At 40.1% G+C, this 288358-nt stretch overlaps 2 protein-coding genes across 5 annotated transcripts; both read left to right on the forward strand.

Annotated features, from left to right (window-relative positions):
• The first annotated feature begins 91158 nt into the window (after positions 1-91158).
• Positions 91159-219051, forward strand: FAT1 (FAT atypical cadherin 1). Of its 4 annotated transcripts, none has more exons than XM_055315671.1 (28): positions 91159-91534; positions 105951-109230; positions 147340-147654; positions 169938-169999; positions 173531-173860; positions 174208-174418; positions 176605-176744; positions 181269-181544; positions 181665-181875; positions 187236-191303; positions 191851-192047; positions 194559-194712; positions 195553-195795; positions 196637-197026; positions 198448-198662; positions 198915-199052; positions 200988-201131; positions 201771-201968; positions 202576-203377; positions 203524-203655; positions 205564-205721; positions 206513-206975; positions 208703-208856; positions 209017-209127; positions 210673-211304; positions 211960-212097; positions 216666-216701; positions 217595-219051. In XM_055315671.1, exons 2-28 carry the CDS (start codon positions 105969-105971, stop codon positions 218221-218223), a joined length of 13809 nt encoding a protein of 4602 aa, XP_055171646.1. In that variant the 5' UTR covers positions 91159-91534; positions 105951-105968; the 3' UTR covers positions 218224-219051. The 4 variants fall into 4 exon arrangements, with proteins under 4 accessions (XP_055171646.1, XP_055171650.1, XP_055171649.1 ...); XM_055315674.1 differs by lacking the exon at positions 91159-91534 and adding an exon at positions 92345-92420; XM_055315673.1 differs by lacking the exon at positions 91159-91534 and adding an exon at positions 94165-94255.
• Positions 219052-235925: 16874 nt separating this feature from the next.
• On the forward strand, positions 235926-262500 carry MTNR1A (melatonin receptor 1A). The gene is made up of 2 exons (XM_055315768.1): positions 235926-236154; positions 261632-262500. The coding sequence occupies exons 1-2, from the start codon at positions 235926-235928 to the stop codon at positions 262498-262500; spliced, it is 1098 nt and encodes a 365-aa protein (XP_055171743.1).
• Positions 262501-288358: the final 25858 nt, after the last annotated feature.

Below are 288358 nucleotides of genomic sequence, written 5' to 3' on the forward strand. Positions count from 1 at the left end.
AATCAGTTGTTCAGATTTTGTATTTCTTCTTCATCTAGTTTTAGAAGATTGTATGCTTCCAGGAATTTATCCATCTCTTCTGGGTTGTCCAAATTTTTGGCACAGACTTTTTTGTAGTAGTCTCTTATAATTCTTTGTGATATCAATTGTTACTTCTCTTTCATTTCTGATTTTTCTTTATTTGGGTCCTCTTTCTTTTTTTCTTGATGAGTCTGGCTAACTTTTATCAATTTTGTTTATCTTTTCAAAGAAACAAATCATGGCTATGGTTTCATTGTCCTTTTTTTAAAGTCTCTGTTTCATTATTACTGCTCTGATATGACCATTTTTATTTCCTTCCTTCTACTAACTTTGGGCTTTCTTTGTTCTTTTTTCTAGTTCCTTTAGTTATAAGACTGATTTTTCTTGTTTCTTGACTTAGGCCTGTATCAAATTAAATTTTCCTCATGGAACTACTTTCACCACATCCCAAAGATCTTGATCTGTTATGTTTTCTTTTTTTTTTTTTTTTTGGTCTCCATGTATTTTTTAAATTTCTTCTTTGATTTCTTCATTGACCCGTTGGTTGTTTGGTAGCATGTTGCTTAGCCTCCATGTGTTTGTGTTTTTTCAAGTTTTTTTAAATTGGAATTGATTTCCTATTTTATACTGTTATGGTTAGAAAAGATGCTTTATATGATTTCAGTCTTCTTAAATTTATTGAGATTGGTTTCATGGCCTAATGTGTGATTTGTTCTGGAGAATGTTCCATGTGCACTTGAAAAGGATATATATATTCTGCTGTTTGGGGATGGAATGTTCTGTAAATATCTGTTAAATCCATCTGGTCTACTGTGTCATTCAAAGCCACTGTTTCCTTGTTGCTTTTCTGTTTGAATGATTTATCCAATAATGTAAGTGGAGGTGTTAAAGTCCCCTTCTATTACTATATTTCTATTGATTTTTCCCCTTATGTCTACTAATATTTGCTTTATATATTTAGGTGCTCCAATGTTGTATGCATAGATATTTACAATTGTTATATCCACTTGTTGGATTGATACTCCATTATGTAATGCCGTTCTTTGTCTCTTGCTACAGTGTTTGTTTTAAAGTTTTTTTCATCTGATGCAAGTATTGCTGCTCTGGCATTTTTTCCTTCCATCAGCATGGACTCTTTTTCCATCTCTTTACTTTTAATCTGTATATGTTTTTAGGTCTGAAGTGATACTGGAGGCAGCATATAGGGTCTTTCTTTAAATCCATTGTATCACTTTATGTCTTTTGTTAGAGGATTTAGACCACTTACATTTAAAGTAATTATTAATAGGTATATACTTATTTCCATTTTGTCCATTTTTTCTGGTTGTTTCTGTAGTTCTTCTCTGTTCTTTTTTTCTTCTCTTCCTTTCCTTGTGATTGATGACTTTCTTTAGTACTAAGATTTCTTACTCTTTATTTTTTTGTGTCTGTTATAGGTTTTGGTTTGTGGTTACCATGAGGTTCATTTATAACATCCTAAGAATATAACAGTTTATATTAAGTTGATCGTCAATTAAGTTTGAATACATTCTAAACGAACTTAATTTTTACCCCATGTTTTATTTATATGTTGTTATATTTTACATCTTTTTATTTTATAAGTCTCCTTAGCTAATTTTTTAGATACAATTGATTTTCCTTGTCTTTTAATCTTCATACTAGCCTTATAAGTGTTTGTTCTACTACCTTTACTGTATGTTTGTTTTTACACATGAAATTTTTTCCTTTTATGAATTTCTTACTTTTAATCAGAGTTTTTTCCTTTCCACTTAAAGAAATCCCTTTAACATTTCTGGTAAGGCTGATGAATTCCTTTAACTCTTGTTTGTCTGGGAAACTCCAGACAATTCTCTTTCAATTCTGAATGATAATCTTGCTGGGTGGAGTAGTCTTGGTTGTAGGCTTTCTTCTTTTCAGCATTTTGAATATATCATTCCACTTTCTTCTGGCCCACAAAGTTTCTGCTAAAAAATAGGTTCACAACCTTATGCAGTTTCCCTTGTATGCTACCAGTTGCTTGTCTCTTGCTGAGAATTTAAAATTCTCTCTTTATATTTAATCTTTGACATTTTCATTATTATATGTCGTGATGAGGATTTCCTTGGGTTCACCTTATTTGGAACTCTCTGCATTTCCTGAAACTGGATGTCTGTTTCTTTTTCCAGGTTAGAAAATTTTTCAGCTACTATTTCTTCAGGTAAGTTTTCTACTCTTTTCTCTGTCTGAGGCCCCTGTAATGCAAATGCTTGTTCACTTGATGTTGTGCAAGAGAATCCTTGATGTATCATCATTTTTTAAATACTTTTATATTTTTGTTGTTCAACTTGGATGCTTTCCATTACCCTGTCTTCCAGATCACTTATCCACTCTTCTTCATCCTCTAATTTACTCGTGATTCACCCTGGTGTATTTTCATTTCAGTTATCATATTCTTCAATTCTAACTGGTTCTTTTTTATATTTTTTATCTTTTTGCTAAAGTTACCACTAAGTTCATCTACTGTTCTTTCCAGTCCAGTAAACAACTTTATGACCATTACTTTGAACTCTTTATTAGGTAAATTTGTTATCTCCATTGCATTTAATTTTTTTTTTCCTAAGGTTTGTCTTGTTCTTTTGTTTGGAGTATATTCCTCTCCCTCCTCATTTTAATTGACTTTCTGTATTTGTTTCCAAGAATTAAGTAGAACAGCTATTTCTCCTAGCCTTGAAAGAATGGTCTTGTGTATAGACATCCCCTGTGTAGATTATGTGTGCCTTGTAACTTTATTTGATGGCTAGAGCTGTGGCTGGCATGGGCTAAGTGTCCCAGGGACACTTCATGTACTTCATGCTGGGACTGTCTATGAGGATGGCTGTAGCTGAAGTGGACATGAGCCAGGGTGGCTTCAGCACTCTCCATGAAAAGAGTGCCTTGGCAAGATGGCTAGAACTGAGGTAGGCACCAGCCAGGGTGTCCCAGGGACACACAGAGCATCTGGCAGGACAGTTGAAGCTAAAGGAGGTGCAGGCCTGGCCATTCGTGGGACTCTCTACACAGGAGAGGACTGTATGAGGCATCTAGAGTCAAGACAAGGTGCAGGCCAAGGTGTCCTGGGGTGCTCTGTGCAGGGCATGCCTTGGGGGACAGCTGGAGCTTAATCACGCCATGAGTCCAGAGACACCAGAGTACGTTATACTGGAGAGTCCCCAGCAATTCATCAGGAGCTGAAGTGGTACAGGCTTAGAGTCATCTTGGTGAGATGGCTGCAACTGTAGTGAGTGCTAACCAGGTGTGTCCAGTGTGTGTCACACTGGTGCCACCTTGGTGGGAGGCCTTGGGCTGATGAGGGCTAGGGACACATGGCAAGGACACCCCCAGATCCTGCTCCTGTCTATGCTATCAAGGTGGAAGGGAATGTAAAATGTGGTGCTCACCAGCCCCTCTGACCTGTAGAGAATTCCAGCAGCTCTCCTATCATTTGGCAGGGTTCTAGAGCAGACTCCTTTATATTCTGATTGACCTTTTCAGCCACAGCTTTTTGTCTATGCCCCAAGGCAGGTGAATGTGTTCATGGTCCCTTAGTACTATCCCTCTCCACTGCAGTTTGCAGTGTCAAGAGTGCAGGTTCCTTTCATTACCATGTCTTCATCTCTCTTGTCATTCTCCATTTAATCTCTCTTTGGTTGTGCAGAAGGTGTTCAGTCAGCCCTCAGTTCTTCTTCAGGAGGAATTGCTCTTTAGATAGGTATAGATGCGGTATGTCCATGGAAGAGGTGAGTTCAGAGCCTTCCTATGTTTCCATATTGGGCCAGAATCACCTTCAACTTTTTTAAATTGAAGAATAATTGACATATAATATTGCATTAGTTTCAGGTATACAACATGGTGATTCAATTCAATATTTATATATATTATGAAATGGTCACCACAATATGTCTAGTTACTGTCACCATACAAAACTGTTACAATACTATTGACTCTGTTTCCTATGCTGACCATTACATGCCCACATCTTATTTATTTTATAGCTGGAAGATTAATCTCCTTTACCTATTTTGTTTTTGCTCTTACCACTCCAAGAGTTCAGTCTTACACTTGTTACACTGAGATGACTATTACACACCTAAATGTAAATACCATTAGATTGAGCATTAGATAGACAAGTCTGAACTTCAGAATAGAGGTCCAGGCTGGAGAGAGAAATTTGGGAGTTGACTATATATATGGCACTTAAGGACTAGATGAAGATACCAAAAGAATGAGTATAGACAAAGAAGAGATCTGAGGTCCTGTGACAATACAATATTAAGAACTCCCCAAAATGATGAAAGACCAAAGAAGGAAATTTAAAAGGAGAAGTGGGGAGTTAGGAAGAAAATCTAATTGTGGGGTTCTGTAAGATGAATGAAAAGGTATTTCAAAGAAGAAGGGATTTTTTTATGTCAGAGGCTTGTCAAGGAATTTGAGAACTAATATTAAACATTTGGATTTAGCAACATGTAGGCAACTGGTGACTCTTCCAAGTAAATTTTAAGTGTATCACGGGGCAGGGGCAAATGCCTGATTATAGTGAGAAGAGAAAAATGGGAAGAGGGAAAGTAGAGTGGACATATAAGTACTAAAAGAGAAAATTCTTACAGAGTTTTAACTTAAGGAGAGATAGGAAATATAAATAGGGAAGAATAGGGAGACAAAGGACTAAAACAGTAGCTGGAATAGAAAATACAGCCAAGAGAGATTTGTTTAAGATGAAAGAAATAATATTTCATATGCTGATGAGACCAAGAGGAAAAGTGATGAGGCTAAAGAGAAAAGGGAAGACTGTGACATTCAAGGTCACTGAGTAAGTAAACAGAAATGGGACCTGTATTAGTTCTCTCCAACTATTGTAACAAATTACCACAGGCTTTCGGCTTAAAACCACACAAATTGATCATCTCTAAAGTTCTGTAGGTCAGAGTGTGTGGGAATTGGGAGAATTTGGCTGATTCTTCTGCTCAGGGTATCACAAGGCCAAAATCAAAGTGTTGGCTAGCGTGGGCTTTCATATGGAGGCTGTGGGAGAGAATCCACTTCCAAGATCATTCAGGTTGTTGGCAGAACTAAGTTCCTTGCGGTTGTATGACTAAGGTCCCTGTTTCCTTCCTGGCTGTCAGTCAAGAGACAGCTCCTTAAAGTCACAGGCATTCCTTGTCATGTTGTCCCCTCTGTGTTAACCAGCAACAGCACATGGAGTCCTTCTCAGGCATCGAATCCCACTAATTTTTTCTGCCACATTTCTGCCTGACTCTCCACACCCGCCTTCAGGCAGAGTAAGTTCTCTGCTTTTAACAGCTCAAGTCCAGGATAAGCTCCTTCTGTTGAAGTCTATAACCTTAATTCCTTCTGTAAAATCACTTTTTGCCATAGAAGCTAACCTATTCACAGGTGTGGTGATTAGGAAATAAATATCTTTGTGGGGGCTACTTTACCTACCACAGGAACACCTCTGTTGGTTTTAGATAGGCAGCAGAGCAGAACATGCAGGTGTACTGTACAAGTGGCAAGTGGGTAGGCAACATAGGCCGGAAGTCCCCTGTGACTACTCTTGTTTTCATCACCAGGTAAGTATAAAGCTAGGGCTAGTGGTACTGAAGGCTTGGGTGGGAGAAGAGAAGAAAGAAATGAGAAGAGAGAAATGAGTGGGAAAGTGAATTTCCATGCAAAATGAAGCATTTAGCTTCCGAGCTTCCAAGCTTGGTTGTCCACAACCAAGAATATAAAGACCAGTCAACCCAATGGTTATTAAGCCTGAGAACAGTAGGAATTGAAAAGAGAGTATCAAGATGTAAAAAGACATTGCAGGGGGCACTTGGATGGCTCAGATGGTTAATTGTCTACCTTTGGCTCAGGTCATGATCCTCAGGGTCCAGGGATCGAGCCCCACATCAGGCTCCCTGCTTAGCTGGGAGCCTGCTTCTCCCTCTCCCTCTGTCCCTGCCCCTGCTTATGCTCTCTGTCTCAGTATCTCTCTGTCTCAAATGAATAAATAAAATCTGTAAAAATTACAACCACAAAAAAAAGTCATTGGACTGAATGAGTATTTAGGGAAAGGGAAAAGAAGAAATCTTATATAGGGGATGGCTAATATTTCATTAAAATAAGGCACATGCCATAAAAATAAGAAAGTTGATGGCATGGGGGGCACTAATTTGGTGGGGGCAGAAGGAGTTGATCAATTCAATGTTTGACATGTTGCGTTTGATGGAATTCTGGGAGTCCTGTCAGCCAAGCAGACGTGGAGGCTTGGAGATTGGGAGAATAATGGGGCCCAGAGATATAAACTGAGAAATCTTTGAGGAGCTAGAAATTATAGCTAAAAGAGCAGATGCATCTAATCATTTACCTCATAAGTTTGCTGCAAGGATTATAGATAGTATTCTATAGATAATCAATAATGTAGTAGATAATTCCTGGTACATAGCACCTTGCATACAGTAAGCATTCTATAAATACTAACTCAATTTATTTTCATTATTATTATAAAATGATAGGGCTAGAATTCAAACCCAGTTCTTTCTGACTCCAGAGATTGCTTCTTACCAACACTACCTTTAAGTGAAGGATAAACAAGTCATAAAACTCATTTCATATTTATTATAGTATTCCTCTTCTGTTTATCGTTTTTAAGGAAATCTTTGAGGGGCAATAGACAATCAATATGTTACCAATAATATCAGAGGGGCTACTTAAAATTTTATGTGTTCATCAATACTCCATTGTATATGAATATATATGTATATACACATATATGTTTATAATGACTGCAAACAAGTTGAAATAATTGAATATCATTTCTAATCCTTATGTATTTGGGGCTCTCCTTATAGGCTTTGTTTGGAAAATATTAGAAATGTCAATTTGACATATTCAAGACTCTCAGATCCCTGTTCTGAACACCATTTGAATTTTTTTCTCAGTGACTCATACCAGGTATATGAGTAGACAATGTATTGACTAGAGGATACATAAAATTCTGCTCTCTGTGGTCCTCTTACGAAGTGTCACAAGCAGCAAAACATTTTTTATTTTGCATTCCTCTGGCTGGGTCCTAACCACTGAGCCATTATTCATAAAAAGCATGAAATTGGGAATTTGTGATGCCCAAGCCAGCTGTGACATCACAATTTAAGACACCCACCATGCATGTGAGCAGCTTTAGCTCATTCCTCATTCAGCGTGCCAGCTGGCTTCCATCATGACAGTGCTTTTCTTTATGGTCTGCTGCCACTCCCCTCACTGGTCCTTCTCTCCCGGGGAGATGCCCACAGTCTGAGACTTTGTAAACAACCCCGTCAGCTTCTGTGCTCAAGTGTCTTTTGCCTCCAGGCCTGTTAGGGGCAGATACTTGCCTGTTTTCCTGACAGACATTTTTTGGTTTAACACAGAGGAATTGTTTCAGACTTGCTAATGTATGTGAAACACATGGAGCTCGATACATTTACCAGATTGTAGCTTGCTTCCTCTTGGTAAATCTGGAAATGGGCAGTGTTGCTGCATGTATGTGTATATATATATTTTTTCTTCCGAATACCTACCTGCATTTAATGAATTTCTACTTTTGCCTTAGTTTCTCTAACAATACTAAAAATCTCTTACTACTAATCAATGAGTATTTCAGAGCCTGGGTGTGAACAGTTTTATCATAGACTGTTGCCAGGCGTTGAGCTGAGATCTCCTCTTGCAGGAGGAAAACAAGGCCTCTATAGCAACTCTCCCCATAAGTGAGTTCTAGAAAATACTGTCAGTCCCTTGTACACCGTTTTGGAGGCTCCCTTCATTCTACCAAGTAAAGAATTTACACTGTTAATGAAGAAGTGTTTTTCATCATTTTTATCTGTGAGTGATGCTAAGGATAAGGATGTGACGATACTGTTGAAGACAGCCAGTTGCCTAAAGGAACAGTCCAATCACTTTTACAATTTATTTTAAAATCCCCCCAAAATAAAGTAAAATAAAAATTTCACAGATACTGTTAGTTTTTTTCTTTCCTAAAGGGTGACCTTTTCATTTCTCTTGTGTGTGATCTTAACCTCTACTCTTCCAATATTCTCATATTTCTTTATCTCCCAACCCATATAAATGTAATTTCCAGATAAAACAAAAATCACAAGGATTAACCTGAAAATGCAAGTTAGAATCCACAATACTCTACAAAATGCATACTGATTACAATATATATTTATAGAGCTTTATGGTTTAAAAGGCAATAAAATATAAACTTTGTTTATGCCTGATAGCCACCTTCTGCATAGAAAAGTATCATTATTTTTCAGTGGACAAAACTGAAGCTTGTGAGATTAAGAAATGTGCCAGCATTATATAGATAGGATTTGGTAGATCTGTATGTAATTGGCATTTCACCTTCCTTGACCTACAACTTTTTGTGGTTAGCAGGTGACAGCTAGGACACCAATCCCAAGCTCTTCCTCTTACACTCCAGTGCCTAGATCCTTGGTCTGTGTGATTTCTTAATGCTATAATGGTTAGATAATTTTTATAAAGCACTTAAAAATAATATGGTTGGCACTTTGTTACCTGCTTCAGCCTTAAGGTGAACTTGATGACACGGCAGCAAGTTAAGAAGCTTTATATACGCGCCAAGGTAAACAGTAAGGGAAAAGGAGGTAAAACAAAATATAAAAGTATGTAGGTTTCATAAAACTACCTGAAATTCTGAGTTTAGGTATGATAGAAACAGAAATTTATGACTCACTCTCTCATAGGAATAATAGCTAAATAACAAATAAATAATGAAATTTAAGCCACTAGAACTGGGTGTTCAAAATCTGTGTTGTAGGAAAGGTAGTTGCTGATTTACTAAAATTTGGGTTTATTAACTCCTGTTATATGGATCTTTCAGTATCTGTCATTTACACCTTTAGTAGTAAAAGGTTAAAAAAAAATAATGTTCCTTAAATTCCTAAGATATTCCATTGCTCTATGACTACGTTACTGTCACACTTTGCTCATGTTTATTATTTATGTATCAACTTGGAAAATAGATATACACACACTGGGAAAGGTGTATGAAAATTTGCAAATGAAGGGAATAAAAATAAATATGTTAATACACTCAAAGTATACTACGAATACAGCCTGGTCTACAGTGATAATGGTTCAATTTCAGCTCAACTTGCACTACCGCCATTTCTGGAAGACAAGAACAATATCTTTTTATAGTCACTGCAAGGTAATTGCCCTAAGTAAAACACTAAATCATAGTAATAGACTATATTATTTCACATGAATAAAAAATTAGCATTTATAACATGGTATAATAAACAATTTAAATTATTACTTCCAACAATGAATAGAGGTGATAAAAATCGATGGAATTCTAAGATTATTTTTAAAATGGCACTTTGCTTATGTTAAACATTGCAAAGAAAGTTGGAAATCCCTGGCTCTATCCTTGCTCCCATTGTACACAAGAAATGACTGACCATTAGAACACAATCAGGAAGCTTTAATTAGTTTAGAAATATATTACATTTTCAGGGCACTTGGGTGGCTCAACAGTTGAGCATCTGCCTTTGGCTGAGGTTGTGATCCCAGGGTTCTGGGGTCAAATCCCGGCGCTGTGCTCCCCACAGGGAGCCTGCTTCTCCCTCTGCCATGTATCTGCCTCTCTCTCTCTCTGTGTTTCTCATGAATAAATAAATAAAATCTTTAAAATATATATATATCACATTTTCTGAACCAAATTTCTGTCTTCCAGTTTCCTGTATTATTATCCACTACCACCATTAAACCTTGTCCCAATTAAATAGATAGTGATTCCAAAACTGAATGCTTATGATCACTTTCTCACTTCTTACCCCTCCTTCCTGGCCCTAAAGACATGGAGTAAAAGAACCTTGAACCTAAAAGATGTCTGTATCTCACAATCTTTCACCAAGAGATCTGGACATTCCATTGTGAACCCTGTAAGAGTGCTACTTGAAATATTCATATTGCCCTTATGTATGAATGGCTGAGCTTCAGGGAAAAATAGAAAGAAGCAACTGTATGATCAGAAATGAAGTGAAAACAGTCCTAGGCAATTAAGCATCTACCAGTTTCAGGTGGCCTTGAACTTCAGTTTCATGTCTTCATAGGGTCTGAGATCCCTGCCAAAAACCAGAACCCAGAAAGGCCACAGTGTCAGTAACAGGTAAAATGAGGGGTGGATAGAAATCCACTTTGCAGAGGCAGGCAAAAATTGATTCATAAGACAAATTCAAAGAACCACTATAATAAATACAATTTCTAACCACAGGTCAGAATAGATAGAAACCAGTTAACAATAACAACAGAAAGGATTGTTCCTAGAAGTAGGACTGTTTGCTCTGATATTCTCTATAAAATGTCTTGCCACTAAAGACTTCTTGGAAGATGATGCTGCGTAGTTAAGCTCTACTCAACAGAGAGGACCCTCACCCTGAAACACTAGAGAAATGAAGTTTCAATGTTCTGTAAACCTATTTCCCTTTTCCCATTTCAACAGTTATGCAGTCACCTCACCCAGTGAGGTCAGTTATATGCATCCACTCATTTACTGCACAAATATTTAATGATATCAGATGTGTCAGCTTCTTCTAGCCATGAAGGATAGAGTGATGAAGAAGGCACATACTTTTAGCTATCATAGAGCTTACTCTGTAGCAAAGACACATTGATACATAATGTGTTCAATAAATATATATTAATTAAGTGTGATAAATCTGTTCATAGAATTGACTCCTTTTTGAAAAATTACAGTAAAGAAAAATGGCACATGTATTTTATTTGAAAGCTTGCCAAAAATCTGTATTTACAAAGAACTAACAAATTGGCTTTGTATAGAAATAACCGTTAGCTTTTTGATTTCATAATATGTAATCACACAGAATAAAATTGGAAACTTTTACTTGCTTAGCTTACATAGAGAAAAAGTTTCCTTTCAAGAGTACACGTTATATCACCCTTTTGGAATATGATCAGTTAACTTTATAACTAAAACTGAGGTGCCCGTCGAAACAAATGATCCATTCTACTCAAATAACGTAGTGTGCCCCTTGTGAACATTGTTATATGATGGTATAAGCCCCCTGGAGAAAACAATGAGGGTTTCCCACCACCAGCCCCAAAGAAAGAAGTCAATTTGCACATACTAGTTATTCAACGATGACCTATTTGTACAGCATAATTCCCAAGATATTCAACTTACAAATAGGCCCACTTATTGGACCTGCTGGCTGGAGCCAGTGTGTTAAGGAGAGAAATCCTCTGGGGGGTTTATGTAGGAGAGAGGGAGTAGAATCTAATCCCTCATAGCACACTGGCTGCCTGCCAAAGCACTCCAGAGGAATTCATGAGAGCAAACCCCCGGAAAGCAGCCTCCTCTGGAGAGGTTGTCTGATGACAAAGGGCATCCTGGAAGCTCCACTAGTGCTCTCTACACTCTTCCTGGCTACTTCCTGGAGACCCTGAGGTGTGGCATGAGCCCCAAGGACCCATTCTCTGTCTTGACGGCAGCACGCTCTGGTTCAGACACTATGAGAGAGGGATATGGAACATAGTTTGTCTTTTCCACAGCAATATAAGCAAATGATTTATCTTAATTATTTTTAGATTGCAATATGTTGCCTCATATGTCAAATGTACATTAAAGAGCAATTAGCTTAAATGTCAGCATTAAATGATTCACTACTTAGCATTCCAGAAACAGAAGACAAAAATAATGAATCCAAGTGTCAATATGCACCAGTGTGAACATTTTCAAGAGCAATACAGTCTTCTCTACTTTGAATATGGAATGAGCCTTTCTGTCTTAAGTTCCATCCAAGAGATAGTAACTACAAAAACAAAATAAAACAAAATTCAAAAGACAGTCAAACCAAGGCCCATAAGCTAAATCTGGCCTGCCACATGCTTTTGCATATGAAGTTTTATTGAAACATAGCCATGCCCATTCATTTACATACTATAAATGCTTTAATGTTTTAATGGCAGAATCAATAGTTGCAACAGAGACCATATGGCCTCCAAAACCTAAAATATTTGCCATCTGGCCAAAAAAGTTTGCTGACCCCTGGTTTATAAAATGTGAATAATTCTACAAGGTGTATCCTTTGCACAGAAGCCCAAGAACTGCACAGAGAGGATTTTGGAGATCTGTGGAGAGCCCCCTTGAGTATCCAGGAGAGCACTGATGACCTACCAACCAAGTTGAGGGGAAAAACCATTAGAAGGATTAAAGGCAACAGTGCTAAGGTTTCACACAGAGAAAAAAGTAGATCCTATTCTACTAGCCATACTAGAAAACATCATAATTCCAGGGCATTGGATAATAGAATACTCAGAAGGGTATTGCCTTAGTAGGGGAGGCAGGAGAAATGGACTTTAAAAAATACAATGAGGGGATCCCTGGGTGGCGCAGCAGTTTGGCGCCTGCCTTTGGCCCAGGGCGCGATCCTGGAGACCCGGGATCGAATCCCACGTCAGGCTCCCGGTGCATGGAGCCTGCTTCTCCCTCTGCCTGTGTCTCTGCCTCTCTCTCTCTCTGTATGACTATCGTAAATAAAAAAAAAAAATACAATGATTGGGAATAACAACAGACTAGACATTGCAGAAGAAAAGAAAGATTATGAACTTGAAGAAAAAGAATTTCGGAGCTCTTTGCCCCCCCCCCAAAAATCCTATTAAGTGAAAAAGTATCAGTGAACTGTGGGACAACATCAAAAAGCCTAATACATGTTTCACTGGCATCCTTGAAGGAAGAAAGAAGGAAATAAAAAAATATGTCGAATATGTCCAAATTTGATTAAATAGCCAAATATGTCCAGATTTGATTAAAACTATATGTGTTCAAATATGTCCATATTCGATTAAAACTATAAAACCAGATTCAAAAAGTTCAGTAAACAAAAAACTCAAGAAACACAAAGAACCCTATGCCAAGGTCATCTGTTTTCACCTTTTCTATTTGACATTGAACTAGAGGTTCTAGCCATTGCAATATTAAAAAAAAAAAAAAAACAGAAATTAAACGCATCCAGATTGGACAGAGAGAAGTAAAACTGTCTTTATTTACAAATGATGAAATTGTCTATGTAGGAAATTCACTGGGATCTACAAAAAAGCTACTAGAATTAATAAATGATTTTAGCAAGATTGCAGGATACCAGATCAATACAGAGAAATCAATATTATATCTATAGACTAGTCATGAACAATTGGAAACTGAATTTACCATGAAATACCATTAACAGTAGCATCAAAAATGTGAAATAGCTAGGAATAAATACCTGTGCAACAAAAACCTCGAAACACTGCTGAGAAAAATAAAGAAAATCTAAACAACAGTAGAAACATACTTTTTATGGGTCAAAAGACTCAATATTAAGATTCAAATCTTAATAAATAGAGATATAGATTCAACATAATCTCCAAAAATCTAACTCAAGCTGATGTAAAAATTCACAAGCTGATGCAAAAATGTGGATAGAAATTCAAAGGACCTACAATAATCAAAACAACTTGAAAAAAGAAGAACAAAATTGTAAGATTCATACTACTTAATTTCAGGACTTACTAAAAGCTATAGATATCAAGGCACTGTGTTATTGGCATCAAGGTAAATAAGTAGATCAATATAACAGAATAGATTCCAGAAATTGGCTCTGATAAAGACAACTAATGTTTGAGAAAGATGCAAAGGCCATACTGTGGAGAAAGAAGTCTTCTCAACAAATGGCACCAGAATAATTGGGATATAAATGTGCAACAAATGTTAATGATACCTTGTATTATCTATAAGAGCTCAAATGGATCACAGATCTAAATGTAAAACCTAAAACTAGACAACTCCTATAAGAAACTTAAGAAATATTTATGACCTTAGGGTAGACAAAAATTGCTTAGACACAACACCAAAAAAACCACAACAATAACAACAACAAATTGGTGTAATTTAACTACATCAATATTAAAAATTTCTGTCTTTGATGGGACCTCTGAGAGAATAAAAAGACAAGCCACAAGTTAGGAAACAAATATTTGCAAAACATACCTCATAAGGAACTTGTATCTAGACTATAGGATGATATCTCAAAACTCAGCAGGAAAACCAACCAAATAAAAATTGTATAAAGTTTCAACAGACACTTCACCAAAGGTGTACAAATGACAAGCACATAAGTAAAAACTAGTATCATGAATCAATTAAGGAAGTGCATATTAAAACCACAATGACACACTACTTCACACCCCTTAGAATGAGTAAAATTTAAAACACTGACCAGACCGAGTGAAAGTGAGGCTATGGAGCAACCAGAACTTATACACAATTGGTGGAAATAAAAAGTGGTACAACTACTTCAGAAAATATTTCTGCAGTTTTCTAAAAAGTTAAGTATATGTGACATATGTTCCAGCCATTCTATTCCTTTTTTTAAAATATTTTATTTATTTACTCATGAGAGACACAGAGAGAGAGAGGCAGGGACACAGGCAGAGGGAGAAGCAGGCTCCATGCAGGGAGCCCGTCGTGGGACTCGATCCCGGGACTCCAGGATCACGCCCTGTGCTGAAGGCAGACACAACCACTATAAGCCACCCAGGTGTCCCCAGCCATTCTATTCCTAAGTGTTTACCCTAGAGAACCAAATTCACATTCAAACCTGTGCATGGATGTTTAAAAATAAAATTAATAGACTTAGTATTTTAAAGCAGGTTCAGGCTTGGGTTTAGGTATTGAGTAGCTTATAATAATTGTACCTCACCTCAATAAAGCTGCTCTAAAAAAAGAATATATGAAGATCTACATCCCCAGAATGAAATCATCTTAGAGCCAAGCCAAGGTCAATCCTAATAAATTTTTATTGAGCTCTTAGTTTTTTCAAGGCAGTTTTACATACATTATCACGTTTAATCATCATAACTCATCATAAGAGATAGATCCTGTTGTCCTTATCTGATAGATCAGAAAACAAAGCTCAGAATGAGCTTGGTGAGAATGGTGCAGTAACTTCCTCATTGTCATTGAGATGTGTGGTAGGAATTTGGTTTTGAATTCAAAAGCCAAAGATATTCTCTCAGTACATCTTACCTCACCAACAATTCTCTTTTAACAAATAATTATTAAATAATACTAACTTACTACATATTCTGAAATGTACTAGCCTTTTTCACCTGATAGAAGGCAAGTTCAAATTTCAACATTTATAACTCACACATACTTCTTAAAAATTTATCATGGTATAAAAGTCTTCCATGTTAGAAAGAAATTTGTTAATAATTATAGCTATTTAGAAAAGGAATGGCTTTCTTATGGATCAAAAAGTTGGTTTTCTTTGCCAATAAGAATCTAAGTAATAGAACACAACTGGATATCCATACCCAAAAGGGGTGCGGAAGTTGGACCCCTACCTCACATCATACATAAAAATTAACTCAAAATAGATACAATCTAAATATAGAAACTAAAACTATAAAAAATCTTAAATCACATAGTAAATATTCATAACCTTGGATTTGGCAATGGATCGTAGATACACTGATTCAAACCTGCCTCATAGAAATCCTTATTACAATCTAAAGTTCCTACATGTGGCAAGATGCTAGAAAGAAATTTGCTGACGTTTATAGGTATTGGAAAAGGAATGATGTCTCATGAAGCAAAAAGTTTATTTTCTTCCCCTATAAAATACTTCTCCTGTATAAGAAAGTAGTAAAACCATTCAGAACTTTGTACTATATTCCATGGCCATCAAGTCACTAGACATTTCAAATTAGAGGACTAATACCATTCCTTTCTACTTTCCTTTTCTCCATTTCATTCTGTCACGTTAGTTGTGGGAAAACAAACTATTGAAATTTTGAGCCAAGAAAGTACTTACTTCCAAAGTATAGGAAGTTTGCAAACTATTCAATGTGTTTGTGCATTTTATTTAAAGAAATGAAATTTTCTAAATACTCAATTAGCCTTGCCATATTGTCTAGCCTTATGGATCTCCAAACATTTCATTAGTTATAATTTTATAATGGAACAAAAATTGTTTTGTTTCTTCATCTCACAAGGAAAAAGAAAAAAAAAAGAAAGAATGAAAACAAAATCTTTAACTCCTTCAGAATTATTTACTTACATAGATACAAAATCTCTTGAAAGGACCCTTCTTTCTCATGAAGTTCTATGGTTGCAATCTCTGCCCAGACCCAGCAATGATTTGCTTATGTTAGCACAAACTCCCAGAACACAAGGCCTCTGACTGCTTTGGATAGAAATCTAAACCCTAGAAAATATTCCATGGGAATTTTCATCAACTCACAGATTAAATCAAAGATGTTGAGTAGAATCCTCAACCTCTTTCACTTCTAGTTTATTCCAAAATGGTGTCTGTTAATCCTAAACAATCTCACTGGGCGTGGCTATTTCTGGAAACAACATTTCAGTCCTCTGTTACATTCTCAATAGCACCAAAAATGCTATGCTATATTGTTCACAATACATACAGGATACATTTCTATTACGCAAATGTGTGAGTGCAAAAACAAGTTTATATGTTTTATGTCACATAGAAATAGACACAGAGCTGTCATGGTAAAGGTGTAGTTCTGGAGCTCGAGATGGATTCCAAGGTAGACATACAGAGACTAAATTGACAGATGCTACAGATCCAGATTAGGATTTATATATGTTTCTTAAACTGGAAAGCAATTTAGAGATCTCAAAGTCAGACTTCCATCAAATATAGGAATTCCTTCTTCAGTATCCCCAACCTTGGCCTGAACACTTCCAGAGACAGAGCGTGTGTTATTTCAAAACCACTGTTTCTTTTTGAGACAACTGAAATTTATAGAGTGTTAATTATCATAGGTAGGTTGAAATCTGCTTCATATTTTCTACCCATTGGCCTTATATCAATCACCTGAAGCAAAAAAATGTCTATCCTTTTATGGGTGAGGGAAGGAAGAGACAGTCGAGTGGAAAGAAAAGCTGTTAGAAAAAAAAAAAAAGGCACGCTGTGCAGTGAAATAACCACTGAGTAAACTAGTGATGAATAGGTTATGAACTAATATGAGGAGGTGCTTTCTGAGAATAATGACAAGAAGGACACGCTTCATTAAGCCGGATGTGCCACTTCCCAGGCTAAGGATCTCATCTATAAAATAAAATGATTTAACTAGCCAAGGGTTATAAGCGCAAATGTTTTCAAGAGGCAGAGAGGAAACATCAATGAGCAAAAGGTAATGGGAAGATCTGGGGACAGTGTTGAACTGTAAACTGCTGCCTTCTAATGACATTCGTACTGTGAACCCTAACGTACATCCACACCTTTTAGTCTGTCATTCTCTGGGTTGTACTTGATGACATTTCAACCCACCCGTCAGGTTTCTTTCACCTATAACATCTACAGCTGTATGGCCAACCGACCCCTCACCCTACTGGTCTTCTCTGACCATCCTGCTGTTCGCAGTTCACCTGCACCTGCATTGGCTTTCCGAGATTCATGTGCGTTACCCATCTGTACATGATACATTCTTTTCACGTTGGTACCCTTCGGCACTCTGGCTCACTGCTTATGGCATGTTTCCATCTTCTAAAGGTTTCGCTCTCATCATGATATAGAAAAACAGGAATGTCTGCCTTTTGACAAGGAGTTTCAGGAAGGTTCCATTTACCCCAAGGTTTAAAGTCAGAATGATGACATTCTTGGCATTCCTCATGACAGAGGGTAGGATGAATTTGAGGAGGGGGGCAGAGTTATAGTTTTTAGTGTCCTATAAACCCTATCATGTATGTAGTTTTCCAGTTATGTTTATTCTTCTCCCACTGGTATCAAATTTAAAAAAAAAACAGACATATAAAATTATCCTACTGGTCTCAAATCTGTGATTGGTATTTAAATGTCTGCCAAGGTGGTTGTGACTGTGCGTGTATTTATTTGTTAAAAATAGTTGTGGAGTGCAGTAAACAGCACTGGACTTTAGGGAATTAAAAGATAAAAGGTCCTTCTCTGCCCCTTGGCAGATTGATCTTTTGCAAGAGATTTAATTTATTGGACCCTAGTCCCTAATCCATAAAATAGAAAGACTGATGTACATCTGCTTAATTCATAGAATTGCCGTGAGAATACAAATTGAGATATTGTCCTTACTATGTAAAATATAAAGAATTCTATATTACAACCTGTAATTAAAATTAATGTATTTGACCTCTGTTTCTGAGATGTAGTAGGTTGTGAGGGGCCAACACTTCTGTGCTGCCAAAGTAGAAAAAGAAAGATATATTTAAAATAATAGGTTTGAAAAGTCATCAGAAAGCTGTGGAAAGAACAAAGAGTAAACCAACTAAAATTTCAGGGTGACAGAAGTATTATAAGGATATCTGATGATAATCAGGCATTTGCTGGCTCTAGCCTGAGTATAGCCTAGGTCTGATCAGAGATGTTTCGCAGGGAAAAGAGAAACCAGAAAAGCGTTTAGCAGTTGTATAGTGCTTAGAGGACAACATGGAAACTCCAAAGAACTGCAAATACATTGCTGTTTGACCTCACGGGTCATTAGCTGAGTTCTGAGATTTGGTAGGAGGTTGTAGTGCCAGGGCTTAAACTCCTAAAGGCAGGACGAGATTACCTGAGGTTTCACAGAGTTTAGAAAACACACATGCCAGGGAAGAAGTCTGCCTCAAGCACATAATCAGATTTTTGCCATTTCTCAAAGTTGCCTGGGAAAGGTGGCTTGAGAGCTGGACTGAAAACTTTTCAAAGGACAGAGCTGGATCTCCTGCAGTCTTTTAAGAAAAGACTGAAGAGAAGGATAATTAATAGTCTTTCAATCAAAATATCAGAGAACTACATTCAAGGAATAGGAGCAAGCAACATGTCACTAATCTTTGCTAACACTGCAACCCATTCAGCCCTAGCCCAGTGCAATTTCTGATTGGATAGAGGTGATCCTCCCCTTATTCTGTATATGTCTGCTCCCACTTTGGTAGAAGACAAAGCCATGTGGGCCTTCTATAATTTACAGCATAAATTACAGCATAATTTACAGCATATAATTTACAGCATAAAAAAAATTACTCAGCATGCAGGAGCCAAGAAAATATGACCAATAATTAAGAGGGAAAAAAATAAACCAATAGATGTAGACCCAGAGATGATTTCAATCTTGGAGTTGGCAAATACTTTTACAACCTGTTTCTTAAAAAAAAAAAAAAAAAAAAAAAAAAAAAGACTTTATTTATTTATTCATGAGAGACACAAAAAGAAAGGCCAAGACACAGGAGGATCCCTGAGGGGACTTCGATCGATCGATTACTCGATCCCAGGACCCTCTGATCACACCCTGAAGACATACGCTCAACCATTGAGCCACCCAGGCTTCCCAGCAAATACTTTTAAATAACTATAACAAAGTATACTTTTTAAAGGCAAACATGTATACAATAGAAGTGCAGGGGATCCCTGTGTGGCGCAGCGGTTTAGCGCCTGCCTTTGGCCCAGGGCGCGATCCTGGAGACCCGGGATCGAATCCCACGTCGGGCTCCCGGTGAATGGAGCCTGCTTCTCCCTCTGCCTGTGTCTCTGCCTCTCTCTCTCTCTCTCTCTCTGTGACTATCATAAAGAAATAAAAATTAAAAAATAAAATTTAAGAAGTGCATAGACACAGTCACCAAAAAGCAAGTACATTAATGGCCCATGGCAGCACTATCCCTAATCATTAAAACTGGGAACCACCCACAAAACAGTTGAATGGATTAAAAAGTTGTGATGTATTCACTCAATAAAATACACGGCAGCAATGAAAATAAACAATCTAAGTCTACTCACAATAATATAAATAAATCTAACAAATAAAATGTCAACCAAAGAAGCCAGGGCCAAAAGAATACATTGTCTGTGATTCGATTTATACAAAGTTAGGAGAAATAAAAATTAATCTGTAACTGAGAAAATAAGGAATAGTGGTTACCCTGGAGTGGGAGAAGTGTCTGGGAAGAAACATAAACAGAGCTTCCAGATGCTGGTAATATTGTGTCCTGATGTGGAGCCTGGATACCATAGTGATGATTGTGACCATTCATCAAGCTGTATCCATTCAGAATATGGGCACTTTTGTCTGTGGACTACAATAAAGCGTTTTCAAAAACTAAACAACACATAAGTAAATTGACTTTCATTCTAAAAAAAAAAAAAAAAAATCCCAAACTGAGTATATGTAGACAACAACCTAATTACCCAGAGAATTGACTTACAACCTCACTATTCCATGGGGGGGAAATAGTTCATGACGAGCAACTTTTTCCAAAGGCAGTATCTGAGGTTTTTATCTACCAAAGTCAACCATTTCTCCGAACCACAGTGTCATGCCTTGCTCTTAGTTCTTCCTTACTTGACAAAAACCTCTCACAATTCTCCCCTTCCCAAAGATGTGTTCTTCTGCTGGGTATCCCTATGTGTCTAGTAAGACACTCCTTTAAACCTCTGAGAATTCTAAAGGAAATCCCAGCCCGTGGCCAAATTTGTTGGAGAATTGTCTAGAAGGCAAATGGCAACACGGAGATGAGTTTTTCTCCAAAGCATTTCAACTTAGTCATTTTTGCCTGGCACTGTAATCCTCACCTTGAAGCCTCTAACCGAAAATCATCCATTGTAACACCATGAAAGGATTTTGTTATCTCCCCTTGTAGTTGGCTTGATCTGGATCTGCGAGAACTTGTTGACACCCTGTCAGAATTGCTCCTCTCAGGGATGTATCACCTTTCACAGAGTCAAAACTTACTTATTCACTTCTATTATAACAATAAAGCTAGACCAGAAGTGCTTGCAAACTCAAAAGATATTCACACACACAAAAAAATGTGAGAGTCATAGCTGCCCTATAGATAACACCATGTGCTTGTTTTTCCAGAAAATGCTTTACACGTTTCAAAGAACCACCATGTATCTTTATTTGGAAAAAAATGTGCTTCCCCAAAAACAGACACACAAGGATATTCTCAGACTTAATGAGTATATGAGCTATTTTTCATTACGCTGCTCTAAAAACCATACTTCTTCAGTTGGTAACATCCTAGGGCAAGATGCTAGAGCAAAATGTAAATAAATGTAAAGGACGACTAGATTGCTTTATGTATTGTGGAATCTGTATTCTATTAACAGGGTCACTGCCAGGCGTTGTGTAATTAAAACTCTATTGACCCATCTCTTTTTCCTCCAAAGCCGAAGAAGATTATTTAGTAGGTCATAAATTTAAAGGTCATCAGATCTAAGACTGTACAAATGAGCATAGTGCAGCCAGAAATTCCCTCAAAACAAGCATTGCTGTGATGAGATCAGAAGCATACAAGCAAGAACAAGTACTGAGGACATGTTTCATATTTATAGTTTCATCACTAAAAAAAAAAATACATTTTTACATCCAGAGTCAAGTTTGTGCTAAAGTAGTTTAAAGACCCTGTCTATGAATATGTAAATATAATTAACAAACACACAGCGTCCATCACTGTGTAATCTGTGTTGCTTCCCCCGCCCCCCCCCCCCCCATCACGAAAACCATCTTGGGAACTGACTGCCAAAATCATAGTTCTTCATTGTAGCTGCTACAGGGATAAATCCATGGAAAATACATTCCTTAATCTGTCTCCCATTAGCAGGATCATTAGCAGATTTTATAAACAGCAGTCATGAGCTTGTTTACCAATTCCTTTTTCTGCCTTCTGTATGTAAAAAGATCACTTATCTGTGTCCCCAATCTTAAGGTTTTCAAATGTCAAGCCTCATTTGAAAGAAAAGACACACACTGTAAAATCTTATGTTTCAAAAGTTTGATTTTCCCTTGAGCCAAAACATAATGCCTATGGACCGTGGAGCAGTCTTTAATACTTGACACTTCATAGAATTAAGGAGGGTGCAAATGGCAAGAGTTAGATAATATGTTGAATGTTTGTGAGTTATCTTTTTAACATTAGCAAAACAAGTTGGACAACCTCCAGAAAAATGTCCGTTGGCAACAAGTCCAAGCATAAAGGAAGTATTTGTGCTCCCTAGCAGGGAAAACAGTCACTTCACCCTAAGAGATAAAGTTCCTTCTAGGTCTCTAGGTTTCAGTACATCTCAGTTGATCACAACTTAGAAGGCACTTGCCTTATAGGTCCACCATGGAGTTCGCGTTAGGTTCCTCTATACATTCTAAAATACAATAAAATGTAACCTTGATTTAACATGCAGAAACTAATCTTGGAAAATTCAAGACAAATTATAGATACATTTTTTAAAATTTTCAGACTAACATAAATTGTCTTTTCTCTCTGGAATATATTCACTTGGGCTTATAAAGTATATTAAAAATGTAGTATTTTAAAACCCTTGTCATTGCCTGACCTCTTTGCAAGGAATTGTTATTTTATGCAATTGTCAGTCTCGTAACAAAAGTTAATTGTAAACAAATTAAAGATAGGGTGAACATTTTGAATTTCAGACAATGGGACAATTCATATAGCTACTTTAAAGTGAGTTCCCAACTTGAAATGGATTGTGAGGTTTTTGTTGTTATTGTTGTTTGAAGTAACAGGAATACAAAGTTCATGTTTAATGTTACAGTTAATGATTGAGTTTTGACCCTGCCAAATAAAATTCTTTTTCCTCTCTCTCTTTTCTGGTGTTCAAGTTTTCTTTGGTCTCCAACTTTGAAGTAGTTGCTTTATAAAAACCAAGTAAAAATGCACAATGCTTCCATTAAGTATTGAACCTCCTTCTGTCAGATTTCTTTTGTTCTATGTAGGACAATCCATTCTTATTACTCATTAATTCTAATAAACTTATAGAGGCAGCTGGCCTTCTCAAAGGACTTGCTTTAAAAATATAACAAAACCCGTGTCTACACATATCAAATGAAGGGGAGAGTTAAGCTACCTTTTTTGAACTCAATTAATGTGGGCGGCCGGCCTCAATTATTTAGAGGAAGAAAAAAAATATTTTCTTCAATAGGCAGTAAATTTTGGCTTGAGTTATCCAGATTAGGATTCAGGAGACTACAATGCACAGGCCAAACAAGGCCCACTACCTGTTTCTTATAAATAAAGTTTTGTTGGAACATAGCATGTTCATTTACTGACCTATTGTTTAAGGCTGCTTTTCTGCTACAGTAGCATAGTTGAGTAGTTGCAACAGAGATCAAACGGCTCACAAAACCTAAAATACTCACTATTTGGACTTCTGCAGAAAAAAATTTGCTGATTCCTGAGCCAGATAAATATCTCAAGTCTTCACTTCATTTTTGCCTCCATGGTATTAGCCGAAAACATAGGAAAATAATCCTTTGGGCAGCTGAAACTAGCATTATGTTTTTTTGTTGAACTTCTATAAATATTTTAAAGAAGATGCAGAAGCAAATCATTTCAATGAGGACTTATTTTAATATGCAATTACGTTTGTTGGACTCTAGTTTGGCTATAGCCTCAAAGGGCATATGAAGACACTGTCCCTGTAAATTGAGTCTTATCCAGTTAAAGGCATTTGTTGGTTTGATATGTGTGGTTTTCTCTTTAATTGCTGCAGGGATTTGGATTGCAGGTGAATTAAAATTTAAAATTCTGATCATTTTGCAAACTTGTCATTATGCATGCTATAGGCAAGTTAGTAGATTTAGTTATGCCAATGATTGCGAAAAGATACATTATTGCCGCATTATAATGCATAAACAGGTTTTATGTTCTTCTGCATAATATTAGAAACTCAAATTTATGGAGTCACAAAGCTGTGATCATCATCCAGTTTTTAAATAAGGAAGCAATTGGTGATTTATATCACACATAAAGAAGTTGCCTTGTCAAGGTGCTTGCTGATCCATGGCATATAATTTGGATAAATGAAACAAACCTTTGATGGGATCATTAGGAATTATTTGCATTTATGTTTTTTTTAGAAGTGTTTTTTTGTTGTTCTTGTTAATCTCAGGTGACACTTACCTATTCTCTCTCAACAAATCTGGTTGTTCAGAAAATCCATTTGAATAGTTTTATATCAAAACTTTCAAAATTAAAATATGTATATGAAGATATAGGTATTGTGTATCAACAACAGTTAGCATTATAATAAGTTAACACACCAGAAGTTATGAGTCTCCTAATGAAAAACAATTTATCCATGAAGAAGTCTACCTAAAATAAAAATAATCATAATTAAAATAATAATAATAATATTGAACTTCTTTTTAAGATTTTATTTATTCATGAGAGACACAGAGAGAGAGGCAGAGATACAGGCAGAGGGAGAAGCAGGCTCCATGCAGGGAGGCGGACGTGGGACTCGATCCCAGGACTCCAGGATCACGCCCTGGGCCAAAGGTGGTGCTAAACCGCTGAGCCACCCACGCTGCCCAATAACATTGAACTTTGGTCTGATCTAACGTCTAGATACAGATACCAATTTACAAAAAAATACACAGAGCAAAGAAACATGTTAGATGTGATTTAACTATGGGGTGACAACTTCCAAAATCTAGATTGGGAGAAACTGTGAGGTGAATTGGAACCTACAGATTAATAAAGTCTTAAACATATTAGGTGATTGCATGTGTTTATTTTTTGGGGGTCCTGGCTCAAACAATTAAAAATCTGTTTATGACATTTAAGAGATAATTACAAATTTGAGCCCTGGTTAGAGATACAGTGAAACAATCCCTGTTAATTTTTAAGAGCTATAAGTCTACTGTAGTTAGGTTTGTTTATTGAAAGAATTTTCATCTGTAGGGGACACAGGCTAAAGTTTTGAGATAAAAAGATAAAATGTTTAGGATTTGCTTTAAAACAATAAAGGGAGAAAAATTAAAAGTAAACAGTTTAAAAAATAATAAGAGAAAGTGTAAGAAGCAAGATTGTGATGAGGTCATGAATGTTGACACTGGATGAGAAGTACATTGGGGTTACTGTGCTGAGTCTGCTTTTGTAGATATTTAAAATTTCCATAATAAAAAGTTAAAAATATACGTGGGTTACCACATAAAATAAGATGCCACTTTTCGACTAGTTTTACTAATGATTAATAATAAATAAAAGTAACAGACATAAGTAATTTATTTGGATATAGAATTAGTTCTGGTGCTAGCTTAAAAAGAATTCACTATCTGGTTAGCAGTAATAAACAGTTATTTTAAAAAAAAACACCTGTTTACGTTTATTTAATAAAGTTTGAGACAAATAGGATTTGTGTTTATCTGCTCATTTCCAATATGATTTGTATTTTGTTCATAAAATAAAATCCTTCACATACTTCTCATAACTTTTGGACTTCTCTACTGGTCTTCTTAGTCCTGACTGTTATTTAAGTTTTAAACGTTTTTCTAGGGAAAAAAAAAATCCATACAAGTTAATGCAAGTGAAAATCTAAAGTTTTCTGGGTCAGAGTAATAAGCAGCAGGGTAGCCATCTGCTGCCCTCGAGCACCTCTGACACCAGCTGAGACCTGGCCCCGAGGATCTCTCACATGGGCCTAGAAGTGGATCTTCCTTCTTCTGGACTCCCTCCACCCTAAACCATCCTCTACAGAGCCAGTGGAGTGATGGGGACTTCTCCTGTTTAAAACCTGTCATTGTCTCCCCATGACTCTGCCCACAACCACTCATTCTCATCAGTCCCCACCCTCCTCCCAGACTCTGTGTTGTATATCCTCACCTCCCCCTAGCCTGCCCCAGACTCACCATGCTGTTTCTCACCTCTCTGAAGGCCCAGGTCATTCTCTTAACCTGGAATCAATACACACACCCATACCCACACTGCAAGCACAGAACGTCTGCTTTACAAACACATAGTAATCCTTTATGACCTACTTCAGAAATAGCATTCTCTGGTCCAGGGACCCTTTACTGTCACCTATACACCATCAGTTCCTACTCTGTTGATATATCACACTGAATGGCAATTTATTTGTTAAATGTCAGCCTGCTATTTTATGAAATTCTTTACTTCCAGCCACTCTATTTACCTTTATCTCTTTAGCCTCCAGCCCAGCATAGGGGTGCACAATAAACCTTCACCAAGTGTTTGTTGAATGAATAAATGAATAATTTGAATGCTGTAGCTTATCTAGCGAATCTCTGGCTAATACCTTCTGTAATAGTCGATCAATTATTTAATAAATGTTTGCTTAGCATTTTGTGTAAGACACGACACCAGGTGTTGTCATGGATTACAAAGCTGAACGAGGTATGGTACGGTCCCTGTGCTTTGGGGGGGAAGATGCTAATGCACACATCGCTGTCTTCAAAATACAAAAACACAAAACCCTACAGGTTTCATAAAAAAACTGAGTGAATTTTTGTGCAAATGAGACAAGGAATAGGGAAGAGTTTCCTAACTTTTTAATGAGATGGAAAGAATTTAATCAAACAAATTGTTCAAAAGCTATTGAATAACATTCATGTCTTTGAATGAACTTTTTGCTAATTTTTGTGACCCTTTCAGCTCATGTTTGAAATGTCTTTCTTATAGCTTAGAAATATAAAGCTGCAGGGGTGCCTGGGTGGTTCAGTGAGTTAAGCATCTGACTTGATTTCAGCTCAGGTCATGATTTCAGGGTCCTGAGACTGAGCCCCACATCAGTCTCCACCCTCAGCGGGGAGTCTGCCTGGGCTTCTCTCTCTTCCTCTCCCTCTGCCTGTCCCCCTCTGCATGATCTTGCATGCTCTCTCTCTCTCAAATAAATAATTCATAAATAATAAATAAATAATAAATATATATATATCTCTTTTAAAAAAAGAAATATAAAGCTGCAGAAATACTAAAGACTTATAATCCAGATGCTTATTTTATAAAGAAAAAGGCAAAACTAGATCTCGGGGCTTCTTTCTTCCCCTCTATAACTCTTAACATAGTGATAAACTGCCTCAGATTTTAAAACTTAATTCTACATATATTGCTATGTGATTTGTGGCAATTGTAGACACAGACCCTAAAATGTGTTTGGGAAAAAAAATGAAAGAAACATTTTGCTGGTATCTGGGCTGTATGGAATTATTGTCAACTCATTTCAAAAGTTGCTTTTCCTTGTTGCTTTCTTTTAAATATTACTTATAGATAAAAATTAAAATGAATATGAAAATACATGTGACTTAACTCTGGCAATAAAATAACTTCAAAATTATTTGAAGTATAGATATTATATAATATTTTCTTTCTTTCCCTATAGACTTTTTTAAAGATTTTACTTATTTATTCATGAGAGGCACAGAGAGAGAGAGAGGCAGAGACACAGGCAGAGGGAGAAACAGGCTCCATGCAGGGAGCCGGATGCGGGAATTGATCCCAGGACTGCGGGATCACACCCTGGGCCAAAGGCAGATGCTAAACCACTGAGCCACCCAGGGATCCCTCCTTATAGACTTCTAAGCATTTGGCAAATTACAAATTTGTATCGACAGAAAATAATGTATGATTTTATACCATATAATTAGGTATAGTTTGTATTGGTAAATGAAACTGATATAAACAGTTCCTTCAATCATTCAAAGATATTATTTAGTGCCTTTCATGTCTAAGGCATAGTGGTATATAACAAAATAATCTTTTTAGGGATCCCTGGGTGGTGCAGCAGTTTGGCGCCTGCCTTTGGCCCAGGGCGCGATCCTGGGGACCCGGGATCGAATCCCACATCGGGCTCCCGGTGCATGGAGCCTGCTTCTCCCTCTGCCTATGTCTCTGCGCCTCTCTCTCTCTCTCTCTCTCTGACTATCATAAATAAATAAAAAAATTTAAAAATATATTTAAAAATTAATAATCTTTTTATACTTTTAATAACTTAGAAGGTAGCCTCCTTCTGCCTGTTATATTTAGGAGTTACATTTCATATTTGAAAATAACATTCTTGGGGCACCTGTGTGGCTCAGTCAATTAAGTGTTCAACTCTTGGTTTCAGCTCAGGTTATGGATCTTAGGGTCATGAGATCGAGCCCCAAGTTGGACTCTGCACTCAGCGCGATCTCAAGGCTGCTTGAGGTTCTGTCTCTCCCTCTCGCTCCCCTACTCCCCCTCAAAATAAATAAATAAATCTTTAAAAAAATAACATTCTCTATCCAGTCTTTATAAATTCATTCTACTTTGTTCACATAAGAGTCTTCTTCTATGACCAGCATTTGGCAAAACTACACATTATATCTGTCCCATTGTGCATTATGCCAAACAGCTAGTTGGAGAAAAGATCTGATGTCACCTTAATGGAACATTTGGGACTCAAAAATCCCCATTTATCTTCCTGCAAATGGTTAGATTTACCGAGTGATCTTCTAATGAAAACTGGAGAGAAAAATATATCCCCAACTTATTGTAAATCACAACTCAAACCCAAACTTTGTGATGCAGTCTTCAAACTCTGCTTTATTCCTACTCAAACTATTATTTCAAAATTATAAAAGATATTTAAAAACTTCTCTTAAGTTTGTAGCTTGAGTCACATCCAACCTCGAGCATCATTTGTAAATCACACCCTGAAATGATATGAGAACCACAAGACAAAACAAATCTGATAGCCTTCTTTCTTTGGATTTTGAACCAAGTGGTGGCTATCTGCAGGGTAAATACAAAAGTACCAAAGCCATGATGTATTAGAGGTGTAGAGAGGGTAAATGTTGAAAAAAAGATAATGGTCAAGTGGAAACTTGACAGGTGGTGACTCATCACCTAACTGATGTAAAAAATCATCTGTCACATTCTTGAAAGTATTCCTAATATCTGTTGCTTAGTGTGTTCCCTTTCAGAGAAATCTGGAAGTAAATATTACAATAGATTTTGTCTATAATTGGTGTTGCCAACTTTCAACTCTATAAATTTATAAAATTTCAAATATAAATTTGGGGATTAATATAGAGTCACCAACCTTTCAAGCTTTTGTCTGGTAAGAACATTAAAAGAAAAGAAAAGAAAAGAAAAGAAAAGAAAAGAAAAGAAAAGAAAAGAAAAGAAAAGAAAAGAAAAGAAAAGGAGCACCTGGGTGGCTCAGTTGGTTGGGCATCTGCCTTTGGCTCAGGTCACAATCCCAGAGTCCTGGGATCAAGCCCCACACTGGGCTCCTGACTTGGTGGAGAGACTGCTTCTCCCTCTTCCTCTCCCTGCCACTCCCCCTGCTTATGCTCTCTCTCTCAAATAAATAAAATCTTAAAAAAAAAAAAATCGAGGCACCTGGGTGGCTCAGTCAGTTAAACATCTGACTTTCAGCTCAGGTCATGATCTCAGGATCATTAGATGGAGCCCTGAGTCAGGCTCCACACTAGGAATGGACCCTCCTTAAGATTCTCTTTCTCCCTCTCCTCTACTTCCCTGTGCATGCACACACTTTCCCTCTCTAAAAAAAGAAAACCATTAGAACAGCGACCATATTTCAAAAGAATGTTCTAACACCAAAATAGTGGGAAGAGCACAATATCAGAATTAAGAACAATATTTCAAAAAAAAATGATAACCTTATTAACATTCACCATATCATACTGATTCTTCTCACTTCAGAATGAATTGATGAAGTCTTTAGCTCATTTAGTAATTAGGAACCACTAGAGGAAGCGAAGGAAGACCAAATAATTTTGGGAAAACTTAGTACAAATATGGGCAAAGAATATCTTATTTTTGAAAAGACTTATTCCCTAGAACTAAGAGTTAGTTCCTTGGGTAGCCCAGGTGATTCAGCAGTTTAGTGCTGCCTTCAGCCCAGGGCCTGATCCTGGAGACCTGGGATCGAGTCCGACGTCAAGCTCCCTGCATGGAGCCTGCTTCTCCCTCTGCCTGTGTCTCTGCCCCTCTCTCAATCTCTCTCTCTCTCTCTCATGAATAAATAAATAAAATCTATATGTAAAAAAAGGTTACTTTCTTATTTACAAGTCTCCCTCATTGCTCCAGGCTAGATAGCTAACACAGCCAACTCACTGGGCTCTCATAAAACACTCACACTTAGCTTAACGTTTTAAAGACTTGCAGAAATTTCTGAGCATATTGTAGTATTTATTTTAGAATGTTGCTCACATTATTGGCGAATAACAAAACAGGACCTAACATCTTGGAGCTTAACTCTGTAGCCTTCTTTGAAAGGCTCGTCATAAAGACTTTTAAAATGGCCTTCCTAAGATATATTCAGGAAGAAATGTGCTAACACTATATAATACTTGATTCCAGAACATCAGTTATCTGTTCTCAGGTGAACCCAGTCTACCTACAGTTGATATTCTTTCAACACCTACAATGTCATGTGACAGCAGGTACCAGGTCCTAGGAACTGACAATACCATGATGAGTCCTGACCTACAAATGACTTCAAGCAAGTACTCACACTGAAGCAATAGAGATGCAGAGTGATTTTTGAAAGGAGGAAGGAAGGGTGGGAGGGAGGGCATGGTCAGAACATCCCCTAAAAGCTCTATCAAATAGTTCAGAAACTTAGCTTTAGGATTTAAGTCCGCAATTATTTCAGTGTTGGTCATTGCTGCAATGTTTCTAAGCCATCATATTAGGTGATCATAAAAACAAGAACAATTATTGCCCACATAAAAAACAACACGCCAGAAGAAAAAGAAAAAGTTGATGGTATAGCATGATTGAAAAACGCTGGGAATCTATAGATAAGACTCTTCTTATACTGTGGTCTTCTAACATTTGTTTCCCTCTTTCCTTTTTTTTTTTTTTTAAGATTCTATTTATTTGACAGAGAGAGAGAAAGGGCACGAGCAGGGGGAGTGGCAGGCATAGGGAAGGGGAGAAGCAGGCTCCCCACGGAGAAAGGAACCCAGTATGGAGTTCCATCCCAGGACCCTGGGATCAAGATCTGAGCCAAAGGCAGACACTTAACTGACTGAGCCATCAGGCGCCCCTCCTTCTTTCATTATACCAATATTAAGCCATGTACAGAGTTAGAGAAGTAGTATGGCCTTACAGAGCCTTTCAAGATGTGAAAATAAGAACAATGATCACACCCTGATGACATCAAAGAAAAATATGACCAAAGAAACACTAAAAACTTACAGGTCACATACACATAGTCACATATTGCACATGAAAGAGCAAATCTAAAACATTATTGTTAGCAAATTGTTGATATATCATTCAACAAATAATTCTGAATTTTAGAGAAAGAGCCTAGTATAAATGTTAAATATGTGTTAGTGAGAGATCTACCTTCACGTCAAAACTCTTCTGAGTTAATGATAGTGGCTATTACATTCCATATATAATGTCATTGTCTCAAGAACACTTTGGCAGAAACAGTACCATTTAACTTAGCCCACTTTTTGTCCTTCACACATCCTCTGTTGAGAAATAAATTATTGTGCTAAAGAAAGAAGTTTGTGATATTAAATTAACAGATATAAGCTAAGCACTTCGGCTGGAAATGCCACCTTTGGAGTTATATCCTTTATAAATTGTTATTGGAAGTTCTGAAAAATCAATTTTAACCTTGTACAGGAACTAAAAGCAAAATAATCATGAAGTGTGTGGAGACAGAGACTAGAAACCATAAGCCAAAGACTAGAAAAATGTGAACTTTAGGGGGTGAAAACAATAAATCCTAAATCCATTGGTACAATTTCAATAGTAAATCAGCTTTTGATTATTTTATACTCTATACACTTTTCTACCATTATTAAAACAATAAATAACATCTGAGAAGCAAAACCTGTGACTAAAAGAAAATCAAATTCTATTAAAAGGAAATAAAATCTTATGTTTTGAAAATGCAGGCAACTATTTGGCCTAACTGAATATACAATGTTTGATGCTTAATGTTTATAATTCACTTATCCCTCAAAAGAGAATTCAGTTATTGTAGAAGACAAAATCATGTCTCAGTGATCCTCCTTTATTTTCCTACAGACAGATACCTGTTGAAGTCAAATCTCAGAGCAAAGACTGAACTTAGACTTGAACTCACACCTTTAAACCTCAGTTTCTTCGCCCAACTCATTAGGAGAGTGGTCCTCACCTCCCTCACACAGATGATCAGAAGATTCAATGAGAAAGTATATTTGAATTCAATCATATATTAAGCATTCAAAGGAATCAGTGGTAGTCACAGTAGGAAAAGTTGTAATATTAAAGTACATGAATCAGAACAAGGGAAAGTGGCTGAATTAAATATTTCATGGCATTAGGCATGATAATCTGATTCATCATTCTTGCAAGTAGGATGGTGTTGCCAATGGAATTCAAATAGTCTGTGCAGAAGGACATTTTGCAACCCATTCTATTAGGAATGTCCTTTCTATTAGGATAGAAATGACTGCAGTCTGTTGACCAAAGCTGCTTCCCCGCTCTGAGAGTGGTCGGTTGGTTCTGCCGTCATTTGTTTCTTTAACTTCTATTTTTCTAGGTTTCCAATAGTGCCCAGCCCTTCTTGGTTTACATCCTCCCTACTCTTCCCTTAGATATGCTAACAGCCTCAGCCTAGGTACAGTCTTAACAGACCCAAAAGTCATTCTCCCTTCTCCTTGTGATACAAGAGATCAATTAAGAAATTGATCCTATAGTTTAACTTTCTGGAGGGCCACCTTTACCTCAATTTCAACTTGAAGGGAACCCCAGCAAGAATAATCAAACAAAAATACCTGCAGAATGCAGTCATTTTTATCTTAGTGAGTATGAAATCCAGTTTGAACCTACGTTGTGTTAAACCCAGGATTCAACATGTCTGGGCATATCTGGAAGACTAGATAGGTCCACCTGGCAGGGCTCTATTTAAATGACAGGTGGGAGGTTCTTTGAAATATCATCTGAAGGGAGACATTACTCAAGATATATATGTTTAATGAAAGAATAGCAAAGTGCATTGTAGAGGTGGTTCTGAGCACAAGATGAAACATTACTTACATGTTCTTGGGTACAAGTGCACTATGCTTAAGTTCTAGGAAAAGGAGCTGCAATAAAAATAGGGAATAAAATCCAAATTACAATCCCATTAAGAACAAAAACTCTACAAGACAATACTACTTTATCATTTTTGCAAAAGTGTAGCTCAACTTTGAGTGTCAGAATTGAGAACTCAGTGAACTGAGGGAGACAGCTGGACCCACCAGCACCAGGAAATCCAGGAGAGGCCTTTCAGGCAGAGAATCCTTAGAAATGGCAACTCATGCACAGCCCCTTAGCAGAAGTAATCACAACAACAAGGAAGAAACATCCAGAGAAGAAACTAAAGCCACTCATGGTATTTCCCCATAAAGCATCCCCAAAAGAATCTCAAAAGTCTTTGGGGGTAGAATTTGAGCTGGTTGGGATTTCCATGGAGGAAGGCAGGGAGACAGTGAAACTCTATTTTGTTTCTGCTGTAGTAACCTTGTTTGTACCTTCAGGCAATTGTGAAAGAGGAATTGTGTAAATAGATTATATTATCATATTTTATCAAACAGTTTCAGCTGGCCAACTCAGCTTTTTTAAACCATTCCCTGTCTTTCTAGTCAAACCATACCTCGGACATAGAGAAGGAATCTTCTCATTTGTTCTGATCAGGAGATCAGATTTTACAGTCCACCCAGCAAGCGAAATTAAAAGATTAGAATAGTTGTTCGTTCTTTCCAACTACCATTTTAATATATATTATTAAAGCAGGCAATAGTTGTTAAGAACATGGACAGTGGAAATAAATCACATGAGTTCAAATGCCAGCTGAAACACTTACAGCTGTGTAAGCCTGAACATGTTCTCAAACTTCATGGGTCACTCTCTTTATTTGTAGAATGAAGACAATAGTTGTAACTACCTCCTGGTTTTGTTGTGAGAATTAAGAATTAATACATCTAAGCTCCTTAGAACAATAACAGGTACTTAAGTTCAGCTGACTAAAAGTTAGTTAATAAATGACTCAATACACAGTCATCCTGCAAATATTTATTGAGTGTGCATAAAAGCATAATGAACACTTCTGACACTAGGGATATGGGAAAGAACAAAACACACAAAATTATCTTCCTCAAGGAGCTTCTATTCGAAGTGTTCTCTAAACCATAAGCTAAATACTCCAGGGTACCATATTAAAATGCTTCCATGCAGTCAGGCAAGTATCCAGGGCTCATAAGGTCTCATGTCCCATAGAGCAAAACTAAAGATCAAAATTTTTGCCCACATTTCAAATACTTTTTTTAGAATGACTATCCAAAAGTAGAAATACTGGCTTGAAAGTTTCCAACATTATATTTTAAGGAAGAAATCCTTGATTCTTCAAAAATAATAGTGGTTAAACCACCTTGGAAATTAGCTAAAATGATGACTGCCAGCACTCTCATTCTGTCCGTGTTGATCATAAATTTAGGCTTTGAAAAATGCAAACAACCTTAGACCTGCTAAGATAATATACCTCAGTTATATTTTACCCAAAGAGCTCTGCACGGCAAGGCATTTTTTGGAGGGTGGATTCCACACAGAAGTTATGAGCTTGTTGTGATTAGAGAAAAAGCCATGAATTTTCAATACTCAGGCACACTTAAAAGCTTTAAGAATTAATATATTTTGAAGCATGAATGGTCCATATTAAGATAATTTTCAGTGTCTTACTCAATAGTCACCAGGAGCTTAGATTATGAAACACTATACATTCATGGATCAGAAAACTGATAGTATCAAATCATTTAGAAATAGAATTATTGAGGTCATTATTTCCCACTTACAGTGGTTGGTCACCTCATTTTCTTAAACTTTTAGAAGACGATTTTCACAAGTATAATTTTATTTAAAAGTGCATCTCTTTTGCATCACATGAAAAGTATTCATTTGAAGGCTATTTCTGCTTATAACACTAGCCTGAAGGCATCGACCATTAGTTTATCCAGTATCCTTTATTTTATTTTATTTATTTTATTTTTATTTTTAAGATTTATTTATTTGATGGAGAGAGAGGGTGAGCACACATGCATAGAGAGGGGCAGAGGGAGAAAGAGAGAGAAACTCCAAACAGACTCCATGCTCTGAGCCCAAGGCAGGGCTCCATCTGACAACCCTGAGATCAGGGCTGGAGCTGAAAACCAAGAGTCAGACCTTTAACTGACTATGCCACTCAGGCACCCCTATTTCATATCCTTTATTTTAGAGCCAGAAAGCTTGCTCTCCAGAAAAACTTACATGCTTCCATTTGATAAGGCCAGTGGGAACTATGGAACATTTTATGTTTCCATTGTCAAGAACTCAGCTAAATTTAGAACTTGGCTGCTATACAAAAAACAGACACATAGATCAATGGAACAGAGCAGAGAACCCAGAAATGGACCCTCAACTCTATGGTCAAGTAATCTTTGACAAAGCAGGAAAGAATATGCAATGGAAAAAAGACAGTCTCTTCAATAAAAAGTGTTGGGAAAATTGGAGAGCCACATGCAGGAGAATGAAACTGGACCACTTTCTTATACCATACACAGAGATAAGCTCAAGATAGATAAACAACCTAAATGTGAAACAGGAATCCATCAAAACCCTAGAGGAGAACACAGGCAGCAACCTTTTTGACCTTGGCCACAGCAACTTCTTGCAAGACAGATCTCTAAAGGCAAGGGAAACAAAGCCAAAAATGAACTATTGAGACTTCATCAATATAAAAATCTTCCGCACAGCAAAGGAAATAGTCAACAAAACTAAAAGGCAAACTACATAATGGGAGAAGATATTTGCAGATGACTATATCTGACAGAGTGCTAGCATCCAAGATCTATAAAGAACTTATCAAACTCAACACCCAAAAAAACAAAGAATCCAGTCAAGAAATAAGCAGAAGACACGAACAGACATTTCTCCAAAGAAGACATACAAATGGCCAATAAACATATGAAAAAAATGTTCCACTCACTTATCATCAGGGAAATACAAATCAAAACCACAATGAGATACCACTTTACACCAGTGAGAATGGCTAAAATTAACAAGACTGGAAACAACAAATGTTGGTGAGGATGTGGAGAAAGGGGAACCCTCTTACACTGTTGGTGGGAATGTAAGCTGGTGCAGACACTCTGGAAGATAGTGTGGAGGCTCCTCAAGAAGTTAAAAATAGAGCTACCCTATGATCCAGCAAGTTCACTACTATTTACCCCAAAGATACAGATGTAGTAAAATGACAGGACACCTGCACCCCAATGTTCATAGCAGCAATGTCCGCAATAGCCAAACGGTGGAAGGATCCATGATGTCCTTCGACAGATGAATGGATAAAGAAGATGTGGTGCATATACACAACGGAATAGTACTCAGCCATCAGAAAGGATGAATACTTACAGTTACATCGACATAGATGGAACTGAAAGGTATTATACTAAGTGAAATAAGTCAATCACAGAAAGACAATTATCATTTGTTTTCACTCATATGTGGGATATAAGAAATAGTGCAGAAGATCATAAGGGAAGAAGGGGAAACTGGGAAAAAATCAGAGAGGGAAACAAACCATGAGAGATTCTTAACTCTGGAAAACAAGCTGAGGGTCCCTGGAGGGGAGGGGAGGAAGGTGGGGGGATGGGGCAGCTAGGTGACAGGCATCAGGGAGGGCACATGATGTGATGAGCACTGGGTGTTATATGCAACTGATGAATTATTGAAAACTACATCTGAAACTAATGATGTTGGCTAATTGAGATGTTGGCTAATTGAATTTAAAATTTTTAAAAAAGAACTTGGCTGCTATAATAACCAAACTCTACACCCTACACCTCATATGTTTATTTCCTCTTTTCATTTAACTAAAATTAGTTCTTTTGTTTTCTTTTGAATTATCCTATTTATTATGTATTTGAAGATTCAAAACAATATCAAATCCACGTGGGGAGAAATTGAGCTCAGAAGTCATATGTAAATAGATTATAATAAAACCAATTAAAATTCTTCAATTAAAGTCGAATAATCAGTGACAGGCACTTCAGCATTCGTTCTAGTCCCACCACGGCACCCAGTTCAACTACACATGGCATTAGAAAGGGTCTGAGAACCAGTTTACCACCAAGTATCTAAAGACTGTTGCCTGTCCTCCTAAAGCAACTACCCAGTAGGAAACCTTCACAGAAGGAATTATTCTGTCTATGACTATAACTTGAATTCTAGAACTACTGTTAAAAAAAAATAGTTCACTCCTTAAACTAGTAAGTATTCCCACAGAACTGGTAATTTAAAAAGTAATATCCAGAGATGGCTGCAGTGTGAGGCAACAGGAGTGCTCATACACTCCTGGTGTGAGTGTCCATTAGCACAACCTTTCAAAAGGCAGCATGGCCAAGTGGTTAGCAACAAGAGTTTGCATTCAGGAAGATGAAGTCCCAGTTCTGGTTTTCTTACTTCCCGGATATGTGAAATTGGCCAATTTTTTAAAGTCCTTTAGGCTTTTTTTAAACCATCTTTAAAATGGGCATAACGAGAAAATCAAATTTTAATGTCACAGTGAAGGTTCAAATCCAGTGCCTCCCATGCTGTAAGCATTCATGTTTGATTTCATTATGATGATTACTTAAGTTTGTGATTTGGCTATACATACAAAGCCTTTAGATTAAACATTAGCTTCTGATCCAGAAATTCCACTTTTAGGAGTTCAGCCTTAGTAAATAATTAAGGGCAGCCACAATGATCTAGCTGCCAGGACACTGTGGAATTTCAGGGGCAGAAATCTGAATATCACTTGTGGGTGTTGGGTTTGGAGCTGGAACAAAGAGGCACAAACTGAGTCTATAGTAGCTCCAGGTCTCACCTGTTGAAACTGACCTTTCTAGAATTCTTTCAAAGTGAAATAGATTTTAAATTTTTGAGTAATGCATGGGAATAATACTATCTGGAATGATGCTCTTGAAATTTAGGGTGAAAACAACATTTTAGAAAATGATTGCCAGTTTGAAATTTTTCCCTGAAGCTTTAAGTTTGGGCTTTGTTTCTCATCTCTAGGGAAGAAATGCTTTTAGCTGACAATAACTAATTAATAACAAGATTAGCCCTAGGGCAGTGTTTACTTGGTGGGATTCCCTAAACCCCCTGTATTAAAATTCACTGATTTGTTTGTTAAACACACAGATTCCTGTGTTCATCTCAGGTCTGCTAAACCAGAATGCTGGACGGGGGGCTGGAAATCTGCACATTCTAAAAGCACCCAGAGGTTAAACAGGCTGGAGTTTTGGTTCCAGGCCCCATGGGGATGAGGAGCAGCAGCCCATCCAGGAGAGAAGTTGCAGATCTTCTCAGGTTGAGAGATTCAAGGTCAGAACCTGTCATGGCATTCTTTGAAAAGACAAACATAAAAATAAATGACTTTTTTAAAGGAAAATGGAAGAATGCAGTGTTATTTTGCACTTTGCTGGCTTGTGAGGGTATATTAGATCATATGTCCTCATCTGTTTCTAGATATGTATATTTACAGGGTTCTATCAGTAGGTTTTTCCTGACGACTTTCTCTATAAAGATTGTACATATAAGCATTTCATCCCTTAAGGGCTACTTTCTTATAAACTCTTATATTCCTAACAAAAAATAACAGCTGCCCAGCCTAGCTCTGGCAAAGGGTTTCATTTTTCTCTTTCCATTCTCGTCGTTGATGTAAGCCTTAAATTTATCATCACAGATGAATGCAGTTGAAAGACTGGCTTTCAAAAGGTAAATATGGTCCACTCCGTGGCCACCATTCTGTAGAACAGAAGGAGTTCCTTCTGCATTCTTTCTACATCGTCAGTTATTTCTCATTTGGGTTGTTTGAGGTGACAATAAAGAATTTGATAATTCATTTTTAACTTTTATTCACTTTTTCAAGCAGTTTCATCTTTTAAAGAAAAGGTAGCATTTGAATAACCCAACTCTATGATGATGGACCTATTAACAGGGGGTGGGCCTTTGCTCTGGAGCCTTCCATATATAACATCATAGAATTCAGCTGTTTAAAAATGATGTGACTCAAGGAAATTGCTGATGAACTAAAGAGAAGTGGGTGGCTAATATGGAATTTCTTAATTGGCCAGAGATTTACATATGTGTGTAGATTCAATTCATATATAAAATATACATATATATTCTTGCCTATACACTACAATATGCCTACCTATTATACTATATAATTATTAGGCATACGAAGGGTTCACATTAATACCAAAAATTACAATTTACTTTAACACAAACCACAGTTTTAGGCATTTCCCTCTCGTATTCCAGGACCTAAAATCTGAATCTAATATGTAAATCTGAAACCATGTATTTTATTTCCTTTTAACTTGGTCAACCTGCCACCAACCAGTCTCATTCATCCCATCTTCCCCACTCATACGCACAAGTTATCCACATGTAAATAGGCAAAACCTTCCAATGTAATTTCTCAGTAAGTGAAATTACAACTCTCCACATGGGGTATCATATCTAAATGCCCCTGGCTGAGATTCCTTGTGTTTTATAAAGGATCCTAAGTTCCTATCCAATGTCTATCTCTCTCACACACAACTGAGGTACCCTTTGAGCAATAGTCCAGTCTCAGGGCATGGAAAGTGAGAAATCCTGGTCCAGGGCCAACAGAGTAGAAAGAGGAGAAAGATACCAAGAGAATGTTCTCTTGCCATCTGGGAATCTTGAGGCAAGGGATGGAAGTAGGGTGGGAAGACCAAAGTGGAGCAGCCAGGAGGGCAGAGTGTATAGTGAGAGCTTAAACATGTAGCCAAAGCTGGCAGACATGCTGGGAGCCTTTGGCACTAACCCCCAGCACCTGTGTCCAGAGATCATCTTCTTTAGGCAAGTGGGGAGGCTGGGGGTGCAGCGGGGGGCATTTATTGAATGTTCTTACCCAATCCACTGATCATTCTTTGAAAGATTGTTTTCTAAGCTTCCACTGTCCCAATAATCTGCAGTTCTCATTTACAAATTTAAAATAAAATGAATATTATTGTTCCATTCGAATTTAAGGGTTTTTTTTAAAGCCTAGAAAATAACACTTTGGCATAAACACCGTTTCTCCAAAGAGTAAATAACTGTAATTAGAGCCTGTCTTATTTTAATTGAGAGAAATTTCTGTAGCTAAACACAAAATAGGAGCTGGAATAGGAGCAGGGCGGCCACTGGAGCTAAGGAAATAGGAAGAGCAGACTGAAGGCATTTGACATGATCTTTATTCAAGTCCTTCTTAGCTTCCCTGAGGACCTGCCTGTCTCCTTCATGATGGAAACTGGAGATTAGTAGATGCACTCTGTCTCCAGTGCTCTCCTGGGCCGGGCACCAACTGTGTTGGCCTGATTTCTGCTGGACTTTGCTTGGGTGTGACAGATTTCTCTACTCAGCCAGGTCTGTAGAGCCGACTGGTTCATGAAACTCCTGCAGCATCAGAACGAGATGCTGTGACATTATCCGTTTGGAAACTCTCTGTCACACCTCTGTCCTCCCTTTAGAGTTGCTTTCTTGACTCACCACGGTCCCTCCAGCCACCTTCTTCAATGTTTCCTTCTTCCAAGCACAGGACTTCTGTCTTGGGCTCCTTACTCCACCCACCCTTCTGGAACAATACTCCACCCACTCTCCTAGAACAGTCTCATCCATTCCCGTGGCCTCAGTTATAATCATATTTCCAAGATATTGTAACCTGGGTTCGGAGCTCTGTCTTGGGTTCTAAGCCCTAACATCCATATATACATTAAACAGCCCCCCCCGCCTTGAATATCCAGCAAACACCTTAAGCACCAGCGTCCAAGATGGAACTCATCATTGTCTACCCTCCCCCAGAGGCTGCATTTCCCAACTCAGCACATGACACCATCACTGTCTCTGGGTCAGCAACCTGGGCATCACCCTGAGCTCTTCATTCCTTCACACGAGTCCCCTCTTCCTGCCTCATACCACATCAGAACAGTTGCCAAGTCCTGCCATCCTAAACGGATCTACCACTCTCCATTCCTGCGCTTCTGGCCTAGTCCAGGCTAACATCAGCAATCCTTGCTTGAAGAAAAATGGTCCTTCCTGTTCCTTTCCATCCTCCTTAGTCCCTGTTGGGAAAATCCAAGTGTTCTAAAAATGAAAGCTCATGAAGCCAATCCTTCACTAAAATATGCCAGTACTTTCCAGTATCCATGGATTCAAATCTAAAACTTCTAATGCTACTTGAAAGGACACCTTTATTTATCCTACTGGCCTTAATAGGGAGCTGTGCTCCCCTCTTGCCACCAGCATTATTTTCAACTTGTTTTTCTTCATACTCTTTGAGGTAACAAGCTCCAAGCCATCTCACCTTCATTCCAGGTTGTTCTTTCAGCTTGAACTCCACCCTTGCTTTGCCCTGTTCACTTCTCCATTATATTCATGATAATATTACTTCTTAAGACTAGCCTTCCCCAGGGATCCCTGAATGGCTCAGCAGTTTAGCGCCTGCCTTCAGCTCAGGGTGTGATCCTGGAGTCCTGGGATCGAGTCCCACATCGGGCTCCCTGCATGGAGCCTGCTTCTCCCTCTGCCTGTGTCTCTGTCTCTCTGTGTCTCTCATGAATAAATAAGTAAAATCTTAAAAAAAAAAAAATCTAGCCTTCTCCAGCTCTTAGGCTGGCTAGATCCCTGTGGCAGCATTGCTCCTTTCTTATGCTGAATTCACTCTCCCTGTCTTTTTTTTTTTTAAGATTTTATTTATTTATTCATGAGAGACACACAGAGAGAGAGAGAGAGACATAAGCAGAGGGAGAAGCAGGCTCCCCACAGGGAGCCCGATGTGGGACTCAATCTTGGATCCCGGATCATGCCCTGAGCCAAAGGCAGACACTCAACCACTGAGCCACCCAGGCATCCCAAGCCACCCAAGTGTCCCTCTCGGTCTTTAGTTATAACAGGACCTGGGTGGTGTTCGGGCAGCAAGGTGACCAGCCAAAAGGCTCACCTTCCAAGCAGGAGTGGTCATGGGATCCAGCTCTGGCCAGTAAGAGATCATTGGAAGTTTCCTAGTGGGGCTCACAAAAATGATTTGTAAACTCAACTGGCTTGCACCTTTGCCTTTTGCACCCTGCCTTTAAGGTCTTTCCCTCTCCTTTCTCCTTGGACCTATGATGTCTGGATAGAAGACAAACCAACATTTTAGGATCATGAGGAAAAAACTCACGTTATGATGGTACAACAGGAAGGTAAAAGGAATTTGAGTTTTTGATATCTCTGGGCTCTGACATAGGAGGGTGGAAAACCTCACTTTTTAAAGCTAACTGCTTTGTTCATTGCTATATGACTCATACAGTACTAGACACAAAGTAGGAGCAAAAGTGATTGGGGTGACTAAGTGAATGAAAAGGAGGATGTGACAGTCCCTGGAAGCAGTGGGAAGGAGTTTCTTCCAACGCTAAATCACTTGTTCCTTTTAAAGGCTTAAAGTCTTAAAGGTTCTGTGAATTTTTAAATATAAATACCTAGAAATGAGTGTCTAATATTCTCTTATTGATCATTCCTCAAATTTGAAACCCTGAATCAAGGCAGACATTGTGTGGTTCCTGTGTGGCTCAGTTGGTTAAGCATCAGACTCTTGGTTTTGGCTCAGGTCGTGATCTCAGGAACATGATCTCAGGGTTGTGAGTTCAAACCCTGTGTCAGGCTCCATGGTCAATGGGGAGTCTGCTTGAAGATTCTCTCCCTCTGTCTCTTCCCCCACACGCACTCACACATATGCTCTTTCTCTCCCAAATGAATAAATACATCTTTAAAAAAAAAAAGGCAGACATTGTATGGGAAACAAACTGAGTCATTAATATTAATGATGAAATTAGTCTATCAAGTAATCTATTCATAATATGTTTAGCTGGAACTTGGGAGAATAGGACAGGACCCCAGAAATAGGACAGGACCTCAGTTCACGGGAAAAAGGAAGCACATCGGAGTTAATGAGAGAGAAGGGGATGTCAAAATGACATGTTAATGAGAGAAGGGGGTGTGGAATATTAGGAAGCAGTTCTGCTCCACTCTCTGTGTTGACCATAAACGGAGATATTTCCTTCCTTTCATACAAAACAGCTCTCAGAGGATTTTTAAGTATAATTTTTCATCTCCTTTACGTTTGAAATATTTGCAATATGGGCATCATCAGCAGAGGAGTGATATCATTTTTACTAACTGAAACACAGCTGTATAACTACATTAAAAAGTGCTACAGGCCAGCAATTCAGAGTTGTAGCTGGCAGTGTTGGTGGAAATGGAAATACTCTCTTTGTTAAAATTGCCAACCTATGGCAGCATCCATGGAAGTAACAGGAACTAAGAACCAAACAGCAGCCTCACGTATCACCATATGTGATGTGCCTCATAGGAAGTAGAAGGAGGAAAGGGTAAAAATAATCCATAGTATCTCTTGAGGGCTGTTACTTAGCAGGTGACTTTAGTTACGAGAAGGAAGGACCAAAACTAATTATCATAGAGTCAATCCTGAGCATCTAAGAAAAGAAATTAAATGCTCACTGAACTTCCTTTCAAACATGTCACTGAAACAGTGGACAACAACAAAGAGATGGAAGACAGAGAGAAAAGAAACAGGTACAGAGTTTTCTAGAATTTTGATGCTAAGTCGACTTCTAAGAATTTCAAAATATGTAAGGAGTAAAGGATATTTTCACCCAGTGGCTAAAAAGTATCGAGACAATGCAAAATAGATCAGCAGGTTGACAGCTGACACATTCACACTTTAGGGATCACACATGAGCCAAAGAAAATAAAATGTAGATTCACTGGGACGACAGTTTTTTAAAAGGACTTCTGTTTGGCTTTCATAAGTGAAGAATCTCTGGATTCAGATAATTAAATGAAAATGATATGCTGTTCCTTTTTTATGTGCTTTTTCATGAAAGGAATTTCACTAATGTTCTCCGTTTCCTGAACAGCTACGGCAGTGATCTTCCCATGTTAAACACTGCGGTCTGTGACTCAAAAAAGACATGTAGGAACGCAAACCTCTCGTAACAATTGAAGTCCTGTGAGCAGGAAGAGGGACAGGCTTAGGCAAGACAAGCCAGGAATGGCATTTCTCTCCTCTTGGGGGGAAAATAAACCGTTGGGAATGATGGAGGAAAGAGATTGAAAATGTACTGGAAGACAAATGGAAGGCCAGGTAAAAAAGTGGTCAACACTCGTCCTTTGTATGGGAAGACAAACTCTCTATCTTCCAGGGGGAGATACACACTGCAGCCCCAGCAAACCAGGACAGGTGCTAAAATTGCCAAGAAGCAAACTCAAGGAAAGTTCATCCCTGTGGCTTTGCCCTGAAAGCACTAGAAGAGAGGGAGTAAAAAGCACCCTGGGGCCTGGCTAGCAGATGTGTGACCACATTTCGATCACGAAGACAAGAGAAGAAAGAGTCTCTTGAAAATTTGTTTGCAAAATGACATCTCTATCTTACCTCCCGAAATATGCGCGGTTTATGCTGACATCAAAGGGGGGGGGGTCTCTTCAGCAAAAGATAATACTGATTGATTGAATCATTCAGGATTCCCCAGTTGACAAATTGCCTTCATATGCGCTGCAGTGTCTTAGGCCTCATGTGCGATATATCTGGATGGCCATAATACTTTGAAAATACTTTGAATACTTTGAAATACTAATTCAGGAACCATCATAGCCTAAGAAATGCTTAAAAAAAAACCTGAAAGTTCAGTGAAAGATGGATGATGCGTATTTGCAAGTTTCTTATTCTAGCAAGAGCACAGGCCCACCTGTTGTCTCTCTCAGTCACCTGAGAGAGGCAGTGGACACACGTCCGGGTCCTGAGGGAGTAAAAAAGACTTTACCAGATGATTGTTCTCTGCCTTCTAGGAACATATTAGAGTCTCTACTTCCTCAAATGTTTCCCCAGGATAATATAATTCTTGGCACACAGAGCGGGGATCCCCAGGATCCCCACATTCAGCACTGGGCCTCATCTCCAATGGCCTCCCCAGGCATAAAGCTTCTCTTCTACAGGAAGCATCATCAGAAAGTTTACAAAAATAAGTCAAGGCCGCAGTCCTGGAGCAGAAAGGTAGCTGAGGTAATTTCTACTTCTTTCCCTTCATCATCTTCCCCAAGGAGAGCCACGAGCAAGTAAAAAGAATAGGTCATATGGTTTAAGATTGGACATAAATCTTAAACAATGGTACAAAGTACAGCAGAAGCATCATAATTATTAGGCTAGTCTCTGAGGCATTTCCTGCTTCCTTGAGCCACAGTGCCTGGTAATTACTGCCTCAGGACTTTATATCTACTTTTATTGCAACACTTAATGAGTTGAGGTAAAATTAATTATTTACATGTCCATCTCTTTGCTCTCCTATGGCCTGTTAAATTATGAGTCCCCCACAGCATGGCTGATGTCTTATAGACCAGGGCTCCTCTCTCCCAGGGCATCCCCCTCGTCCCCAAACCTGCAGGTGCCTAGTACGTGTCTGGCATTTACGAGGCAGTAGAAAAACATTCACTTGTTGAAAAAATCCATGAATGACTGGCAGGTCCGAGGCAGTACATTAAGTGGAGAAAAGTTTCCAAATAGAACATTAAAAATGATCCTGTCACAGTTTTTCTTTTCTTTTTTTCTTTTTTTTTTTAATCCTTCAAGTTTTGGAATATATTAACTTCAAAGCCAGAAAACAAAGAAACTGGTATTAAAATATATGAAACATTTCAGAGGTGTGTGTGAGTCCATATGCGTGCATTTTTCTCCAACTATAATGTTATTTTGAGTCTAAATGTGCCAAAAGCATTCTTCGGAACCACACGAAATGCTGTATTTCTGTTTGTGGAGCAGAGGAATACACGACAGCAGTATTCGTAACAGGGGACCCAAACCAAGAGCCAGCACCGAGTCAGCTCCGGGATTCCCAAGGGAGGTAGGGAGCAGGCAAAACACAAAGCCAAAAAAAGAAAGAAGAAAAGAAGTCTTCCAACAAGTCCAAAAAGGGGAAGGAGAGGGACCCACTGGTGGTTTCAGGCCAAATCCTGCTCCTCCCGCAAAGTGTGGGCTGAGGCACACACTCGTGTGTTGGTTTGTCACTTTGCTGGCAACGTGGGGAATTACATTCAGTATTGCTTAAGGAAACTGCCACTCCTCACCTCGGCCCTTCCAAAAATAAGGTGCAACCACACACCTGGGGCCTGGGCGCCTAGAGAAACATGCTGGAAAGGTAGCATTGCTCAGAGAGGAGAAGTGAGAGTGTAACAGGAGGGGAACATGCCTGGGTGGGCCGAGGGGGGTGGTGCAGGGAGCCCAAGCTGGCCCCCTGGTGCCCAGGGAGGGATGGGTGAGATGCTCCCACCTTAGCAGTCTGGGTGTGTAAAAAGGCAGCAACCAAAACTCCCTTCTATGCGGACTTCAAAGTCCTATTCACATGATTTCCTTTAAGCTCCTTTCTTTCTTTCTTTCTTTCTTTCTTTCTTTCTTTCTTTCTTTCTTTTTTTTTTTTTTTTTTTTGATTTTATTTATTTATTCACGAGACACAGAGAGAGGCCGAGACACAGGCAGAGGGAAAAGCAGGTTCCCTGCAGGGAGCCTGAGGCAGGACTGGATCCCAGGACCCCGGGATCAGGCCCTGAGCCAAAGGCAGCCGCTCAACCACTGAGCCACCCGGGTGCCCCTCCTTTAACCTCCTTTCACTTTCTTTTTAACAACAGTTATGTCAACGTATGTTAACATTTTACCCTAAAAAATCTGTTGCAAAGGCACCTCTTTTGGAACTACTGAGAAAGGAGAGCAACCGTTCAACTGCTCTTTCCTGGCAGTGTTTTTGGTGCTACTGATCTGAAGGATAACATTAGAGAACAGCCAAGGGGAATAATGCAGGGACCTTCCTAACAGCAATTCACTGAAGACATTCCAGAGAATTCTGAGCCCAGGATGGAACACCGGAAGAACATTTATGGAGTCCAGGTGGCCCTGCACATGCAGCCACCACACCCAGACCCAAGGAGCCTGTGGGGTTTGCTAAGCAGCAGTCCTAACGGGTGTAGAAAGGGGAGACTGTGGGAAACTGAGTTCCAAGTGTTAGCTGCTGTTCTCCTTGTTAGAATAATAAAGTCGTTAAAATTCTAAGTTTCTCATAATAATATATGCTCATGTGGATTAAAAAATACATTTTTTCTCATTTGGGGATATATGAATCTATTTGTTGTTTTCTTTGGAATAAGCCTATTGGTAAGACAATTATACACAAAGCACTCAGTCTCCAATAAGATGGTTCTGGCACTTAATTTTGAAGCCCCTTAGCAGAGATCAGAATGCCTTGTTCCTTCCGGTTTGTCTAACTCTTATTCATCCCCAGAGAATGCTAATGACTATGTTTTTATATGTTATTGGCCTCCTGCTGAAAATTATCTTCTAATCCTCTTTAAAAATTTTCTTTTTCTAATCAACCTCCAGAGGAATTTATTGTCTGAACAGAGATTTTCTTGTTTTGATTTATACAAATCACTGTGTGATATCAACAAATGCTTGCCCGATGATTTCACTTGCACTGATTTGCCTGGAAATAATGAATACCATCCACCTAATGTTCTAAAGAAATTGGCATGTTTATGGCATTTCCACCTGCATTAAATCCTTGGATTTTGGTTTTTGGTTTTGGATTCTTTAAACAGAGAGAAGGAAAATCACTTCATTCTATGTGTGTACCTAAAGTATTGGGGAGTATTTTAATATTTAAGCGATAACACACTTGTGTTTCCTTATCCTGTAGACTAATATGTAGTGATTTTGAACCTTAAGCAATGTAAATAACATGACCTGTCAAATAAAAATATGAAGTTTCTTCTAACTTTGTGTCATCACACTCAGGTGGAGAGTATTATATAGGCAGACCATTTGAATGTCTTATCTTATTTTTCGGTTCTCCTTTTTATTCTAGGTTTGTTTCTGTTGTTTTTTAACAAATATGTATTAAGCAAATTCTATGTACAAGTTCACTCTGGCAATTATTTCAAGAGAGAAGGAAAAGACAACACATTATTCCTATATCTGAGAAGCTTAAAGTATTTGGAGAAATGAGGTTCTAACAATAGATAATCATAATATTAACAAGTAATGTTTATAAGGTGTTTAATAATTTACCAAACTCTATCTGGTACATGGTCTAATACAATCCTCTGAGAAATCCTGAGGCAGAATAGATATTATTATCTGCATTTCATACATAGAAAAATAGACTGAGGAGGTAACATAACTTGCTCACCTAGTGGTAGAGCCAAGACTGAAGCCAGTGTTTGACTTCGAATATTGTCTTATTTCTCCTGCACCATATGACAATAGCTCACACATCATCGAAGTGTGACATAAGAATGATTCAGGTGATCTGCTATAGTGTTTAGACAGGGCACTATTTCCTCTGATGAAAGAGGTGACATTAAAGCTTAGCCTGAAGACGGAGTAAGATGGGGCAAGAACTCATCCAATGAAGACAAGGACAGTAGCATTCCACGAAAGAGAATTACATAAGGGAAAGCCACGGAGGTGGGAAAGGTTAGAACATATCAGGGAGAGATCAAGGGATCAATTTGGCTGACTGATGAGTTACATCTTGTACAAAATAGGGTTAGAAGGCACCTTAAGACCAGAATGCAAAGGGTCTTGTAATTCAACAGAAGTCTTCACTTTATTTAATAATACACAATATGTCAATTAAATTGAATTTTAAATTAAAAAGTAAGCAATGGGGAGCTACTGGAGATTTTTCTTATTGGGAAAAATGATACGCTGACTTCCGCACAATAGAAAGGTTACTATGACAGTGGCATATGAGTGGGATTGAAGGGTGGGAAAGATTTAGAGTTGAGGAGAATATTGCAAAAGCCTAGGAAAAATAAGAATTTGAACCTGCATTACAGTGTTAGTCAGGGGTAGGTCAACACAGGAATGGACCTAAGGATTATTTCAAAAGTAGAGACAAAAAGACAAGACTAAAGACACAGCAGATAGCTCAATGTTGGGAAGGAGAAGGGAAAGACTTGTTACAAATGTGTTGTGAAATTTCAAGTCTGAGTGTGGGAAAAACAATGTAACCACGAGGAGAAATGTAGAAATCAGGAGTAAGAGGTAATTTTGTGAGAGGAATGTGATTCTCTTTTGAGAATGTTGACTTTGAGTTGCTGGTAAGTCACTCATATAAATATACAAAAGCAATAAATAATAGATGGAGGTTCACCCTCATAAGACCATCTGGTGGTCTACCAGATAGATAGTCAAGACAGAGAAAGAGAAGTTGAGGACAGGTCTCAGGAGTTATATACATTTTGAACCAGGTGGGGATGAGACAAAGTAGAGGTTTCAGAGCAATGGTCAAAGAAGTAGAACAAAAAGATAGTATCAATAATATTGTACAAATCCTTAGAAAGAATAACACTAACAGAGACATAATTGGATTCATGCATACTGAGTAAGGAAAGAAGTTTTGTTTTGTTTTTAAATATTTTATTTATTTATTCATGAGAGACACAGAGAGAGAGAGAGAGAGGCAGAGACACAGGCAGAGGGAGAAGCAGGCTCCATGCAGGGAGCCCGATGTGGGACTCGATTCTGGGTCTCCAGGAACAGGCCTTGAGTCGAAGGCAACGCTAAACTGCTGAGCCACCCAGGCTGCCCAGTAAAGAATTTTTGTATAAAAATGGGGTTGGGAAATAAGTTATATGAAACTGGGGCAGAAAGGGTTAAATATTCCTTGAAGAATTTTGAGAAAGACCGGAGAAAGGAGAAGAAAGATAAGGAGCAGAAAAAGATAAGGTGATAACTTGAAATAGAGTTACAACTAAAAGAAATGCTTTATAGTATATGGAAGACCAGAGTATATTTCAGTGCAGAGAGGAAAAGACCAAAGAAAAAAATATGATGGGGGAAAAAACCGTAAGAGCCAGTGCCTGAACACTTTGGATAAAGATTTTCGGTGAAAAGAATATAGAAAGAGGGTGTATATATAAAGTGAGAAATCTTAAGGTGGAGAGAATTTGAGGATGCTCATAAAGAATGGCTCCAGGGTTGGCTGGATGGCACAGTGGGTTAAATGTATGACTCTTGATCTCAGCTCTGGTCTTGATCTCATGGTGGTTAGTTGAGGCCCCAGCTTGGGTTCCATGCTGAGCATGGAGTCTACTTAAAAAAAAAAAAAAAAGAATGGCTCCAATTTTTACTCTTCCCACACCTGAAACAATCTACACCGAGCAGAGGGGCAAATTACCAAGATCCAATTCTATAGGCAGATTTCACCTACTTCACAGAAGCAGAATTAGTCTGTTTAGGGTTTATAAATATAGGTTTAGAAAGAATTTAAAACCCATTTGATTCCATTTAATTTCTTCAGCAATGTATTATTAGCAAGGGGTTTAAGCAACAAAGAAGCCTCCTTCTCTTTATTGTTAGTCTGAGGTCAGCATTTGTCGGAGGGAGGTTCTGTTCCTTGTGGTCTTTTAGGGACCCAAGGCATCCGTAGCCTCGGCATCTTTACCACATGGCTCTCAAGGCAGCTCTGGACATCAGCAGCTGTCCAGGGACAAAACTTTCCCCTTCAGGAAGTTAGGTAGGAGGTAAAGACCTCACTTCCATTCACATTCCTTTGCCACATCCTATGGTCCTATGGACACACCTCATTGCTGGGGGCTTAAAAACTGAAGTCCTTTGTTGGACACTTAAAACTAGCTACGATCCTATCTCTGGAAAAAGAAGAGATCAGATGTGGGTGGCAAATCCAAACTCTGCCTCGCATATGTTTAGAAAGGAACTCTTAGTTGTAGCTTGTGCTCTAGAATATGCTCTTCTAAACAAGATTATGGAAATGGCTTTGCTTCTGAGGAAATTTCACCAAGTTGTAAAGAAATAAGCCTAGAGAAGAGAGTTAAATGAAGAGTTTATTTCTTACTGGCTGAACTGTGCAGAACTTCCCCTCTTTGGAAGGACAGATAAAAGCCCAATAGATCATAGATGCTTATTAATTATTTACATAAGTAACACTTACTATCCCACACTTATATGATCTGAAAATTCTCTGGGTGCAATTAATTAGAAATGAGATCAAAGCTACATACTCCTTTTGATGTCCTATTTATATAATTTATTTCTGTCAGAAGAAAATAATCATAATGTCATGTGCCATGTGAATATATGCAAGTTTGTTCTGACATTGTTGTTTTGAATATCTTAGCTTTTTCTCACAAAGGATATGTTCTGTGATGTGACATCTTGTCTCCTCCCGCTGCTTCCTTTTATATATACAGACTTGGTGGTCTTTCTAGCTATTTAAGTCTTCTAGCTTATTTTTACTTTATTGACGTAACTTTTTCAGGTTTCACGCTATTCACTTAAAGCTTCTAGACCTTGAGTCTTTTCTTAGGTAAACAGCACAACTGAGGATATTGTGGTAATGTTTGTTACTGTCCTTAAATTGTTATTCTAATGATTATTACTCATAATAATGAATGTAGGTAAAAATTCACTGCCTATGGAATTTTGATAGGTTACACATTTATTTAAAAAGCTATTTGGAAACCAGTTATTTCTATCTAACAGTTACCAGCTAATAATCTACCAAATATTCTGAAAATAGCCAGTTGTATGCTATCAACAAAACTGCGCTCTTTTAGTACATCTGCATAAAATTGGTTTTAGATTGGCCCTGCCATGAGATACTTCTATCATTTGAATCAAGTCTCATACTTTTTCTGCATTCCTATTACATCCTCACTTGCCAAATGGTAATAGCTTCTTCCCAACCTGCCTTATCAAGTGATTAGAAATTTTGAAAAAAAGCAAAACACCAAGATACTTTCAGAGGCAGAATTATAAGCATCATTATTTTAATTTCTCAAAATTATTTCAATTTGCTGATAGATCCAAAGAATAGCAAAAATTAACAAAAGCACCAATAGCAAATGATCATACCAATAATTGCTGGTAGAAGTTCTCATCTCAATCTAAGGATTAGGGAGATCATATTTTTTTAAAGATTTTATTTATTTATTCATGAGAGACATACAGAGAGAGGCAGAGACACAAGCAGAGGGAGAAGCAGGCTGCATACAGGGAGCCCGATGCGGGATTCGAACCCTGGACTCCAGGATCACGCCCTCAGCGGAAAACAGGCACTAAACCTCTGAGCCACCTGGGCATCCCTGGATTAGGGAGATCATATTAAAGACTTTATTTTTTTCTCTAAAACTGAGAAAATAATGTCTCAATATTAGTAAGAAGCAGCATTTAATAGGGAAAGGATAAACTTTCCTAAAACTATCTCTAATTTTATTTTGGCCTTTTTTTACATTAAAAATCAGATGAGAATTAAAAATCTTCATGACATGAATTATAATTGGCTTTTAAATGGAATTCTGCACTTAGAAGAAAACACAAGGATAACTTCATTTAGGTATGGGCCAGGTTGCTGTAACACAGAGATCTCAAATGCAGTAGTTTAAATAAGATAGTTTATCTCTTATGCAAATAGCAGTCCAGAGATGAGCAGACAATTCAGCCTGGCAAGGCAGCTGAGCTTATAAATTCATTCAGGGGTTCATATTTCTTCCATCTTGGTGTTTTGCCATCTCTTAGGCAGCAGTTCTCAGAATTTTTGTCCTCAGAATACTTTATACTCTTGAAGATTGCTGGGATTCCAAAGAGCTTTTGTTTGCATGTAACGTATCTCTCAGTATTTATCATATGCAGAATGAAAACTAAGACATGTTTAACGTATTGATTAATTCTTTTAAAATAACATTATATTCATTCCCTGTTTCTGCTGTAACAAATTACTCCAATGTAGGGGCTTAAAGCAATACATTATCTTCTTATAGCTCTGGAGGCCATGAGTCTAAAATGGAGATCTTGGCTGGACATCATTGCTTCTGGAGGCTTCTGAGGAGAATCCCTCCCCTTGCCTTTTGCAGCTTCAGAGGCTGCCTGCGTTATGTGAACGATGGTTCTCCTTCCATCTTCAAGGCGCATCACTTCAATCTGTGTCTCTTTCATTACATCTCCTTTCCCTGCTCCTGGCCTTCCTGTCTCCCTCCTTCAAGTTACCCTAGTGATTACAGGGTGCCCACCCCTATAACCCACAATAGCACCCAATCTCAAGATCCTCAATTTAATCACATCTGTAAAGTCCCCTAATCAAGTGAGCTATGCATGGGTTCTACCGATTACCGTGTGGATCCCTTAAGGGGGCTATTATTCAGCCTACCACAAACAATAAAGCCATTATTTTTTAACATAAGCAAAATAGATTTTAACGAAAAAATAACTGTATTTTCCAAAACTCAAATGAAAGTTTAGTGAGAAGAATGACATCGTTTTACATTTTGCCAATCTCTTGGATGACTTGCTTTGCAGAAGCCTGCTGGATTCTCATATCTGCTTCAGTACTCAATCTGTTGTAACGTGATATGTTGGTTGAAGCATATGAAGAAAATCCATTTTCACAATCATATAACTGTTAAAAGAGGAAGTAGTTTAAAAGACTTCTCAAATAATTGTGTATATGCTTATTTAATACTACACCACAACTTGACAAGTGGTATTTTATTAAAGGTTGGTTGCAGTGTGGGGCCTGAAACAACATTAATGTAGTTTTCATCCTCTGTCACGTGGAAATCCACTGTTCCAGCTTTCGCTTTGATATTTTTCCAAGTGAGTGATTTCGTGACATCACATATTCATCGTTTGGAAAATATCGGCTCACTAAATCGTGCATACATTTGACTATTAGAACATTTCATTATACAACATTAAACAACATTTGTTAATATCACAACCAAATCTCATTTTGAAAATTCTTTAAACATTGGGAAGCTATCACAGTGGCAGATACAACTTTAACAATTCTAGTTTTTTTTTTCTTTAAATCTTCAATCTTATCTCTGGCAACAGATACTCTCAGTTGCTTTTCTTGAAGCAACAAGCTTCCTTCATTCATTTTCAAGAAAATGCCTGCCAAGTGCCCAAGTCTGAATAACCACGGTTTGTCTGCCAGTTGTTTTTCCAAGTAAAAATGGTGTGACAGCAGGAAAAAAGTGAATAGTTCAGTTCTCCACTCACCAGTTGCAGAAGTGCTTTGCCTCAAGACAATCCCATAGGAGCTTACACAGGTGTGTCATGCATACTTTTCATTTCCCCCCACATACTATCAAACATAACTCTTGAATTTAAGAGTCTCGATTTAACGATATTGATCATTGTGTGTGACTGCCTCATCATGGATATTTTTTTAATGAAACTGCCATTTTTCTTGTGTCTGTGGCTGCAAAGAATATACGGATTGCTTGCTGCCACCACCTAGATTCACGCTAAGGCACTCGCAGCTCCACCCATCATGGCTTATGCACCATCAGAGCAAATATCCACTCAGTGGATAAGGCAAACAGCATCTTAGCATTATTATTGAAATAGTTTTGACAATGTAGCCCCACTGAAAGGGTCTCAGGGATCCCTAGAAGTCTGAGGACAATGGATTGAGAACGGCTGCCTCAAGACATTGCCTCGCCTGCCTTTGAATCAATGCCACATCCATTGTCCAGCTTTTCAGGAAGGAAGGACAGCATACATGGGGGGCAAGTGAGTTCTTTTTAGAGAAAGGATAGAGCAGTTATCCATATGACTTCCACTAATGTTCCACCAGTGAGGACTTAGTCATGTGATCAAACCAAGCTGCTGTGGGTGATGGGAAATGTGGCCTGCAACTCCACAGCCCTGCGTGTAGCAGAAACTGGGTTACTATTAAGGGGAGCACAAATGTTAAGAGAACGAGGAACTTTCTGCGACAAGAATCCCATCAAAAAGTATTGGTTAAATTGCCATATAACTATCTTCCTACCTATTTATTTTAGGGTGGGCACGTCTTCAAAAGGACTGTAGATTTCTCATGTCGTTTATTTTAGGAGTCAAATCCTGCTGACAAACATTCATTAAAATGGTGCCAACGTGAGATTGAAAATACTATTAACACAACTGAGGCATCCTTAGAGCCAAGCCTAGCTCCGAGCAGTGGCTCTACCATAGGAAAGAAGATAGTGGGGTAGCAAAGCGCATTGTTCTGTAGATGGAACCAGATGGAAATGAGCAGCAGGATAATTTTAAAGAAAGAATTATGCATCTGTGGATCTGTTTTTTATCCTCTCTTCCCACACAAGACGGGAGCCTTTGCAGTAATGAAGAAGCACAGCTTTACACAAGACAAAGGCTAAGTTCTCTTCTCAGGTATTATATGTGAAAATGGTGATAAATAATATCCACCTCATAATATTGGAATAGATTAAATGAGATAACTTGTGTGATAACATTTCCCACAGGCTCCTTAAGAAGAACAGCAAAACCGTGGTGGAAAATCACTAGGCAAATAAGTAATTTTCTCAGTTAGGGGCCGAAGCTAAAGGTATCGAATTATCTCTGGTTGTCTCCTTCTAGTAGTGCTGTTCAATGATCAAAGTCAATGCACGATAGGACTAGTATTTAAGATATCCCAAAAATAGAGGCACCTGGGGGGCTCAGTCGTTTAATCGTCTGCCTTCGGCTCAGGTCATGATCTTTGGGTCCTTGGATCAAGCCCCAGATCCGCTCCCCCCTGAGCAGGAAGTCTGCTTCTCCCTCTCCCTCTGCCCTTCCCTACTTGTGCTCTCTCTCTATATATATATATATGTATATCTCAAATAAAAAAAATAAAATCTTAAAAATAAATATTCCCAAATAATTAGGTGAACAATAGGACACTTCCAAGGTCAAAATTCCCTGTACCACAGAGTGTACTACGCCCTTGATTTTTCAGAATCCAGTACTTTTAGAGACCTGTTTTAATAGCCTCTTCCTGCCTAGATTAAAGGGTCTCTTTTAGATCCTATCATTTAACCCACTTGACAATCTCTCCCCACAGGGGAGGGCGGCAGAATCAGAATCAAGATGGTGACCACCTACGAACAGATAAGAAAGGATCTTACCAAGGGTTCCCTAACATGATCTGCCCCCTGAGAAGATAAACCCAAGTGCTCCCCATCATTTATTTATCAGGGGTCTGTGTACTTTTTGGCTTCTCTGCAGCCAGGGAGGTGGCCTGGGGTGGCCTTAACAGGTTTATCATCCTCCCTCCCCAACCCCAGGCAGGTTTTTGTTAGTGAAAACAGAAAGTATCTGCCACCTGTTCAATAATTTCCAAACACTATAAACCTTTGAGAACAAAGAGGAATTTTTTTCTCAATTGCTTGGCTGGTCTGTAGATTGATCAATGAGAGACTGAATGCTTTGATTATGTCAGAGAAACAGGGCTTTTAATGAACTTGAATGCAGGGATGTGAAGCCATTTCCCATGAGGACTCCGGCAGGGGCAAAGAGTGCCAGGGCACTGAGAGGGCGCAAATGAAGGCCTGTCATTCCACAGGGTGTGCAGACGCCGAGAATGCAGGCAAGGAGTGCAGCGCTGAGTCGCACAGCCCGCCCCGGGCACACCCAAGCACATCAAAAAGAAGACCAAGCTTGAGAGGACAAAGGGCCAACCAGACCGTGATGGTGCAGAGAACAAACATGATTAGTCCGGGTTAGTCCTGACAGTCTCAGAATGAATAAACAGGCATGGAGTTCTCCATCAGGTAGTGATTCATACTAATCATCAATACTGGAAAGAAACGAAATGTAGCATCTAGTGTGCTAAATTTTAAAACAGATCTGCACCAGCTACATAACAGCTCAAAAATATGTTCTCTTCCTAAGAGGAAAAAAACACAAGAGAGTAGAAAAATGGCTAGCCATCTTAATTTATATGTGATGACACGGGATGGAACACAAACACTCATAAACACCAACCAGCACACTCCTCTTCACAGCCTTCTTTCTAGAGGCCTGAGCCCCGTTTCTCTTGCATGACTGGAGGTTTGAAGCAGAGCTGCGGCCAGACCAGCCACACGCAAATTCACAGAGTTTACAGATGCAACAATTGCCACCAACTCCTGCTAAAAAGCCTTCAGGAATCCACATGTGTTAGCAGCAGGACATACTCAGGGTGATTGAAGTCCTAGGTAATAACAGGACATTTAGCACTTGCAACTTTACCCATTCGGCCTTTCTTAAAAATGTTGAAGCATGCCACAGTAACCAAAGGAGAGCTTATAATAGTCTAAGTCACTTGTGCAATAATAATATTACTCATCATTCCGTAATTCAGTAAATAAAAATAAAACAGATTATAAAAGCAAAGTTTCTAAAAGCAGAAATGGGAAGTCAGAGCATACTAGGAGAGCATAACTAATTTAGAAATGTTTATTATTCCTTATATTTTTCAGCAAGGTTTTAAGGGAGAGTCATACCTCATAATAATTGCATACTTCAGGGTTGATTTATGTTTTTCTAATATCACCCTCTTTCCTTCTACTTCATTTGGAGAACACATCTAGCTGGTTTTAAAACATTACAGCAAAATGAAGGACATTCCCCCTCTGAGTTGAAAATTTTCAAACTTTTCTCTTTTTTCCATTGTTTACTTTAAAAAGAAGACTCATTCAAATAGAAAATTAAAGACTAAGAATGCTAAAAAAAAAAAAAAGACTAAGAATGCTAAAGCAATTCTGTATCTACTAGACAAACATTGATTCGCGGCAATTTTTAGGTCTGGGTTTTGTTTTGTTTTGTTTTTTTTCCTCCTGAACATTTACATTTTCTGGAAATGCATATCCTACAACTACTTTCTATTCTTATTCTCCCAGGTGTTCATTTCTCTGATTAGAGATCAAAATGCTTATTCTGTTCAGCCCATTGCTGTCAAATTATTGGTACTCAAAAGCTTATTATTCACAAGTCATGCAGAGAGAGCACTTCATTTTTATCATACCTCAAATGGAAATCACAGAGTTTAAATGAAATTTTCATCAAGATTAGTGATTAAGTCAACATGTAATTATTTTGGATTTCAAAACTTTTTTCTTTTCTTTTGGAACACATTACAGTGTGTACCTGGCCTGTGGAAATTGTGATGCAGCTGAAATCACGGTTCAACACCTTGCTTTCTCGAGACCCCCCCATTTCCCTGTCTCCCAGAGTCCTTGAAGGAAGGCTCCACCAAGTCCCGGTCTGTAGACTTTCCCACAGCTACACCCCCATTTGGAATGCAGTAAGCACCCAATTAATGTTGGCCATTACTATTATAGCCATAATTATTAGGATTAAAATGCTAATAATATCCCATATCTTTAAGGCCTAAAGCTAAGAAGCCTGCTGTCTTAGTCAGTTCTGGCTACTGTAACAAAATGCCATAGGCTGGGTGGCTTAAGCAATAGATACTTATTTCTCACAGCCTTGGAGACTGGGAAGTGAAGACCAATGTACTAGGAGATGTGGCTCCTAGGGTGGGTCCTCTTCCTCGCTTGCAGATACTTCCTGGTCCTCCTCACATGGTGGGGAAAAATGACAGGAAGCAAGTTCCCTGGTGTCTCTTCTTATCAGGGCTCCATCCTCATGACCTCATCTAAACTTAAGTCCCTTCCAAAGGTCCCGTCTCCAAATACCATCACATTGGGAATTAGGGTTTCAACACATGAGTACTGGGGGACACAATTCAATACATAGAATTCAGCCCCTGTCCTTCCCAAATTCATGTCCTCTCATGTGAAATGCACTCATTTCATCCCAACAGCCCCAGAAGCTTGAACTTCATTCCAGCATCAGCTTTATGCCTAGGGTCCAAAGTCTCATTTAAATACCATCTGAATCACATATGGGCGAGACTTGAGATAGGATCCTGATCCTGAGGCAAAATTCCTCTCCAGCTGTGAACCTGTGAAACCAGACAAGTTATGTGCCTCCAAAATACAGTGGTGGAGTAAGTATAGGATAGACATTCCCATTCAAAAGGGAGAAACAGAACCAAGGGAGATAGATCCCAAACAAGGTAAATTCCATTAGACCTTAGGGCCGGGACTAATCCTCTTTGGTTCAATGCTTTGCCCTCTAGGCTCACAGAATGACAGCATTACCTCGCAGGGATGCTAAGACAGCCTGGGGTGAGATGCCCTGACCCCTGGGCTGCCCAGGGCCTGGGCCCAGCTCTCTCTGGAGGTCCCTCCCCTGAGGCACCAGATGCAGGGGATCCTAACCACTGATCCGCTAGTCAGAATCCAGGCTGACATGTCAGTGGGTTCTATCAGGATTAGTATTACAAGCCATATTCCTATTCTTTTATAAAGTGGGCTCTGATTTATCTCTATTCGCCTCAAGTCGAACACTGGGAATTTCAAGTTCCCTTGCAAGTAGAAGCTGCACCCTGGGAAATGTTCCAGATGTTGGGGAAAAATCAGAAAGGGCAAACGTTAATAATCCACCATCGTCTTAGGTTTCACACAACGTTTGGTAGCCCTCTGCTTGGCAGAGATGTACAGATGCCTGTCCCAAAGCATTGCTCAGTCTGTAAGAGACAAAACTTACATCCTTTTCTTTTCCTGGCCCAGAACACATGACTGCTACATGGTTTTTGATGATAAATATACCCCATGAAAACATTTGTCTCTCAGGCAGAAGGCAGCAAACATTTTTAATCCCTTTCCTTGACATATACCATATACCTCATGAATAATTAAGTAATGATTCACAATTGGCCAGTTTTTCTTTGCTTTTTCACTTTGCAGACTTCAAAGGTAGAAGGTGAGGCTGGTGGGAAAGATCAACCTAAATTATCTTATCACTCAATATATGTTTTTGCTAAGAGAATTTCACTCTTTAGCCATGATGAGAGAAGGCCCAATCCTCAGCCTCAAAGCTTTACAGTTGTTAACAAATCCTTGCTCACTTCAACACGTAATTCTGAATTTCACCTTTACCTGCTTACTCGTCTGAGTCCAGCTGCATGCAGTTCCTTAAACCTTCGCTAACCAAGGCTGCATCCTCCGACTGAGCAAAGTTATGCAAGTGGAGGCCAGATTTTCCAAGGTCAAAACACGGAGTTTATATAGCAGCAGGACGGAGTACGAGGGCAGAGGGAAATTGAGTCTGTTCAGTTTACGATAAAATCTGTAGTACGTGCTCCTTACTAAATATGTTGTTCCGTGACTTGGTTTTTAATAGCAGAAGACTAAACGAAAACAATCATTAGAACATACATCAATTCCTCAACACATCAATTCCATTCTTTAAGGAAAAAGTTAAGTGAATTACTGAATTGAATCCAATTACGGTGGCTAGTAAAACAAAGCATACTTTAGAAATGTGTTGCAGACATTCATTTAGTATTAATTATGGACATATTTGGCCTTCAATAGGTCATGTTCAGTATTTAATTATTTTATGAGACTTTTGGATCTGATTTAAGTTTCCTCGCTTAGTTCCTTTAATCCATTGTTCTTCATAAGAGAAAAAGATGTGTTCAGTGTCCATGAATAGGATTAAATTAACTTTTCTGCAAATCCCTGTTGGCCTCAGACTTTGGGAGGGATCCCCGTAGGGGTTGACATTGGCCCTTGCTTGCCAGGGGACTGTTCTCCAGCTAGGCCAAAGACACAGCACCTGCCACCTTCTTAGACCAGTGGAAGATTGGCATCAGCCTCAGTGCTGTCCCTTATGAGTAGTTGATTATACCTTCCTGTAGGATCATCATGCCGTGTAAATGAATGTATTCACAGAAAGTGCTTAGAACAACGCCCGGCATCTGGGAAGCATTCAGCCAGCGAGAGTCCATTACCTAGTTAATACCATTGCTGCTTCTCTTACTGCCTCCACTCATGAAAGGACAATTACGGAAGCAGGTCTTTATTTATCTTTGGTCCTGGCCGAAACTGGTAAGGTCCTGTATGGCAGGCACCACCCAAGGGGGATGCATGTCAATAGAACACTGGATATTTTTACAGTCAATTTCATGTAGAGACCTCAAAGCCTTTTCTTTTCTGTTTTTCAGATTTTATTTATTTACGAGAGTAAGAGAGAGAGAGAGGGAGAGTACAGAGATAGATGGAGAGGGAGAAGCAGACTCCTCGCTGAGTGGATAGCCCAATACAGGCCTCAATCCCAGGGCTCCCAGACCATGACCAGAGCTGAAGGCACCTAACCGACTGAGCTACCCAGGGCCCCTCAAAGCTTTTTCTTATAATACACAGTAGGTGATTGAATAAAGGGAGCACATACAGAGGTCACTGCATCAAATTCGAAACAAACTTTTCTCTGTACGACCAAGAAGAAATATTTCAGTGCCCGCGTTAAGTTCTAAATGAGTTTGGCTGAAGCTGATGGAGGAAGCTGTAGAGAAGGAAAGATGAGGAGAAAGAAAAACGGGTGTAAATTTAGGGAGGGAGGAATGTACATAATCTGTGGTGATATTGTATTGACAGAATGAGGCCAGGCATATGGCATCCCATTCATTCACCATGCTGGATTTTCCAAGATCATTTGGAAATGCTAAGTTCGAGTCCATTGCCTTCTCAAAGTAATTTTATTCATCAAATCATGTATTCCAATGTTTACTAAATCTGTGTTCAGTCACTTCATTAGTCAGGAGATCCCATTTTCTCACTCACTCTTTCCCACCACCCTAATATAAAATACCTTTCCATACATCTTGCTAATGCCTAACATTCCATTAACAGAGGGGCAACTTTCTATTTCCCAAAAAGGCCCTATGCCAGATATTCAAGTGCCTCTGATCCCCTCTAACTTGAAAATTCAAGCTAAATTACACATTGCTGAGTTCAGATTGTTTCCAGGAACCAGCAGTGGAGAACAGGTGCACTGGGGTTAATGGGTGACAGAGGAGGAGAAATGCAACCCCCAGGGGGTAATGAGTGAATAATAAATAATCATAGAAGCTAGGGGCCCAAAGACCAGTGTGTAGTCTTCAAGGGTGTTCAAGCGTCAGACCTGGACAGCAGAGCTGTTTGAATAGGAATGAGAAGGTGCTAAGGTATAAAACCAGAAATAAGATTTGCGTAAAAGTTGAGAGTTTTATCTGGTTGTCCATCCTCTAGGGACAAAATGGGTAGAAAGGGATGGTTCCACTAATTTCACAGGGAGAGGGCAATTGTGTTAGAGAGCAGGTCTTGCTGGCAATCAGTCCACAAGAGTTGATAGAAATGAGTCTTCTGAATCCTCTTGCTTAAACTAAGCCCCCAGAGCCAATCTCACAGCCTCCCCTTGGTGGGTGATTAATAGAAATTGAGGAAATGATTCTCTCTCAACCCTACTCAAGTATAAACTTACTCTTGGAAAGGACAAGTGGGGCTTGTTGTAGCTTGTTCTTCTAGAATCAGTAAGAACAAAGAATTTACCTAAATTCTTCCCCCCTCCTACTGTACTTCACCTCATTAAGTAAAGCAAACTGCATTTGGCCACCCACAAATGTTGGAACCGCTTGGCAGGCAGTCCAGCATTAGTATGTATGCCATGGGAAGTTTCTTCTGTCAACATGGGTTAGAGTCCCAGTTAATATCCATGCAATGTTCAACAATATTTTGATACTAATCCCAAGAACATCTGTAGTTTTTAATGTTTTCAGACTTCCTTCATATCTAGTTTTTTTCATTCCATAAATTTTTTTTATTTTTTAGATTTTAATTTCAGTATAGTTAAGACACTGTGTTTCAGGTGTATATTTTTTAGATCAATTTAATGTTGAAGTTAAATTCTGTATATGGTGATTCCCCACTTGCACACAGCACCCAGTGCTCATCACAAATCCCCTCCTTAATCCCAACCACCTAATTCCCCCATACCCCCATGGGATAACAGTTTGTTTTCCATAGTTAAGAGTCTGATTTTTGGTTTCTCTCTCTCTCTATCTCTCATTTTTGTTCATTTGTTTTGTCTCTTAATTCCCATATATGAATGAAATCACATAGTATTTGTCTTTCTCTGACTTACTCTCTTAGCATTACATTCTCTAGCTCCATCCATGTTGTTGCAAATGGCAAGATTTTGTTTTTTTATGGCTGAATAATATTCCATTGTGTATATAATATATACCAATGCCTTTTTATTCATTCATCTATCAATGGACACTTGGGCTGCTTCCATAATTTGACTATTGTAAATAACGCTGCTATAAATGCTGGGGTGCATATGTCCCTTCTAATTAGTGTTTTTATATCCTTTGGGTAAATACCCAGGAGTGCAATTCCTGTATTATAGGGCAGTTCTATTTTTAATTTTTTGAGGAACCTCCATATAGTCTTCCACAGTGACTGCCCCAGTTTCATTCCCACTGATAGGGCACAAGGGCACCTTCTCTTCCACATCTTCATCAGCAATTATTATTTCACCACATAAAAGTTTAATATCAATGTGTTGGGCAAGGAAACTTATCTTCTTATAAATAAGTAAAACCCAAACCTTAGTTATTTGTCACTTCCTTCAAAACAGAAAATAAAAATAAATGGTCACATCTAAAACACCTCTCTAGCGCAGAAGCCTAGAGAACCGGAGGTGAAGCAGAGGGAAATGATTGCATTTCTGATCCCATGCCACAGAAGAGAAGATGTGAAACCAAAGTCCTGGTAAAGCCTGAGGACAGTGCATAGGGCCTTTGAAAGATGAAGTGTGAACCTTTGGTGAACAAATATAATCTCCATTTGGAAGAAGTACTAGTCAATGAGCACTAGTACCTTAAATTCAAATTTTCAAGCTCAACAAGATCTGGCAGGTAGTTATTTCCCCAGTTTTACATGTGAATAAACCAGAGGTCAGGGGACAGAGTGGGTTATGTAAAGTCACATGGCTGGTAGGTACCATATACAAGATTTGAGCTGGGGCCAGACTGGTGAAAAAGTGAGACTTTTCCCACCAAACCATGTTGCTGAAGCTAACATTCGGCTTCCTTGGTGATTACACTGAGCTTCCTTTAGGTTGCAGACATTCCATTTCTATATTCATCATCCCATATTTTAAGATATTCAACAAGCTTAGTCAACTTGCACATGGATTGCCTGGAAATGTTTCTTACAAAAGGCTGTTGTGAGTAAAAGGGCCTGCAGTGCTTATCTGGTTGTCTGTTGACAGACTATAAATAGATCCTCATTGAGTTGCAAATGTAATGCCATGTTCTAGAAACAATATGAAAATATGATAATTTGTTGGTTTTCCACATCGTTGCCTTTGTCCCCATTCCTAAAGTGTTCCTCCAGAAGAGCACCAGGTGAGGGCTCGGCTCATGAGAATGAGCCAACCACAGGAATATCTTCCATGACACACTAATTGGGTTGGTTATGGCTTCTTAACATTCTTCTCCCAGTGGCTCCAAGTAGGAAGCAGGGCTGGGACAGGAAGGGCACCAGAAAGCCAATAGGTTCTTCAAATGAGGAGGCAGCAGCCCTCTTTTTCATGCAGTGAGCTCACAGAGCCTTAGTGACTGGATTAGAGAATTTAAACCTGAGCAATGCAGCCTTTTATTTCTTTAGAAACACTATGCCCATCTGTTGGCCTCATGCACAGGCAGCTGTACTAGGGCCCGAGTATCAACATTCTTAATGTCAAGGGGTTGTAAAATTTTGCTTTTGTGACAAGAAGTCTTCAGGGCCATAATTAACAGAGTAGGGAATTTCAACCCAAATATTATAACTTCTTTAAAACTATGCCATCTGCTAGCCTTATGTCCTCAATTGAGCTTGAGTCCTTGAAAACAGCAGGAAAAAAAATCACAAAACTTAATTTTTATTTCAGTAAGGTTTATTTAGGGTGGAAGGGAGCACATGCAGGATGGTACGGAAGGAGAGGTGGGTATTGTTCACAACTTACAAAGGAAGTAAGCAGCACTCTTATAGTTGGATATGCATTCTCTTCTTAAATTTTTCTCGAGTAGGGTTAGAGGTTTTTTGAGAACACGGATTTACTGTGTGATACGATTACCAAAGTTTATGCTTTTGTCATTGCTGCTATTTCCTTCTTCCCTCTCTCCCCCTTCACCTCATTTCTTTCCAGCCTTCCCCAGGTTTGCAAAGCAACTGTGTTTCCTGTGTGTCATGTGGTAATGTGGGTAAGTCTCACACCGATACTTCTTTTGGCCAAGGTGGGAGAAAGTTCCAAAAAAAGTCAAAAGTTTAGAATCTAGCTATGTTACATGGATATCCTTCCAGTCCTTTTTCCTGTATATCCAGCTTTTTTCTTTCTTCCAGAATTGAGATCATACCAGAAGCATTTATTAAGCACCTATGGCAGTAACTGAGGCTATAAAGATGCCTAAGACATAGTCTCAGCCCAAGTGATGAGCCATGTAATAGTTAAACAGATGATTTCAATCCAGGATGACAACGCTACCATTAAGGAGGGCTCGGAGTACCAAAAATGAGAGAACCACTGAGCCCAGGATAAGCAATTCGAGAAAGACTGCCCAGAAGAGGTGTCACCTGAACTAAAGGATTTGGAGTTGGTTTGGTGACAAAGGGTCAAGAGGGTATTTTCAGATCAAAGGAACAAGTAGAGCCTAGAAGTAACAGGGAATTGACAGCTGTTCAGAATTGCTAGAGCAGGAAATCTAAGACTGAGCAGAGGCCAGGTCTAGGAAACTCTGCTAAAGAGCTTAGATTTTTATCCTTTAGAAAACAGAAGCGTTTTAATATGGCATTAAGTTGCCATTTAGATAGACGACACCGGAAGCAGTGTGAAGTTTGAATTTGAGAGAGAACACACCAGAGTCTGGAAGACGAGAATTAATCCAAATGGAGAGAAAACAACAAGAAGAGGATAAAATCCACACTGTTTGGTGGGTTTAGTGGATTTAGCGATTATTGTTTGCGAGTAGGACTTGCAAGAGAAAGCATTGTCTTTCGAAGATCACCATGAGTGAAGTGATAATGATCTAATTAATGTTGACAAAGCAGGACATGGAGTTTGTCTTGATACAGGGAGGTGAGGCAAAAGCTGAGTTCAGTTCTCAAGATTTTGTATTTAAGGTGTACTATGCACAAAGCCAGAAGAGATGCAGCGTAAGTTCTGAAAGAGCTTGAGGGATAGATGTGCTGGTGTAGACTCCATCCACGTGTAAGGGAAAACCATGACAGTGGGGGAAACAATCCAGAGTGTGCAGAGTGAGAAGAATTGCAGACAATCCTTGGCCTCATGCTCCAGAAGCCTCCACAGTGTCAAATATGTGGTCAACATGTTGAAGGAGCTCACTAAACACCTGTTTGGTCGTAAATCAAGATGTACCTGCACTCAAAGCACAAAAGACAACTTATGAGTCAACCTTTCCTCAAAGGTTATTCCCACCGTGTTGACTACTTGAATGAGTCACCCATTTATTCATCCAATCTCTCTTAAGCACTCGCTACAAGGCAGGCAACAGTTCAAGACATTGTGGGTGATGGTGTGAATGTAACGGTTGTTAAAAATATTGAAATATCTCTGTACCAGATGGTATATAACAGTGGTTTCCAGCCAGGGTGCTTTTGCCTCCCCAGAGACATTTGACAATATCTGCAGATATTTCTGCTTGTCACAGCTGAGGGCCTAGTGACAATGGAACCTAGTGGCTAGAAACCAGAGATGCAATCAGACCTTCTGCATTGGATAGCACAGCTCCCAACAACAAAGAATTATTCGTCCCAAAATGTCAAGAGTTCAGAACCCCTGGCGTGGAGTCACTGTTATGAGCCCTCTAGTGTTTTCCATTCCTCCTCTGCCTTTCACTAGCCTCACCCATCCTCCTCCCTTCTCAGGATCCAGCGACTAAATGGTTCACACCTGTCCCTAAAGGGGCCTATGGGACTTTGTTCAGCTTTATGGCTTGGGTCTATTCTGATTGGCCAATGCCCCCACCTTATCAGTTGTTAAATATTTGGAATATTTTATAAATATTTATAAAATATGGTCTTTCTTGTCAATAAGTTTACCTAAATCATCTTAGTGATGATATTGACTGAAGTTACTTCCTTTAAGAAAGATCGAACTTTCCATTAAATAATATGTATCGCCAGAAAAATGAAGATTTGATGCACCCAGCAATTTGTGAGGATTTGGGAACACATTAATTAGCCATATGTGATGGTACAAGGCAAAAAGAATAACACGATTATTGCTAACAGAAAGGAAAATCTGGGAAAACTTTGAGAAGTTTTAGAGGACCTGGGCCTATGTGGTTTATTCCAAAGCATATTAAAGTGTAAAGCTTTAAACAATGTTCAAAAAGATATTTTTAACATAGCAGATGATAACAGGAAATAAATTTCCTTAAACAGTTGCTGAGCTGATAATTTTCTACCCTTAAACATTTATATAAATGGAATTAAATGTGAGGTACAAATACCATTTGGATAGGCAGTACATTTTTAAAGCTTTAATATAAACACTTTAAAAAATGAAATATCCCAAAGAAATTACATAGCAAAGGAAGTCTGTTTTGAATATGTTGTTTCTTTCAGAACATCTTCACATATTGACATGGTTAGTTACTAAAGATAAACATAAATTATTAATCAGCCACCTACAGTGTTGCTTTCTGTTCTGGGCTACTGGGAATTAAATAACTGAATTATGCTTATTAAAATGCACTGTAAATTAGAAAAACAGTTTTGTAAAGACTTATGATTTTCATGGTCATACAACTTAAAACAGAGTAGCATGCCTGTCAATTTAACAGCCCTCAAAGTTCCCCTCCATTTCACCAGAGCTTCCAGAGCTAAATAGGTGGCATTAGCATGAAAGAAGTTTCCCCCAAGGATATCAAGGATTTTTTTTTTTAGCCAACAACGTCAGTGTTGAAACCACACATCGCTCACATAATGTGTAAGCAAGTGCAGCCTTCACAGTATACTTCTATTCCTTTTGTTGCATTATTTTCAGCAGGAAGACGCTATCACACACACAAAAATGAGGTCTGACCATCTTCCACATAAGATTTTAGTTCATGCTTGCATGCAAGTGTCATTCAAGAATTGACACTCAAAATCAAATGAGATAACACAACCAAAGTGTTTTAACAAGCATAAAATAAGAAGTTTTAAAAAGCATCTTCTCGTTGTGGCTCATCCACGTGGCATTTGATGCCAGCGAGGTGGTATCTTCCTCAAGGCTAGAGACTCTATGTTTCTTTTTTATTCCATGCACACTTGGTGCTAGTTATATATGGTGGCAGTGGTGGTTGTTTGAAAGTCATCATCCCTGGTAATCAGGTCATGCAAGCTGGTCACTTAAATTTTTTTTAAAAAACAGGCACAGTTGATGCTCACCCATCATTGTTAACAGAAATGCAAAAAAAAAAAAAAAGCATAAAGTGAAAACCAAATATCTCTATTCTCATTGTCACTGAGGAAATCAGATCTTTAGAACAACACAGGTTTGGTTTGGCATAAGAAAAGCCACAAGGACCCAGATATGTATTGCCCTTATGATAATAATAGGGTTTACTGCCATCTGAAATCCCACCCACTAGAGTGGCCTTTGATTTGGCAGCTTTTTCCCTCAAGAAGCAAATCTTCCTGTTAGCATTAATTCGGTGTTTATTCACCAAGCACCTGTATTATGTGCAAGGTTCTGTTCTGGACTACAAGTGGTCTGGCATTTCAAACTTTCTCATGGATGCCAGGATGTTGGTCACTGGGACAAAAGGCATCGTGTGTGAAGGACAATGGGCCTGGAAGTCAGGCAGGTACCAGCAGACTCCATCCCAGGGCACCTAGATGAGAGCTGACCCCACTCCCATCCAGGCAGTCCTTGAACCACACTAAAGGTTCGGATTTACTTGGAACAAAGAGGTCCAGAGTAAATGCTTACTAAATACTTGTTAAGTGAATGAATTTCATCTTTTTAAATTTAGGGAACTTTCCCTTATAAGATACCTTAGACCTGATGCATACTACGGATTCACTTAATTCCCTTGAAATTTTATGAAATTTACTTTTATATACATTCACACACATGCACACACAAATCTGGACGGAAATGAATCTATTTTATAGAAATGCTCTTATTGTATCTTACAAATGGTGGTTTGTATTGAGATGCAAAATTTTTAGAATGGTTAGAGAAATCTAAATTTTCTAATGTTTCAGAGCTTCAAAAGACTTTAAATGTCTAAATGCTTTGAGTCTCAACTACTAAAAATGAACAGTACCACAGACAAAAAGTCAATGAGTGGATATTGCTATAAGAATGAAAATTAGAGCACCTCTAAACTTTCATTGCTCAGCATCTATTGAGAATCTACTTCATCAGATTTTTATTCTCTTTAATTCTATTTCTACCTCTATCAAGTGCAAAAAATATACCTATGGCATAAGTTTGTTGTTAGGAGTAAATGAAACAGTGCATGTGAAGGAATGGGTATATTTCTTTCATTTCTTTTCAGCTAGATTTTATTAGATTTTTTTTTTTTTTGCTTTTAGAGGAAGAAAATCTTTTAAAATGAAATGGTAAACTTTGATAACGATTTAGTGAAATTTCCTCTTTATAGATTAGTAGTGAGAAACTATTGTAAATATTCACATACTTTGACCCAACAATTCCAGGATAAAATTATTTCTTAAGGAAATATCTAGAAGTCTACATAAGAATGTTGAAATTAGTATTAGTTATGAAAACAAGCTGAACTAAACTAACTCTGAAATAATTAATAGCAAATCTCGTGTCATAAAAACCACCATAAAGTTCTACCCTCAAGCTAAGCCACTCAACAACAACAACAAAATGTATCTTATTCTGGATTGTAATGCAAGCCTCAACAGTGACTAATTTGATTTATTTTCCAGATTAGTTACCATAGTGCTTTTCCACAGGCTTTCTCATGGAAATAGAAGCTAAATATGAATACTCATTAATCTTTTTCTTTTATCTGAGAAGGAGCTTTAATAGGACCACTAGCTATCACATCAAGCAGCCTGAGTTCTGATTGTCTTCCCATCACTCAAGATTGTATGTCCTTGAGAACAACCTCCTGACCAATTGTAGGAGAGCTGTCACAGGTAGTGGGCAAGCACCTGTGAACAGTGTGGGTGGGAGGGAGGCGGGGCCTTTTCAGCTTCTCTACACTTGCCTTCCAAGGTCCTCTCTACCTAAATGATTCTCAAAGCTGGCTGGTTCATCAGAACCAACTCGGGAGCTTGTATGTTTGTTTAAAGAGAATGTGTTCATGTATTTTAATTTTTTAGCCTTTTATTATAGACATTTTCAAACATGCACAAAAGGAGAGATAACAGCAGAATGAATGCCACATATCCTCATCTTGCATCAATAAGCCAGCCACATTTGTCCTTATTTTCTCATCTGTTTTTACCCATTTTTTTTTTTTGCTCTCATGGATTTTTAAAAGCAAATTTCAGTCACCATATAATTTCACCCACAGAGACAGTTATGTATGTCTAACAGATAAGGACTTAAAAAAAAACATAATCACAGTGTCTGGCCACACTTGACAAATTAGCAGCAAATTCTTAATATCATCTAACACCCAGCTTGTATTTGATTTTCCCAGATTTTTAAAGATGTATTTTAAAGTTGGTTTGTTTGAATCAAAATCCAAATAAGATCCTAAAAATGTATTTGGCTGACATGTTTTCTAAGCCTCTTTAAATATGTACTGTCTCCCTGTGCCCACTCTCAGTTTTACTATGCCATTTGTTTGTTGAAAAAATGGGTTATTTTGTCTTTGAAGAGTTCCCTTATTCTGAATTTAGCAGATTGCATCCTCAAGGTATCAATTTATATGTTCCTCTTTCCCTCGTGTTTCTTATAAACTGGTAAATCGAGATGCTTAATTAGATTCGGGCTCAATTTTTTGAGACACAAATACTGTAGAGGAGGTAGTTAACTTCATGTCTGGTTGTCTGTTCCATTTTTAGTACTAAGATTGAACCATGGGTTCAGGTATTGTCAGGCTGCTCCATCCCTTATAAAGTTTTCCCCTTAAGTTTTTACCTACTGGTTTTAAGGGCCTTTCTTTATTATTGTCTAGATCCATTAGTTTATTAAAGTCTGCAAAATGAACACTCTCAAATTCTATTATTCATTCTGCACTTTATTTATTTGTCTATTAGTCAATTAATCCACTCATTTATTTTCAGTTCTATTGAGATATAAGTGATACGCCACGCTGAATAAATTTGAAGTGTACAGCATGATGACTTGACAGGCATATATTGCGAAACAACATGCATATATTGCAGTAAGTTTCATCCAAACTCATTACTTCATACATTTACAAATTTTTTTTCTTATGATGAGAACTTTTAGGATCCACCCTCTCAGCAGCTTTCAAACTTACCATATTAGAAGCTTTGACTATAGTCATGCTGTACCTTTTGTCCCCAGTACTTATTTTTCTTAAATATTTTATTTATTTATTCATAGAGACACACAGAGAGAGAGGCAGAGACACAGGCAGAGGAAGAAGCAGGCTCCATGCAGGGAGCCCGACGTGGGACTCGATCCTGGGTCTCCAGGATCACACCTCAGGCTGCAGGCCTAGACCGCTGCGCCACGGGGGCTGCCCACTTATTTTTCTTTTAACTGAAGTTTTGCCTTTTGACCACCCCCACCCAGTTTTGCCCACCCCACCCCACCCCCCACTGCCCCCAGATAACCACAGTTAGTTTTTTGGAGTATCACTGTTAACTTGTGAACAGTGATACTTTTATTTTATATATTTGATGTGTTGCAATCCATTGCACTTCTTTTTGCAGGGGAGATTATCATGTTTTTGGCCAACAGGCACTCTCAAATTGGCACTTGTGTCCTTTTGACAAGACCCAAGTTTGGCAGCCTCCTTACTGCCTGACACAAGATGCCCCAGAATCATGTTCTCTACTGCCTGCACAGCAGACTTGGTGTAACAGACTCAGCTTATGCGCCTCCCTGGATTTGCTTGGCTGTGGATTTTGGCTGGGTGCTACTGAAGCCCCTTCAAGAAGGCCAAGCTGGCATCAAAACACAGGGAGGTTCTGGTTAGGACAGCTCAGTAAGCTGCATCACCAGCTGCACGATGGTGGCCAGTCGCTACAGCGCACTCCCTACTTGGGTTCATGGCAGCAGCTGCTCTCAGTCCTCTAAGTCACTCATGGCATGACCCCATAGCTCCTCATCTTATGCCTCAGCCCGCATGCCTCTACCCTCCCACCTGGACTCTTTAGGTCATCACTAAGATGCACCTGCTCACTTAGCTGACCTCGAGGCTACAGGCTACAGACAGTGATGCCATAACCTGCACCTGCTCCCGAGTTGGCCCTGCGTCCTGTGGCTCTCTTCCCCAGACTGCTTCAAGGGCCTTGGTAAGAGAAACAGGAACTCAGGCGAACTCTGACCAATGCAAGAAGGGAGAAGGAAGGAGTTGGCAAATTCTTGGCCCTTCCTTCTCATTGACATTGTTCCAAGATGGAATAGTTCCATATGGCCTCTCAGAAGATATCCCTCATGACAAGGCAACCAGCTGTGTTTTCTAGTAGAACTGCAGCTAATTGGTGATACACTACCTTGTATCTACTTTCTTCCTTTTTCTGCTGCTTTTCTGTTTTATTTTTATTCTTGCTTTCCTGGTTGCAACACTTACACACACACACACACACACACACACACACACACCACACATCAATTAAGAGTTAGCATACCGGTTTGAATGATAAAAATATATTAACACTTTAAGAAATGCCAGCAAAACATCGCTAATGAAGAACACAGGTATCTCTAAAAGGAAGCCTGTAAAAGGTTATCATTACAACAATTTCAGTTTAAAAGATCCCAGTTGCCAAAATAAAGTTCTCCCAGGCTTTGCATATCTATATCCTACACCTTGAGTAGGAGTTATGATGCATACTTTGGGTAGAAGGCATGTGTACACACCTAGGGAACACAAATACCCTCAGTGCAGCTCTGAGGAAATCTTTTACATATGCCAACTCGTAAATCCAGAGCTCAGTAGGGTAACTCTGTAACTGGGTTGCTCTCCTTCTAATAGACCCACATAAGTTTATAACACTTGTGCAAATCAATTTTTATATAATGTTATTACTTTTCTTAATACTTTGGTATTTCTTGGTTTGCTTAGTGTTTAGCACCTGCTTACAGCTTCATAGAATAGATAAAATGGGCAATATCCAGCCATGAGGAGCAAATCCAGAAGAGAAGCTCTCAGGTAGTAGAGAACGAGGGGGTTGTGGTCCTTTGAAGGTAACAGTCATTGTAGGAAACTTAAAAAAAAAAAAAAAAAAAGGAAAGAAAGAAAGAAAAATAAAGATTCTCAGCCTTATATTTGGAAAATTCAGATTTGGTAGGATTCAAAATAGGGCCTGGAAAATTCTGCCTCCCAAAAGCTCTCCAGATTATTCTGATGTGCTATAGGATTTGGAAGGCAATGCTCTATACCCTTGCCTTCCTCCTGAAGGGAATGGATGGAGTGGGTGAAGAAATAATCATACCCACCTCAGTTGCTCTCTTGTCTTTACTTAAAACAAAATGAGGGGAAATTGGGCTTCAAGTGTAATCTCTCAAAGCCTATCCAAGCATTTTTTAATGAATTCAAATCAAATCAAATTTTCCAACCAAGTAAGTGAAACAGCATTCAAGAAAAAGGAAATAACTGGTCCTGCATGCTTATTGACACTACATGGCCTGATATCTGCCCATGTTTAACATAAAAGGCTAATCTGCAAAGAATTTGAGCTGCTTATTTCTATTGTTTTTCGGTTTTTTAATCTGAGAATCTCAAAACCGCAGCCTCACTCAGCCCTCACATGCAAAAAGTTTCTTGACCTAGGGAACTGTCAATAAAACAGCGCCAACGGAAGCTCTTTTCATTAAAAGATACTTTTTGTTGTGCTATGAACAACACTGACCATAAAGGAAAGCAGGAAGAAGAGCACATCCACTAGCTTTGACATCTATTCCTCTTTTTTTTAAAGAAACAAAACTCTATAGATACAGAAGAAGGTCTCTACTCTCCACCCTTCAATCTCATTCTTTTCACTCTTCTCTGAGAAGTAACCACTTTTCTGAATTTAGAATTTATTAGTCTAGCCACATTTTAATAGTTTCACTACATATATATATATATATCCATAAGGAATATAGAATAATATTTGATATTTTTCTAAAATTTCTATAAATTGTGTTATGCTGTATGCAGCTTTTTGCAGTGTGGTATTTTTTTAACCTTGTTTTGAAGATTTATATATTCATATAAAAGGCAATGGTTCACTCGATTTAACTTCTATTCCACTCTCTGAACATTTTACAATTTCTTTATTCTTTTTAAAGAATATTCAGATCATTTCCAAATGTCACTATTAAAACAATGCCACAGTGAAATGTTATGCATTGGTCAGCTTTTGCTAGGATAATAAACAACCCCCAAATGTCAGAGGCTTACAACACAAGCCACTTATTTTCCTATGGATGGGACAGCGGTTTGGCTACACCCCATTCTGACTGGGGCAGGAGAGTGCAGAGAAAAGGAAGAGAAAAAACATGGGTGGGGCTCACTCCTCTTTCTGAGCATGTGCACTCCGTTCCTTGTGCTCCCAGCCCGAGCAAGAGCCTCCTCAGCACCCCCTGGAAGCTTGTTGGAAATGCGGATTCTCAGGCCCCAATGTAGACCTACTGAATCAGAAGCTCTGAGGGTGCAGACCAGCAATTTGTGTTTCAACAGGCTCCTAGTGGCTCTGATGCCTGATATAGTTTGAGAATCACCAGCACAGAGGAATGGATTCACAGTAATTAACACCCTAGGGGAGTATCTTGAAGGTAGGTGAATGGATGGATATTTATTAAACAATGGGATTCTTTTTTTTTTTTACCTTATGGATTTCAGTATAAAGTATTCACGTTGTATAAACTATGAAACATGAAGAGAAACCAAGAGATGCTCCACTATTTATCGACATATTTATAAATAATCTTGATTGATGTGGTAACTGAGGGTATTGCTGTTGATTTATAGGAAGATTCTACTTTGATTTATGCTTTTGTTTTATTACAACTGACCTTTGTGTGATCCCATTTTGTGAGGAAGTTCTTTGGATCAGAGTACTACAATATTGGTCTCTAAATGAATACTTCTACCAGAGTTCATTTTCTGGCTAATTTGCATCCAAATGGCCCTATCTAAAACACTGATAACAGGACTAAAGATAGTTTAAAGACCCAAATCTTTGGAAGAAAGCATATTAGAGTTCAGCATGAAGAGCTGTATTATGCTAGGAGATAAAATCTCCTATATAACAATTTTCTAATCTATGCCTTTTAAAGATATAAAACAGACTTTTAGGTTATTGCTCAAATAAATAGAATTTGAATACATTTTACAGCAGTTAATAGATAACAAATATATTTTAAAAGGGAGAAAGTAAAAACTTGTATTTGAGGCCATGCTACGTTTCAGACTTTTTCAGGTACTTACAAATGTTATTTCAATAATGTATTGGCTAAATATTATCATGTAAGTGTTCAGATAAGAAAACTAAGGCTCCAAGCCGTGAAGTGACTCATCCCATGTCACAAATGGCAGCCTAACCAAGGTCTGATTTGACTGCAAACCCAATGTTCTTTCCTCTGTATCACTTGTATACTTCAGCAAAACAATTTTTCTATGAAGTTTCAGTGAATAATTACTGGGTAGATGCATTGAAAAAGGAGTCTTTGCACATGGAAAGTGCAGCACAAATTTAGCCAACCAAAGGGTCAAATCGGAGCCTAAAATAAAGTTAATTGGTAGGTAATTTCATAGAATGTGTAAAAACATTCAATACTTTTTAAAGTTGAATGAAAAACATTCAAATTAGGTCTCTACATTTGGATATGTAATCTTGTCCAAAAAAGAATTAGTGCAGCATGCCAAGATAATGATCACAGAAGCACAATTTGTTATGAAAAAGCTGCTTAATGAAAAAAGCCAGGGATTTGTGGGCATTCTTCTGGATGGTATGTCTGCTTTGTTCTTTTCCAAGAAGTATCAGGATCGGAGTCACTGTGCCCTACATACTCAGCCTGTTCTGGGACAGCACAAGTAAAGGTGATGCTCAGCCATCTAAATGCTGCGATGTTAATAATAAGACTCTTAGTTGTGAAACAGAAGTTTGACAGAATAAAAGATTAAAATAAAATGCAATACCAAATAAAAGTTGCCTCTATTGTGGAATTCAAAAACTAACTTTTTATTCATTTCAGAAGAACATTAAACTTAACAAAGAAAGAATTTAGGGCGTCCTGAAGATTTTCAGAAATGGGTTTACATGAATTGGTGAACTACCAAGACTACAAAATCTGCCAAAAAGTTAGTGCTTTTAACAGAAGATTAGATTAGATTAGATTTAAATATAGATTTAAAACATGCCCTAAAATAAAAACTCTATTAAAAAAATTACTATTCAACAGGAAGTATCTGGACCTAAAGGTAGCCCAGAATACATTCCCATTGCTTAAACTGTCTACGATACATTCACATAGTCTAAAGGCAAATTATATATATTTTTACTTAAACAGGACACCTCAGAAGTAGAACATTTCTGGAGAAACGGGTATCTCTCTCTCCAGGCAAAATTTAGAAACCTATCTCTTCATCATCTCTTCATAGTGAAAATAAACAGATCACAGATGACAAATGTACAAGTTCAAAAAAGAAAAATAAAAAAACCAAACAGATGTAAGCCAGTTACTTTGGCTTCTGTAGTCAGAGTATTCAGTTCATTTCCAGAAACCTTCATTTCATATCCAAGCAATATGATATCAGGGAGTCAGTGCCAAATGAAGCACAATGTAAACGTATTTTATGGCTGGCTATTTAATCAAAATGCACTTTACCTAACAGAGTCATTAAGAGACATGATTAAGGAGGTTTTAAAAATATATATATCAAGAAATGTTAAAAATGAAGAACTTTTATCAAACTAAAGATTGAACAATGAGGTTTTTGATAGGTTTTCTGCATAGGGGCTATGCCCTGTGCAGTAGACATTAAATATTGAACCCCTAAAAGATCTTACTTCCTACAAGCTGACCAGGTGGTAGTGGTCACAGTCTTGGAATATTATGCTACAAATGATTTATGAGGTCACAAAAAACTGTAGTTTTTCATGGGATCATTTTTAGTTATTATCTAAGATATATAGGACATTAGAGAACCATTCCTTGAGCTCTTATAATATTCTCCCAAATACAATGATGTCATCCACTTACACTGTTGCCTTGTCATTTCTCGACAGTCTACTGAGATGAAGAAGGGGTAGCTGAGATCCCTGAAAGCACCTTCTCCAATAGTAGATCCTGCTGGAAGATAAAAAGTATTTTTCTCCTCACTGTCACAGTTTTAAGTTTGGTAATAACCAATCCACAAATTAACATAGTGAACATCCAGTAAGCTAGCAAGTTCTGCCTTGAGCTGGAGCTACTAGACCCTGGCCTGCCTCTGCCCTGTTATTGCAAGGAGAGTAATTATCACACACTGAAATTGTTTTGTTTTGTTTTTTCCACTCACTATGAAATTTGGGAGGGTATGAGCCTAGAATTAGATAATGATCGCATTAACAAACAAATCTCTTCAACAGGATCCTTCAGTTCATTAATCTCCAATAAAGTAATCTATTTAGGACATTGTCGAAATAGCCTTAAGTTACTTAATATGATGGCATAGTGATCCCCTGAGACTCACCCCACATTAAATTCATCAAGAGGGAATGTTTTTCTCCTGGTCTCTAAGCTTCCCTCCTAACCTCTTCTACCTCTGCAGTGTTGGAGAATTCCGTAAATGTCAGCCAGACTCAGACTGTGCTATTTTCTAACACCACAGCAGCAAATGGGACAAGAACTCAGAATATGTGTTGCCTCTCTGGTCCCATTATCTCCCTGTCAACTTTTATTTGCAGTTAGGGCTGCTGAATAAAAGACGTGAGTTAGCAGGAACATAGTATCTTTCACTTGCCCCACTACCTGCAGCCCTGTGCTCAGCTCTGTGCCCCGCAAGATTGGGCCTAGTGGATTATTTCAATAGCTATCCTGGCTCTCTCTCTGAGGTATTCAGATGGAAACTGAGGGAGGGAGGGAGAAAGGGAGGGAGGGAGGCCAGTGAAATCAGGGTACTTACTCCCCTGTGTGGTTACCTTGGTCCTTCACTGGCAAGTCACTTCTTTTTCAAGGTAGTCACATCTGACTCTTCCTGGTTTCTAGGAACACCACCCCCTTCCCTCTTCCCTTCAGGCTGTATTATATTACAAAGTAATAGTAATCAAAACACTATGGTATTTGCATAAAAACGGACCAGTGGAACAGAATAGAAAGCCCAGAAATAAACCCAAGCATACAATAGCAACTCTTTTTTAAAAGATTTTATTTATTTATTTTTTATTATTATTATTTTTTTTATTTTTATTTATTTATGATAGTCACAGAGAGAGAGAGAGAGGCAGAGACATAGGCAGAGGGAGAAGCAGGCTCCACGCACCAGGAGCCCGATGTGGGATTTGATCCCGGGTCTCCAGGATCGCGCCCTGGGCCAAAGGCAGGCGCCAAACCGCTGCGCCACCCAGGGATCCCAAAAGATTTTATTTTTAAGTAATCTTCACAGCTAACATGGGGCTTGAACCCACAACCCTGAGACCAAGAATCACATGCTTCATTGACTGAGCCAGACAGGTGCCCCACTGTTAATTAATTTTTAACATGGACACCTGGAATATTCAATGGGTCAAAAGAGAGTTTCTTCAGCATATGGCGCTGGGAAAACTAAATATTTACATGCAGAAGAATGAAATTGGATTGTATCTTACATTATACACAAAAACCTACTAAAAATGGGTTGAACACTTAAACATAAGATGTGGAACATGTAAAAGTCCTTGAAGAAAACATGGGAGAAAGCTTCTTGACGTTGGTCTTGGATATGACATAAAAAGTACAAACCACAAAAGCAAAAACAAACAAGGGTGACATCAAACTAAAAAGCTTTTGCACATCAAAGAAAACAAAATGAAAAGGCAACCTATGGAATGGGAGAAGATATCTGCCAGCCATATATCTGATAAGGGGTTAGTATCCAAAATATATAAGGAACTCATACAACTGAATAGCAAGAATAATAATGATAATAAGATGGTTAAAAGATGGAGAGAAGACTTGAATAGACATTTTTTTTTTTCTGAAGAAGACATCCAGATGGCCAACAGACACATGGAAAGATGCTCAACATCACTATCACCAGGGAAATGCAAATCAAAACCACAATGAGAGATGACTTCACACTTGTTAGGGTGGTCGTTATCAAAAAGACAAAAGATAAATGTGAGGATGTGGAGAAAAAGAGGAGCCCTTGGGCAACTGTTGGTGGGAATGTAAATTGGTACAGCCACTATGGAAGACAGTATGGAGGTTTTCCTCCATAAAAATTAAAAATAGAACCACTATATGATCCAACAATCCCTCTTCTAGGCAGATAGCCAAAGGAAATTAAATCAATATTCAAAGGGTTATCTGCAAGCCCATGTTTGCTGCAGCATTTGCAACAGCCAAGATATGGAACAACTTTAGTCTCCATTGATAGATACGTGGATTTTTTAAAAGGGTAGTTTATATATAAGGAATACTATTCAGTCTATTTATTTATTTATTTATTTATTTATTTATTTATTTATTTATTTATGATAGTCACAGAGAGAGAGCGAGGCAGAGACATAGGCAGAGGGAGAAGCAGGCTCCATGCACTGGGAGCCCGATGTGGGATTCGATCCCGGGTCTCCAGGATCGCGCCCTGGGCCAAAGGCAGGCGCCAAACCGCTGCGCCACCCAGGGATCCCCTCAGTCTTTAAAAAGAAGGAGATCCTGCCCCATTTGCAACAACATGGATGAACCTGGAGGGTATTATTACAAGTGAAAGAAAAATACGTAGGATCTCACTTATGTGTGGAATCTACAAAAAGTCAAAAGTCACAGAAACAGAGTAGAACGATAGTTACCCAGGTGGGGAGATGAGGAAAATGGGGAGATATTCTTCAAACGGTACAAAGTTTCAGCTCTGTGGGATGAATACATTCTAGAGATCTAATGTACACTATGATGACTACAGTTAATAGTAATGGATCATATAGCAGAGATTTGCTCAGAGGGTAGATCTCAAGAGGTGCTTTTAGTGCACACACACAAAAAGGTATTATGAGAGATGGGAATTTTTTTTAAAGATTTTATTTACTTAAAAGAGATGGAAAATGAGAGAGGGAGATCACGCACGAGGGTAGGGGAGGGAGAAGGAGAGGTAGAAACAGACTCTCCGCTGAGCTGGAGCTGGAGTGGGGTTCTGGGCTCTATCCCAGGACCCCGGGATCATGACCTGAGCCGAACCTGACTGAGCCACCCAGGTGCCCTGAGGAGATGGGTACGTTGATTAGTCTGACTCTAGTAATCATTTAACTCTGTACGTATATCAAAGCATCATGTTGTACACAATATACGGTTTTTATTTTAAGAATATAAGTTCACCTACTATTAGCTCAGGATGCTGTACTATCCATTGTGATTTGAGTAGAATAAGGGTTCTCATGCTTTAACACATATTGGAATCACCTGAAAGGTTTATTAAAGCAGATTGCTTGGCCCACTACCAGAATTTTGGATTCAGTAGGTCTTGAGTGCAGCCAAACTTTGCATTTCTAACAAGTTCCCGGGTAATGCTAGTGCTGCTGGTCAGAGACCACATTTTGAGAATCACTGCTCTATACTGACACCTTTGTTTACAAAGAATATAGGCAAATGGTGTATGGTAATAGCTGCCAGAAAACCACTCCCAGGATTGCCAACAGCTGGTTTGAGAGAGATAATTAATAGGCCTGCTTGTATTAGTTAGGGTCCCAACTGGAAACAGATGGTACACTTCAAATAGAATAATTCCCTATAGCCAATAAGTGAACGTGCGAAGCTTGTTAGGCCCTGGGGATTTTGTACCAAAGACCTAAGCACACAGGTAAAAAAACAAAAAACAAAAAACAAAAAAAACAACTGAACTCTGCCCGTCTTCACACATACACTCATTTAAAACAGCTGACACAAGGTCAAGTTGCGAGGTTACATCCGTCTGTGCTGGAGCTAAAAGGCCCAGGTGGGTATCCTAGTTGTATACTCTGCAACTTTGTTTTTTTTCCCTAAGAGTACCTGGTAGCTTTGGCCTCTTGATCCCACTAATTCATCTTTACTCAAAGCATGACTCTTAGGATTTTAAGTGTAGGAAAGCTTTTTGTGATGGGTCAGACTTTTATCTAGGCAGTCCTGTCTCCCTTCGTCTGAGCTATGGCCCATTTCCCTACTACCTACGATCATAGCCTATTCTCACTTCAACACATGTGCACAGGGTCATTTTATTTCTCTCCATTTCTGAATTTGAGGTTACATCCATTCTTGCTACCCTTCATTTCTCCAAATACCTGTCGAAAGGTCTTCAACAGACACACTGATAGCTTTAGGTTACAGATGATCTCTATGTGATCCCAGTGATTACAGCATTTTCCTTTGCTTATTTCATTTGGGTATTACATATTTTTAATAGTAATGCATTTTTAAGAAGAGCTTACATAAAATATGTTTAAGTTAATAAGCACAGAACAAATATAATCATCTCGGATCCCGTTTCCCATATCGGGACTAGAATATTCCTGTAGCAGAGTGTATCTCCTCAACACATCCACCAACCTACTCTCAAGTAGCCATGATCCTTTTTTAAAAATGAATATGCTCTATCTAACGCATATTTTCCTAAGCAACATAATGTTTAGCTTTGCTAGATTTTGAACAAATGTTCTACAATTTCTATTTCTCACTCCAGACTCTACTTCTAAAAATCATTCATATTGTTATATGTAACAATAGCACATTCGTTTTCCCTGTGAAAATTTCGCAATGTGAAGATGCTGCAATTTATTTTTTCATTCTCTTGTTGTGTGTGCATTTCCAGTTTTTCGTTATTATGAGCAAAACTGCCATAAATTTAGGGGGCTTCCAGCTGGCTCAGTTGGTGGAGTGTGTGACTCTTGATCTCAGGGTCGTGAGTTTGAACCCCATGTGGGGGGGTAGAGATTACTTAAAAATGAAATCTTTAAAACAAAAAACTGCTGTAAATTTTCTTATAGATGTCTCTTGGGTATGTTTTAAAGTACCTCTTGGGTGTACTAAATCTGATGATAGAATGGCTGAGTTATCAGGAAATGTGCCGATTCATCTTCACAAGGCAATACCCAATTGTTCTCCAACACACTTGCACCAATTTACAATCCTACCAGTACTGTATGAGAGTTCCTGTTGAGCCATTATCTTTGTCACCTTTAATATGATCAGACATCTTAATTTTTGCCAATACGGTTTGTGTATAAGGGTATTACACTGAGAACTGTATCCTTCATTTCTCTAATAGCGAATGAAAGTTTCTCTTATGCACTGCATTCGTTTTATAGGGCTGCCTTTAACAAATTACCATTACTGGGTGACTTGACACAACAGAAGTGTATTCTCCTATGGTTCTGGAGGCCAGAAGTCCAAAATCAAGTTTGGGGTAGAGTTGTGCTCCTTCTGATGGCCCCCAGGAAGAATCCTTCTTTGCATCTTCCAGTTTCTGGTGACAGCAGGCATTCCTTGGCTTGTGGCTGCATGGACTCTCTCTGCCTTTGCCTTCCTGTGGTCTTTTAGTTGTGTGTCTCTCCTGAATGTCTTATAAATCCATTTACCATCAGATATAGGCTTACCCAAATAATCAAGGATGATTGAAATGATCAAGATTCTTAAGTTAATTACCTCAAAGACCCTTTTTCCAAAAAGGTCACATTCGCAGGTTTTTGGGATTAGGACAAGGACAGATATTTTGAGAGCCACAATTTAATCCCCTACATTAACAATCACTATTCATTTTTTATTCCGAATTATAGGTTTGTGATTTTCCCCATTATTCTATTGAATCTTTCCTGTTTCTCATTGAATCTTTTTGTTTTCGATTTGTAGGACTTCTTTATATTAAAGATATTAGTTTTTTGGTCAATTATATTTATCAAATGAGCATCCCAACCCATGGATTGCATTTTCAGTTTTTAAAGTGATGCCTTTTGGGGGTGCCTGGGTGGGTGTAAGTATCTGACTTCAGCTCAGGTCATGATCTCCGGGTCCTGGGATGGAGCCCTGTGTGGGGTTCCCCACTCAGTGGGGAGTCTGCTTGTCTCTCTGCCTTCCCTCTGCTCATGCCTGATTTCTTTCAAATAAATAAACAAAATCTTTAAAAATAAGTAAAAAATTTAATGATGTCTTTTGGGTACCTGGGTGGTACAGTCAGTTAAGCATCAGACACTTGGTTCTGGTTCAGGTGGTGATCTCAGGGTTGTGAGATCAAGCCCTGAATTGGGCTCTGCATTCTGTTGGAATCTGCTTGAGATTCTCTCTCCCTCTCCCCTTCCTGCTCGTGCTTTCTCTCTCTCAAATAAATAATAAATAAATAAATTAATTAATTAATTCATACATAAAATGATGTCTTTTGATAAGAGGTTTTAATTTTTATGAAATGAATTTCTCCATCTTTTCTTTCTTGGTCAGAACATAGTCGTGTCTTATCTAGTAAATTCTTCCATAGTCCCAAATAAATTATTTTTGTATACTTTCTTCTAAATATCTTAACAATTGGCCTTAAAGCCTTACATCTTTAATTCATCAAGGGAGAGCTTCTGTGCATAGTTTGAGATAAGAATCTAACTTTACTTTTCTCCATGGATGGGGATAACCATTCCCCTTTATTCTCTTTCAGTGTCAGGAGCAGCAGCAGATAACTTACAATCATGTGACGGCAAGCCTGAGGATATAAGGCATGATCTGACATGACAAAGGGATTTTATGTTAAGGATACAGTCAACATTTAAGTGACATCAGCTTTATTACAGAGCACAATTCAACATGTCATTTAGAAAGAATAAGAAAATCCAGATGAACATCTCTGCTCTACTAACAGAATGACATGCATGGCGTCCTACAAGCCTTAAATAACACAATCTTGTACACACTTAAGTCTATCTCTAGTTAGGTTTAACTATCATGGCAAATGGCTTACGATAGTTGTTTTGGCATTTGGAGTCTCCTATTTACCAAATAACATCACTAAGTAAGTTGGTGCCAAGAAACACTCAGGTCATTAACTCTTTCTCATCCATCAGGTGGATGAATCAGCAGCACCTTGTGTAGTTAAGATAATTGTGGGCACATTTGGTTCATTGCATGCCTGTTCAATCATGCAAATTAGCTGTGTGAGACGGTCCATTGAATCGATAATTTCATCTTTAACAAATTGCATACATACACACAAAACCCACTTAGTCTTCGAGTTTCAAGTTGGTTGGTTCCAAGTTGTTTGGGATCATGGTTGTTGGAAAAAGACTCCAGTTCTTTACCATGGGGGTTTTGGGCTTGCCCCAGAGCAAATAATGAAAAAGAGAGAGAAAGGGAGCTCATTGTCTTTTATGATCTAATCTCAGAAGTGACATACCATCAGTTAGGCTTATTCTAGTGTCACAGACCCTGGTAGGTGAGATATAGGAGATTACACAAAGGTGTCAATGTCAGAAGTAGGGATCACTGGAACCCTTCTTAGAGTCCAGCAAATCACATTGCTATTCATGAAGCTCAGTAACCTGCCAGTAAGTGTCAGAGGCAAAATTCTCAGTTAAATCCTCTGACTCCTGACTCCTTTCTTCTACAGTTCTCTGCCTTCACCCATTTAGGCACTACTTCAGCCTCTTTAAACAGTTTGGCTTTTTTATAAACCAGTGACACAGACTAATAATGTTAACCTGCAAACATTACAGCTGAGATTCAAAAGGTCTTAGAGGCCTGATTAATAACAGTTGTTCCTCTCCTTTGCTTTTTCAGGAAAAACGATTACAGGAGAGTCAAAACAACGAAGGGGCCCACTACTGACAAAGACGCTCTCCGGACCAAGCTCTAGACAGGCCTCTCTAAGCCCTCCAGGCCTCGACCTTGGTGTCTGTTGTTGTCAGGCCTGCATTGCCCAGTTGTAGCAAGAATCCTGTTAAGTTGGCTTAGTTGGAATCCCCCACTTTTGTTATCTGATCAAATGTAGGCATCCCCACCATCTCCTGGGTAATATGGGATCACATTGGCTGCCCACAGCAAGAATCCTGTCCGATCCAATTGGCCAGAATCCCCTCTCACTCCCCTTACCTTACAAAGATTGCTTTGTTCTTTGTCTACTCACATAGGAGAAGAGGTTTTTTTTTTTTTACACATTGTTGCTTAGAAAAGGGGCAAAGGCAAACTGTGGAAGGAACCTCGGTGTCCATCGAAAGATGAATGGATAAAGAAGATGTGGTTTATGTATACAATGGAATATTACTCAGCCATTAGAAATGACAAATACCCACCATTTGCTTCAGCGTGGATGGATCTGGAGGGTATTATGCTGAGTGAAGTAAGTCAATCGGAGAAGGACAAACATTATATGTTCTCATTCATTTGGGGAATATAAATAATAGTGAAAGGTAATATAAGGGAAGGGAGAAGAAATGTGTGGGAAATATCAGAAAGGGAGACAGAACATAAAGACTCCTAACTCTGGGAAACGAACTAGAGGTGGTGGAAGGGGAGGAGGGCAGGGGGTGGGGGTGACTGGGTGACGGGCACTGAGGGGGGCACTTGACAGGATGAGCACTGGGTGTTATTCTGTATGTTGGTAAATTGAACACCAATAAAAAATAAATTTATTATTAAAAAAACAAAAAAAAAATAAAAAGAAAAGAAAAGGGGCAAAGGCAGACTATCTTCTTTCCTAAACATATAAAACAATAAAGCTGACTTAAAGATCACAGTATCTTCAACCATAGCATGTCTTAATTTAAAAAAAAAGTTTTTTTTTAAATGACTCTATTTCAGTAAAGGGCAAAGTGCGAAAGTGACACAGGACAGGGGATCCCTGGGTGGCTCAGCGGTTTAGCGCCTGCCTTTGGCCCAGGGCGCGATCCTGGAGTCCCAGGATCGGGTCCGCGTTGGGCTCCCTGCATGGAGCCTGCTTCTCTCTCCCTCCTCCTGTGTCTCTGCCCGCCCCCTCTCTGTGTCTATCATGAATAAATAAATAAATCTTTAAAAAAGAAAAAAAAAAGAAAGTGTGGACAAAGTGGGCCATGGCGAATACACACTGATTTCCCTTTTTGGCTTGGCGTGAGATATTGGCAATCGGAGGAACAAACAGATACAAATTCCAAATGTCATGGATTTACTGCCAGTGGGCACTCCAGCTGACTGCTTTATCCTCTGATAATTATTTGAAATCCTAGTTTGGTTAACATTCACTGTAGATTCTAAGAAATTACCTCTAGGAGTTCATTACAAAGATACTGGGAAATATGCTAAAAAGATTTTGGCACTTGAGAGGAAAGAATGGTAGGAATGAAGGAAAATCTTTTAGTTGAATAAACAAAATTTCATATCCTTATATTCATCTTCCTTATGGTAGAAAAATGGACAGTGTGCAAGACTGAACCATTTTGTACTTAAAAACTTTTTTCTTACCATTAAGGAAAAAGCTCCAAGTGTTCTTTCATCTTATCATTGGAGTCAGGCTCAATTCTTACGGACTCATGAGTTGAGGAGGTACATCCACTTATTTTGTCTTTCAAACAATCCCTCTTATATTTTAAAAAGGATTATCTAGCTGTGGGAGATGATGTCAGGTACAAGCACCCCAAAGCCTGACACAGTCCAGGTTAAATAAGATGGAAACATGATCTCCCATTAAAGAAGTCTTGAGTTAAGATGGCCTTCAAAGAGGGTTAATTCAATGTCATTGAGAACCTTTATCTGTCTTCCCTGGTTTAGGTCTCATCCTCAGCAAGTAGAATAACTACAATAGTCCCAGGCATGACATCCTAATCCGAAAATGTCCAAAGAGAGACATAATGTCTCTTGTAGATGGATCTCTTTTAGGAGGGAGAACATTTTTTTTTTCCCCAGAAGCCTCCCGTAAACTTTCTCTAATATCTCATTAGCTGCAATTGGTCTCTGATAAAGGCTACAGAAATACCTCTTGGGCTTAGATAGATCATCTTTTAAAGAAAGGGTTTTGGGGGACTATTACAATTCTCATTTCCCAAATGGGATCCTTTTAGTCTCATACTAGCTTTTATGACCAAAAAAATTCCAGCAGGAAAAGGGATGGGATCCTAATAGTCAGAAAGGATAGGCAGAGGGACTTTCTCATGTTATGGGAAAATAAAAAGAAGAAAGGAGAGAATTGGAGAGAGATGGAAATGCTAGTGGTTGCAGAGTAGGAAAAGTGAAGCATAAACTGGAATGCTGATCATGAAATCCTGTGAGAGAGTCCTTGTCAGAATTCATTGAGAACCATTGGTGTGTATTTTTCTGCTGTTCAGACTAAACAAGTTAAAAGCCAGACAATGATTTTGAATCAAAATGTGTTGAAGAGTAAGAATATCTACCTAGAAAAATAGGAAAGTCAAACCAATAATGGATGTATTACATATATATCACTCCTAAACACAATGAGTGATGCTCTCATTCTGTGATTAAAGGACCCACTTTTAAACAATTTTTTTCTCCATACTCAAGTGTAGCTGCTACAAAGGAGTATCTTCTCCAGCCATCATTTGATGGATTTTTGTTCTCTTCTTAGGTTGGTTCTTGAACCACAACAACCACCTTGGTCCATAAAGCACTCACATGAGGTGCAGGGTATAGGAATTAGTGTATTAAATTGATAGAGTGTTACCTAATCTACTTAAACATTATTTCTCATCTGGAACAAGGTGGTAGGGTATTAATTGCTAATACTTTATAGAATTTTGTAGGAATTACATGAGATGATACATACAAAGAAGTTGGAGCAGAGTCTGGAGCATAATTGCCTTCAAATCGAGGTTACTGTTTACTATTGGTTCTACAAAGCCTCATAGCTGGGATGTTGTGGTAGGGTAAGAAATAGTGGGTAAATTTGAGGAGAATAAAGGTATTGTAGTCATTATCAACATTGTTTATTGGTTATCTCCCACAACTGTCAAGGCAGACATTTTTGGGGGAGGGTGTTTCTTTGAGATGCACCTTTATAAAGGAGAGTGAGACTCCCAAATTCAGAAATAATCAAATACATTAGATTTTATGTGGCGAAGACTAGACTCAAACCAGATCTACTGTCCTTGAGCACAATGTTCTTTCTACTACCTCTGTGGAGAAAGTGTTTTAACAGTTTCTGAATGATTCATTGCTTACTGTTCAAAAAGGTAGACTTGGGATCCTTTGGTCACTGAGCTGAGAAAACATCATAAGAATTATATTTATCCAGTGAGATCCCTTCCCAAGGCACTTGAGGATGTTGATCTTATCTTTGTAGGGACAGAATGATCACAACCAGCCTATTCTACTATGTATTTATCTGTAAAATAAAGGTATACTTTTTTTTTTTTAATAGCCATCCACTAGGTGATTTGTAATGCCTCCAAATATTTGCCCAACTGGCCATGGCAGCTGGAATTTCGCCATTAGAATAAAATTTTACCATTATGTTTTAGCTTCAAGAAAGCCCTTGTTACAATACACATGGAAGTGACTAGGAATATTAACATATTCATACCCATAGTTAACTTCCACTGATTCTTATCAGATTTGAGTAGTTGTCTCTTCTAATGGCCCCCTAGGAGAGTACAGGGATCCCAGAGGAGACCTGTATTTGAATGCAAAGAGTAAAATGATTCCAAAGCAGGGGAAGGCAGAGAGGGCGGAAGAGGGTGTTACCTCCAGGAAGTGTAGGCAGAAAGGGAGTAAAGGCGGATGAGAAAGCAGAGACAAGGAACAGAGAGGGTGGGATGCCAGAAATCAGGCAGACTACTTAGAATCATTTAATCCTAGGACTAGGCCTAAAAGTGTCATAGAATTCTTTTCTGCTTCATGTTTAGTGATTTTCCCTGGTTTTAGTATTCGGCGATGAAAGCAAACAACTAAAAGCAGCCCATGTTAGGCCATGGTAAAATTTCTTAGTCACCAAGCACATCTAAACTCATTAAAATTTGAGTCTTTTATAATTTCTCATAGCGTTTTGTTGGTATTTGAGAAATACTTGCAGAATGAGTGAATGCTTCTGTGAGTCTGGTTGGTTTTTGGTTTTCTGGTTTTATTTTGGGAGTAACTCAGTATTGGGTGCATGAAGAACTATCTTTGAATGTAGCATTCCAAAAACAATAGCAAAGTCTACGATAATGCTGTCCAATAGAATTCTCTGTCATGACGAAAATATTCTTTCATTAGACCCAACTAATAGGTAGCGACGACTAGCCATACGTTGATACCATATTTTTGAAATGTAGCCAGTGAGAGCAAAATAACTGAATTTTAAATTAATTTAAACAGACACTTGTGGCCAGTATCTACCTATGGTATTGGACCATGCAGGTCTGAGGTTGTTAAAAGTTTTCTGCCCCTCTCACTTTGTTTTTAAAAATAGCTATTTTGATTGATACCATCAATTCTAGACATGTTCCTTTTGTGTGTGTGTGTGTGTGTGTGCGTGCGTGTTAATGGAAATACTTTGATTTCTCTATGATAACTCTGAAGACTCGGGAGAGCAAAGCAAATTGACTTGCACTGCAGCATCTGGAAAAAATTTATGTGCCTCATTTACAAGAACTTGTAATATGTGGTCAATTTCTAATTTCAACTATTGACATAAGAGGAGTGAGCCTGTGTACTTGAAATAGTGAAGCAGGAGAAGTCTGTCCTCTGCACTGACAGGCTGGCCTCCCAAACCAGTCTTTCTTTTGATTGCTTCCTCCCTCCTCAGGAATCTGGCACCTTCCGGCTGCCCTCTGGTCTGCGAGGCCTCTAAGGTCCTTCCCCCAAATTCTGGTCTCCTAGCTTCTCACTGCCCTCTCTTCCCTTCTAAGTCAAAACGTATCTTGAATTAGTTGTGATAACTGTTCCTAATTTTAGAGATGAGAAAGTTGACATACTAGAAAGAATGAAGAGAGTAAGAAAAAGGCTACTGATTTACTACTGTGTGCTTACTAGACACTTTAGATGCTGCTCCAAGTGCTGCCTGCATGAATGAATGTTATCTCCCTGGCAAATACAGGACATTCAATAAAATTTTTTTTTGAATGAATAAATACAGGAATACATTTTTACCATGTGAAACACATACTCTTCCTTATCACAGAGGAGGAAACTGAAATTTGGAGAAGTTATACGACTTCCTGATACACAATTCTCCAACACTTAATCTTCCTCGACTCGTAACTGTTTAACTCCTTGCCTTGTTTCCCGTGTCCTCAGGGTTTTGCTCTTTACCTTTCAAAGAGAAGGAGCAGCTAAACAGACCAGCCGATTTACATCCGTGGCTGCAAACGTATTGATAGACCCGGCTCCCCGCGTCCTCACCCTTTCCAGGGTTCTATGAATTTTAATGCCAACCTCTGTGGCCAGTGTCAACTCACAGCAATGGCTCCCTAGACATTTCACGCCGTTCGGGAGAGATTTTATTTTGCTACTTTAGCGGCATTAAGGAAAAAACAAAAAAAAAAAAAAACAAAAAAAACAAAAAAAAACACAAAAAAACAAAAACAAACCCAAACCCATTCCACCGTAGATCTTTTCCATGCGCCTGGACGCTTACAGAAAAGCGATGCGATCGTTTATAAATGGAATTTCAGCAGCGCCTGCATTCATCCTAGTCTACATTACGACTGATTTGTGTATGGCCCCTATCACTGTGGATGATTTGTAAGACACATTAAAAACTGGCTCCTCCTCCGTCTCCCGCCCACACCCCTCGGAACCTTACACGCTTCGTGTAAAAAAAAAAAAAAAAAAAAAAAGCCGTAGGCGCTCTTGGAAAGGACTTGAAAATTAAAACATGGCTCTGTGATTTTCAACACAAAGACCACAAACAGCGCCAGAGCCCAAGAACTGTCTAAAAATACATCACATCCAGAAGTTGGAGGGCCCCAAAGTCGAAGTCGCCCAGGCCAAGTCTGCAGAGACCCTTCTGGCTTCCGCCCTGCACACACCCGGCCGGCGACAGGTCGCGACGGAATTTCAGCTGCAGAAGGGGGAGAGCATCACCTGCAGTTGCACGCGCGGGGAGCGCTGCGGGGGGGCGGGGGGCTCGCCCAGCAGAACCCCGGGGCCGCTCCGGAGCCGCGCGCGGGGACCCGGGGCCGCGGCGCCGGTGCAGGGGGACGCGCGCCTCGGGGCGGACGGCGCTGCGGCAGCGGAGGCCGCCCCAGCCTCCGGCTCGCTCGCCGCGCCGGTCGGGGAGGCGGACCCCGCAGGAGAATCCCGGCCGCGCCGCGCCGCGCCGCGGGGCGGGGGGCGAGGCGGGGCGCTGACGTCACCTCCCCTCCCCCCGCGCCTCCAAGAGGGAGGGAGCGGGGAAAGAGGCGGCGATCCGCCGCAGTTCCCGGCCGCAACTCCTAAACTCGGCGGCTCGCTGCCTGGGCAAGTCCCGACAAACTTGGCTTCTCCCCGGCCCTGGTCCGTGGCCCTCGCGCACTGCCCTGTCGCCCTCCTGCTTTTGGTGCCCAACTTTCCACCCGGGACGGGAGCCTCCGGAGATGTGGCCACCGGGGTCCGGGCCGCGCGGGCGCATCGCACGCCCGCTGGGGACGTGCTGAAGATCGGAGGGAGGCAAAGTTGGGACTTCAGAGACGGCTTTTAACGAGTAACCCGAATTGCGTGCGCATTACGGAGCTGCCGGGGGACTTTGGAGCCAGCACCCACGGACCCGAGGGGCTGGACTGGTGAGTTCTTTTGTCTAGTGTAAGCCTGTTTGTATTGAAGTTTAAACGCAAATGAGATTACGTGGGGGGTCGTTGGTCCCGAGCTAGCTAGTGCAGGGAAGCGTGTGCATCCTACAGGCTCGCTCTCCTTGGCGAGCCGAGCCGCACAGCGCTCCGGATGCACGCGGCTCGGGAATGGGAAGATCAGGGTGCACAGGTTTTTGGAATTCATGAAATACATACATAGCACCGTTCAAAAGAACTTGAAAAGCTATGCTGTTTGTGCATTATTTTGAATGTAACTTATTATAGAAATGGTGCCCAGGGAGGGCGCACCTCGGGGCCGCGCGATCTGCAGTGGCGCAGCGCCCTCTAGTCCGGGCACCCGCGAGGCGCGCGGTCCCTGCCGGGCTCCGCGCGGACCGAGAACTTGGACCTGCCGGGCGCTCCCGGGACGTGGGCGTGAGCTCCCAGCCCTCACTTAACCACCCGCTCCAGCCCATTCGCTGCCTTAATTTTTCAAATACGGGCCTTCGGCGGCCGGGCTGGAGAAGCGGTGCTGGCAGGAAGCGTTTTTTTGTTTGCAGGCACCGTCCCCTAATCCCCCTAATTTCCAACAACCTTTGGGGACAGGGCTAGGGAGGACCAACTATGGCAAGGACAAACGTGGAGCCTGAACTACGTTTCCCTTTCCTGTGAAGGGAACTCGATGGTAGCAACAGAGACCTCTCTATTTCGTTTCGTTAGGGCTCAGAAGAGCCGAAAAACGTGGCAGCGCCGGAGTCGGAAACCTCCATCTCTGGCTCTCGGCTGTTCCTGTGGCGAAAAAGTGCAACTTCTTCCAGGCGATTAGGTTTCGCGGCGAGGCTGGAAAACCGGGATTCCCCAAACAGATGTTCTAGCTCGAGTAAGGGTTTTGATTTATTGGTGAATGGTAATTGTCTTCGGGAATTCTCCCGCGCCCTTTAAGGCATCTTGCGATTTTTATGTTCCAGGATGATGATGTCTTTTTACTTTCTGCTCTCTTCTTTCCCCTCCCACTCTTCCCTCCCTCCCCCAGCAAACTGTCGGTGTTCTTGTGTGACTGTGATTTGCCGAGAGTTGGGATTCGGCAAGAGGCGCAAGCCGGTAGAGCTTGGAGATCAGGGCACCTATTTTGAGGTGCTGCATGCATAAAATTGACCCGTAACTCCGGGCGCACTTGGCGCATTCATGGCCACGGCCGAGTGTTTGGATGATGGTGTTTGCTGGGCGTGTGAATTTATGCGTATTCCAAATAATGCGCAGCGTAGCAATAGTGCTGCGAATCAGCACCATTCATTCTGCAGGCATTATTTTTCCTTCCCAGCCATAACCTGCTGGACACTTTTTATTTTTTACCCCCAAGCACCTTCTTTAGGATGGTTTAAGAGGAGGCTGCATTAACTTTGAACCAAGGAATTTCTCCCTCCAACCCTAGACTCCCCCTCGCCCGCATCTGCCTCGCAGTTCCCCCTGCAGCCCCCTCCCCCGGTGCCGGGGGAAATCCGACCTCTTTGTCCTCGCAGTGTTAAATGTTCGAGTCCCACAAACTTTCCGAGGTCGTGTCCGCCCTCCTCCCTGGGCTGTTTTCCAACCCCCGGAGCTCTCCGGGCTCCAGCCGAGTGTCAGCTGTGCGGAGCGGGCGCCTGGAGCTGTGCCGGCGCGGAGGACCGGCTCCCACCCCCCGGGACCTGCGCGCTCGGGCCTGGGGTGCGGTGGGTGGGGGCGCGCTTCGCCGAGTGGGGCGCCCGGGGCTTCCCCTTCTCCCTTAGGGACCTCGTAGTTTCACGTGAGGTTGGGTTCACAGTTTGTGGGGTGGACTTGCCGGCTTGGGGCAGCGCACGAGGCGGCACAGCAGCCTTTTGTCCCGCAGACTTGGGAGCCTGGGCTGGGGCGGGGGGGTCCGCCGGAAGAGGCTGGCGTTGGGGTGCGGTTACCGGGGTCGGGAGGTTACGGGGTTTCAGCAGCTCCGCACAAAGAGGTGGCGGAGGAAGCGCTTTCATTCTCCCTGGATCTTCGGGGCGAGGGAAGGAGGAAGTGGGTCCGATCTGACTGCATTCCTTTGGAGACCTCTTGGAAGATTTTTATTCCTCGGGGCAGCTGCAGACCCAGAACGGAGGCTTTCAAATGCAGATTTAGGAATTCCCTGAAGGTTCTAGAGACTGTAAAGGGAACCCAGAAAGGCTCTATTAGCCAGAGCTGGCTGCTTCTTCTTCTTCTTTTTTTTTTTTTCTTTTTTTTCCTTAAGCTAAACGGTTTTCCCCTTTCCTAGCAGGAAACCTTCCATGCTAATCCCCCCGCACTAGTCGGGGTGCCGGCCGTAACCGAGGGCCGCGCTGGGGCCGGAGCGGCGCAGGGTCACGCGCCGGGCCTCGGCGGGTCTCCCCGGGGGCAGTCGGCGAGGGGCTCCGGGACCCGCGGGCGCGCGGTCCGGCCGCCGGGGAAAGTCAGCCCCGAGTTTCCGCGCCGCAGAAACGAGCGCCGGCGCTGGCGGGCGTGGCTGCGGGCGGAGGGATACCTGCCGGCGCCGAGCGGGGGACGCGGGGGCGGCGAGCCGCGGGCCGAGCCCGGGCGCGCGGACGGCGAGGAGGGCCGCCCGCTGCATGCGGCCCCGCCGGCCCGCCGAGGCCCCCGGGGGCCCCCGTCCCCGCCCGCGGGCGCGCTGAGGCGACGGGGCGCGCGTCCCCGGGAGCGCCGCGGCCACTTGGGGCCAACTTTGCCGTAAGTTTGATGGAATCGAAGTTGGGCTGGAGGGCGGGTGGCCGGGGCGGGGGCGCGCAGCGAGGCGGCGCGGCTGCCGGTGCCCGGGAGGCTGTGCAACTTGCAGCTCCGGGGGCGGCCGGCCTGGGGTCCGGCGGCGCTGCCGCGGGGGGCCGGGGACGGCGCTGCTGCCAGCCGGCTCCGCTGCAAGCCGGCACGGAGCGGCGGCGCCTGCCCGCTCGGGAAGTTCGGGACGAGCTCGGGACTCGGGCGGGAGGGGGGTGGTTTGCAGCGTGAGCCGAATGGGGATTACCGGGCCGGGGGCCGGGCTGCACCGGGCGCACCGGGCTGGCCCCGGGCCGCTGCTGGGAGCGCGAGCGGCGGCCGCAGGGCGCGGACTTCCGCGGCGCCCGGGAGCTCGGAAACTCCGCCGCCCGCCCGCCCGCCCGCCCTCCCCGGCGACGCCCGTGCGCGCCGGGGGCTTAACTGATCTCGCCCCGAGGCTCGTTCTTGCGGTTTGCGGCAGATCCCGGCGTGGGTGACCCGAAAGCAGAGGCCGGTAGCCGCAGCTGCGGGAGCTTCGCGTGCAGCCCCGGGGCCCTCCTCTTAGATGTTCGCGCCCCGAGGGAGCGCGGCTCGGAGGGTGCGGTGCTCTCGGGTGAACGCGGGCCGGGTCGGTGCGATTGATGAACGGCGGGGCCCGACCTCTGCAAAATGCGCTGCTTACTACCACTTTTTTTTTTTTTTCCTAGAAGAGAAACTTGGAAGGTCGTTTTTTTTCTTTTTCTTTAAGAGAGGGATTTTCATTCTTCATTGCTTTTTTTTTTTTTTTTTTTTGACTCAGAGTGCCTTCTTCCAGGAAGCTAACTTTCTGTGGTCTCCGTGATATATATATATATATATATATATTTTTTTTTTTTTGTTCCCACTGATGTGAATTGCAGAGCTTTGAAAAACAAGGACGCAATTGTATGCATTAGGAAAGTAAACTCAAACATTTTTTATGCACTCAAGTTTTTTTTTTTTTTTTTTCTCCTTTGCAAGTGTTTGAACTACCGATTCATTAAGTGGCTTTTGTTGAACTGGTGCTTGGTAGATTTGATTTTACCTTTTCTTTCCTTTATATTGGATATTTACAGTGACTGTTAAAATTGGGAAAAATTTGAAAGGCAAATGATCTTACCTTTTTTAAAGGCAGCCTCTTAAAGCTCTGCGTTTTGGGACATAGATTTTAGGTATCCGCACGAGTGAAAAGTAGGTTCTGGTACTATTTTTCCATATTATTCTGAAGAGTTGTGGTTGTTACCCAACATGTCCAGTTGTTACAGTTACTCATGAAAATGTTTCTGCAGTTGTGTACCTTAGTATTATCATATATATGATATTTGGCTTTATTTTTGAATTTTAAAGGGACACCTAGAACTATTATTCCTCCGTACTTAGTGTAGTAGCAGACTTTAAAATGGATTTTAAAATACTTGAAGCGTTACATAATTTAAAAAGAAAGCACTTGGTATAACTCTAGGTTAAGGCAAACATGCTATGTAACAAGTTCAGCAGAAGATTTGATTTGAATAGAGTGTGCATTAGGGAACCCAGTTCTTGAAAAAGGAACATCTTAAGTGAGCCAAATTCTTTGTCACTCTGAAAGGAAGTGAGATTGTTAGGGGACTTAATAAAAGTGCTCAGGCCACCTGTATATTCCTTGTATCTTTTAATTAGTCACTAGAAGTTCCCCCAGTGGGTTATCATCATGTTAATACATCATTTAATCCATGTTGTGGACAAGTGCCAAAAGGCGAATCTGAAAATTATGTGTAAACTAATATGGTTTTTGGTCCCCAGCTCCCCTGCCTCTTTAGTGCAATTCTGTAGACTTAGAATGGCTCTTGAGCCACCTCTGAAGCAGTTATTTCTTTGAATGTTAGAGGTGAAAGGGATCTTACGGGTTATTTAATAACTTCCCTATCAAGTCTGCCACCACCTGTTTTCCACTGAAGTTTGGCTGATTTTACATAGACTCAGTAAACTGAATCAAATTAGTGCATTATTGTTGCATTAAATGTCTCAGTGGCCTAATTTGTGGCCTAAAGGACCTGAGTTAATAGCAGGAAGCCATAAGGCTAGGTGTCTGTTTAATCTTTATGAGTGGGAAATTGCAGTAGGTAAGCTTGCTTTTGACCAAATTATATAGATGATGAAGCCAAACTGTATTTTTTTTGTCTCACTTAATTGGTCAATTTGCAAGTGTTAGTTTATCCTAAGGCACTGGAAAGGAGTTTTTGAAATGTGATTCTAGATGATTCACTCCTTCTAAGATGAGTGAGTTGCCATTTTGTCTTCTGATTCAAGATGTATTCCATCCAATGAAGAATCTGTATATTTCACATTGTAAAGTTTTTTTTTTTAAACTTTCTTTGAGTCCCAGATTTAAATAAAATTGCCAACGTTCTTGCTCAATTGCCAAAGTTTATTGTATGTGTGGAGATAAATCTATAGTTAAATGCCTTTCTGCAAACTAGGAAAATCAGGCAGTATTTAATTCTTATCCTTCATAGACTGAGCATAGCGCTTCAAAATAAGCTCTGCATCACAGAAACTGATCTGGCATCTCTTATAGCCAATTTGGAAGCATTTTGAGGTGGGTGGTGACCTCTTTCTCAGCTGCTAGAAATCGGAGCCATCTCCAGGGCAGCCATCTGCACTGTTGTTACTGGCCTGGTGATTGCACCTGGATTTTCTGTTAATTTCAGGATGGACGTGTATTTCCCCATGTTATCCCTCCTTCCCTTCCCTCCCCTACTTGAGTCCTGCCTTCCAGTCTCCATGCACTCAGCAACCGTGGATCTCCTCTATGCCCAACGTTGGGCCAGACACAGGATAACAAGGTGAACAAATCACACTGCCTGCCGTCAAGGAGTTTACAGTCCAGTGGGGGAGGACAAGTAAGCAGTCGGTTGTATCCAGCATGGTAAGGGCAGGGTGGCTCACCCCAGCACCTTGGTGAGCTGGGCATGGGTGCCAAGATGGATATTAGGATAGGGTGATTTCTGAGGGAAGAGTGAATCAGAAGGGAATAATTCAAGGACAGGAAATGACGTGTGGAAAGCAGATTGTAGAAACTTTAGTTGTGACATGATTTGTGGCATGCCAAAGCATACCATGTCATCTTTAGGAGAAGCATTGATTGGTTTATTATAAATGCCTCCTTAAACCCGTTTTAACATGCCTTACAACTTTTGTGCAAGTAGAACATAGAAAATCTATGACTTGGGCTTACATTGTTTTATAGACAGGATAGTTTTTTTTTTTTTCTTTTTTTATGGGGGTAGGCGCTAAGAAGGGAAGGAAAGAAAGAAGAGAGAGGTGAAAATAAATGTGGGACACCTGGGTGTCTCAGTGTTGGTCAGAGTGTGATCCTGGGATCCTGGGATCAAGTCCTGCATCGGGCTCCCCGCAGGGAGCCTGCTCCTCCCTTTGCCTATGTCTCTGCCTCTCTGTGTGTCTTATGAATAAATAAATAAGGTCTTTAAAAAAAATAAATGTGAGGAATGAAGGGCAGAAAAAACCATCATGTTCAGCTTTCCTTTTCTAAGGAGGCAGGGGATGGAAATCTTACGAGTTTGGAGCCGTTACCACTAGGCGGTGTCATCTGCTCTGGACAGCTTGGTTGTTCCCAGCCTGTGGGGAGGATGCCTTTTTGGTTTGAAAGAGAAAGTAAGTAAATTAGAGATTCAATTAGTAAAGCAGGTAGAGGTAAAATTATAAGAGATCTTTACTATAAGGCCAAGAAGAATATACTTCATAAAATAAGCAGGCTAAGGGGAAACACTGAATATTTGCAAACTAGGGGCTGATATTGCAAGGAAGTTTTCATGAGATAGATTTGGTTGTGGCCCATAGGTTGAGTAGTTGTGGCCACAAAGCAGGAATACTGGAAAGCCAGGAAATCCTTTGAGCAAATATAAATAAGAACTAGATGGCAACAGCAGAAAGAGAAAGGGAACACTTTTTGAGAAGTCTCAATAACTTTAGATAATGGAGGTTTGGTAGAAATAAAAAGATCAGCATGTGTGTGAAAGAAGGAAATGGTGGAGGCAGGGTGGGGAGCAGAGAAGTCTCTGGTGGGAGGAGGCTGTAAAGATTTTTTTAAAGATTTATTTATTAGAAAGCACGAGCAGGGGGAGAGGGAGAGAGAGAGAAGTAGACTCTCCACTGAGCAGGGTGCCCACTCGGGACTCGATCCCAGAACTCTGGGATCATGACCTGAGCCAAAGCAGACGCTTAACCCACGGAGCCACCCAGGCACCCCTAAAGATTTTAGTACAGTCTCTAGTTTTCCAAATAAAGAAATGGATTCCAAAGGTTAGCTAACTTCTTTGAATCCGCACTGTCGGTTAGGGACAAAGCCAGGGCTAGATCACAGTTTTTATGTTTGCCAGCCCCGTCTTTCTTACTTGATTTCTTGGGTTGCAAGCCTGAGTGATTTGTGATTTGGGAAGTGTCGAAACTCTTCTGGCATAGAAATGTACAATGGAAAAATAGGGTGGAATGGCTGGTGTTTTGCAACTGGGAGTGGGTGAGAGGCTGTGTCACATAGGTCTGATGGTATCTCAGGAGGAGTGTGCCCGCTCTTGAGGGGGAGGTTAAGGCTGGAATGTGGGATTCCAGAACGATCCTTTACAATCAGGGCATGAGGTCTGATTGGATGAGGTCTTTAAGGACAATACCTTAGACATGTGTTAAAAGAGATGGAAGAGGTTTGTAATGGCAAACGTGAAGGTGAAAGTATAAAAGAGTGTTGGAAGAGAATCAGGGAAACTGTGTCCTTCATCTTCTACATGTGGTGGATTGCCACGTTTTAGGCAGTCTGTGACATGTAAAGGACACAGCGGTGTTGGGGCTGGTGGTGGCGTGAGCAGTGTGACATTGAGTCAGGGAGTGCTGAGGAAAGGGCATCTGATCTGACATTGGCTTGCGACACCGGGAGAAGCGGTTTGTGTTGCCAGGATGGGTGTGAGGCCCTGTAGAGCAGTCAAGGGTAGAGATGGCCTCTTTACAGGAGGCAGGAGTCAGGTAGCCCTGAGCAAGAATGTTCTTAGAATTTTCCCTGAACGAGAAAGAGAAACCTAAGGTGTGAGTTTGAAGGAAGTGAAGGTTGGAATGAAGTTTGTTCTTAAGTAGGGATGGGTGCGTGTAGACGCTGCAACAGGGGCCTGTTGTGATGGAGTCGTTGAGTGTGGTGTTCGAGAGGGAGTGATGATTTAGGGGAGAGCTTCAGAAGAGGCAGCGTCCTGCGGCCTCCCAGGGCGGCTTTATTTGTAGCTGGTTGGGTCCCATGCCTTCTGCGAGGTGGGAGGAAGGGGGAACAGGGGAAGAGAGCATTTCAGGGAGATGCAGAGGAGGGGCTTTCTGCGTGGTGCCTTTCCATTTTCTTACCTTACACGGAACATCCACATTCCTGATCCGTCATTTAGTGAAATACCTGTACCCAGAAATGACTGTAATCGTAATTTGGCCAGGAGTAACCCTTCCCTGATTTGGGAGTGGGGGAAGTGGCCAGTGTTAATCACTGGCTGCCCCGTGAAGGTGACACTTAAAGGATTCCTCTTTGCAGAGAAAAAATACATTAGGTGAGAGGATCTTAGAGGCGTAAACTGTGTTTATGGAGCTTCTCTGTGAGCAGTGTTTGCCCTGGAGCCTGGGTGAGGAGAAAGCGGTTGGAGGGTGAGTAACACGTAGGGGTCATGTCTTGTCTGTAGAAGCAGGAGAGGAAAGGGAGTAGCTAGGCCCTCCCCAGAAGGGCCTACGCCGCCGGCTTCCTTCCTTCTCGTCTTTGATGTCAAGTAGCACAGAACAGCCGGAGACCGTCATCTTCACATACCTCGAGAGGTTTCGTGGGCTCAAAGCAGGTAAATCACATAGCAGATTTTCTATGGAGGCCACTTAAAAAGGGGGAGGTCTCTTTAACTTCCTTAAGGTCTTAAGTTCTGGAAAAAAGTTATCATGTGCTGAGGGGAGAGGCTTGGAGTTCTCGCTGTCAGTAGTTCGAAGACGGCTCTGAGTTAAATTGGAATCAGTTGTTGATCATTTGAAGGCAGTATTTAAATCAAGTCATTGCTTAGGGTAATCAGACTTATTGCAGCTCCAATCAGAACTGACAACATGCAGAATTACCAGAAGCAGTTAAATGATATATACGAAGCCTAGGGCTGCTGTTCAGTTCTGGCTTCATAGCTGGGCCCCCCACCCCCATTCTGACTGACAAACATCTTAACGCAGCTTACAAAGATCTAGTATGCACCCAGAAAATAAAGATCCACCCATTAATTTCACAGTGTAACAATGAATACTTCTAAAAGGACTCTTCATGGCTATTATAATTTATTAGGAAAATGATTTATTTTTCCTCTTGTAAATGTTACGAAGCTGTGAATTGGTTATAGTTGAGAAACAGACTTCCTTAGTACGATACAATCTCTTTTTTTGACTCTTATTAAATGATTTTAGAGACCGTTAAATGTTTATTTAATATACCATGTTTTTAAAAATTTTATTTATTTATTCATGAGAGACAGAAAGAGGCAGAGACACAGGCAGAGGGAGAAGCAGGCTCCATGCAGGGAGCCCCACGCGGGACTTGATCGCAGGTCCCCAGGATCAGTCCCTGGCCCAAAGGCAGGCACCAAACCGCTGAGCCACCCAGGGAGGGATCCCCTAATATACAATATTTTTTAAAAAGTCACATTTCATATCGTTGTCTTTGACAACTCTGTGACGTTTTTCTTTGAAAACGTAATCTTCTGGGCAGTTTAGACGTCTTCAAAATCAAAAGTACTTTTAAAATGTGACGCTGTTCAAACTGAACATTAAGCTCTGAGTTTCAGTAATAAGTGACGCTCTTAACTGCTGCTGATACAGAATGGGAGTATGTGGGAGAGCACGCTGAGGGAGAACGGAGTTCTTCATGTGAATATTTTTGTGTATTTTTGTCATCACAGGTGGAATTGATAGTTTCCCTATAGCCTGGAGGCCTAATGGTGTGTTAAGAATTGGGACCTCTAAATAATGAATGTACAACATTTAATAGGTTTTATGCATGTGTAATGCTGCGTCCCACATAATCCTGTCTCGGAAGCCTATGAAACATTTCTCAATCTTCAGCTTTAGATCTAAGTATTTGAATTTTTTGCAGCACTGGGGCTGTGTCCTGTTTTGCAAAGAATTTGCAGTCACAGTAATTGACTTGGAATACTTGACGTGAAGGTCTCCCTAATGAAGAAATATGAGCATGTTAATATCCGATTTCTAGTGGAAAAATTATTTTTCTCTCATTTATGGATTTTCAGAAATCTATGCTAAAGATATTTCAGCTTTGGACCTGAGGCCCTTTTCCATAAGGGCTGAACTAAGTAAACACTCCTGATTTTCACTTCGCAAAACGCGTTGAAGAAATCCTAACTTACTGTGAGTTCAAGTAGTATGATCACCTTCTAAATATCAAAGTGTAGCCTTCAGCTAAAATCATTTTAATTTTCATAAGCATGAACTCTAGGTAATGTACTTCTCAGATGAAATGGTATTAGTATCTTTTTTGAGTCTTTTTCTTCCCCCTTCAGCCTTAACTGTTTGTTCTGCATAGAGGAATAGCCACTGTTTCTTTGATGGTGGCATATTATAGCAGAACCTGAGTTCACAGTTCCGGGTTATGTCACCAAAATGTTAACAATATCTCCTACTTAAAAGTGGACTTTTTTTCCCCCCTGATCAGAAGGATTTCCTTTAACAGTTAATTCTAATCACAGTGGCATTCCATCAGCCAGGTTTGCAGAGTCCATTCCAGGGTTCGAAGGGTTTCTGTGATGAGTGTGGTCCCACGGGGGTAGTCCAGAGAGAAGAGTGGGTCCTGCTGTGGCCCTGCCCAGTGGCTGAGATGCTGTGGGGAGAGAACAGTTATGGTGCTGCGGAGTGCTGGGCCTTTCCCTTGGGCAGGGCTTAGGGGTGTGTGTTGGGGGGAAGGTTAGGGCAGGGTGAAGGCCTCCGGGGCCAGCCAGCAGTGTGCGTAGCAGTGGTACCAGCCAGTATTTCAGGGTCATTTCCGTGTTCTGATGTTAGGCTTCAGCTATTCAAAGATTGATGGACCGATTGTCTTTCCCACGCCACTGTTCAGAGCTTCTGTGTCAGTCTGTGGGCTGTTCCTGTGTCAGAGACAGACTGTGTCCTGTCTCTTGGGCTGGTTCTTAATCAACTCGTCTGTCCTCCAGTTCTTGGGGACCATCAGGGATCTGTGCTTAGTTTTCTTTTCGATCTGTGTTCTCTCCCTTGGTCTCATTCAGTTTTATGGCTTCAAATAAAATCTGTATTTATTATGGGCAAATCTCAAATTTGGGTCTGCAGGCCGGACCTCACCCACACATCTCACTGCCCACTCGAAGTCATTGCTTGGGTAACAGTGGGCATTTCCACCTAACCTTTCCAAAACTGAACTCCTGCTCTTAATATCTAGATCCTGTTCCTCTCCGAGGGCCTGGCAGCTCCTTTCTTTTGCTCAGCACAGGGTCCTTGGAATCTTGATACCTGTTTTCCTTCTCTCTCTCTCTCTCTCTTTCCTCTATCTCTCTCTTCTCCCCTCACTCCTTCCCCTGCCCCCTCTGCCCCTTCAAGTCGTCCACAAATCTTGGAATAGATCTAGAATTCGACTGCTGCTCCGCACTTCCAGCACTAGCCTTTTTGGGCTGAGCCACCGAGGCCTGTCACCTCCATTATTGCAATAATCTTCTAACTGGTTTATCGCAGTGCATCAGTGCTCGTTCACTTTGTTCACTAGTTGTAAGGCATGTACCATAATCGAGCTGTGAACAACAGGGGAAACTATCTCCATAACTTTTCTATAAATTGGAAATACTTCTACAATTAAAAATTTATGGAAAAAATCCTTCCTTTATAGCTCTCCCCTCACCCCCACTGTACCCCAGCCACAGTGGTCTCTGCTGTTTCTCTCTCTTGCTTCTCAGGGGGTTTTAATGGGTAGAGACCAGGATAATACTGAACATTCTAAAATCTAAAATGTGCCCTGGGCCTTTTGAATTTAGGGTTCTTTCTTTCCCTTCAGATTCCTGACCACAGTCCCTTGTCCTGCTTTATTTTTCTCCTCCCTGTCTCATCCTCAGCATGCGACATGCTTGTTTCTCACCAGGAAATGTGTCTTCCATGAGGATTTGTTGCCAGTTTGGCTCACTATTGTATCCCCAGCATCTAGAACTATTTCTAGCACATAGCAGGTATTCATTAAATGCTCCTTGAATGAGTCAAATAATTGGTGAGGGGAGTGAATGATTGATACAGATAACATGCACCTTTGCTGAAAAAATTCAGATAGAACAGTTAAGATGTAGCATGAACATTCCCTCAGCTGCCTATTCTCCTGCAGTAACCACTGTTGATGGTTTACTTTTTTATCCGTCTAGAGTTTTTGTGTTCATTTTTCAGCCCTTTCATGTACGTACCATGCACACAATTCCATCTCCCCTCCCTTTTTACAAACATAAATGGGATCAGTTTCATTTTGCCAGTTAACCTATCTGGACATGTCTACATAGCAATGTACAGAGTGCTGTCTTGTTCTTTTTAGTGGCTGCATAATATTTTATATGTAGAATTAAGCCACAATATTTTAACTGCTTGCCGTAGAACCCTGCGTAATACTCTGTTCTAAAGATAGCACTAATAAGTCTAGTAAAACAAGAGACAACGCGTGTTTAACATCAGCTTAAGTGTTCTTAAAAGCATTTTCTGTCCATATATACAGAATACAGTGTATTTTGTTCCTAGTTTATAAATGCCTCGGGATCAGGAAATAGTCATTAGTTCTTTGTACCTTACATGGTCTGTCTTGTAGCACATTCCCTATACCTGTAGGTTGAATTGAAGTTTTCCCTTGTTTTGACAAAATTATTTGATCATTACATAGTTAAAATTGCCCTGAATATTAGAACTGTTGAACAACTGAAGAGATTGTTTGGGGAGAAAACTGGTTTCTTATTTTGTTTAAATGATAATTGTTCTCCTGGAGGTCAAAAGTCTTTGTAATTTCCTGACTTTATCTGTTAAGGACATGGCATGATAGCTAAAGAACAAGTTAAGGTGCCCAACTGGGGTATGATTTAGTATCTATTAGGCTTCTTACTGCTTCGTGCGTATCAGGGCTCCACCCCCCCCCCTTCGTAAAATGACTAATGGGGCAAAGTTGGCAGTGGCACAGTTAGGATACAGTAAATTAATGCTGGGGTGCTAATTTCAGCTGGCCTTGAAACCAGCCCTCCAGTGTCCTGGCTGCTTTCACCTTTGGGTGGGACTTATGTTCTATGAATACTCATTTGGGAGTTACTTTGCCGAGGTGCAATGCTGTCCTCTACTGAGTGTACTGGGGATGTTTTGTGAGGCTCTGTTGATTTGTAGGGTGAATTTGTAGGTATTTAGAGGAACAGTTGATCTGAAAATAATTGTCCTGCTCACCCGGCAGACCAGCCCAGTGGACCTCCTGCTTCCCACTTGAAAGGCAACCCTTTCTTAAATGCTCCCTTGCCTTCTCTTGTACCCTCTGACCTTCCCACAGGGCCTACTGCCTTGCTGCGTTGATTGGCCCTCTCCATGTGTTAGCTTAGACACCTTAGCTGTGTATGTATGTGTGTGTCTTGTATTCAGTTGTGATCACTGGTTGTTGACAGCAGTGGGGGATAAAACATTAATGTGGTTGCTGAGATTTGCTTTGCTGACTTAGGAAAAGTTCTGCTTGACATTAAGCTGCTGTTTTTCCATTTGTAAATGGGCTCTTTTTGGACTCCTGTTGGTTTAGAATGACCTCAGGATCAAAGTGTTGTAATTATTTTATAATTATTTTAATATCTTTAAGTAGTTACGTGGTGCTAAATGAGACCGTAAACCCTTACATTTTGTAGGGAGTGAACTTAATTATTCTTACAAAGAAATAATTTCAGGGCAGCCTGGGTAGCTCAGCAGTTTAGCGCTGCCTTCAGCCCACGGTGTGATCCTGGAGACCCAGGATCGAGTCCCGCGTTGGGCTCCATGCGTGGAGCCTGCTTTGCTTCTCCCTCTGCTTGTGTCTCTGCATCTCTCTCTCTCTCTCTCTCTCATAAAAAAATAAAATCTTAAAATTATTTCAGGATGAATTTTGAAATGGGATTACAGAATGTCATTGTGGGAGGTCAGATGAAATCACCTTTCAGAGTTTTTGTTATTCTAAATTAATTGTTCAAAGCTTCTTGGGCTTAGGATACTTTAGTGGCATTAAATTTGTGGGCTCTCTGGTATTTATTACATATAAGTAAACCTAAAACATGTTTGTTATCTCCCTTTGTTAACAATTGGTTATGTTTGCCTTGAAGATTTAAGTCTAAGAATACAACTTAGTTGTTAGAGTTGGCAGGCTTTGATCTGATGCTCCTTAAGATTCTTTGAGTCATCAAAGTATGAGAAAAGATTTTACCTAAACTTAGTAAATACAGAGGTGTTCGAGGTATTGATACTTAGGAAACAGGAAAAAAAATCCTAAAAACTACTGCATTTATTTATATTCCATACAGACATACAATACGTTATTAAAACGTGAGGTCCCAAGCAAACTAACAAAACAGATTTTCACCGTTTTGTTTTATTTCTTTGAGGTCATGATTCTTCTTTCTTTCTTTTGCTTTAGGCTCCTGAGAGTTAAGCAATGGGGAGATCCCTGGACTTGCTTTATCTTCTCCTCCTCCTGCAGCATTTTGGAGTTGGTGACGGAAGCCCATCACTTGCCCAGATTCCTCTCCAGTTTACACACTTCCAGTACAATGTCACCGTGCATGAAAACTCCGCAGCTAAAACCTATGTTGGGCATCCTGTGAAGATGGGTATTTACCTTACAGATCCATCGTGGGAGTTAAGGTACAAAATTGTTTCTGGAGACAATGAAAACCTTTTCAAAGCTGAAGAGTATGTTCTTGGAGACTTTTGCTTCTTAAGAATAAGGACCAAAGGAGGAAATACAGCTATTCTTAATAGAGAAGTGAAAGACCATTACACCTTGATAGTCAAAGCAGTTGAAAAAAATACTAATGCTGAAGCACGAGCCAAGGTCAGGGTGCAAGTGCTGGATACAAATGACTTGAGACCTCTCTTCTCACCCACCTCGTACAGTGTTTCCTTACCCGAAAACACAGCCATAAGGACCAGTATTGCAAGAGTCAGTGCCACAGATGCAGACATAGGAACCAATGGAGAGTTTTACTATAGTTTCAAAGACCGAACAGACATGTTTGCTATTCACCCAACCAGTGGCACAGTAGTTTTAACTGGTAGACTTGATTACGCAGAGACCAAGCTCTATGAAATGGAAATTCTGGCTGTGGACCGTGGGATGAAATTGTATGGTAGCAGTGGTATCAGCAGCATGGCCAAGCTGACCGTTCATGTGGAACAGGCCAACGGATGTGCTCCCGTGATAACAGCCGTGACGTTGTCACCATCAGAACTGGACAAGGACCCAACGTACGCAATCGTAACAGTGGATGACTGCGATCAGGGTCCCAATGGGGAAATAGCTTCCTTAACCATCGTGGCCGGTGACCTCCTTCAGCAGTTTAAAACGGTGAGGTCCTCTCCGGGGAGTAAAGAATATAAAGTCAAAGCAGTTGGCGGCGTTGATTGGGACAGTCATCCTTTTGGCTACAATCTGACTCTGCAGGCTAAAGACAAAGGAACTCCTCCCCAGTTCTCTTCTGTCAAAGTAATTCATGTGGCTTCTCCACAGTTCAAAGCCGGCCCGGTCAAGTTTGAAAAGGATGTTTATAGAGTGGAAATCAGTGAGTTTGCTCCTTCTCATACACCCGTGGTCATGGTGAAGGCCACACCCAGTTATTCTCATCTGAGGTATGTTTTTAAGAGTACACCTGGAAAAGCTAAATTCGGTTTAAATCACAACACCGGTCTCATTTCCATTTTAGAACCAATTAAAAGACAGCAGGCATCCCATTTTGAGTTGGAAGTGACAACCAATGACAGAAGAGCCTCCACCAGAGTCTTGGTTAAAGTCTTAAGTGCAAACAGCAATCCCCCTGAATTTACCCAGACCGCTTACAAAGCCTCTTTTGATGAGAATGTGCCCATTGGTACTGCTGTCATGAGTGTGAGTGCCGTAGACCCCGATGAGGGGGAGAACGGGTATGTGACTTACAGTATTGCCAATTTAAATCACGTGCCATTCGTCATTGACCATTTCACCGGTGCTGTGAGTACTTCAGAAAACTTGGACTATGAGCTCATGCCTCGAGTTTATACTCTGAGGATCCGGGCATCCGACTGGGGCTTGCCGTACCGCAGGGAAGTCGAAGTCCTTGCCACAGTGACCCTCAATAACTTGAATGACAACACGCCCTTGTTTGAGAAAATCAACTGTGAGGGAACGATTCCCAGGGATCTAGGTGTGGGGGAGCAAATAACTACGGTTTCTGCCATCGACGCTGATGAACTTCAGTTGGTCCGATACCAGATTGAAGCTGGAAATGAACTGGATCTGTTTAGCTTAAACCCTAACTCTGGGGTGCTGTCCCTGAAGCAGTCGCTCCTGGAAGGCTTGGGGACCAGGGTGTCCTTTCACAGCCTGAGAATCACAGCTACAGATGGAGAGAATTTTGCCACGCCGTTATACATCAACCTCACGGTGGCCGCCAGCCGCAAGCCAGTCCACTTGCAGTGTGAAGAGACTGGCGTTGCCAAAATGCTGGCAGAGAAGCTCCTGCAGGCCAATAAGTTACACAGTCAGGGAGAGGTCGAGGATGTTTTCTTTGATTCCCACTCTGTCAATGCGCACACCCCACAGTTCAGAAGTTCCCTTCCAACTGGCATCGAGGTAAAGGAAAACCATCCAGTGGGTTCCAACATAATTGTCCTGAATGCCACTGACCTTGACACTGGCTTCAATGGAAAACTGGTCTATGCTATTTCTGGAGGAAATGAGGATAGTTGCTTCATTATTGACATGGAAACTGGAATGCTAAAAATCTTATCGCCGCTTGACCGTGAAACGACGGACAAGTACACCCTGAACATTACAGTGTCTGACCTTGGTATACCACAGAAGGCCGCTTGGCGTCTCATAGACATCAGAGTTCTGGATGCCAATGATAATCCCCCGGAGTTTTTACAGGAGAGCTATTTTGTGGAAGTGAGTGAAGACAAAGAGATTAATAGTGAAATCATCCAGGTCGAAGCCACAGATAAAGATTTAGGGCCAAATGGACATGTGACCTACTCTATTCTTACAGACACAGATATATTTTCCATTGACAGCATGACCGGCGTTGTTAAAATCGTGTACCCTTTGGATCGAGAAGTACAGCAGGTGCATTACTTAAAGATTGAGGCCAGGGATCAAGCCAGAGAAGAGCCCCAGTTGCTTTCCACTGTGCTTTTGAAAGTATCATTGGAGGATGTTAATGACAACCCACCTAAATTCATTCCACCTAATTACCGTGTGAAAGTTCGGGAGGACCTTCCAGAAGGAACCATAATCATGTGGTTGGAGGCCTATGATCCTGACTTAGGTCAGTCTAGCCAAGTGAGATACAGTCTTCTGGACCACGGAGAAGGACACTTTGATGTGGATAAACTCAGTGGAGCCGTCAGAATTGTGCAGCATTTGGACTTTGAGAAGAAGCAAGTGTATAATCTCACCGTGAGGGCCAAAGACAAAGGGAAGCCGGTTTCTCTGTCTTCCACTTGCTATGTGGAAGTTGAGGTCATTGACGTGAATGAGAACTTACACCCACCAGTGTTTTCCAGCTTCGTGGAAAAGGGTGTAGTGAAAGAAGATGTCCCAGTTGGTTCCTCGGTAATGACAGTATCTGCTCGTGATGAGGACACAGGAAGAGACGGGGAGATCCGCTATTCCATTAGAGATGGTTCCGGGGTTGGTGTTTTCAAAATAGATGAAGAAACCGGTAAATATATTCTTATTACTCTGGTTTTCCTAAAGTGAACGTCTGCCTGGCGCTAGCTGCTTTACTGTTCCCTTTCGGCCTCTGTCCGGGCTCAACGTGGAAGTGCACAGGCATGCTTTTTCTGCTTTTCCAGGTGGCTCTGTGTGTTGTAAGCAGTGAGTTTGGAACCAGAGGAACTTGAATGACTTGGGATAAAATGGGTTTAAAAAAAAAAAAAAAAAAAACACTGGAGGAAGTTGAAATCGTCTCCAGTGATACTGATCTTTTAAGTTTGTGCTCTGTATTATCAGAAGCATCACTGTGGTTTTGCTGTAACTCTGAGAAAGCATTCCAGAGCTTTTCAAGCTAGTGTGTTTGCAAGACTTAGAACAGCCCCCACCACTACCTGGCGTGCCTTGCAGAGATTATTGAACACCTGCGAGATGATGCAGTGCACAGAGAGGACCCTCTGCTAAACCTTCCCGAGTGTGGGCTGCTTTCCGTGGGAGCCCCTCCAGGTTTCGTTGAGAGGCAGATGTAGGGTAGAGCAGTGTTGAAACTTGGCTCTTTCGGTTGCTTGTGGGGTGACCTTGACAGGTTCATTCTCATATGGAAACCGACTTCCTGGGTCAGATGGGGACGCTCAGAATGGCTGCAGGATGAATGCGAGATAAACTGAAATAACCTGACAGAGCTGCCCAGCATGCGGTAGGGTCTGTTCATGTCTTGGAAGTGGTAGGAATGCTTTGTTAGGATTCTCTTCCACCTGGAAGCCAGAACACCCAAGACAGCCGGTTTATGCCAGAGTGTGTATTGTTTCGCACCTCCTGCACATCTCTAATTTAGCTGCTTTTCATGGATATTACAGTTCTGTGTCAGTCTCCTCCCCACAGACCGGGTGGCTTCAACCACAGACATTGCTCTTCTCACAGTTCTGGAGGCTGGAAGTGTTCGCATGGTTTTTCTCTGAGCCTTTTCTCCTTGGTTTGTCTTCTCCCTGTGTCTTCACACCATCGTCCCTGTGTATGTGTGTGTTCTTATTTCTTCTCAAAAGGACAACAGTCCTGTTGGATTAGGGACCACCCTAATGAGCTCATTTTATTTCTCTCTTTTAAGTTCTTATCTCCGTCATGTTCTGAGATAGAGATGTTTGGGACCTGAACGCATGAATTTTGGGGGAGCCAATTCAGCCCCAAACCACCTTTCAGGACAGGCTTTTAGCTCATGGGTTTACTCAGCCCTAGCAAGCAGGTAGCAGGCATGTAGAAGCTGCTCATTAAATGTTGGATGATTGAGTAAATTAATGATTAGTTTGGGTTTGAATGTCCTGCCTTCTGAGAATGGTGGTGGAAAAGAAGGAAACTGTGGGTAGTAATCACAGTGCTAGATTAACTGCCATAGATAGAGTTCAGTTTATTAATCTCATTGGTATTTCCTTTATGACTATATCCATTCTAAAAAAAGATGCTTTTCTTAATACGTTGAAACTTTTTAAGTTTATATTCAGTAATCCCACAAATAAATTCTTTAGTTAATACCCACCCCACCAACCATGTGTATATCTAACATGCATAAAGTACAAGAAACATTATTATCCTAGAAATGAGTCATTTTAGAGGCTATAATATTTTTAATGTACTTTTGTTTATTCATGGAATTTTTTTTCTAATGAGTTATATACCAGTAGTATGGTATATAGATGTATCAATGGATTATATACCTTTGTTTTTTTTTATACCTTTCATCTAAAATACCAGATTTTATTTTTTAATTCTTTTTTTAAAGTTTCTAGGTACTTATTTGTCTTTATTTTTTAATTTCAGTATAATTAATGTATAAAATTCCATATTTCTTTTTAAAAAATTTTTATTTATTCATGAGAGACACAGAAGCAGAGACACAGGAAGAGGGAGAAGAAGCGGGCTCTGCACAGGGAGCCCCATGTGGGACTTGATCCCCAGACCTGGGATCATGCCCTGAGCCGGAGGCAGATGCTCAACTGCTGAGCCACCCAGGTATCCCAATACCAGATTTCTGTTTTTTTTTTTTTTTTTTTTTTTTTACATTTTACTGCCATTTAAAATCTTTAATCAGATTTCATCAGATTATCAGCCATATGACATGTCACGATTAGCTTTCTATAAAATAACTTTGCTTTCTGCATACATTGTCCGTGCCATAAAAAATAAAACCATATACTAGGTGGAGAACTTTATTAACCCTGTTCCAAACTTTATTCCCAGGCTTCTTCAGCTTAATTAGCTGCAAAAAATGAATTGTGTCTGAGCAAAAACTGAAAACCATGTCCTAGGAGCTTGGGCTTAAAAATCTTAAGAGCTCTAGATTTTATCGGATCCCTGAACAACATTTTAAAAAGGAAGTGCTAGTATAAAATAGCAGTTGCCAGTAACTTCTTCAGGTTCTGTCTTCTTTAGAAGTTGACCCATTTCACTTTGCTTGTTCTGAATTCTTCAAGAGATCCAGAACATCACCATCATCCTGGTCTCCGGTAGCAGGTCGTACTTGCCGTCCACAGGTTGTGTGGGCAGAGCTTCCGCCAGTTTTCCTGAACTGGTCAGACTTTGGGCACCCAGTTGCTTTAAGATGCTGGGCGGCGTCAGCATAGTCTGGAACGGTGAAAGGGTTCACAGCCAGGGATGCCTGTGCTTCAGCATTGCCAAAGCAGGTCCCCATTCCTTGGTTTGTGAACATAGTTCTTCAGTAGCAGAGATACTGTTTACCCCTCCAACTTCTTCAAGCAGAGCGGGAAGTTTTTTTTATCATCTGCTGTAGCTGTTTTATGAACCACCTCTGGGCGAGCATTTCCTTTCCCACCAGCATGCACCTGTGCTTGCAGTTTGGTGAATTTCTCCCGGTTCCACCATCCTTTTCTTGCATCTAATTGGAGCAGGAATGGGACTGCATGGTGGAGACACGACTAGGGTTGGTGCTCAGGATGGGTCTCGGGTGGACCAGCTGTGATTAGGTGCACACCCCTGGGATGCAGGTGGGTTTTATAGCCAGATATTTAAGTAATAGTTTACTGGCTCCTGTTGGTCACACTATTTTCTTATAGTCGCTCATCTGGAGAGTAGAATATATAAATATTTTGTCCTCCTCTCCAATATTAATTTGAATTTTCAGGTATAACATCAACGTAGAAGAATGCCCCAAATTTAAGAACTGCAGCTGAAACAATGTATGTTTATGAATTTCCTAAGAATAATTATTCCTACTCCCCCCCCCCTTTTCTGAAGTAGCTCTTGAAAGCCTAGAAAGAATTGGTACAAATTAAAGTTGAGACAAAAATAGGACCACAATCTTATTTTACATTACCTGATGACTTATTTATATGAGCAGTGCCTTTTGGATTTTTTCTTTCAAGTGGGAAAAGTATTTTTATTGTTGCTTTTTTTTTTTTTTTAAGATTTTATTTATTCATGAGACACACAGAGAAAGAGGCAGATAAATAGGCAGAGGGAGAAACAGGTGCCCTGCAGAGAACCTGTTGTGAGATTCTATCCCAGGACCCTGGGATCTCGTCCTGAGTCAAAGGCAGATGCTCAACCACTGAGCCACCCAGGTGTCCCTTTATTGTTGCTTTTTATGTACGTATGTATTATTTTTTAGAGTGTGTGTGCACACACGTGAGCAGGGGAAGGGTAGAGGGTGAGGGGAGAGAGAACGTCAAGCAGGCTTCATGCTCAACATGGAGACTGATGGCGGGGCTTGATCTCATCACCTCAGCTGAAGCCAAGAGTCAACCGCTTAACTGACCAAGCCACCCAGGCGTCCCTATTGTTGCTTTTCAAAGACTCACTTAGAAATAAGTATTTTTTTTTGTCTATAAATTTAAGAGACTGGGATATTCTTACTAGCAGAATAAAAGGGGAGGCAACCGACCAAACAAGGCCGTGTTCTGAAATCTGTAGAAGTTTTCAGAGCTCAATGGCAAGGCCAGAGTTTTCTCCTGGTAACTTAGTGGGGACTGTGGGGTGAAGTGAGACTGGGCTGCAGGGTTGTTAAGTGTGTAAGAAACTGGTGTGTGTCTCCCTAAATACCGACATTTGAAGGTGAAAAGTCGGAAATTTCTTGATCATCTGTTGTAGTCTTTGGCTTGACAGAAAAAAATACTTAATATACTGTAGATTAATGGTTATGTGTTTTTTGGAATTGATACAATAGTGATACAATAGTATTTACACATTGGCCTATATACGTTATAAGATGTTTTTGGCAGTAGAATTGTCATCTCTACTTATTTTAGAATTATCAGCCCGGGTTATTTTAGAGATTCTTGGCAAGACAGTTGGCATCACAGTGTAGAATTCCTTCAGGAAAAGTCAATATGTTTTGTGCAGTAGAAATACTAAAATTAGGTATGTTCTTTTTTGGGGCTTGTCTAATTCCTAGTGGAGGTTGAAAATGCAGAGGTGCCTGTCAGATGAAGAAAAGTAGGGGGCTTTCAGGAACACAGGTGGGGACCTCCTAGGACCAGACACTAAAAGTCAGCGTGGGCTGGAGATGGCCTGGCTCGGGTATGGTTTAATAGCATCTTCCTGGAACTTCATATGCTGTTCATTTCCCATTTCTTTTGTGCTGTTACTTTGTCTTCTAGTGACAAAGGGCTGGTGTAGGATCAAGAACCTGTCCACTTAACTGTTCATGTCTTGCTTTTGACTTAACTTTAAACTATAGTGTTGGTTGAATAACAAGTTTTGGGGGTCTTTTATCTATTTCAGCATTGTCAAATATGTGTATCATTTGTGTTCTTTTCATAGAACAATATAATCAGGAATCTGAATTTAGTTCTTACTATTTTTATGGTCTATTTCTTTTAAAAAAAGTCTACTTACATGTGAAACATCCCCTGAAAAGTAGTTTTTTAGTTTTTTTTTTTAAATAGAACTTCTGTGAACTACCTAAAATACGCAGCCAAATGTACAGTCCTGTTAGCTCTGCATTTTGTACATATTTTGCTAATTGGCTTTGCAGGGAGGTAACATGGGATTGCAGCGTGGGGGTGATTGTCATTTGACTCCTGATAATCTCTCACTGTATCACATGCTTTTCCTGGAGAGGCCTCTGGGTGTTGGTGAACTGTTCTGACAAATCCACGCCCACGTGATTGCTTGTCCACTTCAGGTTTGGAGGTTCCGTGAAACAATTTGGGAAATAGGTCTTGTTAGGGAGCTGATCTCTAGGGCTCTGATTAAAATTACCACCACCCTCCTTTTGTCTCCTGAAAAATCTACCAAGAAGGTCATAAAGCAGATTTAACAGATATGTTAGTAGAGGATCTCTGAAGCGTGTGTAATGTCAGTTAGATTTTTCATTTGTCTGACTTTATACTTCTCAGCGTTTACCCTCATTCTCACTGCAAATAAGTGCCCAACCAGCTTTGTTATAATCTTCAATGTTGAGTAGAATAGAATCTGGAGTATCTCTCTCCCAGATTTATGGAATAAAGTCAGCTTCGTGTTCTTGGCTGATAGGTACACATGCAAGTTAATTATTACTTGGGCATCAGTAAAAAGGTGCAGCTTCTTGTTAGTCTTTAAGGAACTGCCTAGAAAAATGCTTAGCCGAAAGATCTTTTTTTTTTTTTTTTTTTTTTAATGCTGATAGTTGAGGTCTTATTCCCCTGATGTATATGTCCTGGAGTGGGATGCCATTAAGTATGTTTTCCCTTCAGACTAGAGTACTTTGGTTCAGTTTTTGGCTGTTAGTATAATGCAACCCAGTAAGTGTTTCCCCCTTCCACATCTACTTATTTGGGGAGACCATGTTTTTCATTAAGATAAGAGCAAATTTCTAAACTTACTAATTCTGTGTTGCCCTTAGAATCCCAGCTGTGGTTTCAGAATTAAAATTTACATTTCAGTGAAAAGACTTGCAAAGAATTAATATGGAAGTACAGCTGTTGCAACAAGATAAATCGTCATTCGTGAAATATGGGACCTTTCTCTTAAGAGATCATGGTTGCATTCACATCATGAGGGAGTGGTATTGCATGGTTTCTGGATTACCCGTTTGGAGACTAGCTCCCGGCTCTCCTTCATTAGGGAGCACAGAATGAATGGATTTGTGTAGTGGGACTAGAAGGGAATTCCAGGCCAGGTTAGCCTTACTGTTGACCTCAGCAAAAGGGAAAATGTTTCTGGGACTCCTTTCAGATTTGGTGGAAGTCTGAATATTTTAATTATTATTTTAATTACTTAAGTTAATAAAAAAAGAAAACTTTCTCTCAACTTAAAGTAGGATCTTACCCATACAACCAGGGACCTATGTTTTCTTCCTGGGGCCTGTTGTCCTGACAGGAAGTAGAATGCCAGGGACCGTATATTCATGGCCTCCGTGTTAGGACCAAAAAAGTCTGAGAGTGGCTGAAAGCTGGGCCGTCCTGAGGAGTGTGGTGTGCTGTGCGGGGACCCATTACCTCTTCTGGAGCTTCTGGAGCTGGGCCGAGGACTCCTGGCAGCAGGGGCTTGAACAGAGACTCAGGAAGTTCACAGATTTGTTGGTGAGAGGGCTTCTGTGTTGGCATCTCCTGCCTTGTGTGGCCGCAGCCGCTGTGGTGTTCTTACTCTCTATTCTCTTCCTAGGAACATTGAGCAGAAAAGAAACCAATTTCTTAGCCACAGTGAGATAGAAAATCAGGGCTTGGCAGAAATTGTGTTCTGATAATGTGCCATTGCTAGGTTTAGGAGTAAAAATTTGCTCTTTTGTGCATGTGAGGATCTGAGTCCAGGCAGGGAGGGCCTGGTAATTTCTGCTGGGGACAGGATCCTCCTCTGAAGCTGGAAGATGTCAAGGTGCAGATAAGAGTCTAATGAGGAATCCTAAGGAAGTTCATTTTGTTTTAAGAGAAAACAGGATCCGCTTGTCTTTAGTTATTTGTATGGTATTTAACAAGTTGATGCTCTGAGTCCTGATTGAATACTGGTTGTGGGGAGGAGCTGGGTTGTAAATCTCTAAAGGCTGACATACAGGTGGTATGATGCTGTGAAGCACAATGCGGTGAAGCTTTGCAGTGCCTTTATATAATCCTAAATGTTGGTGAGGGCCAGAATCTGGATGGGATGGAGTAGAAAAAAACACAACTTCGAATATGCTCCCTTTGGCTGTGTGCTTTCAGTGATTATGATAATAATGATGAAAGATGTCAGTAAAATAAACCACAGACACTTACTGTTACTACCAGGTGTTGTTCTAAGCACCCTGTATATGTTAATTTATTTAATTGTCATGACTACATGATAGATACAATTCCATGTTGCTGATGAGGGCAGTTCACAGAGAAGCTAAGTCACTTGCCTAAGACCTTTTGGATACCAGTTGGCAGAACCAGCAGGACTGTGCATGCCAAGGCTACATTTCATTGCCTCTCACTCTTTATAGAGTGTTCTAGAGATGCTCTAAGGGAGCCTATTTGAAAACAACTGGTTGAAGATTTATTGATTTATTTCGTTAAGAGAGTACAACACAAGTGGGAGAGGAAGGTAGAAGGACAGGGAGCTGGATGCGGGGCTTGATCCCTGGACCCCACGATCATGACCTGAGCTGAAGGCAGACACTTAACTGACTAAGCCATGCAGGCGCCCCTGAAAACTACTAGTTGAGTGGGATCCTGAACTGGGTTGAGCTGAGCTGGGCTGGAGACCTGAATCCCAGATAATATTGGATCTAACAGTCTTCTTCCATCATTTCCTCTCAAGGTGGCATGTTGGTCTTTAGCATGTTGACATGAACAGAATTTTAGAAATACATAGGGTGGCGTTTAAGCAATTTAAGATTATTCCAATGAAGTGATCGGTAGTGAGGGACTCATGCTGAGTACAGAGGATATCACTGTCTAGTGGAGATGGACGAGTGTCTCACCTGTTTGCAGTTGTGAAGGTCTAATCTTCTTATAAATATTGCTGCTGCTGTGAACAGTACAGGATGTTAATTGGAACCTTTTCTCATCAAAACCATGTTTTAGGTGGTTGGTTGGGTCCTGGCTAACCTTTAAAATCAATTTTAACCAGCTGAATAGCTGAAGTTAATGTACAGCTCCCCCCACCCCCTTCCCACTGTATCACGTTCCCTGTAGTCCTCGTTCTCTGGCAGTGTCCTCCTACTGAGGTCTTGGCTTCAGCATCTGTCCTCCCTGGCCATCTGGTTTGTGCCAGTGAACTTGTTCTTCTCAGCCCTCTTGGCAAGGAACCATTTTTATGTTCCAAGACTCCTTTAAGACTTGAGTGTCCATTACTTGATGAATAGCCTCTGTGGATAGAGATTTAATGCTCAGTTAATATCTGGCTTGGTATGCCCCTCCCCCCCCCAGCATATTGTCTGCATTGCCCAATAATGAAAATTGAGTAGATTCTAAACCTTTGGGTGTTTGTCTATTGGCATTTTTTTTTTTTTTGCCATTTTTCCCCTTTTGTTTTGACTCTGGATTATTTTAATTCATAAGGCTGTATTTGTCAAGGTTTCGTTATTTATTAGCTTGTATTTTGTACACTTTGCAGTTACCTTAATGGCACTTTAAAAAAAAAAATCAAGCCATGTTGGTTAAAAATAGTGCATGCTGCCCAAGACATAATGCTTCGAAGCACAGTCTTTCATGTCTTTGTTACTAGGAATAAATGGTCTTGGAGAGCTTCCTTTTCGAGGGCACATGCTTGTACTTGTCGAATTGGCAGTTACCCGGTGTAACAGCAGTGACAGTCTAGGAAACTATTCACATATGCACTTCCAGGGTCAGACTTAGCAGTGAAGTTGCCTTGCTAGTTAAACAGTGACATCTCCAGAATATCTGATAATGGTCTGGAACCTGTTGCATTGTTAGGCCTCCACGTGGCTGAGGGAGCTGAACTGTTGGAAGAGAGTCTTTTTTTTTTTTTTTTTTATATTTTATTTATTTATTCATGAAAGACACAGAGAGGCAGAGACTTAGGCAGAGGGAGAAGCAGGCTCCCTGCAAGGAGCCCGAAGTGGGACTCAGTCCCAGGACCCCAGGATCACACCCTGAGCCAGAGGCAGACACTCAACCAATGAGGCATCCAGGTGGCCCAGAAGAGAGTTCAGGATTGACATGCCAAGAGAGGTACTAAACGTAATCTTTTTAGTTTTAGCCTAATTAATTTTTTCCTTTTTTGATAAAAGTTACCCAGCAATTTCCATAGTTTCAGAAGATTTCTTTCTAGTTTGTGGTTATTTAACCATATTTTTACCACCAGTGAGCTTTTTTTCCCCCCTTTATCACCATCCCTGTGTAACTATAGGTCACATTAATTGAATGCTTACTATGTACCAGCCCTATTTTAAGCTCTTTTCCTAAGTTGTCTCCCCAGATCTTCCCAATAATTCATGAGTAAAATTGGATGGTAATATGCTGTGTTCATGTAGGGCCTGTATTAAATTCTAAAGATATGACCAGTGATGGGGATTATGGTACATATTGACCTTGTGCCATTGAATTTTGAAATCGTGTGTGTGGGTGTTTACGTGGTGTAATGGAGATTGATGTGGTTTGAAGTGTGGTGCTTTGAGGGTATTGTGGTCATACAGACATGATGCTTGAAGCAGAGGTGTTCCATCTATCATCGGATCTTTATCAAAACCCTTTGGCGTCTCCCGTACATAAAGCCCTAGCTTTTTAACACAGGGTGTTGTGGCCTCGGAGACTTTCCTCCCCCTCCCCCTTGTGTGTGCTCTCTCCTTCCTTCGCTCCCATTCATCCCCTGTGCTTTAGCCAAATGGAACCAGGCCCTCCACCCTGCTCTGCCCCATTGTGTCCTATCTCCCAGCCTTTGGGGGACACATTGACCCCTTGATCGGCTCTTATTAACCCTAACTCTGCAGAGTAAATCTCTCCTGACGAGCCTTGTCCTCCTTATGGAGCTCATTCTTCTTTTCTCGTGTGTACTTTCTTTTAGTATTAGTGTATCACTCTGGAATGAATGTTTATTTGTCCTTTTTCCTCTAAATCATCCGCTTCTTGTGTGGGTAGATGCTAAGTCTTTAACCACCAGACTCCTATAAAAGGCGCTCGATGAATACTGGTTAGGTTGGCCTAACAAGCCATTATTGCCTCTCTTGAAACAGGTAGTCTTTGCTCTCGTGGCACTTTGCAAATGCTCTTCTGTCACAAGTCAGGTATTCTCTCTTTCTTGTCTGTCTTCTAGAACTAAAGAACAGAGTACAGAGTAACTCCTCTAGCCTCTCCCTAGCACCGAGGCAGGCAGGGCAGTGCAGAGTGCTTGTTTACTCAACAAACAAACTGATGGTACCGTATCAATAATGGTAGTCATAAGATGGAGAGAAACCTTTCCTCCACCACCTCTCTCTTTCTAGACTTCCAGACAATGGTTCTTAATAGTTCTAGCATTACAGAAACTTTGGAGAATCTGTTGAAAGCTGTATATTTTGTCTTCAGAGACTTGCAATTTGGTTGTAATAGCAGGTGGCTTGTGAAAAGCTAAACCTCCATGTCCTTGGATCTCTATTCTAGCGCTTCCAGGGCTGCCAGTCCTCAGGAGTTCTCATAAAGGAGGACCAGATAGCAAGGAGAAAGATGATACTGATGATGATGACGACGGTGACAGTGGTAGTGACATGCATTTGAAAGATGCTCAATAGCCTGAGCCTATTTTTATATACACTTCATGCCACTTAGTCTAAAATGTGCTTATTACACTGTAGGTGTCATTTCTATTTTATAGGTGAGGTAGATCAACCTTTACAGTAGACACATGGCAACCACTTTTCTGTGTACTTGTGTGTGTGCTTAAAATGATTCAAGACAGTCTGTCATTCAAGACTCTTTACAAGTGATACCGTAGCCTTTAGAATAGTTTTTTATAAGCTTGTATCATCAGATAGCCCTGTCTCCTGTAAGTGTACAAGACAATTATGGACAATTAAAATAATTACAATACACATAATGCTCAGTATATCTTTTTTTTTTTAAGATTATTTATTTATTTATTCATGAGAGACACAGAGAGAGAGAGGCAGAGACACAGGCAGAGGGAGAAGCAGGCTCCCTGCAAGGAGCCTGACGGGACTCGATCCAGGGTCTCCAGGATCACATCCTGGGCTGAAGGTGGTGCTAAACCGCTGAGCCACCCAGGCCGCCCAGTATATCTATTTTTAAGGTAAGCCGCTCTCTAGGCCAGGATCTGATCTCCTGTGTGGCTAGTTTACCATGGAGACCCTCTGTTGCTCAGCTAGTATGCCTTTATTTATTAAGATAAAATGACCTGTTAGACTTCTAATAATAAAGTTAACTTTCTTAACAGAGTGTCTTTTTACTTAAATGGACTTAAAAATCAGAGCATTTGGGATTTAATTGGCCTATTTTAGTTTTGTAAATAGTCCCTTATTCCATACAAAAGTAAAAATTTGAAAAATAATGACTGTTGTTAATGGTGGCTCTTCTTATAATAAAGAGTTTTCTCCTGCCATCGCAAAAGGAGCATTAAACAGCTTTACAAAAAACAAACAAAACAAAACAACAAAAAAACAGCTTTACAGTGACAGACGGAACAAATATGTGTGTGACAAAATGTTCTCATCTGTGATTTATGGACATTGATATTCCTATCACTTCAAGTCAGTCTGTTTTTTGACCCCTGGAGATGACTTTTTGTAAACAGTAATTTTGTAATCTTTCATGAAGTAATGTTTTCTTTAACATAAGTTGAGGACATTCTGTTAGTTGAAAGCAGAAACAGTTTTTTGGAAAATGACTGTAACGTTGGGTTAACTTGGGACGCCTGGGTGGGTGGCTCAGTGGTTGAGTGTCTGCCCTGCCCTCAGCTCAGGTCATGGTCCTGGGGTCCTGGGTCCTGGTATCCTGCTTCTCCCTCTGCTTATGTCTCTGCCTCTCTGTGTCTCTCATGAATAAAGAAATAAAATCTTAAAGTTGGGTTAGCTTTAAAATATTTTTAAAGCAATCCCACCATAAATTCTTAGGTAAAAGATTCTCTAAAATTCCTTTGCTTTTAGTTCATAATATTTTTATTTGCATCTTTACTTAAAGCTGCTTGACATCAGAGGCAGTCTCAGACATCTTTGTCTTCTGACAGTGCTTGGCACACAGCTGGTATTTAGTAAACACTTACTCCGTGATGTTCTTCTTTTGATAAACCCAGTAAATGTTTGTCACATAATGTTGTTCTTTTGATCTGTTGCTCAGCTGAAGGTGTTTACATTTTTAATGGAAGAAAGATGAATTTGCTATGTAAATTGTGAGTTAGTTTGTTGGCTGAAGCATCAGAATGGAAGTCAGTTACTTTTAAAGGGTTGATCTAAACCTTTTTTTTTAACAGAAGTATTTTTTTCTTAATAGTGTGTTAGCCTCCTGTAGAAGATGAAAGCTGATTAGGAAAGCATGAATATGAATAATACCCATGTTTGGCTTTAATTAGCTCAGCGCTGTTGATTTTAGAAAGAAGTCAAACTAAGGATCACCACGTCTAGAGAATATAAAGTTTTATAATTTAAGGTTCATGATTTTTTAAATGGCATTTTACATATAGTATATGCCAAGAGTGATTTTTTTAACATATTAAAAATCTGCTTTTGTCATTTTTCTTCTGCAATGTAAGCCTTATGTGCAGAGGTGGGGACTTTGCCTTGTTCAGTCCTGCATTGCTACTGCCTGGAACTGTACCTCGCACATGGAAGGCACCCATCAGGCACTTGATGGATGAGTATGATTTGGAAGTGAGTTAGATTATTACAGAATATTAAAAGGAAACCCAGTTCCTTAGAAACTATTACTGGGAAAGACCTTTAAAATTTGTTCTCTATTCCCAGTTAGAATTCCTTTCTGTATCCAGTGGAAGTGTGATACATGCAATAGGTCTGCTTGTCCTTTTAATGCAGATAAAACTGGTCTTTCATTTAAAAGCCCTCTTTCCCCTTACCTCTGAAATAGCTAAAAACAGGAAAATTAGAACAACATCCTTAACAAAACTTCAATAGCAATGCAATTTCCTTTTGTTTATATTTTGTCCTCTGGAGAAGCAACTTAATATGTCAGATTGAGTACCAAAGCCTAGAATTAGAAATCTTAAAATCTGTGACTTTGCAGGTGCATAATACAAGATGATGTGTTGCTGTTGTCTTGACCTGTAAAATGGCACTGTTGCCTCTAGCATTCTCTGGGTTGAAAAACACTTCTGTTTTAAGTATAAAAGATGAATATCCATTTACGTCGTACACTATGTGGCAAATTTTTGAACTTTTGAAAGACTTTCAGATTAGTAGCATCTATTTTTGTTAGTTATCATTACTGATTAATTTCCTAAAGTTTCAAAGAAGTAATTACTTCTAGAGATTCAGAGTCTTTGAAACTGTCCTTTTCCTGGATTAAATTGAACACATATAGATGTAACCTTTTAAAAAGCTATTTGTGTGTATTGTAAATCTTTGGTTGTTTCTGTTGATGGGGTGCTATTTACTGATAAGCACACCCTTCTTTTAAAGCCTCGTTGAATTAAGGGAAATCCAATGATGAGACTATTTGAAGGAGAATAAAGTATGTAAGAACTAAAAATATTTTTCTCACTTAAATGAGTGCATCTAAATAACATTTTTTTAAAAAAATCTCTCACTTGTTCATAGTCTACTTTTGTTACCCTGGCGACTAATTCTGTGAACCTTTCATCCATGTCAATAGACAGCAATTGCTTATTCGGTTAATTCTGTTTTTCTAATTTATAAAGAACCCCTTAGGATGATTAAAGGAAGGTCTGAAAACCTTTGTGAGAGTTTTCTCTGCATATTTTGGTAGAGTTCTGTTCAAGGAGGCCCATTTGGCACTTGAGAACAGGTGAAGAGTTACAGAAATGGGGAGACAAGAGCCGGGTTCAGTTAGATTTGACAAGGGAGATTAGAAGATGTGGTGGATTAAGTGTAGACCGGTCCAAAGCTCAGTTGGAACTTTATTATTGTATGTGGGCTGATAATAAATATTGTAAAAAAAAAAAAAGTAATAGAGAATTGTGTTATTTAGCCTTTTGTTGGGAAATAAACTGCCCTAAAATGTATTGGCTTCAAACAGCCACCATTTATTTAGGTTATAGTTCAGTAGTTGGCAATTTGGGCTGGACCTCTCTGGGTCTGTCCTTTGATCCTGCTACACCGGTTGCTGTTCAGCTTGGTGGCTTGGCTTCTGGGAGTTGACTGGATGTTGGCTGGGGCCAGGGCTCCTAGGGCCTGTGTCTGTCGTCAATCCTCTGCTTAGCCTGGATTTCAAGAGCTGGAGGAGAGTAGCAGCTAGATCTCATGGCCTGGGCTCAGAATTTATGCATACTCACTTCTCCCATTCTATCACCTGAGTCCAGTGATTCAGCAGGTAGGAAAATAGGCAGCACCTCTTGATGGGAGGAGTTGCAAAGTATTGGGCTCATTTTTTAGTCTGCTGCAGAGACACTGATTTTTTTTCCCCTTTAATGAGGGTATTCCTTTTGGATATTAAATGTGCAGAATTTAAAGCCTTTTGAAAATTGTGAAAATATCCATGGTGTTTTAAGAAATTTCTACCTTAGTTAGCTATATGCTTCAGATGTTTAATACTGTTGAAACATTTTGTGGTATTAAAGAGCTTCTTCAGGTTATTTTTAATAGGTTTCCACTTAAGCTGAACTTTAAGTAAGAGAAATCAGGAGTATTCCAAGAGGTTTAACGATACCAAAGCAGTAGTAGTCCTCTGTTCTTTCACTTTCTTGCCCCTGAGGGGAATTTGAGAATCTCAGTTTTTGAACAGCATTTTAATGCAAGAGGAAGAGATGGGTTGAGGAGTAAAAGCAGCAGGGAGTTGTTCATAGTGGCCCTTTGCTTGCAGATGCTATTTTTGCTCATTAGCACCACCTTTCTTGCTAATGAATTTGTCACAAATTATTTTGTTCATTTATTGCTTTTTCTTAGAGGAAGAAAGACATGGGGGACATTGGATGAGAAAGAGGTGGAAGATTTAGGGGATGTGAAGGAAGAAACCGGAGTAGAGAGGGAAACACCGAAGTGTTGCTTTGGTATCTTGGCTTCTGACACATCCCTGATATTTTTGCTGAGTTTCAGCTTAAATGGCAGTGTATTAAAAATAACTTAAAGATGTATCTTAGTGCTGCTTACTATTATTTAAATTTGGCTTGTATTAGAATTGTTAGGGGACTTTGCAACAGAATGAATAGGAAGAAAGGCTGCATGATGAGTTAAAACAGAAATCACAGAATTTGAAACAGAAACTCCTAATTGTACTAATTCATTAAGTATTCTGATGTTTCTTTTTGGGGGAATTAATGTCATTGAGCACATTGACCTGTATATGGAAAAGGAAACTTGTCACTGTCTTTTATAGGGTTCTGTTAGAGCCAATTAGGTTTTTTTTTTCCCCCTCAAAAACATTAGAAACACAAGCAAGTAAATAGAATCTTTGGAGGTGAAAAAAAAAGTGGCCTCAGTAAAACATAAATGTGTGCTCATTGTTCGCTGCCTAAGAGTTCAGTGATCATTAAATATCAAAATGATCAAGTTTCTGACAAAGCTCCTTTCGTGGGGTATGCCCAGGTGGCTCAATTGGTTAAGCATCCAACTCTTGGTTTCAGCTCAGGACATCATCTCAGAGTCATAAGATAGAGCCCTGCATTGGGCTGCATGCTCAGTGTGGAGTCTGCTTGAAGATACCTTCTCTCCCTCTGTCACCCTCCCCCTGCACTCAGGCACATGTAAGTGTGCTGGCATGCACGTGCTCTGAAGTAATTAAATCTTTGAAAAAAATTAAAATAAAACACTCACATGAGGTGAAATTGAGGTTGTAGAACAGATATGTAGATTTCATGAGAAAGAAACCTAAGGTTAGAGGTGCTGACCTAAAATTTAATATTTTAACAAATAGTGTAGAAATGTTTCTTAATTCTATTTCATTTCAGCATGAAATCAGCATAGAAGAATATTAATGAGATCTTTTACATTCTGATATCCACATGACATCTTTAAATCCGTGTGTATTTTGTATTTAGGAACAAATCTCAATTTGCGTTAGGCCCATTTCCACCGTCCATTACCACTGCATCAGTTTAGAGATCTTTGTAGAGTTTAGCCACTTTAACGCATATTTGTGGATCAAAGCAAGGCTGTTACCCAGGTGAGGTGGTGGCTCCAGGGCCTATCCCCTTGCGACTGGCTGGTGTGTCCTGGTGTGTCCTTGCCGACGGGGAGGTGGAAAGGGTTAAGTCATTCTTCATTCTGAGTTCCGTGCTGTGTGGGAGTCAGATACCCTCTTCTAATGGCATTCAGTGAGGATGTTAAAAACCCATTATGCTGGTGTTGCAGAAAATTTCTTTGTCAAAGATGCTGATGGCCTAGATCCTGGCATGGCTTTTAAAATATTACAGTAAAGCAATTCTTGTGATGTTAAACTAGTGTCAAAGCTAGATGGAAACTCATTTTGCAACCATTTGACTCGGGCTCTCTCTTGTTTTGTGTTAATGGATGTAGGAAAACAGCTTAACAGTTAATTTCAAATTAGGATTTTGTTTTCAATTAAAAATTGTCCAGTGATAGCTTTCATAAAATTCTGAGTGACTCAAGTGCCTTTTTTTTTTTTTTTCAGGATAAACATCTGTTATTTAGTTTGCCCCACTCAAAATTGCTTTCTTGCAGGCATATTTGGGGTTGGGAGAAATTCTAATTTGATTTGACCTATGATATGCAAATCTTTCTCTGCAAGTATGATGTCTTAAGACAAATTTACAGAATTAGTTTGGAAAATATTTGATTAGATGAGGTCTACCATTTCCAAGTGAAAGCCACCTTTAGTCACTAATAAACGAGTGCCTGTGGGTTTACAAAATTGTTAACCTGCATAATAATTCAAAACCCTTATTTTTTATTCTCTTTGGAATTATGGGCTCTATTAAGTCCCTCTTATGTAAACTTGTGTTGTTTCAGTGTTGTTTTAGGAATTAAAAAGTCACGTTTTTAGATACTGGAATTTTCTGGGTAAATTTTGGGATGTGCACACCGAGATGACTTTTTTGGCCCTACTTAGACTAGTCCTGAGACTTTGCACAGGATTTAAGTGGACAAAGGCTGCTAGTTTACTCTGTGTTCCCATTACTGCTGCCCTGGGATATCCCAGATCTACCTGTTTCCATTTGGGCTTCAACAGTTTCACATCACAAGTTGTGAATGAAGCTTAAGTAAATATGTTTATTTTGTGCTGGCTGCTGGCCAGGAATCTGCTGAAGTATTACCTACAGGTTTCTTTTTCTTTCTTTCTTTTTTCTTTTCTTTTCTTTTTTTTTTTAAACCCCTGTTGGGTGAACCATCACTGTGACAGGTAAATAGCATTCCTCAGTAAAGCCTGAACTCTTCCCCCACTCCCTGTCCCTTTCTTCAGGACTATTGAATGTAGGGATTGTCCTGCTGGGGACCCATTGATTAGGTCACAGCCTGGCCTGCGGAAGACAGGGCTGCCCTGGGGCTGGCCCCCGGCAGGGGATTTGCTAAAGCCCGTGTGAAAGGGCCATGGGGGTGGGGGAGGTCTCAGCCCTTACCTTGTGAACAGGAATCAGTTCAGGCCGCAGAGCACGTATTAAGGACCTATTAACTTCCTCAGGCTTCTCCTTGAATTGAAAAGGACTTGGAAGCGAAGGAATAATAGAAGGAAATTGTTGCCAAAGCCGCTCACGGTGCATCCTGCCATATCTCGGTGGGTGCATCCCTTCAGCAGCAGATTTATTTCCTGCTGGGGAGTCTGTTAGCTTTAGAAGTCCCTTTAAAGGTCATGGAAGGGGAGTTTGAAAATGATTATATAATGTTGATTTTTCCTTTTTCTCCTCTGAAGAGTTGATTCTCTATTTGGGCAAAATTGGCAGAGACCTAACCCACATTTTAAAATGAGCTTTAATTTCAAATAAAACAATATATCACCATTGTAGAAGTCTGGGAAAATGGAGGCTTTTTAGAAAGAAGGAAAAAACATAAAATTCTACTGCCTGGAGCACTGTTGAAGTTGTGTGTATGTACACACATACACACACACACACACACACATACCCTCTATAGTTCCAGGTACTGGATAAAAAAAAAAAAAAGATATATAGTACATATAGTTGACTTCTTTGTAACCTATGCACAGCTTTCTATGAGTCTTTTTTTTTTTTAATTTTTTTATTTATTTATTTACGATAGTCATACAGAGAGAGCGAGAGAGGCAGAGACACAGGCAGAGGGAGAAGCAGGCTCCACGCACCGGGAGCCCGACGTGGGATTCGATCCCGGGTCTCCAGGATCGCGCCCTGGGCCAAAGGCAGGCGCCAAACCGCTGCGCCACCCAGGGATCCCTCTATGAGTCTTAAGTATTCTTACAGAATGTGAATCTTGATTGTACGGAAATGCCATTAGAGGGATAAACTGTAATATGTATAATACCCAATTTTAGAACATTTAACATTTTTAATTGTTGATGTATTTCTATTTTGCCCTCACCTAAATTTCAGGAAGTAGAATTACTGGGTCAGAGAAACTAGACATTTAAAAAGCTTTCTGATACCAGACAAATTGCCACATGTTCATCCAGAAAGTAAAGTCTCATTAGGAGTTTGAGAGTATTCATCTCAGCATTCTTGCTGACACTGTTTGGATTTAAAAACTAACTGAAAAGGTGCCAGTATTATTGGTGGAAAAATCTTCATTTAGGGGACTATCATAATTTGAAATGGTGATTATTAGTTTGTGTCTGCTTACATGTCATGATATGAAATGGTGATTGTTAGTTTTGTGTCTGGCTTGTATGTTTGAAAACTCTTACTCTTTTATAAACCAACTTTTTGAGACCATATTCTGATTTGCTTAGCTTTTTTGGATTTCTGTCTCCAATGACCTCTTAAGGCTTATTTCTGTAACTTTTAAAAGAATGGGTGCTTCCTGTGTGCCAGATAAAGGTCCTGTGGGGGGACCTCTAAAAATGGAAGCTTTTTATTTCCCTTGGTTAGCTACTGTTTATAAAAGCCTCTGTTTAGTATGAATTTCTAATTTTAGCTGCTGTGAGGGATTCCAGATAATAAATGGGGTTAAGAGGTACAAATGTCCAGTTAAAAAGTCATGGAGATGAAAAGCACAGAACAGGGAATATAGTCAGTAATATTGTTATCATGTTGGATGATGACAGTGACTGCACTTAACTGTGGTGAGCATTGAGTAATATTTAGAATTGTCAAATACTGTTGTAGATCTGAAACTGATATATAACATTGCATGTCAACTATACTTCAGTAATTTAAAAAAAAAGTGATTTTACTGTTACAACCACGTATATTCGTATAGTTTCTTCTCTCTATATTCCCTAAGTGGTCCTTGTAAATTGATTCACTAACCTGAGTCCATAGCTAATATATACATAGCAGCATAGTGATTGAATTGAGACAAATTATCTTATTCATGGGATGATTTCAGAACAAATTATCAAAGATCTTTTATCAGGCAACAAGCAATTCTTGACAGCTATTAACTCAAGTGAAGTACCCAGGAAAGGGTATGACACAGATAAAACACCGGTTTTTATTCAAAACATAATTGGGCAAAGAGAACAGTTTTTTAAAAAAAAGTGATAAAGTTTTAGTTGATGATTTAGGCATTGGATCTAAGAATTAAATATTAAAATTATATGCTCAGATATTATGAAGTTAATACATTGATTTAAATATGCTGAGGTGATTTTATTGAGCCCTTGGAAAAAAAAAAAGAGTACTCATTCAGAAATTCACTAATATTTTTTGTTTGCTTCATACTGCATACTTATAATTGCAGTGACTTATAAAACCCATTTTAAAGTCTAATTTACTAATAAAGATGGGACAAAGTAAGGAGAAAAAAAAATCTCTACATGGTTTCTTCAGAATCTGGATGGAGAAGAAAATTCACAAATAATTATGGTACACAAACTTTCTGCCTTACTTGCCTTGGGGGACTCATTCTAAAGGCTGCCGTACTGAATGGATGCATCTTTAATCATCTGGAAGTAAGAAATCCATTATTTTTCTAAACCAGACAGTGGTTGTCTGTTTTAATGGAACAGTTGGTTGATTACAGCTCTTCAGGGCTTTATTTTCCAATGCTTCCAATGCTTACTTCCTGTACATATTTGAATTCAAGCTTTAGGGATTGTTAAAAGTGAGTCAGGGAGTCAAAGAATTTAGAGTAGGGATTTGATTAATTTTAGTTTTTTGTAACATTACAATTAGACTGTTTATCTAGGGGAAGCAGATTTCCTTACAGCGGATTCCCCCCAACCTGGTTGCCTAGAAATGGACCCGTCTACAAATCCATAAGGTGAACTTAGATGTGTTTATGGTGTGAGAACAGGGTCTGCCCTTGTGTTCTTTTTTTACTGGGGAGTGTGTGCTTCTTACCTAGGCTGGAGGGAATAAAGCAGTCTCTTGTAAAAGTTAACAAAAAATCTTCACTGTTTTTTAAAGTAACCAAATGTAGGTTGGCTTTATGGAAATCAGAGATCTGTGTTAATTACAGAACTCCATATATAGAAAGCATTATTCAGGTTGAAAATTACTGGCTAAATGCTTCAAAAGTTGAAGAAAAGAACCTCTGAGATGTATTCAAAGGAAAAGGTAACTTTCGTTTTTAAAAAAAGTTGTTTTTGTTTTTGTTTTGTTTTGTTTTGAACCCATAATCCTTACCTAGAGTCAGGAGAAGTCTAAAGCAACCTCAGGCAGGCCCAGGCCTCTGTTGGCTGGTTGTAAGTCTGTGATTTTAAGAACATCCCCATGAAGATTTTTCATTTAAAGTAAAATCTTTGGCCTGCATATGTTTATGTTTGTACTTTGAAAAATAGGGAAGTTTGGCTTTCCTATTAATTTTCTCATTGTCGTGGTCATTTAATGCTCTCTGCAGTGCAACACACTATAAGCTATTTGAAATTTTATTTAGGGACACAGAAATGCTTCATTACAGCTTATTCATTCATGAAATATAAGGCTTGTTCTTGCTGTCCCTGTGAAAAGAGCTCCATGTGAATGCCTTTGCCTTTTTGGAATGCTTTGTTTCATCTAAGGGTAATGCCCTTGGAGTGCCCTTCTATAATGAAAGAAAGGTGAGGTGAATCACAGGCCAGATAAGATGGGTCTGTGCTGCTTGGTTACTTCTCTGTCATTTTGGTTTTGAGACTTTGGCTTATGTACTTTATATTTTTTTCCCAAGGGATTAGGACACTGGTTCATTTTCTTCCTCTGAGATACAGTGTTTCATGCACAGAAGGGGCTTGCTTGCTTGAATTCCTGAAATTCATGGCTTGATTTTGGGCATAAAAGAAGTTGCCAAAAACAATAAGAGATTGACATATTCAATTAGTCCAAACTGAACACAGAATGGTAAATGAAAAAAGCACCTCTTAGGTTTAATATGTTACAGTGTCCAGAGGTTACCCTTTTAATTTAGATTGGTTACATTTTAGTTCTGTTATTTATCTATTTAAATTATTTATCTGAAGATGTTTCAGTGTGCTGGGATTCAAACTGGTGGGATAAAGAGACAAGTGATTTTTTTCCCCATCCCCTGTTAACCCCAAATTAATGATTAACATATGGTCATCGACTTCTGAAAAGAATATTGATTGCTTTGGAAGGTATATGGTAATTATTTTACAGTTTCCTATAAAGAAGTTTCATAGTTACTTCATCCTGTTGAAAACAGGCCAAGTGCCAGTTCTACTTTCTGTGCATTGGAATGTTCAGGTGTGGAAGGCAGGCACATTTCTCAGGAGGAAGCACAGTTAACAGTAGCTAGTGAGTCTTGTATGAGAGCCAACAGGAAATTTGCAAAAGCACTTTCTCCTTCCCCTCTCACAGCCGTGCCTGGCCTTTTTACAGACTCATTTCAGTGTCAAGCACCAAGCACCAATATGTACCATGTGGTGGAACCTGCATCCGGGGTGGGTATAGTATAATTGGGGAGGGGGTTCGGTCCATATCATGGACTTAAAAAAATGTAATTAAAAACTTAAAAAAAATTTTTTTTAAGAGAAGATGATACAGTTTATTATTGTCTAATATCTGTAGTTCATAATGACCAAATTGAGCGGCTAGATAGGGTTTCTATGGAATGAAGAATTTCTTACAGATTTAATATAATCTTTTTTTTTTTTTAAGATTTTATTTATTAGAGTGCGTGCAAGAGAGCACAAGCAGGGTGGCGGGCAGAGGGAGAGGTAGAAGCAGGCTTGCCCACTGAGCAGGGAGCCCTATATATGGGGCTCGACTCAGGACCCTGAGATCATGACCCCAGTCAGATGCTTAGCTGACTGAGCCACCCAAACACCCCTAGAATAAATGCATTCTTAAATACAAATAAATACGATAAATTATAGCTTGTTTTCTTAAGTAGGTAAGCATATATCTATAGTTTACTAAACTATTAATTTGCTTATTCAATTATTTGCTTACGTGAATTACAGGATGCCTGTGTGTTAGCTCAGTGGAATTAATTAAGTAGTCATCTTACTGTGCTATAACTCTTGAAAACAACAGGAAAGTACAGTTTTATTAAATTTTATATGTAATATTTTGTTAAAATTGCATTAAATTTTTTTTCAGTGAAGATTTGGGGTGCTACTGTGGGAATTTAACCATTTTCAGAAGGACTGTCTGATTGCTATAAAAGGGTTAGTAATTCTAGAAGGTCAGCAGAGAGAATGAAACAGCAAGCCCTCATGATCGTGATGGATCTGTGATCTTAGGGAGAAGAACCAGTTTATTGGACTCTGCTAGAAGCCTGGCGGGAGTTTGTGGGGAAATGAGAATGTGGGGATGGAGAAGAGGATGGGAAGTCTTAGTGGCCCTGGAATCCATGTGTCAAGCAGACTCAAATCCTGCTTGGCTCTCCAAAGGATGGGGACTTTGGAGAAATCACCAGCAGCCTCTGAAATGGAAGCTTTGGGAGTATGTCATAGAAGTAAGATTTCAGACACTGGAAAAGGCCTTGATAAAGAGTTCCTTCATTCATTCACTTGCTGATAGCCATTTATTTATTGGTGTTTATCTTATTTTATTTTATTTTTTTGCTGATGACCATTTAGCGACCGCCTCCCACTTGCCAGTTCATGGGTGCTGGGGTTTCTGCAGTGTACATACACACATAGCCCTCTGGAGCCCATGCAGTTTTCTTCCTAGAGAGAGGAGACCAGTAATAAACCCAGGCTGAAGAAGACAGACACAAACACACATGCAGCTTAGAAGCACTGTGGAGAGAATTAAACAGGGCATTGTGATGATCCAGGGTTTTTTGTAGGCTCTCAATGAGATCTTCTTTAAAACCGAGTTGTCAGGGAAGCTCCTAGGGGGGGGCAGTGTGAGCTGAGACTCGAATGACCAGAGTTGGAGAGCCAGCCAATTTTTGCTGGAGGGCAATTTTTGCTCCTCAGGAAGAACAGCCCCTGAAATACGAAGAGGCTTGTGTGGCCTGAAGTGGAGGTGAGGGAGGTGAGAACTGCAGGGACCAGGTGGTGTCAGGTGGTGGGGAGGCAGGGGCATGGTCTGTGCCCCCAGGTGAATGGCCAGGTACTGGGCAGTTGTCCCAGGGAAGGGAGTGGCCCTCCCTTACCCGGGAGGGGACCAGCAGCTCGTCTTCCTCCAGTTTTGTGGTAGAGGCTCCTTCTTTTCCCCTACTGCTGACCGTCTTACTGAGCCACAACTCTATTGCTCATTTTGTTTCCCCATCCAGGCTTTATGCTTGGTTCTTGGGGACCCCAGTGAGAGCAGGTAATCGCTGGTACCAAGGAGAAAGGAAGGAAAATGCTCTTCTATTTTTCTTACCACTCCTGTCAATTCTGATGGTTTTCCAAACCAATTTTCCCCTTTGGTAATAGACTTTCTTATTCTCTGGGATAAAAACTCTTGGATGAGATTGCTGTTTTTAACTTCTTATAAAGGAAATCATTAAAAGCCAGTTCTTTTCTGTCAGAAGCATTATTTTTGTTTCGAAAAAAAAAAAAGTCTTTATGTGTCTAGGTCATAAAACACCTTGAGTTAGAAACATTGACAGTCTTTAGCAGTTCAGAAGGTAAGTTACTGATAGTTTGAGAAAAGTCTTGGGAGGCATATGATTCATATTCCTGTTACCTGGGTGAGGATCTTGGGTTTTCTTCCCAGGTCTTAGTTAAGGAGGTATCTGACATGCCTCATCTCCATGTGATCCTAATTGTTTTGTATATAGGGTGGCTAAGGGATAACTGACACGTAGGTATAAGGTTTATGCTTCAAATAAATTTTTTAGAGATCATGGTACGTTCTAGCAGCGTTTTTTTGTTGAACTTAGTTCGTTTTAACTCATGATCTGTAGCGACTACTGGAACCTTGCTGAAATTTGATCAAAATTTGATGAAAATAAGTGGGGCAGGAGATGGTATCTGGGGCAAAGATGGACATAATGTTCTTTCTTTGCTCCAGGAATTTCTAATTTGATTCTTCCTACTTTGGACTATCATGCCATATTTGAAATTGGGACTTTATAGTGTCTCATAAAAGTCACTGTACTTTATTGGGGTTTAGGGGAGAGTTAATAACAGATTTCAAAGGCCATTTGAGCAGCATTGATGCATGCTGTGCACACGTAACATATTTTTTATACCATCAATGGAAATTATTTATGTGTCTATTGAAAATGTTGCCACAGTGGTCTGAATTACTTTTCCTCTGCAGTATTCAGTTCAGAACACTTTGGAGTGTTTTAGTCTCCTGGTGGCTAAGTGATTCTAATAGTTCTGTCATAAACACTACTTCATAATGTAGTTTCTGTTAGTGAGTTAACTCCCTGAGTAATAGTAGCATCCTTGTGAGAACAGAGGTTAGGAATTAAGGTGTTACACTTCTGGTAAGAGTCTTCCTAAATCTTGACTTCACTTTAGATTCTTGAGCATCACAATAGATTATTAGTAGTAATTATTTATTTTTTATACTGATCACTTAGTCCTTATGCTACATCTATTTTCCTCATTTTCTACATGAGGAAATTGAGGCATAACGGGTTTCTGAGTTCTTACACGTAATGGGTTTGGCAGCAGAGTGGATATTTAAAGTAGCTGAATATTGCCTCTAAATTACCCTTTTAAATTTGCAAAATAATTTGAGTTTTTAAAATTTAAATACTGCTTTGTAGTTAAAATAGAATTTAATACAGAACTTTTTTTTTTTGGATCAAAAGTGAGGAAAGATGTCTTTGGAATGGATAGGAAAGGGAGGGGGATTTGTATTTGCTTCGACTGGTGTTCAGTTCATGTAAAACATACCTTCCTTTTGGCATGACTGAACTGCCTGTGGGTCTTAGGTTTTATTTTAAGAAAAATAAATAGGTGCCGTTTTCTGTGTTTAGAATCTGTTTTATAGAAGCCTAAACAAACCGTAGAAAAAAGGCAAACTTGCTCTTCTACGAGCCTTTTGCATTCTAGGACTCTGGAGACAACGGTCTCTTCTGGAAAGAGCTGTGTTTATACAGTGGCCAGTGCAGTACTTGAACGTAGCAGAGGGATCTCATTCCTTTCCTTCTTTAGCAAGGGACTGCTGGAAGGAGTTTGGCATGAGGCTGAGTCATTTCAGCTGACATTTTAATCACTGAATAGTGCCTTGTCTTCTTCATGCAAAGACATACTTTGCAATACAAATGTTTCGGGCAGTTGTTACTAGGCTTATGGAAACCTGTCAGTCACTCTTTACTTATAAAGGTTGCTTTTACATTGCTGAAATTTCTTCAGTTCTGTTGAATATGCTTTGGATTAATCCTTTATCCATGCAGGTTTAAAAACAATAGTTCTATGCAGTGCATGTGTATTTCTTGTAGAAAAATTAGAAAATACACACAAAAAAATTACTCATCCCTCTAGTGCACCATTTTGGTGTATATTCACCTCCTCTCCCTATCTTTGCTTACCAAATGGAATTGTTGCAGTCAGTTTTTTTCTCAATTACTTAATTACATGTTGCACCATCCAATTCAGGCAGGGACTCATAACCTGAGAAAAGATTTATTTTCCTTTTGTGTAAAAAAATATTTATAAAATAAATAGAAAGTATTAAAATACCTAGTTGTTAAATGATTGTGTTGCCCTTCTCAAATACTTGTGTTTTCTTCTTCTTTTCACTGTTCTAGGGAATAAATTATTCTTTTACTTCACTATCTTTCCCACAAGACCTTATTATACTACTCTTGGTTTCTTTAGCACCTTTATGCCATGCTTAGCGAACAGTAGGAACTCTGTTTGTTGAATGAATTAAAGAAAGTGTAAATCAGTAATGCCAGTTTTGAGATTAATTTCTAGCAAGATCCAGGCCACTATAAGCAACATAAAATCCTTTTTAATGAAGAGGATATTATAGGATACAGTTTTTTTTAAAAAAAAAAAACGTTACTTAAATATTGGGACTAGATTAAAAAGTCACAAAGTCACTGAAGATTTATTTTTTCAAAGAGGGGTATTCCTTAGAATACCAGTTTTTATCCGATAGAAAACTTACATAGCTGGGTTAACATTTAGAGTTCTGGATCTACCACCCACCACTCAGTATTTTAAAGTTACCAACTGCATTCACAGCTCAATTTTGATATTTTCACAGTGATCTTCAGTATTACATCGTGCCTCATATACCACCTATTACGTTGTATGTAATATAAATTCAGTCTAAATTTTTACATAGCAAGATGATAGGAAAAATACAGTCGACCCCTGAACAATGTGGGGATTAGGAGTGCTTCTACCTCCTAGCTCCCTGGCAATTGAAAATCTGCATATAACTGGGCTCCCCTCAAACTTCACTGCTAATGGCCTACTGTTGACCAGAAGCTTTGCTGATAATAGTCGATTTAACACATACTTTGTGTGCTAACAGTATTATATATGGTTTTCTTATAGTAACGTAGAGAAAAGACAATGTTAAGAAAATCATAAGGAAGGGAAAGTAACGTTTATAGCACTGTACTGCGTTTGTCAAGAAAGATCCATGTTTAAGTGGGGATCTGTGCATGTCAAACCCATGTTGTTCAAAGGTCCAACTGTAAACTATTCTAGAATACTGAATACACTGAATCTAGAACAGTGTTGGATTCTATTTCATGTCCTTTTTCCTTTTTTATCCTAAACTTAGATGGGATTCTTGAACTTTGTGTAGGGATCTGTTTGGGCCACAGTTAGTAGGGTTTATACTTTAGTCCTGTTCTTCCTCCTTCCATGGGCAAATGCTTCTGTTATGTGTTATTTTTTCTTTTCATTGATAGTGATGGATTAATGAACATCACCTACACAAGCTCAGAAGGAAAGAGCCAAGGTTTGAGAGTCACATCTCTCTGGTGAATCACAGCCCTGCTACCCCATAGGAGTAAGAAAAGCAGAGGGAAACACCCTCGTGCCTAGGAGTTTGGGCTCTGGTTTTGGATTCTTTCTTCTTTGCAACCAGTTGGGTAATTTAAGGCAATTTACTAATAAACTTTTTTTTTTTTTAATAAATTAATTTTTATTGGTGTTCAATTTACCAACATACAGAATAACACCCAGTGCTCATCCCGTCAAGTGTCCCCCTCCGTGCCCGTCACCCATTCACCCCCACCCCCCGCCCTCCTCCCCTTCCACCACCCCTAGTTCGTTTCCCAGAGTTAGGAGTCTTTATGTTCTGTGACTTTTGAGGCTGAAACAAGTTATTAAAGTTATTACTGGTTAGGGAATTCACTAAATAATTCATTGATGAATGTATTCCTTTTATGATGGTGAATAAATGACTTTGGACAAGTGACTTTTCAGCTTGAAACCTCTGAAACCACAGAGCTTACAGAGAAATTGTGAGGATTAAATAATATGGCAAGGGCGCCCTGGGTGGCTCAGTTGGTTAAGTTTCCAGGTCATGATTTCAGGGTCCTGGGATCTAGCCCCAGATCAGGCTCCATGCCCAGTGTGGAGTCTGCTGTTGCACACACTCATTCTGTTGCACACACTCATTCTCTCTCTCTCAAAATCTTAAAGAAAATAACATGGCATATATAAGGCATTTGCTGAGCGTGCATCTAATAAACGTGGAAAAAAATAACCAACATTAACTTGTATAGCTTCTAACATATACAACAAACTCCTAGAAACCTTGGCATAGGTATGTGAAATATATCCTTTGAACTTTAATGCCTCTAAAAACTGTCTTGTGTATGTAGTTTTATCCAATTAATATGTATTCAGATATTACTTTTGATATCCAAGGATGATCCTCTTTAAGAGAGCTTATCCATGAAAGCCCTCATTAACAATATTAATGATTCTGACATAGAAATCAGAACTTGGAATCATTTCTCAACAAAGCATGAAAACATGGTTTAGTAGAGCTTGCCATGGGAATGACTCTGCAAAGCTAAAGAAATCCCTGGACTTGAAACATGATGCTTAAAATCTGATTATGAACTTAATTAATATGTTTTAGTAAGTTTGCAAGTCGGAAAGCTTCCTCAGCTAATTTTAAAGTTATTGCAACAATTTTAATTGAAAGAGTTGATAGATCTACATTTTAATTCAGATGATTGAAATAGGCAGTTTAAATAATGAAAAAACAGATTGGTAGTTACTGCATAAAAAGCTTTCCCTTTAATCATTAATTTATGACCTAACTCCGGGCGGTATAATTACAGAATTTCCTAGACCTGAAACTTTGTAAGTTGTTTCCTATATAAATAGTTGTGAATTTTAGTTCTTGAAGCTGTCTGACTGTCCATCGTTACACATTTATTTACATTAAATGAAACCGATAAATACTTGGAAAGAAAGTATATCTAAAAATATAAAGGGAAAATAAAATGCGGAGGTTATACTGGCAAAACTTTTAAAGGACTGCTGGTCCTTAATGGTTTTTCTATCATGTGCATTTTAAATATGGCTTAAAATTCATTGTTACAGAAATTTAAACATAAAAAAATTGGCTCGCCCCTGGATTGACTTTATTGCCTCTCCATCTTCTTGTTTATTTATAAGCCCCACCCCCTACCCCCGCACATATAATAGTATGTTGTGTGTTTATGTGGTTTTTATTTTTAACAGAGCTAAGCAGAACCAGGGTCATATTTTATATACTTTTATAAAGGTTTGTTTCTCATCTGTTTTCTTAACTTATATATCAGTGGCATTTTTCTGTGTAATTAATATACACATCTTTATTTAAAAGCTGTATCATATATACTGTTAGATGTTAAAATACTTTCCTTTTTCTCCTGAAATTTTGAATTGTCCTTCATGTCTTAATGGCACAGAACAACAACAAGGCTTCTAGCATCAGATCCTTCACCTAGATCCCTGAATGTTGTGAAGACAGCAAAACCAATTTTTTTCCCCCATCTGGTCATTACATTTTTTACATTCCATTGAAACCAGAACTTTTTCTCTGGAAACTGCAGACTGTGTTCGGTTATTTTCATGCTTCTTTCAAATTAGAGGGCACAGCCAGAGACTGGGAGGTGCTGTGGCATGATAATCTGAAGCCAGTGTCTTTGGGATGGAATCCCAGGTCCACATGAACAAACTGTGACTTTGGGCAAGTTGTTGGTATTGTTTCCTCCTCTGTGAAATAGGGTTGAGCATATTATCTACTTAATAGAGTTGCTGTAAAGATTAAATGAATTAATATATGAGAAGTGTTTAAAATAGTTTCTAGCACATTATGAGTTCTGTATATGTGTTTGTGGTTATAATATTAGCAGCAGCAGCATCATTAATGTTTCCCTTGCTGTGTTTCCAGTCATGAATGGCTTCTCATCAAATGATACAGCAAGCAAGTCATTGGTTTTGAAAGATCAAGTCACGGTAATAATCAGTACCATGTCTTTAGTTAAATTAGAGAGATGATTTTACAAAATGACTTACTCAGTTTTTTGCTGTAAGAGGGCAGAGAGGTATCTTGAACTATGCAGCGTGTTAGTATAACTGTCTAGCATAGCAGCTTGCTTGGCCCATGAGGGGTGCTGTTTAGTTGGTTCATTTTACTTGTTTTGACCTTTCTTTTTATCAGAAGCATGGGATATTTACTCTATTTGTATGATCTCAAGCACTTAAAAATTTCACTTATAGGGATGGGCGCCTGGCTAGTTGGGTTGGTGGAGCTTGCGACTCTTTTTTTTTTTTTTTCTTTTTAAAGATTTTATTTATTTATTCATGAGAGACACACAGAGAGAGGCAGAGACACAGACAGAGGGAGAAGCAGTGTCCATGCAGGGAGCCCGATATGGGAATTGATCCTGGGACTCCAGGATTACGCCCTGAGCTGAAGTCAGGCGCTAAGCCCCTGAGCCACCCAGGGATCCCTGGAGCTTGCAACTCTTGATCTCTGGGTCGTGAGTTCAAGCCCCATGTTGGGTGTAGAGCTTACTTTAAAAAAAAGTTGATTTACATATATGTGTATACACACACATAAGTGTGTGTATGTATATATATAACATTTAGTACTTAACGAAAATCAGATAAAAATTTGGACATTTTATCCCTTAAAGAAGGAAACACATTAAATAGAGTCAGAAAAATTGAGCCCCATCCCACACACAATGTCGTACCTTAGTCTTAGTATGTCTTTTCATTGTAATTAATAAACCAATATTGATACATTCTTACTAACTACAGCCCAGAGTTCTTTCAAATTTCCTCAGCTTTTTCCCAGTGTGCCTTTTCTGGTCCAGGATCCTGCCCAGGCTCCCCCATTACATTTAGTCCTCTTGTCCCCTCCTGCTCCTGTTGGCTATGGATGTTTCTTAGACTTAACTGGTTGGTTGGTGATGGACCTCCTTTTTTTCAACAACACGTGCTTAACAAGCACCCTCTATTTACCATGCCCAAACAAAACAGGCAAAACATCCCTGCCCTCAAATGGTTTGCATTTTAAGAGGGAGCCTATAGTCTGCTTTTAAAATTTAATTTCAAAGCAGAATGTCTTATAGCAGATGAATATTTAATATGACATCTGTGGGATTTCTGGGTTTTCCATATTTAGGAAAAAGTTATAACCATTTATGGATTAATTGCAGACACATAGATATTGCATCTCCAGTGTGTAGAAAGTATCTGTTCTTTTAAAGTGAGTATTGTTGAAAAAAAAAAATCTAAAAAAAAAAATTTGAGTATTGTTTTTATACTTGGGAAGTCATTTATCTCCAGAAGACTTATTCTGTCTATGATGAAGACTACAGAATTAGAGGAAGGAGTAGTCAGTTGCTTGTTGCCACAGGGAAAATATTATCCAAAATTGTATTTCATGTTTAAAACAAACATGATTTGTTTTTCTTGTGATTGACCAAAGAGGCTTTCATACAGTTGCTGCCTTCAGCTTGGTTCCAGAAAAATTAAAAACAAAATGCATGTGGCATGATCTAACAGAAAGGAGAGAAAGATTTGCAAATTTCTGTTGCTCGGCTGTTGCTGCTGATGCTAAGTATTTTTGAGCCGGAGTAGCTGAAGAATCTGAAATAGCAAGGTTTTGTTGAAACTTTTGGCATTGGGGCTTGATAAGGGGGCCAAGACCTGTTAAACAAAGAAAATTCCAGGAAGAAAGATGTTCTGTGGCCATGGAAATTTGAGTTAAAACATTTTTGGCAGTATAGTGGCTACATATAATTTTACTTTTTGCCTTAAAAATCACTGTGTTGAAAGCATCCTGTTCCACCTGTGTCAGCTGGAGGACGTGCCGGCCTTTCCTATTCAAGGACAAATATTCGAGTTAACGCCATTAGCCATCAGTGGTGGGTAGCAGGAATGGGTTATTCTTGGAAACCTCTCTGTGCTTTTGAATTATTTACTTGAGGAACTAATACTATAGCCTGTAACCTTGGGATAATCAGGCTATGAAAAAGACAGCATCGGTACCTAATTATTACATATGGACAGGCATGAATCTTCTAGAAAGACATTTTGCTGTGAGCTCTTTTCAACGACATGGGTCAAGCTCTTTTAACAAAATTACATTGTATTTATTTCCCCTTTCAGTCTAGCTGTTCCACTGTATGCACTTCTAAAGTCAGTTTCCATAGTGACATCTGGTGGTGGCTCTGAAATCCTAGAGGGTATGTTTGGAATGATAAATATTTTTCCTTTAAGAGCTCCAGATTTCCGGCTTCTTTCAAATTTCTCAGCTTATTAACAACTTTTCTTGAAAATATCTTCATTGTATTCTTGAGGTTGGAAAGCTAGTCATTTATTGCCTCTGTCATGTTTCATTAAAGCAAAGGAATGATTCCTTGTAACATTGCTGGGTGGTGCATATAACAGGCTTGTCTAAACTTGTCTCCATACTCACAGTATACATCCCAGAATCACGAAGCAGCACCCTGACCTCCCCTACTGTACCAGAACCTCGTGATTCGGAAGGTGGCCCCCCCCCCCCCCCCCGTCACCTTTCTCACTAGAACCTTGCTCTTGATCTTCTGGTTGGAGAGACCTGTGGAGGGTCTGAGCTCCCACTTCTCTTGCTCTTACAGCCTGGGCTTACAGATCATCGAGTTGCATGCTATTCTTGGCCCCTCAAAGCAAAAGCAGGGGACGGAGGGGTTGGGTGGCTCAGTGGTTGAGCATTGGCCTTCAGCTCAGGGCGTGATCCTGGGGTCCTGGGATCGAGTCCTGCATCAGGCTCCCTGCAGGGAGCCTGCTTCTCCCTCTGCCTGTGTCTCTGCCTCTGTGTGTGTCTCATGAATAAATAAATAAAATCTTAAAAAAAAGGAAACAAAAATAAGAGCAGAGATGGCAGAGAAAGAAGGCAAGAAGTTTGAAGATGCAGGGAAGAGTTTGTGTGTGGATGGGCACATGTGCCAAATAAATATGGTATCAATGTGGCATGTGTTAATGAGAGGTATCTTCAAGACCGGAGTTTGAAAATTTATAGCTGTCGTTGGTGGTTCTGTAGTTGTTAGAGAATTGTTTCAGGAAAAGGGAATTTATAACGTCGTGCGGAAAAGGTGGTTGTTATTGGAAGCTGGGGTCATGGGTAGAGACTGATAGGAGGGAGGTGAAGTTTTGAGAATAAAGTAGATTCACTTCCAGTGCTGGCTGGGAGCTTTGGTTGTCACCTTCTGGCATCAAAGGTACTGATGAGGAGTCCTCGGTGTAGAATTTTGAAGATATCTCTTTTATTTTATTTTTAAAGATTTTATTTATTTATTCCTGAGTGTCACAGGGAGAGAGGCAGAGAAATAGGCAGAGGGAGAAGCAGATGGGACTCGATCCCATGACCCCGGGATCACGCTCTGAGCCAGAGGCAGACGCTCAACCACTGAGCCACCCAGGTGCCCCAAGATTTGTCTCTTATGAATGATTGAAGGTACTGCTGAAGTTACAGAAGGAATCCGTCTGTCCATGTTGGTTGTGGCTACAGGGAGGATTGGGGATACAGGTAGGAGTGTGGACACTGCTTGTCTTCCAGATGCTCAGTTCTGATGAGCCCCTGACTGAGGTGGTGCCTCATTCTAGATTCTAAACTCTGTACCTGCTTAGCTTCCTAAACTTGGCAGATCCTTCCAGCTTTCTATAAAAACAAGGGAGTTGCACTGTTGGATTGCCGGTCTACTGTTGTTGAGGTCGCCAAGGCTAGATCTGCTACTCTTTCTTTGTCCCTATGTAGCCCAGACCGCTTCTGGCTCTTCCCCGGGTCAAGGTGGAGCTCAGTGTGGTGCTTCGTGCCTGGAAGTCTTCAGTAGATGCACCTCGTGACTGAGCAGGGAGATGAAAAAGCAGAACATAAAATAACTTTGCATACATGAGGTCTTTTCCCACTTTCTGCTCTTAAAAATAGTGCTTAGAAGTAGAATCAGCAGTTAGAATAAGACTTAGGCACTGTCCCCGAACCTCTGTGGCCGGAGTCCTTGAATATTCCTTTCTTTTATTGTCCTTCAGGTGTTGGGGGGGGGGGGGAACCTTTACGTAAGCAATTGAAAACTTGTAGCTTCTCTTCATGGCATCAGCCCCTGGTGGTCCCCAGTGTCTTTGGTGCCGTGGAACCTGTGACCGTGATGCTGGGCCCGGTCATGACAGTCTAGCCTGTGGTGAAGACCCTGAGTCCTGGAATCAGACCGTCTGATTCAGATCCCACAACTGTTGATTGGAGCCTGTTTCTTAGCCCCTCTAGGGCTTGAGCTTCTTTCCTCATTTGTAAAGCTGGGGTGAACATCTTATAGTATGTGTGTGTCCTGTAAGTGATTTAATGCATGTGAAGTACCTAGGCAAGCCCTTTGTGTACTTTAAAAAATATTTATAAATACAGTAGGCTGACTTGAATTATTGTGAATTTGAGCATTCTCGTTAGAAGACATAACTCAGTATGCCCTCCTTTCCCTTTGGCATCAGAAATTCACTTTATTTTACAGTTATCTCTAAGCTATATTAAATAATTTTTACAAGGATATAATTAAAATACATGTAAACATAAACATCTTAGCAATTACTATGATATAAATATATATACTCCATGAATTCATGAAAGATGAACATCTGAGCATCTCACTTATGCATATTTAATATTTTAATTGCTAATTAATACCATCCTGGTTTTCTCCCATATTTGAGGAGAGTCATTTTGCTCTCTCTCTCTCTTTTTTTTTAAGATTTTATTTGAGAGAGAGAGAGTGTGTGGTTGAGCATGAATAGGAGGAGGGGCAAAGGGAGAAGCAGACTCCCCGCTGACCAGGGAGCCCGATGTGGGACTTGATCCTAGGACCCCGGGTTCATGACCTGAGCCAAAGGCAGATACTTAACCGACTGTGCCACCTAGCCATCCCTGTCCTCTAACTTTTAATGTTAAGAAATATCTGGGAGTTACCTTGGATTTGGAAACAACTTCTCCTGATGGTGGCTGCAAGGTCATGCAAAGAAGGATACGGTTGATCCTCTATTTGCCAGGTGATAGCTGGGAGAAGGGTGGCTCCCAGCAGAAGGCATCCCGTAATTGTATGCTACAGTCCGCGTACTTAGAGTAGACTCGAAGTGAAACTTGATGGAAAAGAAATAGCTGCTTTTGCCTGTGATTTAAACCTTGTATTTGTATTTTACATTATATACTTATATATACTTATATGCTGTATACTTATGTAATTTAGATACTTATATATAAACTGCAAATATTATATATTTTCTTTCTTTTTCCACCATGAAACTGGAGAAAGCTATTATATGTGAATGAACATTTAATACAATCCTTCTGAATACTGACATGTAAAAAAAATAGGTTTGACTTGTCCTTTTAGAGTTTTCACATTATATTTTGTTTACTACACTTATGTCGTACCACCTTGGACCAGTGGCATTTTGTTGGCACTGATGTCAAAGGTTCATGGTGTTTGAACTCCACCTCTGCCATTTATTATGACCCCAGGAAAGTTCCTCATCGCTCTTAATCTGAGGTCTTCATCTGCAATTTGAGGATGATAGATCCACATATGTAGTCAGGTTGGCTGTGACAACACAGTAGTGCATGTGAGACGGTTATCATAGTGCCTGGCATACAGTAAACACTGAACAAATTTGTTTCTGTAATTATCATTGTTACTGAATGCCTACAGATGACACTTAGAGGGACACAATTAAAAAAAAAAAAAGCAGATAGCAACATGAAGGGAGTATTAGAGCCAGAAAGAGGTAAATACAAACATCAACCATGTAGCTTTCTTCTTGAAATTTGCTAATTCTTCACCTGTCAGAGGAATCATGTTACATTTTAATGGCAGAGCACAAAGGAACATATGTACACTCATTTCTTAATATGCAATCTGAGTAGAGAGAACATTCTGTTATTCCCTGACTTCCTTTGCACCCCTTGATGGGGGTGATGAAAAGGGAAACTGGAAAACATTACTTTTCCCTTGGTCACTAAGGACACTCTTCTTTCAGGCCAAAAACAGGTAGAGTTTTACTAATTTAGTGAACAGACTGGAGACACGTAGACTATGTTTGGATTAGACAAAAAGGAAAACATGCTGATTTTTCTGACAGTTACCTCTGCTGCATAGGGAGACCAGTTAGTTCCTTTTTATTTAAGAGTTGTGAGGCTTTGTTCATTATTCCTGGGAATATTATGGCTCCATTTTGAGGGTTTGCTAAGAATTAATGAAACCGTTGTACGTAATTATGCTTTCTGAATAGTGGTCCTCATTTCATGGTCATCTATTTCACATTTTAATATTTGGTTAAGTTTGGTATTTATACCTTGTAAACCTTTGGGGGGGGTGTTAGATACGATGATCTGACACTCGAAATAAGTGAGTTTTTGTGATACTGCTTCACATAAGTAAAGATGTACATTTATGCAGTGATCAAAACCTAAAAAAGCAGATTTATGTTTGGTTGAGATAAATACGGTTTCATTTTCAGTGCAGATTAAATTGACATTTGTTTGGGCATTTGGGTGGCTCAGTTGGTTAATCATGTGCCTTTGGCTCAGGTCATGATCCCCGGGTTCTGGGATCCAGCCCTGCATTGGGCTTCCTGCTCAGTGAGGAGCCTACTTCTCCCTCTCCTTCTGCCTGCTGTTCCCCCTGCTTGTGCTCTCTCTCTCTGACAAATAAATAAAATCTTAAAAACAAATTTATTCTTTTTCCTGTAGTAGATTGCTGAATGGGAAACCAGTAATGCTTAGAGTTGTAGGATTTCCAAAGTCCAACCTGAACCCTATAATGTTGAATCCTCAAAAGTAGCATTCATTCAGAATGATTAATGCACAAGAAAAAAAAATGAAGTGCAAAATTTCAGGAACACCAAAGGACAGGATCACACCATTGAATAAACAGGTGGGATTTCCCTAAGAGTAATGGATATTTCCACTTTATCATTATCGTGAGAAGTGGTTAATCCTGGGATTGAGTAAGATTTTGACTGGTTTCGGTGGCTGGGCCAGAACATTACAGACACTTTAACCCTCTTTGTAATCCTGTAACTCATCTTTTACTGGTTGACTTAGTAGGAAATGTGTTCTAGTTTGGGTCCCAATTGAGGAACTTTCTGTACCATCTTCAGCGTAAGGCATCTCTTTACAAAAAATAAATAGATAAGTAAATATATAAACCTATTTAATTGAATAAGTAATTGAATACGTAATTATTGGGCTCTGGGTAAGGTGCAGGCTCTGCCAGTTGGAATTCAAGAATGATGTGGCCTCTGCCCTTGTGGAGCTTACTCATGATTGTAGCAGAATTTATATTTTTAGCACACTGGTTGTATTGCCATTTGCCTAAGGGGGCATTAAAAGAAACTAAAGGGTTTCATTCCATGGGCAAGAGACTTGAGCAGACCCTTATTCTGGATTTTGACACGCTGTACTCTGTGTATACCAAACTGCGATGCGCCGAGGAGTGTCGCCTCTGTATCTAGACTCAAGCAGCAGTCACATGAATGCAGTGTGGGAAGCAGGGGCTGCTAGACTGGGGGCTCTGACCTGGACCATGGCTTGTTGATTTTGTCTCTTGGTCCCTGATTAACCTTTAGGAAAAGTAGAGAATCTCACAAATTTCATCCTTGGAAACACAGAGCACTGGGCCATTAGCTGATCTCTTAGTGCCCATATTCTTGGGTTATTTTGAGACTTAACTGGGATACTATTTGTAAAGGGTTCTGCACGGTGCCCGACACCTAACACTAATAATAATAAACACTTGGACAGACCATACTACCCGCCGGGTGCTAGTCTAATTGTTTATGTGTGTATTTGCTCATTTAATCAACCTGTGAACATACTGTTGTTTCCATCTTACAGAAAGAAACAGAGGCACAGGGATCCCTGGGTGGCGCAGCTGTTTGGCGCCTGCCTTTGGCTCAGGGTGCGATCCTGGAGACCCGGGATCGAATCCCACGTCGGGCTCCCGGTGCATGGAGCCTGCTTCTCCCTTTGCCTGTGTCTCTGCCTCTCTCTCTCTCTCTCTCTCTCTCTCTCTCTCTCTCTCTGACTATCATAAATAAATAAAAATTAAAAAAAAAAAAAGAAACAGAGGCACAGAGAGGGTTAGCTAATGTGCCCGAGAGCATGCAACTCTAAGTGACGCACAAGCCTTTGAGAAAAAGAGTTGTTATTTAGGTTGACACTTGGTCAACGAGGCAGGTTGTTGTTGTTGTTGACGACATGCTGTCTTCTTTCTTTCCAGGTGTCATAGAGACTTCAGATCGACTGGACCGGGAGTCCACCTCGCATTACTGGCTAACAGTCTATGCAGCAGATCGGGGTGTGGTGCCTCTCTCCTCATTTATAGAGATCTACATAGAGGTTGAGGATGTCAATGACAATGCACCGCAGACATCAGAGCCTGTTTATTACCCAGAAATAATAGAAAATTCTCCCAAGGATGTATCAGTGGTCCAAATAGAGGCATTTGATCCAGATTCTAGCTCTAATGACAAACTGATGTACAAAATTACAAGTGGAAATCCACAAGGATTTTTTTCAATACATCCTAAAACAGGTATGTATCGATAGTATTGTGTGAAACCTTTATGCTTAACACTTCTTGATGCGGGGAAATTAAGAATTTTCTTAATTTTACCACTTTTCTTTATTTTGATAAATCATTTCCCCTTTGAGTTATTCCAAACAAGGCTTTATTTCCTGATGAGAACTTAATCCAAATGTTTTTCTTTACCCCCTTTGAACTTGTTTTTATAGAGCTTATTTTATGACTTTGCTCATTAGTGGAATTTCACTTTCAGGTGAAAAAACAAATACAGTGTTTCAGTAAAAGCTCCTAAATTAGTGATATATCTTAAACTCACTGCAGATTCTACTGCTGCTAAATGTTCAGTGTTCTGAACTCTGCTTTTTATGAAGAATTATCAAAGGAATTTCACAATTCGCAGTATCTTTCTGTGTGGTTTTAGAATTTTTTCATAGAGTATTTCTGTGTCTCTGCAGGCAAGAGAGGATCAAGATTAAACAGTTTTCAGATTGGGAGCAGTTACGTTCTTGAACTGATACATCAAGTTTTCCCTCTGTTTTCCCAGGGTCTGACCCCCTGCTTGTAAGTGGGTAGCGCCTTGACTCCAAAATACTCTTCCAAAATCAGTATCAACTCTTAATCTTTGTTCTTTTACATTTGACAGCATCTCTGTTTTTATTAGTTCTTCTCTTTTGCCTTATTTCACACACACAAAAAAGAGCTTCCACTTGTGATTTCTTAATCACACTTAAGACAGAATCACCATATGACATTGTGAGGATTGTTTATTTGACGGAAAGAAAACTTCTTATTGAATAGATCACTGGCCTTTGAAAGTAGGGATGGTTCAGTGAGGTGGTACTTTTCAATAGAATCTGGTTAACGGAATGTTCTGAAGAGTGAGATTGACTAATGTATTTATATACCTCCATCATGTCTTTGCTAATTCTGTCTTTCCTTATTCTAGGGGAGTTGGCCTGTTAAGTTACTGGGTTGTCTATTTGATATATAATAATATGCAAAAATCAAAATTAAAGAGGCATTCTCCACTTCCTTACCAGTCTTCGCTGTCCACTTTTTTGTACTATTCTTATTTTGTGTTCTTTGTTGAATTTTATTTTTGAGGTAGAAAGAAGATTGAGGTCAGTATCTGTACCAAAACCACTGTACAGAGATACCAGGTAGAGATCAGTGTATATGTTTTGTCTCTAAAAAGCATATTAAAATGTTGGTTGTTTTTAAACCTCTTGTCACTCACAGAGTCTGTCTTGATTGTTGAAAGTAAACTTAAGTACAAGTTTAATCTTGAATGTATGAGATTTTTTTTTTTTGTGAGTTAATTATGCCTTAGCTCTTTGGCTGAATTTTGATGTGTCTCTTTGATAAGCAAAAAGAGTGAGGTTTGATTATCAAGAATGATTGAGTTGGGGGTGCCTAGGTGACTTAGTCATTTAAGCATCAGACTCTTGATTTCGGCTCAGGTCATGATCTCAGGGTCCTGCGATTGAGCCCCAATCAGGCTCTGCCCTGACAATGGAGCTTACTTAAGATTCTCTCTCTTCCCTCTGCTCTGCACCACCCTCCCCCACCCACATGCATGTGCACACTCTGTAAAAAAAAAATTTAAAAAATGATTTAATGATTGAGCTGACAAAGTACAACATCCATTCATCATAAAAACCTTCTGCAACGTAGTTCTAGAAGGAACATTCCCTCAACATAATGAAGGCCTTATGAGGATAGCTAATATCATCCTTAATGGTAAAAAACTGAGAGCTTTTCCCCTAAGGTTAGGAACAAGACAGGGATGTCCATTCTCACCACTTTTATTCAACATAGTGCTGGAAGTCCCAGCCATAGCAATCAGACAACAAAAAGGAATAAAAGGTGTCCAAATTGGTAAGGAAAAAGTAAAACTCCCACTATTTGCTGACAACATGATAACTGTATATAGAAAACTATAAAGACTCCACAAAAAGTGCTAGAACTGATAAATGAATTCAGTAAAGTCGCAGGATACAAAATCATTGTACAGAAATCCATTGCATTTTTATACACCAATAATGAAGCAGCAGAAAGAGAAATTAAGAAAACAATCCCATTTACAGTGACACTCAAAATAATAAGATCCCTAGGATAAACCTAACCAAAGAGGTCAAAGACCTACACTCTGAAAACAGTAAGAAACTAATTAAAGAAATTGAAGAGGATACAAAGAAACGGAAAGATATTCTATGATCATGGATTGGGAGAACAAATATTGTTAAAATGTCTTTACTACCCAAAGCAGTCTGCCCATTTAACACAATCCCTATCAGAATACCAACAGCATTTTTCACAGAGCTAAAATAAACAATCCTAAAATTTGTATAGAACCACAAAGGACCTCAAATAGCCAAAGCAGTCTTGAAAAAGAAGGGCAAAGCTGCAGTCTTCAAAACAGTATGGTTCTGGCATAAAAATAGACACATAGATCAGTGGAACAGAATAGAAAACCTAGAAATAAACCCACAACTGCATGATCAACTAATCTTTGACACTGCAAGCGGGAAAGAATATCTAATGGGAAAAGGACAGTTGCTTCAACAAATGATGTTGGGAATACTGGACCAGCAGCATGCAAATGAACGGACCACTTTCTCACACCATACACAAAACATAAACTCAAAATGTAATAACTTGAAACCATACAAATCCTGGAAGAGAACACAGGCAGTAACCTCTTTGACATTGGCCATAGCAACGTTTTTCTGGATATGTCGCCTGAGGCAAGGGAAACAAAAGCAAAACTAATCTGTTGGGACTACATGAAAATAAAAAGCTTCTGCACAGCAAAGGAAACAAAACTAAAAGGTAACCTACAGAATGGGGGGAGATACCTAATTATTGGCTAGTATCCAAAATATATAAAGAACTGCTACAACTCAATACCTGCAAAACAGATAATCCAATTTAAAAATGAGCAGAAGACTTGAATGATATTTCTCCAAAGAAGACATCCAGATGGCCAACAGACACATGAGATAGATGCTCAGTGTCACTCATCATGAGGGAAATGCAAATGAAAGGTAGAATGAGACCTCCCCTCATACCTGTCTGAGTGGCTAAAATAAACAAATTAAGACACAACAGGTGTTGGTGAGGATGTGGAGAAAAGGGAACCATCCTGCACTGTTGATGGGAATGCAAGCTGGTGCAGCCACTGTGGAAAACTCTATGGAGGTCCTCAAAAAATTAAAAATAGAGCTACTCTATGATCCAGCAATGGCACTACTGAGTATCCAAAAGATAGAAAAACACTAATTCAAAGGGATACGTACACCCTGATGTTTATAGTAGCATTATTTACAATAGTCAAACAGTGGAAGCCACCCAGTTGTTCATCAGTGGATAAATGAAGAAATGGTGTGTGTGTGTGTGTGTGTGTGTGTGTGTATGTGTATACATATGCACGTGTATACATATGCATACACACAATGGGAGTATTAGCTATAAGAAAGAAAATCTTGGCATTTGCAACAACATAGATGGAGCTATAAAGTGTAATGATTAAGTCTGTCAGATAAAGACAATACCATATGATCTCACTCATGTGAAGAATTTAAGGAGAAAAACAAATGAGCAAGAGAAAAGAGCGAGAGATAAAGCAAGAAACAGCCTCTTAACTCTAAAGAACAAACTGATGGTTACTAGAGGGGAGGAGGTGGGGGGATGAGGGAAAGAGGTGATGGGAATTAAAGAGTGCACTTATGAGGAAATGAAATGAAGACCAAAAAATAAAGTAAAAAAAAAATAATTGAGCCATATATGAATTTAATTACAGAAGAGAGAGACAGAATCTGAGAGTTGTTTTGGAAGCATTGGGGGTAGGCTGCAGGAGCCTGAGCCCATTAGAAAGGCCTGGAATGAAGAGATTATACTGAGTCATGAAGACTGGAATCAGCATCTGTAAATGATTCACAAGAGACTTGTTGAAGCAACACACTTGCATAGTGTTTTTACTGCACAAGCAGTAGCCAAGTTCAGCTTCATTTTTGTGAAATAAAATGAAAGAGAACTAAGCCAAAAAATTAGAAGGCACTATGAAACATAAAAGAAGAAAGATAAGAAGTCTATAAAAATTTCACAGGGTTTCAGAGTCAAATTGGGAGGCAATAGGAATCTAGAAGTTAAAGTCTTGAGGATGGTCATTCAGAATATAGCTATCTCCAATTTTAAAATTGACGAATTAGACTTTAAAGTGTTTTCATTTTCCCTGTGTCTTCTCTCTTCTAGATTAGAGGGAGTCTTCTGTGAAGAGACAGGCAAACAAGCAAGCAGTAATTGTGCTTTTGAATATCTGAGGCAGTGCTCTAGGTCTGGGCATAATGTGTAATTAAAGACGCTTAAAGAACTGATGTCTGTTGTGGGCAGCCTTGAAATGTTGGTGATCTCTGGGGCCTCTGAAAGGACCAGAGCCCTGCTCTGCTGATGTGTGTCGAAGAAATGTGATTAATGTGGCATCGCATCTTCTGTTACAGCTTTCTATTCTGACAGTTCTTGGGAGGGGATGTCTGCTGAGACAACTTCTTGATCTTCAGGGATAATAAATCCCCTCCAGGGGGTCCACAGCCAGCTCCAGAAACCCCTGGGTGGGAAACACATGCATCCTGCTGCTAGGGCCACAGGAGCAAATTCATAAGGATTACAGGAAGCTTTTATTTTTTTTTATGAGTTGAAGACAGGTAATAGGGGGGAATAACTATAGTTAGAACGCAAGAATGTTTTTGTTGTGAAGTATATTACAAACTATATGGGTAGTAAAGAAGTCTAATGATTTCACAAGTCGTGTAAAGTCTCTAAAGATCAAGAAATAACCGTATTTTAGCTTCTTCGTTATTAAAGATTAAACATAGCTATACAAGGCCTGTCTCCAGATGATTCTGTTCCCCCAACTCAGCAGAAACTTTGAGCATGATCCTCAGGGCCCCAACTGCAATGCTTCAAAGTATACATCTTGCTCAAAACGTTTAAAGCAGACCTATTTTTAATGGGTAGGTCGGTATTATGGGAGGGCAGATCGTGGAGGCCGATGAAAGAGTCTTGTAGAAGAAAGTTCCCGTGATTTTCTGACCATAACACCACCTGGACACCCTAAATCATGTTCTTTAATAATTAATGGCTGAGTGAGAAAATCAGTGGTCTGGAAATCAGGGGGTTTGGGCAGGAGTGAGGCTTTCACCTCTGGGATCGTGGGGAAACCTGGCTTCCTGGTCCTTCCATCTTGTGATTAGTGACGAGCATTTTTGCACGCCTGTCGAGGGACGTCTACAGAGTGCAGACACTCAGAATCATTTATGGGAAAGATGCCACCTCCTCTTCCATTCACATCTGCTGCGTTTGCTCTATTAACTGCATTAATCAAGACTTTAGTAAATTGATCCAGGATAAACACATTTGATGGAATAAAATGCATCCACTTGCTCCTCTGGTGGTAAAGATAAGTTCAGGACCCTGGTGATTTTTCAGGATGTCCAGCAGACTAGAGAAAGCTTAAATTCATTGTCATTCAGTCATGTGTTTTTGCATCAAGCATTTACTGAGCCTCTCCTCTGTATATAGCATGTTAAGAGATGCTTTGAAAGTTCATAGTCTATGGACGTGAAATGGCAAACGGAAACTTCTGTGGGTACGGGGTAGTGTGGCCCTGGACTGGGATAAACAACTCTGGAGGAGGTGAGAAACAGATTGATGGGGTGGGTGTAGTTAGGAGGGTGAGGCCCCTTGCACAAGTTACTGGGCTGATTTTGAAGGTCGGGAAAGTGGACGGTTGGAGAAGAGGTAGGGGATGTTCGTCATGTTGGGGGACAGTTTGATGTGGTGATGAGCATTAGCAGCCAGGCGATCAGTTAGAGGAGTATGGGGGAGAATGTGCTGGAAAAATCTTCAATACCGGAATAATGGTTGAAAGACAATATTTATGTTATTTTTATAAATAAGGACCTATTTTTTAGAATGTGCCTGTAATTCCTCAGAATGCTTTGTAGAAATCTAAAACAGGTGACCTCACTGAGTCATTCTGGAGAGGAGGGAAGCAGGTCCACGGTCCACTTTTTTTCTCCTTTTGTCTTATTAGGACAAAATAGTTTTTTGAAAAATAAAACCTAAAAATAAAACCAAAAAACCTTCCTAGGACTGGATTTGGTAATCTGAATTTTGGGTTCTAAGCGGCAGGTTTGAACATTTTTTGTGCTTGACCATGGTGCGGGGAACTGTTTTTCTTCATTTTGGATGTTCTTATGTTGTTTAATTGAGTGGGTGGGTTGGGGGGCAGGGCTTTCCTTTTTCAGGGTATACAAGCAGAAGAGACTTGCTCTCTTTTCCTTTCCTGACACTCTTCTGTTGACACCATGAATTTTTAACATGTTTTGTTGAATTACGTCCAATGTCAGGGTAAATTTCCTTTTTACACCCCCCCCCCCCAGAACACCCGCAAACCCCCTCTGCTCCCACCTGCCCCCACCTCCTCTTTGGCTGCATCGGTCCTCTGTATTTAAAAGTCCTTTTTTGTTTGTTAAATTTACTTCTTTTAACATAAATCCCGCTGTTGCTCAAGTGGGAGAGAGACAGGAGCACAGAATGTTAGATTGTCTGAGCCTTGACAGGCCCGGCTCCTGCAGACAAACGCATTATAGCTTCGTTCTGTGGCATGTCAAGGACAGAGAAGGGGAGTCCTGAACAATAGGGACCAGTGTGCACCTCACAGCTTTCATGATTCTACAAGTAGCCTCAGGAAACTGAAACCACCGTAGCAAAATGTCTTTTTATTCTGTATTAACAATTTAACTTTTGAGGCGTGATATGCTACTTTCACAATCTGCAGATAATTTTGAAGTGTTGTTACTTTTATGTGCGGGCGTGCTTTAGAAAAGACCATAGTTTTATTCTCTTATCTATGTACTTGGCATTTTCAAGTTTTGTATGCAAAGCAAACACTGCTCTTTATTTTTAAAAAGCCGTACTGAAGTATAACTGACACACATTTAAAGCCAACAATTTGGTAAGTTTTGACCTAGCAATACAGCTGTGAAACCATTCCCACACTCAAGCAGTGAGTACGTCGGTCTCTTCCACAAGATTCCCATGCCTCTTGTTTCCCTGTCCCCCCAGCTCTTGTCCACCTGCATCCTCATACAACCGCTCATCTGCTTTAGGTCACTATGTGCATTTCCTAAAGTTTTATGGAAATAGACTCATGGAGTATATACTCTCTTTTCCTGGAAAAACTTCTTTGTACTTAATGTATTTGCTTTGAGATTCCTGCATGTTTTAGTGCCAAAAGGATCTTTTTATTGCGGAGTATCCTTTGCCTAGGTACACCGTAATTTATCCGGTCACCTGTTGTTGGGCATTTGTGTTCCTGTGCTTTTTGGCTGTTACAAATTAAGCTCCTGTGAACATTTGGGAAGAAGTCTCTGTGTGGACATATACTCGCATTTCTCTTCACTTTTCACCTGGGAGGGGACAGTTGTCTGGAAACTGTCTTGAGGCTATAAGCTGGGACATTGTTGGTTCCCATCTCAGGGAGGACTGGCTGGCTTTGTCTGTTATCTCATGTCCCATAAACCCTTACTTCACTTATTTTGTCTGTTTTGTTTTGTTTTGTTTTGTTTTATTTTCTGGTGGAGGGTAAATCTGACCCCCTGGCTGGAAGTGGTGGAAGTTTATCTACTGCTTTTTAATTGAGAGAGAGAGAAAAAAAAAAAGCTTATTCAATTTAGAACTGCCATAAATATGTATATACTGTTAAAACCTCATGTAATTAGTAGGAGTCATCTTAGCCATTTTTTGGTATGTTTTTAAGGAGTGAAAATTGAGTGTCTAGGTTTATCTTAAGCAGAAGCTCAGCAACATTCTGGGTTTGTCTGTGGTACACTTTCATCCCTAGATTTGTATCACAGTATTGTGCCTAATGCCCAGAATGGGGATTCTCAAGTTCTGACTGGAACCATCCATCATCACTGTGTTCTAGTTAGGAAGACTGGAAAGCAGAGGTGTGTTTGCGCACAGATGCACGTGTGCCTGTGTGTGTAGAACGTAAATTACATAAATTACATTACCTGTTATAGATAGTGCATTCAGAGTACAGAATTCAGAAGGTACAAAAAGGTATCCAGTGGAAATTTTTGTTCCTTTTCAGTTCCATAGACACACTGTTTTCTTCCTTAATATATTAATTAGGTTTTATTTTCTCTCTCCTTGATGCTCTCGTGTCTAGGGCCCCCCCTGACCTGGGCAGAGACTGAAATCGCATAGAGATTGCATAGGATCCACTTTTCATATGCATACAAGCAAGTCCAGAACCCATAATTGGAATTACTTCCTTTATCCAGCTGTGTTCTCTATTTGAGCCCCTATCTGACCACCTGCCTTAATCTCCCAGATTCAGGTATCGACGACCAGCACAGCCCTCTCTGCTCCAGAGCCCACTGAGATCATTCAAACCGGCCAGTCCTAAACCTGCTTCTTCTGCTTTGCTTGTGTATTTTGTGGAACCCACAACAAAGTCTCTTTCCCATGCTCTCTCCTCCTTCCTTCTACCCCCTGGCTGACCTGGCGTGTCCCTGAGTGCCCCTGTGTGGCATGGTGTGTCCCCTCTGGGGATTGTAACCAACTCTCTCTTGAGTGACAGTGGTGTCCTGACTTGTGGGCCTCACCATACTTGAATAATAAAACCTACATTTTGAAACACTTTGAGGCAGCTAGTGTTTGCAGTTTCTTTCCCTTCTATACAAACAAGAAGACATAACTGGTTTTTTCCTCTTCTTTCTAGACAGGTACGGTCATAGGACATGAAGTGATACCCATCTTGGGTTTTTCTCTTAACGGTATTGGATGCTGCGCTTTAGGAAAATGACTTTATTTATCGATGGACTTTGCCACATTATCATAGAAATACTGTGCATATGCACGTCCATCTCACCACCCATTTTGCTGATCCACTGGTTTTACGCTGTCTAGTAAATATATTTTTATATCTTATTTGTGGATGTATATCTTCCTGTCTGGGAACAAATACACTGAAAACAATTTTTATGGTTAAAAGTAAATGCATCAGACACGTTTGGTAAGTCAAAGGAGAGGCATTCTTGAATATATGTGAGCGTGTGATTTCTGTGTGTCTCTGCGTGTGCATGGTAAAAGGGCTTAGGCTCTTTGACAGCTGTTGGATCCATTTCCATCCCCTTGGAATCTTAAATGGTTTAAAAACGAGTTGGAGGCTTTCAGCTATTTTCTTAGCTTTTCCTTTATCAATTCTGTAGAGTTAAAATTTCACCTCTTTTGGAGGCTGATCTCTTCTCATTATTGGATCTGGAGCACATGGCACAGTTTGAATCGTGTAAGTCCTGCTGCTTCTCTCTCTTCAGGCTGATTTCCATCAGGCTCTCTCATGCCTGTTACCTTTGAGATTTGAGCTTGAAAAAGACCGCCAAAGAGAAGCCAGCAAACCGTGGCTTTCCTTCCTTTGCCGCCCTTCTGTGTTGTTCTCTGATCTTTCCTGGACCAGTCTTGCACCCTGCCGCTGTTCCTTGACCTCGCTCTTGGATCAGGCCGGAACAAAACTTTCATTAGGAGTCAGAGGGCTGCTGACAAGTGTAGCTTATTATGTATTAGGTGCATTGAGCTTTATCTCTGACAAGCAACCTCACATACTTCTTCTTTACAAGAAACCCTGGGAGACGGCTGGAGCTGCAAACAGTACCAAGAGTCTGCTGTCTTCCCCATTGGTGTTTTTCCCATTTTACAAATAATTACATGACTTCAGAGAGGTAAAGGTCACCTGGGGGTTGGCGCCAGAAAGACATAAATTCCCTAACTGCCACTTCTGGGAGCACAGCCCCTCCCACATTTGCCCTGTGTGCTTGTGGGTTTGGGATGTAAATGTGGTTTGGGAACCAGTTTTTCTGTACCTTCTCTGTTCTTTGTGTCGAGGAATTCCTCTATGACATAATGGTTGCTTTTTAGGCTAATCTTATTTCTATAATATTTTTAGACCAAAGAGCATGAAGTTTCTAAATAACGCTAGATGTATAAACTTAGTTTTATTAACCATGTACTGCAAGGAACATTAAGCTTTTTCTGTAAAGGGCGAGGTAGTAAATATTTTAGGCTTTGTGGGCCATCCTGTCTCTGTCACAGCCACTCCGCTCTGTCACTGAGTGGAAGTAGCCATAGACAAAATGAAAATGAATGGGCCCGGCTGTCTTCCAATAAAACTTTATTTATGGACATTGCAATTTGAGTTTCGTGTATTTTTCATGTGTCACAATATAGTCTTCTTTTGATTTATTTTTCTCCCCCGGCCCTTTAAGGATGTAAAAGCCATTCTGAGTTTGCAAGCCATACAAAAATGGGTTGATGGTAGTTTTTTGGCTCCTGATATATTGGTCTATTTATTAGTTGGACTAGTTAAATTGTTGATTTATTTCTCAGGGGTAGACTATTTATTTGATAGTCATCAAGTAAAAATTGAGAACTGTTCCCATGGCTAAGCAGTATATACTAACAAAACAATCTGTGTTTGCTTCTCCAGATTATTAAAGTTATTCTTCAAAGAATAGTAGTTAGGATATTAGTTATCGTGGTTAAAGTCTCAGATAAGATTTAGCATGTTGATGACAGACTATTAGCCCTCTTCTCCTTTGAGAAAAAACTATTTCTCATTAGAAAATAGAGTATTTCCAAGTTTTGAGATTTTCACACTTTTTTGTGTGTGCTGGGGTATCCTGTTAAAACTATTTCAGAGGTTGAAATGCCCGCTCTCACAGTCGGCCGTAAGTATGCTTATCAGATCTTGACCACTTTCTCCAGTTTTGTTCCTATTCCCTTATTCTGAGTTAAGATAGTCATGGTTCCAAATACCTAATGACAGCTTCACATGCTTTGTAGAGGACAACTTTATACAGGGCCCCGATTTTCATTCATTTATTTACATGTAGGATAGTGTATTTAATGTAGAATTATTTTAAGTTCAGTATGAGACATGTTTACTTGATTTCAGAAAGATTTGGTCGTGTTTATAGAAGTTATATACATATATATGCGTGTGCGTGCGTGCATGTGTAGGTTATGTGTAGTAATCCCTAAAGCATGGTAAAGACTTACAATTGTGTGACCTAGAGGTTTGCAGGGATGCTGGGTACTCATCCGTGTTCTAGTCCAGTATCATACTGCCATAATTTTTTTTTTTCTCAAAGTAAATGGTGTTTTATTGTGGCTGGAACGGAGGCTGAACAAAGTGCAATAGGAAGTAGCTACAGCTGCAAACAACTTCCAAGGGTTTCCGGTAACATTTGATAGCCACAAAGGAAGGAAATAAAGGGCCAGTCACTTTACAATGGCAGGAATTCATTTAAGGAGAAAAAAAAGTTTTTACCTATTTGTAATCTTTTTCCATGCAGATACTTTAAGGAAAAGTCTAAAGATTTTTCTTACCTGTTCCTCTTGCTTATTTTTTATTTTATAGTGAAATAAAGAAAGAGTCTGAAAGAAGTGAAGTTTTATTCAGTGCTTTTTTGCACATGTTGAAGAAGATACGCTTTTCTTCTTAAAATCTGTTAGTCTTGAATCCTTCTGATAAGTTTTATAAAGGAGTATTCTGGGTTTGTTTTTCATACATTGCTGAATGTTATTTCTTAAAATTATTTTAAGGACCAGTATTTTCAGGTTTTCCATTTACGTGCCTTTCTCAAAATTATTTTAAGGACCAGTATTTTCAGATTTTCCATTTAGGTGCCCTTTTTGTCAACATGATGTGGCCCTTATAAAATGGGTTGGGTTTCTTTCCCTCCCCACCTCTGCTGTATCTGACATTTATAGGAATGTTGAAGGCAATTCCTGATAAAATGCATGTGGCTTTTGATCTTGTGTTTATCTTAGGTTTTAATACCATGAAGTTTCAACAAGAAACAGCTAGTAAAATGGAATTAAAGCCAGAAGAGGGAGGTCTTGGAGACTTCAGGGTATAAATTCCTACCCAGGCACTTACCCGTGTGACTTTAGATTTGGTCGTTGGATTCATTTTGTAAGTAAGGATTTTCTATGGGACTCTGAAACCTCGAACCGAGTGAGTCCCCAGCGCCTGTGCAGCCTTGACAGTCTATGAATAGAATCCCATTTTTGGCTCTAAGCCTAATCCTGCCGGCACCAGGACTGCAGTGACAAACAGTAGCCGCTCAGATGCCGCAGCTGCCGGCGGAGCTCCAGGCGGGCCGGTTACGTGCGGGCTTCGGCCCTGCACCACCTAAATAAAGACCGCGCGGTTCTGCGGAGCATCTCTGAGCTCATGGTCTGAAGCTCCGGGGGGTGGATGTTGAGTGATAACTACAGGAAAAATGCAGAGTCCTCTCTCGGCCTCTAAGGCGATCTGTATTTTTAGAATGGGGCTGAGCTAGCGATGCCCAGCCTCCCTGCCTGCCTTGTCCGAGTGGGTGCTTGGGTGCCTGCCCGTGTGGGTGGGCATTCGGGCTCAGCTTAGGGCTTCCAGGGCCAGGCCCAACCCGTACCCATTTATTAAATCCAGCCCAGACCCAGACGTGCTAGTGAGTGTGTGGTTGCTGCTCAAGACTCACTTTACATTTGACAAAGATTTTTAAAAAATGGTGGAATTCATAGGACTTTTCAGTTGCACCTGTTGGAAGAGGAGTCTTTTATAGTTTGAACAGAGAAATGCTATTTTTATTTTGTTTTATTTTTTTTAAGCTTTTATTCATGAGACAGAGAGGCAGAGACACAGGCAGAGGGAGAAGCAGGCCCCATGCAGGGAGCCCGATATGGGACTCGATCCCGGGTCTCCAGGATCAGGCCTTGGGCTGAAGGTAGCGCTAAACCACTGAGCCACCCGGGCTGCCCGAGAAATGCTATCTTTGGTCCAGTTTCCTGTCCTACAGCCTGGGTACCTCTGTCTACCCACTGTGTGGTCACCCAGGACTTGAGCTGGGATCTTTGTCACTTGGAATTGTCATCAGCCTTGTTCTGAGAACGTTTTCATTTTATTAAAGCTGGTTGGGAACCGATGTGTAAGGCCTTCTGTCCCATGGAAAACCATTTACTGAGCGGCAGTCACGTGCTGCGTGGAACTCTCCAGTTTCTGTCTCCTGCTTTCCTGTCTCACTGTGCTTTCCTGGCTTTAATACTTCATTTAACAAAGTAGAATAAGTACTGATTGTGTTTCCTCCCCTGTGTTCCGTGCATTTGATTAGTTCTTGTGGTTCTTTGGTAGCTTAACAAACTTAAGCAGGCTGTATTTCAGTAGTGTACAGTGGAAGTTTAAAAAACAAAAATCATCATGAGCCCAGAATTTAAACTACATCCCCCATAAAGTTCTAAAATGCTTTTGTTTACCTTCTGACCTCTCCTATCTTCTCTCTATTTATTTTGTAGCGTCTGTGTTAATTTTTCCTGGTAGAGGCATTTTACTGTTTTGGTTTTTTTTTTTTCATAGCCTATAATATATGTAAGAGGAATGAGAGGTCATTATGGCTAAACTAGAAAGGATCGTTGTGGCAAATGTAGGGCAAGCACAGGTAAATTCTTTCTGACAAAGAATATTTTACAGGGTAAATGGTTTTTGAAACATTTTTTCTTTATTATTCTCATGGTACCCTGAGGCCCATGGTGCTTGTTAAATGAACTCTTAAAAGAGCAGTGAGGAAGGAAGAAAATAGATGGGGGAAAGAGGCAGCAAGAAATTGTTTCAGTTTCTTCAGAATAAAAGGGTTTTTTTTCTCTCTTGGTTTTTAGTTGAAATAACTTTCTAATTAGGGCTTTATATTTTATAGGCATTAAGCTAGTATTTATAATTATTGTTAATAGGGTTACTGAAAAATATTTAGGCTTTTCTTTTTTTTTAAGATTTTATTTATTTATTCATGAGAGACACAGAGAGAGAGAGACAGGCAGAGGGAGAAGCAGGCTCCCCTATGGGGAACCTGAGGCGGGACTCCATCCTGGGACTCCAGGATCATGCCCTGAGCCAAGGGAGATACTCAACCACTGAGCCACCCAGGCGTCCCCAGGGTGTTTTTTTTTTTTTTTTTTTAATTTCACTCTTCCCATGGGGGAGGAAAGAATATGAAAAATACTAAAAAGATTCAACTGTGTACAATTTGTTGCATATTTTATATATTAATTTTTAAAAAGGAAGACTTAATTTACGTCTGACTCTCAGACACAGTAGTTTAGGAGGCTCCCTCCAGAACTGAGAGTCACCTTCCTCTTCCTTTTAAAATGTCCTTTGGCTCTAGCAAGCTTAGTTTTTACAGTAAGAGTACATTTTAGAACATATGATACACTCTTAATAAGTTTTTGTTAAAAACGTAGTAGAGGGGTGCCTGGGTGATGCAGTCGCCTGAGCCTCCTACTCCTGATTTTAGCTCAGGTCATGATCTCAGGGCTGTGAGATTGAGCCCCCCATCGGCTCTGTGCTGGGTGTGGAGCCTGCTTAAGATTCTCTCTCCCTCTCTCTGCCCAGCCCCTTCCTCTATAAAAAGAAGTATTGGAAAAAAAATTGTAAAAGATATACTACTGTCATATTTCTAAGTTTTAATTTTTAAATTTGGGGTTTGGACTTTTATGAAGGCGTATACACATATCGCGTATCATATATAAATATATTACCTTTTTAGTTTTTGTAAAACTTGCTTGAACCATGTGTTTAACAGCCTATTTACTGGGGTATTACAGTTTTATCGCAATTGTTCTTAGTGTTGATGATTCTTGAAGCACTGACTGTCCTGGGAGCAGTCCTTGCTAAGATAGGGGTTGAGGGCAGCCCCAGTGGCTCAGCGGTTTAGCTCCACCTTCAGCCCAGGGTGTGATCCTGGAGACCCAGGATCGAGTCCCACGTCGGGCTCCTGCATGGAGCCTGCTTCTCCCTCTGCCTGTGTCTCTGCCTCTCTCTCTCTGTGTGTGTCTCTCATGAATAAATAAATATTTAAAAAGAGATGGGAATTGAAAGTAGAAAGGTAGAAATCAGACTTCCAGATCATGGTAGTAACAACTCCTAAGGAAATCACAGTGTCTTAAACTAAATACTTATTTTACCACCATATATACCACAGTTGAAGTTCCTGAACTTAGTAAAGAACAGGCTATATTAAAGTATTCTAGCAAAATCGGGGGAAACAGTTGAAAATAATACACCTAAATTGCATACCTATAGTCAAGGGGCTAATCACAATAGTGCTGTGATTAATAAAGCTCTGTAAAAAGGGTACAGAGTCTTGAGGACGTTTACAAAGGAAGCCAGACTGGATGGCTAGAGGTCGTCTTAGAATAATGTAAGAAGCTCCTGTGTGTTCACTGAGTAATTTTGTGATGTGATCATTATACACACTAAATATGTAATTATGGTGTATGCAATTTAAGGTTATTTGTGTGAGCTAAGAGTTTGGGTTCTGGGGTCAGATGGACTTAGGGTCACATCTCTGCCCTGCCACTTACTAGCTTTGTGACTGTATACCTCAAAAGCCTCCAGTATCTTTTTTTTTTTTTAAGATTTTATTTATTTATTCATGAGAATACACAGAGAGGAGAGAGAGAGGGAGAGAGGCAAAGACCCTGGCAGAGGGAGAAGCAGGCTCCATGCAGGGAGCCTGATGTGGGATTCGATCCCGGTCTCCAGGATCATGCCCTGGGCTGTAGGTGGCGCTAAACCACTGAGCCACCGGGGCTGCCCAGCCTCCAGTATCTTAAGATCATCTATTATTGGCTCCCTTGTGGGGTTGCTGTGATTATTCATTGAGAATGACCGATATAGTGCCTAGCCCAGAGCCAGATGCTTGGAAGCACATCATTAGTGTTGCCTAAAAAGTGAGCTATGAGACCATAGTTTAATACTTGTCTGTACCTTTTAGGTCTAAGAGCTAGTTTCCTTAAATGAATTGCATGCCTTTGAGGACATGGGCCTTGTCCTAAGCTTTTGTTTGTGTGTCATGGAGTGTTCAGAGAAGAAGTCCTGAAAAAATGGATTGAATAACTAAATACAGACTGGGCAAGTGGGTGACTTTTGAGTTAGTAAACCTTATGACAGCATCAACAGTGCTTATGAACATACATGCCATTGGTTAATTTTTAGTTCTTAGAAATCAGAAGCTAAAAATAAAATTTGGTATTGATTCCCCACCCCACCCCAAGTCTTTCAACATAGAGATTCTTGATTTTTAGGTGCTTAGGTGAAGCTGTAAACTACCACCAACCAACCAGGTTTCTTTGTCCCCAGCTGAGCCCAAGTGAGAAAGACTAGGAGAAGGGAAGGGATGTGCGGAGGGAAGCATTGTGCGGCAGCATCAGCATGTCAGAATCTTGGACATTGTTGCTTCTTCACTCTTTAAGACAAGTATTTACAGAATTTAGAATTTGATGCCAATATATTTGCCGTGGAATCACCACTTCAAATTCTAACTACAGAGCAAGATTTGGCATATTGTCGTTACCAGGTTTTGGTTTTGACAGGGATAATTTGAAAATTGGATCCTCCCTGAAAGAGTGGAAATGACTGGAGACTATTTAAATTATTTAAATTAACTTAAAAATTCAGTTTTGTGGTCCCATGAGCCATGCCTCCAGTGCTCAGCAGCCACATCTGCTGGGCGCTACCTCAGAGGACAGTGCAGATTGAAGAAGTTGCCCATCACAGAAAGTTCTGTTGGATGCTGCTTTTCTACAATATCTGTTACTGTAGCTCATGCATTATTCTAAAATGAGCAAAAGGGTACAAACGCCAAAGTAGTTGTAGGGACTAGAGGAGAATAATCAGAGAAATGGGAAATGTGAATTAGGTGAGTAGACTCCCCCCAACCTCCAGCCCTTCCTCGATCTTTCCCCTTCCTCTGCTTATTCTCAAGTAGAGTCATTGGAAAATGGTTCAGAGTAAATTTCCTGCCAAGCAAGGTGAACACATGGCCATACTGTTTTCTCTCCAAAACCAAGACTTTTTTAAAAAAAATTCATTTTATTTTATTTTTTTTAAAGGTTTTATTTATTTAGGAGAGGGAGGGAGAGAGAGAGAGAGAGAGAGGGGCAGAGACACAGGCAGAGGGAGAAGCAGGCTCCATGCAGGGAGCCTGACAACGTGGGACTGGATCCCGGGTCTCCAGGATCACACCCTGGGCTAAAGGCGGCGCTAAACCACTGAGCCACCCGGGCTGCCTATTTTTTAAAATTTAAATACAGTTTTGGTTCTTTGGAAACTCCTACTACTTATCATTAGTATTTGCTCTCTTGTTGTGTTGAACCTTAATCCCATTTGGAAATTTTTCCCACTCCTCCTTCCCTGGCTGTCATGTAGTTAACATCTGCAGCACTGATGTTTCAAACCATCTTTTATAGAACTAGATCTTTCACTTCCCCCTCTCGTTTCCCTCATCCTTACTGTGGACTTCAGGCTCTGGTGCTCTGGGTGTATTGAATTCTCAGCTCCGCACCTTGCTGAATGATGTGGAGTAAGCAGTCTAATTTCTCTGAACCTGTAAAAATGTGTATTTATTATGATACAGATATTGCCGCTTATATCCATCTGGATTAAATGGGATAATTTACTCAAAGCTCATAGCACAATACCTTGGCATCTAGGAAGTCAGATAACAATTAGAGATGAGGTCATCTGATGCATTATTTAGCTCCTGCTGTGTAGTAAACTGTCCCAGAATTGAGTGGCTTAAAACCACCACCTATAGTTTAGTATAAGATTCTGCTGGGCGGTTCTGGTCTTGTCCAGGCCTGACCAATCTTTTCATGCAATGGTGGTCATTTGACTGGTTGGCTTTGAGGCTGGCTGGTCCTGGATAGCCTCACTTGGATATTGGGTGCTGGGCTGGTTGTCTGCTGGGACTACTGTCTAGTAGTCTAGACGGCTAGACTACCTGTGTAGACTATGTGTATCTCATCATCCAGCCAAGTTAAAGCTCTCCTCGATTAGAGAGCCCTCAGCAAGAGCCCTTGCCTCTCCCTGTGTTCTATATGAACTCTACACTCAAGTCTCACTTTCATATTATTTCCTCAATGTGGTCTTTGCCTTCACCTTTGTTCCTTGGCAACAAGACCTTCTTAGTGCATGCCACAGAGCAGTTGAACGAATACCTGAATATAGCTCCACCTTTGTGGATGGTCTCATGTTATCTTCACCTACTAATCCTTTCATGTTGACTTTGATGTGCTACCTGCTTTGTGACGTCCATTTGATCTCTTAAACTTTGGGAAGTTCGGAGGTGGTTTTTGGTATTGATTTATAAGAAACGTCAAAGAGTAAAATTTTGTATTGAAACAGTTAATTTAACTGTTCTTAAATGGTTCTCGTCTCTAAATGCTAATGTGGTATTGAAAAGCTATGAAGAGTTTTTTGGTTTTTTTTAATGATCCTCAACCATAGGAAAGGTTGGTTTCCTAGTTTTACATATATTTATGGGGTAAATTGGTAGCTGCTAGTGGGTGAGAATATAGTATTTTTGCTAACTCCGTTCTTCTATATAATATTGGTCTACACAATGAGATGTTTTTCTAGGCCAAGGAAAGAAATTTTCTCTTTTCATTTCTATTTTTAATTTAATAGTGCTCCACAGAAAAGATAAAGCACAGTTGCAAAAGGCAGCATTTGCATATATATTTTCTTGCTTTGTCCACTCATTTTACTTTCTAACTTGCTTTTTTTGACCTACTAAATGAATAATGATTATTGCTGATGTGTGTGTGTGTGTGTGTGTTCTCCTAAACTTTATGTAAGTCGCAGTTCAGAGTTTATGGAGACTTGAAATACCAAAGTGCAGTAAGTTATGCAGTACGGGGTGATGGGGAGGAAAAGAAACCCCAAACAGTCTCATTAGGGTGTCGGGAAAACTGAACTCTAATCCTGACTCTGATAATGACTTACTGGTGGCCTTGAGACAATTTAACTTCCCTTTGGCTTAGGCAGCTGAGCTCAATAATCTTGAAGGTTTCTCTCTAGCTTTGAAATATGCTGTTTCTAAAATCATGCTATTTCTATTAAGTATTTGTCTTCCTGGGATTTCATAATAAACATTAAAGATGAGCACAAATGTTTAAAATGAAAGAAAGGGATATACTTATTAGGGTATTTAATAGCAACAGGGTTAATAACATGTCCTGGGTATGTAGGAAAAGGATTCTTGGGATTCATCTTTCGATACAGGTGTTTGTCAAGTAGGATTGAGATGTACAGAATCACAGTGGAAATGAATATGAAATGCATGATGGATTCCACAGCTGAGGTGGTGTGGCTAAAGCTCTGCATATTTGGGTATAGCCTCCTAATGGGGTCAACTGTTTTAAGGTAGAGGGTACTTCCCAGTACTATCCATGGTTTTCCTCATATTGTCCTGCTTCCTTAGGAAATTTTGTTTTCTTGTCAGAGTTCATTTTCTATGCAAATTTTACAAGCATGAATTTCCCCTTAGGGGGTGCAGCACCTCTTGCCACCCCCACCCCCCCACCGTGCATATATATGCACAGCCTCCCCCTGGGGTTGGTATTAGGCAAAAGAAAGCAATGTAGTACTTTCTTTAGGATTTCTTTTGGCCTGAGTGTTGTGAATCTAGAAAGAAAGGTCATCTTGTTCATCTGAAATATTTTATTATGTGTTTATGAGAATTTTACATGTAATTTAAATTTTGGTTACCACACAAGGTTGGCGGCCACTGTATTGGTGAGCCCGGGTCTAGATCTTCATCATCCCTCATGTGTGTACTTGGTCAAAACATCGCTCAATGTGAACCTGTCTCCTCTTCATAAGAGAAGTACTTTTCTTAGTCTCCTTCCTGCCTCCCTGGCTCTCATTTTAGTTTCTTTTCTAAGCTTCCCTGACCTACTTGGAGGAGAGACTTTCTCCCTAAAATTCTCTGCCCTGGGCTTGTGGGACACACGGTTTTCTTTCAGCCAAATGCTCCCTAGACTTCCTCATGGTTCTAAACATGGCTGTCACCTGCTTTCATAAAACATTGGCCCACCATTCTCTTTTTTTTCCTCACATCCTCTTCTGCTTGTGGTATAACCCAAATCTGCCTGCCTCCAACTACCCCCCCCCCCCGCACTTGACATCTGTGCCTCTCCGTGTCTGCTGGATGCCACCGTCACCTGGACCACCTGTCACAGAATAAATGCATGTTAAATCATTTTCTGTTAGCTCATAGAAAAGCTATAAATGTGTATCATTATTTCCAAGTGTAGTTTTGTGTGTCACTCAAATATTTTTAATGCTGCTCTTTTTTTTTTTTTTTAATGCTGCTCTTTTAATGGTTTTAAGGAATTCATATGTTCACACATTTAGGTATTTTTTTTAGAGTAATAGAGATGTAGCCATATAACCAAGATCTACAAGGAAGTCAGGCTCTGTCCTCATGGGCTTTGCAGGCTACAAAAGAAGACCTCAAGATGTGTGACTGTAGTGCCGTGGGGTGATGTTACAAGAGAGCAGATGTCAGAGCTCAGAACTCAGCAGCAGGACCCAGGCCACACCTGTCAGGGCAGGCCTCAGAAATGATATCTAAGCTGGGAGGTGAAGGAGTGGATATAGCAGTAACTGGCTAAAAAAAAATGTATAAGAAAGGAACATTAGAATTCATTGCATTTGAATGAAATTAATGTTCCATTTGCATTAACAGAGGAGAATTAATTTGAAACATATGGAGAGTGCAAGTAACAAACCTACATGTTTGTTTTTTGTCTTTATGTTGAATTTGGAGCATGGATGTGGGCACATCCTTTGTGAGCAGTCTGTGCTATAAGTAAACTGTAAAGTGGGGGATTTTATTTGCTAATGGATAGTTACTTGTTTGCTATAGAAACTTATTTGCTAAAGGATATTCATGCAACAAATGATTAGGTTCTACAGAAGCAGGATGCTATTTTGCTGTGAAAGTGCCAAGCTGTTGCCCCTGTGATGTTGCCATTGATAACAGTTTTTTGATGGGCACCTTAGGACAATTAGATGGGACCTAATCACAGTGATTTCCTGTCATTTTTGAACTACTTAAAACCACAATCAGAAAGTGGTAAACTTTTGATAGGAAAAAAGAGGAATTAACTTTAAAAGGTTTTTGACTAATGAAAATCAAACCTGTGCCACATTAAAGCAGTGTTTTCACACCATTAAGCATTGTAAAGCATTTTCCTTCCATTGTAACGCATTCTCTTTTAATCTATAAGTATGGTTTGGGAAAAACCCCAGATTCTAGTCTACAATGTAGTCTTGTTAACAAGAGCACCTTGCTTCCTTAAATTGGGGGAATATAATGTTGATTGAGATCCTTAGTAACTATTTAAGGAAAAAAAAAATACTTCAGATTAAATGAAAACACAAATCTTTCATTTACAAATTTAAAGACGCATTTCGAATAGCCTTTAATTGGTAGTTGTGTGAAATTAGGATAATAGGAGAAAATCAATTATAGCAATAAAGTCTGTTCTTAAATATCAATTATTTGAAGTATTTCCCTGTGTGAAAAAAAATCCTCAAAAAGCTGGGCGGGAGAAAGGTGGTTCCTGGCAGGTGTCTTGCCACATTAGTTTTTACCTGAGCTTCAGATCTGGCATCAGACTCAGCACAGGCTGTAGAAGATATTTTAGTGATTGGGGGAATTTTGTGTTTTGTGAAGTACAGAATATATTCAATCAGTTTTAATGGTCCTCTGGGATTCAACACATGTTGATAGTTTAGCCGACTGTTATTAAAGTTCTAGAGATTGAAACTATGGATTTTCTAGTTTGATACAAAAATCAAATAAAGAATATGGGGTTTCTTTGAGGATCATTTTTGTTTTCTTTCACTGGAAATTAATTGGTACTTGAGCAGTGTGTCCTGGAAAATCACATTACTTTTATAACAGTTCTTCACTTATGAAGGTTAATGATTCAAAGGTAATAAATCAGTCAACATTAGATTTTCCAGTGGTCCTTTTTTAATATAGTTATAGAAGATTTCTCTGTTAATTCTTAATCATTACTGCAGTAGTTAGAGGATTTTGAAAACCTGGATAACGTCATCTTACTTTTGAAAATCTCTTCTGACAAAATGTTTATTCAAACCGTTAAAAAAAGTCACTGATGTGAGTTTTGCCACTTTCTTCATCCTTCATCTACTGTGTTTAAGAATCATTAAAATGAGAAAGTACGTTGTGTGTAAATAATTGGACCTGGATTATCACTTTACCCCCCTTCAGAACCCAGAGATTTGCTCAGACTTTTACACTCAGTGTGGTTTCAATTATGAGATATTGTAAGGATTTATTTGTAAGGATTAATGAACTGTTACCATTTTCTAGGTCTTATCACAACGACGTCAAGGAAACTGGACCGAGAGCAGCAAGATGAACATATATTAGAAGTAAGCAATTTTTGAACTATTTAAAAAATAATATAAATATAAGGAAAGAGCATTCTTGTTCACATTAACTAGTATTCATAACTCTAATGATTTAGTTATATTAGCTTCTGGTCATGATTAAAAACCAAAATAAAGGGGAAAGAAAACATCAGCAAGTATAGGTCACGTCCCCTTAAATCCCTTTCTATCCCCAGAACACAAGACCACTGTTTTAGTTATTTATTTAAAAGGTTTTATTTATTTATTCATGAGAGACAGAGATAGAGAGAGGCAGAGGGAGAAGCAGGCTCCATGCAGGGAGTCTGATGTGGGACTTGATCCCGGGTCTTCAGGATCAGGCTCTGGGCTGAAGGCGGCACTAAACCACTGAGCCACCCAGGCTGCCCAAGACCATTGTTTTAAATTCTGTGTTAATTTTTTGTGCTCACATCCAGAGCAGACAAACTGAGAACAAAATCATTTAAATAAATTTATTTATTTAATTTATTAAATAAATTATTTAAATTTTCTTTTCATTTACATAAGGGAAACTTTGCTGTATGTCTTTCTTTTCCTGTTTTTTTTTTGTATTTATTTTTTAAATTTAAATTCAGTTAATTAAATGTAATGTATTATTAGTTTCATAGGTAGAGATCAGTGATTCAACACTCCCATATGATACCCAGTGCTCTTTACATCATGCCCCCTCCCTCGTGTCATCGCCCAGTTATCCCATTCCTCCCCCGCTCCCCCCATACTGTATTTCTCCATTTTTTTCCTCAGTATTCTGTTTTTAGGATATTTTTGTAATAGATCTAGTTCAACTATAATTTTTAGTTTCCATCATCGTTCTTAAATAATTGCGTTGTTTTTGCATTTTAAACTGAATTGTAGAAAGTTTGTGCTTTTGAAACATTTTCGAAAATAGAACGTTAAAGACTGACATGCACTTTTCTTAGATGGTCTCTTCCCATAGGCTTCTCATTTTCACGGCTAGTTTAAAATGCCTTTCTAGTCCCTGAAAGGAGAAACACAGCCTGTTGCCTCCTGGCATGCTGGTGGACCAGAGGCAGGGTGTGTGGGTGGGGATGGGAGTCACATGGAGGAGGAAGGTAGAGTGTCGTATGGGGGTCAGGCCTGATGTGATTGCTGCGTGTGGGGCCTACAAGCCAGGAAGAGGCTGAGGAGAGGCAGCCTCATGGAGAGGGAAACTGAGTAGGGCAGACACAGAACCTCTGTGGACTTTTCTCTGCCACATGTGGAAGGCCAGTGTTAGTCACTGGAGCCAGAAGAGACCACATGCTTGTTGAGTTGTGACTCACCTGCATGAGTCTTCCATTCTACTCTGGGTACTTGAGAAAGTCCTAAACTGTGGTTTATTATTATTTTTATTAGCATTTAGTTCTTTCTTTGTGTGCCTTTGCTGTTCATAATGCTTCCTGCTTCATTTCATTTTCATCATTGGTCGCACTTCTAACTTTGTCAATTAAATATTTACTTTTATAGCTCTGTAGTGTGTGCACATGAGTATCATGTCTAGAAAAGGTGGTTTCACAGCCACTGTTAGAACTAGTAATTGCCTTTTTTTTTTAAAGTTTTATTTCTTTATTTTGAGAGAGAGCATGTACAAGCAGTGGGGGTGGGCAGAGGCAGAAGGGGAATCTCAAGCCCACTCCATGCTGAGCCCTGAGCCCAACGTGAGGCTCAATCCCAGGACCCTGAGGTCATGACCTGAGCCAAAACCAGGAGTCTGACGCTTAACTGACTGAGCTACCCGGGTGCCCCTGTAGTTAATAGTTTCTTCATGTGTTACATCCGAGTGTTAGTCATAGGTCGTGAAGTTCCCTTGAATTTTCTTTCTGATAGAGCAGAGTTTAGAATTTTGATCTGGTCACTACATTGTTCGACAGAAGGGAGAATACAGTTCCCAAAAAAGGGAAATGGGGGCATGCCCTCCAGAGCAGCGGGTCAGAGGCATTGGCATCTCCCTATGGCCCATACCCTGGTTAGAGCTGCACAGGTGTCCAGTTGTGTGCCTCACTCCAGAGCCACCTTTTCACGGTCAACATCCAAGGCTGGTTGGGAGCAAGTAGAAGATACTCAGGACTTTGAAGATAATATTAAGATGTTAATGGGAAATATGACTTTGTAATAGTTTGTTTTCATACCTTGTATGTTTTTTGTAGTCCTTTGTGGTGGTGTAGTTGAGGGCCAATGCTGGCATTGATTTGTCTTTAAAGGAGAGTTTTTTTTTCCATTCCTGTGTTAAAAGCTGTGTTACTGGCTACCGGTTATTGAACCCAGCCTTAAGAACGCTTTGGTGAGGATTACCACAAAATATAGTGCTCGCTTCTATTTCTCTTTAATTTTCTCTCTTTTCCCTAAAGATCATAGGAAAAATGATCAAAAGGAAATGTTTTGAGAGAGTAAAATTAAACAGTAATTGTAGATTTTGTTTTATTTTGAGAGTGTGGGAAGGTGAATCATGTGCTTTAAGCAACTACTTAAATATTCTTGGCAGGTACCGTCGGGAATCTATTCACACTTCTATAAGCAACAGGATTTACACTCCCCAAACTTTAAAAAAAAAATAGTTCCACAGAAAACTTCAGTATAATTTAATATTTTTGGTATTTCAGTCATTCATTTTGGAGGATGTGGTCAGAGAAAAATAGCTATTCCTCAAGTTGTGGTCTTGAATGTCCACACCAGAGTAAAAGTGGGCATTTGATTTGGGGGGAAACTCTGCATATGGAAGCATTCACCATCACCACTACAGTCCTGAAGGCTTGGGTTTTTATTCCTAAATTCAATACATGAATAATTAGAATGACACTTACTTTACATTTCTTTTACTGAAAATCTTATTTAGTAAGTGGGTCTGAAATGAAAATTCTTATATCCGTATTAACCGTGGAGAACTTCTCTGTACAAGAAGAGAATCCAACAAAACAAAATGGTGACAGCTATTATTAAAAGGCATGCTACTTCACATATATTTTGAACTGATGATCTACCTGACATTAATGTAGAGGCCTAAAAACGAAAGTTTTTAATGCAGTATCTGGAGATTTGATTTTTTTTTTTTTAGTGTATAGAGTGTACAATGTTCTTCAGAGGACTCTATTTAAAAGCCAAACCTTCATGCATCTCTTCTTGGCTTAAAAATAAGTTGTTTTTGATAGCTTGCCATCTTGGCGACATTTGTGTCATAGCTGCAGTTGAGTAGGGAGAGGTGGCGTGGTGAGGGGAGAGCCAGGGCTCAGCACTGCCTCTTTCTTGGCCCTCTCCTCGCTCCCCCCAGTCCCTGTCTAGAATGGGACATGGCATAGTCTCAAGGCTGTTGTCAGAAGGAGAGGAGATGGTATGCTGTGAGCCTTACAGGTCTGTGCAAATGCGGTGTATCATTAGTTAGGACGAAGGTAGTCCCTTTTTAAATAGTTATTTTATTCTATTTTATTTCATTTATTTCATTTCATTTCATGTATTTTATTTTATTTTAAATAGTTCTATTTTAAAAACATCTGTTGATCTGTTACCTTTCAAAAACAGGTTACTGTGACAGACAACGGTAGCCCCCCCAAATCCACCATTGCCAGAGTAATTGTGAAAATCCTTGATGAAAATGACAACAAACCTCAGTTCCTACAAAAGTTCTACAAAATCAGGCTCCCAGAGCGGGAAAGACCAGAACGAGAAAGGAATGCCAAGCGCGAGCCCATCTATCGTGTTATAGCTACAGACAAAGATGACGGTCCCAATGCAGAGATCTCTTACAGCATTGAAGACGGAAACGAGCACGGCAAATTTTTTATTGAGCCAAAAACCGGAGTGGTTTCATCCAAGAAGTTTTCTGGAGCTGGAGAATATGATATTCTTTCAGTGAGTTAAGATCTAGTCTTTGAATTTCTTATGTACTTGGACTATTAATCTGGTCTAATATCCCCTCTCTTAAAACTTTCTCTTCAATAAGTAGCCTCGTTGTTGACCTAACATTGGGACATGTGGCTTTGGTTTTCTCTTCTCAGCTGTCACTCCAGTGACTATGTTTGTTGAGTGTGGCATGAAGAGGTTGCTCTTTTTAATCAAACCTTAAACATGGGGAAAATACGGATACAGATACTAAGTGCTTGAAATTGGCTCAGTTTAAGACCACACTGATCTGTGTTTCAGTCATAGGATGTAACTTCTAATTTGCTCCCTTCATCCCCTCTGCTTGTATTTTATAGATTAAGGCAGTTGATAATGGTCGCCCCCAAAAGTCATCAACCACTCGACTCCATATTGAGTGGATCTCCAAACCCAAGCCATCAGTGGAACCGATTTCATTTGAAGAACCATTTTTCACCTTTACTGTCATGGAAAGTGATCCAGTGGCTCACATGATTGGAGTGATAACTGTTGAGCCTCCTGGCACGCCTCTTTGGTTTGACATCATTGGTAAGGATTCCTCAGTTTTCATTGTCCTTATATAGGTTACACTGAGGAAAACCTGTCTTTGGTTCTCTGATTTCTGTATATGTCTCAGGATTTAAATTTGGGAGTAAGACCTAGAACTGGGGAATTTGTCTTAAATTATCAGTATTTTGATTGCAAAATGTTTTATAATACCCAGGAGGTAATAAAGTTGTTTAAAATAGATGCTGTGTATACACCATATCATTAATGTAAAAATAGGGTTTTCAAAAGGGCATCAAGAAGTTAGAAATCTGAATGTTTTGGTCCTAAAGCACAACTTCTTAATTTTCCTTCTTTATGTATAACATACGGCACATTGCTATTTTTACTGAATGTGGTTTGAATGCTTAAAATAACTGTGTGACTGTCACATGTCAGTATTTTATAGGGAATAATCTTACAGATTTTAATTGTGTAACTTAAAAATGACGGTGCCAACTGGCCTTTTTAGTTTTATTTACCACATTTTGGGAATGTGGGAAGCAGAGTCCCTGAGACTAGTTTACCCTATAATAAAGATTAAATGCCTAAATCACTTTTTCATTTTTCTTTTCCATTTAATTGAGTTTAGACACAGAATGTCATACTTTAACACATTTAAAAAAGAAAATGCACTTTAGACTTTGACATCTTATTTTTTTTAAATCCTCTTCACATTATTTTAATCATGAGGCTATTGAAAAGCCTAAGTACGTATTGTGATTCATCCCCAGTCGGTCCTTCGTATCCCCTTCCCCTCTTGCACCCGTTGGCCACCCTCGCCCCACGTGCTGTGTCAGCGTTTGAAGGGGATTGGACGTGGGCTGCCAGGGTCCCGGGGGTAAGTGGCCCGGGCTTTACCGCTTCCCACGCCAGACAGTGAGGCTCTTTCCCACTTTGGGTCATTGTACAAAATTGTCTAGGTCATCATCTATGATGAAACCATTACTTCCGTTCTAAAGAAAAGATGATTTGCACAATGAACTATACACTCCAAATAGTGTGTTTGCATTCTGATAACTGCTGTCACGTTTCCAGACGGGCCAGGCTGCTGTGGTGCAGCGTGTAACTCCGTGTAACACTGCCTGCCTCGGGGACTGGTTTGATTGACCGCTCTTCCTTGTTCTCTGCTTGCTTTCCATGCTTGCTCGCTTCCTCTGTGGCTGTGCCAGGAGACACGCTTGCTAGAGAAGTGTTTTACATCTTTCAGATGACTTGTGACCCGAACTGTACAGCAGAAGGTATCTGCTGAGATCACATAATTTGCCTCAGATTATGAGATCTAAAATGAAAGCATCCGTTTTTAGAACTTTTTTTTTTTTAAATTTCCAGTGACTTTCATTGTCCTTTGTTCTTGTGGTGTGCATGTGGTCACCCCTCCCAGTTGCCAACTTGCTGCCTTCTAGTACATTACGAGGTCGTCCTTAGTTTTAGGTGGAACTGAAGATTTTCTTTTCCATGTGTGGTGTTCTGTGACTTTTTGGCAAGATTTAGTAATAGAACATCATCATGACATTATGAGTTTACTTTCATTCCATTTCACTTCATTGGTAGAAGTATCTCAAGTTCAACGGATTTGAAGAGAGAGCTTTATCTAGAACATAATTGGGAATACATTTGGGTAATGTTAGTAGTACTGAAACTTTTGCTTCATTAAGCTTTGTGTTTGGCCACAATGGGGAAAATTTTGTTTCATGTCTCTAAGAGCGAGGAGTAATTGATGTCAACTGTCACTATTTTAACATTTGTTTTTTAATAGTTAATTTATTATAAGGGCAGTGTGCATCAGGTGTATGTATTTTGAGTAATTAAACATCTAAATGGCTGACTTTGGTTTAGTAAAGGATGTTATATATAGTTACTGGGATATATAAATTAAAGTGTTATTCAGAACCCCCGAAAAAGTGAATTGAAAGTAATTCATTGGCAATATTAGCAGTGTTTTTCTGTCTTCAGAGTTGCTTTCTTTCCTCTCAGTAGGACAGTTAGTAGGTCCCAAATGTGTATTTAGTAGGCGTTATCTTTGTAATGGGCCCTTTTTTTCTTGTTTTTTCAAAATGAAAGCTCCTTGGAATCACCTTGAGCAATGTATCAGAAGTGGTTTTTTTCCTCCCCTGTCATGAAGAATTAGAAAGCCACAAAGAAATGACAGATTTTCATACTTTTCTGTCTGCCCTAACTTCAACTAGGTGGCAACTATGACAGTGACTTTGATGTGGACAAGGGCACCGGGACCATCATTGTTGCCAAACCTCTTGATGCGGAACAGAAATCAAACTATAACCTCACAGTAGAAGCTACAGATGGAACCACCACTATCCTTACACAGGTAAGTGAATCACTAATGATGCATTTGTCGGAGAAGGACTGTTAGGATTTCAGGGTCCACGGGCGGTATGAACGGTTGAGTCTGCCCTCTGAGGCTCCCAGGAAGAGTTACTGTGTCGAGAGAGTTCACGCATAACACACACTGAGGATTTGTATTTCAGGAAGAAAATTAACTGCAAATCTGGATTTAGGTTTGGCCTGTAATTAACTAGTCTTAGAAGTTTTGAAAGAAGGCTTAAAAAAAAACCCACTTTCAATTTTCAAAATCAAAATTTTATACCAATTTCGAACAGTATTAATATAAATGGTATTACTATTGAGGATGAATTGTCCAAGTGATTTTCATTAAAGCTCATTAGAGGCTTAATTATCTTTTAAATCACTTTGAGTTTTTTTTTCCCCTTCTGGCTACCTTAAGGTTGCATAAAATGGCTGATAAAATTGTTCTCCTAATTCCTTTAACATCTTTATTTGTTCCTATCGGGTGATTAAGAGATGGCCAGATTACTGGGATTTCAAATTTCAGTGTTAAAACCCTAAAAATTAAATCTAAATTCTCTTTGATTCTCAGTGTGGGCTGCTTGAGAATTTGTTGAACATTTGTTATATCCCGGGTATTGTTCTAGAAGTTGAATACTGGGAAACAAAATCCTACCCTCATAGAGCTTACCCCCTAGGGTGGTGGAGGCTAATATTTACCCGTAATCTGCTGTGTCCTAAAAGACAAAAGGAAGAAAGTAAGTATTAGAAGATAAAATGCTTCTGAATTCCAGTTTTTTATCTTTAGATGATACTATTTTAAATTTCAAATGAAACAGATCATCTGTTAAATCATTTAGTTGCATTGAAGAATAAAAGTCTGTGATATCTTTTTAATTAATAAATAAGTAGATGATTCAGAACCAGTTTTGAGAAGACCTTATTCCTTTCTCACACTTGTGATTCTTAGTGTATTTAAAATTGACATATGTTACCATGCTTTGGGGTCATTTTGAGATTGTCACGTACAAGTTTTAGTGCAGTATTAAATTTTCATTTTTGTTGGGAACTGTTCTCATTATAGAAGTTAGACTTTAGAACATGAAAATGAGAATAAAAACATCAAGAGTTATAATAAATTTAACAGGATAAAATTTGAAAGTTTTAAAGGTATAGCTGTATGTGGACCAGTTCAAATAAATTACTAACCAGAAATATAGCAAAAGGGACTTAATAAGCAGTGGTCCTCTGTGCTGCGCATTCTCATTAATGAAGATGATATATTTACCCATAGCATTTATTGCTTATCACTAAATGAATCAGTAGCACTGTTTCCCTTGCCCAGTAATTGTAGTTTTAGCTAGTACAGTTAAAAGCTTAGTATGAAATGTGGTAGTCAAATGTCATTGACTAAAATTTCCTGAAAAAAACCCAGGAAATAGACTACAGTCTTTCCAGGAACACAGAATATCTTAAGTTTTAGTGCTTCATTTATACTTCTGTAACTTATTTTGAGTCATTTTCAGAGGGTCTTGAAGATACTCTGATGAATTGCTGGCTGGGCGGGTCGAGTGAGGATCAGAGAGTGGTTACAAGGCCCAGACTGACCTATGGGACAAAGAGGACAGTCAGTAATTAGGTTTCGATTTCCTTGTGGGTCAGAGAATAGGGAGATAAGAATGTGGATGAGGACAGAGCAGCAAAATACCACCTGAAGAGCAACACAGAGCTAGGAATTGGTTTGATAAAGAACTGGAACACAGGGTAGATTCAGAGATAGGAATTGGTTTGATAAAGAACTGGAACACAGGGTAGATTCCGGTTTGTCGGTAAAACTCAGGAACCAGCAGGGCAGATTTTGCTGCGTGCAGGTCAGTAGCAGCGGATGGCAGATCAGAGGTTGGGGGGGGGGGTGGCGGGGAGGGCGCTGTGGGGTTAAGCCTTGGTGCATCATCAGCAGAGCTGGGCGATGGGGCAGGAGGGGGCGTCCCAGTGTAATCCCTTGTGCTCTGTAGAAAAAGCGCTGCTCCTTGCTTTCCTGGCCTGCCGTTTTCCGCTTAGGATGCTGACCAGTATTACTGTGAGTCACTTTGCTTTTTCTGGTATCTCAGGGTAGCTTAGCAAATACAGTTAAGGCTTCTTCTTTCTTTGAAACCGTTTTGCTTTCCTTTTTCCCTTTGGTTTCTCGAGGATCAACAGTACGTGCAGGTCGATTGGTTTGAACCTTGGCTCTGCCTCTTACCCTGTCTGTGGGCAAGTGGCTGTAACCCTCTGTGTACCCTTTTTCTCATCAGGAAATTGGTCATAGTGATTTTATCCTCAGGGCACTCTGCAGGGTAAATGAGGTAGCACATGGGATGCTTGCATCGAAAGCCCATGGAGTCCGTTGTCCGTGCATGCTCACAGACCATTCGCTCTTGCACATCGGCACTGGTTTGGACTCCCTGCTTGACACCTCAGTCCCCTCCCTGTCTCCATCCTCTGTCCCTGCAGTTCACCCGCTTGCCACTGCCAGAGTGGGCCTGCGTGGTTGGGAAGAGGCCGCAAAGGTGAACTTCCTCTGACAGGTAGTTCAGTGCATCCAGGATATAATAGTTCTCCAGCCTCTGCTTCGGAGTCAAGGTTCTGCGTACTAGATGCCACCTTCTCCTTACCCCCCACCCATCCCTTAGTTCCATGTCCTTCTCACCAGTCTCCAAGAGAGAGGGTGTTTGATGTGGCTTCTTGCCGTCATGTCTTTGACCAAGGTCCTCACCTCTTCCCCGTATACATTGATCTGCCAACCTAAGACCTATGCAGGCAAAGCCTTATCTCTTCCTTAAAAGCTTTCAGAATGTTCCACACCATCTCTGGACTCGTAAAAACTTACTTGATAATTTACTTGATAATATGTAGAACCTCATTGTGCTTCGTATGTGTAAGACCTCGCCTGCCGAGGTTAAAAACTTCCTGAGGGCAGGCAGGGGCTGTAACACATTTGTTTGCACCCCAGTAATGTGTAGGTATGTGCTGAGTGTATAGGGGCCCTATGAATGTGTTTCACAAGAATTGCCATATCAAAATTGGTTGTTTTTACCCTGGTTGCTCCTATTTAGTCATGATTAATTGACTTTAGAGCAGGATTAAAGTACTTCTGCCCAATACTCCCTCCATTAGAAAAGTAATATGTAAATTTATAGTGGAAATGAATATATAATTATTTAACTTAGAGAAATTATAAAACCATCTCTTCTGAATCATCATTGACCTTAAGAAATGGTCTGTAGTTTCAAATGTTTATGTGACTTTCACATAAAACCTTTCTGTGGTTTAGGGAATGCATTTAGTATGTATATGAAGTTTAGTGTTACAAATCCATCACTGATGTTGTAGTGTTTGATAAGAACACTGGTATAGTCTTCATGGAAAGATCTGTAGTTCATATGCCAGCACCAGTGTGGTTAATAGCTTAACCTATGCATTCCTGGGACTTTGGCCTCCTGTACTGTTTGGACTGGTGAACCTTTTTATTCCACACATGCCAAAGAAGCTCAGATTTCTTGTTTATAACTATAAACCATCTTTATAATCGGTAGTGATTTCCACCATGCCTTATCCACACACATCTTTTCAATCTGAAAATTAATCCTTTTACTGTTGAAGTAAAACAAATACTTTTAATTCATCTTAAGACTGAGTTTTTTTAAGATACTGGCTTTTTCTTCCCTCTTTATTTTATGTTGACATTTAAGAGAGCTTATCTTTTTTTTTTTAATTTTTATTTATTTATTTATTTATGATAGGCACACAGTGAGAGAGAGAGAGAGGCAGAGACATAGGCAGAGGAGAAGCAGGCTCCATGCACCGGAGCCTGATGTGGATTCGATCCGGGTCTCCAGGATCGCGCCCTGGGCCAAAGGCAGGCGCCAAACCGCTGCGCCACCCAGGATCCCCGAGAGCTTATCTTTTTAAGTGTACTTAAATTACTTCTAGGAAATGAATGTGTTTACTATTTATATGTAGGTTTTATGATCACAAAAATGTAATAGAGATTTTAAAGCACATTTCTAATTTATCAGTAGGAATTTGGAGTCTCAAAGATTAGAACAAGAAATTGAAATACAGTATTTATCTACTACCATACTCCCCTCGCTAGCTTGGTCGTTGCAGATTCAGATCTGACATAGGAAATTATCTTCTGTAAATCCTGCTCAGGTAGTCTCTCTTATTACCCGAGTACTCTAGAATCTCTCTGCTGTGGAGACCTGAGAGAAATTAAGTGTACAGTCAGAAGGAAGTGTGGGAAAGATGTCACATATCTCCAAAGTGAGTTTCAGGAATTTAGAAAGGTCTTCATTATCTTACTCTTGGTCAATAGATCAATGGAAAATTAAAAAAATATATTTTATTCTAGATTTTTGCTGCTTTTATTTCTCATTTTGTGTTTCATTGTGCTAAAAAATAATCAGTTTTCACTGCGCATCTCATTTTCCCCCCTTGGTTCTGTAAATATTAAAATATCATAATTAAAGATATTACTGTAATGTGAGTCATTTTGTCATTCTAGGTATTCATCCAAGTAATAGATACAAATGACCATCGTCCTCAGTTTTCTGCATCAAAATATGAAGTTGTTATTCCTGAAGACACAATCCCAGAAACAGAAATTTTGCAAATCAGTGCTGTGGATAAGGATGAGAAAAACAAGTTAATCTATACTCTGCAGAGCAGCAGCGATCCATTGAGTCTCAAGAAATTTCGTCTTGATCCTGCCACAGGCTCTCTTTCTACTTCTGAAACACTTGATCATGAAGCCACCCACCAGCATGTTCTTACGGTCATGGTACGGTTCTCTACCCCTTTGGCTGCCATTTGGTTCCTAAGGGGTTCCATATGTTTGAGAGGATTTTTAACAAACTATAGGGAAACTCCAACAGTATTGATAACCTACTGATTCTTTCAGGTGAGGGATCAAGATGTACCCGTAAAGCGCAACTTTGCCCGGATTGTTGTTAACGTCAGTGACACCAATGACCATGCCCCCTGGTTCACGAGTTCCTCCTACGAAGGGCGGGTTTATGAATCAGCGGCAGTTGGCTCAGTGGTGTTGCAGGTTACAGCTCTGGACAAGGACAAGGGGAAGAATGCAGAAGTGCTGTATTCAATTGAATCAGGTATTTTTGGAGCCCTTCTCAGTAGGCTAACTTTAAAAAATACATTTTTCTAAAATTAGTTCTATGTATAGAAACATTTCTTTGTGTCACTGTAAAAATTGCTTAATCTTTAGCTACCATTGTTTCATATTAGGAGAAAGAAGGCTCTTTTTAGCTTTTAACTCACTAGAAAGCAAAGAGAGTCCTAAGTTTCAATAAAAAGACATTTAGCATTATTCAAGACTCTGAGAAGTTCTTTAGTGCTGTATTTGGTCCAATTCAGTGTCTCCGCAGTGTTTTAACCGTACAGAATTTTCCTTCATAGTATTTGTTAACTATGAACCACTCTTAGGAAACCACTGCCTTAATTATTTATCTTGTAGTCAGAGAGTATTTTCTCTTGGGCTCAATTGGAAGTTCCATGACAGAGTGCTGGGTGTCCTGCCCTCCTCTGTCCCAGGGTTAGCTTTTCTGCCCCTTTCACCCCCATGCACATTTAACAGTTGAGTTTCCATTTGTGGAGTTTGGTTGTTGCAGCAGGCCCCAGGGTTGCGATTTGGACTAGAGATGTTGGAAAGCTCAGGAGCCTACTGGAGTTGGGCAAGGAGGGTCTTGGACATTCCTTCTAGGTATGATAGGGCAGGAGACCTAGAGTCTTGCTGATGATGACAAGGAGGGTCACCAAGAAAGAGTCGTAGCAAAGGAAATGTTTTGTTCTCTGTTATCTTTTATGCTGCTATTCGTAGTCTTATATTTATTCATTCTGTGGACTGATTAAGCATATTTTATGTGTCAAGTGCTATACTAGGAGCTTGTTATAAGTAGAGGCTGTCATTGGTCCATGAATGTATTTCATGCAAAAGGGGAGCCACTGATTGAAATGGGGATCTGCTTTAGAACATAAGATTTGTTTAGTCATAATTCATTTTGTTTTGGGACCTTCTCTACTCATGCCAAATACAATGAGTAAGTGATGAAGTATCAAGAAGGCTGCTTCCATTTTTCCATGTCTCTCAAGGTAATTGTTAGTACAAAGAATATAGGCTCTCTCATTCTTTTGTCTTATAATGATTTTAGAATATCATCTACTTAACTTGATTTGTTAACTTCCTTCCTCTGCATATTTAAAAATTGTGCCTTTCCTAGGCAGTAGAATTGGTAGAGGTAAACATTAACTATAGGTCATATGATCAAAAGCTGAGCACATGGAGAGTTATTTTTTAAAAAAGCCACTTAATCGATTTGTATTATGTGATCAAACTATTTTTATTTCTTAATGCATTTGAAGCTTCATTTGTTTCCTTGAAAACAACCAAATTTAGTCCATTACCCACAAATAAGATCTTACATACTGCCTGTGGTTCAGGATTAAAATGTAGTAGAGTTAGCGCCTTGAACAAAGATGAAGGTTTTTCCACTGGTTCAGAAATTTAGCTGTTAAAAAAACAGCGCATTCCATTTGTGCATGCCTGAGCACTTCAGTAAAATAATTTTCTCATAGACAAACTGCCTGGGTTTGTGTAGGAGAAAATGTTAAACTTTTCCCTTAGCTTTCACATAATTTTCAACAACTGGGTGGTTAAAATATGATTGTTGGTGCCTGACTGAAGGCATGTGCATTCTTGAAATGCTTGTAATGACTGATGGGATTAGTAATTGGGTATTCCAAGAATGGCACTATATCTCCACTCAAAGAATAGATAATACCAAGGGCCTATTTCGATATAGAATTCGGACTTCTAAAAAGATAATCTTTATAGATTTGGTAATATAAAAAGTGTGCTGAAGAATTACTTTATGGGCAACAGCTACCATTAAAATGCAGGAGCGTGTGTCTGTGTATGTGTATGAATCTGTTGGAATAGTAGCAAATGTAAAGTAGTCATACTTCCTTTCATTTAAGTTCCTTATATTCACCTGCTTCTCCTTTGTGTCAGATTACATTTAATAAAGTTCAGAAAACTAGTTATAAATTCAGGCTGTAACACTGCATGTTTAATTAGCAGCAATCTATTAAGCAAAAAAAGGTTTGGTCTGATTGGGAGTCTCTAGGGGAAAAGAATTAATTAAAGGAGATTTTCCCTAACAATTGACTTCTGTATTTAGAGACGGTCAGGGCCATAGTCTGGACTGATGGGGTTTTCTTTTCTTTTCTTTTCTTTTCTTTTCTTTTCTTTTCTTTTCTTTTCTTTTCTTTTCTTTCTTTTTTTTTTAAAGTTATTATAACTTCAAAACTGTTATAATGCCTCGAAATGGAAGACACTCCATACATATACTTACTGAGTAGAATTGATTTTCTTTCCCACACTTAGGTTAAATATAATTGCAATTGAAACCTTAGGTTTCCCACTTCAGGGGGCCAACTGTCAGGTGGTCAGCACTTTACTGAGCGGCCACAGCATGTGCACAGTGGGAAGGAATAGATTTCTGCTCACAGCTTCCTGACATGTCCTTTGGGGTATGTGTGTGTGATACAGTCATAGCTGATGAGCACAGATTCACATCTTTGGATAATTGCTTTCTTCAAATAGAACAATCTAAGGCTATTTAGAAACCACCAGTATCTCCAGCTAACGTGAATGACTAAACCCCCAACCTGGTACAGACTCTACCGCTGCCCTGTTCATTCCCTCACAAATAGCGTATGTGTATATCAGTAGTTGATGAATGGACCTATTGCTACATCAGACAGGGGCATGTTGAAGCCCCTCAGCGGTTGAGCACACTCAGCCACTAGTGTACTTCCACATAAACGTGTTGCTTTCCCATCCACCAAGCTCATGATTTCTGCCCCAGCATCTATGTATGTAGGAGCCATGTGTTAATTGGTTGCCTGGGTTCCTGTTTAACCTTCTTGTTAAGATATTCCAGGTAAGAATGTTTTTGAATTTGACATCTGGCAAAAATGTATCAGAAATAACTATTAGTACACATTTCTTTTGTTAACACTTTCAAAGGTAGAGCTTAATCGAACAAGTGGTTGTCAATAGTGATAGACGTAAAATGCAGAAAAAGAAACCCAAATAAAGATAAAAATATAGTGCCTTGTTATCTTTCCATACATGTGTACAAGTTGTGTCATTCAGCAAATATATACGGAGTGTCTCCTATGTGTCAGGCATTTTTCTAAGTACAGGTGATAAGGTGATGAATAAAACAAGCCATGCTTAAATGGGGCTTACGTTTTAGTGGGAGAACAGATAAGAACATTGCAATGTGTGCTGTGAAGGATAAAACAGGGTAAGGGAACAGAAATAGCCATTCTAATCGGGAAGATAAAGGAAGACCTCACCATCACTTTCTCTAAGCAAAGGAGCATTTGAGTAAAACATGAATGAATGAATGAATGGGCAATGAGAATAGCTGGGGAGAATTGTTCTAGAGAGGACCCAGCAAACACAGTCATCTTAAGATGAGAACATATCTGGTTGAGGAGTGAGGAGCCAGCATGGCTGGAGGGCAGGCAGTATGTTGTGTGGAAAGTAGCGGGTTCAAACCCCTCCAGCTTGCTTCAGTGCAGATAAAATCTATTCATTCCACTATGTAGGGCCTTGTGTCATTTGAAGCTTAATTTCACTATAAAAATAAGAGAAAGGGATATAGATGATTGAACGTACAATATGGTAGGTCGACTGCTTCATTAGTACAGACCTAGGAAAGCCCAAGGGGTGGGGATGAAGAGCATTGTCCACAGGTTTTCATGGTCTCCCTATCAGTCAGGTGACCAGTCATGGTTTTGAAAAATGGGGTGACCAGGTAGGAGAGAGGTCCTTGGAGTTCTGATGACTGACTCAAGCACAATGAGAGGATCTGGGGCTGTTGACTCATAAATGCAGACAAGCAGAAATTAGTGTCTGTGAGGCGTGGTAGAGGCAGTATTATGCTGTTTGTGTGCAAGGGTTCAGCTCAGAGCTTCAGGGCCTGGAGAAAGCCTGGGCCTCTGCCTTGTTGCAGATATGACGCAAGGCCGTGGGGCCTAGACACAGAGCCAGGCAGGCTTAATGAAAGCCAGACTGGATCTGGCCTCAGGAAAAAAATTGTATCATGGATTGTTGGAAAATATATTAAAAGAAGGAAATGAAAGCTATAGAAGAGGTGTTTACTAGTAATGGTGTAGAGAAAGGAGTGCTTGATCAATCTCCTGGTTTGCAAATCACAATAAGTCATTCTGGCCTATGACATGCCCCATGCAGTTGCAAGCCTACAGGAAAACAGAACTTGAAAAAGCAGTTAAGTGGCAAGTCAACTTTCTTTTGGGGAAATGTAATTGTTCATTTGGGGAAAATAAATTCAGTTCTGTGACTAGGATAATGGATTCTGGACTATTGTGAGACAGGGGATGAAGTGTGGGTGGGTAGATGGATCGAACCTGAAGACCCTCCCAACACTGCTGCACGCCATCCGAAAAGATGGTAAACTCCTAAACTCGAGTGAACTGCTGATGTCTTTAGAAAGATTTCCATGATGATACAAAACCAGGACTATTTTGCATTTGAAGCTAAATACACCTATTCAGTATAGCTGGAAAGGTCCAGAGAGAACAAGTAAAACAGTCTATTCTAGAGTAGAGTTTCTCTGTCTCAGCACTGTTGACACTTTGAAGCAAAAAACCCTTTGTTGTGGGGGCTGTCCGGTACATTGTAGGGAGTTTAGCAGCAATTTCTGGTCTCTACCCAGCCGGGTGTTAGTAGCACACCCTACCTAGGTAGTGATAACCAAAAATGTGTCTAGACGTTGTTGAATGTTCATCTAGATAAGATCACCTCCAGTTGAGAACCACTGACATAGAGGGTAGATTGACCTAAAAAAGATTAAGAAGGGAATAGTACTGAAATCTTTGAAACCTACATAGGGTGGCAGATTGTACACAAGCTCATTCTTCATTCCCTGAATATTTGAAATAAGGGACAACACTCTTGAAGCTTGTTAAATTTTCTTAGTGAATTGACATCTTCCCTTTCATAATGAATAAGAACCATGAGAACTTGCAGGTGATAAAGGCTGAAACTAGAAGTATATTCCCAAGTTTTTGAGGGACTGTTAGAAAATTATTAATGGCCTTACAAAAGGATAACCATGCTTTCTTTCCACATCACATCCTGGTTCAGCCGATAGTGAGTGAGTTCGGCTTTTGGTGTAGAGTAATCTATCTTCTATTTCTTGCTTTTCATAATTTATGAACAAAACTCTGAAAAGTCTGCCACATTTAACGAGACTGTAAATGAAACAAGTTCCACTCAAATGTTGATAACCCCTGGATTTCTGTTTAATTATAGAATATCACTTCTAAAGATAGCTTTGTTTCTGCATCTCCAACTATGACTTGTATTGGTCCTTGTATTTTCCTCTAACATGTTTTTATCTTCCCCCCCTCCTCCTAGGAAATATTGGAAATTCTTTCACAATCGACCCCATCCTGGGCTCTGTAAAAACTGCCAGAGAATTAGATCGAAATAGCCAAGTGGAATATGACTTAATGGTAAAAGCTACCGATCAAGGCAATCCACCAATGAGTGAAATAGCATCTGTGCATGTCTCTGTTACGATCGCAGACAATGCCTCTCCTAAGTTTACATCAAAAGAATATTCTGTAGAAATCAGTGAAACTATCGGCATTGGGAGTTTTGTTGGAATGGTGACAGCCCACAGTCAGTCATCAGTGGTGTATGAGATAAAAGATGGAAATGTAGCTGAAGTTTTTGATATCAATCCACATTCTGGAAGTATCATCACTCAGAAAGCCCTGGATTTTGAAACTTTGCCCATTTACACATTGATTATCCAAGGAACTAACATGGCTGGTTTGTCTACTAACACAACTGTTCTAGTGCATCTGCAAGATGAAAATGACAACTTGCCAGTCTTTATGCAGTCAGAATATGTAGGACTCATTAGCGAATCAGCTTCAATCAACAGTGTGGTCCTAACAGACAAGAATGCCCCATTAGTGATTCGAGCAACTGATGCTGACAAAGAATCAAATGCTTTGCTTGTTTATCACATTGTAGAACCATCTATACACAAATATTTTGCTATTGATTCCAGCACCGGTGCTATTCATACAGTCCTCAGTTTGGACTATGAAGAAACAAGTACTTTTCACTTTACTGTACAAGTGCATGACATGGGGACACCACGTTTATTTGCTGAGTATGCTGCTAATGTGACTATCCGTGTAATTGACATCAATGATTGCCCTCCTGTGTTCTCCAAATCATTATATGAAGCATCTCTCTTGTTGCCAACATACAGAGGAGTGAAGGTCATCACAGTAAATGCAACAGACGCTGACTCGAGTGCCTTCTCACAGTTAATGTACTCTATCACCGAAGGCAACATCGGGGAGAAGTTTTTTATGGACTACCAGACCGGAACTATAACTGTACAGAACACAACTCAGTTAAGAAGCCGCTACGAGTTCACTGTGAGAGTGTCTGATGGCAGATTTGTAAGCTTCACCTCGGTGAAAATTAATGTGAAAGAAAGCAAAGAAAGTCAGCTGAAGTTTACCCAGGATGTCTACTCTGCAGTAGTGAAAGAGAATTCCACCGAAGCCAGAACATTAGCTGTCATTACTGCCATTGGGAACCCAATCAATGAGCCTTTGTTTTATCAGATCCTCAACCCAGATCCCAGATTTAAAATAAGCCGGACTTCAGGAGTCCTGTCAACCACTGGCATACCATTCGATCGTGAGCAGCAGGAGGCATTTGATGTTGTAGTAGAAGTGACCCAAGAGCAGAAGCCTTCGGTGGTGGCCCATGTGGTCGTCAAGGTCATCATAGAAGACCAAAACGACAACGCACCAGTGTTTGTCAACCTTCCTTACTATGCCGTTGTTAAAGTGGACACCGTGGTGGGCCACGTTATTCGCCACGTGACCGCCGTGGACCGAGACAGTGGCAGAAATGGAGAAGTACATTACTACCTTAAGGAACATCATGAACATTTTCAAATTGGATCCTCAGGTGAAATTTCATTGAAAAAGCAATTTGAACCTGACACCTTAAATAAAGAATATCTCATCACAGTGGTTGCAAAAGATGGAGGAAACCCAGCTTTTTCAGCTGAAGTTATAGTTCCCATCACTGTTATGAATAAAGCTATGCCTGTGTTTGAAAAACCTTTCTACAGTGCAGAGGTTCCAGAAAATATCCAGATGCACAGTCCGGTTGTCCATATACAAGCCAACAGCCCAGAAGGGTTGAAAGTGTTCTACAGCATCACAGATGGAGATCCCTTCAGCCAGTTCACTATTAACTTCAACACGGGAGTTATAAATGTCATAGCTCCTCTGGACTTTGAGTCCCACCCAGCATATAAACTAAGCATACGAGCAACCGACTCCCTGACTGGTGCTCATGCTGAAGTGTTTGTTGACATAATCGTGGAAGACATCAACGATAACCCTCCTGTCTTTGTTCAGCAGTCTTACGCCACAACCCTGTCTGAGGCATCTGTCATTGGCACGTCTGTCATTCAAGTTAGGGCAACAGATTCTGATTCAGAGCCCAATAGAGGAATTTCATACCATATGTTTGGGAATCATAGCAAGAGTCATGATCACTTTCACATAGACAGCAGCACTGGCCTCATTTCACTAGTCAGAGCTTTGGATTATGAGCAGTTCCAGCAGCACAAGATTTTTGTAAGGGCTGTGGATGGTGGCATGCCCCCTCTGAGCAGTGATGTGATCGTCACAGTGGATGTCACGGACCTCAACGATAACCCGCCCCTGTTTGACCAGCAGATTTATGAAGCCAAAATTAGTGAGCATGCCATCCATGGGCATTTCGTGACCTGTGTAAAAGCCTATGATGCAGACAGTTCCGACATAGACAAGTTGGACTATTCCATTCTGTCTGGCAATGATCATAAGAATTTTGTCATTGACAGTGAAACGGGGATTATCACACTTTCAAACCTGCGCCGGCACACCTTGAAGCCATTTTATAGTCTTAACGTTTCTGTGTCTGATGGAGTTTTTAGGAGTTCAGCTCAGGTTCATATAACTGTAATTGGAGGCAATCTGCACAGTCCTGTTTTTCTTCAGAGTGAATATGAAGTGGAATTAGCTGAAAATGCTCCCTTACACACCCTGGTGATTGAGGTTAAAGCAACTGATGGGGATTCTGGTATTTACGGTCACATTACTTACCATATTGTAAATGATTTTGCCAAAGACAGATTTTACACCAATGAGAGAGGACAGATATTTACTTTGGAGAAACTTGATCGAGAAACCCCAGCAGAGAAAGTAATCTCGATTCGTTTAATGGCTAAGGATGCTGGAGGAAAAGTCGCCTTCTGCACCATTAATGTCATCCTCACAGATGACAATGACAATGCACCCCAGTTTCGAGCAACCAAGTATGAAGTGGACATCGGATCCAATGCTCCCAAAGGGACATCAGTCATTAAAGTCCTTGCAAGTGATGCTGATGAGGGGTCCAATGCTGATGTCACCTATGCCATCGAAGCAGATTCTGAAAGTGTCAAAGAGAATTTGGAAATTAACAAACTGTCTGGCATAATTACTACAAAAGAAAGCTTAATTGGCTTAGAAAATGAGTTCTTTACTTTCTTTGTGAGAGCTGTGGATAGTGGGTCTCCATCAAAAGAATCTGTTGTGCCCGTCTATGTTAAAATACTTCCACCAGAAATACAACTTCCAAAATTTTCGGAACCATTTTATACCTATACAGTTTCAGAAGACATGCCCATCGGAACAGAGATCGATCTCATCCGAGCAGAACATAGCGGGACTGTTCTTTACAGCCTAATCAAAGGAAATACCCCCGAGAGTAATAGGGATGAGTTCTTTGTGATCGACAGACAGAGTGGCAGACTGAAACTGGAGAAGAGTCTTGATCATGAGACAACTAAGTGGTACCAGTTTTCCATACTTGCCAGGTGCACTCATGAGGACTATGAAGTGGTGGCCTCTGTGGACGTTAGTATCCAAGTGAAAGATGCAAATGATAACAGCCCCGTCTTAGAGTCTAACCCGTATGAGGCATTTATTGTTGAAAACCTGCCAGCAGGGAGTAGGGTCATCCAGATCAGGGCCTCTGATCTAGATTCAGGAACCAATGGCCAAGTCATGTACAGTCTAGACCAGTCACAAAGTGTTGAAGTCATTGAATCTTTTGCCATTAACATGGAGACGGGCTGGATTTCAACCCTGAAGGAACTTGACCATGAAGAGCGAGACCGTTACCAGATCCAAGTGATTGCATCAGATCATGGTGAAAAGGTTCAGCTATCCTCCACGGCCATTGTGGGTGTTACTGTCACTGACGTCAACGACAGCCCCCCACGGTTCACAGCAGAGATTTATAAAGGGACTGTGAGTGAAGATGATCCACCAGGCGGTGTCATCGCCATCTTAAGCACCACGGACGCCGATTCTGAAGAAATTAACAGACAAGTTGCTTATTACATAACAGGTAAGACATTTGAATGAAATGGTTAAAATTAAAAAATGAATTGTACTAGAGGCATAATTTTTGAAATACATGTTTTAGGTACATTGGGAGTTAAGGGGATGATTTTAATAAAATTATGTCTAACATAAGTAGAAGTAACATCTATTAAGCTACATTAAGTTCTATGAGGAAATCTAACAGTTGTTTCTCAGTTGACTGTTTTTTATTTTTATGACTCCTTCTGCTGAACTTTATACTTTGCATTTGATAAATATAATTAACTATAGTTTCAATATAAGCTAATATAGGCTAAAGTATTGTTTAGTAGGCTTTACATTTTATTTAGCTTACTACTTTGTTTCAATATACATTTTAATGCCTTGATTTTGGGGTGAGGGTGGTAAGTGGGAAAGGCAATATACCAAATTTAAACGTAATAATTGTTTTAAAAACTTTAATTCTTTTAAACCATAACATTATGAATATTTTGCAAAGCTTATTCTGCAGTTACTTAGATCTTTCCTTATTTCAACAAATTTGTCCTCTTCCTCCATTGATTTATTAATAGGAGGAGATCCTTTGGGCCAGTTTGCTATTGAAAATATACAGAATGAATGGAAGGTCTATGTGAAGAAACCTCTAGACAGGGAAAAAAGGGACAATTATCTTCTGACTATCACAGCAACTGACGGGACCTTCTCATCAAAAGCCATCGTTGAAGTGAAAGTTCTTGATGCAAATGACAACAGTCCAATTTGTGAAAAGGTAGGCTCTTTTATCTTTATATATTATGAATTTGAATTTATTTCCTAACCCTTTCAGTAGGACTGTCATGTGCTGCTAGGTATAATTCGGACACATTTCACATTTTAAACCTCTTATTGTTGAGGCAGAGGAGTGTTCAGTGGGTCAAGAGTTGGATTAGCTTTGGAACTATTTTGGGGGAATGCTAAGTAGTTTAAAAATCTCATTCAAACATACTGTCAATGTTGGACAGGGTTCCAGTTGTGTTTAACACTTAAAATGTTCCATGAAGTTTTCATTCCCTTTATTGGGGGATGAGATTATTTGGAGGAAACACCCAATTAGTAGATCATATACAAAGCTGCTTTTTGCTTTAACAAGCTGGTTTTGGGGGCACTTGCCCTTCTACACGCCAGAGAAACTAAGAGGTTAATGAATGTGCTTCTGTAGCTGTGGATCCCACTTAACATGAGAACAAATACTCGAAAGAGGAGCTCTTCCCATCCAAGACTGCAAGGTGAGCACTGAAGCAGCTGTGCCCTGCAGCCAGTGGGTGAGGAGCAGTGCAGCCTTTGGGAGGTAGTGGTTAGATAAGCAGAGGAACTGGAACTTGATCCTACTGATAATAGGGACTCAATCCTGGAGATAATAGAGACTGGGAATCCTTTTGTATTTGAAAGGTGGAGATTACAGGAACAAAGAGTTCCTTACAGAAGAGGAGTTTGGTGGTGTCGTGTGCATAAGGGCTAGCACGAGTGAGAGCAGGGGGTAGTAGGGCAGGCAGCGGTGGCAAAAGGAGTAGGGACAGAAGACAGAGCAGAGGACAAGCTGATCCCTTGATGCTGCCTGCATGTGACAGAATGGCACACATGTCAGATCAGGATTGCCTCTGCTATTTCCTCCAGGAGTGAGGGAGAAAGACCAAAGATACAAGCCTGGGGTGGAGTTGGTTTGAGAGGAGGCATGTTGTGTTCCTCTCAGACTCCTTAATTATAAGGTAATGGGACATTCCAGGTTTTGTAGACTTGTAGAGACGGCAGGGATGCAGGTGGAGATTAGGGACAGATCCATAAACTGGCAGTTTGCATGGATCCCTGACAGTGGAGTCTGTGTGAGAGGCTAATAACAAAAAAGGGACAGAGTAAATAGGGGTATTTCCTTTCCTCCATGAGGGGTGGGGTAGTTTTAGGAGGCGGGACAGCAAGTACAGGTGTGGCTGCTAAGCGGATGATGGAGATGTGGAACAGAACTTGGAGGCTCAAGATGGGCTTTGGAGGCAGTGGGCTCGGGATCCTGATGTAGATGGATGCCTGACTTCGGGGAGGGTGTGTGTTCATAAGTATATAGCTTTGGCCCCCAAAGGAAGAGGAGATTCCAAGGAAAGAAGGGTGGAAGATGAGGGGAGGGCTGGGGAGAGTGAGGCATTAAATGGCCTTAAAAAAGGGGGGGAGGATGGGGGCAGAGTCGCAGCTGTGGAGGGGACAGAGCCGTGCTCCGGGGATACAGCACAATCAGGAGGGAAGGGGGAGCTCCAGAGGGATGAGGTGTTCACTCCAACCCACATGGAGACTTTTTTGGCAGTAGTATTTCGTGTGGGTGGGTAGTGGTGGGGGGAGGGGGGAGGATGCTGGCTGTGTGTGTCTTAGAGAAAATAAATGTGTGTGTGTGTTTAACACTTGGCATATTACTTGGATATGATGCCTTGTCATCTTTGGGAATAATAAAAGAACATTAGATCATTTGAAATCATCGGTATTGCAAAATATCCTGTTTCATGAGCCATAAAATGTAGTTTACCTCAAATTTGAGCTCACTTTAAAAAGTCAACAAAATCTTAACCTGTTTGTCTTATGTTTTGGTTTATGGCATGAATTTCTAATTAGTTGGAACTGGAAATAGCCATTTATTATGTTTGAGTTCAGTCAGATGGGGGGGAGGGTAGCAGAAGAGCCCTGGTCCCAGCTTCACTTGCCCCCACCCCGGGGGGCCTTTGGGGATTCTTTGATTTCTCCCGTGACATGAAGATCTCTCAACTGCAATTATCTGGTCATGTGTTAGGAAAGATTGCAAATAATAAATTTCCTGTATCGAAATGAAGTAGACATGATGTAACAGGCATTTACTCTCCTAATTTTTGGTTAACTATGGAATACTGCTTACAAGAATTTAAGGTAAACATGAAACCAACTCAGATACTCAAGTATTCAGAATTCTGTAGTTAAATGTCAAGTTAGACTGTTCCAGGGATACAGAGGAGTTGTTACCTGTTTCATGACTCCTTTTTGTTTTAAATGTGTTTAAGAAAAACAGTTTTCTTATAAAATCATATTTCTTATAAATCTATTTCATTTCTTATATTTTTGTTTTAAATGTGTTTAACATAAGAGAAACAGCTCCGTGGATTTTAAATTTTGTCATTTCCCATGTTTTCTGTGACAGAAGTTAAATGATTTTTTTTTCCTCTTACTCCCTTGGCAAGTCATTTTAACCCTTAATATCTTATGTTTACAATATTGCTTAAAATCTTTGTAGACTTTATACTCAGACACGATTCCAGAAGATGCCTTTCCTGGGAAGCTGATCATGCAGGTGTCCGCTACAGATGCAGACATCCGCTCCAACGCAGAAATTACTTACACATTGTTTGGTCCAGGTGCAGAAAAATTCAAACTAAATCCAGACACAGGTAAAGATGGGACTTGGGGCAAAATTAACTGTTTCAACAAAGTCATCTCATATATGTGGGTGGTTTTAGGTCACGTGTGAAATTTGAAATTACATTTTGTTCCTGTAAAATTTACTCTGATATTACAAAATTGGCATCTTTTAGAAATATACACAGCAGCTTTGTGTGTAAAATGTGGGGTGAGACAAAAAAAAATTAACAGTATCACCCACTTGAACCAAGGATTTAAAATTTAGATTAATACCAACTTCTTTTTTTAAAAGTAATTCAGAAATTTAAGAATATCTCAAACTTTCTGCTTCATCCATTTTGTATATAGTTTGTTTTCTTGAATTCATGGGCATGCATTAATAATTTAGCATACTCTGAAATGATTAATGGTATTCTATTAATGGTATTCTATTTATATTTAAATCTTTAAGATTGCTTTCCCTCTTAAAATTTGGTGTCTTGTTAAAGTTGGGAGTCCAAGTAACAGTTTTTTCGCAGCTCCACCCCCAGAACTAATTGTGAACATATGAGGCTATGAGTCAATTTAAAAATGTTTTAAATTTGGCAAGTTAGGTAGCGCTTTTTCGGAGTGTGTGTGTGTTTCTTTGACATTATATATAACCTGAGAGGTCCTAGCCTCGAAGTCTTTATGATGTGAAGAGCCAGCACCCAGCAGGGTCTGGAAACCTGGATCTCTCTGGGTTCCTGCAGCTGTTGACTCCTGTCACTGATAAAACGGTGCCTTCAAAATTCTGTCACTGTAAGAGGAAAGGAGAAGACACAGGAGGTGCATTTGCAGTTCACGTCTTAAATTTTAGGTAAATCCATTTATTTTTGGTTTGTTCTTAGGTGAACTGAAAACATTAGCCCCTCTTGATCGTGAGGAGCAAGAAGTGTATAACCTTCTCGTCAAGGCCACAGATGGAGGGGGCAGATTCTGTGAAGCAAATATCATGCTCACGGTAGAAGACGTGAATGATAATGCCCCTGAATTCTCCGCTGACCCGTACACCATCACTGTGTTCGAGAACACAGAGCCCGGGACGCCGCTGACCAGAGTGCAGGCCACAGACGCTGACGCAGGGGGTCTAGGTGATGCTCTTGCCTTTAAGCCATGCTCTAAGATCATAGGGACCTCTGGGCCAAAACACATCCCAAGTTCAGTCTCTTTAGCTTATCTTATGTTAGGCTTATCGAATAACTTGTATTATTTAATTCCTCAGCATTAAAAGTAGAATGAACTCTTTAGAATCATGAATTCATTAAAAAAGTCTACATTTTTAATGAATATCTGAAGTTTCAAGATTGTGCCCGATGTACTTACAATTGTAAGACATCTGTGGTATCCCTAAAATTATGGTTAGTGACTCTATTAACTGATTTTCATATCCATTTGAATTAATTAAGTGAAGTGTTATTTTGTGAATAAACGATTTAGTGATGTAGGAATTTTAATGTGGAAATAGAACAGAAGTGATGTTACATTATTAGAGTTTTACAGACCTTTCGCAATTTTTATGGAGAGTATAATGCTCTAGGATACATGTTTCTAACATTTCTGTAGCAGAGAATAAAAATAATTTCTTAAGTCCTACTAGTACTGAAGAATTAGAGCACTAACAAAAATGTTACTTCTCAGATCTTTGACACTGATGCTAAATAATAGACTTTCTTGTAAAAGAGCTGCTGGGTATTATAGCAGACATTCCTGTAGAAAACAGTCTTAAAAAGCCAGATAATGATGAAGTTATATTTAAATTAGTCCATTTTTAATGGAAATGTTTGCTTTTTAAAGATCATAGTCCTAAGAATGTCTAGGAACATGTGTTAGCATTTTCCCTTTTAAAACACACTACATGTTTTTTTTTTTTTTTAATTGTTTAAATTCCCTGAAATCAAACAATCTGATGTGATGTCTGTCATGTGTTACCAGGACTGAATCGGAAGATCTCCTACTCACTGATTAACTCTGCTGATGGGCAGTTCTCCATTAATGAACTATCTGGAATCATTCAGTTAGAAAAGCCCTTGGATAGAGAACTGCAGGCAGTGTACACCCTTACTTTGAAAGCTGTAGATCAAGGTCTCCCAAGGAGGTTGACAGCAACTGGCACTCTTGTTGTGTCAGTTTTGGATATCAATGACAACCCACCCGTGTTTGAATACCGTGAATATGGTGCCACCGTGTCTGAGGACATTCTCATCGGAACAGAAGTTCTTCAAGTGTACGCAGCCAGTCGGGATATTGAAGCAAATGCAGAAATCACCTACTCGATAATAAGTGGAAATGAACATGGAAAATTCAGCATAGATTCTAAAACAGGTAACCTACCCTGTAAATGAGAGGAAGCCCTTTATTCTGCTCCAAAGGCTGGATGGCTCAGCACTCTACGTGATACAAAGCGGCAGATCATAAATCAGCAGTTAGATACCCTAAAAAGATAAAACTCAGGTTTTCTTTGTGTTGATGGTTTAAGTGGGATTCAAAGTGGTTTAAAACTTTTAAGTGGAAAATTAAAGTATCGCACACGAGTAATTCAGTCAAGATGTCAGATGTAGTAAATTAGTAAAGATAAAGAGTAGAAGATTGTAGAGGATCTTATGTAGTGGCCCCTTGTTCTCTCCCATATTGAAGCCATGTGAAGGTAGCTTCTTAAGCCAAACAGTAGTTTCGACCCCTTTGATCTTAGTTGCTATAGGAGGCATCTGATAACTCATTAAAATTGACGTCTTCATTATGCTCGTTAGATAGAATAGCTGAAGTACTTTTAACCACACTGAATGACTATCGACAAGGTCAAGAGTCCTAGGAGCTATTGACTCCTGCTGCATAAACACTTTCAGTCTTGTTGACCTGTGGTCTAAAAGAGCTGGAAGTCTTCAAACGTTGTAAAAAGTCACTTCATTCAAACTGTATTTGTGTGTGACGATTCCAGTTGAAGAGTAAGTGTGTGATGATACTACTTTAAAATGTACTTTTAATGCATAAATAATCATAGAATTATTATTTTTTAGGGCTCCTTTGTAGGATGAGCTATAAGGAAGGATGCTCAGGAAATTATTAAATCAAAAAAGGGTTCTGACTAAAAAAAAAAAAGAAAAGGATTCTGTCTTTTGTGGGTTTTTTTTTTTTTTAATTTTTAAAAATTAATTCATGAAAGACACAACAGAAAGAGGCAGAGACATAGGCAGAGGGAGAAGCAGGCTCCCTATAGGGAGCCTGCTGCGGGATTCGATCCCAGGACCTGGGATCATGACCTGAGCCGAAGGCAGATGCTCAACCATGAGACACCCAGGCGTCCCAGGGATTCTGTTTTTAATGACAAGATGTAAGTAGTTATCTGGAGATAGAAAAAAGAGATGTACATTTCTATAAAAGAAAAACAGAAAAGGAAAAGAAAGGCCAAAGAATAGAATTCTTATGTTTTCCTTTTTAGGTTAATAGAGTGACATCTGTAGTAAACTGTGGTTTAGAAGGGAGAAGAAATAAAACATTTTTATGGTGGGATGTGGGATGTAGCATTGACTGGGAGAGCCATTTAAATATCACAGAGACATGAATAAGACCCAGGGATTCGCAACTTCCTGATTTGTAATTGCTGAATTAAGAAGTTAGAAAACATACATAGAGGATAAGTAACTTCTGAAGCAGAAATGGTTTGTTTAGCAGTGTTATTTCCAGCACAGTGGGAGAAAGTGGTGGCATTTGAAAGTCCCGGACATCATTTGGCTTTTCTCTTACAGGGGCCATATTTATCATTGAGAATCTGGATTATGAAAGCTCTCATGAATATTACCTGACTGTAGAAGCCACTGACGGAGGTACGCCTTCCCTGAGTGATGTGGCAACTGTGAACATCAACGTCACCGATATCAACGACAACTCCCCCGTGTTCAGCCAAGACACCTACACGGCAGTGATCAGCGAGGATGCCCTTCTCGAGCAGTCGGTCATCACGGTGTGTATTTTCTCCCCTGCCATGTTCTTCTTTTGGGACTTTGCAAGAAATTTCAGGAGGATCGATCTAGTTTTTGTTGTGGCCTTACTCGAAAATAATTGGAAGTTGTGAAATGTCATCTGTTCTCCCAGTCGATGAGTGACTCTGTGGTAAATGATTGCCTTGTAATAGCTAGCTGTTGATAGCAGAGATTGGCGTAGACGCCAGTCCCTTCCTTAGCTGTCTCCTGAGCAGCAGTGTGATGTTTCCTAGGTCATGGCTGATGATACCGATGGGCCCTCCAACAGCCGCATCCGCTATTCGATCATAGATGGCAACCAAGGAAGTCCATTTACGATTGACCCTGCCAAGGGAGAAGTGAAAGTGACCAAGCTTCTAGACCGGGAAACGGTACGTGCAAAAGTGTGGCTTAAATTGTTTACTGATCACCAAACCAGGACAGAGATGTTCCTTGCATGTCCCCCTCTGTGACACGATGGAAAGTATGAGAAGGGTAGGAACCAGCCTTGTTCGGGCCCTGACAAACAAGGCACAGTTGGAAAGCATTTCCAGTATGAAAATCTCAGGAACGTCAGACGTGTTTCAGACTGGTAGGAGTTTGGAGTAAAAGTTTATATTCAGGGAGAAACTTGTGTTGCCTCCAGTGTTGGGGGGAGCTTCATGGAGCCAGTTGCTGGGTTTTCGGTAATGGCAGAGACTCAGAAAACTATAGTCGCTGAGAGAAGGCGAGTCCCTGTGAGGAACTGCGTGGAGAAAGGAGGACACGCTGTACATTTAGGTGATCCCTTTAGGCTGCACTGGAGTAGAGGAGTCCTACCAAGAAAGGGGGCTGGGGGCAAATCAGAGGCTCGGACTGGACACTGCAGGCAGTGGGGTAGCACCGAGTATTTGCGGGCCTGGCTGTCACCGTCCGAGGGTGGGTCCCCGTGCGAGGAGGGCAGACCTGCGCCAGGCCCGGACTGGGGGCTGCAGGGGCCTGGCCTGAAGGGAGGAGGCTGAGGTGCCCGTGGGCTGTGGCTGGGCACCCCCGATCCAGGGGGCTGGCCGCGTGAGGCTGGGAGAGGCCCGGCCTCTGCTCTTCCGTGGGGCGGTTGGTGGCAGACAGTGGCACGTGTAAGGAAAAGCTTTCAGCCAGTATTTGGAGATTTTACTCCAGAAACCTGAAAGCTGGAACTACAGAAAGCTGGCACAGGCCTCTGGAGAGGATTCTGGAGGCAGTGGGGCAGTGAGGTAAATGTGAGCAACCGAGGGAAAGCCGGGCCGCACCTCCGCACCTCCGCCCATGCACAGGGAGCTGCCTGGAGAGGTCCCAAAGTCTGGAAGTGAATTGAAAGGACATTGGCGATAATAGAGTGTCGTTCCAGAACAATAACAGGTAAAGCTAAGACCAGAGGAATTGGGGAGACGGTGATGAGCTCAAGTCTCAGTTCCTTCATTCCTGTTGTGACCTGTTACTTTTGAGCAGGGACTTTGCAGGAGGCTTAGGGAGCCACCGCTGTTAGGCTAGCAGTTGCTGCACTGCTGGCCGAAGAGCACGTAGTGTTGGTGACTGATGTGCTTGTCCGCGCCTTCAGCGCGCGGATGTCTAGCGTGATGGTGTGTCGTGCGTCCCAGGCATTGCCCTTGCCTGTTGGAGCGTCTTGCAGGGCTTACTCTGCAGAACATACTCTGGGATTGAGCCGGCTTTCTGGCTTCTTCCAACTCTCCTGCTGGAGGAGGGAGCTTAACAGGGGGAGCTTAACTACCCTAGGACAGAATGCGCCTCACTCGATGCCACGGCCTTTGTATGGGGGTCACGAAGAACCGTCCTGTGGGGTTTAGACAGTTGGCTACTTTGAGTGATGGGGGAGGCTGATCCGGAGTGTCTGGTGTTGAAGATGAGTAAGCCCTTGGGGGTGGAAAGCATCTTCCCTCAGCTTTTGGCTCACAGTCCTCTTTGTGTCTTAGAGAAACTTGCCAACCCTGTTACTGCAAAAGCAACAGCCTTTGAGCTCTGCCAACACTTTTCTCATTATATTATCTCTTTTATAACTTCCGTTAATCGGTTTTAAAGTTAGAAAGCTTTAATGGAATGAGTATGTTTCAAGAGGCATCAGGGAGTCTAACCACCCTCGCTAACTTTTCCTGTTGAGCGAATATGTCGCATTCTGTAGGTACTTGCAGTGTGCTTGTTTGTAGGTTGGGGAGTTGCCCACGTGCGAGATAGAGCAAGTGAGGACAGGTACTCAGATCTGCCCTTCCGGGCTGCCGGTCCACCTCTGGTGAAACCCTGTTCTTGGGCCTTGTGAGGTGGACATGTGTTCTCTCTGTCTTGTGTCCGAAAAGATTTCAGGTTACACACTCACAGTTCAGGCGTCTGATAACGGCAGTCCACCCAGGGTCAACACAACCACCGTGAACATCGACGTGTCGGACGTCAACGACAATGCTCCCGTCTTCTCCAAGGGAAACTACAGTGTGATTATCCAGGTAATCTTGGGGTGCTGATGGTGTTCCTCCAACACATCCCTTTTGAAACGCGTTCTTCTGTTGGCCTCAGTTGTTCATTTGAAGTACCTATCTTTTCCAAAGATTACTTTTTAGGAAAATGAGAAGAATAAATAAAATTAGTCCATCAATACTAAGAGCTGAGCATTTTCAAGATAACAGCCAAGCTTTTCTTTCTTCTTTTTGTGCTTTGCTTTTTAAGATTCTCACTAGCTTGATCCTTAATCTTATTTTCTGTTCTCCTGTATTTGAGAGGCATCAGAGTATCTAATTCACCTCCTCCCTCGTCTCCCCTGCTCCTACTCCATCTTTCTTGCGCTTCTGCTCCCCATGCATCCTTCCTTATACCTTCCCCTCTGGTGTCCAAACCCCTACCTTTCCCTTCACCCCTTTCTCTTCTCCATTTCCCTTCACCTCTTTCTCTTCGCCGCCGCCACCACCACCACCACCACCAGCAGCAGCAGCAGCTCCTCTTCTCTCTCTTCCTGCCAAATGGAGCAGCAACCAGGCCTTGTTTTTAGTATACTTCATGTTCTAGAAAAACTTGCCTGTGTCTGCTACCACATAGCTTTAGTTTTGTTGAAAATCGTGGGTTTTTTGGTTTTTTTTTTGACCCTCCAGGAAAACAAGCCTGTGGGCTTCAGTGTATTGCAGCTGATCGTGACCGACAAGGACTCCTCTCATAATGGCCCGCCCTTCTTTTTCACCATTGTGAGTGGGAATGACGATGGAGCATTTGACGTTAACCAGCAGGGGGTCCTCCTGACGTCAGGGACCATAAAGAGGAAAGTGAAAGATCGTTACCTACTGCATGTTAAGGTACGAAAGTCCTTGTGATGTTATTGTGGATTCCTGGAGGAGCGTTCCTTTGGCGGCTGTCTTCTTGTATGTGAATAGCTTACTTTCATGAGAAAACAAAATGAATAGAACTGTCTTGTTTGTTTGTTTGTTTGCCATACCTTTGTTTTTATCCCAGGGCACTCTGAGGGGTCTGATTTATTCATTGGGTTACTTGATCATACACATTGGTGGAGCCGACCTTCCTTATGAATTAGCAAAAGGGCCACGAGGAAGTATTTATCCTTTTCCTTGATAGGAAATAAGAAATGGAGAAATAAGTAATAATTGGTCATTTTTTAAAGTGTGAATAATGTAAATATATTTTTATTAAGAAGTTGTAAGCAGGGATGCCCGGGTGGCTCAGTGGTTGAGCGTCCACCTTCGGCTCCAGTCGTGATCCCAGGCTCCTGGGATCGAGTCCCATATTATTGGGCTCCCCACAGGGAGCCCGTTTCTCCCTCTACCTGTGTCTCTGCCTCTCTATGTCTCTCATGAACAAAGAAATAAAATAAAATAAATCTTTTAAAAATAAAGAAGTTGTAAACAATGACATAGACAAAGCTTGTTTTGTTTCATTTCCTCCTAGGTGGCAGATAATGGAAAGCCTCAGTTGTCGTCTCTGACCTATATTGACATTAAGGTCATTGAGGAGAGCATCTACCCCCCCGCAATCTTACCACTAGAAATTTTCATTACTGCTTTTGGAGAGGAATACTCAGGGGGTGTCATTGGGAAGATTCATGCAACAGACCAAGACGTGTATGACACTTTAAGCTACAGTCTCGATCCCCAGATGGACAAGCTCTTCTCTGTTTCCAGCACAGGGGGCAAGCTGATAGCACACAAAAAACTAGACATAGGGCAGTACCTTCTCAACGTCAGCGTCACCGATGGGAAGTTTACAACGGTGGCGGACATCACAGTGCACATCCGACAGATAACACAGGAGATGCTGAACCACACCATTGCCATCCGCTTTGCCAATCTCACTCCGGAGGAGTTTGTTGGCGACTACTGGCGCAACTTCCAGCGAGCCTTACGGAACATCTTGGGTGCAAGGAGGAACGACATACAGATTGTTAGTTTGCAGCCCTCTGAACCTCATCCACATCTGGATGTCTTACTCTTTGTAGAGAAATCAGGTGGTGCCCACGTTTCAACAAAACAGCTCCTGCACAAGATTAATTCTTCCGTGACCGACATTGAGGAAATCATTGGTGTTAGGATCTTGGATGTATTCCAGAAGCTGTGTGCAGGACTGGATTGCCCATGGAAATTCTGTGACGAGAAGGTAACCGTGGATGAAAACGTTATGTCCACGCATAGCACGGCCAGATTGAGTTTCGTGACTCCGCGCCACCACAGAACAGCTGTGTGTCTCTGCACAGGTAACACACGAGTATCCGATAGTAGGTGGCACAGATCATTTCATGTACAGCCTCTAAAGGCTACACAGTAACGAAATAATGATCATTTTCTTGAAATTTCTGTTAATTAGTTTCCACCCCCTTCTCTCTTATTTTTTTTTAAACAGAGGGAAGATGCCCCCTTGTCCATCACGGGTGTGAAGACAGTCCATGCCCAGAGGGATCTGAGTGCATCACTGACCCCGGAGAGGACAGATACACCTGCGTCTGCCCGGGGGGCCGGTTCGGTCAGTGCCCAGGTAAGAGTTCAGTAAGGAAGCGTGCTTCTATTTCTAAAAGTTGCTTTCAGTGTTTCTTGCCATCGTTTTCTTTATTGGGGTTGACAGGTACTGTAAAGTGTATTCCTTACAGGTCAAGCATACAGATGATTGAGGAGCCGTAGTAACTTTTCCTTCCTCTTACATGTAATAACACCCCCGAGTTACCAGGGAGGCTCTTCTTCTCTGATCGTGCTCATATCAACATGTGGTCCCATATGTATACATTAGGTGTGCTTTTTTTCTCACATTCTTCAAAAAGTTCCCACATCTCACATAGTCTGCTTGCTTTTACTGTGGCTTACTGTATGTTGTGGGCATCTTCCCACATCCACACACGGAAGCCTCATGCTTTTGAGTGTGGCTGTACCTTAGTTTATTTGACATTTTCCTTGTTTATAGAGCTTGAGCTTGTAAAGATGTTTGCTTGTGTTAAAAATGAATCCTTGTCTACAGTTAATCACGGTGAGGCGCTCAGGAATGGACAGAGTTGAATTGTAGTGTGGTACTCCTGAAACTCATACAACACTGTTAGTTATGCTTCAATTTTTTATTTTTTATTTTTTTTTAAAGATTCTATTTTATTTTTTCATGAGACAGGAGCAGAGACAGGCAGAGGGAGAAGCAGGCTCTGTGCAGGGAGCCCGATGCGGGACTCGATCCCAGGTCTCCAGGATCACGCCCTGGGCTGAAAGCAGCGTTAAACCACTGAGCCACTGGGGCTGCCCTTAATTAATTAATTAATTAATTAATTGATTAATTTTTATTTTATTTATTCCATTTCATTTCATTTTTTTAAAAGATTTTTTTTATTTGAGAAACAGAGAGAGAGGCAGAGACACAAGCAGAGGGAGAAGCAGGCTCCATGCAGGGAGCCCGACATGGGACTCGATCCTGGGTCCCCAGAATCATGCCCTGGGCTGAAGGCAGCGCTAAACCTCTGAGCCACTGGGGCTGCCCTCAATTTTTTCTTTTTTAAAGTGCTTTTTATACATAATAGTCTTATTGGTGCTTTTATTTTATAGTATAATTTATTTCTAAACTAGGATTTATATCATCAGATTAACTACATTTTTAAATATACCATTATGTTAGTTTCCCCAGAAAGTTACACCAGTTCCCTTCTTGCAGTCGTGTGTGGTGGTCTTACTCCCCATTCTCTTGCCAATGTAAGGCTTTCAATTAAAAAACAAATTCCCCCATCCAGCAGGCATGAAATGCTATCTAGTTATTTTAGTTTGCATTTCTCCAGCTTCTTGTGAAAGTCTTATTTATTCCTACTGGCATTCCCTCTCTTGGATTGGCCTGTTTGTATTCTTTGCTTGCTTGTCGGGGTTATTTGTCTGTTTCTTGTCTTCAGTATGTAGAACATTCCGTGTGTTCTGTGAGCATGAACATTATCTCCATCCCACTGTCTGTGTAGTACTGATGTTTTGATTAGTTTACAGTATCTCTTGTCATTTTGAAATTTAATTTTTGTCAGTTCTGTGTAACTTTACATACCATTTCCACCTCTGGAGAGTGATACTATTTTCAACATTTTTGGAGACTGGGGATTATATCTTCCTTGAAAAGTTTCCCCAAACCACCTGAAACTGTGTAAATATTTTTCTCAATTGTCTTCTCATTTTGTATTGAACATTTTTATATTTAGGTATTTCATTGTTTTAGAATTCATTTCTCTCTGATACAGGAGTCTAATTTTCTTCCAAAAGGAAATCCAGTTATGCTATCCTTTTTATTGAAGCAAATAGACATTTTCCATTGAATTGGATTTCATAATGTTGTAACCTTAAAAAAAAATGTGCGTCAGTGTTGGGGGAAAATCTCACTTTTACAGATATGCTTCAACTTGGTTCTGATTTATGTTTTCTTCTTTGTGATTCACAGGGAGTTCATCTGTAACATTTACCGGAAACAGCTTTGTAAAATACCGTCTAATGGAAAATGAAAACAAATTGGAGATGAAACTGACCATGAGGCTCAGAACATACTCGGCGCATGCAGTTGTGATGTACGCACGTGGGACCGACTACAGCATCTTGGAGGTATATTTTTGTACTTGAAGATTTAAAAACACAAAATACCATTTTATATTCACATTGTCCACTTTTGAAAAAAAATTAAGGGAAATGGTTTTATTCCACATTTTAAATAGCTCCTTGGTACCTCTCTACAAGTTTAAGACTTTTGGGTTAAAGAGCTCTTTTTTCTTTGCAGTAGCATAGAAATTGACTTCTGTTCCTCACGTTTTTAGGTCATGTGACATTAACATTCAAACTCTAAAAATTGGTATTACATCTTATTAATTAATGTTATATAGGAGTTTATAGAAAGCATTCACAAGTACTTGTAAGTGGTAATGATCTTTTTTTTTCAATGCATGATTCACTTTTTTTTTTTTTTAAGATTTATTTATTTAATTATGATAGAAAGAGGCAGAGACACAGGAAGAGGGAGAATCAGGCTCCATGCTGGGAGCCTAATGTGGGACTCGATCCCGGGACTCCAGGATTGCACCCTGGGCCAAAGGCAGGCACCAAACCTCTGAGCCACCCAGAGATCCCGCATGATTCACTTTTGATTATACCTGATAATATATTTTGGTGGTTTTTCTGTTAACAGTTAATGGTTGGTGAATCCCATGATGCTTTTTGGATGTGCATTTGGCACTTTTGTCAGGCTGTGTGCAGTGATCAGATGAGCATGCGTGCTGTGGTGCCTAAACGCACAGCCTCTCCTTCAGCCGCTAAACATACCTCTCCTTTAGATGTGTGATCAGAGTTCAGAACGGAAGGTTCTGAGAGAGTAATGTGAATGGTAATTGTTGTTATCACAGATTCATAACGGAAGGCTACAGTACAAATTTGACTGTGGAAGCGGCCCCGGAATTGTGTCCGTTCAGAGCATTCAGGTCAATGATGGGCTGTGGCATGCAGTGTCTCTGGAAGTGAACGGAAACTACGCTAGGCTGGTTCTGGACCAGGTCCACACTGCATCAGGCACAGCCCCTGGGACTCTGAAAACCCTAAACCTGGACAACCATGTGTTTTTCGGTGGCCACATCCGTCAGCAAGGCACGAGGCATGGAAGAAGCGCCCAAGTAGGAAACGGTTTCAGGGGCTGTATGGACTCCATTTATTTGAATGGGCAGGAGCTCCCCTTAAATAACAAACCAAGAAGCTATGCTCACGTTGAAGAATGGGTGGACGTCTCTCCTGGGTGCTTGCTAACAGCTACGGAAGACTGCTCCAGCAGCCCTTGCCAGAACGGAGGCATCTGCCATCCATCACCTACAGGAGGTAGGCTTCGTGTTAGTCATCTTCAAAGCGTTTTGTGGCTAGACACGTGAGGTTCCGCAGGTCTTTTCGTTTTCTCCTTCTCAGCCAGATGGTGTCAGATACTTTGGTCAGTATTGGAATTGAGGGGTCCCAGGGCAGGGCTTGACTCAGGGCTTGACCCCTCCAGCCTGGCTGCGAGGAGGTGGGTTTTCATAGGCCGAGCTTCTGTAGACACACGGCAGGTGCTTTGAGAGGATTTATGTCCAGACACTTGTCATTCTGCACCGGGAACCACGGGCAATCCACAACCAACTCTGCTTCTTGGTCCTTAATCATTTTTGTACATCCTTCCAACCACGTAGACGTTGGCCCAGTGGGACTCAGAATTGTACACTTAGTCCTTCTTCGTGCCTGCTTTGATCTGCTGGCTCAGCACCTAGGGGCTGCTGGTCTTGCTATAAATGCCATATGGTTTTCCAGAATGCCTTGAACCCTCCTGAGGTGTCGCCAGTCCTATCCTTGAAGCCTTAGCATAGGAGAGTTCTCGTTTTTTGTAACCTGGCCCCGTTTGTTCCCATACCAGTAATAGGTGTTAGGAAAGGACAGTCATGCTACCTGATAAATAGAGCAAAATGAGAATAGCACATCAGAGGGATTTCAAAGGATTCGGCTTTTTCTTAACTTTCTTTGGGAAGTATTTGTGATATTGCATGCAAAGAACAGGACAGGTTATCCCCACAGTAATACTCCGCATGGAAGTTGTACTGTGCTTGTATCACATGTCCAAGGTGGGCCAGCGAGGACGCTGTCCTCCTTGACTCCCTCAGGGATGAGGCTAAAGGAAGCTACCATGAGGAGGATGGGGATATAACAGCCACATACTGGCTTGTCGAGTTTCTAGCCCACAGGGTCACATCGTTGGCCAAAGAAAGAAACTTGGAGAGCCGTGCCCAACTTCAGAGAGAGCAGGGAAGTGCAGTCCTGCCGTCTTCCCCAAAGACAGACACTGGGAAAAGGTCTACCCCGTGCTCTGTCCCATGTCACAGTCTTTGCAAGAGTCTGACATTCTTTATGCTCCTTTGGACAAATATGACAATATGACAATCCCTTTTCCTTGATGGTTGCTTGTGGTCTTCCGAGGGCTTTTTACATTATGATCTCAGCCTTCAAAAGTGTGTGAGCTGCAAATAAATTAGGCTGTTCAGTAGTAAGTGTTGTCAGTCTGCAAGGTCGCTCAAATAAAGGACTGTTTTTCCCTGCTCTCTCAGCTTGGCCCAGTAACCTCACATAAATTATGACTAACTAAAGCTAATTAGGAGTTCTTTCTGCAGCTCGTTGTGTTTTGGTTATACCAGCAGTGGGAGTTCTATCTTATTGATTCAGACAACATTTTATCCAGAGGGAATGGGAATCTTACTAACTTCTGCGGGTCTCAGAGAATTAAGACTTTCTCTCTCTCTCTCTCTCTCTCTCTCTCTCTCTTCTCTCTCTCTCTCTCTCTCTCATTTTGAGACTGGGCACAAGCTGGGGGTCAGGGGAGAAGCAGATTCCCTGCTGAGCAGAGAACCCAATGTGGGGCTTGATCCCAGGACCCTGGCATCACGATCTGAGCCTAAGGCAGATGCTTAACCAACTGAGTCACCCAGGCAGCCCCTAAGGCTTCTTTTAAAAGTAAAAACCAATATACTAAGATACATTTCTTGCGTTATTGAATGATTGGACTTTTTTATTCCCTTTTGCTCATGCAGGTTATTACTGCAAATGTAGTGCCTTGTTCATAGGGACGTACTGTGAGCTGAGCGTCAACCCCTGTTCCTCCAACCCATGCCTTTATGGTGGCACCTGCATCGTGGACAATGGAGACTTTGTGTGCCAATGCCGAGGATTATATACCGGTCAGAGGTGGGTGTGGTTCTTTTAATTGTCAAAGTGACAGAATGAAAGTTCTGAAAGTGCCTACTGTTTTTATATATATAGGATTACATCTACTTGTTCTCTGTCGTGCGGTATTTATTTGTATTCAAAGTGTGAGGCTAATGCATATTTCCTTCTCCTCCTCCAGGTGCCAGCTGAGCCCATACTGCAAAGATGAGCCCTGCAAAAATGGTGGAACGTGTTTTGATAGTTTGGATGGTGCTGTCTGTCAGTGTGATTCGGGTTTCAGGGGAGAAAGGTAAGTGGCTTCATCCGAAATTTGTATTTGCACCTCGCTTTCGTGTCCCATCAATTCACAGATGCAACCAAACTTTATTAATTTGGGTGACATGGCTTTAGAATTTCATGTTCCCCACCCTTAGGTCCTTGTAGAATTTATCCTTTCACTCTTTAAAGTACTGAGCAGTAAATACAATATAGGACTTGAAAATACCTATCTCTAATTCAGAGATTAAACTTATAAACAGGCAGTACATGTTTATTAAGGCAGACGCACATGGAGTTGTCACCTGTCTTTTGAGGCAGGATGACAATGACTTCTCCATAATACGCCATAACGAACATTTACGTAGCCATCTATCAACGCTTTTCAACTCTTGGCCTCTTTTATAATCCCTGGCATAATGCTAAGAGGTGATGGTTGTTTTCTAGGGGAGGAAAATGAGGCACAGAGGTGCTTGCTGGCCCACTGAAAGAGGCAGGTTTTTTTTTAGCTCCCAGATGGCTTTTCACTAGTTCAGTTTAAAAAAGTTACTCTGTGCATGTTATTTGTAAGTGCCTCGTGCCTCACTGAAGCGTTCACTGTCAGTCTTGCGTGAAGGCTCTGAGTGTGAGCTGCATGCAGGTATCTGCATGGCTTTTGCTTCAGCGGTGGTCAGAGTCTTCAGTTTTGCCATCAGTCATGTGGTCTTAGTTCATAAGCTGACTTTCCTAATTCCAGTCAGTTAATACTAAATATATTTGACAGAGGGGTCTTAGACTTCCAGTGGCAGTTGGTATGGGGGAAGGTCAGTAGATACCCTTTATTAAAGGAGGGAGGCTCTGAGAAGCGTCGGGCATCCATATGGAAAGGCAGAGGGGATGGGGTGGCCTGCAAATGTTTGACAGGTGAGGAGGGGTTGTGGGAGGCTTTTAGCAGGAGAAACGTTTTAAAATGGAACAGTTTTCTAGCCTTTCACATGTTTTTACAGAAGTGTCCTATTTCCAAACAGGAACATTTTCTTAGAAATTGAAGCTAGCCTATCAGAAGTGTTTCCACCATACTGTGTATCAAAATGTAGGTTCTTGGGGCGCCTGGGTGGCTCAGTCAGTTCAACATCTGCCTTTGGCTCAGGTCATGATCCCGGGGTCCTGGGATTGAGCCCCATGTCCGGCTCCCTGTGCAGCCGGGAGTCTGCTTCTCTTTCTTCTCCCCACTTGTGCTCTGTCTTGCACTCTCTCTCTCTCTCTCTCTCTCAAATAAAAAGTCTTTAAAAAATGCACATTCTAAACAAAGAGAATCAGAAACAAACTGCATACTTAGCCTGTGAATTTGGTTTACTCATCTGTGACATCCCAGAAAAGTTCAGCATGGCTTGCCATAATGTTTATCTCCCAGATATACCAGTATAGACTCATGTGATTAATTTACTCCACGAAAGGTGGTTTTTTTTTTTTTCCCCACTTGTAATTACTGTTGTTGTTGGTAGTGGGTTTCAGTGGTCCCATGTGTTGTTTGGGGTTCGTCCTTGGGCGCTGACCTATGGGGACCCGCATGGCCAGCGCCTGTCCTCATTCTTGGCAGGTGTCAGAGTGACGTCGACGAGTGTGCCGCCAGCCCCTGCCGCAACGGGGCGCTGTGTGAGAACACGCACGGCTCCTACCACTGCAACTGCAGCCAGGACTACAGGGGCCGACACTGTGAGGACGCCGCGCCCAATCAGTACGTGTCGACCCCGTGGAACATCGGGCTGGGCGAAGGCATAGGCATTCTCGTCTTCATCGTGGGGATATTTTTGCTGGTGATGGTGTTTGTCCTCTGCCGCAAGATGAGGAGTCGGAAGAAGCAGCAGCAGGCTACACCTGAGGACAAGCACTTGGGCCCCGCCACCGCGTTCCTGCAGAGACCGTATTTCGATTCAAAGCTCAACAAGAACATTTACTCCGACATCCCCCCCCAGGTGCCCGTCCGTCCCATCTCCTACACTCCAAGCATTCCAAGCGACTCCAGGAACAACCTGGACCGCAATTCCTTCGAAGGATCTGCCATCCCAGAGCACCCGGAATTCAGCACCTTCAACCCCGAGTCTGGGCACGGACACCGCAAGGCCGTGGCCGTCTGCAGCGTGGCCCCGAACCTGCCTCCCCCGCCCCCTTCCAACTCCCCTTCGGACAGCGACTCCATCCAGAAGCCCAGCTGGGACTTCGACTATGACAGTAAGACCGGCTCTTTGCCTCTTGAGTAAAACGTCATTGAGCCCAACGGTGCCCTTATACATTCTGCTTGAGCTTCCGATGGTCCCAATGCAGTGCTGGGACTCTGGCAGGGGTCAGTAGGCTCCAACCCCAGGGCCCTTTGGTGTGATGTGAAAAACCTGCCCTGGCTGAGTGCTGTGGCTGTGATGTTACACCAAGCAGGAGATGGGTCTCTCCTGAATATTATTATGAACAGGACTACACTCATTTCATTGTTGTAGTGGATATGGCTTCTCAACTAGCAGTTTGGGGGCTTTTTATGCCAAAGAAATTAGGATTTTTTTTAAAAGAATATGGCCAGAAGTCATATTTTTAGTAGAGGCTCAACATGTCTTTTGATGCTTTAAAAATGGCTATAGGTAGTTCTTAGAAGGAACTTCTAATTCCCCATACTGTCTAATGATCTCCACAAGTGGGTTTATTGACAATGTCTGTTCTGTGAATCCCTGAGAGTAGTTGCCGGTTTGTAGGTTTCCGTTTTGTTTTTCAGAGGCTTCTCCTTTTATCTTTCCATTGTTCTCTAGTAAACGAGTCTCAGGCAGTTTTGGTGCTAGCAGTGAACAAAACCAGAAGCCCTGCCCTCATGCTGCTGACCGTTGTCATCTCTTCCTTTTAGCTAAAGTAGTGGATCTCGATCCCTGTCTCTCCAAGAAGCCTCTGGAGGAAAAGCCTTCCCATCCTTACAGCGCCCGGGAAAGCCTGTCGGAGGTGCAGTCCCTCAGCTCCTTCCAGTCGGAGTCGTGCGATGACAATGGTGAGTAAGCGCTGCGCTGCTGGCGTGGCGCCGTGTGCGGAACGCGGTAGATGTGCCAGACTGTGTTCACGTCCCATTGGGGACCACCAGTCCACAGCATCTTGTACAACTTGCATGAACATCTGCTTGGGAAAATATTTAAGTGTTCTTATGGGATAGGTATTTGAACTGCAGCAACTTGTCAGAAATAGGGAAGAAAATCTACTATCTTTTCTGATTATTCTTTCCACAACAGTAAATGTTCTAGAGGTTTTATGGGGTTAAAAAAAAAAAATGCCTGCAGTATCTTTCTTGAGCCCAGTCATCCCCCACCCCCAACCCCATCCTCATGCACCCCGGGAGACGATGCGCTGGTCGGAAATGTTCAGCTCTGGTAGCACCTTCACTATGACAAGGTTTTATTTGTCTCTTCCCCTGACTCCCCTGCGGCCCCAGCTCCCATTTGGATCAGAGCGTACTGACTGAGAGCACAGTTTAAGAGCCTGCTAGTAAGTTGGATTATATTTCTAATGAAGAAAGTTGGACAATGGGATCTTTGATGCCAGTTATGTTTCTCTGATTTCCCTAGGTAATGTGCGTTCACGCGCAGCTTCGCCATGTTAGCACATACCAGTAGAGAAAACTGTCAACATTCAATAACAAAATAGTTTTTAGTGGAAATTTTTGAAGGTCAGAATTAGTAAGTTTGACTATTTTTTTTTTTGCATAAAAATGTATTGTGTTTAAACATTTCAAATATTTGGTTGAAAGAAATAACCCACCATTACTTATTTCTAAACCCAGAGTAATGTATATAGTTCATAAGATATTGCAGTGTTTTTCCAGACTAAAGATGGCCATGAGTTTACTCCATTCACTTCTGATTTCAAGCATGTTAGGCGTCAGAACAGGGCATTACTTAGTGACGGAGTATATGAGCATAGCTCTAGCTTATTAAACCAACAGAATTGAATTCTTTCATTAAGTTTAATTTAAAACAATAATGTCAGTTTTCTAAATGCTCTTCATAGATACATTTCAGAGTCCCGTCAGTGTTTTCCTAATTCCTTTCCCTGAAACACCATTCTTCTTACTACTCCTAAATACCATTAAACTGTGGTCACATTAATTATGAAAGTTAATTGCTAGAAAATACAGTGTGAGAAAGAAAACATATCCAGTAGTGTTTGTATTGACTGTATTAATTAAGATTCTGGACATAAAATTTTAGTTTTCTGAGGCTTCTGTAACAGATGACCACAAATGTGGTGCCTTAAAACAAGATAAATTTATCATCCTGCAGTTCTATAGTTTGGAAACCCAACACGGGTCAGTAGGCTCCCGTGAAGGTGTTAGCAGGGCTACTACTGCCTTTCTGGCAGCTGTAGAGGAGCATCTGCTCCCTTACCTTTCCCAGCATCTAGAGGCCGTCCTCTGGCAAAGACAGCATTGCCTCTCCTGGCCATTCTTCTGTAGTCCTACGGCATGTGTAGCTCCCCACGCACACCTAGGAGGGATCTCTGCCCTCTCCAGGACCTGTGTGAATACATTGAGTTCATATGGACCATTCAGGAAAATCTCCCCACCTCAGGATCTTTCATCACATCAGCAAAATAAGCCCCTTTGCCAGGGATGGGGTAACATATTCACAGGCTCCCAGGATTAGATGTGGACATCTCAGAGGGCCGCTGTGCTGTCTACCACACGCACACGTGTTTATCTTGGCGACAAGGCTTTAAAACAATCTGGTACACAAATAAAAGGGAGTTTACCTAGGAAACAGCCAGGCAGACAGTCTGCATTTCTCTGCTGGTATGTTAGGTCTCCAGCTGTTAGCCCGTCTGCAAAATAGATAAGAAATTTGGAGTGGGAGTACACAGAACAGAATTAAAGCCAGTTTTTGTATTTATATTACATATTTTATCTTATTATGTAACGCTCCATTTTTCTTGGAACGTGCAAATTCATTAAATAAACCCAGAAAATTGGCTTAGCAAGTACTTTACTGTTTAAATGTGAAGTCTTTTGCCCATGAGATGTTAAAATAAGAATTGTTTTGTCATGACTAGATCCATAAGTGAGAAAACTTAGAGCTAAAAAATTTCTTAAAGTAACCACATTATAATGTAATTTATTTCTTTGATTAATAACTATATATATATATATATATAGCTTGATTAGAAAATGTCTGAGATCTATAACAGCAAGAGTATAGGGGTCATGTATAATCATATAAAGAATCCTGTTGAATGCACTGTTTTCTAACCGAAGATTTTCCTAATTTACTCCTTTTGTACCTTTTTACAAGCTTCCATAGTGACTGTAATACACCTTGTCAATGCTGTTGTTGACACGGTGAATGAAGAAGGTATAGTCACGATACGTGTGCTGTGTGTTTGTGTTTATTGTGACTGCCGCTAGAATAGTGTGCTTCTGCCTGTTTGGTGTCTAAAAAAATGATCTGTGGTTTTGAGGGGGTTGAGTACTTTTGTGCAGGTGTGTATGTATATTCATAATCCAGATACATTGCAGAAATATTCTTACGTATGTTACGTCTTTGTTATTGTGAATAACAGTACATAGCGAATGTAAGTAGATCTCAGAGGTGACCCATGGGGTCTTGACAACTTGCTTTTACATGGCACAGTGTTAAGAAGGTTAGAAGTCATCCTAGCTAAAAAATTTTTTTTAATTCTCTGCATAGGAATAACACTCACATACAGCTTTTATAATTACCTAAAACCGACTCTTCCCTTCTGGATTTTCCCTGTGATCAAGGATAATGATAGAACATGGTAGAAAGTAATTACTTTCATTATATGGTTTAGTGAGAATTAATACAAAGCTTTATCTCTCTGTTCAAAATTGTATGAAAGGGCATTGATCAACACCTAAAGTTATAGTTACTTTCAATTAAATCAGCCCTTTATTAATGTCTTGAAGTTTTGAGTAATTACATGTAAATCGCACAGCTTGGTAGCTTTTAAACCGTAAATCACCTCGCCAGGAGGGCTTGTTTAAAAGCCTGATTTACCTTCCTGACAAGTTACTGGTGTCAGGCTCACACCTTGAGAACTGCAGGTATACACCCTCAGGATTACAGAAAGCGTAAGGGATCCTCTCTTTGGGAGGACATGTATGTTTTCAGGGTTAAGTTGAGTTGGTTTCGGGACAGGATGGGCCAGACAGTGGTACCAGGGAGTCACACGCCCACCTTCTTAAGAACAGGTAGTGCGTCTTGGTGAATCAGAAAGTAATCTCTACTTTGTCTAGTGGATTTTAGTTTTATCTTAAATTAGGGATGAGATTTTTAAAAGCAGAACATAAAACCATTATTTCCTGGAATCTCCTTCATTGAAAAATAATAGAAATTGAATTTAAAGTTGAAAATACTGGCTTGAATTTTAAGATTCGAGTTCCCGTAGAGTAACAAAGGTTGTCAGTCCTCTCTTGAAAAAGAAACTACATTTTCAGTAGACTTTAAAAACATTTCTATAGGTAGACATTGACTAAATACCGGCTTACTCATTTTTTAGAGCCACTGTGGTCATTACAGTTTTAGCTTCAAATTCCTAAAAGAGAACCATAAATCAGATCCTCTCTTTTCCAAATTTCTTCACTACGTGGGTTCTCAGGAACATTGTAGAATGCGTGGAAGGCATTGGTTTTGTTCCGAAAAGCACTGAAGTGACCATATTTGGACCACGATTACTACTTTCCAGGAATAAGAATCATGACAAGAGCTAAGAGTTTGGGCTTGACCTACATTATCTGATGTAATCCTCCTAATAAAGGGATTTCCACTCCCCTTTCAGAGATAAGAACCTGCAGCTTAGCTAGGGTAAGCAGCCTGCCCGGGGGCCGCGTGGCCCTGACTCACATGGCATTTCCATCTCCCTGTGGCGGCCCTGGTGCTGGAGTTCTGTGTAGGAAGTGGAACTTCTGAAGGAGCGAGTGGCCTTGCAGATCTGGGGTGGGGACGGGAGTAAGCGCAGCCCATGTTCCTTCCAGAGAGAGGGCAGCCATGGGAACATCAAGTCACATTCAGAGCAGGCAAAATTTGGGGAGGGTTTCTTCTAGGCATTCACGAGTCCCTGAGTTGGTGACTTTGTCTGAACGTAACGTACATCCGAGGGCTGAAATGTGCTAAAGTATGAGTCTCATGTAGCGTTAGATGTATTTGGATCATGTCATAATATTGCTCATTATCAACGAGATGCCCTGCAAGTCCCTTATCAATTTACATTTGATTAGAGCCTATAGACTTTAATGACTCCTAACCAGATTATGTGCTTTCAGGTTCAGATGGCCAGGAACAAAAGAAAAGAAAGGAAACTCATGTTTGAGTTTCCTGGCAAAGTTCATCATCCCCCTTTCTTCTTCTCCTCCCACGTCCCATTTCATTTGTGCTACGTGCATTTCTCAGCCATTTGGAACTTCCGTAGGTGATGGTTTAGACGCAGGCCCATGGCCGATGGGGCTGGATAAACAGTTCGTGTTGTGTTATGTAATGATCTTGATTGCCTTTTCAGCCATCTTTCTGGTTTAATTATAAATGTTTTCTTTTCTTTCTACTCTGCCACCAAAAGAGTCTTTGGCTGCTCCTGACCTCAGCAAATCAAGAGGTGACTTATGCATGCCAGTTGTTCATTGATACTCACTAAAAAAAAAAAAAAAAAAATTGGTAAAGATTTGACCCCAGGGCTGACTTGCTTCACTTGTGTGCTCCGTGGATGCCGCAGTAACTAAGTGCAGAGCTGTGTGTGCGCTGCCTTCTAAACACGTGTCGCCCCACCTGTCTGTCATAATCCCGGGATGGGGGCGGAGGGAAAGGAGGAGCCATCCCCATAGTGGGAGGGTTTTTTTTTTTTTTTTATAGTTGGAAGTTATCCTTTGTCCTCGTATAAGTAACAAAAACTGATTGTTGTAATCTATCAAAAATTGTGTTCTGTTTTTCAGTGTTTGATTGCATTTTGCTTGGTTTGGAGGCATGCTTTGTTACCTACCAATATTAATGTCATTCGTAGCTTTTTAAATACAGTTTTTAGTATAAACATGACTATAAGGGAATTTTGAAAAATGTCAGCATGTTCAAGATTACTTTTATTATTTTAAATAGTTGCATTAAGTGTCTTTTTAACGGACCAAACTCCTTCATTGTGTCCTGAGCCCGAACCAGCAGCCTTCTTATAGAGCAGGGGGTTCTGAATGGCAGAGAGAAGCAGGAAGGCTGATTGGAATCGCTTGTAGGAAAGTGCATGTCATTGAGATGCTAGCACACTGCGTCTCCTCAGACTTGTTTCCTTGAATGTTAGGTAGTTACATGGAACTGTAAGTCCACATTTTGAAATAGAGCCTAGTTCAAAGAGGTTGTCAAAACGTGGCTAGTGGGGAGGCCCTCAGTGCGATGGCCAGAGGCCTCCACGTGGATGAACCCCTGCACTTCTGTGTGTTACCCTGAGCTCTTCTGCCTCTTTCGGGAAGAAAGACAATGAAATCTGTTCTCTTTTCTACCAAGGGTATCACTGGGATACGTCGGATTGGATGCCAAGTGTTCCTCTGCCAGATATCCAAGAATTCCCCAATTACGAGGTTATTGATGAACAGACCCCCCTGTACTCAGCAGATCCAAATGCCATCGATACAGACTATTACCCTGGAGGTTACGACATCGAGAGTGACTTTCCACCACCACCGGAAGACTTCCCCGTGCCTGACGAACTACCCCCCTTACCCCCAGAATTCAGCGAACAGTTCGAGTCCATACACCCTCCTAGAGACATGCCCGCCGCAGGTAGTCTGGGTTCTTCATCGAGAAACCGGCAGAGGTTCAACTTGAATCAGTATCTACCCAATTTCTATCCCGTCGATATGTCTGAACCTCAAAAAGCAGGCAGTGGTGAGAACAGTACGTGTAGAGAACCCTATGCCCCCTACCCTCCAGGGTATCCGAGAAACTTTGAAGCCCCTACTGTAGAAAACATGCCCATGTCTGTGTACGCCTCCACGGCTTCCTGCTCGGATGTGTCGGCGTGCTGTGAAGTGGAGTCTGAGGTCATGATGAGTGACTACGAGAGTGGAGATGATGGTCACTTTGAAGAGGTGACGGTCCCTCCACTAGAGGCGCAGCAACACACGCAGGTCTGATGCTCAGACTCCCCCCAAAGTGCCTGGACCTTATCGAACCTGGAGATTATTATAGAAATGATCTTCGCATCGTTCTCTGCAGCAGTGCTTATGCGCTTTTTTTTGGTGAGCTAAAACAGGCATGGCTGCACTGAATCACGCACCTCTTGACGAGTTAGCCATTTCCAGTGTCTGAACCTACTGTAATTGGATGATATTTACTTTGGCTGTGCCACTTTGGAACATCTTTTTGCATTGACATTTGTCTGTTCAAGTAATGAAACGAAAATCAGTCTTGTCATCTTGTTAGCATGATTCATGTATTTATATAGATTTGATTATTTTAATTTTCCCTTTTTTTTTTTTTTTTGTAAATTCTATGTACAGATTTGATTTTTTTTTTCCCATAGTTTTAACTAGATTTTCAAGATATTTTGTGCATTTGTTTTGGACCGAATTTTGGTGGTGTTAGTGTCATTACCTAGCACCCTGATATTTTAATATAACCAGGGTTTCATTATATGTCCTCTTCCCTTGAAGTGTGACATTTCATTAAGACATTTCAATATAGTCCTTCGTTTCTAGCTGTACATAGGGTGAGGAAAGATCTTCCACATGGACATGTCTTAAATAAGTGGGTGTATTTTAGAATTATAAGCATTTTTCATTACTGGAAAGTGTAACGGGGACCTTCTGCATACCTGTTTAGAACCAAAACCATCATGACACAGTTTTTATAGTGTCTGTATATTTGTGATGCAATGGTCTTGTAAAGGTTTTTACTGAAAAACTACCATTAGCCAGTCTTTCTTACTGACAATAAATTATTAATAAAATACTTTAGCTTTACTGCCTGTTTTTCCTCTGTATTTAGACTCTTCTTCAGGATTCAGTTCTGGATGGATGTAGAGACATTAGCTTTTTGTGGCCTTAAATGTGAAAGGTCCAGTGGCCACAACCAGGCGGTACTTACAGATGTCGCCACTAGGTGGCAGTACGTGGCTACCTGACCCTGCTCAGAAGGACAGGTATAAATCTAACCCCGCGCTCTTTTATGTGTTTTCCAACTAAAAGTCCAAGAAAGTTTTCCTTTCTACATTTTTTCACTATTGGTTGGCTATCATTTAAAGGCTTCAGTGGTCTTCACATATGACTTCTATCGAAAACAAAGTATATAGCATTTCATCTTCTGTAATCAAAGAACACAGTCCTGCTTGTGTAGGATTTAATGGGACATCGAGAAGCTATTTTCCTTGTGTACTTAAACCGCGAAATCCATCCATCCGACAGATAATTATTATCTATTATGTGCCAGCCACTGTGAGATGAGGGACAAAGAATCAAGCGTTCTTAGAACTGCAGAAAGATACCTTTTTCTTTGTTTTAGCAAATGATCCTATATACAGCGTTTAACCATCAGAGCTAAAAGACGTATAATGAAAAAAGAGCAAGCTCATACTCTCTGCTATAACCACTTAACAACTCTAAGCTGCTGTTCTGTTTCCCGTTCCTATCTTTAGGTCTATATATTTTTCCTGGGGTCACTCACTTTTTTTTTTTAAGACTTGCATACTGATTCAGTGTGATGTTTGAGGAAGGCCATGGACCCTAACCCACCGCAATATGGTGACACCGTAACTTTTCTCCTTGTTTTGCTGGTATAAATACTGCTGCACTAAGTGTAGTACATGATGTTTGTTTCCATTTACTTTGCTACGCCCCCTTTTTCTGAAGCAGTTGTTTAATTTTTCCTTTCCTTTTTAAAATCTGTGACTGTTTCATTAATTTATCCAAGACCTATTTTTTGGTCATCTAAGCGTATGTTATTCTTCACAAAAAAGACAAAAAACCCCTACCTTGTCCGCTCCCTGTCACGGCACATGCAGAAAATGTTATTTTTATGGCACAGTGGTGAGAAGGGGGGATGCTGCTGGAAACCAGAGGTGCCAGCTGCAGGGGGCAATGCCCAGGCTCCTCCCCACCCAGCGGCCTGCAGGGTCGGCGTCCCAGTGCAAGGAAGCTTTGGTAGAGAAAACTCTCGGAAATCTGGCTTCCTCTTCTCTTGAGTTGGTTTCTGTGAAAAATAAAGTATAGTCAAGACTGGATCATCTTCATAAAATTAGCTTGAATTTCTGTTCAATTTCCAGTGGCTTCATAGAAACAGAAAACAGAAACAGGTTATGATCTGTAAGACCCAGAAAACGACCCCCAGCGCCCACCCACCACCTCGGGTCTTTCCGGTTACAGGTTCCCCTCTGCAATCTCCACCTTCACCCAGCCCAGGGACTCAGCTCAGTGACTTTCTGAAGGTCAACGTGGGCTGTTCTTTCCCTTTTGCAGACTGGCGTTCCGTGTACTTTCTGATCGCTCTTCATCAAAGGCATTAGGTTCAATTTCAATTAGTGCACCAGCTGAGAGCGAGTTGTTTGTCAGAATTTAATTTCCTCACTAGCAGTTTACTGCCTCTGCTGCAAACAGAATGAGCCACTTGCAAAGAATGACAAGTATTTTTTTTCCCCCAAGAAAACCTCTGCTTGTGTGAACACTTGGGGAGTGAATGCACTTGTCACCGTGCTGTTAGCCGGTGTGGCCTTGGAAGAGGCTACGTTTTCAAGTGACGCTAGACGGAAAACGAGCATTTGAACGCCAATGTCACTGGGCCCAAAAGATCTTACAAAGAGCTATGAGGGCTGCGGGGTCTCTGTAAGAGCGAGGAAGATAAGAGCTCAGTGACTCTAAACCAGAGCCATTTAATGCAATTGTCTCAAGGGCCAAACGAATCCTCATAATGTCTAATGACGATTGCTTCCATTCATTGTAATGTTTGTAGCTACTACTTAAAATTTTTTTAAAGAGAAGGGAGAAGGGAAGAATGTAGGAAGAGGACTGAGTCATCCACCCAGATGGTGGGTCAGTCTCCTCATGCCTGTCAAAGACCTAGAAGCTTGGCCCCACTGTCTTGCCAAATACAGAATATTAGCCCATCTGAAAATGAGGGTTGCAAACATTTTTCAGTGATGCTCTTGTGATTCGTGTTCTTGAATTCTTACCTAAATGAATCCTTTTCTCCTCTTTCAAAGGTAAGTATACTTTAAATAGATGCTTTAAGATAGGGTGGAACAAAATTTTACTTACCTTATTAAAACACATTTCTTTAAACCAAATGTTTCAAATGCACAAAGGTTGAACCCAACTAATAAAGCTCTTACTGGATTGAGATTGTTTTAATGAATTACCTCAGATACTGAGTTTTTTCCTCTAATGGGGAATTTCACAAAATTTAAAATACCCTCAGGTCATTGAAAACTGTGGTCTGACAATTTCTGTGCCATGGTTTTGAGTCACATTGTGGGTCTGGAGATAACCTCACAACGAATGACCGAGCGAAGTTTGTTCTTTACCAGGTTAACAGCAGCAACACACTCCGGTGTCTGCACCTTGCTTTATTCCAAGAGCTTTGCCTACATAACCCTTAACACCACCCTGTGGGCGAGTCTCTCCTACCATCGTTTGCATTTTATGTAAGAGAAACACATTTGTCTGTGATGATAAGACTGGCAAGTGGTAAAGCCCCATTCGACCTTGGGGGGGGGGTCCTGATGCCAGAGCCCACCCTCCTCACCGAGACCTGGGGCCTCAGAGGCAGATGATGCCCTGCTTCCCCTGGGCGAGGCATTCCAGGACCTGATCAGACTGCAGCCCCCACCCCTCTTCGGGCGCTCTGCCACCTAAGACTTCGGTTGAACTCTGTTGGCAGGAGGCTCCTTTTTAAAACCATGGATCCTCAGGGTACACCCGCAAACATCCATGCCTTCAGCATCAGTGGCAGGTAGAGACTGCTGGCTTCTGAGCCACAGGGCTCAGTTCAAGATTGCACCCTGCCACTTAGCTGTGGGATGTTAACCCACCACTTCTATTTAGGTTCCTCACTGACAAGGACGTGTAGCTAATAATTACAGGGGTTACATGGGATCAAACCAACAATCAATGAGTGGTTCTTAGGAGAGCTCATTACATCCCAAACCTTCTGCAATTAGTAACCCTTTAATCCATCCAGTGACCCTCCTTATCATCCCCACTTTCCAGATCAGGAAACCCAGGCACAAGATAACCACCTGCAGGTAACTCCACAGGTCAGTGTTGAGACTGAAATTCGAAGCCTTGATTCTGGTCTCAAAGCTGCTTCCCCCTGTCTTTTCTGATATGCCTCTGAAAGGAACCAAACTCCGAAGGCAGAGTCCACACCAGCAATTCTGGCACAAGGTAGAGGGTCACCAAATGCTTTAACTGCTGTTACTCTTTCTCCCTTCCCTGCCACCCCAGTCTTCAAAGAAGCCTTTTAACAGTTTATTTTTAAAATGTGTCCTGTGAAAGTTTTTTTTTTTTTTTTCAGAGGAGGGAGGGTGAGACAGGGAGAGAAGAGAGAGAATCTTTAAGAGGTTCCATGCCCAGTGCAGAGCCCGACTGGGGCTCCATCTGGTGGTCCTGAGATAATGACTTGAGCCAAGATCAAGATGCTTGAACGACTGAGCCACTCAGGCGCCCCTGAAAGTTGCATTTCCTTAGTGCTTTTATAGAACATGCCACAATTCAAGGAAGTTTCCCAATCTAGTTTAGATTATTTGACTAATTGCCTCTAATCCAGGCCAAAACTCTTGGCCATTTGCATCTTGGCTGTGTTCCACTAAATCACTGCATTCCACTTTGGAGACTGGGAGATGTGGGTGCAAGTGAAGTCTCAAGGTGCCCCTTTTGCCATTCATTTATCCAGAAGTTGTTTCTGAGTTTCTGCTCCAGTCAATGACAGCCAGAAGCATCATGTTTGCCATTCGGTGGTGAATGAACGAGATCAAGTCCCCATTCTGAGGAATGGGATGAGTGCTTAGGGTCAAGTTTACAGGTTACCACCTGTGTCTTATTTTTCTACCTGCTTCATTTAACAAAATAAAAATATACTCTCCATTCACCTGGGATTCAAATAATAATGTTCCTGAGGGTCAGGTGCCCCTTCTCACACTCTGCCTTTGGTCTCCATCCATCCATCCATCCATCCATCCATCCATCTGTTCACTCATTCACTCATTTGCTCAGTTCAGTTTACTTTCTGGGTTCCACTTAAAAATACTTGTCTAGTCTACCCTTTGCTATACCCTGCACACATAAAAGTGAACAAAACTCGCTCACGGGTAGTCATTGTGGCCTTTGAGAAAAAAATTTCAGTGTGGTCAAGGGGAGTGTGCTATGCAGCAATATATTGAATAAGAACTGAACTCCCACCTCCTGAAATACTCTAGAATAGGTCAAATGCTGAAAGAACAATCACACGTTTGGAGTTAACAGTAAATCAAAGTCAGAAACTCTTCCTAGCGACTTGAGAGTGTTCTGCGTGTTGACTCAAAGCCGAGGCAGCGTGATCGGACTCTGTCCTGTTTATCTGTAGCACCTCAGCGGTGACAGTATGGGGGGGTGGGGACGAGTTGGGGATGACGTGTCGGTAATTTGCAGTTGAGGACAGCGTAGCACAGCTTCTCTCCCCTGTGGGCCTCACGAAAGGAACTGAGCGCAGGGCCTCCCGCTGCGGCCTCGGTGACATGCAGCAGCGCGCGTGCACCCAGCCACGGAGGTGGAGAGGGGACCTCGGCCGTGTCACTGTGAGATCATTTGTCACCCGCGGGGGCATTTGAACCTGCTGAGCACCCCTCTTAACGAGGGGCCTTACCCAGCACTTGGCCATTTCAAGTGCTTTTTTTTTTTCTTTTTTTGGTGCACGGTAGTCCTTTCTGGGTTACTCATGCTCTCACTCACTGCAGTTTCTCCCCAGTGCTCAGTCCATATTTGCCCTGAAATCGCTGGGGCGGGGGTGGGGGTGGGGGTGCAGGCCCAGGTCCTGATCCAAGCCCCCTGGAGAACCAGGAGTCCCGCTCAGCCCTAATGGACAGATGCCCCTGGAGGGGTGGATGAGGAGGGGAACTCCTGGCTCCCGGCTGGTGCTACGCCAAGGGAGGGCCAAGGCCATCACGTCCTTGACAAGCTTCCAGAGATCGCTATTTTCTTTTTAAGATTTTATTTACTTATTCATGAGAGAGAGAGAAAGAGGCAGAGACACAGGCAGAGGGAGGAGCAGGCTCCCCGGGACTCGATCCTGGGACCCCGGGATCATGACCTGAGCCGCAGGCAGATGCTCAGAGATCTCTATAAACAGGAAGAGTCTTCATGACCATCTGCCATGGGGAATGCTGCTTGTGCATTTTGCTCCTTCACGCCCATTTTATCACCTTGTATTTGAGTACAACAGGCAATATTCAAAGCTCTATCTTTGATTATCGCACCTGCCCCCTAGATGACAGGGGGAAAAATAGGTGTTTTAAGGCATTTCATGCTTGTGTTAATTTTCCCGAGGGGTGGCAAGTAAATTTTGAAGAAATGAATGAGGCAATTGCTCTCCTTGCCTTGGGCAAGAGAGGCCTCTCCAGCCCCTCTGCGCAGACACAGGAGCTCCCTGTCTCCCAGGTAACATTACCCCATTCCCTGCACATTTGACAATGACATTCCCCTCTTTTTCAAATGGCACCACACCCATTTTTTCTGCCTATCTCAATCCTTGCATATGCCTCCAATTAGGGGGAAAGTTTCCTTAACTTCTTTTTAGTTTTATACAGCTTTTCACTTCTTCCCTGCTACTAGTAATTTTATAACACACACTTTAGAACTTGATGATGAATCAACTGGCATTTTTCTACCTTCCTTGCTTCCTAAGGACCCAAGAAACACAGAGAATGGTGCCTTAGACTATCGGTACCCCTGGGGTCCACCCAGGAGGCCACTGAGTTGGGAGAGAAATTTCAAGACTTTCTGGCCAAACCAGCCCCTCGCCAATTCCAAGTCCAGCCAACCTGTTCTCATACCAGCATCTACCTTTCCTTTAACTCTACTGATTCCAGCTGAAATCATGGGGTACATTTATTTTATAACCACTTGCCATGTAGTTGCATGTAGTTACTACTTCTGTCATGTATTGTTACACGTATCCCCAAGAAATACTTCAATTATTCCAAATATTCCTTGAGCTATTATTCATTTTCTTTTACAAGCAATATTTCACTTGTCTTAGTATGAAATGAAGCCTTGTGATTAATAATGGCAAAAGAAATGTTCTTTAATGGTATATTTAGTTCTTGAAACTAGGATGCACACATTTAGTGAACACATATATATTCTAAAGAAAATTGGAATTTTTGTGTTTTACATCTTCCAGAGTTCCTTCCTAACTGTAGTGTTCTTCTTATAGCAGGCCAGTAAATAAAATCCATATTAACTAAACTATTATAATGCAACATAAAAATTCCTTGAAAAAATATACTTTCTCTTTGTTATTAACTGGAGAGATACAGAGAAAATGTCTTGTAACTTGAGGGTGACAAATGCATTAAAAATCCATTAGTCTGACAAATAGCAATGTCTTTTCTGATAAATTAGAAGTTTCCAAATATGATGAAAGACATAATTTCATGGAAATTACATCATCTTAAAGCCAGCAGGCAATGGATTCATTTATTCTCTCATTTTATTCAACAAATAATTGTTGGTGTATACTGAAGCTCAGATACTGTGCTCAGTCCTGGGGATGCAACTGAGCACAAGCCATCACCTCAGCTTCCCACAGTCTTGTGGTGGGATTCCAGCAAGAAAACAGGTATAGTGTGGCTTGTGGTATTAGCATAAAGGGCTACAGTGAACCGCAGGAACACAAAGGAGGAAAGCATAACCAAGATGTGGGGCCTGACCTCAGAGGGAGAGCAGAGTGGTTCCCAAGGAGGGTGTGGAAGGAGTGTTCCATGTAGAAGGAACATGAGGGAAACAGGGAGGAAGTGAGTAATACAATGAGGAATGAGAGAAAAGGTCACAGTTCAGAGGGTAGACCAGGTGCCCTGGCTGAGGGAAAGGATAGTTAGGAAGGTCAAGGCTGGAAAGGCCAAATTAGGGAAGCCTTGGATCTGGCTTGACTCCAAGGAGCAATGGGAATTGTTTTAGGGTGGCCGCTCTAGTCTGAGTTAGACCTTGTCTTTAGGGCTACTTTGAGTTCACTCCTTATGTGTGTGGTTTTGGACATCACTCACTTTCTGACAGGGGCAGTCAGAGTTTGGGGATCCCCCCAGCTCTTTCCTTTTGGAGATTTCCTATTCTTTGCCTATTCATGGTTTCCCAGCTTCCCTTTCCTCATCCTCACCCAGAGAGAGTGTGGGGTTCCCTATATGTACCCTCCATTGTGGGGGAGAGAGAGGGAGAGAGAGAGAGAGAGAGAGAGAGAGAGAGAGCCATCTATGCCTCTGTATTCACCTATTACATTAATATATCAAAACCCCAATTATAAGAGGTTGAGTTTTTAAATGTTACAAACAATACTGGAAGAAACATATGTCCACACACATTTGAACATGTGTCCAATTATTTTCTATTAGTGGAATTACTGGGTCAAAGGTATGCAGTTAAGATTTATACATAGTACACAGGAATGCTTTTTCTCACATTTAATATTTTTTTGATCACACTTGGAACTACCATTCCTCTTAATGTTTTCAAAAGCGATAGCTGGAATGATAACTTCTCATACATTTGATTATTGCTTTCTCAAGGAGAGGTTGCACATATATTTTATGTATTAATATATTTTTAGGGATCCCTGGGTGGCGCAGCGGTTTAGCGCCTGCCTTTGGCCCAGGGCGCGATCCTGGAGACTCGGGATCAAATCCCACGTCGGGCTCCCGGTGCATGGAGCCTGCTTCTCCCTCTGCCTGTGTCTCTGCCTCTCTCTCTCTCTCTCTCTCTCTCTCTCTCTCTCTCTGTGACTATCATAAATAAATAAAATAAATAAAAAAATAAAATAAATAAAAAATATATTTTAAAATATATTTTATATATTTTAGAGTTTTTAATTCTCTAATTATGTCCTTGAAATATTTTTATTTATTTGAAAAAAAAATCCTATATATATTAAGGTCATTGATACTTTGTATGATAGGTTCCAAATCATTTCCCTGGTATCTGGCTTTTACTTATTTATGGCATTGTTCAAAACAGAAGAACTTTTAACCTTTGTGTGGTTAAGTCTATCTTGACTGAGAAACAGTACTGCTCAGTAACAAGGGTGGATGATCTTAGCTGTGGGCCTTTGGTGTACCACACAACCTTTCAGAGCCACGGGTTCTCATCCCAGAAGATACTCCTAGCAATGCCCAAACTTTTAGGACCGCTAGCAGATTGTATAGGCTAATGCATGGAGAATACTTCCCCCAGAGCTGGGATAGGCTAAGTGTGCAGCAGATGGTAGCTACTACTGTTCTTTCTATGGTTATGAGAATTTTCTGGAATACCTTCTTTCCCAGATCAGAGTTCTCTCCACCCCAAGGTTACATAAGTACTTGCCTACATTGTCTTTTATTTTTTTAATCTATATTTTCTTTAAATGAATCTTTTCTTTTTACTATTCCAACTCTCCCCCACTGATGTGAAACATGAACCTTATCAAACCTATACCTTATATTATCTTCAATTGTTGATGACTTTCACATGCTTTTGGTTATTGGAACTTTTATTTTTTTATTTTTTTATTTTTTTGGTTATTGGAACTTTTAATGGACATTTTAATGTTGGCCGCTCAAGCCCTCTCCCCCTTATTTATTCAAATCCTTTTTGCTACACTTTCTTTCAAGAAGTTTCATGATTTTTAAAATCTCTATTGGTGTTTTTGTTGGGCTGGTAGAATGTATTTGGGAAATTAATTTTTAAGCTTGTAATCCAGGAACGTGGTGTGTCTCTCCCTTTGTGTTTTCTTTCATGATCTTCAGCAAGGTTTCGAGTTTTTCAAAAAATATTTACACATTGCCCTGCACAATGCTGATGAAACCAATTCCCAGTAATTTTGTACTGGTTGTGATTTTATATATATAGCAGATATTCTCGTTATGTGCTTTCATTTTTTTCTTGGAGTTTAAGAAATTACATATATACTCCTACCACCTGCAAATACTGATTTTTCACACTTTTAAAAAATCTCACTTCATTATCAGAAGCATCCAGCACAATGCTAAATAGGTGTGATATTAGCAGACATTCCTTCTTCTACCCAACCTTGAGGAAGGTAACTTTTGTATTTCTTTTTAAGTCTAAGATAGACATTATTTTGAAATATTCTTTATGGTATTCACTCTTTTCTTATTTAAGTTATAGAAAGTTTTAAAAATTGGGAATGGATACAGAATTTTTAAATATCATTTTAGCATGAATTAAGAAGATCATGTGATTTATGTCCTTTGATCTATTGATATGGTAACGTATATTAATATATTTTAATGCTCTACAAATCCTCTTTTCTGGAATTAACTCCATTTGGTCATAATCAACTATTTTTGTAAATACTTATTTCTGGCATATAAGAACCTTAGAAGTCGCCACTCCATTCTGCAATTCATACTGCAAGTAAAAATCCTAAACAAGATGAAAAATCAGCAATGCTTCCTAGAGCCATAAGAGAAGTGAGGGCACAAGGCACACCACTGCCCCCACAACTGGAGAGAGGGACAGGTGGATACAGAGAATCACAGCTCAGCAGAGTAGGAACCCACAAGGTGAGACAGGAAAATCTGAACTGTAATTAATTTACCTGAGGTTCTGTGTAGACACGTCTGAGAGTTAAAAACTCCAGAAGGACTCAGTTACAGAGGTCCTCCACACCTCTGTGAGTTTACCCTTTCAGGCCTTCACAGAAAAGATCACAAAAAAATGCTCTACTGCTCCCAGCAGGGTGAGGAGAAAACGCATTTTGAAATATGCCAAATATGAAACACATTTTGAAATATTCTGTTCTTTTTAACAAGGCCAACCCTCAGGAGAAACTGGTTAACCAGAATCTACACTGCTAGGGTTTTATCGAAGCCTAACCTACATACCTGGGGTGGGGGAGAGAAATACCCAACTCCTAGCAGCTCTCCACTTCCACGTGGGGGAAAGGAAATATAAATATTCAATCCCTTCCAGCCATCCTGTCCCACAAAAGGTGGGGGTAGGGGGGAGTGACAAGAGAAGTTCATGGTTCAAGGGTACATGCTCACTAACAGCCCTCATTGGAGGCTTACAGGACACTTGTCCTCCTCGCATGCCTCACCGCTACATCACTAAGTGCCTATTTACCACAGTTCCTTTTCTCTATTGGATAAAATAGGTCATGTCTACCTTTGAACAAAACATTACAAGGCAAACTAAAAGACAAATCTAGTTTGAAGAGAAGGAGCATCAGAAACAGAGTGATAGTAGGAATGTTGGAATTATCAGATCAGACTTTTTAAAAAAAATTAGGATTAATATGCTAAGGGCTTTAATGGAAAAGTAGGCAACATGTAAGAACACATGGATAAAGTAGGAAGAGAGGTGGAAATTCTAAGAAGAGAAATGATAGAGATCAAAACCACTGTAAAGAGAAATGGAGAATGTCTTTGTAGACTCATTAGTAGACTGGACATGGCTGGGGAAAGAATCTCTGCATTTGCAGATACAAGAGAAAATTCTAAAATGGAAAAGGAAAGAGAAAAAAATCCTGAAAAAAACCAGAATGTCCAACAACTGTAAGATACCTACAAAAAGCATAAGATATATGTAATGAGACTATCAGAAGGAAAAGAAAGAAACAGAAACAATATTTGAAGCGATAATGACTGAGAATTTCCCTAAAATTAATGTCTAACACCAGACTACCGATCCAGGAAACTTGGAGAATAGGAAGTAGGATAAATGCAAGCCCCTCCCTCCACCAACCCTACTCTCCACCCCCAGCAACAAACAAGCAAAAACAATAACTCTCCTGCCCCTCAATATCTAGGTATATTCAAACTGCAGAAAATTAAAGATCAAAAAAAGGGGAAAATGCCTTCCCTGTAGCAGAACAAATATAACAATTATACCTGCAAAAAGAGAGTAAAGGGAAATACTAAAAATGTTGAGAGAAAAAAACCTAGAATTCTGTACCAAGATATTATTCTCCAAGCAAAGACAAACAAAGACTTTCTCAAAGATAGAGGGAACTTATTGCCAGTAGGCCTGTCTTACAAGAAAAGTTAGAAGACCTTCTTTAGAGAGAAGGAAAATATAGGTCAGAAACTGGGATCTACATAAAGAAAGGAAGAGTATCCAAGAATGAAGAAAGGTAAAATAACAACTTCTTTTTCTTATTCTTAATTGATCAAACTGATTAGGGTTTGCTCAAAATTTTAAGAGCAACAATGTATTTGATTATGTATGCTTATGTACCCATATATACTTATAAATGCTTATAGCTAAGTGAAATGAATGACAGTAATGATACAAAGGATGGGAGAGAGAAGTTAGAAATATTTTATGATTATAAGGTATCTATGCTACCCACGAAGAGGTATTGTCTTATCTAAAAGTGGACTTGGATTAGTTATAAATGTACATTGCAAACTCTAGGATAACCACTAATTTTTTTTAAAAAATAGAAGAATTGATATGCTAAGAAAGGAGATAATGTAATCATATCAAATGTTCAACTAAAGCAAAAGACAGAGTAAATGACAAAGTACAAATGCAAAAAATAGAAAAACTATGAGTATACTAGATATTAATCCAACGGTATCGATAATCACCTTGAACTTATATATATAGTCTAAGTATACCACTTCAAAGACAGAGATTGTCAGAGAGGATCAAAAAACAAGACCCAACAATATGTTGTCTATCAAAAAAAGCCCACATTAAATATAAGGACATATGTAGATCAAAATTATGGGGCTGAAGAAAGATATATTACGCTAACACTAATCAAAAGGAAACAGGAACAGCTATAGTAATTTTAAGCAGAGCTGACTCCAGACTTTTGAGGGATGAGGGGCATTATATAATTATAAAGAAGAAATAGCAATCCTTCACATGTATGCAACCTAACAACAGAGCCTCAAAATACATTAGGCACAAACTGATAAAACTGGAGAAATAGATGAATCTACTATTATGGTTGGAGACTTCAACATTTTTCTATCAGAAATGGACAGATCCAGAATGCAAAGAATCAGTAAGGACATTCTTGAACTCAAGAACCCAATCAATCAACTAGCCATAGTTGACATCCGCAGACTACAAAATCCAACAAGAGCTCATTCCACATTTTTCTCAAGTTCAAGGGGAATATTGACCAAGTTAGATCACATTCTGGGTTATAAAACACACCTTAACAAATTTAAAAGACTAGGAACCATACATTATCTGCTCTCAGACCACACTGAAATTAAACCAGACATTAATACCAGGAAGATAGACAGAAAATCCCCAAATTCTTGGAGGTTAAACAGTATATTTTTAAATAACACATTGGTCAAAGAAGAAAACTTTAGAGCAATTAAAAAATAATTTTAAATGAAAATATCAAAATTTGTGGAATATATTGAAAGGAGTGCTTAGAGAGAAATTTATAGCATGTATGTGGGATAAATCCCATGTAGATCAGCCTGGTTCAACGTTTGAAAATCAGTTAACGTAATCTGCCACAACAATAAGCTAAAAAGGAAAAATCACATGATCATAGAAATCGATGCAGAAAAAGAATTTGACAAAATCCAATACTCATTAATGATAAAAACTCTTAGTAAACTGTGAATAGAGGGAACTTTCTCTACCTGACAAAGGACATTTACAAAAAAAAGCTACAACTAACATCATTCTTTAATAGTAAGAAGCCAGAAGTTTTTCCACTATGATCAGGAACAAAGCAAAGATGTGACCTCTTACCCCTACTTTTCAACATCATACTGGAAACGATAGCTAATTCAGTAAGACAAGAAAAGGAAATAAGAGGTATACGGATTGGGCAGGAAGACATAAAACTGTCTTTTTCACAGATGACTTGATTGTCTATGTAGAAAACCCCAAAGAAGACACACGAAAACATGCCTGGAACTAATAAGCAGTTATAACAAGCTTGCACAGTACCAGGCGAACATACAAATGTTGATTGCTTTTCTATATACCAGTAATGAAGAAGCAAAATTTGAAATAAAAAATATATTACCATTTCCACATTAGTGCCCCTAAAAATGAAATACTTAGGTATACATCTAAAAAATATATATCTAGATGAGAAAAATTACAAAATTCTGATGAAAGATATGCAAGGAGAACTTTAAAAAATGCAGACATAACCTGTGTTCATACATCAGAAAATTCAATATTGTCAGGATGTCAGTTTCCCACCTGTATCTATAGATTCAACGCAATGTGAATTAAAATCCCAGCAAATTCTTTTGTGTCCGTAGACACACGGATTCTAACATTTATGTGGAGAGGCAAAAGATAGAATAACCAGCTGAGTATTAATGGAGACGAACAAAGTCAGAGGAATGGCACTACCTGACTTCAAGACTTACCACAGAGCTACAGTAATCAAGAGAGTGTGGTATTTGTGAAAGAATAGACAAATACACTGATGGGTTAGAACAGAGATCCAGAAACAGACCCACCAATACAGTCAACTGATATCTGAAAAGGACCAAAAGGTGATACAGTGAAACAAAGATAGACTTTTCAACAAATGGTGCTGAAACAACTGGACACCTACGTGCAAATACACTGCCTTTGTGCCTTTTGCAAAATTAACTCAAATGGATCATAGACCTGAATGTAAAATGTAAAACTCTACAACTTCTAGAAGATAACATGGGACGACACTTAAATGACCTCGGGTGTGGAGAGGAATTTTGGATACAATACCAAAGACTTAATCCATGAAGGCAATAATTGATAAGCTACACTTTATTAAAATTAAAAACCTCTGCTCCGTGAACAACTACATGAAGAGAATGAGAAGATAAGCCACAAACCGGAAGAAAATATTTACAAAAGACACATCTGATAAAGGGCTGCTGTCTAAAATACATAAAGAAACCTTAACACTAAACAGTGAGAAAACAAATAATGTGATTTTAAAAATGGGCCAAAAACCTGAATAGACACTTCACCGAAGAAGACACACAGATAAGAAGTCAGCACATGGAAAGATTTTCAACATCATATATCCTTAGGAAAACTGCAAATTAAAACAACGAGATACCACTACACACCTGTTAGGATGGTTCAAATCTGGAACACTGATAACATCAAATGCTGATGGGGATGTGGATTCATCACTGGGGGGAATGCAAAATAGTACAGCCACTTTGGGAGACAGGCTCTAAACACACTCCTAACATATGCTCCAGCAATGGTGCTCCTTGGTATTTACTCAAAGGAGCTAAAAACTTATATCCATACAAAAACCTGCCCAAGGATGTTTATTGCAGCTTTCTTCATCATTGCCAAAACTTGGAAGCCACAAAGATGCCCTTCTTCAGGTGAATGGATAAGTACACTGGGGTCCATCCAGACAATGGAATATTGCTCAACATTAAAAAGAATGAGCTATTAAGCCATGAAAAGGCATTAAGGAAACTCAAAGATAGGCTACTAAGTGAAAGAAGCCAATCTGACAAGGCCACATATAGTGTGATACCTACTATAGGATGTTCAGGAAAGGCCAAAAACTATGGAGATGCTTAAAAGGTCAGTGGTTCTGAGGGATAGGAGAGAGAGGGAGAAACAGGCAGAGCACAGAGGATTCTTAGGCAGTGAACATAGTATAATGGTGGAGACATGTCATCATTAGACAACTGACCAAACACGCAGAATGTAGAACACCAAGAATGAGCCCTACTCTAAACTATGACTTGGGACAGCAGTGGTGAATCAGGGTGGGTTCACAGATGATCATAAATGTACCCCCGCAGTGTGGGATGTAGTTAGTGGGCACGACTGTGCATGTGTGGGGATGGGGATATATGGGAAATCTCTGTACTTTCAGTTTTGCTGTAAGCCTAAAACTTTTCTAAGAAATAATATTTAGTAATTTAAAAAATCCTCTTATTCAACTCATTTAATGTACCTATTAATTTCTAAATTCCTTCCTTAACGCTCTCCTCTTTTGTGAACTCTGCATTTCACTTCTGCATCTCCCTTACGCATGCACAGCCCACGCTGCCATTTGGAGGGGAAGGACTATGAGCATAGAGCCAAGTATGTAAGACACTTCATGAACAAGTACAGTAATGAACGCAAGGGAATTGATCTCAAAGAGAAAATGGAAGCTGGGGTACCCTGGGATAGGCGTGGATTTATTTATTTCCGTTAATAAGTACCAGTCTTTGGCGGCTTTATTGAAAAGTTCCAGGCTGCTGTTGTCTTGTCACACTTCAAATTTTTTTGGAATCATTTCCAAGACCTGGTGGCCAGTAGTTGCATAATGAGGTCGCAGAATTCCTGGACACCTTCAATGGCCAAGTGAAGATGTTTTTAAAGGTTACAGGGTGAGTATGCGCCAAACATAAACTTGGGGGTCCACAGGGAGAGAGAGCGGGTGTGGTGCCTAGAGGTGTCTAGGATCTGTCCTACTCCGGAAGGAAATCTGCCAGAGAATATCTGCCTCTGTGGGTTGTTGAAGCAAGACTGAGGCTCCTATAGAACTAGTCGATCCACTGACATTTGAAATTGAGATGAAAAGTTTATCTAGTTGCTTTGGATCGGCCTTCCAGATGCAATCTCCCGTCATCTCAAGCTGACATTTCAAGCGTCCTCATTCTTCTTCTGACTACCTGGGGCAGCAGCCAGAGGCATGCACAGGGGTTGGGGACAAGAACTTGGAATTCTTGTAAAAAGATTTTATTTAAGTCATTCATGAGAGACGCAGGCAGAGGGAGAAGCGGGGTCCGATGTGGGACTGGATCCCAGGACGCCGGGATCACGACCAGGGCCACAGGCAGACGCTCAACCAGTGAGCCACCCGGGTGCCCCAGGAACTTGGAATTTATAAATTGGATAACTTCTATTTTTAATTGAAAGGTAGTTGACATACACGGATGTGAAGGGCAGCGTTCAAGAAATATCAAGATAAAAGGAGCCCTTGGGGGGAAGATCATGGAAATCCTGGCTGGCCCCTGCAGTCCGTGGGGTGGGGGCGGGCGCGGGGGGAGCTGGGGAGCACCGCTTCTGTCCCCCGATGGTGCGGATGGTGCCACACCGGCCGGCCACAGTGCCTTGGCTTCTTCCGCCTGGGGCTGCCCGCACGGGGGCGCTGTGGGCACGGGCTGCGGGCACGGCGGCGGCACCTGTCCGCGGGCGGGCGGGGGCTGCAGGTGCGGGGTCCCCGCCAGGTGTCCGCGGGCGGGCCGGGGCTACAGGTGCGGGGTCCCCGCCGGGGCTGCAGGTGCAGGGTCCCCGCCAGGTGTCCGCGGGCGGGCCGGGGTTGCAGGTGCGGGGTCCCCGCCAGGTGTCCGCGGGCGGGCCGGGGCTGCAGGTGCGGGGTCCCCGCCAGGTGTCCGCGGGCGGGCCGGGGCTGCAGGTGCGGGGTCCCCGCCAGGTGTCCGCGGGCGGGCCGGGGCTGCAGGTGCGGGGTCCCCGCCAGGTGTCCGTGGGCGGGCCGAGGCTGCAGGTGCAGGGGTCCCGCCGGGGCTACAGGTGCGGGGTCCCCGCCAGGTGTCCGCGGGCGGGCCGGGGTTGCAGGTGCGGGGTCCCCGCCGGGGCGGCGCCGGAGGAGCGCTCGCCAGCGGGCGGGCGAGGGGGCGCGGGCAGGCCCCGCGGAGCCCTGAGCCGGGGCGGAGGAGGGGGGCGCGGCGCTGCGCTCCGAGGGCGCGATGGCCGGGGCGTGGGGCGCGCCGGGCGGGCCCCCCAAGGGCAACGGCAGCGCGCTGCTCAACGCCTCTCAGCGGGCGGCGGGCGGCGGGGAGGGCGCCGCGGGGCCGCGCCCCCCGTGGGTGGCCTGCACGCTCGCCGTGGTCCTCATCTTCACCATCGTGGTGGACGTCCTGGGCAGCCTCCTGGTCATCCTGTCCGTGCATCGGAACAAGAAGCTGAGGAACGCAGGTAGGGGCTCCCGGGGCCGGGCAGCCCCCCACGGTCACCCGACGGCCGGCCGCCCCCCCTCGCCCCCCCCACCCCCCCCCCCCGGTCCCCGGCAGAACGCGGCCCCCTCCCCCGCTGTCAGTTAGCTTTTGCTAAAGTGAATTCTTTATTTAAAAAACCTGAGGACGGGGATCCCTCGGTGGCGCAGCGGTTTGGCGCTTGCCTTTGGCCCAGGGCGCGATCCTGGAGACCCGGGATCGAATCCCACATCGGGCTCCCGGTGCATGGAGCCTGCTTCTCCCTCTGCCTGTGTCTCTGCCTCTCTCTCTCTCTGTGACTATCATAAATAAATAAAAATTAAAAAAAAAAAAGAAAATATTTAAAAAAAAAAAAAAAAAAAAAAAACCTGAGGACTTTGAGCGCTTTTTCCCCGAGAGAGAGACAGAAGCCCGTCAGTTTGCTTTTCCTTTAACTTGCTGTCCTTGGAGGGTTTCCCCCCTTTCTCTTCTTCCTCCCCCACCCCCAGCCCCCCACAATGAAACAGGGGGTCTCAAGTCCCTTAAGGGACCGAACACTTTGCCAGAGTCAGTTTCTCATTTTAGGGGAAAAACCCCACTGTACAGTGATCAGCTTCTGAGGTTTACTGGATTGAGAGACATCAGATACAGGTGGCAGAAAGTTCCTCAAGGCGGCCTTCCAGATTGGGGCGCCTGGGGGGCTCAGTGGTTGAGCATCTGCCTTGGGCTCAGGTCCCGGGATCGAGTCCCACGTCGGGCCCCCTGCAGGGAGCCTGCTTCTCCTTCTGCCTGTGTCTCTGCCTCTCTCTCCCTCTCTCTCTCTCTCTCTCTCTCTCTCTCTCTCTCTCTCTCATGAATAAATAAATAAAATCTGAAAAAAAGTCCTTCCAAATCAGATTAATGAATTTATCAATGGCTTGGCTTGACATATAATTTGTCTTCCCTTGCTTTGTTAAAATAGGAGAAAATAAATAAGGCTGTGAAATGAGCTTTCCTTTAGTTTTGTTGTCAGGAAAGTTTTCAGTTTTTAGAGTGCTTAAAAAGACTCCCAGGGCTCCCACACAGGATTGTTATTCCTTCAAGCTAAATAGGTTTCCATTTTAAAAATAGAAATGTTGCAGTAAAGAGTATATTTACATATAATATACTACTACTAGAGGGGATTTTGTGTTCGAGTTAAACTTGCTTTATCCTCCAAGCAATGAGTTGAAATTGGTTTATCTTTGGTGGGAGACCGGGGATGATTTTCCACAGGACATGGGATGTTCAGATCCTCAAGAGGTGATTAGGTGCCCAGTTCTTTATTTAGAAGCTGACATTTTGGAGGTGGGGGCAGAGAGAAGGAACCTTGCACTTGTACCTCTGTCAAAAGTAGTATTTTTGTTCTAATAAAATAGTTGATCAATGCTGTGATTTCCTTTAGCTCTCTCCTGGGAGGGCCCTCCTTTTCACTATAATACTTGGAATAGGGAGTCGTTTAAGAATTAACTTGATTATTGCCTGATAACACGAACTGAATAACCTTATTTCACATGCGATTGGCTTAAACTAGAGAAGTTCTGTCTTCAAGAGGCTCTTTGAAGAAACATAGGCAGGAAGCTCCTTGACACAGTCTGCGTGATGAGCTTTTGAATCTGACACCAAAAGCTACAAAAGCAAAAATAAAGAAGTGGGACTACATCAAACTAAGAATTTTCTGCACAGGAAAGGAAACCATCAATAAAATGAAAAGGCAACCTGCTGGATGGGAGGCTATGTTTGCAAATCATATTTGATAAGGAGCTAATATTTAAAATAGATGCAGAAGTTATACACCTCAGTTGCAAAAAAAAAATTTTATTTAAAAATGGGCAGAAGATCAGAATAGACTGTTTTTTGAAAGAGAGAGGGAGAAAGAGAGAGCGTGCACTCGAAAGGGGGGAGAGGTGGTGGGAGAGGGAGAGAGAATCCTTAAACAGAGTGCAGAGGACTCGGGACTCAATCCCTGAGATCAGGACCCAAGTCTAAATCAAAAGTTGCTCAGTCAACCAACTGAGCCACCCAGGCGCCCTTGAATAGATTTTTTTTTTTTTTAAAGAAGACATCCAGATGGCCAATGGGTGCATGACAAGATGCTCAACATCTCTCATCATCAGGAAAATGCAAATCAAAACCATGAGATTCCACCTCACACCCATCAGATTGCTATTATCAACAAGAAGTCACAGTTTTGGTGAGGATGTGGAGAAAAGGGAACTCTATGCACTGTGTGAATTGTTGGAATGCAAACTGGTGCAGCCACTGTGGAACAATATGGAGGTTCCTCAAAAAATTAAAGATAGGACTACCATATGACCCAGCAATTCCACTTCGAGGTATTTATTCAAAAAAACCAAAAAGATACCTGCACCCCCATGTTCATTGTAGCATTACTTACAATACCCAAGATACAGAGACAGCCTAATATCCATCAACAGGTGAATGAAGAAAAAACATATATACACATATACACACACACATACAAAGTGCAATACATGTATATATACACACATATATACATACAGAATGTAAAATATATACACACATACATATATACACATAAAGAAGAAGTTACATATGTATGTAACATTCATATATATGAATGAAATCTTGCCATTTGTGACAACATGGATAGACCTTGAGGGCATTAAACTTAAGTGAAATAAATCAGAGAAAGACCAATACTATATAATCTCTCTTAATGTGGGATCTAACAACAACAACAAAAAAACCCCTGCAAAAACCCAAGCTCATAGATACACATTGATGGTTGCCAGGGCCTGGGGGTAGGGGTGGGAGGATGAAAGAAATGAGTGAGTTGTTTTGCTTTTGGTTTAGTTTAAGTAAATTGGGTGAAAAAAAGAAAAAGAGGGTATGAGAAAACACAGTGCTTTGAGCATGGTTTAAGAATTATCTGTCTTGGGGCGCCTGGCTGGCTCAGTTGGTAGAGCATGCGACTCTTGATCTTGGGGTTGTAGGTTTGAGCCCCATGCTGAGTGTAGAGACTACTTAAAAATAAAATCTTAAAAGAAAAAAAAAAGAATTATCTTTTTTATCCCCAGGAGCAAAGCTGTGGGGGAAGCCTGCTTTCTCATTATGGCTGATTTCTTGCCAGTCCCTTCTATCTCTGGGGTCTGGGAGTGCTGGCTCTGCTTATGACAGGTTAATCTGCTTTGCAATCTCTTTGTTGCATTACTGATTATTTTAATTCCTTGGACCAGGGTTTGATAATAGGACTTTTGCTGTGACCTGTCCAATGCATTTCTTTGTTCCCCCGTACAAACAAAGAGGCTTCTTCCCTTCTAGCAATAAAAGCAGTTTCCTGTGGGCCAGATACAGTTCTGAAAGCTGTTAACTGAATTTTTTGGGAAGCCCAGCGGTGGGATGCCACTGCTAGCCTCTTCGCAAAGGAGGGACTGAGGACACTGATTGGTCGTGCATACTCTAAGAGGTAGAGCAGGGAATAAAATTCACAGAGTTTGCCCCTAGAGCTCATTCTGCTTTGTTAGTAGCAGCAGCTCCAGCATTTGGGAAGTTTGGATCTTGCAGGAACTTCCATTTAAAAAAATATCCACATGCCTGAAATAATTCTACTGCTTCTGTTTTATGAAAAAGAATTGTAAGAAGTGCACCTTCCAAACTACTTTGTATTTTGTATTCCGTTCATGTGCTAAGCAATTTTTTAGTAGGGAAATCTATAAAATACATTTCTGTAGCTAACGGGGAGACCTGTAGTGAGCTTTAATTTGTGAAGCTTTTGAACTTTCATATTTGTGGAATTGGGCTTTTTATTCAGATGTACCACTGTTGCGATTCAAACCATTTGAGGCTCCCTAGGATAGGTGGTAATTTGAAACAGATAGAAGTAGCTTATTCCAAGGAGTTTTGGGGATGCTTATCAAAAGTTCTTATGATTGGTCACTTTTTCCCTTCCAATTAAATTATTGTGCTGGTATTAGGGATAAAAGATGCAAAGATGAGAATAGAAGAAATGACATAAGGAAATAAGAATGCTAAGGCATCTAAGCTTTGAACTTTCTTTTGGAAATCTAGTATAATGGCAGGATTATTTATCCCCCTGCCCTGCCTCAAGAGAGCATATTGACATTTGACTTCCCAGAGAAAAAATTCAAAATGCTTAACACCCGTGTCTCAGGGACACTAGTCAATAAGAGCAGACACAGGCATCAAACGCCCATCAGGCTCTTAGGTGCTGGCCAAATGTCTGCTCTCTCCCGTCCACATTTTGATTCTAGAATTGATACTACTGTATTTGCTCCTTCGGAGTAAATTTCATTGCATAATAATGGGAAGATTCCTGCACTGGAACACTGCGATTAATATCTTTGCTCTCTGCTCTGTGATCTGAGAAGTCGGTTATCCAAGCCTCTATTTTCCACATTTGTCAAATACAGAAAACACCTATTTTCTTAGCCTCACACATGTGGGAAAGGATACTTTGCATATGGAAAATAGTGCATGCTTTGAAAAGGACAAAGTAGGTGATGTTATGTGCTTTATCTAGGTATACCTAACAGAAGTGTGTTAAAAATTTCAATTTTTTAAAAAACAGATTTATTTATTTAGAGAGAGAGCCAGAATGTATGGGAGGAGGGGCAGAGGGAGAGGGAGAGAGAATCTCAAGCAGACTCCCCACTGAGCACAGAGCCTGAAGCAGAGCCTGACATGGAGCTCGATCCCAGGACCCTGAAATTATGACCTGACCCAAACTCAAGAGTCAGATGCTTAACTGACTGAGCCACCCAGGTGCTCCAAAACAACTTCTTTTGTTGTTGAAATCTGTTAAAAACCATTGAACTGTAGACTTATAATTTGTGTGCTTTTCTCTATGTACATTATGCTTAAGTAAAGGTTTCACTAAAAAAAAATAAATAAGCAAGAGTCCAATATCTTGCCTATTCAAAATTCACTTATCTGGCCATCTAACCTATCTAGAATACAGCCAATAAATGGAAATAAGCAAAAATAATAACAGGCTTTCCCCTATAGCTGATTTGTTTTTAGAGAACTGTACAACAGTGAGGCTAGCATCCAGGTTTTAAGCCATAAACTAGGGGGATGACTGACACATTTAGAGGAACAGCACATGCGGCCAACAGCATTGGTTGAAATAGATTCATTAAAAGTAGGTCTGAGAAATTAAACAAATACAGCCTTTGGGGGGCAAGTTGTTAAGAAGCAAATAGCTCTGCTCACCATTAATTGCTCCTGAAAACAGCATAGCCCAATGATGTATTTCTTAATTATGATCCTGAGCATTCAAGGAAAGGTCCAACCCCATATGGTGTGTTCTGTTTCTGAAGATAGGGCCACCATAATATTTTAGAGAGATACTTAGCTGAAGTAGTTTATTATTATTTTTAAATCTGGTACATGGGGGGATTCCTGGGTGGCTCAATGGTTTAGCACCTGCCTTTGGCCCAGGGCGTAATCCTGGAGACCTGGGATTGAGTCCCACATCAGGCTCCCTGCATGGAGCCTGTTTCTCCCTCTGCCTCTTTCTCTCTCTCTCTCTCTCTCTCTCTCTCTGTCTCTCATGAATAAATAAATAAAGTCTTTTTTTAAAAAAATCTGGTACATGGTGAGGTAAACTTTCAGTATTTTAAGAAATAAAATGACATAAAAAGTTCCCCAGAATGACTGTAAGACTGGAGCATCCACGCTGTGTTATGTGCTTGAGTGTAACTCTTGTTCCATGCCAGAGCGCTTGCGCTTGTTTCTCTCAGGCCTACACAGTGTTATCTCTATTCATCCTGCATTTCTACTCAGAGAAGCTGCAATGAGTATGGAGGGAACATGGACTTAGGGCTTCAGAGATCTGAGTTTAGACCTGGGATGGCCTAGGGCTGTTTTTAAGCTGCTTAGTCTCAGGCATGCGTGCCAGCTTAAAAAAGACTGTTTTTAAATTGAGGCATAACACACACAGTAAAGTGTACAAAACATAAATACACAGGCTAATGTATTTTTCCTTATGTATACACACATGAACATCACTTTTGAGAAATGAGGGTGTTGATAGATGGAAGCATTATTATTCGCAACTAGAACTAGAATTTATGCCAAATCTAAGTACTGGAACCACCAATGTCAATTTTTCTCTTTTACTATCGGGAAGCAGATGGTTGTCTGTATTGGGTTTGGCTCTTTCTTTTTTTGTAGCCATTGCTCAGATAACGAAGGCTGAGGCTCACTGCCTTCTCATGACCTGTGGCCATGCTCACATCAGGTCACTAGTACTCCAGGCTAGGTCCCATTGAATGTGTCCATAGCTACTTTGACTGAGCCCTTGGCCATTCTGTTCACTGTATCCCGGCCTTCATCTCTTTGCTCTCTTTCCTTCTCTTCCTTTGCCTTCTCTTTTTTCTTCCCTTCTGTTTCTTACTTCCCGCTCTTCAGTGCCTTTTCATCACCATCATTAGTTTTGATCTCTTAGTAGACGTCACATGTGTATCTGGTTCCTAATTGTATCTGTTGTGCGTCAGCAAAAAAGATAGTCTTGAACTTATAAACATATTATATTTCAGAAATTCACTGATAAATGTCTTAAAAGAATATATGATATGATATTTTGGCTTCTGTCCTGGCCCACAAAATCATTCAAACCACAATATACTGAAGTAATTCTCAGAATTGCTGGGTCATCTGACATTGATGAGCTCCCAAGAGGAAGCTGCCTTGTTCTAAGTCCTGACCGCCTTGGGATCCTGTGAGAATGGGGAGGAGTGGTGTGGAAGGGAGAGATGGAAGGTTCCTTTCCTAACTTAGAAATGTCAGGACAGTGGTCAGGGGCAAGACATGATGAAAGAGGTGGATTTAGCAACAGAGATGAGGGGAAACAAGTATAAGTGTACACATGTGCTCACAGTCGAGTGCTCCTGTGTTAGGGACAAACATTATCAGGTCCTACAGGAAAGTGTGGGAGGAGCTTGGGAAGAGAATGGATCCAGAAACTGGACTCCAGGTCTTCTTTACTGAATGGATTTATAATTGTAGATAAGTCATCATCTCCCTGGACTGTTTTTGCATCGTAAAATGATGGGGTTGAACAATATCTGTGAGTCCTTTTTGATTCTGGTATCCTTTTGTTCACACAATTATTAAACTCACAATGAAGATGGAGATTGGATTGCAATGAAACCGACTAGCAATAAGAACTATGGGTACATTAACACAGACACAGCCAGTGATGACAGATATCACAGACCTAGGAAACGGTGTCCTCATGAAAGCGTGCCTCCCTTGTCCTAAACCATCTGGGTCACTTGTCTCATATCTTCTGGAGAAAAAGACCTCTGCGTGACATCTGTTTTCCCTGTTTTATTTCCCAAGAAATGTACACAAATTTTAGAAATTTCCCATCTTGTTCTTCCTTCTGGGAAGAGAATGAAGTAACCAACTACTCAGAAACAACGGGTTGGTCCTCTGTGACTTAGGCAGGTTCTTGTGTGTTTGGGTAGGAAGAGCTTGGGGACACACTTATGATGAGCTGACTGTGGTGTGTGTGAGTGAACAGTCCTCCTGCAGTCAGATAGGCTCTTCTAGGCCAGCAGTGGACCCCTCCTCCACTCAGGAGAAGAGCATAAATTGGCAGCCAGCCTGGCTATTCAGTTTGTGGCAACACACATCTAAAGAACAGGGGGTTCACATGAGTGAGCACATCACTCTCACTTAGGTGTTCAAAAGTGGATGGAAGATAAATCCTTCATCACATTATGAAACAAAGAATCAGACAATGTCTCTTGCAAAATCAATTTAGGATGTCTCTATTGTCCTAAAGGTGACTAGTTACATGATATCCTGGTGATTTAAACACCAGTGCTCTGTGGGATTGTTAAAGCCAAAAACATAAAACAAAATAAAATATCTGTGTATGAACCAATTGCCCAAATCCCAAAAGAAAAAGAAAACACATTTTGGACAATACTATTAAGTCATTTTATCCTTTCAGAAATCTTTCTTCATAAAGATTCAGTTTGGATCCTATAGTCTCTTCTTACTGTAAGTGATGCTTTCCTGTGATTCACTTAATATCCATGGACACCAGATATAAGGGAAACAATTGTAACAAAAGTCTAGCTTCTGAGACATGGGCACTTAGAACAGATAGACAGTATTCGTCAACAATCTGCTCTGGTGTCTTAATTGAAAATCTTAACTTTTTGTGATAAAACTTTAGTCTTTTTTAAGTTGTTCTGGTCATTAACTGATTTTGTAAAACTTGCTGGTCATCTTTTGGTGAATATTTCCACTTAAATTATGAGTATTTTATAGCACCCTTTTCAAGCGAACTCCAACTATGAAAGCAATATAGTTTTTCAGTCCTACAATTTTATTTTTAAAATTTATTTATTTGCATTTGGAACATTTTTCCAAGCTTGAGAAAATTAAAGTAGGAAGTTGGTGAAATCATAGTTTGTGGCTTACTTTTCAGACAACTAATTTGATTTGATTTCTGTAGATGAAGTAGAAAAATAACTTCTTGTTTAGAATGTACAGTGCTTTGTATTTATGCACATAGAGTAAGTCTCAGTTTTCAAAGTACTTACCCACATCTTGTTTTATTTGTCCTTATAAAATCTCTTTGGGTAGATAAAAAAAAAACTAAAGCCCCCAAATTCACAGATAAATGATCACTATTTCTTACTCCAGCACACAACCCAGTGTGACAGTGGAAGGAGCACAGGGATTAAAATCAGAAGACCCAGGCTGAGTCTTGTATATCTGCAATACCTTTATTTGTACTAAGTGTTGGATCTAGTTACTCAGTCTCTCTGAGTCTTGGTTTTGCCATCTGTCCAGCGGGGTTCTTTCCTCACAGGGTTGCTAGGAGGATGGATTTAGATTCTGTTCATCCATCTACCTGTCCTTCTACCAACCACTTTGAAGTTGTAAAATACTACAGAAATCATGGTATTATTATGTTATTATTAGTATATGCTCTATAATTAATACTTTTAATGTTATCTTTATTTTTTTAAATACCCATTTTTTAAATTTATTTTTTAAGCAGGTGGATGATTTGAACAAGAAGAAGTGCAATCAGTCAGAAACGAAACATTTGGGATCTAATTCTCTTTTGCAGTATTATGGAAATTACACAAATTCTCTTATGTCACTATTTTTCCTTTCATAATAGACATTTTCTCTTCACAGCAAGTAGGATTCAGATTCTGCTGTTTCAATATCTAGCCTTTAAGTGGCTGATTATCTAAATATCCAAGCTGGTCTCTAATTTAAAATGAATTAGCTATGGAAGTTACAATAACTTTCTTAGACAAGTATGTTACTGTTCAAAAATTATGACCTACCTGGATGTTCAGACTTAGAAAATGATTTCAAGCTAATAAAGTCAATGTATAATGTAATCCTCAATCTGATAGAGCTCTTGTTGGTACTGTTGATGTTTTCCTCTTATTACTCTTCATGAGATTTGCAATTATTGATTCAAGGGAATTTTTTAGACATTTTATTGATTTTTCCCCTTGCATTCTTAGCCCCTGTTTAGTTTCATGACCTTTTTTTCTGGTCTGTGTAGTATATTATTAGAGAACTCTAAATTTTATCCAAATTTGCCAAAGTAATCCTCAGAATTTGCCTGGAAACCTTAGGATAGTGGATTAGGACTCCTATACTTCATTAATTTGGGCATCTATATGATTACATTTGGATCTGATCTTTGGTTCCTCCAGCTATTTATAAGTATCAATTTCTAGCATTAACTTAATCACAGGTAAGATGGAGCTTATTTTTGCTAGCTTTCACAATCATTTTTCTCTTGGCAATCCTGAAAGTTAACCAAAGATAAAATGTTCTAAATTAAACCTCCTGCATTTAGTTCTTACTAACATTTATGGCTCTGTTTTTAAAAATATCTGCTTTTAAAAATATCTGAAAATATCTGAATTGAAAATAATTCCATTTAAAATTGCACCAAAAAGGATAAAGATTTAGGAATAAACTTAACCAAGGAAATGAATGCTACAATTTGTACGGAACCACAACAGGTCATGAAAAGCCAAAGCAACCTTGAGAAAGAGAACAAAGCTTGAATTATCACAATCCTAGATTTCAAGATATAATATATAGCGGTGATAATCAAACCAGTATGGTACTAACACATAGGTAAATATGTGGTAAGGTAAATAGGTAAATAGATACATAGGTAAATGGAACAGAATAGAGACCTCATAAAAAATCCCACACTTATATGATCAGTTAATTTATGGCAAAGGAGGCAAGAATATACAGTGGAGAAAAAAACAGTCTCTTCAATAAATGGTGCTGTGAAAACTTGGAAGCTACATGCAAAAGAATGAAACTGGACCACTTTCTTACACCATACACAAAAATAAACTCAAAACGGACTAAAGACCTACATGTGAGACCTGAAACCATAAAAATCCGAGAAGAGAACACAGGCAGTCATTTCTCTGATGTTGGCCATTGTAACATTTTCTAGGAATGTCTCCTCAGGCAAAGGAAAGAAAAGCAAAAATGAACTATTGGGACCACATCAAAATAAAAAGTTTTTGCACAGAAAAGGAAACCATCAACAAAGCTTGAAGTCAACCTACCAAATGGGAGAAGTCATTTGCAGATGATACATCTGAAAAGGAGTTAATATCCAAAACATATAAAGAATTTATACAACTCAACATCAAAAAAATCTGAATAAAAAATGGACAGAAGATCTGAACATTTTTCCAAAGGAGCCATCCAGATGGCCAATAGACACATGAGAAGATGCTCAACATCACTAATCATCAGGGAAATGAAGATCAAAACCACAATGCGATAGCACCTTATACCTGTTAAAATGGTTATTATTAAAAAGAAGAAATAAAAAGTGTTGCTGAGGATGTAGAGAAAAGGGAATCCTTATTGCACTGTTGGTGGGAATGTAAATTGGTGTAGCCACTATGGAAAGCAGTATGGAGGTTCTTTAAAATATTAAAAACAGAATTATCATACAATCTCGCAATTCCATTTCTGGAATATTTATCCAAAGGAAAAACACCAGCCTGGAAAGATTATACACCCTATATCCATTGCAGCATTATTTATAACAACTTAGATAGGGAAACAATGTCAAGTGTCCACTGACAAATGCATGGATAAAGAATGTGTAGTGTGTCTGGATATATATATATATATATATATATATATATATATATATTCTGTATATATATGCACACACATACACATGTAGGCATGCACACACACATATACATGTATACACACACATATATGCACACACACAAAAACGCACAGAGTGCAATATTAATCACAAAAGAGAATGAGATCTTGCCATTTGCAACAACATGAGTGGATCGAGGAGATATTACACTTAAGTGAAATAAGTTAAAGACAAATACCATATGATTTCACTTAATGTGGAATCTAAAAAAAAACAAAACCAAAACCAAATAAAAACGAAACAGAAAAAGACCCATAAATATAGAGAACTGGTGGTTGTCAGTGAGAAGGGAGGTAGGGTGACGGGCAAAAAGGGTAAGGGGAGTGGGAGGCACAGTGGTCCAGTTTGGAATGAATACATCATGGGAATGAGAGGTACAGCACGGAGAGTGTAGTCAATGGTATTGTAATAGTGTGAGGGGACCGATGGGAGCTACGCTTGTGAGCACAGCACCACATACACAGCTGTTGAGTCACTATGTTGTAAAGCAGAAACTAATGTAACATTCTGTGTCAACTATACTTCCATTGAAAAAAATACCTGTTTTAAGAAATATCTGCTTTGGAAGTCATTTTAAATTTCTGTAGAGTCTCTGGACCTTGTTCTGCTCATTCTTTGTTAGTATCCTTGAGAAATGATAATTGGAATATTTGAGGTGAATACTAATGTCTTTATAAGGTGGTTTGAATTTCCTCCCTTTTCCTAAGGAGTTTTAAGTTGCCTGGATGACAGAACTGCCCTATTTTCTAAAAAGGAAATACACACACTGTCAGGATTTTCTATGCTACCAGAGGCAATGAACTGCTTTTATTAGTTTTTAAAGATTTATGTATTGACAGTGAGAGAGAGACAGAGAGAGAGAGAGAGAGCAAACAAGCAGGCAGGAGAAGGGGGAGGGGGAGTCGAAGAATCTCAAGCAGACTCCTCACTGAGTGTGGAGCCCAACACAGGGCTCTATCCCAGGAACCTGAGATCATGACCTGAGCTGAAATCAAGAGTCAGATGCTCTATCAATGGAGTCACTCAGGTACCCCCAATTAATTGCTTTTAGAGAAGCAGTTGTTCATGCTCAGAACTCTGCATGGTGTCACCAGAATCATGCCCTCTCTGAAAGAGGCTAAAGATGCTTCCTCAATCAGCATCCTAAGTTTCTCACCTTTCTCACTTGGCTAGCTTGGCTAACCAAATTGACCTGGTATATGATGACGCTATGTGACATCTCAAGAAATTTCAGTGAAATTCAGTGATGCTGCAATTGGGGAATAAAATGCTGGATTTTCTGGCTGAGATGCTCTAAGATTTATTCTTCTACAGAGCCATCCACTTTTGGCAATGACACTGAAGGCTTTAGTCTTAGAAAAAGGGACAAGTAAAAGAAAAACAAATCTTGGTGCTGAATATTATTCAGGCTACTTAGGTTGGATTTGAGTGGTGGAGCTTCTGGCTTGAAAGGATGCTTACCTGCTCTGATATTGGAGTGCTTTTGGAGCTTACTGGATTGAATATTCATTTAAATAAATATTTATTGCATACCTACAGTATGAGACAGAATATAAATTGTCAGCAAATTCTTGCTGGTTTGTCAAAATCCAAGACAGCGTGTGAAACTTGTGTGCAACATGGGTCTTCCTTTCAAAGAGATTACTTTCAATCAAGGCACTTAAAATTCTTTTATTTTCAAATAAAAATAAGATGGGGCATACAAAGAAACATGTTTATAAGTACAAAAATTTTTCAAGAGAAATCTAAAGGTGGTTGGTAGATGGGAGCTGAAGCCTGAAGTACTCATGCTTTAAAAGATACTTCCTAACTGACAGATGGTAACTAAGCTCATCATGGAGAGCATTTTGTGATATACATGAATGCTGAGCCATACGCTCTGCACCTGAAACTAATAAAATATTGTATGTCCACTATACTTCAATTAAAAATTTAAAATAATTTTAAAAAATTTAAAATAATAAAAGGGAGCCTGGGTGACTCAGTTGGTCATGTGTCTGCCTTCAGCTCAGGTCATGATCCCAGGGTCCTGGGATGGAGCCCCTGCATTGGAGTTCCTGCTCCTCCCTCTCCTCTTTCCCTCCCCACTGCTTATATGCTCTCTTGTGTGCACTCTCTCTCAAATAAATAAATAAATAAATAAATAAATAAATAAATAAAATCAGATCTTTAAAAAGAATACTTAAAAAGTTATTTGTAGTGTAGCTAAAACTCAAATTAAAACTACACAAATAAAAGATGTTAGTATTAACATCAGGATGAAAGAATAGGTAATAAATAGGGAAATATTTAGAGAGAGCTACTTAACACATGGGGTATAATCAAGGAAAGAACTTCAAAATAATTGTTAATAATGGAGACAAAGCATAGCTATTTGCAAATAATCCATTGGCTTCATATCTTTTGAAGAAGGTAATACAGCCTGGAAAAATACCTGTCAGAGAAGGTTTGAGAACCAGTCTACTAACTTAAATTTTAAAACATTTTCTCACATAGTTATTAAATGGAAGATGATAAATGTTATAATCATTAACTAGTATTTCCTCTTTCATGATTTTCTTAACACATTTCAAAATACAAAACTCTCTTCTTATGTGATCTTGAAAAGGATAATGTGCTTTTATCCTTAATGCATTCCCTTTTTATTTATTTATGATAGTCACACACAGAGAGAGGCAGAGACACAGGCAGAGGGAGAAGCAGGCTCCATGCACCGAGAGCCCGACGTGGGACTCGATCCCGGGTCTCCAGGATCGCGCCCTGGGCCAAAGGCAGGCGCCAAACCGCTGCGCCACCCAGGGATCCCTCCTTTTTTTTTTTTTTTTTTTTTAATGCCTGTTGGATGTCTCCTCTGTGCCAGCTTTAGGATAATTTTGGAGCTTCGGACAGAGGGCTGTGGCAAGACAAATGCTATTGCAGCTAATTCATCCTTATTTTAATATTTGGCTTTAATTTTCATTTTTACTTTTTAAAAAAATATTTATTTCAGAGAGAGGAAAGAACAAGCATGAGCAGGGGGTGGGGGGGCAGAGGGACAAGCAGACTCCGCACCTAGCAGAGAGCTCGACCCGGAGCTCCATCCCAGGACCCTGGGATCATGACCTGAGCCAAAGGCAGACGCTTAACCGACTGAGCCACCCAGGTGCCCCTTTCAACATTAGTTTTTTGAAAAGTCTGTTTGTAAAACAGGTTATATTACATATATACAGTTGTTCTACACACATATATAGTTGTTTTATACACAACACTTTATATATGAAACATTCCTTATCTGTGGAAAATTAGTTCTATTATTGATTCAATTTGGGGGGGATGATGTGTTCCCTTTGAAGAATGTAGGCTCTGGAACCAAATGATCCGGTATGAAATTCTGGATCTGCCATCCAATGGATGTGACCTTGGGCAAATTACTTGTTTAATTTCCTCACTTTCAAATTTAGGACAATATTACTTAAAGTTTCATTGTGCTTTAAATATAACACTCTGGGAAACAAAATAAATTCTTTGTTATTCAGTACTTGGGTAGAATTAAGATCGGTGAATATATTTTTATTTCTAAGGCAGAGTACAATGTTTAACCTTTAGTATTTACATTCTAAATTCCTAAAAATAGAGTCAAATTTTGAATCTCTAAAATGAACTTTATGAGAATCTTAATTTATACTTTTGTAGTGTTGACTTTCATTTCATTTCTTCTCCCATTTAACTTTAGTGTATAAATAGGACAATACTATGATTGTACCTCTTTAAATAATGACAGTAATTGTGTTTCGGAATTTAGCGATTTAGAGCTTTTGTCTGATTAAATAGAAATATCATTGGGTGCTATTAATTTGCTTATATAAGCTGAGATTTCAACAAGTTCTCCAAGATTAAGGAAAGTGTATAAGGAAATAAAGACTACTATCTCAAAATAGAGTTAACATAGTTTTTTCTTTAAAGATTTTATTTATTTGAGAGAAAGCAAGCAAGAGAGTGAGCATGAGTGGGGTAGGAGGGGCAGAGGAGAGGGAGCAGCAGATTCTCTCATATATATATATGTTATATAATATGTAATATATATAATCTATAAAATTTAGATGTAATATATACAGTGTATAATAAGATGCTATATTATTACATTATATATTATATCATATAATCATATAAAGTATATAATAAAATATATTAATGTTACATTAGTATAATTAATAGAATTCCATATATATTTATAATGTATACATGATATATTACATATATATATAGAATATACATATTTATATACACACACGCTCACTGCTTCTTTATCCATTCATCAATTGATGGAAATCTTAGGCTCTTTCATATCTTGGTTATTGTAAATAATGCTGCTATAAACATAAGGGTGTGTGTATTCCTTTGAATTAGTGTCTTTGTTTTGGGAGTAATTCCCAGTAGTGCAATTGCTGGATCGTAGGGTAATTCTATTTTTAATTTTTTGAGGAAACTCCACCTGGTTTTCCATAGTGGCTGCACGGGTTTGCATTCCCACCAATAGCGTCTGAGGGTTCCTTTTTCTCCACATCCTCACCAACACCCTACAGGGTAGGGCACGTGCACAGCTCTAACAAAATTTGCTGGAGCCCTCTGCAGAAGCCTCCTCCTGCAGGTGGCTCAGTGCTCCTGTGGTGGTGGGGCGGGGGAATGCTCTGAAACCAGTAGGAACAGATCTGTCTCCCATTTGCCACCGTGTTGCACATACAGCTGTGGCTATGTTGCCTCTCCGTGCAGGTGGCTGTCTCTTGAAGGGTGGCCACCTGCTTCTGCCTTTTGGACCTTCCTAGCCTTTCAGATGCAGCAGCTTCTCCATATTTAGTTGAGGAGTATGTTTGGCCCGGCATCAGGTCACTCTCTGCTTTACTGACTTGGGTGTGGAGGGTATCTGGTCGTAAATGTGGGATGGGGTGAGCCAGGGTCCTCCTACCCTACCACCTTCCCATGCTCCCTGTAGACATGGGTAGTTTGTGTTTAGCTTATAGATGAAAGGCTGAATCACTCCGGCTGTAAAGTGGATATTTACATATTACAAACATCTCCTCTCCCTAAACACCCTTCTGAAAAGAATAACCGGATCTAGAAAATGAGAATTCCTGGCAGGATTTTACGCTTTTAAAAATTGATGAAAAACTGGACTAGGGCAACAGGGTTATGTGTGTTACTTACTATATACGGACGTTTTCTTAGCCTCTCAGTGAGAGAGGCTGAGAGGTGTCGCACTGCACCTATGCGACAGTTACAGGACAGTCAAGACAACCCATCAATCAATCGTGTTTACAGTATTAGGGAGTCACCACCAAGCTAAGGAATAGGACACCTTAGGGAAGACACCATGAGACATAGAGATGGAAGAGCCAGAAGGGCGATCGGGGTCAAGGAGGCAGAGAGCAAGGTTCTTAGATGTGATCAGGGACCATAGCACCTTCCAGTAGCCACACGGGGCATTCGGATATGGACAGGTGCTGCGTGAACAGGGAATTCTATTTCAGGACTTTAAGGGGGATGAAGGCTGAGAGAAGGCTCAGTAAGAATGCTCCTGATGCCTGGAGAGGAGTTTCAGCCACGTGGTGTGGGTAGAACCAGATATTATAGGAAGGGGAATTTAAAAAGTGGGAAGGAAACAGAGGGTCAACCTTGTCTGTTATGCTTGAAGGGAGAGGAAAGGGCTGATAGCCAGAAGCACAGGACAAAAGGAGGCTGATTCACCAAGGGAGAGCTCTGCAAGGTGACAGGGACTAGGGGAGGAGCCCTTGTCCAGAGAGATGCTGCCTCTGCAGGGGCTATCTGACCAGGGGAGAAGCCTCCTGTGAAGCACGAAATGCAGTTTCCATCATTGCAGAAGAGAAGGAATGGGTATTTATCCAAAGCCAAACGTGTTCTCTGCACTCTTTCAAATTCTCACCGTGGTCATTAGTACCTTGACTTAGTACCGATTAAGAGACTGAGGCTCTGGGAAGCTATGACTTACCCCAGGTCCTGTAGCAAGTGTCATGGCCAGGATCTGAATGCAATTGTGTTTGTTTCTAAACTTTCGGTCTGCATCACCTCTAGTAACCTGAAAAGACAAGTTTCTCAAATATAGTCCTTTGAAATCGAAGAATGTAAAACATTGCCTGTGAGCTTTGACGTGCAAAATAAGTAGATTTTTCTTAAAGCCAGACTTAGATCTGAGTCTATGGATTTGCCAGGTAAAACAAATGAAAAATGTTTTTGAGAGTAGCCAATGTGTATTTTCTCTTGTTTAAACTGGTCTTTACCTCTCGGATGTTAGGCACAGTCAGGGTTAGTTTTATTTATTTATTTATTTATTTATTTATTTATTTATTTATTTATTTGTCTATTTATTTATTTATTTTTATTATTATTATTATTAGAGAGAGAGAGCATCCAAACACGTGTTAGTGGTGGTGGGCGGTACAGGTAGAGGGAGAGATAGACTCCTAAGCAAGTTCCACGGTGAGTGCAGAGCCCAACACAGGGCTCACTCTCATGAACCTGAGATCATGACCTGAACCAAAGTCAAGAGTCAGATGCTTAACTGACTGAGGCACCCATGTGCCATTGTTTTATTAAATTATGAACAATAATTCAATGGGTCTAGAGACTTGCTTTCCAAATTCAAGTCCTTAAATGAAAGAAGGAATGAACCTGTTGAAAAAACCCACATCCTGGTGAATAAGAGCAAAAAAGCAACTGATGTCTACTTTTGTATGAGTGCAGTTTATGGACTTAAGGGTACATTAGTTCATCCAGCAAATCATTCCCGAGCACCTACTATATGCCAGGCACTGTGTTGTCAAGGTCCTGGACCTCAAGAGGTCTTAGAGGGAGACAGACTTCTTTGCACATGGGTGGAGTCAAATGCTGATTTGATGTTGGAAGCATGCATAAGCGTAGCAAGGATGAAAAGATTGAAAAGCAAAACCAAAAAGCATTTAAGTCTGGAACTTCTACCTAATATGGCTGGTTTGTTTGTTTCTGTAAAATAGCATAGTAAGTAGTTCCTCTTTTTTTTCTAAGAAGTGGGTGACTTCTTTAGAAAACCACCTAACCTCATCACAGAGCCGAAGGTCCACCTTAGGTTGTGCAGAAATAGAACGTGAAAGGGAGTTGGCAGGTTCGCTACTCATGCTTTATTGAGGGAGTGCTCTCAGGAGGAACCTGCCATGGGTGAGGGAAGCTGCCTGGGGCAGGGGAAGAGTCAAGCAAGGAAGGAGCCTTGGGGAAGCCTAGGCTTGGCCCAGTCCAACAAGTGGAGGCCCCTGGGTATAAATCCCACTGCAAAGTTGCAACCATTAAAGGTGAAGGGACTGGCCTTCTGTATTCCATTGTTCATTAGTCATTTACTGTCTACTCAACTGAGGGCAATTCCCTGGAGAAGGAGGCAGCTGCAAGTAATTGGGAGCACCCAACACTCCTCAAAATTCCAGGAATAAGTGTACCAGCCTGGCAGAGGGCACTTGGAAAAGGTATTGGTAGCATCTACTCCAAGGCCTATGACACACACAGGATGTGAGGAACCATCCAGAGACCAGCTTGCCATAAGAATCGGCCTCTCAGCCAGAGTTTTGAGGGGAGTCCCCACAAGGAAATGGTTTCTCTGGTGAAATCATTGCATAGATTTGAGTGTTAACCAAATCAGGAACAAGATAGCTAGGGCCATAGAAGCATGTGGATGAAAACAAACTCAAGGCCCAAACTTTGTACAATGTTCGATGGGGAGACAGATTTCTTGCCTCTTCAGGTGACTCAAACCTTCCTTCCTAAAGCTCCAGCATGTTGGCATTCCTGCCCAAATTGTGATGCTTTATTTTCCACTGGCTTTATACCAGGGCATGGCAGTACTGAGGAGTTCCAGGGGAAGGAGCTCCCGCATTGTGGACACACACACACATCCTTGCTCCAACTGTGTAGTAACAACCCATTTTTCCCTTGATAATCAGGATCAATCACCCCACTTGGGACAGAGACCCCATTCTTAGTCTATTGATTTTCTGGAATGAGGAGTCCAAAGTAGCCAGATGACAGTCTCAACTTCCAGTTTAAGGAAACCAGTATTCTGTCTCTTGGTGGAATAGTTCTCTCTTGGGAACCAAGACTTTAGAACAACAGAACCTAAAGTTGTGGGGACATGAAGCAAATGTTTTGCTAGGGTGTCACTAGAATAATTATGAGACAGAAAATGACCATTACCACCCTTGATTTTCTGATCTATGAATTCAGTCACTGATTTAGAACACACACTATACCTGGGGGACATTACCCTAGGCCCATTCAGCTGCTCCTGAAACTAAACCTTCATAAGCCATTCTACCATAATGTCTTGTTTCATTTGCTATAAATTGAGTTCCTCAGTCAGAAGCAATGCTTTTATCATAAAGACAAAGGCATCTTGCAGCTCTATGGATGTCAGATTGGTGAATAATTAAGGTCCGGAAAGGCAAATCCATATCCAGAATATGCTTCTATTCCACTGAGAACAAAGAACTCTCCCTTTGATGATGGAAGTGGTCCAATGTAATCATCTGACCACCACTGTCTGGCTGATATTCCTGGGGACTGGTGCCATATCAGTGTCGGTCTTTGTTGTTGACAGGTTGGGCATTCAGTAGGACAGCAGTGGCTAAAACCAGATCATTTTCATGAGTTCTATGTTGCCGGCCCATTAGCAACTTCTATTTCTGGTGCATGATAACGTTGTGAGCTTACTGGTCAGGGACAGTGGTGGCTGAAGAAACATTAATGTACACAGGTTATGTCATCAAGATCCTCTCCTGAAAAAACAAACCAAACCAAAACAAGAACAGGTCTTCTTCTGCTGAGGTTGCTTGAGCCAGATTTTGTCTGTGCCACTTCTATTCAATGCTGTGAGTGCCAACTTTATGATTTAGTGGGTCAGACAGTACACTGTCCATAAGGGATCTTTCTAATCACACCGTCACCTAATAGTCCGTGGTCAAGTTTTCAGAAGCTGCTAAGCCTGAAAGTAGCAAGTTAAAAACTGTTTCTCAAAAAACTAGAATTCTAGTCTGCAAAGGTATGTAGCAATCCTCAGGGTCTGTAGTTACAAGTCACTTATATTGTGCTTCTTGCTAAAGGAGCCTTATATGCTCCACATCTACCACAAACAATCCTAACACCATGGATTCAGATGAGTCAAATGGCAAAACAGCTTCAGAGTCTTTTCTTGTTCTGGGCTCCACTCAAAACTGCCTGCTTTTTGGGTTAGTTGGCAAATGGAATGGGGTAGCATGTCAAAATTAGGTGTGTGTCTGTGTGTGTATTTAGTGGTAGGAGGGTGATGCGCCAGTTTATTCTTCACCTTGGAAGGTGAATACAGGTGATAATTTTTTAAAAATATTTTTGTTTATTTATTCATGAGAGATACACAGAGAGAGAGGCAGAGACATAGGCAGAAGGAAAAGCAGGCTCCATGCAGGGAGCCCGATGTGGGACTCGATCCCCGAACTGGGATCACACCCTGAGGTAAAGGCAAACAGATGTTCGACTGCTGAGCCACCCAGGCATCCCGAGTACAGGTGATAACTTAAGTAACTTTTTCTTGCCACTGCATGCCATGAACTACCAATGTCCCCTTTACTACTGGACAGAAGATTTTTAGTATCTTTAAATCTAATGTTATTAGAGAAGCAATTCCAGGAAACCCAGAACCATTACAGAGAAACCCTCCTTAAGGTTCTTAGTCTACTTCTAGTACCAAATTCTGTATCAGTCAGGGTTCAATCAGTCTGAGAACAAAATCAGTTGAGCAATTACAAGAGGTGATTAAACAATCCAGTTGAAACTGTTGCTTCTGTGTCTGGTGCTAGGGCCTTGTATTAGCCAGGGATCTTCAGAGAAACAGGAGGAATAGAAGATATTTATATTCTAGTAATATATTAGGATATATCCTATTTAGGGAATGGCATGTTCCATATGTAGCGGTATGTGTATGTGTGTGTGTGTGTGTGTGTGCGTGTGTGTGTGTGTGTGTATATATATAAATAAATTGAATATGTATAGAGAGAATAATATATTCTGTTAGTATGTTAGTATATATTCTGTTCAGAGAGTAGTATATTCTATTAGTATATTAATATATCTATTTTTTATTAAAGATTTATTTATTTATTTATTCAGAGAGAGCAAGAGAGAGGCAGAGACACAGGCAGAGGGAGAAGCAGGCTCCATGCAGGGAGCCCAACCTGGGACTCAATTCCGGGTCTCCAGGATCACACCCCGGGCTGAAGGGATAATATATCTATATATTAATATATCTCTATATATCTATATATAATATATAGATATATTACATCTATTAAATTAACATATTATCTATTATCTATCTATCTATCTATCTATCTATCTATCACTTACTACATTTATTATGAAGAATTGACTCACTTGGCTATGGAGGCTGAGAAGTTCCCCCATCTACCATGTGCAGTTTAGAGAGCCAGGAAGGCTGGTGCAGTTCTGGTCTGAGTCCAAAGACCTGAGGACCAGGAGCACCTATGGTGACAGTCCCAGTCCACGTAGTGAGACAGAGAGAGTGAGTTCCCCTTTCCTTCAACTTTGTCTTATTCTAGCCTTTAATGGATTGGATAATGCCCACCCACACTGAGGAAGACATGGATTTTATCTAACCTAATCAAATGCTAATTTCCTCTGGAAACACACTCACAGACACACCTAGAAATAATGTTTAACCAGCTCTCTGAGCATCCCATGACCTGGTCATGTTGACACACAAAACTAACCATCACAAGCCTAAAGTCCACAGAGAAGGCAGCTGAGAATAAAAGATAGATGCCAAGAGGGAAAGCAAGGAGAGCCTTGGAGGAAGGGATGGGACCCAGGAGGATGAACTGAAGTCCTGTCAGTCTCTCACTTTCCCCAAGGAAGGGGGAAGCTCAGAGAAGGTGAAGGAGCAGCACGCTGTACCCCCACCATCACTACAGGCCAGCAGATAGGAATCAAAGAGCCAGAGAGAGTCACTGCGGTACCTTCAGAGCGCAGAGCACACTTTCACCTCTTACATCTCATGCAGATTGTCTCTGGTCGGGGAACATGACCCTGGAGCCCTGCATTCCAATGTCCTTTCAGCTTTGTCCATACAGTGTAAAGCCACTCTACATTTTGTTTAAAGATATAAGTATTCCAGGTCTTAATGGAGGGGGAGAAAGAGGTCTCAGATGGGCACTGTCCTCATGGAGTTAAGAGCTTGAGGTGTGGAAAGATGGTGAGAAGAGAAATACTTGTAAACAGAGAAGCAATGGCACCTTGCTTTGGCCAGTGGCAGAGGGAAGTCCCAGGACTAGTTCTGAATGAAGCAGTTGAGACAAGACAGCTTTTCAGCTGTCTAGTAACCGCTTTTATTCATACCCGTTCCATATTTCACTTACAATTTAAGGTTTTGTTCACCAGAATGAATGTTTCCTCAGCATCTTATACTTTGCCTGTCTTTACTCAGTGTGAGATGCTCAGCTGTTTCTTCTTGTTACCAGAGTAGCCTTGTTAGCAGTATACCTCCAACTGCTTTTCCCTTCCCCTCATTCTGGTTCTAAGATGCTTTTTTAGAATTATGCCTGAAGAGGCTCTAAGCCAGGGCCTGCCTGGCTAGAGGTCCCAATATCCAACCCTTACTTATTTCTGGCCACGGGAACTTTCTTAGGGAAATGCACTGAGCAACATTAACAAATAAACAGCGTTGTTGCAGTCTTGCATTAATTGTATGACTTCATCCAACTTAACCCCATATTTCTGTTTGCATCATCTCTAAAAAGTAGGAATTATCCTGTATGATCACTAATATTCCTCTCAATCTTAACATCCTATGCATCTATAATTCCTCTGCAGTAAGGGCGGGAAGAAAATCCAACAGAAAAGGAATTGCTAGCCATTAACTGAAATTATTTTAAATTTCAGAATGTATTGCTGCGCTCCGAATGGAGTGTTGGATGTCCGTAAAAATGCATAGATTGACATCTGGAGGTACATAGAGCTGAGATGGAAGAGATGATCTTATAATATATGTATAATCATGATAATTTAATTCATTCCTCCTCTTCTGCACTACATATACGCTCTACATACACCTAGCAAATGTGATAAACCTTCCAGCTGAGCTACCTGATAGCCACACTTGCATAGGGACTATAGCTTAACATTTTTTTCTTGAAACACTTGTAAAAGGGGATCAGTTCAAGGAAAACTAATGATTTAATTAATATAATGACTTGAACAAAAAAAAGCAGCATAATTGCCATAAACTAATTGGAGTAGAGGATTAAATCTATGAAAGAAATCTATGACAGTGTTTATGATCTTATTTTTAAGCTCTTTAAAAATAAATCTATTCATGTCAGTTTGTCATCATGACATTCTGGGTAAAAATGGACTGCTTCGATGACAATCTGTAGCTGAATTTCATATATTATACATATTTTTAAAGTATTATACATTTTGAGTTAAAAATTCATTAAAACAAGCCCACTTGGGAATTTAAATATTTCATTGGTGATTGAAATTGTTCTGTGGGGAAAAATAAATTTGTTTTTATTGCTTTAATTTGGCCTTGTGTAACCAGTTTTCAAATAAATTGTTTTTACAACAATTTATCTGAAATTCCTACCTAAATGACAAAACCTTGCCTTTTTGTAGCCACCACTGCTATTTTATTTCACTTCTTTGCAATTTTTGGAGGGCTCTGGAATAAAATTAATCAGATAGGGACCTCAAGTACAAAGGTTGTTTTATTGCAGATTTTGGGAGGTGACAATTTAACAACTGCCATCAAACATTTGAGCAAAAGTCACAACTGGGTACTACTATACAAGATCTTATTACAAAGAGGACATATTCTTAGGGTATTATAGTATAGAAATATAGGAAAATTAAGTTTATAAATAAATCTAATAAAAGATGAAATATATGGTCACTCTGTCTGGAATATTCCTAACCACTTCTTTCCAGCTCATTCCATTCCTTGCTGCCTCTTTTTCCGCATATACTCTTATTATTCTTCCTTCTTTTTTAATTTTGTTTTTCTAAGCTTGAGAATCATAGGATCTCTGGTCTGTTCATTCCTGTTTATCCAGCTTATTTGATACACTTAATAAGGTTTTGTTGAATGAAATTTATTACAGTTTAATCTAACTGAAGTGGAATAAAGTGATTTAGAAGCCCACGAAAGAGGAAGGTCATCCATGTCGCTGGGCAAATAAGAAAGGCTTGGGGCATTTCCATTTAAGATGGATTTGGGGAAGTGGGTAGCATTTTAAAAATTAGAGAGAGGAGCCATTCAAGGCAGAAGGAATAGTAAGAAACAAAGGCAAATGAGCTACAAAAGTAAAGAACATAGTTGCAGAGTATCTTACAAAATTCAACTAGAGTTTTTGTTTTTATACTTTCAAATGTGTTATTACATTAACATAGAAAATATTTAGGGTTTAATTTTTATACCTTAAGTTCTTTATGAAATCTAGAAATATTTCTACCTTTTCCTTTGGATTGAGATGAGAGCGTTGTAGAATACCAACAACATTAATTGAGCACTTATCATGTGATAGATACTGCTCAGCACTTGACATGGATTCCCTCAATCTGTCCTCATCAAAGCCTTATGAAGGGGCTACTATCATTATCCCCATCTTGTAGAAGAGGAAATAGACATTGTTGAGATTATATAACTTGTCCCAGTTAGACAACTAGGAAGGGGAGAAGTCAATATTTTAACTCAGAAAGTTGATGAAAGAACCCTTTTTCTTTTAACTTGTACTATGGTTCAAGGATTCACTGCTCTCCAAGGACAGCAACCAAAATTGTTTGAAAAACAAGAGTTGTGAACATGGAATATGCCTTGTTTTAGGCATATTGTGGGATTTTGTGAACAGTGGAATTGATTTGATGAGGCCAACAGTGGACTTGCTTCCTGATAAAAATGGCTTCCATTTCAGTTATAATATGGCAGTAGCTTCGATGCCAGGTTAACTAAGTTGCAGAAATAGCTCTTAAAAAAACAAAACAGCGGGATGAGCACTAGGTGTTATTCTGTATGTTGGCAAATTGAACACCAATAAAAAATAAATTTATTATTAAAAAAATAAAATAAAAAACAAAACAAAACAAACAAAAAACAAAACAAAAAAAAAAACAAAACTGAAAGAAAACCAAAGAAATCCCTATAAAACTGGTGATAACCTGTGCTTTCTAAACATTTCTCCTTTAGGAAATATATTTGTGGTGAGCCTTGCAGTTGCAGACCTGGTGGTGGCTGTTTATCCATACCCCCTGGTGCTGACATCTATATTTAACAATGGATGGAATCTGGGCTATCTGCACTGCCAAATCAGTGGCTTCGTGATGGGCCTGAGTGTCATCGGCTCCATATTCAATATCACTGGAATTGCCATTAACCGCTATTGCTACATCTGCCACAGTCTCAAGTATGACAAGCTGTACAGTAACAAGAATTCCCTCTGCTACGTGTTCCTGATATGGATGCTGACGCTGGTGGCAGTCATGCCCAACTTGCGCACTGGAACCCTGCAATATGACCCAAGGATCTACTCCTGCACATTCGCACAGTCTATCAGTTCAGCATACACGATAGCTGTAGTGGTTTTCCATTTCATAGTTCCTATGACCATAGTCATCTTCTGTTACCTGAGAATATGGATCCTGGTTCTTCAGGTCAGACGGAGGGTGAAACCTGACAGTAAACCCAAAATGAAACCACAGGACTTCAGGAATTTTATCACCATGTTTGTGGTTTTTGTACTTTTTGCCATTTGCTGGGCTCCTCTAAATTTTATTGGTCTCGCTGTGGCTTCAAACCCTGACAGCATGGGACCCAGGATCCCAGAGTGGCTATTTGTGGCCAGTTACTATATGGCATATTTCAACAGCTGTCTCAATGCAATTATATATGGACTACTGAATCAAAATTTCAGAAAGGAATACAGAAGGATTATAGTCTCACTGTGTACAGCCAGAATGTTCTTTGTGGATAGTTCTAATGATGTAGCACATAGGGTTAACTGCAAACCCTCTCCATTAATGGCCGACAATAACCTAATAAAAGTGGACTCTGTTTAAAATACAAAGCACTTCTGGCAAGATATATGCACCGCTCAAGATTTTACTGACTTTCATGTTTGCTTCCTTCTTGACAGATGCCTAGACACACAAAGTAGTGGAGAACACTTGCACTTCTAAGAGGTTGCCTGTAGTTTATTGAACTGCTATGCTATCAGCCTTTTGAATAAGTCTCTAATTCTGCTTATGAAGAGAAATACAGAACATAAAAATAGTTACACGTTAATTTGAAAATATGGTTCAGGGATAGGGGTGTGGGGCAGTAATTTTAAATAAAAATGCTAAATGTATTTGAGTGGAGAAAGAGTATGCAAACTTTTCTTTTGTTGCAAATGAATGTCACAAAGTAATTGCTTTTTTCCTCCACTTTTTGAAGATTTCTTGTCGGAAAACAAATGTATCATAGTTGTAAACAAGCAAATGGAACAAAAAGAGAAAAGTGGAATGACTGATTCATTAAATAGTAAAAGGCTGAAAGTGAATCAGGGAATACCTCGACATAACAGCAACAACCACAACAAAGTTTTCCCTTGGCAGTAGGTAGCATTGGGTAACTACAGTCATGATCATGAATATGGTCTCTATTAAAAGGTGTACATTCAACTAGATAAAGAGCTAGCTACATGAAGGAACTCTTTTTCAGATGTCAATAGCCATAGTATTTGAAAACAAGAACAAAATATAAAACTCTATTTGACTTTATTAGACATTTGCTTTATTATTTTGTCATGGAAGATCATTATTCATTTTACTTACAAGCTGTTTTGAACTGATCTCTGTTGATTTATGAAGTCATCTAATCAATTTAATTAAAATTGACAAGGAATCAAAGAGCTGTATACAGTGAATTTGTCTTATATTAATCATCTATTTGGGCAAGTAAATATCTAAACTAGAAGGTTCTTATTTTTTTTTATTTTATTTATTTATTCATGAGAGACACACAGAGAGAGGCAGAGACACAGGGAGAGGGAGAACCAGGTTCCCTGCGGGGAGCCCAATGCGGGACTCAATCTCAGGACTCCGGGATCATGGCACGGATCAAAGGCAGGTAGGTGCTCAACCACTGAGCCACTCAGGTGCCCTGATGGTTCTTTTATAGATATTTCAAAGAAATATTCTTTAATAATTCATTTCAGCATTTGATTGCCCTAATAATCCTAAAAGTCTAGGAAAAAATGCACAGGTATCTATGGTTTCATAAACTATGGCTCTAGTTTATCCCAAAAAGCTACTTAGGACAACACTGTCAGGTTTGTTACCTGAAGGAGGGCTTCACAGGAAATTAGAGCCATTGCTTCTTGTGTTTTAAAGTTTTTCAACAAAACTATTACATAGTAGAAAGAGTTAGTTATTTGCCAACTGTATACATAAAACACAAAATGATCTGGATATAATTGCTAAATACCTCCATAGCTAGATAATCAGAATCTCCTTGGAAATGCTATCAATTGTTATAAAATGTTCCTGTGATAACTGTTTCCATCAAGCATATTTAGGAAACACTAAATTATGGTTCATGGTGGGGAGTGTAGGGGTGTGTATTTGTGTGTGTAAGTTATCTCTAAAACTTTACCCATTAAATCATTTATGTGTAAACTTTCTAGTCAGAACCAACACTAAATAGTAGGGACAATTTTTAAACTTGTGTTCCAAATTTCAGATAACTGAACCTTAAAAATATTAACCATGGTACTTAAACTCTTTTTAAAATGTAGGACACTTTTATTTTGTCCCTGGGGATAAACTACTATGTAGCCTGTTAACTGTATATTCCTTTGCTCCTTATAGAATTTTGCTTCTTAGTTTATACAATAGCTAAATACTAAATACTAAATAGAAACTGTGCCCTTTAAAAATTGTCTGCCTAGTAGAGTATATCACCTTAAAATCAGATATGTAGCTTAACATCTTAAAATGTTTTTCTTGGGGATCCCTGGGTGGCGCAGCGGTTTGGCGCCTGCCTTTGGCCGAAGGCGCGATCCTGGAGACCAGGGATCGAATCCCACATCAGGCTCCCGATGCATGGAGCCTGCTTCTCCCTCTGCCTGTGTCTCTGCCTCTCTCTCTCTGTGACTATCATAAATAAATAAATAAATAATTAAAAAAAAGAAATTTAAAATGTTTTTCTTTGCTACATCAGAAGACTAACTAGTTAAAATATTGACAATGAAAAAGCAACTCATAAAGACCAGGGTCAAAGTTTCATATTTCCTCTAATGGAATCTCACTGTAGAAGCTTTATAAACATTTAAAATATTATCACTGGCTTCCTCACTATAATATCAATAAGTAGGATGTCCTTAGCTAAATGTTTTTTGCCTCTGAAAAATTCAAATATGTGATCAGTTGTGCCTGGTTTTCCAGTGTACAGTTTTGTAGACTGAAATATTAACTCTTTTTAGGCTACAAGATTACTATTTATCAAATGGACTGTTGTTTAGTACAAATTGGTATGTGAGTAGCATGGCCAAAGATGTGCTGTATTATTCAAGGAAGCAAACTCATGAAATTTGCTGTGTTGTGTTAATCAGCTATAAACCTCTGTTAAATTAAACCTCTTTAATCTATCAGAGTTATTATCAATGTAATAATTTTATAGTCTTCCTTCTATTTGGAGTACCAGTGGTGATGTGAATAAGAGTTGGAAATGAAAAGAAATAAAAATTCTGAGTGGCACATTTACAAATTTTATGCATATTTTTACTTGCTTATAGCTTGGGTTTCACTGCATAGGCTGGAGGCTGTGTGAGGCTGAAAACAGTACCAATATTAATATTAGGGGGAGATGCCTTTTTTTCCAAAGCACTGTGGAATCTGAAACTCTGGATAGGCCAAATCTACACAAAACTGTTTGATTTGTAACAAGGATAGCAAAACATCTCATTTTCTTTTCTAAGATCAATTGCTAGAATTATGTGCAGTTATTAGCATTATGCAATTCAAGTTCCTATCTTAATTTCCAATTGAAATGGATAGACCAAAGATTTTGAACATTCTGATTTAAATAAATCATTGGAATATTACGACTGGAAGGACTTCCTCAATTCTATTATTTTATGAAAAATTTAAATCATGTAGGATTCTTTTTTTTTTTTTTGCTACCAGAGAATGTCACTTCTAAACATATTCTACTTTTTATACCTGTTGGAAGAGATTAGTTTGGGACATATTGCCTATATGTTATTATGTAAGCTACATAATCACATAAAACATGATTTTATTTGTTTAAGACTAATAAGTACTATAGATTGAGGGGAGGGAGGAATAATTTCAGTTTGTCTACTCTACTGTATATTTCATTACCAAATATTTATGTTTGAATCATTTCCATGTGTAAATATGACTTTTTCCCTGACAAGACAGAAGAAACTACCAGATTTTAAATATTCTGGCAAGTAATATGAGAGGTTAACCAATCTTAGATATTAAATCCATAATTGCTCCTTGAGTAAACACATTCGGCCTGAATGTTATGTAATGAATAATAATTTTGACCATTTTTTGGACTGTCTCTGATGCATCATCAAATATTTCACTGTGAGTAAGCAAACACATTTGGCATAAAACAGGTACATTTCAAGTCAGTTTAAATTACAAAATTATTATATTTGAGAAATGCCTGAGCATAGGCAGTCTTTTCTTTTTAAAAATAATTTTTATAATTTATTTTTCCCACTTTTTACTTTTCCCTACTTTTGTGCTTGAAAAAAGGAATCTCCACTTAAAAAAATTTTATCTTGTACAGTACAAAAAGTGCTATGTTCTCCACAATGGTAACACCAGCTTTCCTATATTGATCACAACTTTTGTAAATATCCTAAAACTGTGTTGTGAAAATTTAGAGAAGAAAAGAAAGTGGTTTTCATCATATTCAATATTTATGTTGCTGATAAGTGAGTACTTATTTTAACAGAGGTCTTTGATACACCAAAGACTGAATGTAAATTAGATTTGTAAGATATAGGGAAAGGCCCAAATGGTGAGATACTTAATCAAAATCTTAGTGTACATATTATGTAACAGTAACAAACAGAGTAAAAATCCAGTAACAAACTAAATGGGTACCAGGAGATTGTCTGGTAATTATAACATTTAGAGGAGTGTGATCTTAGCTGTGGCAAAGTCTTGAAATGTTGGGACATATAATTATTTTAAAATCGTAAGCCTTAATCATATTTTGTAATATTTACCATCTCTAGAACAGAAACATTTTAAATTAATAAAAGCAATTACTTATCAATATTTTTTCCATTAAAGACCCTAACATGGGAGAACAATTTTGTGTATGGGTGCCTGTGTGTACCTATACATATTGTGTATTTTCGCCAATAAGCTCCCTTTTGTGTCATCTTTAATGTTGATGGTTTTCAAGACCATGAATAGCATCCACAGCTTTAAAGAATCAAAGGCTGTTTAGATGTTGTGCTACATTGTAAGTAATAATGGTCTGACCCTAGGAAACAGTTTATTACAAGGACACCTTTCTGTGTTTTGATGACAAAGAGTCTATGATTAATATGCCCATTTCAAAACCAAGTGATTACTGTTGCTTTTAGATATTAGATACTGATCCTCTCTTTTCTTGTGGTAATCAGGTGCTCTAATTTCTGATAGAACTGTGACTTCCCAGTGAGTGATGCAAATATATCTGATTTATTAACATAGAGTAAAAAATAGTTTTGTTTGGAATGGAAAAATGAATTGTACTTTCTATTCCCATAATGATTTCAACAAATCTCTAAGAACTCTTAAGTATTAGTGCCTAGAAGCTATGATTTCTTCGCTGACTCTGTGACTATTGAGCTAGAGAATAAGTGTTTAGACAATTCAAAATAGTTAAATATGAGCGAAACACCCACAGCATGCCCAGCTGCACACTCTGGCTGCATTGGTATGCAGGCACCAGCCACCACAGCACTTCATGTAATCCAGCATAGGACTAGTGGCCTAGCAGTATTTTGCTAACACCAACTTCCCTGCTCCCAAGTTCCCCAGTGGCATGCCCCCCGCCCAAGAGCTAGCCTGTTTGGGTCTCACTAACAGAGAGCAAGCACAGCCCGTAACAGGCAGAGAGTCCGTGCAGATGACTTCAAGGAAAGGAAAAATGACTCAGATACAACAGTAGTGCATAAAGAACACATAAAATATGCTCCTGAAGGGCCAGAGTCTGGTGAACAGAGGCACTGCACTACAGGGCACTTCAGGACCTCTTCCTCATAAAGTCACTACTTGCAAGAGCAGAAGACATAGCTGACTTTCTTAACACAAAAAACAGACACAGAGGGGCAGACAAAATGAGAAGATAGAGAAATTTATCCCAAATGCATGAACAGGACAAGGCCATGGCCAGATATCTAAACAAAACAGATATAAGTACGTGCTTGATAAATAAAGATGTTAAAGCAATGAGCATAAGGATATTCACTGGACTTGAGGAAAGAGTGGACTACATGAGTGAAACCTTTAAAACAGAGATAAGGAATAACATAGTAGAGATGAAGGATACAATAAATGAAATGAGAAACATACTTGATAGAATGGACAGCAGGATGGAAGAAGCAGAGGAATGAATTAGTGACTTAGAAGACAAAATAGTGAAAAGTAACAAGCTGAACAAAAGAGAAATAAGAATTATGCAAAATGAGGGCTTAAGGAAGTCAATAATTCTATCAAATGTAGTAACTTTCATTGTAAGGAGTCAGAAGAAGAAGAAGGAAGAAGAAGAAAGAAGAAAGGAAATAAGGAAAGGAAAGGAAAGGAAAGGAAAGGAAAGGAAAGGAAAGGAAGGAAGGAAAGGAAAGGAAAGGAAAGGAAAGGAAAGGAAAGGAAAGGAAAGGAAAGGAAGGAAGAAAGAGAGAGAGAGAGAGAGAGAAAGAAAGAAAGAAAGAAAGAAAGAAAGAAAGAAAAGAAAGAAAGAAAGAAAATGGGACAGAAAATTTATTTGAAGAATTAATAGCTGAAAATTTATCTAATCTGGGGAAGGAAACAGACATCCAGATCTAGGAGGCACAGAGAACTCCCACCAAAATCAACAAAAGCAGACAGACACCAAAATGTACTGCAATTATATTTATACAGTGATAAAAAAATTTTAAAGTAGCAAAGAAGTTGAGTCAATAAAAAAAAAAAACTCCCAGCAAACTAAAGTCCAGGACCAGATGACTTCACAGAAGAATTGTACCAAACATTTAAAGAAGAGTTAATATCTACTAGAGAACTAATACCTTAAATTATTCCAAAAAATAAAAAAGGAAGGAAAACTTCCAAAGTCATTGTTTGAGGCCAGCATTATCTTGATACCAAAATCAGACAAAAACTCCACAAAAAAAAAAAAAAAAGAACTACTGGCCAATATTTCTGATGAACACAGATGCAAAAATCCTCGGTAAAATACTAGCAAACTGAATTCAATACTTTTTAAAAAAAAATCGTTCACCATGATCAGGTGGAATTTCTTCCTGGGTTGTAAGTTGGTTCAATATTCTCAAATCAAACAACATGATACATCACATCAACAGGAAAAAGGATAAGAATCATATGAGCATTTTCATAGACGCAGAAAAGGCATTTGACAAAGTACAACATCCACTTATGATAAAAACCATTTACAAAGTAGTTTTAAAGGGAATATACCTTAACATAATAAAGTCCATCTACGAGAAACCCATCACTATCATCATCCTTAATGGAGAAAAAGTAAGAGCTTTTCCCCTAAGGTCCTCTTATCTGACTCTCGTCACTTTTATTCAACACAGTACTGGAAGTCCCAGCCACAGCAATCAGACAACATAAAGAAAAAAAAATCAAAATTGGTAAGGAAGAAGTAAAACTTTCACTATTTCCAGATGACATGGTAGTATATATAGAAAACCCTAAAGTCTCCACCAAGAAACTGCTGGAACTGATAAACTAATTCAAGCAAAGTGTCAGTATACAAAAATCAATGGACAGAAACTGCTTGCATTTCTATACATTAATAATGAAGCAGCAGAGAGAGAAATTAAGAAAATCCCATTTATGGTTGCACCCAAAATAATAAGATACCTGGGAATAAACCTAACTAAAGAGGTTAAAGATTTGTACCCTGAAAACTATAGAATGCTAATGAAAGACATTAAAGATGACACTAAGAAATGGAAAGACATTCCATACTCATGAATGGGAAGAACAAATGTTGTTAAAGTATCTATACTAACCAGAGCAATCTGCACATTTAATGCAATCCCTATAAAAGTACCAAGAGCATTTTTCACAGAGCTAGAACAAACAATCCTAAAATTTGTATGGAACCACAAAGGACTCTGAATAGCCAAAGCAATCTTGAAAAAGAGAAGTAAAGCTTGAGGCATCAAAACAGTATGGTAGTGGAACAAAAATAGACACATAGATCAATAGAACAGCAGAGGAAACTCAGAAATGAGCCAACAATAATATGGTTAATTAATCTTCAACAAAATAGAAAAGAATATCCAACGCAAAAACAACAGTCTCTTCAACAGATGGTGTTGGGAAAACTGGACAGCTACGTGCAAAAGAATGGACCATTTTCTTATTCTATACACAAAAATAAATTCAAAATGGATTAAAGACCTAGATGTGAGACCTCAAGCCATAAAAATCCTAGAAGAGAACACAGGCAGCAAATTTTTTCTAGATTTGTGTCTTTCTTTTTTTTTTAATTTTATTATTTTTTTATCGGTGTTCAATTTACCAACATACAGAGTAACACCCAGTGCTCATCCCGTCAAGTGCCCCCCTCAGTGCCCGTCACCCATTCACCCCCACCCCCCGCCCTCCTCCCCTTCTACCACCCCTAGTTCGTTTCCCAGAGTTAGGAGTCTTTATGTTCTGTCTCCCTTTCTGATATTTCCCACACGTTTCTTCTCCCTTCCCTTATATTCCCTTTCACTATTATTTATATTCCTCAAATGAATGAGAACATACACTGTTTGTCCTTCTCCGATTGACTTACTTCACTCAGCATAATACCCTCCAGTTGCCATCAGGGAAATAGATTTGTGTCTTGAAGCAAGGGAAGCAAAAGCAAAAATAAACCATTGCAACTACATCAAAATAAAAAGCTTCTGTACAACTAAGGAAGCAAACAGTAAAACCAAAAGGCAACATATGGAATGGGAGAAGACATTTGCAAATGACATACCTGATAGAGGATTAGTATCCAAAATATATAAAGAACTTAGAAAACTCAACACTCAAAAACCAAATATCCAATCTAAAAATCAGCAGAAGACCTGAACAGACATTTCTCCAAAGAAGACATCTAGATGACCAACATGCACATGAAAAGATGCTCATCATCACTTGCCATCAGGAAAATGCAAATGAAAAGCACAGATACAAATTCACACCTGTCAGAATGGCTAAAGTCAACAACACAAGAAACAACATGTATTGGCAAGGATGTGGAGAGAAAAGAACCCTCTTGAACTATGGGTGGGAATGCAAACTAGTGCAGCCACCATGGAAAACTCAAAAAGTTAAAAAGTAGAACTACCTTATGATCCAGCAATTGCACTACTGGGTATTTTCTCAAAGAATATAAGAACACTAATTCAAAGGGATATGTGCACCCCTATGTTTATAGCAGCATTTATAGCAATAGCCAAGATATGGAAGCAGCCCTAGTGTCCATCAACTGAAGAATGGATAAAGAGTGGTATATGTATGTATATTCCATTATATGCGTAATATTCCATTATATATGTACATACATACATACACATGTATATATACACGTGTGTATGTATGTGTATATGTGTGAACATATATATTATGTATGTATATGTGCACAATGGAATATTAGTCAGCCATACAAAAGAATGAAATCTTGCCATTTGCAATGAAATGGATGGAGCTAGAGAGTATAACACCAAGCAAAATAAGTCAGAGAAAGACAAATACCATATGATTTTACTTACATGTGGAATTTAAGAAACAAAGCAAACAAGCAAAAGAAAAATAAAACAGTGAGGAAGACAAACCAAGAAGCATTCTTTTATTTATAGAGAACAGATGGTTACCAGAGGGGGTGGGGTGGGAGGACGGGTGAAGTAAGTGAAGGGGATTAAGGAATATAGCTGTTGTGATGAGCACAGGGCAGTGTCTGGAAGTGAATTACTATATTGTACACCTGAAACTAACAACACTATATGTTATGTAACTGGAATTAAAATCGAACTTAAAAAAAGATAAAAAACAATCTTTTTTAAAGCTAAGCATAAGACATTAATCTGAGTCCTGACATTGTTTTATGCTTTTAACAGTTTTCTTGCAGCTTGGATAAATTTGAATTAAAACCTATGGAGCCTACTTTTTCAAAAGGCAGTTTGTTTTTGCATTTTTTGAAAAAATTAGCCCATGATATCATATAGTTGCATTTTTTTTTACTTTGTTTACGCATGTCTATACCTTGTTACTGCTGAAGTTGAACTTTAATGGGATCTTGGCTTGTATGTATCTGTTCTAATAATTGTGCTCTATGTGAGTATATGTATATTTATATATGTAAAGATGACTATGATTTCTTGTCATTATCTTTAAGATGGTTAGTTTGTTTTCCTGTTATTTGGTGATAAGTAAATAGTGTTTAAGGATGGAGAGTGGTTTGATAATTAAGTTATACACCTGTTTATGCACAATAGGCTTTTTTTTCTGCTTTGAGCATTTTTCTCAGCAGAAATTACTCATACGTGTTCAAGTATCATATATTTATATATTCTTATCATGGAGGGGATTAATTTAATTGAACATTGTTTGGTCTAGCTTGAAAGATGCAACCAACAAATTCTATCCTATTCCAAATGTGTTGCACTATTTAGCAAATGCATTTCTGTAAAAAGCTTTTTTTAAAAAATGGAAAAGCTTTTTTTTTTCCTCGAGTTGTTTATTTTATAAAGGGATAATTATAAAGGGCTTATCCCTTTTATAAAGGGATAATCAGAACATGGGAGTATATCACATTTATTTTTTTGTTAAATAGTGATTAATTGTGTTAACTGTGTCTCCAGTTGATGGACACTGATTTCTTAATCAGTATGTGCACATGGGCTGAGTTCCTTTATTTCTTTTTCCAACCTTTGGTGAGGGCAAGATAGCTCAAATTCTTGACCATTTAATACGATCATTGAAGGAAGCTTAGAGGCCGTGTTTCAATCTCTTCATTTTGTAGACAATAATCATGAAATTCATTAAAAATTAATTGTCTTGCCCATGATCTACAAAGAGTTCGAGTTGACACTGAGCCATGAGCTCCTGGATTCTCTGAATATTTAGGAATTATTGGGCACCTATTATGTTCTAGAAACTGTGCTAGGTACTAGGGAAAAAGTGATGAATACTACAGTATTTGCTCTCCTAAAGTCTCACCATGTCATAGGAAGGGCATGGTAACATATAATTAGTAGGTAGTACAGCAGCTAACATCATAAAAAGACAACTACGTGATAGTACACAACACTGTGAAGTAGTTTTGTCTTCCAAAAACTCAAAACTGAATCTGATGTAACTAGAAATTATCAGGAAATATAAGGAACAGGTGGACCTATTAACATCACGGGAAGCAACCAGCAAACTTCAAACTATACTAAAATCTACAGAAGAAAAAAATACCTTTTCTAACAAATAATTGAAAGAAAAAAAGATATAGGGGGAACCTGAATATTTTTTTTAGGAAACCTAAATATTAAAAGAGACTTAGACATATCAACCACTTGTAATATTTGAAATGACCTATAATTTAAAAAATTATATAATACAAAATTAAAAGGCAAACACTAAATACTGACAATATTAAAGTATTATTAGTTTTTAAAGGATGTGATAATGGTGTTTTAAGTTAAAACAAAAAGCAATGTCTTTCAGAGATACATAATAAATTATTTGCACACAGAGTGATATATCCGTAATTCACTTTAGAGTAATCAGAATGCAGAGGTGAGAGGGTGAGTGGGCTCACAGAAGAAACACAATTTACCTCGAGTTGTTTATTTTATAAAGGGATAATCAGAACACGGGAGTATATCACATTTATTTCTTTCTTAAACAGTGATTAATTGTGCTAACTGTGTCTCAAAACCCCACTGCTATTGAAAAGTCATTAAATTGATAAAATATATTTCCACTATTTTTGATGGGGAAATTAATGCCTTTCATTTCAACCCAAGATACCAAGATAGTTCAAGGATTCATATTAATTAAGAGTATTAAATGAATCTAGATCCAAGTACAATTATTCATTTGTTCACCGGTCTTGGAAGTGTTTTAGATTTATTAGTGCATTATTTGTTATTACTTTTGCTACTAGTAGCTGCACTTCTTGGTTTGTTAGTTTCTGTGAAAAGATTTTTAGTTTTTTAAGGACCATCATAATTTTAAAAATGGTTCAATTTATTTTCCATTTTTAAAAGTTCTTTTTTACTTGTTAGATTTATATATGTACTTATCAGTTTTCATAAGCTAATCTTAATAGGAACTCTTAAATTTAATAGACTTTATACTCTTTTTACCCTCTCCAGAAGTAGATAAAAAATACACAAATGAGTTTTATCAGAAAATGCTTCAGGTTCATATAACATTCTAGTTTCATTGAACTTACAGGTAAGCGTAAGCTAGGGACCTTGGAGGTGGCTCCTCTCTGCAGAATGTAAATCATCTTCCCAGGGGCTGAGCCCTGCACAGAGCTCTCAGTTTGGGTACAAAAATCAATCCTCAAATACAGAACTGGCAGCTGCTTCAAGTAGGGGTCAAAAGTGCCTACAGATATACCTGTGAGTAAAACCCCTGCATAGAAAATGAACCTAGAATGAACCTCTAAGAATTGATAGTTGCTCATGCTAAGCAATTTTTGCAGGGGTTGTGTGATTCTTCAGATATAAGATGTACAGACGGCTGTTTTCTTTTGTGAGTTTCCTTCTTGTCTGCTAACTGAAACGGCCACATCAAAAGTTGGCTCTGGAGGCATAACTCTTTTGGAACTTTAGAGTTTTTGCAACTGCTTCCTTCAGTGCATTTGAAGGAGTCACTGATGGAAGGGAATGCAATCTATAATATGGAGAAAGACAACTAAAAGTTAAATGCCAATTAAAAACCAACTGTCAAAGCTAGAGGATTCCTTGGCAGTATATTAAGACTCTCACCTCTTTTAGCTGGAAGACAGAAAAACACTTAGGATCAGGTTCAGGAATTAATTTTGCAAGTAGTAGAGCTTTAGAGGAGGTGGGATTCTCAGCCCCCATAACTTGTTATGCCAAGGCTGGGACTAAGATTTAGAAGGGGTGGGACACAAACTATGATGGGGAAATCTAGGTCAGTCCATTCAAATATCTGGAATCTCCAGCATATCAGTCACTGATTGCTATGTGACAAATTCCTCCAAAATGTACAGGCATAAGGCAACGCACTTGTTAGCTCAGTTTCTGTGGGTCAGTAGTTCTGGTCTTCAGCTGGGCTGGTCAAAGCATGGTCTGGGTTAGGGTCTCTCTCATGACTACAATTAGGTGTCCTCTGAGGATGCGATCGTCTCAGGGACTGACTGGAGAAAACATTCACTTCTGAGCTTGAACAGTTGGTAAGATTTCTGTGATCTGTTTGAACTCAGGGCCTCAGTCCCTCATTAGCTCTTGTCTGGAGGCTGCCTTTAGTTCCTTGTCATGTGTGCCTTTTTCATAGAGAAGCTCACAAGAGAACAAGCAAGTGAACAGCACCAGGAGGGAGAAGGGACACTGGAAAGGGTCATGGTCTTTTATGATCTCATTTCCAAAGTGACATCCCAACACTCTGGCTGCACGCTATTTATTAGAGGCAAGTCACTAGGTCCTGCCAACATTTGACATAGGTGATTACAAAAGAGCATGAATACCAGGGGGTGGGGATACTGGAAGCCATTTTTGAAGTTGCTTATTACACCCAGATCCCCTAAATCCACTAGAAATGATCACTCTTCATGTTCAAGTCTATGTTCCTCCCTTGCCTGAAGGTGATGCAGGAGCCTCTGCTTCACAAGACAACAATGCCCTACTGAGGATTTGCCCTCATCTTCTCTCCTGGCCACCTGAATTATAATTAAAGTTAAAACATACCAAAAGTAGGGGATCCCTGGGTGGCACAGTGGTTTGGCGCCTGCCTTTGGCCCAGGGCGCGATCCTGGGGACCCGGGATCGAGTCCCACATCGGGCTCCTGGTGCATGGAGCCTGCTTCTCCCTCTGCCTGTGTCTCTGCCTCTCTCTCTCTCTCTCATAAATAAATAAAAATTAAAAAAAATTTAAAAAAATACCAAAAGTAGGCTAGGAAAATTCTAGGAATAATCAGAGAGAAAAGAGACTATATCCCCAAAAAAAACTGTAGGGCAGTTTGCTGAAATATGGGCAAAGACCAGGGAGTACACGTGGATCTTGAGGTTGCTGTTTCAGGGGACCTGAAATGTTAAGTTGTAGAAACGATTGCTTATCAACATGAAAACATCCTCTTGTTTTCCTGGGTGAACATTTAACACTTTGGCAAAGACCAAGGAGACGATGCTAACTGGTTGGTAGTGTAGCTCTTGGAAGCTTGAAGAAAGTGATAGCTCATACTTAGCATGAGATGGAATGTGCAAATATTCTCTGCAAATGCTGTGAGAAGGTATGAGAGGATTCAGAGAATGGGTACAGAGTGGCCATATTGTTGGGCAGAAAGCCACCAGATGACCATGCCCCATGAGACTGCCTGAAGCAAACTTCCTATACCAAAGCTGTAAGTAGAAAGTCACTGGTGAGAAGGGCATCACTGAGAAGCTCAGCGTAGGCATCCAGATCTGTAGACTCAGCAGATGGTAGGAAAGCCCAATATAGACCTGGACTCTCCTCAGGAGCAAGGTGGGCACAATCATTGTAATACATGGCAGGTTGGAAGGGCAGCCTTCTATCTGACACCCAGAGGGCAGGTCATGATCAATAAGAACACAGCACCAGCCAGCAAAGGTATTGACCAATCTATACATCAAAAGCAATTAAAGATGGATGATCAGGAGCTGCCTCAATGAAAAGCCACGGTCCCCTGTTCAGTTTCTACATTAGAATCCACAGATTCCGAACCCATTGACTAAAGGAGAGGCTGGATTCTCAGAGCAAACCGGAAACACCTCAGCAGGTACATATAGTAATGATTCCGCCTCTCTTTTTCCAAAGAGTCAGGCAGTCGCTTACTTCATCAGTGGTGCACTGGGGAAAAGGAAATATCCAGATATTCAGAAAACTGGATACAGGGTCCTGGCTGACATTTATGTGTCATCAGAGTGTCACAAGTGCTCCCTCTAAGAGTGAAGGTATGAGGGGAGGGGATCCATCAAGGTATATGTTCTGCAAACACACCTAGAATGGAAATACTCTGTAATTGACAGAACCCCAACACTGGTCCCTTGGCCAATGGTAAGAGCTATTATAATGGGAAAAGACAAATGGAAGAATCTGAAACCATCCCTGACTCTCTTCCCCTTAGCCAAATTATTAACTCAAAACTATACAGATTCTCCTTGATTTACAACGTGGTTACATTCCAATGAACCCATCATTAGTTGAAAATATAGCAAGTCAAAAATGCATTTACTACACCCAACTTCCTGAACATCATAGTTGAGCCTCACCAACTTCGATGTGCTCAGAACACTTACATTAGCCTGCAGTCAGGCAAAATCACCTCACACAGACTCTATTTATAATAAAGTGTTGAATAGCTCACGTAATTTATTGAAAACTTTACTGCAAGTGAAAAACAGAATGGTCGTAGGAGTACAGAATGGTTTTATGTGTATTGGTTGTTGACTCTCATGATGGGGTGGCTGTCTGGGAGCTGTGATTTACTGCTGCTGCTCAGCATCACAAGCGAGGATCACACTGCAAACCATGAGCCTGGGTAAAGATCACAAGATTGAAGTATGGTTTCCACTGAATGCTTTCACACCACCATAAAGTCAAAACATCTTAAGTTGAAATGTCTTAAGTCAGGAACTGTCTGTATTACATCCTGGAGGAAATAGAAATTAGTGCCAACCTTAAAAACCTAAAGGATTCAGGAATGCACACCATATTGCAATCGGGGATATGTTAAAATCACCAGCCAGACCCTGAAAGAAGGCAGCCGAGTCCAAGGGGATGACAATGGGCTACTACAAACTGCAGTTGTAGCCCACTGCAACAGCTGTGTTAGGGTTGGAACAGAGTGACATGGCTCAGGGACCTCGTCAGCAACCACTAATCCGATCAATGCAGTCTTTCCCATTTCTATCGTAAAAAAGGATCAGAAACAGTTTGCATGAACTTGGCACATTTATGGTCTTGCACTAGGGCTTATCTCCCATTCCCTCCTACTCCCATAGTGTAGTCTAGATGGACTGGGATCACTGGGACATCCTACAGAGCATCACATCAATCTACTGACGCAGTATGTTAATTGGACCAAATAAGCAAAAAGTGGCAAGCACACTGGATGACTGTACAATATACATGCACCCCAGAACGCCCCAAAAGTGAGGATTTTAGTGGTCCAGGGGTCTGAGACACCCCCTCAATAATACAAGACACATTTACACTTTGCAGCTCTCACCACTAAGAAGGAAACATGACTGCAGATTCTGGAGGCAGCTTACTTTACCCCACACACTAGTTAACAAGCAAGGCTGCCAGCGTTGTGTGGTTTCCAGAGCAAAGAACAGCTGTCCAGCAGGTCCAGGCTCTGGTACAATTGATTCTGCTGTGAGGGGCCATACAACTTGGCAGGTGCTACAGCAACAGAAGTGCCGCTGGTGTGAGAAAAACAGCTGTGTGTGTGTGTGTGTGTGTGTGTGTGTGTGTGTGTGTGTAGTTGATGGCAGCCCCAATAGGATGATTACGGTTTAGACCTCTAGGGTCTGGAGCACACTCACACTCTCTGTTGTGCAGAACTGTATACTTTTTTGCAAAAGAGCTCCTGGCGGGTTGCTAGTCCTCAGTAACGATGGAGCACTGCCCGTGGAACAAGTGACAACACACCCACAACTGCTCGTCAGGAGCTGAGACTCACGGAGCCCTAAGGTCAGGTGGGCCTAGCAGCATTCCATCATGAGCTGACGCTTCTCAGCTGATTCTCTCTTTGGGCCCATGCTGTAGAGGAAGGAGGGGTGCCTCACCCATAATTGAGCTTTCTTCCTGAAGGACAATCTGTGTCCCATGACTGCCGGAGTACAGAGGCCTGGGACACCCAGGCCAACTAGAGACCATTATAAAGGCCTGTCCTAGATCCAGAACTCCCTGTAGGGTTGCCCGAGGCCTTTGTTGTGATATCTTTACAATTTAATTGAGGGCACAATCATGCTTCTTTCATGTACCCATAGATGTTGATTCTAACCATAGTTCTTAAAGATCTCCTGCACACCACACACCAGGCCACCCAGTCTCCCACGTGTATAATCCCCCAGTGTAGCATGGAGGCACCCTTTGCTGTTCTACTCATCGGCACGGGAATCTCTGCAGTCTTAGAATCCATGTACTCTATTTTTTTTTTTTTTTTAAGGATTTCCTTCAGTGAGAGTGCCCTGAAAGACATGGTTGCTTCAGTCTTATTTTATATAATTCATTTGATTATTCATCTAGAATAACTTAGAGACAACAGAATTATTCAAAAGATTGTGCATATAATATGTACCTACATATACTTTTCATTAATTCTACTCTCACTGACAGTTTTACTTGGAAATTTAAATTTTTCCTAGAGTGGGAATGTAAAGTGGTACAGCCAGTATGGAAAACAGGACGGTGGTTTCTCAGAAAATTAAAAATAGAGTTACTCTATGATCTAGCAATCCCACTTCGGGGTGAGTATCCTAAATAATTAAATGCTCATGTTTATAACAGCATTATTCACAACAGCCAAAAAGTGGAAGCAGCCAAGTATCCACTGGCAGATGGATGGATAAACCAATGTGGGGATGCCTGGGTGGCTCAGCTGGTTAAGTGTCTGCCTTCTGCTCAGGTCATGATTCCAGGGTCCCAGGATTGAGCCCCGTGTCAGGCTCCCTGCTCAGCGGGAAGCCTACTCCTTCCTCCCACTTGTGCACTCTCTAACAAATCTTTTTTTTTTTTTTTTTAAAAAAAAAACCCACAATGTGGTTTATACATAGAATGGAATATTATTCAGCCTTTAAAAAAGGAAATTCTTGACTCTGCTACCACATGGATGAATCTTGAGGACATTAAGCCAGTGACATGAGCCAGACATAAAAATAAAAGTATTGTATGATTCCAGTTTTATGACTTTCTAGAGCAGTCAAGTTCATAAAAATAGAAAGCAGAAGGATGGTTGGCGGCGGGGGGAGGGTTAAGGAGTTGCTTATTGGATGCAGAGTTTCAGGTTTACAAGACAGATCTAGGGATTTGTCTTGGCAAACAATGTGAATGTACTTAACACTCTGAACTTCTAAATGGTGAAGATGGTAAATTTTGTTATGTATATTTCTCTACAATGAAAGATAAAACATTAAAATTTGGAAAAAATTTTCCTGAGGAAAAATTCCTTCCTAGATATGCTGATAATTAGCAGACAAATCATAGAAGAAAAAATGGTATAGATCCCCATATTCTTGATTTTTAAAAATATGCTGATTAAATTAATGGCTACTTTCAAGCAGTGAATTTTTTGATTACTCACTGTGAAATTTTTTTGGTGCTTGAAGGACATTCCTCCTAGAGGTTAGAGGTCACTATGCCGTGTAAGACACAAAATTAAATCCCCTTGTTTTAATACTGTTACTTTGGCCTTACAACTTTGAAAAACGACTTACTTGGAAACATAACCAGATCAAAGCACCCTGACCCATTTCTAACAAAACTGTTCATAGATTCTACTGATTCCTATGAATGTGTGCAGAGTGGGGTAACTCCAATAAACAAACTAGTGCTCTTGGAAATGGAGCTAGGTCAATATTTGAAAAGAATGATTTCCAAATTTGTTTAAACCAGGCTAAGTACTTGAGCTTAAGAAGGTAAAATACATGAGTCATAATCCTAATTATACAGCTTCTCATCATGCCCATCCCATCTCCTGACTGGTCCCCTGCCTGTCGGCTCTTTCCAATAAACACTGTTGAAGCTGGAAGAAAATAAAGGGCTAAGATAATCACAGGAGAGTCATCAATCTTCAAAAGGTCACCAGATCACTCCTGTGGGGAGTATCAGCTTAGACATTATTCCTGGTGAAATCTTCCTTGATTTCCACAGCAGATTGCTAACCAAATTGCAATGCCAGTAACACCAATTTTTCATTCTGTCTTCTTTCTAAACTCCTGTAAATTCCAGGAAGGAAGAGAAAATATCTTATCTGCTTCTATATCTCCAGCCTCTAGGTTGACTATAAATGATTCATGTTTCTGGTGGTTTTGCCAAATTTGTGGTTCAAAACCACCAATTATTATGATTATTTTATGATTATTAGGTTTATTTTAAAAGTCAGCTTAAAAACATTAAGTGATATGAAAAGTCTGGGTACATACATCCTGACAATATTCAGAAAGGCTCCATTACTTGCAAAAGTGAAGAAGTTTCCAAAGCAGAATTTTTTTTTTCCTATAACACTATCACACATTTTTTGCTCTTCTATTTTTTTTAATAAATTAATTTTTATTTGGTGTTCAATTTACCAACGTAAAAGCATAACACCCAGTGTCATCGTCAAGTGTCCCCTACGTGCCGTCACACATTTCACCCCACCCCCGCATCCTCCCCTTCACCACACTAGTTCATTTTCCAGAGTTAGAAGGTCATTTATGTTCTGTGTCCTTTCTGTTATCTCCAACACATTTGGGAGTTAATTCCAAATTCATTTATGAGGCGCATACCTTAATTCCAAAACCAGACAAAGGGAACCCACATAAAGGAGAATTAAGACCAATATCCATGATGAACATGGATGCAAAAAAATTCTCAACTAGATACTAGCCAATAGGATCAACAACACATTAAGAAAATTATTCACCATGACCAAGTAGGATTTATCCCAGGATGCAAGGCTGGTTCACACTCGTAAAAACATTCAATGTGATTCATCATATAGCAAGTGAAAAACTAGAACATTTGGATCTTCATTAGATGCAGAGAAAGCATTTGAAAACTACGAGCAATCCATTCCTGATCAAAACTTTCAGCAGTGTAGGGACAGTGGGAACTTTCTCGATATCTTAAAAAGCCATTACGAAAAGCCCACAGCAAAATATTCATTCTAAATGGGGAAGCACTTGGAGCCTTTCCCTTAAGATCCAGGAACAGAAGGTGTCCACTTCACCACTGATATTCAACATAGTTACTGGGAAGTCCTAGCCTCACGCAAATCTGACAACAAAAAGACATTAAAGGCATTCATATTGCAAAAGAATGAATTCGAAACTTCCTCTTCAGCCGATGGACATGATACTCTTCCTAGAAAACCCAAAGCTCCACCCAGATTGCTAGAATCATACAGCAATTTGGTACGTTGGCAGGATACAATCTCAATGCCAGATTTCAATGAATTCCTATACTCTAACAATGAACTGAAGAAATGAGAAAATTAAGGAGTCAATCGCGCCCATTTTACAATTGACACCAAAAAGCTAATATGTTACTAGGAATAAACCTAACCAAAGAGGTAAAGGATCTATACCCTAAATAGAACTATAGAACACTTCTGAAAGAGAATCTAGGAATGACACAAAGAGATGGAAATAATTTTCCTTGTCGTTGGATTGGCAGAATTATTTGTGAAATTGTCAAATGCTACCAGGGCAATTTACACGTTCAATGCATCCTATCAAAATGTAACCATGGGACTTTTTTCAGAGACTTAAACAAATTATGTTAATGATTTGTATGGAATCGAAAATGGACCCGATGCCAGGGTAAATTTTAAAAAGAAACCTGATGGGGCATCACATTGCACTTCCTTATTTAAAGTGAAGGTGCTCTTCAACATATTGATAATTCTTAGAAAGGAAAAATTTCTTGTCTTGCATTCTTACTACCCTATTATTCATCTGGGTTTTTTCTGTCAATATGAGCACACATGGTTTTTAAATTCTTGTATTATCTGAAAAGGCTGGGTTGAGATAATGAGTCTTCATAGAAAAGAGTCCCCCTGGAGCACAGCAGCCAATTAGAATTTCTTACTTTGCCACTTTAGCAACCACTGATAATATTCGCAATGCTCTTTTACGACCTTATAATTTCCATGGACAATTTTGGAGTAGGGTGGATGTTTCTAATGATATGATTATCACTAGAAGCCCATGTTTGCTCAAAGTGGGAGGAAACTCTAACAGAAGGTGTTTCTCAAGACCTTCTGAAGAGCCCTTTTTGGTCTGTGTGCCATTAGAGTACTTACATATTGAGTTCTTAGATTCTCACCTTTGAAGGGAGTGATGCCTTTAATGAGATTATTCTTTGTCTTACTCCATTTTTTCTCTCATTTGCAGTGAGATTATTGGAAAGAGCACTAGATCAGGAGTCAGAGGAACTGGGATACCATTCCGTGTAAACTTAAGCTAGAGCTGTGTCATCAGCAAAATGTTAAGAGCAATGGCTGCCTTGTCTGTGTAAGGATTGCTCAATATTAAATCAGGTAATTATGAAAAAAACATTTTGAAACTAAAAAGGATTCAAATGTGAAGGAACATTGTTTTGAACATTTAAATCATATTTTCTTTCTTCTGGACTAAAACTATTTAAGTTTTTTTTTTTCTGGTAGGAAATGTTGGGTTATTTTAATTAAATAGGCCATTATTTACTTAGCATTGCTTGGCCCTCCCAAGGTCCTGGTTCTGAGGCTACTTTTCTTTTCTGTATATTGTAAAAATTTGAGTATAGTTGATACACAATGTTACTTTAGTTTCAGGTGTACAATATAGTGATTCAACAACTCCATGTGCTATATGCTCTCCACAAGTGTAGCTACCATCTCTCACTATACAATGCCACTACAACATCAACTGTATTCCCTATGCCCTTTTATTCCTGTGACTTATTCCTTCTGTAAGTGGAAGCCTGAATCTCCTACTCTCTGTCATTCATTTTGCACATCTCACCCACCCCACCCCAGCAACCATCAATGTGTTCTCTGTATTTATAAGGTTAATTCTGTTTTTTTTTTGTTTATTCATTTGTTTTGTTTTCTAGATTCCACATATAAGTGAAATCATACCATTTGTCTTTCTCTATCTGATTGATTTCACTTAGCATAATGCTCTCTAGATCCACCCAAATTGTCACAAGTGGCAAGAGCTCCTATTTTTTATGGCTGTGTAATTCATGAATATTACACACACACACACACACACACACACTCCACAAATGAAACTCCTTTAAAAATATAAAGATAACTAGCCCTATAGCTTTGACACAGTGACTCTGTTCTACCCTAAAAATATCCAGAGAGGAGTCTCTTAGCAGAATATATAGAAGAAGTGCCAAAATACAGCCTAGGCCTGAGATTCAAAACCAAGAGCAATGCCTTAAAAAGATTTCTGGCAATTCCTGGACACTGAAGCAAACTGACATGCTCCTGTTCCTGTCTCTCATCCCTCACATGTCCCCCATGTCCTAGAAGGCTTCCTAGGCTTCATAAGAAGACAATCATGAAGACAAGAAAGAAAGGGAGCAGGATTGGAAACAAAGATGGTGAATGAGGAAATTAGAACTTAGAGAGTGGGTATCCAACCTCATTAATGGTCTTAAGAACTGATTCTGGGGAAGAAAGGGGGTAGGTCTTCCCTTGAGCATGGAACCAGGAGCAATTGGTGCCTGAAGCCTTAGGACTTGGGTGTACATAGATTATCATCCAAGTGAAAGGTCCTTGACAAAATAACTGATTAATCAAAATAATCAATATGACTTGGTGAGTACCAGGCATTTTAAATAAGCACCTTATAAATAAAGTGGTGCCTCTGGTTCACTTACTGTCACTTAATTCCCACAGCAAATCTATGAGGCAGGTATAGCTATTTTTACACTCATTTTACATGTAAACATTGAGAGTCAAAGAGTTTAAGTAATTTTACCAGAGGCACACAACTAGTAAGTGATGGGGGCAGGGATGGAAACCTGAGTCCCTGCCCTTATTCTATGACTCTGCAGAAAAATTGGAGTATCCACAGGAAGGCATTCTGCTATGCACTTTGAGAGAATGACCTGTAGGTGACCAGGTGGCATATCAAGGTGCTGAGCTTTTCTTGGACTGTTAATCAAATATTTAGTAGCGTTAGTAGCAAATCTAATATGAAGTTGAAAGAAGTATGTTTTATTGGATAGAGTGGAACCTCAGTCTAAGATTATCTAGAAATATATCCAAGTAACTAAAAGGAAAGTGTGCAGCCCGGGTGGCTCAGCGGTTTAGCGCCGCCTTCAGCCCAGGGCCTGATCCTGGAGACCTGGGATCAAGTCCCACGTTGGGCTCCCTGCGTAGAGCCTGCTTCTCCCCTCTGCCTGTGTCTCTGCCTCTCTCTCTATCATGAATAAATAAATAATCTTAATTTTAAAAATGAAACGAAAAGGAAAGAGTTCTGGGATGCTTGGGTGGCCAAGTGGTTGGGCGCCTGCCTTTGGCTCAGGTTGTGATCCCAGGATCTATGATCAAGTCCTGCATCAGGCTCTCTGCAGGGAGCCTGCTTCTCCCTCTGCCTGTGTCTCTGCCTCTCTCTCTCACTTGCTGTGTCTCTCATGAATAAATAAATAAATCTTTAAAAAAATAAAAATAAAAGGAAAGAGTTCTACATTTTAAATAATTCAGCAACTGATCAAGTAGATCGATTGAGTTGCTCTGCCACAAATTATAGGCTATTGTTAGTATAATCAATTATTTTTACTGACCCATTGACCCCTCTTAGTGTCCCATCATTCCATTGTGTTCATTTGATCATGAGTAAGACTGTTCTTGCCCTTGGAATTTCATAATCTGCTAGGGGCTGCAGATTTTGAGTAAGCTACAATTCATACAGAAGTGCACCAGAGATTGTGGATAACTGAAGAATGAATAGGAATTTGTCAGATGGAAAAATGGGGCTAAGATAGTGGTAAGAAGACCTACTGCCAAATTGTCTCAGTCCGTGACCTATCTAAGTGGCCCTTATCATCCTAAAAACCCTACTATATAAGCAACAGAATACTGTTAAGGTTTTACTTAAAGTCTCCTGGACTCAGTCTCCAACAGAAGTAAAGAAGTAAAGAAGTAAACAAAAAAAAATAAACATTTAAAGCTTTATCTTTAAAAAGACCTCCTCTAGATCTTAGAATTCCATTTTATGAGATCAACTTGGCTGTCTTTGGTAGCTTCTTTAGATACTTTTGGGAACATGATAGGATAAAATTAATGTGGAACATAATTACTTGTGAGTCTTATTTCACTACCAAATAACATACCCATTCGAAACATATTCACCATTACTGTATGAGTGTACTGTCTCCTTCATTCCTGCATCCTCCAGATAAAGCTCTGGCCACCCCCAACCCTCACCATTCTATGATTTCTTACCTACGGAGTTAGTGATGTCCTAAAGGGGGCAACATTAATATAGAAGAAGAGACTATCACAGGAGCTGACAAGGGTTTGAAGGAGTAATTTGGAACTTGCAGAAACACCAATCATTCTTTCCAACAACACTGATGTCCATTTCTTACTGCAAAGTGCTGTCAAGGGTAAAAAGAAACAAATGTTCGATCTTAGTTCTTGAAGCTTTGCATCTTCTTAAGGATCATACAGAAAATAAACATTTGGGAACCATGTGGAACAGCAAGATGAAATATCAAGGTGTAGTGTTATGAAGGAAGACTGTTATGGGCTGGATTGTGTCTCTTCTAATTCATTATGTTGAAGCCCTAACTCCCAGTATTGCAGAATGCATCTATATTTGGAGATAGTGGTAATAGAAGAGGTAATTAAGATAAAATTAAGGTAAAAGAGGGTTGTTAGGGTGGGCTCCAACACAACATGATTAGGTATCCCTAAGAAAAGGAGATTAAAACACAGACAAACACAGTGGGAAGACCATATGAAGATACACTGAGAAGCTGGCCATCTGCAAGCCACGGAGAGAGGTTTCAGAATGAAATCAACCCTGTCAACACTTAACTCTTGGACTTCTGGCTTTCAGATCTGGGAAAAAATAAATAAAATTCTGTTTAAGTCACTTAGCCTGTGGTATTTGTTAGGGCAGCCCTAGCAACTCATACAAGTGCAAAACAAGTGCTCTTGTCAAGAAGTGTTCCTTATTTGTAGAAAAGGGATAATTATAAGCCTGAGTGGTTTGGAAAAGCTCATATAGGAGGTTGGCCTTGAACTCGTCCTTGAAGAACAAACTGGACTGGGAGAGACCTCAGAAGGAAGAGAGAGAGAAAAACAGAAGGAAAAGAGAGTCTGATGAGACCCTGTTGTATGCTAATGGGTCAGCAAAAAGCCTGGAATAGGTCATATGGGGAGTTAGGAGAAAAAATTAGGTGAGTGGATTAAAGGTTAATAGAGGTCTGCATATATTTCTCAAAAGGAAATGTTAAAAATATATCAGCTCATAGCCATATATGCTTTTTTCTTCCTTTCTATGAAAATCAACTTAAGCCATTCTCTAGGAGAACATAATACAGCAATGTCAGCCTGGCTTTCTCTGATATATATCAAACAGGACATTTGCTCATAATAATCAATATGGTTTACTTCCCAGGTGCTTTCAAAATCAGCATTTTATCATAATACCCAACTGCAGCTATTTCTACAGCTCCAATTTCAAGAGTCAGTCTTCTGGGCTCTTTTTGAAATAAAGTAAATTGATCATAAATAATCTAACTGAAAAGAGAAAATTAGATACTTTAAAAGAAAAGAAAGAAAGCTCCCTAAATGGTCTTTTTTTTTCTTGTTAAACTCTAAACATGCAGCCCAGGAGGAGACAGGTAAAGTATTTTAAGTAAATAATGCTGAACTTATTAGCACGCCAGTATCTGGGCTCCTCCTGCCATACCTTGGAGTTACTCCATTTCTTTTCTTCCCTACAATTTGTGCATTTTTATTTTACTCCTTCCCTGAGCATGACATGTTCCTTACATGAATTAGGAAGAAGGCAAAAAGAAAAACATCTACAATCTTATAATTTAGATTGTGAGACTAGCTGCGAAAATTATGACTACCACACTTGTGGTGGCTTTAAAAATATCATCTCACACCCATAATAATCTTCAGAAATTGGTAGTGTTTTTTCCCCCTTACATGTACACTTAACCCGGTTTTCAGGGATGGTGTTTCTCCTTAAGATCCAAATGACAATAAACACAGTGGTGATTTTACAGGCAGTCCAACAGGCCATTTCACTGCCAGCCAGGGCAACTTTTATGTGTAATTCCTGTGACTTTTGAAAAAGCGTGCATGTGGTATGGAAACCCAGCCTTCTGATTATCTTTCCTGTTGACACATCACTTCAAAACGCAGGTCAGGAGTTCTGCTGGTCCCCATAGATCTTATTTGTCAGCTGCCATGGCTTGTGCCACGGCTTCTGGCCTCCTGACTATGTTCCCTGTCGACACTATCACTTCAAAATGCAGGTCAGGAATTCTGCTAGTCCCCACAGATCTTATTTGTCAACTTTCAACAGGGTGAGCATGATTCTTTTTCTACCCTCTATACTCCTTTCTATCTGATTTGAATTCAATTTTCATTGCTTCTCCTGTTGTTACTGTTGTTTTATGATGCTGTTTTATTTATCAAGTAGTTATCCTCATATTTTCTAACATATATTTTATGTTATTTTCCTATTGGCATCTGAAATTAGTGTCAAAAAATCAAGGAAAACTCTAACATGTTTACATTAGAATCATCTGGAAT

Source organism: Nyctereutes procyonoides, unplaced genomic scaffold, assembly GCF_905146905.1.
Source record: "Nyctereutes procyonoides isolate TBG_1078 unplaced genomic scaffold, NYPRO_anot_genome, whole genome shotgun sequence".
Taxonomy (NCBI): domain Eukaryota; kingdom Metazoa; phylum Chordata; class Mammalia; order Carnivora; family Canidae; genus Nyctereutes; species Nyctereutes procyonoides.

Bases quoted from the DNA above. Each gene is read 5' to 3' on its own strand.
- FAT1 (XM_055315671.1), top strand. From the start codon at position 105,969: ATGGGGAGATCCCTGGACTTGCTTTATCTTCTCCTCCTCCTGCAGCAT. The intron at 199,053-200,987 runs GTACGTGCAAAA...GTGTCCGAAAAG, and splicing joins AGCTTCTAGACCGGGAAACG to ATTTCAGGTTACACACTCAC. The intron at 206,976-208,702 runs GTAGGCTTCGTG...TTGCTCATGCAG, and splicing joins CCATCCATCACCTACAGGAG to GTTATTACTGCAAATGTAGT.
- MTNR1A (XM_055315768.1), top strand. From the start codon at position 235,926: ATGGCCGGGGCGTGGGGCGCGCCGGGCGGGCCCCCCAAGGGCAACGGC. The intron at 236,155-261,631 runs GTAGGGGCTCCC...TTTCTCCTTTAG, and splicing joins CAAGAAGCTGAGGAACGCAG to GAAATATATTTGTGGTGAGC.